At 59.0% G+C, this 234,707-nt stretch overlaps 16 protein-coding genes, 4 long non-coding RNA genes and 2 pseudogenes across 41 annotated transcripts in view; 9 read left to right on the top strand and 13 right to left on the bottom strand.

The window, feature by feature from the left end:
• The window catches only part of SCRT1 (scratch family transcriptional repressor 1), a 5,714-nt gene extending 2,258 nt beyond the window's left edge, over nucleotides 1-3,456 (top strand). The window contains exon 2 of the mRNA XM_082433891.1: nucleotides 4-3,456. Within this exon, the coding sequence (XP_082290017.1) occupies nucleotides 4-796 (793 nt within the window). The 3' untranslated portion in view covers nucleotides 797-3,456. The remainder of the gene's footprint in view (nucleotides 1-3) is intronic.
• A 3,767-nt stretch (nucleotides 3,457-7,223) lies between these two features.
• Nucleotides 7,224-16,887, top strand: DGAT1 (diacylglycerol O-acyltransferase 1). 3 transcript variants are annotated; one of them, XM_082432960.1, is made up of 17 exons: nucleotides 7,225-7,513; nucleotides 11,741-11,828; nucleotides 14,007-14,047; nucleotides 14,140-14,225; nucleotides 14,308-14,360; nucleotides 14,594-14,699; nucleotides 14,845-14,958; nucleotides 15,062-15,136; nucleotides 15,221-15,324; nucleotides 15,412-15,450; nucleotides 15,566-15,607; nucleotides 15,682-15,726; nucleotides 15,806-15,918; nucleotides 16,004-16,069; nucleotides 16,159-16,246; nucleotides 16,329-16,391; nucleotides 16,484-16,887. In XM_082432960.1, exons 1-17 carry the CDS (start codon nucleotides 7,320-7,322, stop codon nucleotides 16,637-16,639), a joined length of 1,473 nt encoding a protein of 490 aa, XP_082289086.1. In that variant the 5' UTR covers nucleotides 7,225-7,319; the 3' UTR covers nucleotides 16,640-16,887. The 3 variants fall into 3 exon arrangements, with proteins under 3 accessions (XP_082289088.1, XP_082289087.1, XP_082289086.1); XM_082432962.1 differs by lacking the exon at nucleotides 14,845-14,958 and having other exon boundaries at nucleotides 7,224-7,513; XM_082432961.1 differs by lacking the exon at nucleotides 16,329-16,391 and having other exon boundaries at nucleotides 7,224-7,513.
• A 1,425-nt stretch (nucleotides 16,888-18,312) lies between these two features.
• Nucleotides 18,313-37,503, bottom strand: HSF1 (heat shock transcription factor 1). 5 transcript variants are annotated; one of them, XM_082432955.1, is made up of 14 exons: nucleotides 37,370-37,503; nucleotides 23,712-23,820; nucleotides 23,267-23,403; nucleotides 22,899-23,056; nucleotides 21,341-21,416; nucleotides 21,211-21,272; nucleotides 21,026-21,122; nucleotides 20,809-20,945; nucleotides 20,459-20,728; nucleotides 20,009-20,092; nucleotides 19,170-19,275; nucleotides 19,036-19,101; nucleotides 18,880-18,949; nucleotides 18,313-18,800 (listed from the first exon to the last, which is right to left on the bottom strand). In XM_082432955.1, exons 1-14 carry the CDS (start codon nucleotides 37,484-37,486, stop codon nucleotides 18,595-18,597), a joined length of 1,695 nt encoding a protein of 564 aa, XP_082289081.1. In that variant the 5' UTR covers nucleotides 37,487-37,503; the 3' UTR covers nucleotides 18,313-18,594. The 5 variants fall into 5 exon arrangements, with proteins under 5 accessions (XP_082289081.1, XP_082289082.1, XP_082289083.1 ...); XM_082432956.1 differs by having other exon boundaries at nucleotides 18,880-18,925; XM_082432957.1 differs by having other exon boundaries at nucleotides 22,899-23,023.
• Nucleotides 23,829-33,705, top strand: LOC309646546. The gene is made up of 2 exons (XR_014255423.1): nucleotides 23,829-32,900; nucleotides 33,309-33,705. It is a non-coding gene; the product is annotated as an uncharacterized lncRNA (long non-coding RNA).
• A 116-nt stretch (nucleotides 37,504-37,619) lies between the features above and the next one.
• Nucleotides 37,620-58,359, top strand: BOP1 (BOP1 ribosomal biogenesis factor; the record flags this gene model as incomplete). Its single annotated transcript, XM_082432954.1, is given in 17 exon segments — nucleotides 37,620-37,711; nucleotides 37,713-37,896; nucleotides 39,362-39,559; nucleotides 45,137-45,217; nucleotides 55,442-55,596; nucleotides 55,705-55,822; nucleotides 55,901-56,002; nucleotides 56,097-56,309; nucleotides 56,383-56,544; nucleotides 56,628-56,708; nucleotides 56,782-56,851; nucleotides 56,930-57,062; nucleotides 57,141-57,321; nucleotides 57,415-57,703; nucleotides 57,777-57,861; nucleotides 57,937-58,044; nucleotides 58,126-58,359. Coding segments are annotated over 17 exon segments (2,406 nt in total). The 3' UTR covers nucleotides 58,280-58,359.
• On the bottom strand, nucleotides 39,577-43,518 carry LOC309646548. Its single transcript, XR_014255425.1, has 3 exons — nucleotides 43,103-43,518; nucleotides 42,270-43,034; nucleotides 39,577-41,769 (listed from the first exon to the last, which is right to left on the bottom strand). It is a non-coding gene; the product is annotated as an uncharacterized lncRNA (long non-coding RNA).
• Nucleotides 51,922-55,417, bottom strand: SCX (scleraxis bHLH transcription factor). 2 transcript variants are annotated; one of them, XM_082432971.1, is made up of 2 exons: nucleotides 53,185-55,410; nucleotides 51,922-52,256 (listed from the first exon to the last, which is right to left on the bottom strand). In XM_082432971.1, the coding sequence occupies exons 1-2, from the start codon at nucleotides 53,755-53,757 to the stop codon at nucleotides 52,218-52,220; spliced, it is 612 nt and encodes a 203-aa protein (XP_082289097.1). In that variant the 5' UTR covers nucleotides 53,758-55,410; the 3' UTR covers nucleotides 51,922-52,217. The 2 variants fall into 2 exon arrangements, with proteins under 2 accessions (XP_082289097.1, XP_082289096.1); XM_082432970.1 differs by lacking the exon at nucleotides 51,922-52,256 and adding an exon at nucleotides 52,263-52,486 and having other exon boundaries at nucleotides 53,185-55,417.
• Nucleotides 58,360-58,447: 88 nt separating the features above from the next.
• Nucleotides 58,448-125,821, bottom strand: MROH1 (maestro heat like repeat family member 1). 5 transcript variants are annotated; one of them, XM_082432950.1, is made up of 44 exons: nucleotides 125,676-125,813; nucleotides 114,168-114,270; nucleotides 112,623-112,700; nucleotides 111,528-111,673; nucleotides 105,401-105,532; nucleotides 104,833-104,995; nucleotides 104,496-104,594; nucleotides 99,662-99,813; nucleotides 99,133-99,273; nucleotides 98,795-98,887; nucleotides 95,088-95,166; nucleotides 94,748-94,861; nucleotides 90,650-90,723; nucleotides 88,994-89,116; nucleotides 84,079-84,252; nucleotides 83,800-83,944; nucleotides 83,669-83,709; nucleotides 83,240-83,381; nucleotides 82,845-82,897; nucleotides 82,232-82,339; nucleotides 81,326-81,445; nucleotides 80,991-81,113; nucleotides 80,053-80,199; nucleotides 79,934-79,960; nucleotides 78,918-79,040; nucleotides 78,708-78,787; nucleotides 78,516-78,627; nucleotides 78,340-78,435; nucleotides 77,706-77,810; nucleotides 75,640-75,775; nucleotides 75,415-75,527; nucleotides 74,188-74,340; nucleotides 68,264-68,418; nucleotides 65,087-65,252; nucleotides 64,278-64,474; nucleotides 61,370-61,507; nucleotides 60,889-61,003; nucleotides 60,427-60,573; nucleotides 60,050-60,238; nucleotides 59,718-59,873; nucleotides 59,505-59,639; nucleotides 59,313-59,415; nucleotides 59,172-59,237; nucleotides 58,448-58,726 (listed from the first exon to the last, which is right to left on the bottom strand). In XM_082432950.1, the coding sequence occupies exons 3-44, from the start codon at nucleotides 112,642-112,644 to the stop codon at nucleotides 58,641-58,643; spliced, it is 4,989 nt and encodes a 1,662-aa protein (XP_082289076.1). In that variant the 5' UTR covers nucleotides 112,645-112,700; nucleotides 114,168-114,270; nucleotides 125,676-125,813; the 3' UTR covers nucleotides 58,448-58,640. The 5 variants fall into 5 exon arrangements, with proteins under 5 accessions (XP_082289076.1, XP_082289077.1, XP_082289079.1 ...); XM_082432951.1 differs by having other exon boundaries at nucleotides 84,079-84,186; XM_082432953.1 differs by lacking the exon at nucleotides 114,168-114,270 and having other exon boundaries at nucleotides 84,079-84,186; nucleotides 125,676-125,821.
• A 145-nt stretch (nucleotides 125,822-125,966) lies between these two features.
• On the top strand, nucleotides 125,967-132,468 carry LOC309647008 (annotated as a pseudogene). The gene is made up of 6 exons: nucleotides 125,967-129,940; nucleotides 130,311-130,418; nucleotides 130,585-130,839; nucleotides 130,872-130,926; nucleotides 131,248-131,380; nucleotides 131,475-132,468. The product of its transcript is annotated as an uncharacterized misc_RNA (transcript).
• Nucleotides 132,469-132,566: 98 nt separating this feature from the next.
• On the bottom strand, nucleotides 132,567-135,316 carry HGH1 (HGH1 homolog). Its single transcript, XM_082432964.1, has 6 exons — nucleotides 134,620-135,316; nucleotides 134,447-134,547; nucleotides 134,250-134,348; nucleotides 133,956-134,047; nucleotides 133,738-133,860; nucleotides 132,567-133,650 (listed from the first exon to the last, which is right to left on the bottom strand). The coding sequence occupies exons 1-6, from the start codon at nucleotides 135,243-135,245 to the stop codon at nucleotides 133,471-133,473; spliced, it is 1,221 nt and encodes a 406-aa protein (XP_082289090.1). The 5' UTR covers nucleotides 135,246-135,316; the 3' UTR covers nucleotides 132,567-133,470.
• Nucleotides 135,317-135,377: 61 nt separating this feature from the next.
• On the top strand, nucleotides 135,378-141,723 carry LOC309646547. The gene is made up of 2 exons (XR_014255424.1): nucleotides 135,378-135,620; nucleotides 137,213-141,723. It is a non-coding gene; the product is annotated as an uncharacterized lncRNA (long non-coding RNA).
• Nucleotides 141,724-142,550: 827 nt separating this feature from the next.
• WDR97 (WD repeat domain 97) lies at nucleotides 142,551-152,292 on the bottom strand (the record flags this gene model as incomplete). The annotated part of the gene is given in 24 exon segments (XM_082433890.1): nucleotides 142,551-143,892; nucleotides 143,970-144,031; nucleotides 144,128-144,669; nucleotides 144,971-145,133; nucleotides 145,213-145,334; nucleotides 145,410-145,607; nucleotides 145,710-145,904; nucleotides 146,010-146,017; nucleotides 146,106-146,376; nucleotides 146,917-147,189; nucleotides 147,193-147,447; nucleotides 147,543-147,668; nucleotides 147,748-148,203; nucleotides 148,375-148,435; nucleotides 148,711-148,832; nucleotides 148,924-149,056; nucleotides 149,159-149,249; nucleotides 149,326-149,562; nucleotides 149,645-149,787; nucleotides 149,859-150,564; nucleotides 150,757-150,878; nucleotides 151,041-151,669; nucleotides 151,829-151,959; nucleotides 152,163-152,292. Coding segments are annotated over 24 exon segments (5,379 nt in total). The 3' UTR covers nucleotides 142,551-143,689.
• Nucleotides 152,293-152,428: 136 nt separating this feature from the next.
• On the bottom strand, nucleotides 152,429-155,553 carry MAF1 (MAF1 homolog, negative regulator of RNA polymerase III). 5 transcript variants are annotated; one of them, XM_082432968.1, is made up of 8 exons: nucleotides 155,177-155,553; nucleotides 154,312-154,437; nucleotides 154,079-154,207; nucleotides 153,839-154,004; nucleotides 153,585-153,706; nucleotides 153,383-153,397; nucleotides 153,072-153,212; nucleotides 152,429-152,945 (listed from the first exon to the last, which is right to left on the bottom strand). In XM_082432968.1, the coding sequence occupies exons 2-8, from the start codon at nucleotides 154,392-154,394 to the stop codon at nucleotides 152,924-152,926; spliced, it is 678 nt and encodes a 225-aa protein (XP_082289094.1). In that variant the 5' UTR covers nucleotides 154,395-154,437; nucleotides 155,177-155,553; the 3' UTR covers nucleotides 152,429-152,923. The 5 variants fall into 5 exon arrangements, with proteins under 5 accessions (XP_082289094.1, XP_082289092.1, XP_082289091.1 ...); XM_082432966.1 differs by having other exon boundaries at nucleotides 153,383-153,502; nucleotides 155,173-155,551; XM_082432965.1 differs by having other exon boundaries at nucleotides 153,383-153,502; nucleotides 155,177-155,550.
• Nucleotides 155,554-155,777: 224 nt separating this feature from the next.
• SHARPIN (SHANK associated RH domain interactor) lies at nucleotides 155,778-160,135 on the top strand. The gene is made up of 9 exons (XM_082432963.1): nucleotides 155,778-156,375; nucleotides 156,674-156,848; nucleotides 158,724-158,861; nucleotides 158,934-159,075; nucleotides 159,160-159,250; nucleotides 159,316-159,469; nucleotides 159,549-159,667; nucleotides 159,755-159,883; nucleotides 159,973-160,135. The coding sequence occupies exons 1-9, from the start codon at nucleotides 156,019-156,021 to the stop codon at nucleotides 160,054-160,056; spliced, it is 1,389 nt and encodes a 462-aa protein (XP_082289089.1). The 5' UTR covers nucleotides 155,778-156,018; the 3' UTR covers nucleotides 160,057-160,135.
• Nucleotides 160,136-161,258: 1,123 nt separating this feature from the next.
• CYC1 (cytochrome c1) lies at nucleotides 161,259-163,751 on the bottom strand. The gene is made up of 7 exons (XM_082432972.1): nucleotides 163,573-163,751; nucleotides 162,772-162,968; nucleotides 162,563-162,689; nucleotides 162,318-162,475; nucleotides 162,071-162,231; nucleotides 161,665-161,765; nucleotides 161,259-161,562 (listed from the first exon to the last, which is right to left on the bottom strand). Exons 1-7 carry the CDS (start codon nucleotides 163,702-163,704, stop codon nucleotides 161,458-161,460), a joined length of 981 nt encoding a protein of 326 aa, XP_082289098.1. The 5' UTR covers nucleotides 163,705-163,751; the 3' UTR covers nucleotides 161,259-161,457.
• A 10,010-nt stretch (nucleotides 163,752-173,761) lies between these two features.
• Nucleotides 173,762-177,260, bottom strand: GPAA1 (glycosylphosphatidylinositol anchor attachment 1). 2 transcript variants are annotated; one of them, XM_082432939.1, is made up of 12 exons: nucleotides 177,056-177,260; nucleotides 176,617-176,796; nucleotides 176,420-176,531; nucleotides 176,058-176,205; nucleotides 175,876-175,977; nucleotides 175,593-175,789; nucleotides 175,324-175,445; nucleotides 175,074-175,227; nucleotides 174,814-174,909; nucleotides 174,482-174,672; nucleotides 174,230-174,400; nucleotides 173,762-174,080 (listed from the first exon to the last, which is right to left on the bottom strand). In XM_082432939.1, exons 1-12 carry the CDS (start codon nucleotides 177,127-177,129, stop codon nucleotides 173,837-173,839), a joined length of 1,791 nt encoding a protein of 596 aa, XP_082289065.1. In that variant the 5' UTR covers nucleotides 177,130-177,260; the 3' UTR covers nucleotides 173,762-173,836. The 2 variants fall into 2 exon arrangements, with proteins under 2 accessions (XP_082289065.1, XP_082289064.1); XM_082432938.1 differs by having other exon boundaries at nucleotides 175,324-175,520; nucleotides 177,056-177,259.
• A 1,187-nt stretch (nucleotides 177,261-178,447) lies between these two features.
• On the bottom strand, nucleotides 178,448-180,398 carry EXOSC4 (exosome component 4). The gene is made up of 3 exons (XM_082432943.1): nucleotides 180,174-180,398; nucleotides 178,972-179,178; nucleotides 178,448-178,849 (listed from the first exon to the last, which is right to left on the bottom strand). Exons 1-3 carry the CDS (start codon nucleotides 180,342-180,344, stop codon nucleotides 178,490-178,492), a joined length of 738 nt encoding a protein of 245 aa, XP_082289069.1. The 5' UTR covers nucleotides 180,345-180,398; the 3' UTR covers nucleotides 178,448-178,489.
• A 2,633-nt stretch (nucleotides 180,399-183,031) lies between these two features.
• LOC309646533 lies at nucleotides 183,032-191,791 on the bottom strand. Of its 2 annotated transcripts, XR_014255418.1 has the most exons (4): nucleotides 191,686-191,791; nucleotides 189,641-189,770; nucleotides 188,177-188,383; nucleotides 183,032-187,652 (listed from the first exon to the last, which is right to left on the bottom strand). It is a non-coding gene; the product is annotated as an uncharacterized lncRNA (long non-coding RNA). The 2 variants fall into 2 exon arrangements; XR_014255419.1 differs by lacking the exons at nucleotides 189,641-189,770; nucleotides 191,686-191,791 and having other exon boundaries at nucleotides 188,177-189,378.
• Nucleotides 189,766-191,693, top strand: LOC309646530 (annotated as a pseudogene). Its single transcript has one exon. The product of its transcript is annotated as an uncharacterized misc_RNA (transcript).
• Nucleotides 191,792-191,913: 122 nt separating the features above from the next.
• Nucleotides 191,914-202,044, top strand: OPLAH (5-oxoprolinase, ATP-hydrolysing). 3 transcript variants are annotated; one of them, XM_082432931.1, is made up of 27 exons: nucleotides 191,914-192,334; nucleotides 192,756-193,047; nucleotides 193,123-193,314; nucleotides 193,817-193,916; nucleotides 193,997-194,120; nucleotides 194,206-194,401; nucleotides 194,483-194,648; nucleotides 194,756-194,894; nucleotides 194,975-195,042; nucleotides 195,171-195,436; nucleotides 195,533-195,645; nucleotides 195,736-195,906; nucleotides 196,055-196,192; nucleotides 196,284-196,422; nucleotides 196,544-196,656; nucleotides 196,863-197,014; nucleotides 197,536-197,696; nucleotides 197,775-197,876; nucleotides 197,948-198,122; nucleotides 199,773-199,957; nucleotides 200,081-200,227; nucleotides 200,313-200,447; nucleotides 200,635-200,784; nucleotides 200,912-201,069; nucleotides 201,162-201,322; nucleotides 201,487-201,584; nucleotides 201,833-202,044. In XM_082432931.1, exons 2-27 carry the CDS (start codon nucleotides 192,877-192,879, stop codon nucleotides 201,977-201,979), a joined length of 3,867 nt encoding a protein of 1,288 aa, XP_082289057.1. In that variant the 5' UTR covers nucleotides 191,914-192,334; nucleotides 192,756-192,876; the 3' UTR covers nucleotides 201,980-202,044. The 3 variants fall into 3 exon arrangements, with proteins under 3 accessions (XP_082289057.1, XP_082289059.1, XP_082289058.1); XM_082432933.1 differs by having other exon boundaries at nucleotides 192,200-192,334; nucleotides 192,824-193,047; XM_082432932.1 differs by lacking the exon at nucleotides 191,914-192,334 and having other exon boundaries at nucleotides 192,482-193,047.
• A 14-nt stretch (nucleotides 202,045-202,058) lies between these two features.
• LOC309646532 (sphingomyelin phosphodiesterase 5-like) lies at nucleotides 202,059-204,547 on the bottom strand (the record flags this gene model as incomplete). Its single annotated transcript, XM_082432945.1, is given in 7 exon segments — nucleotides 202,059-202,238; nucleotides 202,241-202,378; nucleotides 202,380-202,626; nucleotides 202,629-202,834; nucleotides 203,115-203,181; nucleotides 203,265-203,323; nucleotides 203,326-204,547. Coding segments are annotated over 7 exon segments (1,980 nt in total), but the record flags the coding sequence as incomplete, so codon positions are not given.
• Nucleotides 204,548-204,569: 22 nt separating this feature from the next.
• SPATC1 (spermatogenesis and centriole associated 1) lies at nucleotides 204,570-226,574 on the bottom strand (the record flags this gene model as incomplete). The annotated part of the gene is made up of 5 exons (XM_082433889.1): nucleotides 204,570-206,677; nucleotides 214,381-214,520; nucleotides 214,630-215,145; nucleotides 215,275-215,997; nucleotides 226,370-226,574. 5 exons carry the CDS (start codon nucleotides 226,572-226,574, stop codon nucleotides 206,348-206,350), a joined length of 1,914 nt encoding a protein of 637 aa, XP_082290015.1. The 3' UTR covers nucleotides 204,570-206,347.
• Nucleotides 226,575-234,707: the final 8,133 nt, after the last annotated feature.

Genomic DNA, 234,707 nt, shown 5'->3' with positions numbered 1-234,707 from the left:
CACCCCGCGCCCGGAGCTGGCCACAGCTGCGGGTGGCTACATCAACGGCGATGCGGCGGTCAGCGAGGGCTACGCTGCTGACGCCTTCTTCATCACCGACGGGCGCTCCCGCCGTAAGGCCGCCAACGCCAATGCCGCCGCCGCCCCCTCCACGGCCTCGGCGGCGGCCCCCGACGGCGACGGCGGAGGCGGGGTCGGGGCAGGCACGCGCGGTGCGGGATCGGGGGCCGGGGGTCGGGGCGGCGCGCGCGCGGGGGCGAGCACCGAGGCGCGCGCGGGGCCTGGGGCCGGCAGCGCGGGAGGCCGGCACGCGTGCGGCGAGTGCGGCAAAACGTACGCCACGTCGTCGAACCTGAGCCGCCACAAGCAGACGCACCGCAGCCTGGACAGTCAGCTGGCGCGGCGCTGCCCGACGTGCGGCAAGGTGTACGTGTCCATGCCGGCCATGGCCATGCACCTGCTCACGCACGACCTGCGCCACAAGTGCGGCGTGTGCGGCAAGGCCTTCTCCAGGCCCTGGCTGCTGCAGGGCCACATGCGCTCCCACACCGGCGAGAAACCCTTCGGCTGCGCGCACTGCGGCAAGGCCTTCGCCGACCGCTCCAACCTGCGCGCGCACATGCAGACGCACTCGGCCTTCAAGCACTTCCAGTGCAAGCGCTGCAAGAAGAGCTTCGCGCTCAAGTCCTATCTCAACAAGCACTACGAGTCGGCCTGCTTCAAGGGCGCCGCCGCTGGCGGCCCCCCGGCCCCGGCGCCCGCCGCGTCGCCGCAGCTCAGCCCTGTGCAGGCCTAGGGCGGCGGTGCCTCCGCCAGCCGGGTCGGCTCTCAGCAATACGGGCCCCCAGGGAGGTCTCCGCCGGCGAACAGGCGGAGGGGCCGGAGGGCGGGCCCCTCCTCACAGCAATAGGGGGAGGGGGCCCGGCCCCGCCCCGCCCGCCAGGGGCCTTGCCGGCCCCTTCAAGCAATAGGGTCCCGAGGGGAGACCCACCCCAGCCCCCTCCCTTCCCCTCCAGGGTGCCCCAGGCTTTTTCCCAGCAATAGGGTCGAGGAGACCCAGAACCGAACCTCATCTCCGAGTTAGGTCTCTGAAGACCGGGGTGGGGTGAGGTAGGGAGCGCCCCTTCCTCCCTCTTCTGCGCCCCTGGATCGTGTCGCAGAGACTCAGGTCTTCCCCACCCCTTCCCAAGCCTTCCAGGGCCAGGCCTGCGGCCTAGACGTCCAGGGAGCCGGTCCCTCCCCAGCAGCAGGCGGGGGAGGAGCAGGATGGGGGGCTGCAGAGGCGTCCCTACTCCTCAGTGTTCGTTGAACCCCAGGAGTGTTAGACGCGTTGGGGATCGGGGAGGGGGGCGGATGGCGGCACCTCTCTCCCTTGGGTTCCTTCTGGGGCCTCAGTCCGAGCCGCTCTCCTACCCTCGCCTCGCATCCCCTGCCAAATCCGAATTCTTCCAGCCCAGCTTCCCGGGCTCTGTCCTCCATAACGAATAATAATGACGCATATCAAATCGCATGGACTTATCCGACCTCCTCAGAACCCGCTCCCGCCCTGCCCCGGGGCCCCCTCCCTCGTACCCGGGCATTCGGTGTTGGAGGACGGATTTCTGGGGCCCGGCAGGCAGGCCTGGGCACAGCCCTCTACACACCTCTCTGTATTCGCTTTGCGGGTAAAGCCCCCTGGGGGGGGGTTGCGGATGCGTCGGGTTTCTTTCTTTCTGTATTTGTACGTTATATTTATGAACGGATTGCACTCGGGTCAGGCGAGGGGCGCTGCGGCCCCTATCCTTCCCGCCGACGCCAGGGGCTTGGGATGTCCGGGATCACTTTCCCCGCCCCTGAACCCCGCCCCACCCGGGCTCCGCCTCTTGGGAGCCTCAGGCCACGCCACTCAGAGGCCGGTCCCCTCCCTGGAACCCCAGGCCCCGCCCTCACTCTGTTGCCAACTTACGCCCGTCTATGCCAAAGCCTCGGCGGCGACCCCGCCCCAAGGGCCCGCCCCATTGGCCGCCGCCTTTGTGACGTCACTGCATGCAGCCCCAACCCACCTCCCGTCCCTTCCCGGGGCTGCCCGCTCCCTGTCCCTCTTAGTTAGTCCGAAGCCGACTATAGAGCAATAATGCGCACTGCATGCGAAGCTGCCGCCGCCTCTAGAGTTACTAAGAATCAGGTATCCCCCTGCCCTACCCACCCCATAGGCCCCTAGATCAGGGACACTGCGCGGGGCCGGACGCGCAGACTTTCTTCCCCTTCCTCCTCCCTCCTCCTCCTCCTCCCCCCCCCCCCACGGCAGAGGCCGGCGGGTGTAATGGTTTCAGGGGCGGGGCGGGGTGGTTGCCCCCCAAGACCCGTCCTTCAGTCGTCCATCACCCACCAATCCTTCATTAGGCACCAACTATGTTCCAGGCCCCCTTCTGAGTCCGCTAGGGACGCGGCGACCTGCAGAGAGGGGGGGGTGTGCATGTTTGTGACGGGCCCAACGGGCTTGGGTGGGCCAGGGATGGCCGCAGGTGCAGAGAGAGCCGCGGTCCCTAGACCTAACCGTGGGCCCCTCACTCCTCCCCGCCCCAGTGCCGAGCCAGTGCTGGGGGCAGTGGGGCTCTGCCTTTGGGCCTGGGTTCTCAGCTCAGGTGGCACAGACCGAGGGCCCCAAGGCCCAGCGCCACCAGGGCCACCCATATCGAATCCCATTCCTTCCATCCCCTGGCAATGGCGGCTCTGTCGCGTCAGTCCAGGGCTCCAGGCCAGAAGAAAAGGTGCACGATGGAGCATTTGACCTGGCTAGCCCCATCCCCGTGGGTACCAAGCCCGGTTGCTACTCAGCTGCTCCCGCAGGGGTGGACCCGGACCTGAGAGGCCAGCACAGCAGGGCCCACGTCCAAGACCCCTACATCCCAGCTTGGTGTTCACACAGCTCCCAAGCCGGGGCCTGCCCCACTTGCGCTGGGCACACCCGCATGTACACGCACACACAGGCACCCCACCCTACCCCACATGCCTATCTACCTACCTAAGGAGAAGGCCGGAGGGCTGTGGGCCGGCCAGGGTCTCCCGCTTCTCCCCACACCCCGCCGCCGTGGAAAGCCATGGGCCCCTTCCCGCCCCCATAACTAAGCAGCACAATAACCGACTTAGCGAATTCAGGTAGAAGGAACGTTTAGGTAGCACCTATTTTGTACTGATTCTACGAGTAGGGCCCGAGATGCGGGGGCCCTCGGGTGGGGGCTGCGGCCGCCGGCCCGCCCCGCCCCCACCCCCGCCTGCGCCCCGCCGCCTTGTACATACTCCCACCCGGAACAGGCCGGGATTTTTACTCGGGCCGCGCCCCTCTTCCGCCCCCATTTGGGGCCGGGCCGGCCGGACAGACGGACGGACGGACAGACCTCCTTCCTAAGCACAATAGCACCAGCTCCCCGGAGCACCGCACCTCCACGAGGAGAATAAATGCCACTCTTGATAGAACTTGGAGTGTCGGGCTGATGTATACAGGGCTGGGCCCGCGCAGCAGGGGGCGCTGGGGTCATCTAGGGGGCGTCTTCCCGGTCCTGCCGCACCTCAGAGGTCTGGCAGGCGCAGGCCCCGCGCTGGGAGTGGCATCCTGCCCACGCAGCCTTGGAGTCGCGCCGCTGCCTTTTGCTGGGGTGCGCCCGTGTCTTCTTTTGCGAGAAGGCAGTCTTCCACCCTGGAGGGCCGGCTTGTCAGACCAAAGGCAAAAGCACACCCCTGAAGGCAGGGCAGTTAGCATTCCTCCTGTGGCAGGTGAATCCGCTCTGTGCCAGGAACTGGGGGAGGCTACAGTCAGCTCTAGCCCAGGACTGATCTAGAATGGCCAGAGGAGGTACAGCAGGGCCTGTAATCCTGTGGCCTGGGGTACCCCCACTCTTCCTGTAGGGGCTCCTGGTGTCCCTACAGGCCTGACAGCCACCAGCGAGCCTTCCTCGATGCCACTGGAGAAAATGGGGACAGCAGAGGGTGTGGGGTCTGACCCCTTCCTGCAGCCTGCTGTCCGCATCCTGACTCCCAGACTCAGGGGGTATGTTCCCACACTGAGGAGCCCTCCATAGGTAGCTGGGCCAGGCTGGCTCCGGGGAGGAGGTGCCCAGGGGTCATAGGAGTTCCCACAGCCACCCACAGCCCTCGGGCTCTAGACAGGATGTCATGTTGAGGAGATGAGGGGCAGGGCTGTGCTGGGCTCAGAGAGCCCAGGGACATGGACCCCTACCCCAGCAAATGCCCTCGGCACCCAGGTAGGTAGGCATGAGCTGAGAGGTCCCACATCTTTGGAGACATGTGGTCAAACCAGGTCAGCCCAGGGCCAGAGCAGCTGTCTGCACCCTGGCAGGGGACAGGCCCACCCAGACTCCACTGGTATGGACAGCAGGGGAGACTGACCTGCAACAGACCATAGCCTGTGGGCCTGCTGCTCAGGGTGGGGCTCACCTGGAGGTGGGCGCCCCCTTCTGGGGAGCACTTTCAGCCTTAACAACCTCAGGAAAGCCCCCAGTGTTGGTAGAGGTTAGGTAGGAATCATTGCCTAATTTGCATATGAAGATTCCGAGCCTCAGGGAGAGAAACAACTTGTCCAAGGGCTGCCTTTGACTTAAGCCCTGCCCAATACCCCACCCATCCTAAACTCAGATTCACACCTGGGTGGGCACCAATGGCAGGGAGGAAGGCTCTTAGAGGTCCACTCCTCCCCAGTGCTTCTCAGCTTCGGGGTCTGGACTGACTGTTTCTGCTTCTCCAAGACTCTAAGGGGCAGTGGGGGTGGAAGGATGGAGGCTGCCTCCCCGGTGCCTGGGACGAGCCCACCCTTGTCTCCACAGGTGTCTATGGACAGAACTTTGCATTCCAGAGAACAGGCGGCACAGGCTGCTGATCACCATGTCCAGTGTCTTCCCTCACAGGCTTCCTTGGCCTGCCCGCGGCGCCTCCAACCTAGTGTCAGCCCGAGGCCCTTTCTAAACCCCAAAACCCTTCCAGCCCTTTATTCGGCCAGACCTGTAGGTTCCTCACCCCGGGCCAGGTGTTGCTTCCACCAGCAGGGGGACTCCCCACTGAGCTTTCTTCGACAACTCCTCATGCACACATTTGTCCCCAAACAACCCCACCTACCTTGACCTTTTCCCTCTCCCCTGTGGCTCTGGGCCGCACCTCACCCAGGATCCCGAGGTGCTGGGGCTGTGGGCGGGGCTGGTGTAGGCCCCACCTCCCTCCTAGAGGTCCCACCCACTGTCAACCACAGGCCTCCGCCTCCCTCAGACAGGCCCTACCCCCCGCTGGTACAGGGGCTCTTCCTTATTGGTGCCTTCACAGCCCATGCCTTCCCATTGGCTCGAGGCCTTGATCTTGCTCTCAATTTCGGTGGTGGAACCCTTGGTTCCCCCACAGCCCCCGGTCAGATCGGTCCTTTCTGGCGGCCCCCAGTCCACCCTGGTCCCCTCACTCCTACTGCTTCTTGTCTGCCGACGACTTGGAGCCTGGACGCGGACACAGGCAGCCGCTTCTAACACGGCCCTTCACTCCTCGTTGGCTACTGTGCTCAGCCTCTCTGGGCCTACTGGCAGCCTGAGCCGTCGATCTTCTCCTCTACCAATCAGCGTGCCAGTCCGGGCCGGCCCTCTAGTCTTGTCTCTGTATTGGAGGATGGCATGGCCAGAAGGCGCTCGGAGACACGTGGGCGTGGGTGGGGAGCTTACCACTAGCTGCCTGGGAGAGGGCATGGGGAGGGAGGGGCAGAGCTCCCAGGGCTCACCCCTACGCTGAGGGCTCCCGAGAGGACCCTCTCCTGCGTCCGACCTCCCTTGGGATCAGTACTCAGAAAGGCCTAGCTCCCCCTGGCTCAGGTCTGCCTAGGAACAGACGAACGTTCTTGGACACTGGATAGGAGACGGGGCTGGTCCTGACCCACCGAGGCTGGGCCATGTGGGCATGCGGGAGGGGTTCTGGCGCCCAGTGAGGGTGGCCCCTTTAGCAGGCTACTCGAAAACACCTGCAAGGTAGCCTCAGCCTGCCAGGAAGGGATGCCAGGCTGGTATCAGCCGCAAATGGTCCGGTGGCAGAAGAACGTGTCACCAGGGGGCCCAGGTGCCTGTCCGTGGAGGTGATGGATCCAGAGCAAGCCCGGCGGGAAGGAGGGCTGACCTCAGGCTGAGCCTCTGGGTTTATTTGCTTTCAGAGAGGTGATCTTCTCAGCCTTGCTTACCTCAGGGGAGTGAATGGAGTGGGTTCTGCGGCTAGGGGTGTTTCTTGGGTAAACCAGGCCTGAGACCCCCGTGAACCCTCGCATCCGGAAATCCAGGATGCTCACGCTTCATGCTCTTTGCAAAATGCAGGTCAAGCCAAGTGGGACCGGACTTGCCCGCCCACGGTTCTCACCGTGCAGTTGTTATGGTGTATCAGTTGCTTCATTTAACGACTGGATGACTGCAGACTGTGCAATGACACAGAAGCCTCTGGGACCCCGCGAATTGGGCACTTCAGGATCCCCCCGCCCTGGCAAACCTGGCCCGGGTGCGAAACGCGGGAAGCTCTGCAAGTCTGCGGACGAGGGCAGAAGGGGGCCGGGTGGAGAGGCGGGCCGGGCGTGCCCATTGTGGGGGCGAGGGCAGCACCCTTGCCCCGCCCCGTCCTGGGCCTGCAGGGGAGAGGTGCTGCCCTGGGAGTAGGTGGGCCAGGCGGAGGTACCCGGGACGCGGGGCCTGGGGCCTTTCTCTCGCTCCATCCTTTGGCCTGGTGCTTGTCTGAACAACCTAAGCGGAGGAAAAGCGGGGGCCTACGGTAGTAACTAGAGGGCTCGCGGAGCATCAACGCGCTAGGTGTCTGTCTGACAGTAACGCACGAGGCATTTCATAAATAACCTACAACCCCACACCCCGCGCCTGGGCTGAGGCATGAGGAAACCCTGTGTTTAAAGAGCGGGACAAGGGTCAGGCAGCGGTCAGGAGGGGCTTCCAGCTGCCAGGAAGCCGCGCGTTTTCCGCCCAGGCCCTCTGGGGAGCAGCGTCCGCCCCTGGCTGCGCGCCCGCCTGCCTCTGCGCTCCGGCTCGCGCCATGAGACTACAACTCCCAGCGTGCCCCGCGCGCCAGCGGACTACAAATGGACGGGCGCCGCGGCCACGGGCCAGTTAGCAGCTCCGGGAGCGACGCTGCCGCGGGCTCGGGGAGGACCCGGCAGGTGCGAGCTGATTGGCGGCGCGGGCTACGGCGGCCGACAGGGGGCGGTGGCGGCCGCTGGCCGAGAGTCCGGAGGCGGGGCCTCGGGCCTCGGGCGCTGCGAGCCCGGTGGGCCACGACTCCGCCGCGGCAGGGTGCGGGCTGAGGCCATGGGCGACCGCAGCGGCGCGAGCGGCTCCCGGCGCCGGAGGACGGGGTCGCGGCCCTCGAGCCAGGGCGGCAGCGGGCCCGCGGCGGCGGCGGAAGAGGAGGTACGGGACGTGGGCGCCGGGGGGGACGCGCCTGCCCCGGAGAAGGACAAGGACGGAGACGTCGACGTGGGCAGCGGCCAGTGGGATTTGAGGTAGCGGTGCGCCTGACCCCTAACCTTTGACCCCGACCGGGGGCCTGCGCGACCCTCTCTGTTCCCCCAGGCGTGTCCGCCGCAGCTCGGATTCCGAGCTCGAGAGCCTGGCGCTTGGGCTCCGAGTCCGAGAGCCTGGCTTCCGGACTTTGCGTGGATAGGTGTGCCCCTTGGGCCTCGGCGGGGAAACTTAGGGGGAGGTTAGGGGTGGAGGGTCGCCTGACAAGGTCACACAGTTGGGGGCGCCGAGGGGAGCCGGCAGCGGCCCAGCTTCCAGACGCCCCTCCCTCTGCACATCTTTAGATGGGTCCTGAGGCTCTTTCCCAGGGTGAGCCCAGAGCCTGGAGCCCTAGGTGGGCTGGTTCCAGCCACCCATACTGTTCTCTTCCTGGAAGGAGATGGATGGCGTCTGGCGGTGTGTGATGAAGGGGGTCCCTCCTGAGGGCTATGAGGGGTGCCTTGTGGGTAGATAAGGCTCCCAGAGGAGGGTGGGCTGGCTGGGGAGTGGGCCAGCAGGAGCTTGGGACTGCCTGAGGAAAGGGGCAGGGGGCAGTGCGAGAGGATTTCTCATCCCTTGCAGACCCTCCCAAGAATGGTCTTCACAAAGGTCTCTCATCCTTTACCCAGTGATTGACTGGCCTGGGGTCCTGCTTATATTACCAGCACAAATGCCTGCTCTAGGGTCAGAGACGGGTCCTGTATTGGGACTCTCACCCCTGGCTGGGGTACAAGAGAGGGGTTTGAAGTGGGCACACCCACAGGTGGTCTCCCTGCTTAGCTGAAGGACTGATGGGAAGGGGGTGGGGAGCAAGCTGTGGCTGATGGGGAGGACCTGGCCCACCTGGGCACTGGCTAAGTCCTGCAGCTGTGCCCCCTCCGCCCACCGTAGCCTTCATCCTGGCCAAGGGGCCCTCAGGGACGCTGGCTTTGGAAGCAGCTCCAGAGCTAGAGATTATCAAGGAGGAAGTGGGCAACCTGTCAGTGGGTTGGCAAGGATTTGCTCTCTCATTAAAGAAGAACCGAGGCTTTCTTCACTGGGTACTGTGGGGAGGGGATGGGCAGGGGCAGCTGCGGCGCAGGCACTGTCCTTGCCCTTGGGGTGCGCGCAGTTCACCTGGGAGATAAGATAATCTCAGCACTGAGCGTTGTGAGCAAAGGTCTGGCGCAGAGTTCATGATGGCACCGTGGGGGAGGAGGGCGGCTCTACTGGGGGGTGCTGGCTTTCTGTGGGCCTGAGGTGGGACTGAGGGAGGATGCGAAGGATAGGAGTGTCCTGGAGTCCCCTCTGCTAACTCCCCACGTTGCCCTCTCCGGGAGGCCGGGGCGTGGCTGGCTCGATCTGCCTCTGGAGGGGGTGGGATTCGGGGTCATTTTGTATGAGATGGGGGGGTGCCAGCTTCGGGCCAAGCGGTCACCCTGGGTGGGCAGTCGCTTTCCTGCTCCACACAGGCCAGGTGGCCAGCAGCCTCTCCTGCACTCCCGCTCGCTGGGCTGAGTGAGCAGCAGCGCTGACTCGCCACCCTCGAGGTCTGGACCCTTGGGAAGAGGAGCCGGTGGCAGGGATGGGCCACAGCAGTCCCCTCTGATCCACAGGACACGCAGGCTACGTGTGCTTGTCCCTCATGCCAGACGCCGCAGGGTTTGGGGTCTCCTGGGGCAGAACCAGGCCTTGCTGTGTCTGCCCTCTTGGCGTCTGGCCTCTGCCGCCCTTCCTCCCCGTCATCTTCCTCTCACCTGCCGCCTCTCCTCCCTGCTTGTTCCGCCCCCTTCTTCCTCCCTCCCCTCCCGACACTTCCTGCTCACCTTGGCCTGGCAGGCCCGGTCAGGCTCTGGGTGGGGCCGGAAGGAGGGAGGGCCGCCCCTTGTGCCCTGCCTCTCGGCTCCTTCCTTTCAGGGGCACCGCACTGCCCTGTGCGCCCTCCAGCCCTTGGTTCCTGGGCCCTCCAGGCAGCGCCTTCTTGTCGTGGGGCTCTCCCAGGGGCTTGTCTCTGAGGTGTCCTCTGTTTCTCCCTCTCTAGCAGGGACTGAGGACACGGGGAGCCCACCCAACTGCCCACCCAACTGGAGGAAGCGCCAAGGGGGTGGCAGCTGGGAGGCGAGTTGGCACCCTGCCCCCTCCTTGTTCTAACTGGCCCGGGAGCTGGACCATGTGGTCCTGCATGTGTGGTCCGCACTTGGGGCTGTGCCTCTGGGCAAGCTTTGAACCTCGGTGAGCCTCAGTTTCCCCGTGTGCCCGCCTTCCAGTGCTGGTGTGAGGTGGTGAAAGAGGTGGTACCTGTGATGAGTTAGAATGGCCCTGCTGGCTGGGTGGGACTTGGGAGCAGGTGGGCGGGCTGCTGGAGGGCACAGAGGTGTGGGCAGCGCCTGCAGTAGGGGAGAGGGTGACAGAGCTCTGGGCAAGGCGGCCAGGCCCCGCGTCCATGCCAACCATGCCTGGTGCCCTCTGGTCCACTGCAGCTGACTGCATCGGCAAGGCTGGACTTCTGGGGGGATTGGTGGGTGGTGGGCTTCCTTCCCTGGGTTGGGCCCTCCGACCTCGGGGCAGGGAGCTGCCTGGGTTGGGGATGGTCAGAAGGCTGGTGGAGGGACCTGAGGGGCGGGTGTGGGTGGCTTGGGGAAGGCCTAGGAACCTGACAGGAGGAATCTGGAAGAGCTTTTATAATGTTATTTGCTGTCAGGTTTGGAAAACGCTGCCCTTCCCCCACCCCCATTTTCATCTTAGAGATTGCTGCAAATAAAGTCAGTGTGGTCTTCTCAGTGGCCCAAAGCGGGCAGGGGTCACGCTGTTGTGAAACAGTCCCCTGGGCGTGTCGAGCCGGGCGTGGACATGCAGATGGCGGTTGGCAGGTTGTGGCATGAGGTGGCTTTGGGACGATTCCAGTAAAAGCAAATGGGCTTGAATTTGGGGGAGGGTTCTGGGCAAGCCCATCCAGTGGAGAGGCCCAGAGACTGTCCTCTCTGGGGAGCTGGGCCTTGGAGCTCTGCTTGCCTCTCCGAAAGGCAGGTACAGAAACTCAGGAAGAAGAGGGCCTGGGGTGGAGCGCACAGCCCCACTGCGCGCGGTCCGGCATGGCGCTGGAGGGCAGGTGCAAGGAGGCCAGGTCTGTGACTGGGAGAGGTGGGTGGGCCAGGTGTGGGCAGACCTCGGCCTGGGAAGGCAGAGGTCAGACTGTCAGCACTGCCCTGGCTGAAGATGCTGATTGGCGTCTTGTCCTCCCTGGCCCTTCATCTCCTGGGTGCGGCCGTCTGAGTGCTGACCCCGGCCATAGCCAGGCCTGCCACAGAGGCAGGGCCACCCCCGGAGGCCCTCTCTTCTCCTGTGCCCCAGCTGCCTCTTGAGGTGGAGCTGTGTCCAGGGGAGGGAAGGGGAGGCCCTGGCTTCTCCTCTTACAAAACCGGAGGCCTTGCTCAACGCCGTGGAAGGCCTCCTGGTGGCAGGGCACTTGGGGTGAGGCGGGGCTGCAGCCAAGGACCGGCACCAGGGCTGAGCCTTGCCCCGCCATGCTGTGGCCGCTCCACCTCTGCCTCGCCCTGAGGATCAGGCAGGGACGTGAGGCTCTGCGTCTGTGTCCCCCAACCCTAGCACTGGGTGCGAGAGCTCATGGGCGGGGGGCACCGAAAGTGCCTCTGCTGGATTCTACTGTAGACCTCCCTGCCATCAGGCACCCAGCGCCTGGGTGCCGGTGCCCGCTGGGACCTGTGTGGGCCAAATGGAGGGAGGAGGCGGTTGGAGTGGGGCCCTTGGCTCACTGGGTGGTGGGCTGGGCCGACTGCAAAGGCAGATTCACTCCCCCCCCATCATCTGTCCAGCATTGCCGGATGGGCCCCCGGACCCCTGGGGTGGACTCTTCCTGTGGGCCCATTACCACTCCTTAGCCAGCGAGTGTGGCGGCAGCCAGAGGCATCTGCGGAGGGAGGTGGGCTCCCAGCCTGGGGGACTCCGGCCCCGCGTAGCCAGCTCCTGTCTGGGGCGTGCCCCCGCCCACCTGCAGCGTGCAGCGTCAGGCCTCTGGGTGTTCCTGAGAGCTTGGCATGGCCTGGCCCCTCTCTGGTGATACATGGGGAGTAGGATGTGTGGGCAGATGGGTGTGAGCTGCCCAGAGTGAGGGGCTGGGCGCGGCCAGGTTCCCAGGTGTCTGCCAGGGCTGGGAGGCGTGGGCCTGCTTTTGGCCTTGCCTGAGGTTCTCACTGCCTGGGGCTCTGCGGGTGCCCACTCCTGCTTTCCAGGTGCCACCGCCTGCAGGATTCTCTGTTCAGCTCCGACAGTGGCTTCAACAACTACCGTGGCATCCTGAATTGGTGTGTGGTGATGCTGGTAAGTAGGGTGGCGTCTTGGAGCAGGTGTCGCTGTGACCAGGTGGGGCACGGGCTCTGCCCCCTGGGGCGGGTGGCCAGAGCTTTTGTGGCTGGGCTGAGTGGAGAGGGATCGCGGTGGTGGTCCCTGCAGCGGCTGTATACTGGGCTCCCAGAGGGCACACACTCAACCCTTGTCCCTGTTGAATCCCAGGAGACGCCTGCAGGTCTAGCGTGGGAGCCTTTGTGCCGTGGGCTGTGCCCGAGGGGCACTGGGGTCTCCTGAGGGGCTTCTCTGGCTTGGCGTGGGGGCAGGAAGGAGTAGACAGGCTGATGGGCTGGTGGGCCTTGGGGCTGTGGAAGGGGCGCTGTGGGTGCAGGGCCTCCTGGCAGCACGTGTGAGTGGTCTTGGGGGTCCGTGAAGAGTTTCCTCTTCTGTTCCAAATGGCCCTCGTGGGCGTGGAGCCCCCAGGCAGGCCCGGACTTGGGGGAGCAGGGGTGAGAATATGGTTCCTTGGCTCAGCTCTGCAGCCGCGGGCCCCAGCTCTGCGGGCCGCTGGCCCCCTCCCCCAGTCTCAGGAGGGTGAGTGCAGGGAGCCCTGCGGCTGCCTCGCGCTGCGGCCTGGTCGAGGCCGCTGCTTCAGGGGCCCCGCTCCCCCGGCACTTGGTGGGGCTGGGCCAGCAGCTCTGGCCCACAAGCAGCTGGAGTCCAGAGCTCCAGGACGAAGCCTTCAGGCGGGGCAGGGGGCAGGGGCCTCTCTGGGCCCTGCCCCCGCCACTCAGGGCCATGTGGCGCAACGCCCTTGACCCTCCACCCAACGTGTCTGCCTGTCTTGGGTGTGGCTCCCGCGGCTGCCCGTGTACAAGGGGCTCCCACACCTTCCCTGTCTGTGGCCCCAGGAGGCTCCCTGGGGAGCTGTGGGGTGCCATGCAGCCTGGTGGGTGAGAAGCTGGCTGGGCAAGGCGAGAGCGGGCCGTAGGCCAGCCCAGACCCAGGAGATGACGTGTTCCTGGTCTCTGGAGGCCATTGCTGGCCGAGGCTGGGTTTGTGAAGAGGGGGTCGTGCGGGGCAGGCCCTCAGCTGCCTGGGCGGCACTGTCTGCTCTCCTGCAGCCCCTGGGCCTGCCTGGCCCTTTGGTGCCACCCCAAAGCCTTCCCCCTGCTTCTGGTACCTCTGCCACACCCCCCCGTAGGAGACGCGCATCCCGAGCTGCGTTCCCTCTGCAGCCTGGGCCTCCAGGTGGGTGCTGCCCATTTGCAGCTCCAGCTCTCGCCTGCTGTGAGCTCTCAGGACAGGCCACCTCCAGGTGGGGTGACATTGTAGGACCGCGTGTGTCCTGGTAAGCTGGCCGGTCAGGCGTTTGACTGGGAGAGGGTGTGGCAGGTGGCCCCTGCATCTCTGAGCTTGTCACCTCCTCGTGAAACTTGCCAGGTAAGGGACCCCACCAGTGTCCCCTGGAGAAGCATCACTTTTCTGCAGAACCTTCCGTACCCTGCCTGGGGCCTGTGCCTTGTGGGCTGGGGCGGGAGGTCCCTGTGCCTGCAGAGGAAGGCCAGGCACCCAGCCACCGGCTAAAGGCAAGAGCTTGTCGTGACGGGGGCTCCATCCTCGGCTGCTGGTGCTGCAGGAACGGCCGAGGCGGGCAGGGGCGTGAGTTACAGTGTGGCGCTCCAGGCCCAGCTTTCCCCGGCCCCTCAGCGCTCTGGCCTGCTTCTTCCCACCACCCCACACAGGGCGTGGGCGCTCCCGGTGCAGCGCCTGCCACACGGCCCGGCGCTGCGAGGACTGGCCTGACTGGCAGGGCGGTGCCCTGGGCGTGGGTGGCAGCTCCGTCTGGCAGGCTTGGACTTTGGGACTGTTGCTGTGGCCTCGGGGCCCTCACCAGCTCAGTGGGATGGAGGCGGGCTGCTGGACGGCGCGGGTCTCTTTCTGCTGCCGAAGACACAGGCATCTGGGAAGTGCCTGGTGTCGGGGTCGGCTCCTTCTCACTGGCGTGCCGGGGGCAGCGCCGAGGGGCTTCCCGTCCCTGCACTGGTGCCCGCGGGGTGGGTTGCGAGTCTCGGAGCTTGGCGTGAGGTCAGACAGGGCTGGGCCTGCAGGACGGAGGCCGCTGCTCGGACCTGCGGGTGCCGGGAGGAGCTGGGGTGGCTGCTCTGGGGCCAGAGATGACAGGGTTGTGTCCCTCTTTCTTTCTTGCAGATCTTGAGCAATGCACGGTTATTTTTAGAGAACCTCATCAAGTGAGTGGGCCCTGGCCCTGCCCCACCCACTGCCAGCTCAGGCCCCGCCCCTCACCCACTCAGACCCTCATCCCCCACCTGCCCATCCGCAGGTACGGCATCCTGGTGGATCCCATCCAGGTGGTGTCTCTGTTTCTGAAGGATCCCTACAGCTGGCCCGCTCTGTGCCTGGTTATTGGTGAGCTGAGTGCCCAGGAGGCCTCGGGTGGGGACAGGGCTGACCCGGGCCTGAACCTGCCCTGTGGCGCTTCTGTCCTCAGTGGCCAACGTCTTTGCTGTGGCTGCGTTCCAGGTGGAGAAGCGCCTGGCTGTGGTAAGCAGCGCCCTCACGCCCACCCTCGCCCTGCCCGGAGGTCTGCTCCTCACCAGCCGAACTTAGGGCGGGCCAGCAGCCCGTCCCACTGTGTTTCATTCCGGGTGTGGGGCTGTGTGCGGCTTTCCCGGGAGGGGCTGCGCCTCGGGGCCTGGCGGCCATGCCCTAGGGAGACCCTCTGGCCGGGGAGTGGGGGCCCCCGGCTGAGCGGTGTGCTCCCCCACCCACCCCAGGGCGCCCTGACGGAGCAGGCGGGGCTGCTGCTGCACGCGGGCAACTTGGCCACCATTCTCTGCTTCCCGGCGGCTGTGGCCCTCCTGCTTGCGTCCATCACTCCAGGTGGGCCACCCGTCTCACCCCCGTCCCAACCTGTCTCTGGGGCCCGTGGGAGAGACCTAGGCGAGCCACAGGGGCTGCCCCTGTGGCCGTGGCTCTCCTGTGGGCAGTGTGGGAGGCGCATGGCCTGAGCTTGCCTCTCCTGCAGTGGGCTCCGTGCTGGCTCTGATGGTGTACACCATCCTCTTCCTCAAGCTGTGCTCCTACCGGGATGTCAACCTGTGGTGCCGAGAGCGCGGGGCTAGGGCCAAGGCCAAGGCTGGTGAGGGGCTGCCTGGGGCTGGGGCCACCCGGGGCTGCCACCTACTGTGGGGCTGGACCCGGGCAGCATCGCAGCCTCACCCCGCCCTGCCACTTGCTCGTAGCTGCTGCGGTTAAGAAGGCCAACGGGGGAGCTGCCCAGTGCACCGTGAGCTACCCTGACAACCTGACCTACCGTGGTGAGAACCCTGCCGGGGCCTGGGGGAGGGGGGCTGCTGGGGGCGGGGCCTCCTCGGCCTGCTAGCCCCACCCTCCCGTTGCAGATTTGTACTACTTCCTTTTTGCCCCCACCCTGTGTTACGAGCTCAACTTCCCCCGCTCCGCCCGCATCCGAAAGCGTTTCCTGCTGCGGCGGCTCCTTGAGATGGTGAGGCTGGAGGCTGGGGGCCTCGCGGGCTGGGGGGCCACCGGGCACTGGGGGGCTCAGCCCGCTGTTCTCTGCTTCCTCCTCCAGCTGTTCCTCACGCAGCTCATGGTGGGGCTGATTCAGCAGGTACGCGGGCTGGGCTGGGGGCTGTGCTGGGCGGGGGCGGGGGCGGGGGTGGGGGGAGTTGCTGGAGGAGGGTAGCTCGGGCGGCCGGGGAGCTGACGCCCTGCCCTCTTTGCAGTGGATGGTCCCCACCATCCAGAACTCCATGAAGCCCTTCAAGGTGAGCAGGCAGGCCCTGGCGGGGTGGGGTCTGAGGGCGGGACGGAGGGAGCCAGCTGCACCCTGTCTCTGCAGGACATGGACTACTCGCGCATCATCGAGCGCCTCCTGAAGCTGGCGGTGAGCAGCCTGGTGGGTGGGGGCACGTGGGGGGGTGGTGGTGGTGGTGGTCTGGAACCTGGCACACGCCTCCCCGCAGGTCCCCAACCACCTCATCTGGCTCATCTTCTTCTACTGGCTGTTCCACTCCTGCCTGAACGCCGTGGCCGAGCTCATGCACTTCGGAGACCGCGAGTTCTATCGGGACTGGTGGTGGGTGGCCTTGGGTGTGGGGCCGGGGGCTGGGGGGGGGAGGGCCGTGGCGCAGCCCGGTCACCCGCCGTCTCCCGACCCCCAGGAACTCTGAGTCCGTCACCTACTTTTGGCAGAACTGGAACATCCCCGTACACAAGTGGTGCCTAAGGTGGGTGTGGGTGCTGCAGCCGGCGGGCGGGCGGACGGGCGGCCGGCACGTGGCCCGGGCGCCCGCCCCACGGCCGCTTCCTTCTGCAGACACTTCTACAAGCCCATGCTCCGGAGAGGCAGCAGCAAGTGGGCAGCCAGGATGGGGGTGTTCCTGGCTTCGGCCTTCTTCCACGAGGTCAGTGCCCTGTGGGTGCGTCCTGTCCCACCTCGGGCGGGGGTTGCCAAGGGGCCAGCTGACGCCCCTCTCCCCCACCCAGTACCTGGTGAGCGTCCCCCTGCGCATGTTCCGCCTCTGGGCCTTCTCGGGCATGATGGCTCAGGTGAGCACCCCGCGTGGCCTGGCACCCCCCGCGCCCGGGAGCCAGCCCCGGGCCGCTGAGGCCTGCTAAGCGGGCCCCGCCCGTGTCCCCAGATCCCCCTGGCCTGGATCGTGGGCCGCTTCTTCCGTGGCAACTACGGGAACGCGGCCGTGTGGCTGACGCTCATCATCGGGCAGCCTGTGGCGGTGCTCATGTACGTCCACGACTACTACGTGCTCAACCACGAGGCCCCGACGGCCGGGGCCTGAGCCGCTCCAGGCCCGCCCTCCTTGCTGCGGCTGCCTGCCTTGCCTCACTGCCCGCGGCTGGAGCCGGCCCCCGACCCGTGTGCTGGGGAGAGGCCTGGCTGGTCGCTGCTGCCTCTCTGCCCCTATGGGGCACCCTCCTGCCCCCTCAGGGATGGCAGACTGGGCCCGTGGGAGGTGCCAGCACTGCGGGAGCTGTGCCGATCCCGCCCAGGGGTCTGAATGTGTCAATAAAGTGCTGTCCACAGTGAGCTCCCTCAGCCTCCAGGGCGCGGGGCTGCTGGGAGGTGGTGGCCGTCCGAGTCCCGCGGGGGCGGCCTCCCTTGGGCTGGACCGTGGGAGGGAGATCTGGGTCCCCTCGGCGTCCCAGGGCCTGGAGCAGCTGCCCGGCTGTGGCTGGGCTGGGGGGCGGGGCGGGCCGTGGTGTAGGAGGCAACCTCCCTGCCTCCCAAGACTTCTTGTTCTGCAAGGTGGGGCCTCAGAACTCCCAGGCCCCGTGTGCCTGAGGGCTGCCCAGAAGTGGACTTCAGCTTGGGGTGGGGCCCGAGGCCGAGAGGGTCGAGAATCAGGACTGACTCGAGGGGCCAACAAACAGACCCCAAGGCAAGGCTGCGGAGGACACAAAGGCCGAGTCCACAGGCCGCTGGGGAGGGGCAGCCATGTGCTGGGGTGCCCACCTGGGGTGGGCCCTGGACCTCTGGGATGAGGCAGGTGGCCTGACCCAACCCTCATGCAGAGCCTCCCTCTCAGTGCCCCCCTGATACTGCTGGCTGGAGGCCTCCGTGGCCCCTTCCCAGCCCTGCCCTGTTTTCCTGGCACTGACTGGGCTGGATGGTCCACTTGATACATCCTGAGTGTGGCCCTCGGGATACCTTGCTCCCAGAGCTTGCCGCTCAGAGCTTGCCAGGGAGGTGGGGGCACCCCGGGCTCCTGTTCCCACCTCTGGTGGAACCCCGAGGCTGTGCCGGGCCAGGTGTGCCCTGACGTACAGCCACAGCCCAACAAGGTGGGTGTGTGAGGAGGTGACTGGGCGCTGGTCTCAGAGCCACGCTGCCCCTGCCCCAGCCAGAAGCTGCTCAGCCCCAAGTCCTCGCCGCCTCTGGGTCACGGTGGTGTTTTTGGGAGAGGGAGGCCTCCTGGGGGTGCCCTTTGAGTCCAAGGGGTTACAGGCCACATCTCCCTGCCCCCTGCCTCCTGGGCGGCTGCCGGGAGAATGGCAGGACAGCGGGTGGGCTGCCCTGGCCTGCCCCCCGTACCGCGAGTGCACGTGCTCACCCACGGGGCCGCCTGACCCAGGGGCAGTGCTGTGCCCCCGCTCCCTCCCTCCTCTGCCAGACCCCGCGCCTCCCTTTTGCCAAAGCCAGCCCGGCCCCTCGTGACACGAGCGCAGTAGAGGTGGCTCTGCTGGGCAGATACACAATGGCGCACCCACCTGTGTCCCACCTGGTGCAGACCTGGCAGTGGCGTTCCTAGGGGCCCTCTGACCCCTCCCCGGTCCTTTAATAAAGACTTCTGCGTGCACACGGCCCAGTGGAGCCAGGCAGGCTCAGGCTCAGGCGTGCTGTGCCCATCTACCCTCCCTCCAGCCCCTTCTGAGACCCCTGTGCCCCTCCTCACCACCCCCCCCCACCCAGCCCCGGACCCCCGCGGGAGGAAACAGACAGGGAGGCCACACGCACAGCCCGTCGTTTATAGATCTCTGTCTCGTCCGTCCGTCCGTCCGTCCGTGTATATGCCTGTGTATCTCTACAGAAGGGGAAAGGGGGGACTCTCGCGTAAAAACCCAAAATACGCTTCTGTGAGCACCTGTGCACCGGTCAGTCCGAGGCCACTGCTCGTGGGGCTGGGCCCTCGCTGCCGGCTGGGGCCACGCCCGCCCAGCCGGCCCGGTACTACTGGACCAGCCCTGCACGGGGGGGGGGGGGGGGGGGCGCGGGCCGGCCCTCCTCCTGGGGCCTCTAGGAGACAGTGGGGTCCTTGGCTTTGGGGGGCTCAGAGCCCGTCAGCAGGGAGATGGTGGGGTCGTCTGCGTAGTCATTTCCCTCGGAGAAGTAGGAGCCCTCTCCCAGCTCGAAGAGCACCGGCAGGTCGCTGCCCCCAACGTCCACGGAGCCCGGGTCCAGCAGGAGCAGGGGCTGGGCCGTGTAGTGCACCAGCTGCTTCCCTGGGGGCGGGGACCGAGCAGGTCAGGGTGCTGGCGTGAGGGCGCGGGGCGGGGGCGGGGGCGGGCAGGCTCAGCTCACCTGAGTCAGGGCTGCTGCTCTCTGCTTCAAGAGGCCTGGGGGGCTCCTGGGGAGAGAGGAGCTCCTGGATCTGCTGGGGCGGAGGGAGCGTGGTGAGGGCTCCCGGATCCTCTCCCCCGCCACCCCGCCACCCCGCCACCCCCACACCCTACGCACGCTGGCCAGGCTGCTGTCAAGGTCGGGCAGGCTCATGTCAGGCACTGTCACCGAAGGGCTGAACAACTGCAGGGAAGGGAGGGCGGTCAGGCCGTGCCTGTGGGCGGGGCGGGCGGGGCGGGGCCGGGACTCACGTCCAGCAGGGTGCTGGTGTCCACGCTGAAGCCGTGGCTCGTCAGCATGGTCTGCAAGCTGTCCAGGTTCGAGTCCATGGCATCCAGGTGGTCGCTGAGCTCGGTCCTGGCCAGAGGGAGGCAATCGGGTGAAGCGGCACTCCGGCGTCCCCACCCAGGCGCCTTCCTGCCAGCGCTCACGCCCACCTGCCAGAGAAGGGCTCCCCTCGGCCACCACCCACCCTGCTCGGGCTCACGGGAGGCCCTCCGAGGTAGGGCCCCTCTGCGCTGCCAGCCCGGGCCCGGTGGGGCGGTGTGCGAGCCAGGATCCTTGGCCACCGGGGGGAGTGGCTCAGGCCCCGCCGTCACCGGTCACCGTGAGGCCCCATAAGGCCTCTGGCAGCATTTTAGGCTGGGCCAAGATGGCAGGAGGGCCAAGGGGGAGTTCAGTGCTCAGAACGGGGCGGGGGCCCAGATTTTCAGGCTCGATAAGCTTAGGCCTTTGCACCGGAAGACTGCAGGAGGAGGAGAGGAGCCGTGCTCGGCGTCGGGTGGGCCAGCCTCTCCCCTGTGCCTGCCAGGAAAGAGACCGGGCCTGGCGGCTGCGAACAAAAACGCCCTGCCCTCTCCTTAGAGGAGGCCAGTCAGCACAGCACCTGGGCCGTCCTCTGTCAGTCAGCAACTCGGGGTGCCGGCTTGGGCCCTGGAGCCCGGGGGCCAGTCCCTGCCGCAGAGGGCCCGGGGTGCCCGTTCACCAGGCAGGGCTGAGTGCTCCCAGCCGGGCTGGGCTCCGGTCCGCGGCTGGGGAGGGGCCCGAGCTCCGCAGAGCCCTCCTCCCTCCCCGGTGGGAGAGCGCTAACCCTGGCGGGACTCGGCCATGCAGAGAGGAGGAGGGGCAGGGAAAGAGGCGGGCGACCCCAGACATCTGTGGAGCGCGAGCCAAACTGCAAGATAGAAAGACAAGAGCCCCCCGATTGCAGGTGGGGGCCAGGCAGACTCCCAGCCCCCACCCTCGCCTGCCCACCTCTGGGGCGACAGGACGGACACAGGGACCCAGCAGCCTGCTGCAGGAGAGGGCGGCCTGGCCACACGCCTGGGCTCCTGCGGGGGAAGGGCCGTGGGATCACCTGGTTGGCATCTCCCTCCCTCCCCAGCCCTGAGCTTTGTGCTCAGGGCCAGGTCCGAGAGCTCATGCCCAGCAAGCCCGAAGCCGCAGGCCTGAGGGCCGCCCATGTCCAGCCCTGCAGACGGCCCCCGTCAGAGGCCCGGCCGTGCTTCCAGCGGCCGGCGGGTGAGCGGACAGCACTCACTTGTCCAGGCAGGCTACGCTGAGGCACTTCTCGGGGGCCGAGGCAGGCCGGGGCGACGGGGGGCGGCCCCCGGCATCGGCGAGGGCCGGGGCCGAGGCGGCCGGCGTAGGCTCGCTCTCCCGCAGGATGGAATCAATGAGGGCGGTCGGGGACAGGGGCGTCTCCACCATGGAGGACGGCTGGCTGGGACTGGCATCCTCTGCCTGGGGGCTCCGAGGTGGACTGGGGGGCTCCTCCTTGACTCGAACCAGGGGGCTGCTGGACAGGGGCCTGCACAGGGGGCGCACGTGTCAGCAGGCGCCTCCGCCAGCCCCACCCGCTCCCGCCTGCCGGGAAGGCGCCTGGCCCACCTCTCAGCTACGCTCCCGCCCGCGGAGGCCAAGGGGCTGCCGGGGGCCAGCTCGGTGATGTCGGAGATGATGGGTCCGGAGCTGGCAACAGCGTCTGGGGGGTAGAGGCTGGAGCCGCTATAGGCCGGGGACGGAGCCTGCCACCAGAGGGAGGTGACCACATGCAGCGCCTGCCGCCGCATCGCCCCCCCGCCCCCCCGCGGCGCCCGCCGCTCACCGAGTAGGGCCCCGAGCCGTGGATGTGCTCCAGGGAGTACTGCCGGCCGTACTTGGGCATGGAATGTGCAGAGCTGCCGTCATTCAGCATCAGCGGGCTGTGGGGAGGGGCAGGTTAGCTGCGTCCCCGGCCTTGGCGGCCCCCAGGACGCAGCCAACAGGAGGTGGGCATGCCCAGCGCCTCACATCTTTCTCTTCACCCCCAGGATCCGGTTCGACTGCACCAGCGAGATGAGGAACTGGATGAGCTGCAGGGGGAGAGGTGGTCAGCCTGGCTGCGGACGGGGACCCCGCACCCCGCCGGCCGGCGTCGCACCTTGTTGACGACTTTCTGCTGTTGGGCGTGCTTCTGCCGCAGGCTGGCCACCTCCCGCCACAGGGCCTCGTTCTCGCTGCGACAGACCAGGCGCCGTCAGGACACTCCACCCAACCCGGGCAGGAGCGGGGCGGTGGGGGACTGCGTCTCGCCACAAGCCCAGCTGCCGGCCCATCCCCACCCCACCCGAGCACAGGCTGTGGGACGGTCTGGGGGCCAGGCCAGGGCCCCCGCCCCTCCTCACGCTGTTGCGCTGCGGGGGGAGGACGCGCGGGGGTGCCAGGTGCGGGGGCAGCGGGGCTGCGGTGGAGACCTGGGCAGGGCTGGCTGGTACGCCCCAGGATCTGGGCCGAGACCCCCAGGGCCTTCTCGGTCACGGTCGAGGTGGCAGAGCCTTGAGGGCGGCCCCCACCCTTGGCCGTCTCTCCCTAGACTGAGGCTGAGAATGGGAGGGGAGCCCAGGGGAAGGGGGCAGTAGGGCTTTCAGGCCACAGGGAGGCATATGGGGGGTTGTCCTGTGCCTTTAGGGGATCAGAGGTGGCCTCGAGGGGCAGAAAGGGCCACCGGAGCAGCCCACGGTCTGCCGCTCCAGGGGGCCAGCCCTGCTCAGCCCCCGGCATGTCCCGTTGACGTGCGAGAGACCCTCCTGGCTTCACCCTGAGAGGTGTCCATGTCCCGGAGGCCACGTTCGCCTGGTCCCATCTCCAGGTGTCACCCAGCCAGGGGCTTCTGCTGGGCCCTGATGTGAGTAGTCGGGGCCCAGGAGCAACCTCCATGGTCTGGGGGGCACGACGGCCGGCCCTCTGAGCGGCTTTGAGGCCACACCGAGACATGGACAGCCACCCTGGGCTGGGGTTCCTGAGGTCCCCAGGGCCCCAAGTACATGGGAGGAGACCTAAGCCAGCCTCCACAGGGGTCCTGGCTGAGGAAGAGAGGCCTTATTACACATTCTCTGTGATCAATTATGATGATTGGCATTGGGCGAGGAGGGTGATGGAGTTTGAAGGAATCCAATATATAGCATCCTTTCCCCCAACATTCGGAGCACAATCCGGGTAGCATGAGAGACAGACAAACAGCTGAATTTGCAACTTGGGGAGCCAGAAACATGGGAGGCTGGGGGGAGCCTAGAGCTGGTTCTGCAGTGGCCACACATGCCCCAGGGGCAGGGGTTCCAGAAAGAACCCAAAGTGCTTCCTGCTTCCCAGGCCTGAGGAGAGGCGACACCCGTGCCGAGTGATGCCAGGCGCCCGCTCAGGGGTTGTGTGAGGAGCTCGAGGGCGTGGCCGCTGCTCCGGGCCCAGCTCTGCTTGCTGCCATGGGAACCGGGTCCCACCCCACCTTCTGGAAATGAGTTCAACCTGGCAGGGTGGGAGGCTGTGCAAGCCGGAACCTAGTCCTGTCTGGAGAGTGGAAGGCCTGAAGCATCTGTCTCGGAGCCTGCGGGGCAGGACTGGGGGCAGAGGCCCTCCGCTGGCGCCCCCTCCCCCTCCTGCGCTCGCTCCCCAGGAGGCCTCCTGGTCCCAGCAGCCCCCCTGCCCGGCGCCCCGGCACCTACTGCTTCATGGCCAGCAGCTTGGAGTCCATGCTCTCCTGCTTCCCCTTCATCAGCTGCACGTCGGTCAGCAGCTTGGTGACACTGTCCTGGTGAATCTTTATGTCCTCGCTCCTCAGGGTGGACACCTGGGTCCCCAGGGGAGCAGTCACTGAGATGGCCTGGGGGGGGGGGTGGGATACAGCAGAAAGGGCCAAGGGGCTGCCGGTCTGGAGGGGCCTTCGCTGTGGTGGCCGATGGAGGAGGGGCTGCCAGCAGGAAGAGGGCTCGGTGCAGCCAGGCCAGGCCAGCAGGGCAGGGAGTGGGCGCCGCTCCTGCTGACGGCCTGGAGGGAGGTCCGAGGACGTGGGGGAGGGAGGATGGCTACTCACGCTGGTCACTTTCCTCTTGATGTTCTCGAGGAGCTGCTCCTGGCCGCGCAAGAAGCACGGGTGCTGGAACTCGGTGTCGTCCCTCTCTGGCTTGACCAGGCCGCCCTGCTCAATGTGGACCACCTTCCGGAAGCCATCTGCGTGCGACGGGGTGGGGGCAGTGCTGCCTCAGGGCTGGGGACCCAGCCCCTCACTCCAGCACGGCCACCGCCCCGCTGGAGGACGAGGGAGGCTGGGGGAGTGGGGAAATGCCCAGCACTGCCCTCTTGGGAGCCCTGCCTGAGGTGGCTGGGTGGTCTCGGTCTCAGGGAGACTCCACACCCCCCATGACACCCCCTCCCCCCGCAGGTGCACGGGCTCCGGGCCATGCCCCCGGGCTACCCAGGGGTCAGAGCCTGGGGGCTGCACCAGGCCAGCGAGCGGGGCCCCGGGGCAGCGCACTCACACATGTTGAGCTGCCGCACAAAGCTGGCCATGTTGCTGTGCTTGAAGTACTTGGGCAGCACCTCCTTGGCGAACTGGCCCTGGTCCAGCACGTGGAAGCTGTTCCCACTCTGCCAGGAGATGCAGGGGTCATGCAGCCGCCTCCGTGCAGGGGCTGTGCCCCCACCCAGGGTGGAGGTCGCCCTGGGACCCAGCACCCTTGCCGAGGCCCGCCCACCCGGGCTGCAGAGGGCCGTTCAGGAAGCACCTCAGAGCACTGCAGGCGCCTCCCTCAGGGGGCCTCGTGCTAGCTTTAACCAGCAAATTTCCCCTAAGAACAGCCAAGACCCCAAACGGAGGCAGCCAAGAAAACAGGAACCTGATTTCAGTTACTCTGGAGGAAAACAACACAGTCACGTTCAGAAACGCAGCTTTGTTTTTCTTTTGGCAACAGAGACAAAAAACAGAGATGAAAAAACTGCTACGCTGCTCTTCCATTTCTTTCCTGACCTCAGTCCAAAAGCTACTGGGAGGGCGACAAGGCAGCCCTCTGTGCTGGCAGGGCCCGGGGGCGGGCGCAGTCCTCCCCCGGGACGAGGGACAGGGAAGAGCCGGAAGACCCCCACGGCAGTGACCAGGACGCAGCAACGCTTCTCAACACAGGCACAGACGTGACAATAAACAGATGTAAGTGTGAGGTGAGGAGGAATGGTGGAAGGGAGACCTCTAAAGCTTTTTTCCTCCAAAGAAGCAATAAGAAAACTAGCAAAAAATGTTTAGTCAACTTCTTCAGAACCCTGAAACTCACCCAAAGGACGGCAGCAACATGGGGAGAATTTATTCAAGAAACGGTTGAATCTCAGTAAGATCAGTGAGCTGTGGCATTCAAACTCGCCCTGTTCCCACCTCCTTTCCCGTAGCTGTGAAAACCAACAGCTGAAATCGTGGGGGAGCCAGCATTCCGGCAGCCACAGGGTGAGAATGGGGCTGGGGCTCCTTCAAGGCCTGTATGGCAACTCCCTGGAAGGTTCCAGTTGCAAGGCTGTTTTTGTTTGATTTGACTGGAAGCTCTCTTAGTATAAAAAGCCTTTCCCTAGGGATGTTTGTTGAAAACATCTAGAGGCAATTTTAAAACTTGTGGCTGCCTAAGAAGTGGACAACAGACGGGGAAAAACAAGCTAACCAGAAAACTTAAAAGGAAGAGCTGGGGAATGAGATATCAAGAGGAGCTTTGAAAAGCTCCAAAATATTCCAGGGGATCTAGAAGTCACATGCACATGTAGAGCTGTGTGCACACCTGAGAGAGACCTGAGAAGGCCCTCTCACCTCTGGCTGACTGAGGCTCTGCATAAGCAGGAAGTGGAGGAGAAAGTCAAGGTGTCAACTACCTGGCTGGGAGGTGAAGGCACGCCCAGCACATACAGAGTCCCCTGCAGAGGCTGGGAGGGTTATTGTCTCCAGGCATTGAAGGACATTCCTGCTCCCTTTACTCCCTGACCAATGAGCTAACTGGGCAGAGAACTCAGTGACCACACACAACAAAGAACACAAACTGCCCAGAATTAGTTCAGAAAAGTCACTAAACAAACAGCAACGACAAGAAAACAGCGACAAATCCTGGCGAGCGGAGAAAATCTGATACTGAGTTTAACACATGCCACGTTATATTAATGGAAAGTCCAACATTCAACAAAAAATTATGAAACATGCAAAGAAACAAGGTATGACCCATACATGGGAAAAAAGCAACCGAAAGAAACTGTCCCTAAGGAAGCTCAGATGTTGGACTTACTAGACAAAGACTTTAAAATCAGGTATTTGAAATATGTTCGAAGAACAAAACAAAATGGCATCTAAAGAAATAAAGGAAAGCATAAGAATGATATGTCTTAAAACAAAGAATAACAATAAAAATAGAAGTTATAAATATGCACAAAAAAAAATCCTGGAGTTGAAAAGTGTAACAACTCAGATTTAAAATTCACTAGAGGGCTCAAGAGCAGATCCAAGCAGGAATAAGAAAGAATCAGCAAACGTGAAGGAAGATATTCAACTGAGATTACCTAGGCTGAGAGACAGAAAGAGAAAAGAATGAAGAAAGTGAACAGGCCTCAGAGACAATGTGGTGCACCACCAAAGACCAACATATGCATAAAGGAGAGGAGAGAAAGGGACAGAAAGAATATCTGAAGAAATAATGGCAGAAAACTTCCCAAATTTGATGAAAAATATCCAAGAAGCTAAACAAATTCCAAGGATAAACTCAAAGAGATTCACATCTAGATATCCATAATCAAACTGAAGAAAGCAAAAGACCAAGGAAGAATCTTGAAAGCAGTAAGAGAGAATAGACCCATCATGTACAAGGAATCCCTAATAACAGCTAATTTGTCATCAGAAACCATGCAGGCCAGAAGCCAGTGGGACGACATACCAAAAGTGCTGAAAGAAAAAAAACCTGTCAGCCAAGAATTCTATATCCAGCAAAACTATCCTTTGAAGATAAAGGCAAGGTTTCTCTGTCTGTGAAGGCAGCTAAGGAGATCCAGCGAACCACTCCAAGAAGAAAAAAACGAAGCTTATTTAAGTCATCTAAAGTCTCTGGAAATTGTCCTAAAGGCATATAACAAATGAAGAGACATTTATTCAAGAAAACCTAAAACTCAGTATGAACAGCGAGTCTGTAACATTTTAGCCATAACTTATTCCGTCCTCCTCACACCAGTTCACCTGGATTGATATGACACTCTGGGAGGCTATGGCCTAGAGGTGGGGATTCCTCTCCCCTCAGTTTACAACCAAGGCTTTCTGTATCTTACTGAGGGGCAGGCCACCAGCATTTCTCATCTTGTCCAACTTGAAGGTGAAGAGGCTAAATTCCTGGTGATTGCAGCCAAGAGGTTGAGGGTTCTCTTCTCCATTTTTCCCCCACCTATAGAATGGAGGCTCTACCCCAGGCATGGCAGGCTGAGAATACTGGGGCTTCAATTACCCTCACCCCAGTTAGCCTTTAATTTCTTTTTCTTGTCTTAATGTACTGGGTAGGACTTCCAGTACACTATTAGCTAGAACTGGTGAAAACAGACTTTGTGCTTTGTTCTGATCTTATGAGCAAAGCATTCAGTGTCTTACCATTATGTATGATATTAGGTGTAGGATTTTTTGTGTGTGTGTGTTGTTTTTTTTTAAAGATCCTTTTGTATCAAGCTGAGGAAGGTCCCTGCTAGCCCTAGTTTTCCTAGTTTCTGGAAGGATTTTTTTTTTTTTTAATATCACGAACATCAAATTTTGTCAAATGCTTTTTCTGAATCAAATAATATGATCATGTGGTTCTTCTTCTTTAGATTGTTAACATGGTGGATTATATTGATTTAAAAATCTTGAACCATCCTTGCATTCCTGGGATGAATCCCATTTGTTGTGACATTATTCTTTTTATGTACTGCCAAATTTGATTTGCTAAAATTTTATAGAAGACATTATGAAGCATATTGGTCTGTAATTTTCTTGGACTGTTTTTGTCTAATCATTTGGGCCTGAAAATCTCTTTTTAGGAAGGTTTATGACTAGGAATTCTATTTCTTTAATAGACTCAGGACCACTAATAGTTATGTTTCACCTTGGGTGAGTTTTGGCCGTTTGTGCTTTTCAAGGAATTGGTCCATTTTATCAACTTTACATGCATAGAGTTGTTTGTAGTACTTCCTTATTATCCTCTTGCCACCTGTGGCATCTGTAGTGATATATCCTCTGTGATTCCTGATATTAGTAATTTACCTTTTTTCTTCTGTCAGTCATTCCACAAGTTACCGATCTCAATCTTTTGAAACATTCAGCTTTTGAATTCATTTATCATGTTTTACTGTTTTCAATTTCATTGATTTTTGTTGTCTTTATTATTTCTTTCCTTCTGCTTGCTTTGGGCTTACTTTGCTCTTTTTTACTTTAATGTGGAAGCTCAGAAGCCATTCTTATTTCCCTTTTAGCACTGCTTTATGTGGATCTCACACATTTTCAGACAGGAAGAGTTTGGTGGGCTGCTGGGGAATGCCTGTGGCACAGGAGATGGATATCCTGTCAGATGGAAAATGAGGGAAGAAAACAGGGCTCCTCTGGAGGCTGCACTCTTGCGAGTCTTGATGGTGGCATCTGCAGGCTGCCACTGTGCCTCAGTCTCCCCACGTGGCATCTACCATTCACCCACACGACCTCAAGCACATCCTGTCTCACCCCACGCCAGACTGCTTGCTGAGCTCTACCCTTGCTGACTGATTGGGTGTCTCCACATGGCTGGCCGTCTGGGACGTACCTCCATATCTCTGAAAAGGAAGCTATAATCGATGTACAGTTTACCATTTTAAATGAACAGCTCTCCATTTCTGACACACAGCTGTTTACTCGCACAAGCGAGGAATGGAGAACATTTCCATCTACCCCCAAATCACCCCTACGTCCCTTTGCAGTCAACCCCCTCCCTCATCCCCAGGCAACCACTGATCTTTTGTCCCCATAGTTTTGCCTTTTCTGGAATGTCATATAAATGGAATCACAGGGTATGTAGCCTTTTGTGTTTGTATGTAGTCTTTCACTTAGCATAATGCCTTTGAGATGCAGCCATAGTGTTGCAAGGGTAAGCTGTTTGTTCCTTTTAAATGCTGAGTAGTATTCCATTGTAGGGATGTCCCACAGTTTGTCTTCCACTCACCAGTTAATGGACATTTGGGTTGTGTCCTGTTTTTGGCTATTATAAATAAGTGCTATGAACATTTGTGTCCAGGTTTTTTCCTTCTAGAAGTTACATAGTTTTAGCTCTTATATTTCAATCTATGTTTAATTTTTGTATATAGTATTAAGCACAGGACAGGCTCACATTTGTGCTTGTGGAAGTCCAATTATTCCAGCGCCATTTGTTGAAAAGACAGTTCTTCCTCTATTGAATTACAGTGGCATCTTTGTCAAAAATCAAATAACCTTGAATGGGTGGGCCTACTTCTGGACTCTCTAGTCTGTTCCACTTATTTGTATGTTTATAGTTATGCCAATATCACTCAGTACTGATTATTATAGCTTTTCAGTATGTCTTGATATCGGATAGTGTGAGTCTTCTAACTTTGTTCTCCTTAAAAAAAAAAAAAAAAAAAGTTTGACTATTCTCTGTCCTTTGCTTTTTCATATAAACTGAAGGTTAGTGCACACAAAAATTTCTGCTTGGATTTCACTGGGATTGTGTGGAACCTACTTACGTCTTTTTCTCAGCCATGTTTTATAGTTTTCAATGAATAAATTATACACGTATATATATGTGTTTGTGTGTGTATGTGTGTGTGTGTATATATATATATATATATATATATATATATACACACACACATTTTGCAAGATTTACCCCATGATAACTAGCCTACAGATGGCCTCCGAGGATCTCCACCTCCAGGAGTTCACAGCTTGTGCTGTCCCCTTCCGTGATCTACCAGGAATGTTCTCTATGAGCAACAGCATCCAACAGACATGACGGCATTTGAGAACACATTACAAGCCCACCTTGGGCTCTCGCTCTCTCAGATCGCTCGCCCTGGGAGAGGCAAGGTGACATGCTGAAAGCAGCCCTAAGGAGAGGTCCACATGGTGAGGAACTGAGGCTGCCAGCACCCAGCTGAGTCTTTTTTTTTTTAAGATTTTTTTGATGTGGACCACTTTCAAGGTCTTCATTGAATTTGTTACAGTATTAATTCTGTTTTATCTTTTGTTTTTTTGGCTGAGAGGCATGTGGGACCTTGGCTCCCTGACCAGGGATCGAACCCGCACCCCCTGCATTGGAAGGCGAAGTCTTAAGCACTGGACCACCAAGAAAGTCCCCCCAGCTGAGTCTTGAGATAGCTGCACCCTCACAAGAGATCCTGAGGCAGCCAGCTCACGGCTCTCAGACACTGGGAGGTAACAAGGGTTTGTTGTTTTAGGCAGTTAGTTTGGAGGTGACTGGTTACACAGCCATAGATAATACAACCAGTAAGTGTTCTGTGGTTTTTGTAGCACTGTAAATATTTCCATTTTCAACAGTTCGTTACTAGTACATAGAAATATATTCCATTTCTGTATATTGGCCTTGAATCCTGTGACCTCACTAAACTCATTCATTAGTTCTAATAACTTTTCTGTAGATTCTTTGGGATTTGCTAAGTAAACAATAATGTTTTCTATGAATAGAGAGTTTTATTTCTTGCATTTCAATCTTGATGTCCTTTATTTATGTATTTGCCATATTGCCTGACCAGGGCATCCAATAGATATTAAGGAAAAGCAGTAAGAGCAGACATCCTTGCCTTCTTTTCCAGTCTTGGGGGAAAGTATTCAGTTTTTCACCATTAAGTATAATGTTAGCAGTAGGGTTTTTTTGGTAGAAGCTTTTTATGAGATCGACGAATTTCCCTTCCTAGTTTGCTGAGCTTTTTAAAAAATTTTATTTATTTATTTATTTATTTTGGGCTGTGTTGGGTCTTCGTTGCTGCACACAGGCTTTCTCTAGTTGTAGCGAGTGAGGGCTACTCTTTGTTGCGCTGCGTGGGCTTCTCATTGTGGTGGCTTCTCTTGTTGCGGAGCACGGGCTCTAGGCGCGCGGGCTTCAGTAGTTGTGGCTTGCGGGCTCTAGAACGCAGGCTCAGTAGTTGTGGCGCACGGACTTAGTTGCTCCGCAGCATGTGGGATCTTCCCAGACCAGGGATCGAACCCGTGTCCCCTGCACTGGCAGGTGAATTCTTAACCACTGCGCCACTCAGGGAAGTCCCTTGCTGAGTTTTTATCATGAAATGGATATTGAATTTTGTCAAATGCTTCTGCCTCTGTTGAGAAGATCATGTGGCTTTTCTTCCCCGTTCTGTTGATGTGGTGAGTTACACTAGGTCTTGAGTGTTGACCAGACTTCCACCTACAGGGCCCCTTCCAGTCCCAGGCCTCATGCTGTCTCTGATCGGAAGTCAGTCTCATTCTTATCCTATTCTTCCGTGTGCAATTTCCTTTCTTTTTCTGGCTGCTTTTAAGATTTTCTCTTCACCACTTGCTTTCAGCAATTTGATTGTGATGTGCATTGGTTATCATTTTTTTTTGTGCTTTATCCTCCTTGGGAATCATTGAAATTCTTGGATCTGTGGGTTTACAGCTTTCAAAGAAAAAAAAAAAACTGGGGAAAATTTCAAGCAGTATTTCTAAAATTCTCCTCCCTCCTTTATTCTGGAACTTAAATTGTGTGTCAGACCACGTGACATTATCCCCGTAAGGCTCTGCTCACTTTTTTCAGTCTTTTTTTCCTCTCTGTGATCACTGCATAGTTTCTTTTGCTAGTCTAGTGTTCGGTGATCTTTTCTTCTGCAGTTTCTAATCTGCTGTTTAATCCCCTCCAGTGATTTATAAAAACAAGCTCTAAATTTTAGAAAGTTAGATTTACAGAAAAGCTAGACAGTACAGAGTTCCCACATATCCCACGCCCAGTTTCCCTATTATTAACACCCTGCATTAGTGCATAGGCCACAAGTAACGAATCAATATACTGATAGTTTATTTTTAACCAAAGTCCCCATTTTGTTCAGATTTCCTTAGCTTTTACCTAATGTCTTTCTATTCCAGGACATCATCCGAGACATTACATTCTCGTCTTCTTACGTCATTCTTGACAGTCTCAGACTTTCCTGGTTTCTGATGCCCTTGACAGTTCTGAGGAGGACTAGGCTGGTATTGTGTAGAATGTTGTTCAACTTGGATTCGTCGGATGTTTTTCCCTCATGATGAGTTGGGGTTACATAAGTTTTTGGAGAGGAAGACCACAGAGGTGGCTTGCCCTGCCCATCACAGCACGTCAGGGCACACCCGTCAACGTGACTCATCACTGCTGGTGGAGGCCTGTCTGTCAGGCGTCTCCACTGTACAGTCTCTCCCCCCACCCGCTCCTGTACTCCTCAGAAGGAAGTCTGTGTGCAGCCAACACTGAAGGGTGGGAATTATGTGTTACCTCTTTGAAGGGAGTCAACAGAAATAATTTGGAATTCTTCTGCATGGGACACTTGTTCCAGAGATATTTTGTTCAATTTCCTTCCTTTTTATATCTTCCATTTCTCTGTCTTAATGTTTTCTCTCTACTTCTTTGAGCACACAGAGCATTTTAATAACTCTTTTTTTTTTAATAACTCTTTTAATGTCCTTGCTCGCCACTTCCATCACACCTGGATTTGTTACTATGACTTTTCTCTTCTTTGTTACAGGTCACATTCTCATGCCAAGTGGATCATCTATTAGTTTTGACTAGATCCTGGACACGAAGAATTTTACTACATTGTGTCTGAGTTTAGTTGTCTTCCTTTCAAGAGTACTGCACCCTCAGTTCTGCAGGAAAGGATCAGCCAGATCCTTTTAAGGCTTGTTTTTAAGCTCGTTTACACCGCATTTGGGTAGCCTTTTTCTCTGGGGCTAATCCAGCCCCGCGTTCAAGCCGTGGCTGTTCTGAGGTCCGTGAAGGGCTCTGTATGTTAGAGTGGTCTCTCCGCTCTGGCTGTGAGGAATCGATGACTCGGCCAACTCTAGGTGAGCCTGGAGGTCGCGCACCACACGGCTCCTCAGTGGCTGCTCCTTCCCTGGAAGTTCTCGGGCGGCTTCCCAGGCTCCCCACACGGACGGGCGAAGCAGCACTCGACCAAGATCCGCAGGGGCTCACATGCGGCTCTTCCTCTCTGGTGCCAGGCCTTGCAAATTCTGGCTGTCTCAGCTTCTCCGAAGGCCAGGCTCTCGGAGTCTGAACGCTGCCTCCAGATAGAAAGCCTAGGCACCTGGAGGGCTCACCTGTCCCTCCTGTTTAACAATCCTGAACACTGTTGGTGGGTTGAGTCCATGTTGAATGTGTCCTGCCAGCCTGACCTTAAGGTCTGTTAGAAGTCTGAGAGGACCTTCTGGTGAGTCCATCGCAGAACCCGATGTCTCCTCCTCCTCTGCTGACCACGTGCAATTCTTGCAGGAAGTTTTGGCTTACCCTTGGATATAACGGAAACCAGTGATGGGAAATACGGCAGGACCGGGGAGAAGATGTTGCCCAGCTGCTGGCTGGCGAGCAATGCCCTTGCCCCTGAGATGCAGTTCTTAGTAAATATCAAGTCTTACTGTAAATTCAGAGACTGTGGCCCTATTTCCTACACAACTGTGAACAACCTGAAACGTATACAAAGTTTTGCACGTAAGTACATTTTTACAGAGGGAGGATCTCTGTCTTTGAATAGTTTCTCAAAGCACCCACAACTCAACAGGATTAACATCCATGGTGATTCCATGAGAGGCCTACCTGTACTTTTCAAGTATATTCCCAGAAGAAAAGGCCCGTTTTAGTCCCCCAGCCCAAGAGACTGGTGCGTGTGATGTGCTCCGGGAGCAGTGGGCGTGCGGCTGGCACCCATGTGCAGTGTGACCACTAGAGCCGCGTGGACGTGGCAGCAGAGAAACGCAGCCTGGCGGGAGGACACGGGAGGCACAAGGCGGGGTGCAGAGGGGAGCTCGCTTTCGGTCCCCTCCCCGGCCCTCGTCTTGTCCGCAATCGAGAAGAGGACCATCTGCACTGTCTTCATGTCATTTTCTTATTTCTGCTCAGGGTCGCAGCACAGGCCCCAGGACCAAAGCATCCCCGCTCATGTCCAGCCGCTGGCCCCATGCTCGGGTCTCCAGGCCCAGCTGAACATCTGCACACAGGTGACTGCTGACTCAGTAACTGCCGGGGCCTCCCAGTGGCAGGAGACTGTGGGGCAGCTGCCAGCGCCTCCAGGATCGGGAAGCATTCAGGGAGCCGGCCTCCCTCCTTCCACGGCCTGCGAGGCCAGCCTCTGCTAGCCCTGCAGATCTCAAGGAAACCCTGCAGCCAAAGGTGCAGGCTCTGGGGTCTTTAGCCCGGCGCCTGTGATATCTGATGGGAGCTGACCGCTCATTCCAGGGTGGGTCCTGTGGACCCTGCTGACCCCTTCCTGGTCCTTTAATAAAGAATTCTGAGCACACATGGCCCAGTGGAGCCAGGCAGGCTCAGGCTCAGGTGTGCTGTGCCCATCTACCCTCCCTCCAGCCCCTTCTGAGACCCCTGTGCCCCTCCTCACCACCCCTCGCCCACCCCAGGACCACGGAGGGAGGAAATAGACAGGAGGCCACACACATAGCCTGTCGTTTATAGATCTCTGCCCGACTTGTCCATCCATCCATCCATCTATACATATACCTACACATCTCTACGGAAGGGGAAAGGGGGGACTCTCGTGTAAAAATACAAACTACAATTCTATGAGGACCAAGTACTGGTCAGTCCGAGTGTGGCTGAGGTCAAGCTAAGAAAGCAGGTAGGGCTTCCCTGGCGGCGCAGTGGTTAAGAATCCACCTGCCAATGCAGGGGACACAAGTTCGAGCCCTGGTCCAGGAAGATCCCACATGCCGCGGAGCAACTAAGCCCGTGCGCCACAACTACTGAGCCTGCGCTCTAGAGCCCGCGAGCCACAACTACTGAGCCCGTGTGCCTAGAGCCTATGCTCCCTAACAAGAGAAGCCACGACAATGAGAAGCCCGTGCACCACAACAAAGAGTAGCCCCCGCTCGCCACAACTAGAGAAAGCCTGCACGCAGCAACGAAGACCCAAGGCAGCCAAAAATAAATAAATAAATAAATAAATAAATTTATTTATTTAAAAAAAAAAAAAAAAGCAAGCAAGTAAGCAGGTGGGGTGGAGCCGGAGCCCGGACCCCACAGGTGGAGGCCTCGTGCTGCCCTCTACCCGGGAGACGTGGAGTGTGGCGAGGGCAGGCGTGAGCCAGAGCTGGACGCCTCTGGCTCCAGAGGTGAGCGAGAGACCGTGGACTTTGGGTCCTGCTCAGCCGTCCCCCAGCTCTTCGTCTGTTTCCTGATGTCTCTGGGACTCAGTTCCTGTGTCTCTAAAAGGCCAGCTGTCACCTCCACGTGGGGCTGTGGAAGGAGGGGAACCGATACCCGAGGGGCTGGGCCTCCCGCTGCGCACAGGGACTGGATAGGGATGGCCATGTCCTGTTTGGCAGGTGCAGGGGGCACCAGGAGCCTCCAGGCCCCCAGCGCCCCTCACAGCCTGCACCGGGTGTGCCTCCGGCCTTTCGGGGCCACTGCCCATCCCCGAGGGCGGGCCGGAGGACCTGCTGGGGCCCACCTGGCTCCCGGGCCGGGAGGAGGAGCAGCCCTGCCTGTCGCGGGAGCCCCGAAAACGGTCCTCGGCCAGCTCGGAGCGGCCAGGTGCGACCAGGACCCTCCTCGAAGGGTCCCACAGGGAGCTGGCGACCTGACTGCAGGCACTGCTCTCCAGCCAGCCCCTCCAGTGGGACCCTCTGACCCTCCGACTGCCGGTGCTCACACGGGCCATCCTAGGCGAAGGAGGCCCTCGCTCTTAGGGACTCGAAGCGCCTGCAGCCTAAAAAGAAGAGCCTCCTTCACCCACGCACTCCCTCCCCCCATCCCTGTCCCGTGGGAGTGGGGTCAGGAAAGCCACTGCGTTCGCCAGCTTCCCTCCCGAGGGCGGCGGGGCCTCGGGTCCTGCAGGGCAGCCCCGGCCTCTTCAGCAGTGGCTCCACCCCAAGCGCATCGGTAACTGGCAAGGGGTCTGGAAGGGGGGGAAGCCAACACGACTCTCCGGGCAGCGACCTGCTGGCCGTCCCCTGGGCTGTGCAGAGGATGCACGACACTGCCGGACTGGCCCCCCGGCCAGAGCTTCTGGGGCTGGAAGCCACCCCCACCCCCCCTATTATTCAGCCTTGAGGGTCAGCCACCCCACTACCGCCTTTCCCTGGTCCCCTGGGTCAAACGCCGGGTCCTCTTGGCAGAATGGGGAGAAAACTTCCAGCACAAGGGGGAAGGCACCGAGAGCACAGACGCCAGAACCTTCCAAGGTCTCTGGAAGTTGGACTTCGGGCTGCAAGTCTGCAGAAGTCTCCATGAGGACTTTCTGACAGAGGCCCGGGGCTTGTGTGGGCATCACTGAGGCAGGGGGCTGTCTCCTTTCTCAGGGCTGGGCAGCTCTGCAGCCCCTGCCCAACCCAGCAAAGGGCTCCGTTTCTGTCCTGCCTGGCAGTGCCAGCCCGCCTGCTGCCTCCTGCACCAAGCACGCCCTGCTCGGCCTGTGGACAGACCAGGGGGGCTCAAATGCGCAGGCTCCAGCCAGCACCCCTCCACCCCCCGGGGAGAAAGTGCCAGCAGGGCCGGCGGGTGGTGCAGCCACTGTGAGCGAGGCTGTCTCAGGCTTGATGGTTCCCGCTTTCCTGCTCCAAGGCCTTGCCCAGAGCATAGGCAGTGGGACCTGGAGAGCTCGCTGGTGGGGCTTCACCCGCTGCCTCATGATCTTTAAGCAGAAGCAGTGAGCAGGTCAAGAGGCGGGGCGACCACCCCAGTAGGACTAAGCTCGGAACATCCCAAAAGATCTCTGATGCCCCTCTCCAAACCGGGAAAGAGTGCTGCCTGGGAGTTAAGGGAAAGCGGAAAGAGGAAGAAAGAAGGATAATGACAGAAGCATGGGGTCATTTCCTTGGCTCAGCAAAGTTCAAGTCCTGCAACGAAGGGATGGTGGTAACAGGACAGGCTGCAGGAAAGCACGGCCCCCTCTTCGGGAATGCTGCCCACCATTACAGAAACAAGCAGTGGGAATGGAGAGTGCCACATGGATGTGTGACTGGGACCAACACAAAGTGTCCCCCACAAGGACGCTGCAGGATTTCTAGTCTCTTTACTCCCTCTCCCCGTCTTGAGGCAGAACTTCAGCAAACAGACAACTCAGGAACGAGAGGACCCAGCCTCCAGTTCAGGGCTCGCTTCAGCCCTGACTGTTCTTCGTTCCTAAGGGCTTAAGACTGTGAAAGAGAAGTACTTAGGAGAGTCTGAGAAAGCCAGCGTCTGGGCCCTCAAGAGAGCAAGCATGTCTGGAGGCGCCCAGAGGCTCCGCAGCCCAGGGCGGTCTAGGCCACCCATCTGCCGGGCCTGAGCTATGGCTCCGGCCTTCCCCGGGGCTCCGGCCTTCCCCGGACACGACGTCACAGTCCGGACGTGAACGGCAGACAGTTCTCTGTCTCAGCCGCAACTCCAGACAGTCTCTGCTGTACCTCTGCAAGCCTGAATTGTCCGGTCTGCAAGGTCAGACCACGGAAACGAGCCTGCTGCCAGGCAACTGGAGGCAGGGACGCGAATGAAGACGTCCCGAGAGAAACGAAAAACAAAGTCGCTCTTGGGAAACCCAGCTCTGGTCTCCGGACACGGGCTCGAGACCCACCGGAACTTTATGACGTTTTGCTTTCTGTTTTCGCTCCTTTTCCTTTCTGTTTTCGCTCCTTTTCCTTTTCCACTAGAGTAACGCTCTCCAATTCCTGCGCCAAGTCCTGATTTCTTCCCAAAGGCCGCTGACCCCACCACCCTGGTAACTCATCTGAGAAGCTACGGGGGCCACCTGGGCACAACGCTCGCCAGCGAAACTGGGCGCTGCCCTAAGGCCAGACGCGCTTCCGCAGTTGTCCCGCACATAGTCGGCGCGAGACCGAGGAGGAGAGGCCCTTCCTGCCCAGCCCAGGGGAGCGCGCGGCAGGAGCGACGAGGGGCGGCCTCGGACGCTCTTTCCCGACGCCCTGCTGCCCGCCCCCAAAAGCCCCGGGCCGGCGCGCCCAGCCCCTCACCGGGCTCCAGCAGATAAGCGCGTCCGTGTCCGGGTCGCTCACGAGGGTCCACAGCTTGGTCAGGAAGGCCGGGACGTTGCTGGGCCCCGCCGCGCCCGGGCCCACGGGCAGATCCATAGCGGGCGAGGCGGGAGAAACGGAGGTGGCGATCGCGAGGAGGGGATGAGGGCCGGGCTAGTGCCGCCGCCGCGCCTCCCGCGCGGGCCGCGCCGCCGCCGCTCGCTGCGCACACACGGCCCCAAGCCCTAGCATGGCCGCCGCCATCTTGCGACGGGCGCGCTCCCGCCGGCGCCGCCCGCCCGCGTCCCCACGGCGCGCGCACGCCGGCCCCGCCCCACCCAGGGGCGCCCTCTGACCCTGCGGGCCCCGCCCGCAGGCCCACGCGGTCGTGTCGCTGCCGGAAGTGGCGGCGCGGGTCGGGGCTGGCCTGGAGCATGGCGGGCACGCTGGGCGTGGGGCGCGAGGCGGCGGCGGCGAGGGCGCTGCGGGGGAAGCGGCCGCCGGAGCCGGAGCCGGAGCCGGAGGAGGTGACCGCGGGCTGCGCGAGCGGGACGGGGAGGTGCATCTGGGCCGCACGTGGCGGCTCCTCGGCCGCCGGCCCCGGGGAGCCAGGCCGGGGAAAGCGAGGAGGAGGGTCGCCTGTCCTCTGCTAGCGGTGGCCTTGTGGGGGCGTCCTGGGCAGGGAGCACCCCCTGCGGGAGGGGTAGCCTGTGTGAGGCTGGGCTGTTCTGCGGTTGGAAGAACGTCTGGGCCGGAGAGAGCTAGGAAGGAGGGCTGGCATCCTGTGCGGCAGCCCCCCTAGCCCTTTGACTTGTGCTTCCTGCGTTAAAGGGGTTTGAGCGTGCAGTAACTACTTGCCTGTTGATACGTTACTAATACGTCGCATACATTGTAAAAGAGGGTACGAGAATAGTAAGGCAGTGCCTGCTGCACTGGACGCATCGTTTCAACTGGACTTATGGCCACTCCTGCTTTCCAGCTGGACCCCACCTGGGTTGTGGGGTGTCATCAAATCTCCGTGGTAGAAAGCCGCCGAAGGCTTGTACAGTCGCGCCTCTCTGAGCCGGAACTCCACGCTGCTGGGTTGTCAGGCTGCGCGCTCGATTTGCGACAAGTCCTCTTGGCTCTGTACCCATCGGCAGCCATTTGTGCTTGTGCCCAAATCATTTATGCCATTTTCATTTGCTGTTTTAATTGTGTGGCTTACTAAGTGTTGGAGTAGTTAGTGGGTGTCAGAGTCGTTTCTGTGGAAGCTGAGTGCTGCCAAGAAATTGGTGAGTGCAGGCTGTCCAATTAGGTGAGAGACTTGTTAACGATTGAAAAGCAGCGAATTCTCCATTCAAATAAATGCTTGTTAGAAGTCTGCAAGTTCTTGTTCCACTTCTAAAAGGTCCACACACTGTGCACTGCGTCCTGTAGACTTAGGGACCGGGTAGTGTCTGGTCAGCAGAGCTCTGCTCGGAGGAAGCTCTGGTCCTACCCCTTGAGGGGGTGAATGGAAACACTTGCTTTTAAGTAAAGCTTGTGTAGTTTTTATGTCTTTTCAACTAACCTTTACAATTTACTGATCAACTGTCGGTCCCAATCTGGTTGGATACAGAGTCTTCTGCTTCAGGTGGGAAAAGCCCCTCAGGTTGTGGTCCTCTGCCTGCCCCAGACCCCGCCCTAGTGCCCTCATAGCTCTGGGGCTGTGAGTGCCAGGGTGGGGTGTGGAGGATAGGGGGCCGGTGTGGATGATGTGATGGGAACTGAGCTCCTTGAAAAGTCCTTCCCTTGTGAGATGCTAGGAGTTGAATGTCTCTTCGGAGGGCACGCGGCCTGCTGGCGGAGGTGGGTGGTGAGGGAGGCCTGGGTCGGGTGGGTGGTTTTGGTGGAGGTGGAGGCTTGTGGCCTGAGGGCTGTAGCCTTGGAGGCTGGCCACACAGAGCTGTGGGTCAGCGCACGGTGCCTGGTGGGTGGGCTGTGGGCTCATTGACGCCGTGCTTCTTTTAGCCTTCTCTCCTCGGCGCTCCTGCTCCCAGCCTCGGGCCTGGCAGCGATCCTGGCCTCTCCGACAGCGAGGAGAGTGTGTTCTCAGGCCTGGAAGATTCCGGCAGTGACAGTAGTGAGGCCGACACTGCGGCTGAGGAGGAGGATGGGGCCAGCGGCGCTGAGCAGCACAGCAGGACGGAGAAGACCCCCGGGCAGCAGGTGGGTAAGCAAGGAGCCTCCTGGTGGGCTCTCCCCCTGGATGACCATGGCCAGGAAAGTGCCTGCCAGGCATCGGGCTCTCTGGGGGCAGTACTTTCTCCCGTTCCTTGGGAACCCCAAGGCCCTCATCCCTCCTCCGGTGCAGCGGGGCAGGGGAGGGGGGTGGGTGTTGCTGGTGGGGGCTGGGTAGGACGCTTACTTGGAGCTGAGGTGCTCTGAGCTCTAGGGCACCAGTTTTCAAGCATAGTCATGTGCTCGGTTCATAGGAACCCCAAAAATCTACCTGCCTGGGTCCCCCCCCACCCCAGTGATTCTCATGTCACTTCTCTTGAGGCTCAGGCCACTTTGCTAGACTCAGCTGTAGGCTGGGTTTCCTAGGGGCAAAGCCCAAGGTGGGATTTGTTTGCAGGGGCCTGCCTGGGGGGAGCTGGTGGCCCCGCACGTACGGGAGCGAGTGGAGCTCCATCCACCTGGCCTGGTCTCGGGGGCGCAGGAGCCAGCTGGCCGCCGCGTGAGGCTTTGCCGTCCTGCCTGTTGCTGTGACGATGGGGAAAGGCAAACCCCGCTCTTAAGTGAGGAAAATGACAGAAACGCTTAATTTAGCTAAAGCACAACACTGGTTGTTCAGACCATCCTAAAAACGCTCTTGTAACTATTTATACTTTCAGTGGCCGTGGTGTTCTGGAGGTTAGGACCGTGATGGAAACCAAAAGCCGCACTTATTTGATCTGTTTCCTAGGAAGAAAAGATTTTAAATCAGATTTAAACCCTCACCCATTCAAGCTTTAATTGTAGCGCTGGTGCACAAAGAGAAGATGGTCCACAGACTGCCTTGCCCGTGGTTTGTGGGCTTACGGGCAGATATTTTTCTCCTTTTTAACTTTTTTTTTTTTAAGATTCATTATTTATTTATTTATTTATTTAGTTAGTTAGTTAGTTATTTTATTTTTGGCTGCATCGGGTCTTAGTTGCGGCACACGGGCTCTTTCGTTGTGGCGCACAGGCTTCTCTCTAGTTGTGCCGTGCGGGTTTTCTCTCTCTGGTTGTGGCGCGTGGGCTCCAGAGCACTGGGCTCTGTAGTTTGCAGCACGTGGGCTTAGTTGCCCCGCAGCGCGTGGGATCTTAGTTCCCTGACCGGGGATCGGACCTGCGTCCCCTTCATTGGAAGGCGGATTCTTTACCACTGGACCACTAGGGAAGTCCCTTAACTTTTTAAATTTACAAAATATTCCCTCCTTGACAAAAAGTTAAATCTTAGATCAACACTGTTCAGTAAAGGACGTTTCCATTCGCTGCCTTCACTCTCCTTGGTGAGCACAGTTCATGGTTAAATTATCTTCCTGGATCTTTTCCTCCTCTTTTAAAATTAAGAATCCCCATGCTTAAGTTTTTTCCTTTAGAATAGGATTTTTACTCTCTTTTATAAACAAAATTTTAGGAATGATTTTTAAAAGTTAAATAACTTTTTTTAATAAAAAGAATTTTTATTTGAAATTCTCTAGGGGAGGTACTGCGTACAGGCATCTCAAGGCTGACCACCTGTGCCCCGCGAGCCGCTGGGCTCGTGCTGCTCCGCGGAGGTACCTGTGCCGCCGTCCTGGGTCTGCTGGCGGCCGGCTCAGTGGGTGCCGAGCTGCAGCTCAGGAGAGACTCCATGCCCACCCTCTCCAGAGGGCGGGGAGCCGTCCTCGCCCCTGGCCCTTGGCCCTCCGGGGTGCCCTCTGAGCCCTCTGTCTGAGGAAGTCGGCCCAGGCCACCTGGGTGGGGGCGTCCTCAGAGGGGGTGAGGCTGCCTGTGGCTCTGCACCCTCCCCAGGTGTCCCCCACTGGCAGCCAGGCCCTCGGGCCCTCCCTTCCGTGCTCCGCGGGGCTCCGCTGGGCTCCGCTCCCCGTGCGTGTGCAGGCTCTTGGGGCCCATCCGCATCTCCTGTGGGTCGTCCTGGAGCCCTGCCAGCTTCCCCGGAACCTGCTTGGCCTGGGCACTCACGTCTCTGGCTTCTTCGTGCTTTAGCTGAGGGGTGTTGGAGTATTTTCTTCTAAAGCGGGGACCTCAGTACGGGTTGGAATTCGTCCAGACCAAGAGAGGGAATTGAAGAGGTGGGTGTACTCCTGACTCCTGGTGGAAATGCCCCGATCTCCCCTTTTCTTCCACCCATTCCTCCAAAGCCATCCACCGCTCCGCCTGGTGGAGCTGGCGACTCTCCACGTCTCCTGTTCACAAACAGGCCAGTCAGTGCTTCCTGCGTGTTCTCCTGTCTCCCCCCGAGCCTGGCCACACGAGACACCCAGGAGTGGCCCCCCGTGACAGCCCCGTCATGCTGTGCATCGGGGCCCCCCGAGTCAGCCTGTTCCTCTCATCCTGCGGCTACTGCAGGGCTTTCCTACCACGCTGGGGGTTCCGCTAGTTCAGGGCCCTCTCGAGGGTCTGCCGACCGCCTTCACCTGCCGCAGCCCGTGGGTGGTCCCGTGTCACACCAGGAAGCCCTGCGAGCAAGCTGGAGAGGAGCCCCGAGCCCCGCTCCCGCTCCCCCACTGGCCGCCCATACCCCTCCTGTTTCCACCCGCAGGTGGTGGCTCCTGCCGCCGGGCACCCCAGTCACCCAGGGCCTCTTGCTTCCCTGTGTCCCCCCAGTAGCACTTGGTGGTGCTTTTGGGCGGGCTTTTCCGGTCCCATAGGTCTCGCGTTGCTGGGCCTCCTCTTGATTTCTCACCTTGAGTGGATTTAGGTGCTGACGGCCATTTCTTCCTTTTTGTGCTTGCTTAGATCCGTTTTTTTCCTGCTTGTCCTGTTTGGTTTGGTCCTTTCTCATTTGTGTGGGTTTTCCCGTATTTTGTTTTCTTATTCTTTTGTACAGAAGTTCCCATCTTCACTAGTTCAATCTGCTTGCCACGTTCAAGAATGTAACAAAAAGACCTAGGAGCGATGCCTAATGTGCAACCAGCATCTCCCAGATAACTTAAGAGTCCTGCCTGTACCGTCTGTGCACGGAGCTTACCGCAAACCCTTGGGCAGGAGGAGCCCATCTGGGTCTCAGCTCAGCTCTGGGGAGTGGTGGGCAGGGCCGCCAGGAGACCGGTGGTGGCTGTGAGTCCCAGGCCTGTGCACTGTGGGGTCTGGGCGTTGGCTCCTGGGGAGGGAGCGGGTCCACTCAGTGGAGGCCACCTCAGGCAGGACGTGCCCGGGCCTGTCCCAGAGAGCCCCGGCCGTGGCCCAGCGTCAGACACTCTTATTTCTGGGGATCAGAGTTCAGGGCAGGTGGGTGGTGTCGCATCTGGGGTGACATGATCAGTGGGTTTGGGAGATCCCACAGCCCCCCTCAGCTGTGAAGCACATCAGCTTCTCCTGTACCCTCCCCGGGTTTCTGGTATGTTCTGCCCTCGGAGGGTGGTCCCTCGGATCACGCCCCGTATTCTGGGGTTCACTCACACGTCTGGGTGGGGTGACCTGAGTGGCTGGCTCTCACTGGGCAGCTCACCTCTGCCTGCCTGTGCCCTCTCTCAGGACTCGGGGCCCTGAGTGGCTGGCTCTCACTGGGCATCTCACCTCTGCCTGCCTGTGCCCTCTCTCGGGACTCGGGGCTCCAAGAGCAAGCCGTGCAGCAGCAGCCTGGCTGTGGGGCTGCCGGTCAGGATGCGAGGCTGTAGCCCCTCCCAGGAGAGGCCCGTCCTGCCTCCCTCGGTCCCCTGGTCTGGGACATTTGCCTACAGAACCCCACTTCCCTCTGGTCCTGCCTGTGGGCCCCCAGCCATCCACATGGGCACGTTTGGGAGCCCGCAGCACGTGGTGTTGAGCCCGTCTTGGGGTGGGTGCTGGTGGCTCTGGGCAGCCCCTCGCCAGCTGGTGCCTGTGCCTGAGGATGTCGGGGGCCGGGGCTGGGCCGCGTGAGAAAGAGGAGAGAGAGGGCGGCGCTGTGCGAGTTCTCCCTTTTTTCCGGTGGCCACTGCCCAGCTACAGTGCCTCTAAACTTTGAAGGGGCGGGGTTTGTTAGGTCCTCCTGGTCCCAGGAGCTGGGCCACGCCCCGCATCACGGCAGCCCCCTGGTGGCCACCGTCTGCCTTGCAGCGTCACCTCTGGAGGGAGGATGTGGCTTCAGAGCCCTGGTGCCATGAGGGAGGGCCCTCCTTGCCGGCGTCCAGCTCTTTTGCCCAGGAACTCACAGCCCCGCTGCTGGGTGTCCCCTCCCCTCGCTGAGGTACCGCCTGTGTCTGCCTCCCCAGGCATCACTGGGGCTGGCCAGGGCCCCGGGATGGTGGCCTGTCGTGCAGGTGGGGCGGGGCTCCCGGGGTCCGGTGCCTGGTGGGGGTCGTCAGACTGGCTGGCGGTTGGCAGCCTTGGAGCACCGTGGCCTGCACTGCCGACCCTGCTGCAACCAGTGGCCCGTCAGCCACGGGCTGGCATCAGGGGGCTGTTGAGAGACTTGCAAGTGGCCTGGACTGGGGTCCTGCCAGCCCAGGGCCTGGGGCAGGTGTGTCCGCTGGTTGCTGCTATGGGTGAGGACGGCAGGAAAGGTTTGGGCCCCAGGCTGGCCCTCTGCGCCCCCCGCTTGTCCCCGCCCCCAGGCAGTGCTGACCCACTTTCAGCGGGCAGGGCTCCCGCAGCGCACAGCTCGGGGAGCAAGGGGTGGGAGAGACGTGGAAACCGAATCTCGCCTTTTCCTGGCCTGGAAAAAAAGTTACTCTCCCACCCTCCTTACACCGAGGGAAAAACAGGCGGGAGGGAGAGCTGCCTTGCGGGCCTTTGGCTCTTGCCCGGGCAGGGGGAGCGGGGCTCTGGGCGGGGCGCCTGTGCTTGGGGTGGGGGGCCCCTGCTACACTTTACTGCCTCTGGAGTCGGGGGGAGAGACGGGCTGTTCTCCCCATCAATCCCAGTTCCGGCACACCAGGTCCCCCCGCCCCGCAAGGGGAGACTCTGGTTTCCGGGTTGGGGTGTGAATGCCCAGTGGCACCGCTCGCTGGCCCGGTGGGCGGGCTCCGCCTGGGGCCGGGGCCTCCCGGCGTTCTGAGAGTGTGGGTGCCTCTGCGGGCCCTTGGCCAGCTGCGCTGAATGTGGCCTCCTCGGGGCAAGGGTCTTGCCCTAGGAGTGGGTCGGCTGTGGCCCCTCTGCCGGTGGCCAAGAGCGAGTACCATGGCCTTCCCCTCGGGGGACCAGCCCTCACCTGCGGCTGCTGAGGCGCCTTGCCCCCTGACCCCAGGCTGGCTCTGGGCTCGGCTGGGCCTTTGGGCCAGGAGCCCGGCAGCCGTTTTTTTCATTAAGGAGTGCGGGGGTGGCTAAGTGCTCCTTTTCCAGGTGTCAGCCCCTCCCTGGGGTCCTCCCCCGGAGCTTGGACGTTATGATGGGTCCAGCCCTTGACAGAGGATGACCCTGGGTGGGACCCCCCTCCCTGAAAGGCCCACTTAGACCTGCGGTGTCCCCAGTCTTGTCCTGGCGCCGGGACCAGGTTGGAGCCGCTTAGAGACCGGGGTGTGGGAACCTAGGCCTCCGCGTTGGCAGGAGGGGGCGGGCGTCCTGGACCCGCGATCTGCCCCAGGCACAGGGCGTCAGTGTCCTGACATAACTGCTCTCCCCTTCCCTTCCCAGGCCGGGACCCCTTCCCCGAGGACGGAGGTGGCGAGCGTGCCGGACGAGGACGAGTACGTGGAGGACAGCTCTGACGAGGAGGTAGGGCTGGGGCCGCGGCCTGCTCGCTCGCAGGGTGGGCTGCACTGCCGGGGCAGAGGTGGGTCAGTCCACGGCGAGGCCTGAGTGGGCGTCCTGGCCTGGGGCCCCAGTCCCCGTCTGGAAGAGCGATTTCAGGGTCGGGGACACGTGACTGCAGGAGTGTGTGTCATCGCGGGGAGGGGAGGGCACTGGGCACCTCGCAGCCACCCCTGGGCCCTGGGGGGTGGGCGGCGGGGCTGGCAGGCACCGACAGGCCCGGGGAGGCTTCCCCGACACCAGCCGGCCTGGGCTGGTCCCCGGGGGTGAGGGTGCAGTGACAGGCCCCGCTGGCACCTGCGCTGGGCACTGAGGGCAGGAGACGGGCAGCCCCGGTTCTCTGCCCCTTTCCTCCCTGGCATCCTGGAGGCCTGGGCCGCTGGGGCCCTCAGTGAATCTGGTCGTCCTTCCCACATTTACGCTGTCAAGGGGAAAGCTTGCTGCCAGGCCAGGCGTGCTCGGTCTGGCCAGAGGCTGCCGTGGCTCAGCTGCCCAGAGCTGCCCGTGGGTTCTGGGGGGCGCTGGGGCTGAGGAGCTCCCAGGTAGACGTGGCCGCGCTGCTCGCCCCGCCGCCGCCTCCCTGATGTGTCCTGGCCACTGGCCGGGGCTGCGGCCCCCATGCCCACTGCCCTGGCGTGAGCCCTCCGGGTGAGTGCCTCCTCGGGCTGGGGGGGCCTGCAGAGACAGCGGTCCCCGCCCCCCGGTGGCTCTTCCTGCCGCCTGCCAGGGGCTGTCCCCGGCTGGGGAGACACGCGCCCCCTCCCCTGCACAGCTTCCACCCCCATCCTCCGCTCTCTTGGCAGCGGCTGCAGGAGCCTTGGCTGCCCGCCCGATCCGGTCTCTGTGCGTTCAGAGAACAGAGACAAAACAAAATAAATTGGTTTCCTGGCCGGAGCAGCGGGCGTGCTCGGTGAAGGGGGGCCGGTGCAGTGCGGCTCCCGGCCTGTCTCCCCCCCTCCCAGGGGCTCTGGCTGTCGGCAGCCACATCCTGTCGGCTACTTTTTTATATTCGGTATTTTGAGAAATCGATGATGATTGTAAATGGAGTGCAGAGGCCGGGGGAGGGGCTTCGGCCCGCCCGCGGGGAGGCGCTCCTCCCAGCCCGGGCTGTGCTGGAGCCGCCGCCGGGGTGGGGGCTGCTTCCTCCGGCGATGACTATCCCATATGTCGCCTGAGTGACAGGGAGCCGTGCTTCTGCCAGCACAGCCGGCTGTGGCTCGAGGGGGCGGCAGAGCTCGGCTTTCAGGGACCAGGCTGGCCTGACAGATGCTCTCCTCCCTGAGAAGTGCTGCCCCCGCCCCCCCCCCCCCACACACACACTTGTCGCCGCGTCTCTGCCGTCTGTGCAAAGCAGGGTGGGCTTCAGGGAAGAGGCTTGAGAGGTGGGGTGGCGAGCCGTCCTGTCGGGGGCCCAAGGGGCGAGAGCACGCGAGGGGCACAGGAGCCTCCCCCACCCCGGGGCTGTGCCCTGGGTGGTTGGCACCTGGGAGGGGCCCCCGTCCGCGAACACTTGGTCGCATCGTGTCGGGCAGCGCCTCCTCCACGCAGCGTCCTTGGAGGTGGCCGGTGGTGCCAGGACTCCACTCAGGCCTTGGCCAGCTTCCAGCAGTGGTGTCCTGACAAGGCGTGCTCCCGGGGGAGAACCTGCGGTGTGGCAGTGCCCAGCCTCCCCCTCCCCAGTCCCTGTCCTGCCCACCCCTCAGGCCTGGGCTTGAGGTCCCGGGGGGGGGTTTAGGCCCTCTGACCGCTGGCCTCTGCCGGGCCTGGCTTTGGGGGACCCCCGCCCCAGGCACGGACTGGTGGGCGACGGTTCTCCTTCTCGGGAGGCCTGGGTCCTGTCTCCGTACCTTCCCGCCAGCTCCCATCCCAGGCAGCAACAGGGCTGCAGCCCCTGGACGTGCTGCCAGGCCGCGCGTGGCGGGGGTCCTGGCCACCGTGAGTGGGGGGAGCCCCTCTCCCACAAGTCCACTGCACCCCTCCCCCACAGACGTGATCTCATCCAGCTGCCGCCCCGGGAGGAGGGGCGGGGGCGGGGGGTGGGCGGCCTTCGCAGCAGCGGGGTTCCCCCACCCTGTCTCTGGCCTGGGAGAAGCTGGGAGAAGCTGAGGCCTCGGGCGGGTGGGGTGGGGGCGGGGCTGCGAGCCCCGGGGTCCCGGCCCTGCAAGGGTGGGCGGGCGGCGGGCGCATCTGCGTCCGGGCTGCGGTCCTCTCAGCTCTCCCGCCAGGCGCCGCTAATGGCCTCCCGGCTACTGGGCGGCAGCCGCCTCCTCCGGGCCCCGCCCCCGGCCCCGGCCCCCGGCGCGGCCCTCGGCCCTCGGCGCTCGCTCGCTGCTGGCAGCGCAGCCGCGGCTCGGGTTTCGAGCTGTTGTGCAGAGCGTGCGTCTCGGCCTCGCGGGCCGCCGGCCTCCCTGGCGGGCCCCCATCCCCGCGGCCAGGCTCCGACAGCCCCTCGGGTCGCCCCGGCCGCCTGGCCTGGGAGGGGCCCGGTGACACCGTGGCCCGTGGCCTCGCAGGTGGCCGTGGGGGGCGGTGGGTGCGGCGACTGTGACCTCAGGGCGCCCCTGGCTGCCTGTGCCAGGCACCACCTCTCAGCCAGGCCCGCTGCGTTTGGGTGTGTGGGGGGTGCCCTCCCGCCAGCGCCGCCCGCCCTGGGTCCACTTGTCACACTTGGGAGACAGGGTTCCCCGTGGGGAGGGCGGGGTGGGCGGCGGAGAGTGTTGGAGGGTAGCAGGGCCTGGGGGCTCAGGAGCTGTGCCGCGGCAGCAGCGGGTGACGGGGGGGCCCCTTCACAGCAGCACCCTGCCTTTCACTGGGGCACGTGGGAGGTAGAGGCCCTGGCCTGCCCTGTGCCCACTGGAGCCAGTGTCCCAGGCAGCAGGAACCCAGGTGGACGGGCAGGCGGGTGGGAGGGAGGGTGCTGGGCCTGGGGCGGGGCGGGGGTGGGGTGGGTGTCGCCCTAGGGCTGGAGGTGTGGCGGTAGACCCGGGGCTGGCTGGGCAGGCTTGTGGGGTGCAAATTCTGTAGGAAAGGTGGTTGAGGGGCTGGCTGCTGAGCAGGGCCAGTACGTGTCCCGGCCCAGGCCGGGGCTGTCTTGCTGAGGACAGAGGTCAGGGGGTGGGGGGCTGGCCGTGTATGGGCAGGGGCTCGGGGCGAGTCCTCCCGAATGAGGTCTTGGAGGGGCTGGGGCTGGGATGTGAAGCAGCATAGTGGGCCTTTGGCACTTAGCAATGGGGTCCCAGGCCTGTGCCTACCTCCAGCATTCCCAGAGGAGTTTCTGGGAGCCCTTGCCTGCAGGGAGCCGAGATTCGGGTGTCCCACGTGGGAGTGCCCACTGGACCCTGGCCAACCCCAGGAGGGGGAGGGGCAGATGGGTGGGGGGTCTTGGGTATCTGAGGACCCAGGAGCAGGGGCAAGCAACCTCGGTGCCCTCTCCCCCTCCCCCATGGGCCCCTTGGCCGGGGAGTGGACTTGCTTCCCTCTACCCCAGCAGCCGTGGAGGCACTGGTCAGGGGTCAAGGAGTGGCCTTGGAGGGGCCCTGTGCCCACACAACGTCCGATGGCTCAGGGGTGGGTCGGGCCAGCAGCGCTTTTGTGAGGATGGCAACTGGAAGGGACAGTCTGATGGAGAAGGTTTGGGAAGGGGGTTCCAAGTTTCTCGCCCGCCCCACCCTGGCCTGGCCGGCTACAGCTGGTGGGCCCTGCTTCTGACCCCGAGCCCTGCCGGGATCCCCTCAGCTGGCTTTGGCCTTTGGGGCAGGAAGAGGCCAAGCGGGACCTGGCTTTCTCCCCTTGGGCCCATCGACCAGGACTCATCCTGCCAGCACCTTGTGTGGGTTCAGCTGCAGCAGGTGGCCTGGGGCACGTGGCCTGTCCTCCTCCCGCCATGGAGTGCAGGAGAGAGGAGGCTCAGGAAGGCGGGGGGCGGGGGGGGGCTCCGTGTCGGGGGAGCTGAGGGAACACTGCCGGCATTGTAATCGGAGAGGGGCAAGGGGAAGAGAGAGCCCGAGCGAGGGCGGCTGACCCCGCGCTCCCCGGGGACAGGTGGGAGAGGCGAACGAGGAGAGAGTGAAGGATTCCAGAGGTGGGCCGGCTTCCTTTCTCTCAGACAGACACGGGAGGGAGGTGGGCAGCGGGCCAGCGCCGTACCTGCAGTTCCAATCTGCGGTCCTGACAGCTGCAGCCACTTTGGGGAGGGGGAGGGGAGGGGGGGGTCTGCGAGAGCGGAAAAATCCCAGCCGACACATCAGCCGGTGGCCGCCTGTGTCCGGTGCAGCCTGGGGGGTGGGGGACCCCTGCCGCCCGAAGGCTCGTCCTTGGGGCATGGCGGCCCCCTGGGAGAGCGCAGGCTGGAGGCTGTCTGGGCCCTGGAGGGGTCGGCGGGCTCCCGCCCCCACGGGGTCACATGTGCTTTCTGGCAGCCCGCAGGTGCCGCGCAGGGTGGGGGCCGGCTGGCCTGCGGGCGCAGGCGGCCTGGCGATGGATCACGTGGTGCCGCCAGCAGCTCGTTCCCCAGGCTGGGGACAGGGAGCTGACAGCCTGGCCCTGATGGCCATCAGAGCATTTCCAGCCCTGCTTGGCCCGCAGAGGCGGCTGCTGGCCCAGGGTGCGGGCTGGGCCCTCCTTTCGGGCCGCCTCTGTGGGGCACTGGCACACGGAGGCTTGGTGGAGGGCGAGGTTGGCGTCCTGGGGAGGAAGTGGGGTTTGTGGTGGACGGGGGCCCGGCGGCGGCCATGAGTAGCCGAGTGGACTCCCGTGGGGCCGCAAGGGCTCGGGCCGGCCCGCCACCCCCAGTCTGGTTTGAATTTCTGGAGCGGTGGAGGGTGACGGCGTGCTCCTCCCCGCCCCCTCCCCTCCCTCTCCTGCTGGCTGGCGGGCCAGGCCCTCAGCCTCTGCTGCTACCGGTGCAGCTCAGGGAGCGACCGGGCCCACTGCCCGGGCCCGAGGCTGGCCAAGCTGCAGCCGCTGTCGGAGTCACAGGCCCAGCAGCCGAGGGCCTGGCCCGCGCGCCCTGTGCCAAGACCTGCGGCCCCTGGGGACCGTCCCAACGGCCTGTCCTCTCCTACCGACTTGGCATCTCCGAGGCTCCCTCAGCCCCTTCCCCTCTCCTGCACCGGCTCCAAGGGTCCCTGACATCCATGCCCCTCCGGCCTCGCCCTGCCTGTCCCCCTCGCCCCGCACTCTTCTCTCAGGCCTTTGTGCAGGGCATGCGGCCCCCTGCCCCCTGCCCCCTGCCGCCCATCGTCTTCGGGAGGATTTGTGAGGGAGGCTGCACTCCCACCCAGCCCAGGTATGGAGAGGTGAGGCCGGTGGGTGAGCGGCAGGTGGGCCACAGACCGTCCCCACAGAACTGCACTGGTGCCCCGGGGAGCAGGGGAGGCAGGCCGGAGACCCTGGGGGGTGTCCCTGCTTGCCCGCATGCCCCTCCGCGGGTTGCGTTCTCGCAGTGTCCTCAGTGCCCCGGGGCGGAAGGGGTGCCTTTCTCATCCCCCAGGTGGACCCCCACGTTCCTCCTGGGTCCTGGCTCTCCAGGCAGGCGGCCGGGGGTGACCGATCGTGCCCTCTCCCCCCCTTCGGCCGGCCAGCTGTAGGCTCTTGCAGGATTAAGGAGAGGAAATTTGGGGTTGGGTTTCTCTCTGAGTGGAACCTGCCGTTGTGACTTTTTATCCTGTTATATTTCTATCAGATTGGACACAGCCCCCTTCTAGTCCTTAATGGCTCTGGCTTTGAGAATTTCCTCCAAAATTACACCATCGCTTCCGGTTTCTCGGTTCCCTGGAGCCCGTCTGTTCAGAGGAGGGGGCAGCTCTAGCCCTGCCCTGTTGGGGTGCCCACGTGGGCCTCGGCACCTGCCCTCTCCCGGGGTCCCTGAGCCTGCGCTGAGGGCTAGCAGGACCCGGGGCCGGCACCTGGCACTCTTGGCCATTCCCCACCCACTGGCCAGAAGTCAGGCTGCTGGCCAGCCTGGGGCTGCTGGGGTGGCCTGCACAGAGCCGCCCCCGTCTCTCTTCTCTGCTGTGCCCGTGGAGCTCACGCCACTAGTCTATAATTGTCACCTGCAAGATTTTAATGGCCCGCCAGCTGTGCACAGCTCGGGGAGAGGCCTGAATTGCCCTCCTCATGGGCAGGTGGGGCCTTTGGGGGAGTTGGGTGGGCAGGGCTGGGGGCAGGGGTGGGCCCCAGGGGTACACACAGGCAGCTGCCACCTGGTCCTTGCCCTCAGGCCTGGGGACTCGCTCTGCCAGACAGTGCCCCTCGCTTACCCTCCCCTACATGCCCACTTCGTGGGGCTCCGTGGGCAGAGGCTGAGGTGCCGAGGCCCTGAAGACCGACGAGCAAGTTGCATGCCGCAAGCACAGAGGACCCTTCAGGGCACCGGGACACCTGGCAGGCTCTCGGAGCGGGGATGGGGCGAGACTGCTCCCAGGCCCGGGCTGCCTGTGTCCTGCTCTGTCCCTCGCTCTCCTCTCCCCTCACAGGTCTCCTTCGGACCCCACGCCATAGTTCCCTGGTCGTGGGTGCTGGGTGCGCCGGCCCTGAGCCCTGGAAAGTGGGGGGCCTTCCCCGAGAACTGGGTACCTTGGCCCACGGAGCGCTGAGGGGTGGGAGGGTGGGCTCGGGCTCCGGCTCAGGGTGGATTCTGAACTGCTGGAGAGGACAGTGCGTCCGTGTTTAGAAGATAATTGTTTTGTTTTTAATTATACAAAGTTTCCAGACTTTATATTATCATATCAAAGACACAAGATGCCAGCACATAGTGACCAGAAGAAAACCAGGTTGGGAGCCAGCACGGAAAGTTCCAGTGGAGCTGGGCAAGTGCTGGGCCAGCTCCGAGTCCCACCGCCTGTCTGTCCATCGGCCCCGCTCACAGCTGGGGCAGGGCTGGCCTGGGGGGTGCCCTCAGGGAGGCCTGTGCCCGAGTCAGGTCCATGGGGGCTCTCCGTGGATGGCCCAGCAGCATCCGCCTCTAACTCCGAATCGCCGTCTTTCTGTCTCGGTCCTTGCTCTGCAGAGGGGAGGGCAGTGTCAGGGCCCGCGCAGAGACCAGTGCCAGCCTGCACCTCTGGGCTTCCCCACTGGGTGCTGTCTCGGGTGGTGGGTGCTGAAAGCACCCCCCCTTCCACGCTCAGCCCAGCTTCCCCAAGCGGCTTGGGGAGGAGAGTACGCTGCTGCACAGCCGAAATTGTAAAATTAAATTTCCCAGATGTTCAGGCCCCAGGAGCTCGCGCGTGCCGTCTGGAGAGGAAATGGGGATTGGGGAAAGCCGCGCCGTATTTTCTCCCTGCTCACCCTGCTTTTCCGGTGCCACCAAGCACAGCAGGAGCTGTAAATCACAGCCAGCCAGCGTGGGGCCTCTCCGCCAGCCCCCAAGTCTCCTGCCAGCGGGTCCCACAGCTGCACTGGTGTCTGAGTGGGCAGCCCCAGGGGCAGGGGCCAGGGGAGGGCAGGTAGGTGCCCGGTAAGCCTTAGGCCAGTGGCAGAGCAAGTGGATCCCAGAGGGGTCTCCTTACTGCCCCACTGCCCCTGAGTCTCCTTCCCCTGGGGGCAGGGTGGGTGGCCAGAGTTGCTTGGTCCAACCCTGGTTTGGTCCCCTAGCTTCCAAGTTGGTGCCAGCCCTGCCTTGGTCTCTTCCCCCATCTGGCCCTGGGTGGCCTGCTCTGGTCCCCGTGGGAGCCTGTGTCCAGGGGACTCGTGGGGAGAATGTCCAGGGAAGGCCCAGCCCCGCCTGCTCCAGCTGCGCTCTCCTCCTCGTGCTCCTCCCTCCCTGGGCTCGGGGCTGCGCGTGGGTTAACAGGTGCTGCTGGGGAGCTCTGCCTGCCTCTGGCCCCGCCCTCTCTGCCAGGCAGGTGTGGGTTGCACGGGTGGTTTGGAGGTGGGGGGCGCCCCATCCTCCTCGCCTCCCTTTCTGGGGACGACCCGCGGCCAACACTCACCAACTTTCTCTGGTTGCTGAGGCAGAAGGTGCAGATCTGTTTGGGCTGCGCGTTCTCGCCGTCGCGGGCGGGGGGCGGGGGCGGCGGCGGCGGAGGGCTGCCCGAGCGCGCCGCGTGGAAGAAGGCGGGCCCCGAGTGGCAGGGTTGCCCGTCGCCGCAGGCCTCACCCACCAGCAACACGTTGCCCAGGTGCGAGATGTAGCTGGAGGCCAGGCGCAGGGTCTCGATCTTGGAGAGCTTGCGGTCGGCCGGCTCGGTGGGGATGAGCGTGCGCAGCGCCGTGAAGGCCGTGTTCACGCTGTTCGTCCGGTCCCGCTCGCGCGCGTTCGCCGTGTGCCGCTGTCGGGGCTCGCGGCCCGGCCGCCCCCCAGGCCCCGGGCCGCCGCCCCCCGCCCGCCGGCCCCCGGCCCGTCTCCGGGCGCCCTGGAGGCCGCAGCGCGCCGCGTGCACGCGGCAGGGCTTCTCGTCGGAGCCCGAACTCTCGCTGCCGCGGTCCTCGTCCTCCGACAGCGGGCTCACCTCGGGGTACAGGTAGCGGCCGGGCGGTGCCGAGCGCAGCATCGCGAAAGACATGGGGCCGGCGGCCGCCGTCAGCTCCGCCGCGCGCCGTGCATGCCGCCGCCGCCGCCGCCGCCGCCCAGGCCAGGGGGGCGCGGGGTCTCAGGGCTCCCGCGGTGGCGGCTGCGGCGCCGCGCGCACGTGTGCGTCCCGGGCTGGAGCAGGGCCGCGGGCCGGGCCTTTATAGCCGAGGCGGCCCCTCCCCCGCGCCGACCCGCCCTCCTCCCCGCCTCCCAGCCCCTGGAGGCCGCTTGGAGCAGGGGCCCTCCGTCCCTCTGCCTTCTCGCGCCACGGTGAAGGGGCCTGGAGCATCTTGCTGTCTTTGGGGGATGCGGGGGAAGTGGGAGCCCCCTTCTGGGTGGTACCAGGGCTGTGCCGCCTCTTCTCCTCCCTCTTTGCGGGGGGCAGGAGGGTCAAGCAGGACCCATGACCCGGGCCTTCTCGCTTGGCATGACCAAGTTAACCCAGCTGCCCTGGCCCCAGCGCCTGGCCACACCCTGTCTGTCTCTCCCTCCCATGTACACTTGGGCCTTCTGTGCCCGGAGGAGGGGGCAGAGAACAGCTTTGAGGGGCTGGAGTTCAGCCCCAGCTCCCTCGGCCGCCCCCTCTCAGCTTTGTGCCTGGGGTCGCCTGATGACACAGCCTGTCTCTCCTGCACCTGCCCCCTCCTGGCATCAATCTCCAGGTCTGGCCCAGGCTGTGTGTGCCCTCTTTACCGGCTCCTGCCTGCGCTCCTGCTCTGGAGAACCCCCCACCAGCACCCCGTTCCCCTACTGAGTGCTCCCGTGGGCCTTTTCTCTGGGCCACCGACCCCCCAACTCCAGTCTGTCCAATTCAGGGATGGCTGTGTAGACTTGGGGGTCACAGGAGAAGGAAGGGCATTCCTAGCAACGGCAGGGACACGAGGGCACACCTGGAGGATGGGCAAGCTGGGAGAACTAAAGTCGGGGGGTTGGGGGTTGGGGGCAGGTGCAGAGGGGCAGCTCCCAGAGGGTCCTGTCCTGCTGTAAGGGGGAGGGGTTCCCAGGCTCCCGGCCGTGCTGTCTCATCGGGGCCACTCCTCCCGTGGCTACTGTTGCAGGAAGCGGCCGCCTGGGCAGCAGTCTCCGTGCTGGGTGGAGGGAGGGTGGCGGCTGGCAGGGGCCTCGACCAGGAATGTGTGTCCAGGAATGTGGCTGCTCTGCCCGCTGAGGGTGGGGTGGGGGACAGGGCTGGGGGGCTGGGGAGTCCCTGAACGCTTGCAGGTCACAATGCGGTGGGTTCGGCCTCCCTTTGTAGTGGGTTGGTGGGGTCTTCCCTGAGTCCCTGCCCGTGGCTACCCGGTTTTGCCTAAGGCCCCCCGCCAGGGGAGGGAGCCCACGGGCGATGAGGTCACCCTTGCCTGTGGCTGCCCAGAGCCCTGGCCAAGGAATCCAGGGGGGAGGCTCTGGGGTTGGCACCACTTCAGTGGAAAATGTGAAGGTACAGCTCCGGCGCCTCTGAGGGTCAGGGGGGTGGTGGGGGACAGTGCTGGCCGCCCTGCCACGTCACACCCCAGGGAGAAGGCACGAGTCAGGGTGCCCGGGTGCTGCCCCTGGCTAGCCTTGAAGCCAGTCCCTTTGCTCTCACCTTTCCCCCTCGTCTGTATCTTTTGGGGGGCTTGGAGGGACGGGTGGGCACAGTGGGTGTCCAGTGCCGATACGCTGGCCTCCTGCCCCAGGACATCCGGAACACGGTGGGCAATGTGCCCTTGGAGTGGTACGATGACTTCCCCCACGTGGGCTACGACCTGGACGGCAGGCGCATCTATAAGCCCCTGCGCACCCCTGACGAGCTGGACCAGTTTCTGGACAAGATGGACAACCCTGACTACTGGTGCGGGCGTGGGGCGGGGACTGTGGGGTGGGACAGGGCCGGTGGGCTGGGGCGGGGCGGGGCGGGGTGGGGTGGGGCGGGGCCTCGGCTCTGACGGGCAGCCCCTAGGCGTACGGTGCAGGACCGGATGACGGGGCACAGCGTGCAGCTGACAGATGAACAGGTGGCCCTGGTGCGGCGACTGCAGAGGGGCCAGTTTGGGGATGTGAGCTTCAACCCGTACGAGGTAAGGGGCAGCCACTGGCCCCAGGGTCTGGGGGCACCTGCAGGGCCCGGGCCCACACCCCTCTGCTCGTCCCCCCAGCCGGCTGTGGACTTCTTCAGTGGGGACCTCATGATCCACCCGGTGACCAACCGGCCTGCTGACAAGCGCAGCTTTATCCCGTCCCTGGTGGAGAAGGAGAAGGTGGGTGCGGCCCCATCCTCCGGTCCGCCCCCGGCCACCCGCCCCCACCCCCACCCCCACCCCCACCCCCACCCTGACCCTGCCGCCTCTGCAGGTCTCCCGCATGGTGCACGCCATTAAGATGGGCTGGATCCAGCCTCGCCGTCCTCGGGACTCCACCCCCAGCTTCTACGACCTGTGGGCCCAAGAGGACCCCAACGCGGTGCTGGGCCGCCACAAAATGCACGTGCCTGCACCCAAGCTGGCCTTGCCGGGCCACGCGGAGTCCTACAACCCACCTCCCGAGTACCTGCCCAGCGAGGAGGAGGTGAGCCTGGTGCAGGCTGGGGTCTGCCTGCCCCCGCCCGCCCCGCGCTCCGAGCTCACTCCTGCCTTCACAGCGCATGGCCTGGGAGCAGCGGGAGCCCGACGAGAGGAAGCGCAACTTCCTGCCGCGCCGGTTCCCGAGCCTGCGGGCTGTGCCCGCGTACGGCCGCTTCATCCAGGAGCGCTTCGAGCGCTGCCTTGACCTCTACCTGTGCCCACGGCAGCGCAAGATGAGGGTGTGCGGGGGCTGGGGGGGGCTCCCGGGCGGGGGCGGGGAGTGGGGGGTGGACGCAGCTGACCCCACGTGCTCCTCTCCCAGGTGAACGTGGACCCTGAGGACCTCATCCCCAGACTGCCCAGGCCACGCGACCTGCAGCCTTTCCCCACGTGCCAGGCCCTGGTGAGCAGACAGGGCGGGGCGGCCGGGAGCACACAGCTCCGGGGCTCCGTCCCTCACCGCCCCTTCTCTGCAGGTCTACAGGGGCCACAGCGACCTCGTCCGCTGCCTCAGTGTCTCCCCGGGTGGCCAGTGGCTGGCATCAGGTGGGCCTCGGGTGGGGCAGCCCTGCCATGGGGGCTGGGCGGGGGGCCGGGTGCTGAGAGCCCATCCGCTGTGCCCAGGCTCAGACGATGGCTCGGTGCGGCTCTGGGAGGTGGCCTCCGCCCGCTGCGTGAGGACTGTGCCCGCGGGGGGCGTGGTGAAGAGTGTCGCCTGGAACCCCCGCCCTACCGTCTGCCTGGTGGCCGTGGCAGTGTGAGTATGAGGCCCGGGGTGCCCGGGCCGGTGGGGGCGGTCCTGTGCCTGGGAGCCTTCACCGGGCTCTGGCCGCAGGGAGGACGCAGTGCTGCTGCTGAACCCGGCCCTGGGGGACCGGCTGGTGGTGGGCAGCACGGACCAGCTGCTGAGCGCCTTCACCCCGCCCGCGGAGCCCGCTGCGCAGCCCGCCCACTGGCTGGACGCCTCAGAGGAGGAGCGCCGGGGCGGCCTGCGGTTGCGCATCTGCCACGGCAAGGTGTGGGGGCTATGGGGGAGGGCGGGGCGGAGGGCGGGGCGGAGGGGCAGCGGGGCGGGGTGGGGCGGCTCAGCCCACCTCGCCTTCCTGCAGCCAGTGACGCAGGTGACCTGGCACGGTCGTGGCGACTACATGGCCGTGGTGCTGGCCACCCCAGGCCACACCCAGGTGCTAATCCACCAGTTGAGCCGGCGCCGCAGCCAGAGCCCTTTCCGCCGCGGCCGCGGTCAGGTGCAGTGCGTGGCCTTCCACCCCGTGCGGCCCTTTCTGCTCGTGGCTTCCCAGCGCAGCGTCCGCCTCTACCACCTGCTGCGCCAGGAGCTCACCAAGAAGCTGACGCCCAACTGCAAGTGGGTGTCCAGCCTGGCAGTGCACCCGGCAGGTGAGGGGCCGCCCTGGTTGGGGGGGGGCAGGTGAGGGGGCCACCAGGTCCCTACCACCGCCTCTTCCCCCAGGCGACAACGTCATCTGTGGCAGCTACGACAGCAAGCTGGTGTGGTTTGACCTGGACCTCTCCACCAAGCCGTACAGAGTGCTGAGGTGAGGTGCTGGCGGGTGGCGGGCTGCTGCCTACTCGCTGCCCCCCCGCCCCCCTCAACCTGGTCCCCCCCTCAGGCACCACAAGAAGGCCCTCCGGGCCGTGGCCTTCCACCCCCGGTACCCGCTCTTTGCATCTGGCTCCGACGACGGCAGTGTCATCGTCTGCCACGGGATGGTGTACAAGTGAGTGCCGGTGCCCGCCCGCCCGCCCGCACCCCGTGGGGCCCGTGCTGCCCACGTCCTGAGCCTCTCCCTTCCCCACAGCGACCTGCTGCAGAACCCGCTGCTGGTGCCTGTGAAGGTGCTCAAGGGGCACACCCTGACCAAGGACCTGGGGGTGTTGGACGTGGCCTTCCACCCCACCCAGCCGTGGGTCTTCTCCGCTGGGGCTGATGGCACCCTCTGCCTCTTCACCTAGGTGGCCCTGCTTCCCGGGCGGGGCAGGTGGGGCTGGGCTGTGTGTGTGCTCAGGACACTCAATAGAGGCGTTTCTCCTGCTGGCGTGACCTTCTCTGAGTCAGGATGCCTAACGGGGGAGGGGGCCTGCTGACCTGCCCAGAAGGAGAGGCCACGTCATGGCGGCACCTGCTGAGCAGCAAATGGCTTTATTGGGAAGGGGGGGACAGCGACTTGCCCACCCTCGTGGCCCCAGCCCTCCCTTGCTGTGTGGGCCCGGGGCCTCCCCTTGGGCAGGGGGCTCCTTAGGGCCCCATCTCGGAGGTTCGGTTCGGGCCGGCGAGGCCGGTATTGCGTGTAGGGGCAGCGGTGCCACGGGAGCCTCAGGCGAACTTCACCAGGCGGCCCAGAGTCTCAGCAGCTTTCACGCGCACCGCGGGGGCCGGGTCCTTGAGCAGGAGCTGGAGCGCTGGGGGACAGGGAGCCGCTGCTGGGGGCTCCTCTGCGGCCCTCTTAGAACTAAAAGTCTGAGCCCGTGGTCCCGCCCACACCCCGCTAGCAGCTGCGGCTAAGGCTGAACCCCCCTTTCTTGGCGCGCTGAGCCTGGGGGCCAGGACCCCGAGGCTCACACCCCACCCTGTGCGTGGGGGCCGCCCGCCCACCGCCCTCCTAAGACAGGCCTCTGCCGGGAGGGCTCAGGAGCCAACGGAAAGATAGTTTTTCCTTTTTTAGTGTTTTTTAAGCTCTTTTGGAACAGTTAAGAAGTTTCCGTGAATTACTAGAGACGATGAGGTCACCAGTGACAGGGAAAAAATCCTTGAAATCCAGGAAAATCACTTAGTCCCCCCGGTGCCCACAGGGTCAGCGCGGCCCAGCGCGCCGTGGGGGGCGGGGCCCCCAGGACTGGGGCTCACCCGCCAGGAGCTGCTCCAGGTCCACCTGCGGCCGGCGCTCAGCCTCCACGTGCAACACCAGGAACCCTGCGGGGGCGGGGCCGGGGTCAGGGTCCGCGTGGCGGGCAGCGGGAGCGGGAGGGGGGCCTAGGGCAGCGTCACCTGTGAGCATGGGGGCCGCAGCGCGGATGTCCTCCCAGCTGCTCTTGAAGTAGAACAGGCTGGTGCTCAGCAGGCGGCCCAGCAGGTCGGGGAAGTGGTGCATCTGCAAGAGGCCCTCAGTCTCAGGGCCCGCCCCGGCCCTGCCGCCCCGCCCCTGCCGCCCCGCCCCTGCCCTGCCGCCCCGCCCCTCACCAGGTGCTTGCAGGTGGTGTTGAGGAACTCTCCGAAGTGCAGGCCCCGGCCCTCCTGCAGGTGCTTCTGGAAGATGGCTGCCAGCTCCTCACACTCCAGGTTGGGGCCGCACATGCGCAAGGCGAACCTGCAGGCCTGCAGGGCACAGGCTGAGCTCTGAGTCCCTGAGTGAGTGAGTCTGGCCCGGCCTGCCCATCCCCCCTGGCTACTCACAGCAGCCACTGGGGGCTGGGGGTCCTGCAGGTGCAGCAGCAGGGGTGCCAGCCCGCCAACAACCTGCTCCAGGAAGACATCCTCGCAGTCCCCCTGGCAGGCTTTGTTGAGGTGCCCGAAGAGGCGGATGGACGCAGAACGGAACTCCATCTTTTCCTGGGGCGGGGTGGTGGGCGGCAGGTGTCACCCCATGGGGCCCTCCCCAGAACTGCCCATCCGTCGACCCAGGGGCCCGGCCCCGAGGGTGCGGTGGTGACACGGCTCGCGGGGCTTGGAGAGGAAGGGGCAGGAGCCAGGCTGGCATGGCCAGGGGCGGGGCTGGCGGGGCCTACACTGTCGAAGAAGGGCCGGATGCGGATGGCAACGTGCAGCAGCACCGCGCGCAGGTCCCAGGCCTCCACCAGGTCCAGCAGCCTCGCGAGGCCCACCATGGCCTCCAGGGCCACCAGGCTGTGCGGGTCATCACCGTCGTCCAGCCCACCGATCATGGCCGTCAGGAGTTGGGGGCCATGGGCCCGTACCTGGGGATGCCACACACACCTGTGTGCCCAGGTCATGCCGTGGAATGGCCCAGCCCCCCACCCTCCCGGTGCCATCTCCATGCCATGCCCACCGCCTGCACCGCGTCCACCTGGGTCTCCTCATTGGCTGCAGCTCTGCTGTCTCTCTCCCGGGGACAGGGCCCCAGAGGGCTTGGCCAGCCCCTCACCTTATCCGGGGAGCCCGAGGCAATGTTGGCCAGGCCCCGGAGCACCAGCCTTCGCACACGGGCGCACGTGTCCTTCTGCCGCGCCAGCAGGTTGTCCAGCAGGGACTCCAGGAGCATCAGGTCGTTCACCATGTTGCTGCTAAGCAGCTGGGGGCAGAGGTGCTCTGACTACCCTTGCCCCACTAACCCCAGGCTCGCCCCGCCCCCTCCCCTCCACTGCACTGGGCAGCCCTCCCAGTCGCAGGTCACTCTGAGGAGTGGGCGTGGCAAAGGCCAGCTGAGGCCTGTATGCCAAGCCTGGGCTCCTGGCCTCCCCGGAACTCCTGACCCAGCCCCACCCTGGCCCCCGCTGCCATGGCCTGGGGCAGGTTTCCCAGGGGGAGGCCTGAGCCTGCCTGTGGGGGAGGGCTCCCCGCTGCCCCGCCAGGCCCCTATGCGTGATCCAGAGCACGTGGCTCCTACCTCGGCCAGGAAGGCTGTGGAGCTGACCCTCTGGATCTCATACACACTGCTCTGTGTGGCGAAGAGCGCCTTCATCATCAGGGGCAGCCGGGGGCCCGCGAACTTGGCCATGGCGCTGGGAAGGAGGCTACACTGGGCAGGGCTGGGGCCTCAGGCCTCCCCCGAGCATGTCCCACTTCCATGTGGGCCTGGGGGCACTTCTGCCTCCCAACCTGCACTGTCTGTGCCCTCCAGCCCGTGAGCCCCCCACCCGGCTGCCGGGCCCTGCACGTCCTCCCCCTCCAGATGCGCCCCTCCCAGCCCGTCGCACCTGAAGACCACAGCTGCCTTCACGGCCTCCCCGCTGCCCCCACGCACCTGCTCCTCATGCTGGGCCCCTCCCAGGTGCCACTGGGGGCCCCCGGATGGTACCTGAACGGGACCTGGCCTGTTAGAGCCCAGCCAGCACCAGAGCTGGGGTGTGCAGGCCCGGCCTGCTCACCTGGCCAGCCGGGTGACCCCCTCCTCGTGCCCGGCCGAGGTCCTGAGCAGCTGCCAGCCCCCCTCCAGCTCCATGTGTTGCACCACATCATCGTTGCCGCCTCGGAGCAGCACGGCCTGCAGCGCATCCACTGCGGAGCTGCGGAGACACGGGTGCGGCTGTGGCTGGCAGGGCTCCCAGCTCCGCACCCCACACGCGCAGACATGCACGCGTGCATACACACACACACCCCCACACCCCTCCCTCTGTGCTGTTGGCAGACACGTCCCGGGGCTACCCAGCCTGCTCCCTACCAGCAACATCCTATGGGGTGCAGGCTCTGGGCTCTCCCCTCCCCCTCATCTGGGCACCACTGTGGACCCTCTGGTCTCAGGCAGACTACTCCTGTCTCCCCAACCCCCATGAGGGGCAGTTGGGGGCTCTGCAGGTAGTGTCCCCAAGGCCCTCTGGAGCAGGCAAGGCCCTCAGATTAATTTCAGGATAACAATCAGCTGCTCTTTACACCTGCCTTAAAGACCTTCATTTAATTTAAAAAAAAAAAAAACATGAAAAAGAAAATGGAGAAAACCCTTCATAAAAATGAACTCAAAAGGCAAATCAGGGTCTGACTCCTGCCTGGGCCAGGCAGCTGTGTCTGCCACGCCCAGCTGGCCCTCTCTCCTGTAGGAGGGGCCCAAGGAGGCAGAAACCAGCTGGAATTGCCGTCCCGCCGCCTCATTTGATGGATCCTTCCCCAGCTCAGGCAGAGGGTGCGGGGCTGCCAGTGAGCAGGCAGCAGGGGCAGGACCCCACAGACAGGACTGGGGACAGCAGTGCTGGCCCAGCATGGACCTGGCAGAGACTCACACCACAGCCTGCGGCCCGGAGAGACAGCACATCAGGGTCCCCAGGGCCGCAGCCCCCACCCCTGTGCTGATGCCCTCTCCTGACATCGACCGCCTCACATGTCAGGCCCCGCATGGGCCCTCAGACGTGAGTGCGCGTCAACGTAGGAGCCGTCCCTGGGGCTCCTGGCCCAAGGGCATGTGCCCACCCCCAGGGCAGTGCGCTGGACCCTCCACGGGGCCGTCAGGCGTCAGCTGCACGGGGTCTTCCTGTGACCTCGATGGCTCAGCTGCTAGGGTGCAGGGGCAGCCGGGGGCCTAGGCGCTTGGAGCATGAGGGCCAGGTCTTGCCAGCTGCACAGGACAGGCCTCACATCTGGGGAGGGGCGGGGTGAGCGTAGGGGAATCTGACGTGCTTTTGGAGGCCCCGTGACTGGTCCTGGTCCAGGGGTCCTGGCAGCCCAGGCAGCAGATGCTGGTCGACTCCCCCGAGCCCAGCAGTATGCATACAACCCACTGCCCCCACCTCGGCCCAGCTCCATCCTCATGGTCATCCCGGGGTGGAATGAGGGCTGTGGGGATGTCCCTGGTGTGGGGGGGCGGGGTCTGGTGTCCACGACAGCTGGACAGGCTCCCTGGCTGTGTGTCCACAGACTATACCCAGCTGGGTCCCGGCCCCAGGGAAGACACTAGAAGGTGGCTCCCACTGTCACAGGAGCTCTGCAATCCCAGCGGAGGCCCAGACACTGGGGGGACCCTGGATGTGGGGCGCCCACACCGACTGCAGGCACAGAAAACCATTCCAGCCACACGGTCACCGGGCAGATGCCCACGGTGCCCGCCAAGGAGTCCCGCACGATGTGGGCAGGGCTGGGCCACAGCTAGGGCCCAGCAGCTCTGCCCCTGGCTCCACACCCTGCTCCAGGCCTCAAGGCCCAGAAGAGGTGCCACCTGGCTACAGCGAACGGGCAGTGGTGAGGGGCAGGTCTGGCCGAGGAGCAGGTCGACAACTCAGATGAGGTGCCTCCCCTGCCTGTTCGCCCTACTGCCCAGGCTTTCTGGGGGTGTGGCGTTTGCAAGGGTCTGACTTGCTGGCTAGTGGCCTCCGTCAGAGCCGAGGCCTGTGCCCGGCACTGCACACATCCCGGCTCATGGGTGGCCCCCCCAGAACCCCTGGTTGGGCCATCGTGCTGTAGGCCCCACAGCTCAGACCACGGCGCTGGAGCCGGTGTGCTAGGCCCGGGGTTGCTTGGGCCACGTCCGCTGGGCCGTTCACATTTCCACCGGGTCTGCGCAGTCAGGCCAGGCCTGACACCCGGCCTTCGCTGGAGTGGACGCGTCAGTTCTGCGGTGAGGCGGCCCCGCAGTGGGGCGGGGTGAGCTGACTGTCCCTCGGGTGTCCCCAGCCAGACACCGGGGAAGGGCGGGGAGGCGGCCAGGCCAACAGCCACTCAGGCTCCGGTGGCCCTGGGGCGTCAGCTTCCTCTGCTCATCCTGTGGCCCCAGACAGCTGTCTGGAGCCCTGAAGAGCCACCAGGGGGACCAGGAATGTCCCCAGGAGCGGAAACAGCTCCACCCCGCCGTCCCCAGGCTCCTGCCCCAGGACCCAGGGCCCCAAACCCCAACGAGAGGCAAGGGGAAGGTGCCCGCATAGGCCAGTGGCACCAGGGGCCTGGCTCTGAGCCAACCCGGCATCACCCGTGTGGCAGTTGGGCCCTCCCCAACAGGGCTGGGGGCCGGGGCCAACCCAGGTGAGAGGCCGCTCAGGGGAGGCAGGGAGGCTGCTGCAGTTTCTGTCCGAAGGTGGGGGAGGAAGTGTAGGAAGTCAAGTGTAGGAAGAGCCGGAACTTGGAGCTGAAGACTGAGGTTGCAAACACAGAGTGGGCTCACGCAGACCCTGCCATACCCAAGCATTCCTCACGCTCCGCCCTCCCAAAGAAGGCGCAGTTCACAACCCGTCTGATGTCCCCAGGAAGCCCCGCCCCGACTGTCCCTATCCCTCCTGCCGCCCAGGGAAGCTGCACTCCCAGCAGGGACAGCCGCCACAGACGAGGGTGCCAGGGGCGCAGGTGGGGCCTGCTTACCTGCAGGGCTCGAGGCTCCGTGAGGCCAGGCCTGAGCTGGCGCTCTTCCTCTCCTTGGCCTGCAGGTTCCTGGGCAGCTGGACACCCACGGTGCAGCTGACCCGCAGCAGCAGCGCCGCAAACAGCTGGGGGTAGAGCTCCAGCACCGCCGGCCCAGACGACGGGGCAGACGCGACCTCGTACAGCGCACAGGTGGCCTGGGGACGGTGCCACCTCAGCCTCAGCCCTCCCCGCCCCGGGCCAGGTCTAACGAGGCCGGCCACAGCGGAGGCCGGACCCTGCACCCCAGCACCCAAAGCAGCGTGAAGCCCCACTTCCGTAGCAGGTCCCCCGTGTCCCCAGAGGTCTTGGGCCCTGGGAGGAGGAGGGGGCGCCTGAGGGGCGGCCGGGTGGGCGGGACGAGGAGCTCAGCCCTGCCCAGCTTGGTCCTCGGGGGCAGGAGGCAGGCCCAGGGCAGTGTGGCCGCCGGGGGACGGGCTCCCAGCATCTGCTCTTGGTGCTTTAGCGGGAGGAGGAGGAAACTCTCACAGCTGCTTTACTGTGCAAACGTTGCCAAGCTGGGTTTATTTTTTTTCCGCAGGATGAAACAGAGTGCGCTCCCTTGGGGACCAACACCTGCGGGGCCTTTACAAGCCTGGGCTCCAAGCTCGCCTGCTCCGGTGCCCCAGTCAGCCGCCAGGTGCCTGCGGGGTGCCACCCAGGCCCCCCGAGGGGCCCTCCCGCAGCGGCCACGCGGCCCCTTACCAGCCTCCTGGTCCAGCAGGGGGAAGGGAGGACGGGCCAGGCGTGCCGCCCCAGAGCCCACTCACCGCAAGGGGCGGCAGGGTGGCCACGCGGTCGGGCGCGCTGCTCAGCAGGAAGGCCCGGCTCTCTTTGAACGGCACGTCCCTGCTCATCTTCTCCAGGAGCAGCCCCAGGACCTGTGTGGCGAGGCCGGGCTCCACGGCCAGCGCCCTCCACAGGGTGCAGGTGTGGCTGGAGCGGGGCAGGAGGATGGTCACCCCGAGGCCACTGCCGGCCCCTGTCGTGCCCACCAGCCTCAGCTCCAGCCAGGCCACGAGTGGCACCCTGACCTCAGACCCGAACTCACCCCTTCCTCTGACCCAGTGGCCTGTAATCAGGCGGCCCGGGGGTGAGCAGAGCTGGCAATAAAGGGCAGAAGATCTCACTGGTACGGGGGCAGGGAGAGGAGGCGTCCCCTGGGCGCTGCCAGAAGCAGACACTGGGCTTCCTTGGAGGGGGCAGCGCCACCCCAGGCCTCGGGGGCACCTACAAGTCACTTTTCCCGCAATGAGCAGCACGTGGCCAAGGCAGGCAGGCACGTGAGTGAGGTCAGGCGGAGGCTGCAGGAGGCCCGAGCAGCCTGCAGACCCCGGGTGCTCAGACACGGGGAGGCGGCTGTGCGTCACACGTTTACAGAGAGAAGTGACAGCCTCCAGATAGCTAAGCGGACCCGGAAATTCTAAAAACGGAGCACATTTGGAAGCCGACCAACAGCCCTTTAGAAATGAGACACCGGGACGTCCCCGGCGGCCCAGTGGCCAAGACTCCGCGCTCCCAACGCAGGGGGCCCGGGGTCGATCCCTGGTCGGGGGACTAGATCCCACATGCTACGGTGGTGTGGCCAAAAAGACAAAAAAAAAGAAGAATTGAGACACCTAACCCTGCACTCAGTGACATATTTGGCACCAGCCTGGATACAGCAGGAGAGAGAAACAATGAACTGGAAGATAAACGGAGGGAGTTACCCAGAACCCAGCAGAGAACAATCACGGCGGAAATTCAGAACCAGACATGTAGGGGGTGGGACGAAAAGGTCTGGCAGACATTCGAGAGAGTGTCTGAAGAGGAGGGCTGAAAACCGGTCAGAGCTGACGACAGACACCAGCTCACAGGCTCAGGAAGCCCGGCAGCCACCTGGCGGGACGAGGAATGGACACCCACGCCCCCCACCCCCCAAAGGTGCAGAGCGCCATAGACAAGGGGCGCCTGGTGCGTGTCCCTCGCGACCTCGGCACCACCTGGACTCACAGGAGCCAGAAAAGGACACGTCCTCTTACTCAGACTCCAAGAAAGCACGCGCCCAGCTCGAGTCCCAGACTCTGGCAAACAACCTCCGAGAAGGACAGCTGAGTAAATGCGTGTTCAGACACACAGAAGTGGGGTTTGTCGCCCCCAGGAGCCGCACGGGGCTCTGGAGGGTGCACTCCAGTGGGAGGGCGCCAGGGCCCTTCGCCACCCGGTCTGTGCACACCAGGCAGCTCTGCTGTGACGCGGCGACGGCAGCCACGGGCACGGACGAGGAAACGAAGGTGTGCTCGCTCCCGGAACGCCGCCACGGACACGGACATTCCAGTTGCATATGACTTTCCGGACATGAAATATAATTCTTTTGACTTTTCCCCAACCGTTTGTAAGTGTGAAGCCCATCGTTGGCTCAGAGGCAGCGGGTGGTGGGCAGATTCGGCCCTGGCCGCACTGTGCCCACCCCGCCCTGACGACCCCGCTCCTATGAACACGCAAAGCGCTGGCACAGCAGGAGAGGAGGGGCAGCAGCGCCCGGCACCCCGAGGACAGCAAAAGCAGCAGGAGAAAGTCCCGAGGGCGCCACTGCCACCACGTTCAAGATCAGGCAAAGCACACCTCTGGCAACAGCCGTCAGACGGCGGCGACCTTTCAGGGAGTTTCGACCGAGCGGGCACGGAGCCTAGCGGGGGCTGGATGCCTGCCCCGTCTCCCTCTGCGCGCGGCTGAGGCCCCCAGGGCCTGTGGCAGTGTGTGTGCTCGTCTGCGTGAGCTGCACCCGTGAAAGGCAGGGACGCAGAGCCGAGGGGCGGGTGCGTGGGCAGACACACTGCCTTCACAGAGCAGCCGTGACAATGACGGGCAGGGCGGGGGGCTACCCCTGCAGAGGCCTGCACTGCCCAGGGACGCTGTGCCCACGCGGTCGTTCTCAGGGCCACCATTGGAGAACACAGAGTGTGCAACTTCCAAACTAATTGATTGGAAGATGAAATTGTGAAAAAGACCCTGTCAATCTAAAAAGGACAATGAAGAAGATAAAGAAAAAAGACCCAGAGAAGACAAAAAATAAGACAGTGGGTTTAACCCCAACTACGTCAGCAACCAAGAGCGTCTATTTACCCTGGAAAAGGAACACACCTAAACTGCGAGGGCAAAGGAAGGCTGACAGTGACGGGCCAGGAGAGGCGACGGCAGCAAACGCTGACAGACATGACCTGGGGAGAAGCCGTACACGTTGGAAGCGGGGGCCCCGAGCGGCGCCGGCATCTAAGTGAGAGCAGAGCAGGCCGCGCGAGCCCGCGCCTTGACGGCAGGTGCAGGCGCGTCCGGCCACTCGGCCCGTGGCCACGGGGAAGGGCTGTGGTGCCTCCCCGCACGGGGGCCTCCAGGAGGCCACGGGTGCCAGCCTCCACCCGGGCCGTGGACAGCAAAGGCAGGAGCAGCGGGCCCTGAGCTCTGGAAGCGCTGGGGCCACAGCAACGGCCACCGAGGGGAGGGGACCCCAGGGGCTGCGGTGCACAGACAGGGCCGGGCACAGGCCCTGGCGCGGAGAAGTCCCGCCCTGAGAGCCCGAGGTTGGCAACTTGAGGGTCACTGATGGCAGCTTGGGGGCTGGGGTGCAAGTGTGGGACGGATCAGAGCTCCCATACGTCGCCCCGCCCCGGGCAACCACGAATCCCCCCTTCCCCCCACGAATCTCCCCCACCCAGGAGGGGGCCTGGCCCCAGGGGTCTGCTCACAGATGATGGTGGACGCCCTCCAGAAAACCAGCCCTGAGGACTGGCCAGCACAGCCCATGAGAGTGAGCCTGTCTCCACCCAGTCCAGGGCCGGGGTCTCCAGGCTCCCACGCAGAGGGGCTGGGGCCCATGAACACCACACCAGGGTGGGAGTGACCCCGGAACGTGGAGCTCAGGTGGCTGGAGCCCCGTCCACCCCCGCAGGCTAGTGGGCACCACGTACCTGTCAAAGGGCAGGGGGCTGCCCAGAAGGCTGGACACCACGGAGGCGTGGTGCCGGGTCGCCAGGACGTACACGCTGTGCTGTGCGGCCTGCAGGACGTGCTCCCCGCGGGTCTCCTGCAGCTTGGAGCGCAGCACGCTCACGATCTCGGGCACCTGCGGGCGGGCAAGCAGCCGCGGTGAGGCCTGCAGCGGGGACACACCCACACCAGGGGCCAGTCCCCCGTGGCCAGGGCGCCGGGGCCCCGGGGAGGCTGGCTGGCCGAGGGGAGAGGAGGGAAGTCCTGTGAGATCAGAGCTCCCTGCTGCCGGCGCCCGATGGAGAGCAGGAGCCCAGAGCCCTCGGGGCCGAGGGAGGCAATCCCACATTCCACACGGGAAGCGACAGGGACCCAAGAGGGGCCTGCTGGAAGGAGGCGCTGAGTCACACACAGGCGTGTGCAGGGCAGGGCGGGAGGGGAAGACCACCGGGGTGCGCGCTGAGGCTGACAGGGGGACCCAGCCTGTCCCTGGAGGCAGGACACACGCGGGCTGCGCTGCTCCCACACCACCTCCGTGCAGTGTGCTGGAACAGGGACAGGGGCGTGGAGCCCTGTGCCCAGACTGAGGCCACGGCTGGGCTGGGAGAGGGCCGGCAGCCTCAGGCAGGCTTCATGGGCTGCAGCTGCTGCAGAGGCCGCAGACGGGCAACCAGGGCACGGTCGCCATTGTGGGCCCCGTGCCACGGGGGTGCCACTCACCATGGTGTGGGCTGCACAGCTGGGAAGCACCCTGGTGCAAGGTGAAAGCTGATGACAGAGCACTGGACACGGCCCCAGGGACACGGTCCCCGGGACGGGCAGCTGGCAGTCCGTGGGCTCCGCCAACCCTGGGCTCCTGGGCAGGGCTGGTGAGGAACCCGCCCGGGGGCCTGGGCTGCAGGAGCAGCGGGAGGGACCGGTGCGGGGGCACAGGGCGTGGCACTCGGCAGGGGAGGCGGCACTGCATGTCCAGTGCTGCCTGGGCCTCAGGGAGAGGCACTGCCGCCGCCATTTCTCAAAGGACTTGTAAGCATAATGAGGCTGTTTTCTTTTTATGACCTCGAGTCCAGAAGGTTGATAGCCTAACTCACAGGCATCCGCACCTCCTTCTAAGGACCTGAACCTCTTTGCTTTGCCCCCGCCCGCCTGCCCAGACCCTCGGCCGGCCCAGCTGCGTCTCCCTGACAAGACAGGCCGCCACGCTAAATAGCCTCCCCGTGTTCCTGCCTGGGGACCTGGGCGGGAAGGTGGTGCTTTGCTGGAGCAGCCTTTGCAGCCGCTGGGCCGGTGCCGCCCGTTAGCCGTGGCCGCAGCGACGTTCGCAGACGGACGCGCTGGGACCTTCCAGGCCACGGCTGCCACTGAAACGGGGCGAGGGGCACGGCTCCTCTCCAGTCTCCTGGGCTTTCTTGGCCACAAGGGGCCTGGTCGCCTGAAGGTGTGCAGGCCTGGCGGACTCAGGCACTTGTGTGCCTCCTGCACAGACGCGGGTGAGAGCGGCCTTCCTGCGGAAGCCTGTCCCCGTCACCCCAGGTTCTCAGGTGCATTGGACCATAGTGGCCCGTAGATATGCTTCATCGTATGTCGAATCTCTTATGTATATGTTTTCCCCTTTCTCACTTTGCTTTCTTGGATGTTGGTTCTCTTTCTGTGGCTTGTCTTGGCAGAGCTTTATTCCTAATTGTTTCACTGGGCTTATCTATCTTCTTCTCTAATGTCGTCTTTGCTGTTGCATATTCTTTTCAGCAGCTGTACCCGTTGGCGCCTGTGAGCAGCTTGAATCTGCTTCTGGCGAACCGTGATGGCAGCGCCCAGGCGCTCCGGCGTGGCGGGCTCTGGGGCTGCATCGGCACCGGGTTCTAGGCTTCCCAGGACTGGTGAGCCGGGGCCGCACCCTAGGCCCGCAGGGCTGCTCCAGACTTACCTTCACCAGCCCTGCTCCCGCGCCTCTGGGTGGCAAGCCCCGCGGGGGCCCTTTAACCTTCCCTCACACCTGGTCTAGACTGTTTCCTCACAATAGCCTCACGGAGCTATAATTGCGCACCACATACTTCGCCCATTTTAAGTGTACAAGTCAGTGGTTTTTCGTATATTCACAGCGTTGTGCAGCCATCAATTTTAGAATATTTCCATCACCTGAAAAGAAACCTCATTTCCACGAGCAGTCACTCCCCAGTTCCCCCGCCCCACCCCTGGCAACCACGAATCCACTTTCTGTGTCTGGATTTGCCTCTTCTGAACATTTCAGAGAAATGGAATCACGCTCTACGGGGCCTTTTGTGACCAGTTTCTTTCACCTTGCCAAGTGTTTTCCAGGCTCCTCCATGCTGCGGCAGGAATCAGCCCGTCACTCCTTCCTGCTGCTGAGTAGTGCTTCACTGAACGGGCAGATCCAGCTACTAACTGATGGGCGTCTGCGTTGTTGCCATGGTTGGGCTGCCAGGCGCGTGTCCGTACAGGTTCCCATGGGCATGGGCCCGCCTCTCCCGGGTACACGCCTAGGAGTGGAACTGCCGGGTTGGGCGGCGCCTCTGTGTTTACCGCCTGCCGGGCGTCTCTGCAGCAGCGGCTTCACTTCCCATGCCCGCTGTTTATTGAGAGGGCTCTGGTCTTTCCCGGCATGCCCGTCCCACCCTCCACCTGACCAGCCTGGCTTTGCTGGCAGAGGGGCTCGGCCCGGTCACGGGTCACCTGCTAGGACCACGTTTTCTGATTTAGTGTCAGACAAACTCAAAGTCCAACAGTGTCCAGGTGTCTCTAGGGGGTCACCCTGCCAGGCTCTCAGGGTAGGAAAGAAAACGGTGGCCCGCCATGGCCCCCATGGGTACTGATGCCAGTGGCCATGTCACATGAGACAGAGGTGGCACGTTGCAGACAGGCTGAAGGTGTAAGTCAGGAACACAGCACCCGGGGTGGGTGTGCTGAGTGTGTCTGGGAGCCTGAGCCAGAAGGACACAGCCCAGCAGCTCCCTGAGAGGCCAGCAGCAGGCTCGGTGTGTTGGGCCCAGGGAGAGGCACCTGGATTTATCAAGGACGGGTGGGACCCGAAACTATTAAGGAACTCCTGGAAGAAAACGGGGAAATCTTCAGGACATTAGGCTTGGCAATGATTTCTTGGATGTGACACCCAAAGCACAGGCAACAAAAGCAAACACAGGCATGTGGAACTATATCAAACTTTAAAACTTTTATGCATCAAAGGACACAGTCAAGAGTGTGAAAAGACAACCTATGGAATGGGAAAAATATCTGCAAATCATATATCTGATAATGGGTTAATATCCAGAATATATAAAGAACTCCTACAATTCAACAACAACAACAAAATCAAATAACCTGATTTAAAAATGGGCAAAGGACGCAAACTTCTCCAAAGAAGACATACAAATGGCCAACAAGCATATCAAAAGATGCTCAACGACACTAATTACGTGGGAAGTGCAAGTCAAAACCAACATGACATACCACCTCACACCCATCAGGGTGGCTACTATTAAAAAAACAGGTATTTAAAGGAAACCATGATTAGAGAAACAGAATACAAGTTAACATGGAGACACTTGATATACAAAAATATTAAATGAAAGAATATTACCAATATTAATAATTATAGAGGTCTGTTAATTTCCTCTTTTAGCTAATTAAAATAATATGCCATATTGTACTTCTGAGGCTTAGGGGAAAATGTCCATTCCTGAAGAACTTTCATTATGTAAAATATATATATATATATATATATATATATATATATATATATATATATATATACACACATATAAAACATTAAAAAAAAGAAAACAGGTATTAACAAGTACTGGTGAGGATGTGGAGAAATTGGAACCCCTGTGTGCTGTTGGTGGAAATGTAAACTGGTGCAGCCACTAAGGAAAACAGTATGGCAGTTCCTCAAAAAATTCAAAATAGAACTACCATATGATACTGCAAATCCACTTCTGGGTATTTACCCAAAAGAAAACAGGATCTTGAAGAGATATGTATTACACCCATGTTCATAGCAGCATTATTCACAGTAGCCAAGAGGTGAAAGCAGCCCAAGTGTCCATCCACAGATGAACAAGCAAACAAAATGTGCCATGTGTATACACACACCAGAACCACCAGTGGCCACTGCCTGCGGCCTGGTCTGTCCCCTCCCCCCACACAGAGCCACCAGGGCACCTTTCTACCACTCCAATCTGACCTGGAAGCCCCACTGAATGCAAAATAAGATCCAAACCTTGGCCCATCAAACCCCGACTAGGACTCACTGCTGTGCCCTGCGCCTCCCTCCTCCTTCCCCAGCCCCCTTCCACTCCCAGGAGGAGTGGCCACGATGGCACATGTTCCCCTCCAGGCACCACACCACACACTGCTGCCTTGGCATGCGGCCCCTCCGCCGGCAACTCCTGCTCCTCCCACCCTCCCTGGGATGATATTTGTGATATATCCATCCAATACAGGACCTGTATCCAGAATATACAAAGTACTTCTGCAAATCAATAAGAAAAGCACAGACAACCCAGAAGAAAAATGGGTAAGACTGGGGTCCTCACAGAAGAGGACGTCTGAATAGGCAGGAAATGTGCAAAAGTGTTCCACTTCATAAGCCACCAGAGAAACGCAAACAAAACTCGACCATGAAGCCGTTACACACCCACTGGAAAGGACAGAAACGGCGTTGGCAGGGGCGTGGCATGCGAGAGCTGCAGGCGGTGCTGGTGGGAGCTGAACGGCCTGGAGCGCCATCTGACAGCCCTGGGACAGCTGCACGGGGGCCTCTCCCGCAGGCCCCAGTCGCTCTCCTGGGTGTGTCTCCAACCAAAATGTACCCTCAGGTCCGAAGGACCCGCACTCTGGCAGCACTCTCGCTGCTCAGACTGGGAGCTGCCCAAGCGCTCACGGAGGTGGGTGGGTGAGTGACGTGGCCCTCACAACGGCACAACGGGAAGGAGCAGTGCTCGGGCCAGGCCGGGAGACGCGTCGGCTCACAGGCTGCCGCCATGCGGGGCAGACACGCGGCCGCTCTACGTAAGGTGCATGCCGAGGCGCGCTCTGTGCTGCAGGGCGTCTGCGGGGTATAAGGGACTCTGGAGTCGGAAGGCCCTCTGCTCCTGCCTGCGCGAGCCCCCAAGGCCGTGCGCTTAGGACAAACCTCCTTTTCTACTGCTATGCTTCACTTTAATGGGGAGCTTAACTCTCCCTCTAGGCACATGGGACCCTACCTGCCAGGCCATCGGCTCTCCAGGATTCACGGACACGCATTCTAGAAATCCCCTGACCCTTGGAGCCTGCCTCAGACCTACACCTACGAGGACCTGGGCACGTCTGTCACGATGGCTGCCGATGCATGTCTGGGAACTACGTGGACAGCCACGTGAGCTCACGGCCAGGAGGACTCAGAGGCGATGGGCAAGGCAGCACCCGAGTGTCCCGGGCACCTCTGCTCTGGGCCAGACCCGCCGCGGAACCCTCTGTGCAGGCACCCGGGGACCCTCTGGACCTGCGTCTTCACCAGCAATGTGAGCAGGGAGCTCAGCCAGTGCTGGCTCGGTGCCAAGTGATAGCCCCTGGCACTGGCATTTCCCTCAATTGCCTTTTCTACCCTTAAGTTCTCAGCAGTTACTTTCACTTAATTCTGTCTTCAAAGAGAAGAGAAAGATTTGTCCAAATCAGGCCCACAGGGAAAAGGAGCGGAGCACTGAGGGCCAAACCTCAACAGAGCAGGGGTTGGGGGTGAGGGAGTGGGGTGGGGCGCCCCAAGTTACCCAGCCCCGCCCACCCACACTCTTGGCCTGTCCCAGACAAGACCACGCCCACACCCGGCCCCTGACGAGCCCCGCCCCGGCCCTGGCCACGCCCATGCCCGACCCCTGCCAATCCCCGCCCCAGCCTCGCCCGGCCCCACCTTCTCCAGGAGCACGTTGGCCCGCTCCTTCAGCAGGCAGTTGATTATCACTGTAGCGGCTCGGGAGCAGTTCTTGTCGGGGTCTCCCAGGCCCTCAAACAGGGTTAACAAGAGGCTGATGAGTTGATCTGGCGGGAGGCGCTTGCCAATAATCTAGGAGGACAGTTGCGTCAGGAAGACTGAGAGCACAGAGTCAGCACACCTTCCAGGCGTAACATCCCAGGGGCTCGAGTTTCCGGGGAAGGGCTGACAACATTTCCGCCTCTCAAATCCCTCCTCCAGCCTTTCCCACCCTCTTGCAAGCCCTGTAAGACTTCGGGAGCTCCTGCCGGTGCAAGGGTGGGGTGGCCCATGCACAGGAGCCCCCATCCCCAGACTGAAGCCTGGCCGGGTCCAGGAGGCAGCCTCCAGGGCCTCCAGGCCCAGGCCCCTGGAAGAGGGGTTCCTGGGCAGCTGCAGGGCCCAGGTCAGTGTGCCCTCCCTGAGGCTCCTCCTGCCCAGTGGGGCGGGCTGGGAGTGGCCCTGGTGGTGCAGCCTCTCTAGAACTCTCTAGAATACAGAGAGTAAAGGGCAGATGGTGGCATGTTCTACCCTGGACGGCCTGGCCACCAAGAATCTATGGACCCTCAGCTCCCCCTGCAGCCCCTGTCCTTCCCTCCACATGAAAGAGCAACCAGAAGTTAAAGCAGATAAACTTTGTACAAAGAAGAAATAAAAGTGCTTGAATATCCAAGAAGTCTGATCCCAAACATAAAGTTCTGCTCTGCCTGGACTCGCCCAGGGCGGGGTCTTTGCTTCCCAGCGTCTGAGCCCGCCACCCCCCACCCCCAACAAAGGGCCCTGTTGACCCCCTTCCCTTCCTTCTTCGGCAGGAGAGAAAGCCTCCTGACCCCTGAGGGCCATTTCCAGTCACCACATGGAACAACAGCACCGCCCTGGCTTGGGGGCTCACGGGGTGGGCTAGGGGCAGCTTTCTCAACCCTTTGGAGCCAGGAGCTGAGCTCCCGCCCACACCCTCCCCGCTGGGCCTCTGTTGGGAGGGGGGAACCCAGCAAGCACAGGAGGGGGCGGGAGGCGGTGCTGACACCGAACTCTCTGAGCGAGACCCGTCCTGTGCCCGGCCCGGCCCGCCCCCGTGGAGCCCGTGCACGAGAGGAGGTGCTGCAGAGGCCCTCTGGGCCCTGACGGTGCGGCCCCTCCTTCCCTCGCAGAGGCCCTGGCAGGTACCTGGGCTACGCTGTGGCAGGTGTGGAAGAGGATGGAGGGCTCAGGGTGCCCCAGGCCGTCTCTGAGGGCGAGGAGCTGCTCAACCGCATCGTCCCGGTAATCGCGGGAGAAGCCTGCAAAGGCGGGAGGGAGCGCAGGGCTGGGCGGAGGCCTCCCCGGCCTCCGGAGGCCCCGACTCTGCTCCCTCACCACACCCCCTGCACCTCTGCCCAGCCAGGGGCTCACCCTCGTAGCCCAGCTGGAGGTAGAGCAGGGAGTAGACACAGCTCACAGCCTCCAGGCGGGTGGCAGGCCGTAGGTCCGCGCACCGTGGGGAGAAGAGGCCGAGCAGGAGGCCCAGGTTGTGGAAGGGCACCAGGGCCTGGAGAGGCAGATGTGCGGGTGCTGTAGGGGCACGGGGGGCAGATGGCCAGAGATGGGGGCTGGAGCTCAGGAGATGCTGCGGTGGGCAGGTGCCACCTGCACCCAGATATGGGCAGGGGTGTGACCAGAAGGGCAGCCCCTGTCCATCCCTTTGGCCAGCATGGCCCCTTGTCAAGCTCCTCCTCCCGCATGGCGACCCTCACCCTCCAAGTGCGGGTCCCCAAGAGGGGAGGAGGGCTGGGCGAGTAGGTGTGTGCAGGCAGAGGGACGGTCAGGCTCTGCTGCCTCAGCAGACACATGGGAAGTCCCCGCCCCAGAAGGCAAACCCCCTATCAGGTAAGGGGGCTGCTGCATGAGACCCCTCTCCTCCTAATTGGGTCCTGGTCCCATCTTTCAGAGCCTTTTCTGCTCTCCTCAAATACTAAGCCTTCCCGACCCTGCTCTTAGCAAAGGGCCTTGCTTCCTTCGCCCTGGACACGGGGACGTCAACTACCGCCCCCGCCATCACACAGCCCTCGGCCTTCGTGGCTCCACCAGTGGGCTGTCAGCCCCCCACACGAGAGGCCTCCGCAGGGAAGCACCCCGCCCCGCCCCTGTCCTGCACAGGCTCCTCAAGGACGTGTAGGGCTCCCAGGCTGCTGGGAGTCACCAGAGGGGACTTCCGGAAGGCGGGAGCGTCGGACAGAGGACCGCCAGCTGCTGTTCCTCTTAGTGAGGGCAGAGCTCTGTCTCATCACAAACAAACGTGAACTCTGGTTGGACCAGGGTTACATGAAAAACAGGCCACAGGAGAACCTGGGTGGGAAAAGCCGTCTAAGCGAGCAAACAGACAGATGCTTCTGGAACACGACGAAAAATAAATACTGCCAACCAAATCAAACATCGCGCTTAAGAGTGAGACCGTAAAGGCTTGGGGCTGCCGCCAGCTTTCACCTTCCTGCTAACGGCAGCACGAACTAACATGCATCAATATCGGGGGAGAAAGGCCAAACTCGCGGCATTTGTAAACTATGATGACTGTATCTGAAGAGCACAGAGAATTAATCAAAAATTCATTAGAAGTAACAACGGAATCTTATAAACTACCCAGTTCCTAAATACCCAATAATCCATAGTTTTCCTGCCTACCAGCAATAAGCAAATTATTAAATACAGTGGGAGAAAAAGTCACGCTGACAACAGCAACAGAACCTGTGACCCAGAACCTGCTTCTGAGGGACCCAGAGGGACCTGGATGGAAAGGCCCATTATTAAAAGATGTTACTGCTCAACACACGAAAATGTGGGGTGCATGCCCCCATAAAGCCGTGCTGGGAGCATTTGAGGACTGTGTCCAATCTACCCTAAAACCACCTGATTAATGGCCTTGAAAGAACTGTGAAATTCTGAAAACGTGAAAAGGAGCTGCTTACTCTTAGCAAATAGTAAAACGCATAATAACCGCACGGTTCTTGAACCAAGCTCCTTCCCACCCACTCCAACCACCGAGTAATACTTGCCTTTTCCGCAGCATTTCGTGGGTTCAGGTCCCCCTGCCTTTGCCCAAACTGCTGCTTCTGCCGCGAACGCCCTCCTTTTCTCCTTTCACACCCAGGTCCCCGTCACCCTTTCCCTCCTCTGGGGAGCACATCATGCTTTAGTCCCGGCCCATGCTCCCGCTCCCAAGGACGAGGGTGCCCATCAGATCAACACAAAGGCCAGCCCTGAGGACAATTCCTGGCCCTCATGGTCCTCCGTCCATGGCCCAGAAAGAGGACGGGGGCACTCACTGGGATGCGGGATGAGCCCAGGCAGCAGCTGGGCGAAGGGCAGAGAGCGTGCTGGCACTCAGAGACGCAAGGGCCCCAGGCAGTGGTGCCCAAGCCGAGGGGCCAGGAATGGGGACAGGGCAAGGGAGCGGCCATGCGGGTCGCCACCTGGGTACTCACACTGATGTGCAGGTGCTTCAGGAAGTACTGCAGCAGGCAGGCGCTCAGGCCAAGCGCCCGCACCCGCTCGTGGCCCCTCGGGGACTTGATCCATGGGCTCAGGTGCTGGGGAAGAGGGGGGCTTCATATAGGTGCCCTGCCTACAGCCACCCTTCTGGGTGTGGGGGCCAGTGTGCCAGGTCAGAGCAAGCCCCCTGTGCAGTGCACCCCGCCCCGTCACTCCGTCCTGCTGGCCTGGCTCACGGCCATGGCCACCCAGAGCAAGCCAGGCATACAGAGGGACAGGGTGTTCCTAGGAGTGGGTCGGTCCTGCCCCAGCCCACTGCGGTGCTGCAAGGGCAGGAAGCCATGCCGCAGGCCACCGCAGGCCAGTCTGCCATTGCGATGGCCCCAGAAGGTCAGGAGTGCATGTCTGGGGCACCTCAGGGTCTCTCCATCCCGGCACCATGTGATGGAGGGGAGGGGAGAACCAGCTCGGGGCCCCCATCTGGGTCGGGGACCGCACCCATCTGCATACCTGCCCAGGCAGGAGGGGGTCCCCCCGCCGCTCACAAACCGCCCCCCCTCCTTGCATAGTGCAGCACACTGTCCCCACGGCGCCCCTGCCCCGGGGAAGCGCACACCCACCGCACACCTCCACCATGACCTGCAGGCCCTGGGGGGTCATGTTTCGCTGAAGGAGGCTTGTCAGTAAGTCCTTGAGGGCCTGCACGGTGTCCAAGTACAGGGGCTGGAACGAGAGAAGCGGCCGGTCCAGCCGTGACCCTGCCACCCGCGCACGGGCACCCGCAGCCGGGGCCACGCTCTTACCTCCTGGTGGCCGTCCACCCCCTCGGGCTCAGGCAGCACGGCCATAACGCCATGCAGGCAGCTGTGGATCAGGTCCGCCTGCGCCTGCCCCTCCAGCGCCGGCTCCAGGGAGCTGAGCCTCGAGTTAAGGGCCCAGCGCTCACGCAGAGGGGCCCCCCGGCCGGGCCCCCCAGCCACCGGAGGAAAGGATACACCAGGTAAGTGCAGGCAAGCATGGCCTTCTTCCGAATGGGCGTCCTCAGGGAGTCCGGGGGCTCGGCCTTGATGAACTCCTGGGGGAGCAGCCGCCGGATGGCCCTTGGTCACAGCACCGGCTTGCCTCCCAGCCAGCCGCCCGCTCAGCCGCCGCCCCTCAGCCCGCTCGGGCACGCAGGCCCCTGCCCAGGCCCCGCCGGCGCTCACCATCATCTGAGCCACCAGCTCCGGCTTCCTCAACAGCTGGAACGAGCTGCCGCGGGAGCTGCTGCAGATGGCCTGGCTGGCCATGCACACGCTCCGCGCGAGGCACAGCCTCAGGGCCGGGTCCTGCGGGGACGCGGGGCTGCGGGAAGGCACCAAGGCCCGAGGCGGCAGCCGCTCCCTCTAGGCCCGTGGGGCTGAGCCAGGACGGGGGCTGCCCACAGCAGCGAGACCAGACCACCGGCCCGCTCTTCCCGCCAAAGCCAGAAACGCCCCCCTCCACTCTGGGGCTCTTGGCCAGCCCTCCACGTGGGCCACGGGGGGTCTGTGAGGGAACCCGGGGCCCTCGGCTCTCTGCCCGGCCTGGGCCTGGGGGGCCCCGGGTCACGGCCCCGGGCAGACGCCGTAGGCAGACGCCCGCTCCATCCACCAGTGGGGTGGCTGGAGGTGCTCCCAAGGTGGAGGGGAACCTGCTGCCCAAGAAGAGCCCCGGCAGCGGGGGGCTGCCCCCCACTCAGTCAGAGCGACCCCTCTCAGCACAGCCCCGCCGCCCGGCTGGCTGCAGGGGAGCCGGGGCGGAGGGGCTGCTCCCTCAGGGGAGACCCAGCCGCTCCAGAGGGGGCTGCCAGGTTAGTGCCGCAGAGTCCAGAGGGAAACACGTTAGTGAGGCCAGAGGCCACTGTCACTGGCTGCAGAACTCACCCCTCCCCGGCGCTGGCCAAGAGGGCAGCCGTGAGCATCAGGGAGCAGAGCCAGGAGAGGGGCTGCGGCCGAGGCCCCGCGCCCAGCCTGCGAGCCCTCACCTCCCCCTCCTTCCCACCCGCCGTCCGGGGCTCCTGGGCCCCCGTTCTGCTCCGAGGCGGTGGGGACAGGCCCCGGAGCGGTGTCCCGAATGCTCTGCCCTTGGACTGGGACCAGGAGGCCCCAGTGGGCACCCCTGGCTGCCGCCCCGGAAGCTCACGGCCCCGCCCGAAGGCGAGAGGAAAGCAGAGCTCCCGCTCCGCTCCTGCACACTGTACCTTGGTCTCTACCTTTATCCCCAGAACCTGAACGACAGAGGTGACGTGAGTTAGCGCGTGAGGCCCCAGTGGCGGCACCCCTCCCTCTCTCCCTCCCCGCGACACGGCCGGGCACCCACCTTGGTGCTGAAGCACTGGGACATGTTCCGGAAGATGTCCGACTCCACCCTGGCCAGCAGCAGCTCGCGGGGGGCCCACGCTGCCACGTGCCCGTAGCACAGGATCAGCGTGCTCTTCACTTTCTCCACCTCGTTCTCACTCCGATCCTGAGAGGCCGGAGGCTTCAGCAGGGCTCTGTGGCACAATCACCCCCCACCCCCGCCAGCAGCCGAGCACTCCGACCCCACGTGCGTGGGAAGCAGGGCACAGCTGGTCGGGAGGAAGAGAGCCCCAAGGTCGGGAACAGCAGGACGGGACAGGACTGGGCAGGCTCGGGCCTGCTGGGGACCAAGGGGCAGAGGGGAAAGGACGCAGCAGGGGACCAAGGTGGGAGGGGCAAGCAGGAGGAAGAGCTGGGGGGCTGAGAGCAAGGGAAGGGCCAGAGGTGGGGTCCCTGCCTTCACTTGGTGGCTGCCCAGGAGCCCCCCTCCGTCTCAGGGCCTGTTCACACTACACAGCCCTGAGATTCTGTCACCGGCTGACCCAGGCACAGGGAGACTGAAAACCTAGGGGCAGGGCTGGGGTGGAGGCCTACAGCGGGGGTCCAGCCCCCAGTGGGGCTTCAGCGAGCACGCAGCCTCCACTGGCCACCAGGGGGCAGAGGACGCACAGATAGGCGGTGGCAGAGGAAGGTGGCCGCCCCCATCCCTGCTGCCCAGAGCCCCTCTCACTGCCCCAGTCACCAGCTGGGAGGGAGCCCTCATCCGCCAGCCCTGCCCACGACCGGATGCCAGCTCCCTGACCCACCCCCAACGTGCGAGGCACCAAAGCCCAGGAGGCGCCAGGACCAACCCTCCACCCCACAGAACCTCAAAATGCAGGGTACCACGGCTAAGACAAAATCACAGGCCAGGCCCACCCCAGACCTCCCCTTCAGCTGTCAGCCTGACCTTTGTACCTTAAAAATGTTGAAAATGCCGGCAGATTTTCTGAACACATCTGACTTTACAAAGTCCTCCAGCTGGGCCAGGGTGTCATCCAGGTGGGAGCTGGCACAGATCCCAAAGCAACAGGCAAGGCCCTGGGGAGGTACACAGGTGCACTCACACCTGGGCAAGGTCGGGGACGGAGAGGAGTACACATGCATGCGCACACCATCCAGTGCGCCTGTGCACACCACACACACATACACACAGGTACACACGCTGGCTGCACGTCTGAGAGGACAGAGAGTGTGACCACTGCCAGCAAGCCTGCGGGCATCCGGGCCTCCCGTGGGGAAGGGGCGGCCACCTCACGCTCGCTCTCCTCCTGGTATCTGGCGGTTTCCAGCAGCTCCTGCAGATGTTTTCTCACCACCTCCTTACTTGAAGCAGCACCCAGGGTAGTTCCTATGCATTTATACAGGAAGTTCTGCAACGAAGTCAGAGAACAGGGTTGTGCCTGGCTCCCGAGTAGAGGGACGCCCAGCACTACCAAAGCGCTGCCCCTGGCGGTGCCCGCGCTGCCAGCGGACGCGGGAGCCCACGACACTGACCACCGCAAGGACCAGAGGAGTCCTGGGCGGCGTGTGAGGAGCAGGAGGGGGTGCGGAGCTGCTGCACCGCCCCGCCGTCAGCCACTACGAGGGGGCTCGCAGGCCTTCTCGCCCAGCCTCTGCCAGGACCACAGGGGCCACCAGAGACAGGCTCAGGGAGCAAGTGACACGGAACCAAGGAACAGGAACTGAGGACCATGCCCACAACACCCCAGCAGGTTGTCCTCCCACACCTCTTCCTAGCAGGGGGTCCCCCTCCCCCTGCACCTCCTCCCGGGGCGTTCCCCCCTCGCCCTGCACCTCCTCCCGGGGCGTTCCCCCCTCGCCCTGCACCTCCTCCAGGGGCGTTCCCCCCTCGCCCTGCACCTCCTCCCGGGGCGTTCCCCCCTCGCCCTGCACCTCCTCCCGGGGCGTTCCCCCCTCGCCCTGCACCTCCTCCCGGGGCGTCCCCCCTCCCCCTGCACCTCCTCCAGGGGCGTTCCCCCCTCGCCCTGCACCTCCTCCCGGGGCGTTCCCCCCTCGCCCTGCACCTCCTCCCGGGGCGTTCCCCCCTCGCCCTGCACCTCCTCCCGGGGCGTTCCCCCCTCGCCCTGCACCTCCTCCCGGGGCGTTCCCCCCTCCCCCTGCACCTCCTCCCTGGGCGTTCCCCCCTCGCCCTGCACCTTCTCCAGGGGCGTCCTGTTGTAGTTGGGTAGCTGCTTGCACATCTCCAGGCTCAGCTGGCAAATCCATGTGTTGTCAGACACAACAGCCAGAGTGTCCCGAAGGAACTGCGGGCAGGAGCTCTACCAATGAGGGGCCGGAGCTCGGCCTTTCACTGGGCTGGCTGGGGAGGGACCCAATGCCTGGGGGTGTCACAGGCAGGGACCTCAGGGTCCTGTGCCACGGCTCTGAATAGCTAGATCACTTTCGAGCCCAGACAAAACAAATTCTGGGTGGTCAGGCACGCACCACAAGGGGGCACAGACAGCTCTGAGCCAAGCAGGGGAGAGGAGAGAAGGCTCCAGTGGCCAGAGCAGCTCAAAGCCCCTGTAATGTGACTCTGTCACAGCAGGGTGACAATCTGTGAGGTCAGTAGGCAGTGCTCACCCCCAGAGACACCCACCTATCCCTCTGCCCCTCCCCCAGCCACACCGCTAGGTCAAGGCAAACATTGCAACCCTGGGGAGGTGCAGTTCCCCTAGCATCTGCTGCCCCAAGCTCTCCCCACCCGGGCCAGAAAAGGCCCCTGGGTCCAAGACAGGCTACGCTCTCGCCTCCTCTCCCTTCTCTCACCGTCAGCAGCTTCTCCTCCCATTCCTTCCGTGACAGGGTTTCCTCCGTATATCCTGAAACGACCAGACCAGTCATCCGCTCAGCCCAGCAGACAGACCCACGCCCACAGGCAGGAGTGCAGTGCTCAGAGCACCGCCCCCCGCACCGCCCCCCGCCTGGCCCCGTCAACCCTAGCACAGCGGAAGGAAGGGCTGCACCCACGTCCAGTGTGCTCCCAGGTGACAACCAGCAGGGAGCATCTTGTCAGCCCCACTGTCCAGGCCCTTTCCTGAACCACAGCAGAGGCCATTTCTTCCAACTTTCAAAACCCTGGTCCCCACTGGCCGGGCTTGGTGCCGACTGGCTGAAAACACGGCATCAGAGGAGGACCGGCGCCGCCCACCTCTGGGCCTCACCGTCCAGGTGCTCCAGCAGCAGGGGGATGGCGGTCGCCCACCGCTGACCCAGCACTGGATGGATGTCCCGGCGAAGGACGCTCAGGAGGCGCAGCGAGGCCGCCCCGCGACCGTCCCCCAGGTAGGGGCTGGAAGACACGGCCTGGAGGAGCCAGAAGCGGGTTCTCCACCGGCGCCCAGGGCCACAGCGCCCCAACGCCCCACACGAGGCCGAGCACGGCCACCCAGGAGGGGCAAGAAGCCCCCAGAGACGCAGCTCCCCAAAACCCCGCCTGGAGTGTCCTTCTCACAGCAGTGACAGGGTGAGGACGGGGACAAAGGAGAGGGCCCACTCCTCCCCGACATCCCCGGCGTGCGCGGCTGCCCAGCGGCCACCGGCCTGGGGAGGTGGTGCTTCTGGGAAAGCAAGCCCCCCAGTGCACTGCTTACCAGGAGCCTGGTGGTCATGGCGTAGGGAGATGGAAGGGTCGCTGCGGGGGAGACAGACGTGCAACACTCAGGGCCGCCCGTGCCCTGGGGTCAAGGTGGGCTGGGGGTCCGGGCCAGGGCCGGGGGCGCACCGTTGCCGTTGTACTGAATGAGGAGGGCGTGGGCCCCCGCCTCCTGCCTCTTCTGGGCCAGGTGCACGAGGCTCCTGCAGAGCGGGGTCAGCGCCCCGGTGAAGCGCACGGGGACGAGGAACTCGAGCAGGTATGGCCAGAGGACCTGGGGGCAACAGCACGCGAGTCTGCAGGCACACGCAGCCTCCCTGCACCCGCTCCCGGGTGTGCGGGCAGCAGACCCCCGGGCCGAGGGCTCAGGAGGGGCGCGGTGGGTCCCAGGGGGTGGGCGGCACTCACGTCGCCCATCCTGTCCACGGTGGTGCTGACCAGGTAGAGGGTGCTGACACTGATGGCCCGCACGCTGTCTGCCGCCGGGGCCTCGCTGTCGGCGCCCAGCTTCTGAGGCTGCCGGAGGGGAGGGCGGAGTGTGTGCTCTCTGCTCTCCAGGTTACACCGTCGTGGGCTCCGGCCCTGAGGAGACGGCCTGAGCGAAGCAGGACAGACCCTGCCCAGCCCTCACTGAGGGGACGCCCATGTCACCCGTCACGGGCAGGAAGCTCACTCTGCACTAAAATCGCCCAAGGAAGCCGGCTCAGCAGGCTTGGTTCAGCCACCAGAACAGAGGAAACCGTGACTCCGTCCTGATGGGCAATGCCGACGTCCCCAGAAACCGGAGGCCCTTTGTGGACCTGATAATCGGCGAGAAAACGGCATTTTCTACAAAGAACAGAGACAAGCTCTGGAACCCCATGGGCCAGTGGCTTCTCTCAGACCTGAGGAGACAGTGCTCCAGGGCCCAGCTCCCTGGGAACCTTCCATGCGGAAAAGGACTCTGCTCTCCAAACACTCTGAGTCTTCAACTCATGCTTTGAAATACCAAAAAGCAAACACTGAAAACCAAGAGAAATTGGGAAAACTGCAATGACTGTAGGAGACATTTAACACCTCTCCCTGAGAAATCAAAGATGGAGTAGAAAAAATAGAGGTATTTAATAGGGCCTAAACAGCAATTTTTAAAGCATGCTCTAAAAATACAGATAAGTCTTAATACCAAATACACACAAACAACTTTTAAAGTCTGACCACCTATTAGGCTAAAAAGAAGATCTCAACAAACTCTTAGAAGCAAAAATAAACCTTGCCAGATTCAATGTAGAGAACGCAATAAAATTACAAACCCACAGTAGCCACGAAAAGCAAATCACCTAGAAAACTTTAAACATCCTAAAAGAAACTTTGGGTTAATAAAGAATCCACACAGAAACTGCAAACTATCCAATAGTAAACACTGAGGACACATACAAAGCCCAACAAAAGCAGAACTATTAGGACACACAGACCAAGAACATAAACTTAACCTGAAAAACATACTGTAGGTGGGAAAATAGTAATACGAACCAAGAACAAGAAAAACATGTGAAAGAGTATAACAGTTAAATACAGAATCTGATTCAAGAAATTAATAGTGAAATGGTTGCTTTAAGAAAGAAATTACTGACTTGGAAGAACAGATTGAAGACTTCAAGGAAACGAAAAAGAAAGATATTAAAGAAGTGCTAACATTCAGATAACAGAAGCGCTGGAATGAGAGAGATAAAAATGGAGAGCAAGAAAAAATTAAAGAGATAAAGGAGACAAATTCCCCTCAGAAATAAAAGATAAAAAGAGCTCATCTGAAAAGTGTCCACAGAGCTAGAGGTAAAGACAGGTCAGGTGAGCCTGGAACATCTTCTTGTGCCAGAAAACAAGGAAAGGCTCACTCAAAAAATGATGGAGACGTGCCTCGCCTCAAGGACACAGGAACCCCCTCCACAGGGGCTCCCACACGCCAAACTCAGAACAATTTGACCACCAAAACCAATGACAGAAGTGCATGAAAGAGTAACCCATGAATCCACACTGAGATGTTATATATGAACATAAAAATAGCAAAAAGCTCTTTGTCACAACAAAAGGCCAAAAAAATAAGTATAGAAAATTAATGGAGTTAGAAAATGAACAACTGATGCTAAAACTGGTAGGGAAAACTTTGATCAGCAAGTTATCAAAGTTTACACATGTTGTAACATGTGTCCAAATCTCCCTCCTTTTTAAGGTTGAGTGACATTCTACTATATAGGTAGAGCAGACTGTGTTTACCCAGTCATCCCTTGATGGACACTTGGGCTGCTTCTACCTCTTGGCTATCGTGAATGACGCTGCTACAAACATGGGTGTGCAAGTATCTCTTCAAGATCCCGTTTTCATTTCTTTTGGGTAAATACCCAGAAGTGGAATTGCCAGATCATATGGTAACTCTGTTTTTAATTGTTTGAAGACCCGCCATACTCTCTTCCACAGCACCTGAAACATTATACATCTGGGAACTCGTCTTTTGAAACTTCCCTAAGTGAGAAGTAAGACTGTTTTGGCTGCCGGAGCACTGAACACGGGCTCCCCTGGGAGTCTGGCATTTTGCTGGCTGTGGCAGAAGATGCCTACCTCCAGTAACAAGCTTGACTCAGGCTGTCAGATGGGCTTCCCTGGGCTGCATCTCTCTGATGCAGGAGGGAGTGTGCTCTGTGTGGCCCCTCCCGGGAGCACACAGGAAACGTGCACATGGATTTTAGCTGCGAGTACAGTTACCTCTGAGTCCTACAAGTCCTTCTAGTGAAGCACCAAGCATGCAGGTGGCCTTAGGACCCTTTGCCCAGAGACAAACCATCAAAGCTTACTCAAGAAAACAGATAACCTAAATAGTTCTTTGTCTATGAAACAATTCATGGTTAAAAGCTTTTCAACAAAGAAACCTCCAGGCCTATGTAGTTCCACTGACGGATTCTACCAAAGATTTAAGGAAAAAATACCAAATCTTCACAAACTCTTCCATAAGTTAGAAGAGGAGGGGACATGTCCAAACTCACCTAATGAAGGATCACCAGAGAGAGACATTACAGGAAAGTATAGGCCAATAACCCTCTTGAAGAGGTGCAAAGTCTCTCAACAAAGTATCAGGAAATCAAATCCAGCAATATATTAAAAGCATTATAAATCATGACCAAGTGTCATTTACCTTGGCACTGCAAGGAATTCAGTACCTAAAAAGCAATCATTTATGTCCATTTCAAATTCAAAAGAATTGAAAGCAGAATCTTTAATATTAAAAGACTGAATGTGTTCCCCTTAGAATGGAAACAAAGCAAGGATGTCTGCGCTCATCACTTGTATTCAGCATTGTAATGGAGATTCTAACCAAGGCAATAAGGCCAGAAAAAGAAATAAAAGCCATTCAGATTGGAAAGGAAGATTGAGCTGTCTATTGGAAAACATGACATTCCATGTAGAAGATCTCAAAGAATCTATAAAAAGTAAGGCCACAGGATACAAGGTCAACATGTAAAAATCAACTGTATTTCTACACACTAGCAATGAACAATTGGAAATTGGAATTAACAAAACTATACTATTACAATAGCACTAAAAACATAGTTACAGATCTAACAAAATATGTGCAGAATCTATATGCTTAAAATTACGAAGTACTGACGAAAGAAATCAAAGATGACCTAAGTAAATGTAATGCACCATTTTCATAGATGGGAAGACAACATCAATTCATCAAAAGATATCAATTCTTCCCAAAGAGTCTACAGATTCAACACAATCCCAGTCAAAATTATAGTAGGTGGGCTTCCCTGGTGGCACAGTGGTTAAGAATCCGCCTGCCAATGCAGGGAACACGGGTTCGAGCCCTGGTCCGGGAAGATCCCACATGCCGTGAAGCAACTAAGCCCGTGCACCGCAGCTACTGAGCCTGCGCTTTAGAGCCTGTGAGCCACAACTCCTAAGCCCGTGCGCCAAAACTACTGAAGCCCGCGCGCCACAACTACTGAAGCCCGCGCGCCTAGAGCCCGTGCTCTGCAATGAGAAGCCACTGCAATGAGAAGCCCGTGCTCCGCAACGAAGAGTAGCCCCCACTCGCCGCAACTAGAGAAAGCCCGCGTGCAGCAATGAAGACCCAACGCAGCCAAAAATAAAAACAAATAAATAAAATTCTAATAGGTTTATTTTTGTAGAAATCAACAAGATGATTCTAAAATTTATATGGATAAGTGAAGGAACTATAATAGCCAAAAGAATTAGAAAAGAAGACTGAAGTTAGAGGACTCATGCTACTTTGCTCCAGAATTTACTGTAAAGCTTCAGGCAAGACAGTGTGGTCCCGACAAAAGGACAGACGCAGACCAGTGGAGCAAAACAGAGTCCACAAAGTCACTTGATTTTGACAAAGATGCAAAGGCAACTCATCCACGTGGAAAGAGGAGTCTTTTCAGCAGATGGTGCTAGGACAACTGCACATCCACGTGCAAAATAATGAGCCTGAACAACCACACCTCACATTAAACAAAATTAACTTAAAATGGATCACAAATCTATATGTAAAACCTCGAAGTTAAAACTTCTAGAAGAAAACACAGGAGAACATCCTTGTGACCTTTGGTTAAGAGAGGATTTACTAGCTAGAACACCAAAAGCAAGAGCTATAAATAAAAACCTGATAAAGTGGACTTCTAAAATATTAAAACATCTGCTTTTTGAAAGACATTGTTAAGAAAATAAAAAGATAAGTATGACGCAACAGACTTGTCAGAAAATATTTACAAACCATAAATCTGATAAAGGACTTGCATCCAAAATATATAAAGAACACTCCGTACTCAATAATGAGAAAGTAAACAACTCAAAAATAGGCAAAAGCTGTGAACAGACACTTAAGGAAGACATGGGGATGGCAAACATTGGTCGTTGGTGAGATGCCAGCCTGTCAGGACAGCTTGAGAAACAAACAGCCCGGACCCGAGCCTGCAAGTGCCCACAGGGCCTCTCATGCGCTGCTGCTGGGGCCATGAGATGGCACATCCGCTTCAGAAAACCGTTTGGAAATTTCTTATGAAATTAAATGCACACTTTCCATTCGTGCTTACCCAGGTGTACAAACGCATGCTCCCACAGAAACCTGTACCCACACGGTCACAGTGGCTTTTTTCGTAACTGCCACACTGCAAACAACTAGAGTCTCCTTCCTCTAGAGAGTGGATAACAGACTGGCACGTCCATACCACGGAATGCTACTCAGCGGTAAGACAACAAATCACTGGCACATGTGACAACGCCCCCGACGGAGGTGGGGAATCAGGGGCCCAGGAGCAGGAGGGTGAGGCAGCGCCCTTACCTCTGCCTCGGGGGGCAGCGCGCACTGCTGCACGATGTACTCGATCATGGCCTCGCCTCCAGGCTGCTCCAGGTAGCCGTGATGGGCCATGGCACTGATCACCTGCACCACGGCCCGCTTCACCTGCCCGGACCGAGGGAGAGCAGCAAGGGCCTCAGAGGAGCACCGGACAGCACGACGGCCCAGCTGGGCGATGGAATCTCACCCTTCCCTCTGCCTGCGCCTGTACCTGCCCCCACCTTCTCCCCAGACCCCTGCTACGAAGGCCAGCCTGCGGCCACGCTCACATCCCCAGGGGAAGGCCTCTTCCTCCTCTTTCCCCCAGCCCCTCCCCTCCCGGGCGCCAGCCCTGCTGCTCTCTGGCTCCCGACACGGGCCGGCGCCTCCTTGGGCATCTCCCGACCCCGTTTTGCCCTTCTGGGCAAGGTCCCCGAGTCTGCACTTGTCACCCAAACACTCCTGAGAGTTCTGAGCCTGCTGTCCAGCCCCTTTGATAACTCTGTCTGGCGGCTCCAAGGAATGGCTGGGCCGTCGCAGCCGGAAACAGCACCCTCTTCCCGGGGCGGGCGCCTCCTCCAGGACCTCCTGCTCCCACACTGCATCCAGACAGCGGCCCGATGCCCCTCCTTGGGGACCCTCCCCTGTGTCCCAGTGACGCCTCTCCGCCCCCGGATCTCAGGTCGCACATCGCTGCCCTGTGCCCCCAACTACACGTGTGTCCTGAGTGACCGTGGGGCTGACAGGTCTGGAGGGAGTGAGCGATGTGGGAGCACGAGGGCCGTTCAGGCTGAGTGCGTCTGGCCACGGACACTGTTGACGGCACGCGGTGTGGCCCCTTGGGGGTGACCCAGGGCACGGGGGCCCTGAAACAGGTGCAGGTGGTTTGGGGTCCATTTCAGTAGCTTCTAAAACTCTCACAGAAGGTCCCAAGAACAGGGTGCCAGGATGAGCGCAAAGGCTGGGGCAGCCCCAGGACACAGCTGAGGGGCCCTGCTGCCGCTGAGCCCGAGGAGGGAGGATCAGCCCTGCCCTTGGCTCTGGGCGTCGCCCCCAAGCCCTTGGATGTCCCCTCTGAGCCCCGGGTCCTCGTTTCCCTGAGGCTTCGGCCACGCTGAATCACCTAACCATGTGATGGTTGAGGGTGGGGGCTTCGGGCCAGGAGGGGCTGGACGCTGAGGTCTCCGTGACAGAGGACCGACAGAGACCCCAGACACAAGGCTGGGGGCTTCCCTGGGGGGCAGCCAGCACAGCACTGCCAGGGAGCCCAGGCTGCCCACGGCTCCGCAGGGAGAGGAGAACAGCGGTCCGACTGTGGAGCCTCCTGGGCCTGCCCCTCGTGCCTCTTCTGTGGCTGAGGTTAGTCTGCGTCTTTTTGGTGTAATAAACCATAACGTGGGTATGACGACTCTTGTGCGCTTGGGGGTTCTTCTAGAGAACGACTGAACCCCAGGGTGGTTTTGGGGACCGCTTCCTAACTTCATACTTGGTTAACTGCATCAGGAGGAAGCTGGGGGTCCCAGACACACAGCTTGGCAGGTGCCCAGGCCTGCACGCGCCCACTGAGGTCTGGCCTGGCTGAGAGGTGGCTGCCGGGTCAGTGGCGGCCACACTGCCCGCAGCTGCTCACGGCGGAGCTAGGGCTGCCCGCTGACTTACCTTGCTATTGGTATCCAGAAGAGGAAGCTTCATGGAGGAGAGAATAAAGGGTTGCTTGACTTCCATCTGAGCAGCTGCAGGAAACAGACAGATGGCTCAGTCTGCCCCCCACCACAAGGCCCAAGACCACATTGCCGGGGTTCTGGCCTCAGTGTGGCCCTCCACGTGGCAGGAGGAGGAGACCGCACACGCACAAGCCCACCCATTTCTCTCCGGCGGGCGGGAGGGGGAAATGACCTTTTTCAGCAAATAACATTATTTCACCCAATTAAAAAGCTAGGAGGTTGGTGGTTTAGGGCAGCAGAGAAAGAGGGGGCTGAGCAGGTATCCCAGTTCAAGTGCAAGGGTCAGGGGGTCTCCTGGGGCATCAGAATCACAGCAGGCTCGTTAAGCACCACCAGCCGCCGTCCCCTCTCCCCACTCCAACCTGCAGGCCCGGGTGGGCTCAGGCATTCACTTTTCACACATTCCCCGGTGAGCTGGCGCTGCCGGTCTGAGGACCCCACTTTGAGAACCAGCAGTATAACCCTTCCTTTCCTGATACTTATTTAATTTTTTTGAGGGGGGGGCCCGCACCACGCCGCATGTGGGATCTTGGTTCCCCGACCAGGGATCGAACCTGGACCCTCGGCAGTGAGGGCGCGGAGTCCTAACCACTGGACCGCCGGGGAAGTCGCATTCTGATATTTAAATGGGGGTGAAAAGTGACTATCAAGAAGTGGTCATGAGATTAATAAAAATAAAAACAAAGAGGGACCTCCCTGGCGGACCAGCAGTTAGGACTCCATGCTCTCACTGCTGAGGGCCCGGGTTTGATCCCTGGTTGGGAACTAAGATCCTGCAAGCCACATGGCGTGGTCAAAAAAAAACTTTTTTAATGAAAACAGAGACTGGGAGCACAGTGATGGCGCTGTCATTCCAAGGCCAGCCCCAGGGGAGGGGTGTGTCCTGATCCCACCTCTCACGGGGAACTGGAGGCTGGGGCAAGAAATATACACCATGAGCTTAGTTCATCATCAAAGGACTTTAGAACTTGAAGAAGTCTCCCCACTCCCCGGAGATGACACAATTTGAGCTCCAATAATGGTAATAACTATAGATAACAAATAAGGACCTACTGTCTAGCACAGGGAACTCTACTCAGTGCTCTGTGGTGACCTAGATGGGAATATAATCTAAAAAATAGGGGATATACGGATACGTGCGGCTGATTGACTTTGCTGTACAGCAGAATCTAAAATGACACTGTAAATCAACCATACTCCAATAAAAATTCATTTAAAAAATAATGGTAATAACTGCAATGAACTGAAATTTCTTGAACATGTTTGAATTCATGAGTCCCTATGATATTTTTAAAGAGCAATGGTCACCTTTAGAAGATGATAGAGGACCAGTGTATTATCTTGAAAACTGACCAAACAAAGGAGCCAACAGCTGAGCCTGCAGTTCCCACATGAGCCACACTTCTGCGTGGCTGAGTGGCAGGTGAAGAGCATCTCTTCATCAAGGCACCCAGCGAACCGGCGCAGCACCAGCCGTGCCCCAGGCGGCGAGCGTCAGTGCTGCCGAGGCCGCCCGGTACACGCTGTGCCCCCTACAGCCTTGCCAAAGGGACTCGACTGGAGTCTGAGTTCTTGCCAATTTGCAAGAAATCCAGACGGACGAGAAAACCTCAATCTGCACCTCAAGAACACAGCCCGCCAAGCTGACCGTGTGAAACTCCACAGGTCCAATGGCCTAGGCTCTTCCACGGATAAATTACAAGAGAAAGAAAAGAGCACAGGATACCTGCGGTTTAAAAGGGACTGAAATGTGGGGAGTGTTGTTTAGTGGGGACAGAGTTTCAGGTTTGCAGGATGAAAAGGGTCCTGGAGGCGGCTGCACAGCGACGTGAATGTACTTAACGCTGCTGAGTGCACACCTACAACAATGAGCATGGAAAATTTTATGTCATGTGTGTTTTACCACAATTGTAAACAAGCAAATTAAACCGCCAGGGGCCAAGCCCCCCAAAAGGGAGAGATTTAAATATGCATATATATATAATTTTTAAAAATCTTACTTTTTTCCTGAAGTAGAGTTTACTTACAGTGTTGCTGGTGTTCAGCAAAGTGATCCAGTTATACATGTACGTATCTTTTTTTTTTTTTTTGACTGCATTGCGTTCGTTGCTGCGCGCAGGCTTTCTCTAGCTGTGGTGAGCGGGGGCTACTCTTCCCTGCGGTGCACGGGCTTCTCATTGCAGTGGCTTCTCTTGTTGTGCAGCACGGGCTCTAGGTGTGTGGGCTTCAGTAGTTGTGGCTCGCGGGCTCTAGAGCGCAGGCTCAGTAGTTGTGGTGCACGGGCTTAGTTGCTCCGCAGCACGTGGGATCTTCCCGGGCCAGGGCTCGAACCCGTGTCCCCTGCATCGGCAGGCGGGTTCTTAACCACTGTGCCACCAGGGAAGCCCTATGTATCTATTCTTTTTCAGATTGTTTTCCATTATAGTTTATGACAAGATACTGAGTATAGTTCCCTGTGCTATACAGTAGGACCTTGTTGTTTATCTATTTTATATATAGTAGTATGTATCTGTTAATCCCAAACTCCTAATTTATCTCTTCCCCCCAATTTTCCCCTTTGGTAACAAGTTTATTTTCTGTCTGTATGTTTCTATTTTGTAAATAAGTTCATTTGTGTCATATTTTAGATTCCACATAAAAGTGATATATTGCATATGTCTTCTTCTTTCGGACTTACTTCACTTAATATGATAATCTCTAGGTCCATCCATGTTGCTGCAATGGCATTATTTCATTCTTTTTATGGCCGAGTAGCATTCCATTTTTTATATGTACCACGTCTTTCTTTTGGCCATGCCACGTGGCTTGCAGCATCTTAGTTCCCTGAGCAGGGATTGAACCCGGGGCCTGGGCAGTGAGAGCACCGAGTCCTAACCATATATACGTATCTACACTTACGGCCAGAGAAAGAACTTAAAGGAAAAAATGAAAGACAAGTGGATACGAAGTGACTTTGGAACATCATCGCGAGAGAAGAATTAACAAAGGAAAGGCAAGCGAGGCTGACTGCGTAAAAAACGTTCAGCGCCACTAATGACCACGAACAGCAGATCAGAGAGGAAGCGAAGGCCCGGTCCAGGCCCAGACGAGGCCCGCAGGCACCTGGGCTCCCGAGGGCGCTGTGGCGGGTGAGAGGCCTTGCTCTCTGTCCCAGCACCACCCTTCCCCAGGGAGCCAGCAGGCCACCAGCCACGTGCTCCTGGGCTCACGGCAGGACCCGGCCCCGCCCACCAAGTGCTGCCCCCTCACTCCCCAAACCCGAGAGCTGCCAAGTGCACAGGCGCCACCTGGTCCACACACTTGTTCCACAGAGGGTCAGACAGAGAACACTTAGGCTTCCAGGGCCACAGGTGGTCTCCGTCACATATTCTTCTTCGTTTGCTTGTACAACCCGCTGCCATGTGAAAACCACTCTCGGCTCACGGGCTGTACGAAAGCAGGCTGCAGGCCTGATGCGGCCCACGGCCACGGCCACTGTTTAGCAACCAAGACTCACCGGAAAAAAACAGACTGAAGTGCGAAAACCGTTCAAGCTTATTGCTGATTAAATTAGCCTTAAAAGCAAGAAACCTGAATTCGTCCATCCAGTTGTGAGGAAATCATCAGACACATGGAAATCGAGGGACTGTCTACAGAACTGGCCTCAGCTCTTCTCAAAGGTCCACATCTAAGACACAACTAAGCAACATATGCCTGTGCACAGACCCCACACTGAGCGGCAGCCGCGGCAGACAGCGTGACAGGTCAGCGGGACCCTGAGCCACCAGAGCAGCAGGCACGTGGCAGCTGCCGGGCCCAGATCAGGGGCGCTGTGCCCCACTGCCTGCAGCCAGCTGGCCAGGGCAAATGTCAGTGACGGACACCTGCTGGGGGGCAGATGAGCACTATTGCTGCAACTTTGCAAAAAGTTTGGAGTTTTACAAAATAGAAAGTTGGGGAAAATCTTTAAAGAATTCAAAGCAAGATGTTCCTTTTCACCTAAAAGCTGGACAATGTCTGCCTTTTCCATCTCTGCGCCACCAAGGGCACTTACCGGCCGAGTTGATGACGTGCCTCACGACCTGGAGGGTGCCCACACGGGTCCTCTCGTTGCTGGTGTCCAGCTTGGGCAGCAGGAAGGCCAGCAGGCGGTCAGGCGAGCAGCAGGCTGTAGGGCAAGCGCTCGTCAAAAACTGTTCGTAACGAGCTGTCCTTCGCCCCCTGCTGGCTGTCTGCACCTCCAAGACAAGCAAGGCCCGGCCGCCAGCGAGGCCGGACGCTCGGGGCTGCGGCCCAGCCAGGCCTTGGCTGTATGCTCCCCAGAGACACAGGCGGGCAGCACACTAGACAAGGGGCCCCCCGCCCCCCAGAGCAGCCAGGCCGCGGCCTCATACCCAGCACCGTGAAGCAGCGCAGCACCTCCTTCTGGTTGCTCACCACCAGAGGGCTCGAGGACTCGACGGGCACGCAGACCTGCTCCGGGAACAGAGGGCACAGTCACAGGGGCCCAGCAAGGCCACGGGAGGGACAGGTCCCCTGAAGATGCTGGGCCCAGGCCCCACCCCAGCCACCGCGCAGGTGCAGGTCCCTCAGGCGCTCTCTCACCTGGGTGCAGGAGCCCCTTGCCTGTGACCGGAAGCGCCCTGGGGACCTCAGCCCACAGCTTATAGTTGGCCCTCTCAAGGGAAAAGAGTCCTGGCTCCTTCTACACCCCACCCTTCCCACCACCAGCCAGGAAACAAATTCCCAAGACACATTCCTTGATGAGAAAGGAGACAGTTTCCCGCTTTCCTGGGCATGACACCCTGGGCTGGAAACCACGGACCTCTAGAATACAGAAAGCACTGGAAACCAAAATACCTGAAGTCCATTCGTTCAAAATTGTAAAAGAAAAAGCAGCTGCACTAGTAAAAGCAAAAACAGAGGCTGTTGGCAGATGTGTCTCTGGGCTCCACTGCACCTCAGCGGGTGACACTCACCGGGGGCTGAGCTCTGGGTGGCACCCCAGTACCCACTCAACCCCTCAAGGTCACAACAAAGGACACCCGCAGGGCCTCCGGGCACAGGGCTCTAAGGTGAGAAGTGACCAGCCGTGCAGGACCAGGTGAATGCCAGGCGGCTGGGCTCTGCTCCAGGCCCCCAGCGTGCTCCTTGTCACTTCCACTGCAAAGACCTAACCTGGCCATAAAAGGCACCGCGGCTTCCTGCCTGCTCCCGGGCTCACTCAGCTGTCAGCTCTGAGGACGCTCAAGCAGCCCAGGAGCAGGGAGCCGGCTTGGAAGCAGAACCCCCCACCCCCCGGGGAGCCTTCGGAAGATGCGTGACGTGACCACGCGCGCGAGCCTGAGCTGCTCAGGACTCCGCAGTGACTTGGAGAGAGTAAACCGCTGGTGTTTTCACATGCTAAGTTTTGGAGTGATCGATCGGTCAAAGGGCAATAGGTAACTAGTGCAAATGGGTAGTAATCTGGAAAAAAGATAAAACTAGATTCTCACTCTTTCCCTAAAATAAACTCCAGACGGATTAAACAGTAAAAGTATAGGGGAAAATGAGAGAAGCTAAAAATTAATTGCAGAACTCGAAAGCCTTTTCCAAGTATAGCAAAAGCTGAACTGTAACATAAAAGATGGATAAATGATGGTGTAAAAACTAAATAATTTTGCATGGCAAAAAATACCATAAACAGAGCCACAGATAACGGACAAAGTAGAAACAAACATTTATACATACATGATATGAGACTATAAATAACTGCTACAGATTAATATGAAAAAAAACCCCTAAAAACCAATAGAAAAACAAAAGACATGAATGGAAAGCTCTAAGAAAAGGAAATATCACATTTTTTCTGCCTTTTCAGCTTTTATATATTTATATTTCCCGTTTAAACCCCACCCCCATCCCATAGATAATCATTGTTTGTTTTTACAGTTTTATGCAATCACTTTTATATTAAGTAAATGATATTGTGCTACATCTCTCATTTTTTTCCTCACTTTTTTCAGAGTTGTAAACTTTTTCTCCATAGAGATCTTAGGCATTCTTCGTTAGGTGAATTCCCAGATACCTTACGATAAGTTTCTGTTGCTATTGTAAATGGTCATTTTTTTGTACTTTCTAGTTGGTCACTACTGATGGAGAAGAATGCTCCTGATTTTTACAGGGTGGTCTTGTAACTGGCAACCTTGCTGAACTTAGTTCTAGTATTTGTGAACCGATTCAGTTCATATATGAGTGCATTTCTGGATGAATAAATCAACCATCCATAAAACAAACATCTACTGAGTGCTCACGAGTTAACACGGACCGGTGCTGGGACAGCAGGGAACAGAACAGAGCAAACCCTCCCCCCCACGCCTGTGCCTTCTCGCTGGGGAGACCCGAGTGGCAACCCACCCGTTGCTGAGTGTATTAAGAGGAGCTCGGGGACTCGGGAAAGGCAAAGTGGGGACCGGGACGGAGGGTGGGTGGCCGGGAGAAGAGGAACGACAGGTCTGTCCTCGCTCCCCCCATTTCTGTTCCTTTCCCCATTAAAACTGAGAGTGGGGCTCCTTCCTGCTCCTGACACTAGAGGAAACGTACCTGTCTCCCATTCACTATGATGTATGCGGAGGGTTTGGGTATTTAAACTTCATCAAGTTAGAGAAGTTCCTTTCTGATCCTGGTTGCTAAGAGCTTTAACGACAAATAGGTGTTGAACTTTATCAAAAGCTTTTTCTGCATTGATTGGTATCAGAGAATATTTTCAGGAATCTCATTCCATGATGAGGTGAGCTGACAGGCCTCAGTGCTGTGCAGCCCCCCTGGCTGGGCCCTACACCCCTCGTGTACTGGGAGAGCAATGCTGAGGGTGCAGTGCTGAGGGTGCAGTGCTGGGAGAGCAGTGCTGAGGGTGCAGTGCTGAGAGTGCAGTGCTGGGAGAGCAGTGCTGAGGGTGCAGTGCTGAGGGTGAAGTGCTGGGAGCGCAGTGCTGAGGGTGCAGTGCTGAGGGTGCGGTGCTGAGGATACGGTGCTGAGGGTGCAGTGCTGGGAGCACAGTTCAGGGCAACTCCCTTCACTGAGCACACGATCCTCACATCTAGCCTCACAGTAGTAGACCTAGATTTTTCTGTGTGGTCCTGATTTGGATTTGGAATCAAGACCAGCCTCAAAGAATCTATCAGGCAGCTCTGGATATCCTTTTCTCATTTCCAAGCCCACCTGTGTAGGGTGGAAATTAGCTGTCCCTCAAAAGTTTGGAAGAACGCAACCTTCAAACCACGTGGGTCCTGGGTTTGCTTTCAGAAAGGAAGGGCTTGGAATGTTGTTTCCATTTCTTTCTTGGTTTAGTCAAGTTTTCTATTTCTTCTCTGCCAATTTTGACATTTTTAAGACTTTTCTAGGAATCTATCCACTTCATACAGTTTTTCAGGTTCATTACCATTGCTCACACACTAAAATTACTATTTAATCTCTCTACCATAGCCAGCCCCCCGGCCCTCGCTGGGAGCCGTCCGTGTGTGTGGCAGGTGAGGGCTCAGGCCAGCGGGTCCGGGGGGCCAGGTTGGCATCCCAGCAGGTGTGGGAGTGGAGCAGGCCCAGAGATGCCCCAGGGGGTGGGGGAGCAAAGAAGTAAGTCCACTCTCCCTGCTTGTCTTTCTCAAAGAGCCGCCTGCCCACGCTCTCTCTAGTTTTCCGCCCCTCTTCTCTCCCACTCAGAAAGTCCCATGGACGCAACGTCCCCACCAGAGCTCCCCGTGACCTCCACGCTCCTCATCTGACCTGGGGGGGGCAGGGTGTGCACGGCTGAGGAGCCTCCTCGAAGCCCTTTCTCCATCAGAGCCTTCATGACCCCTGAAGGGGGTCTCCACCTGAGCCCGGGTCCTCGGGACGCACGGCCAGTGCAGATGGCCCCAGAGCTGCCCCTGGCCTGCTGGCTGCCTGCTCCGGTCCCCGCACGCCGGGGCTGTCCTGTGTCACGCGGCCCGAGCCCCAGCGTTGGGCAGACAACAGGGGGCCTAGCCCCGAGGGAAGCCTGCACTTCAGCCCCGCCTCCTGCTCCCTAACCCTCAGCAGGCACCTCCCCAGCGTGCTCCCACCCCTCCCTGGGCCCCCAGCCCACCTGAGCGTGCAGGGCAGCCAGGAGTGAGTCAAGCTGAACGTCCAGCGTGCGGCTGCCCACGCTCGCGGCCGCCTCGAGGATCTGGCCCAGGCTCTGCTCGAGGAGGGAGGAGAGGGGCCGTCAGGGCCTCCTCCTGTCCCAGCCCCACCCCTGCTGGCTGTGGGAGTCTCCCAGCCCTCCGCCCTAGCGCTCGCAGGGGAGGGCCGGGACGGGGGCGCGCGGCGAGGCCAGGTGGGCCTGGCTCCCCGGCTCCCATCCACGCCCCCCGCTGAGGCTGACTGCCTCGGGGGCTTCCCACCCCGACCCCGCGCCCCCTGCAGCTAAACTCCTGAACGCACCTTGGACACGTGGCCGGTCTCGGCGTGCTTCTTGTAGAGGCCGAGGAGTCCAGGCAGGAGCTTGGGGAGCTGCTCCTCCAGCTTCTCGCTGGGCAGCAGGTGGCTCATGGGCCCCAGGGCCTCCACCACAGCGAGCCGCAGCTGGGGGGACACAGGGACAGGCGCTCACGTGCAGAACGGCCGGCAACGCCCGTCAGCCCGGGGCAGAGGTGTGCAAAGAGCCCTCCACCAAGGACCCCACAGCCGGACTCGAAGACCCGGGTTACCACGAGCGGGGGTCCTAAAGGGGCGGAGGGAGTGGGCCCAGGGGGAGAGGTCCAGCGCTGGGGCCGCAGAAAACTAGCCCTACTCTGTGAGGACCTGCGGGGGGGGGAGGGAGGGGCACGTGTAGACAGATCTACCCCCCCCCCCCCAGAGAACCCGCAGGACAGCAGAAGAGGCCCAGGTGACTGGAGCAGTACCTCCAGGCTGGGGGTGGGAGAGGAAAGGCAGCCAGGCGAGGGCACAGGCCCCTACAGGCCGCGCATACCTTGGCTTCCCGGCTCTGCAGCCAGTGGTGGGAGAGGAGGTCGTAGGCGCTGAAGATGTCAGTGGCGAGGGCGCCCTTCCTGACCGTGGGGTCAGGGGCCTGGTCCAGGTCGGCCAGGTACTCCAGGGTGCTCTCGCTGAAGCGCTGCAGAGCTGTGGCGAGCCGAGCGGTAAGCGGCGGCCGGCCCATGGCCGCACAGGCTCTGCGCGACACCTGCGCCTTCTAACACGCCACACCGCCCGCGAGACACCCTCCGAGCACCCGGCCAAGCTCGGGACCAAAGCGCTGTGCGGCGTGAAGGCTCCCCCAACTCGTGTGCTTCGCAGAAGCTCAGGATGTGACCTTTTTCGGAAATAGGGTCTTTGCAGATGCAATGAGTCAAGATGAGGTCACAGTGTGGGGGGTGCCACTACAACAGGACCGTGTCCTCACAAGAAGAGAGACAGACGCGCGGGGACAACGGAGGCACAGCTGCACTGCTGCAGCCTCGAGCCAACGCGCCAGGATGCACGGGCACCTCCAGACGCCAGGGGGCCTGGAAGGTTTCTCTCCAGAGCTGCAGAGGGCGCATGGCCCTGCCAACACCCTGCTCTCGGAATCCTGGCCTCCTGAGCCTTAGAGAACACATTTCTGTTGTTTTAACCCCCCAATTTGTGGTCCTTCGTTAAGGTGGTCCAAGGAAACCAGTACAGGCACCAACTTCCCCAAAATGCCCCCAGGCCACCACGCCTGGCCCACTCCAGTCTGCTGTGCCCACCTCTCCCCTCACAGAGACGCATGCCACGCACTTTCAAGGGCCGCTGTGCCGGGCAGGCGTGGGCCCCCCAGGACATGTGTAGGAAGAAGACCTGGGGGCACGGTGGCGGGGTGCCGAGAGTGGGGAGCGCTGGCCTGGGGGACTGTGTCCACGGAAGGGACTGTGCTGTGGCCACCAGACGGGTAAGCCTGGGGACTCGCTTTGGTGCAGACCTGCAAGTGGTCAGCAGGGCCTGGACCCTGGGTCAAGGGAGACGATGGGGCCACAAAGGAGAGTCGGAGGCCAGGACCTGGCCACGGGGCCTGGGCAGTGGAGGGGGAGATGAGGACGGAATGGCCCAGAGAGGCGGTGGCTCCCGGCCGGGGATCCCGAGGGCAGAGCCCGGCGCCCAGGCAGGGGCTGCAGCAGCTGCCCCGGGGGTCTTTACTTGCCCCAGCTCACAACCTCAAACCTGGCCCACTTGTAAGGCTAATTTCTTACCTTGGGCTTTGCAGCCCAGCAGAAAGACTAACCCTAACCCTCCATCTACAGGAGGGCAGGCATGTTCACACGTGCTCAAGAGAGAACATAAAGAAATTCTGAAAGAAAACTACCTCCTGGGGGAAGGTTTCTGTGTCATGGGCAGCCCTTCCACTGAGGATGGGCCCCTGGAGGGTCTGGTGAGGTGGGCTCTGGTCCCCTACCCGCCACATGGCTGCTAAAACCAAGGCTTCCGGTGCCCCGAGAACCCTCAGCTCCTCTCTCAACCCCCCGCTCCTCCACGCCCCCTTCGTCCCCCCTCCTCTTTTGCCTCCTTGAGCTGTTCAGTCAGGCTGTTGGTCAAACTGATCAGGGATCCTAGGTATTTTGCATGGGAAGGTCTTTCAGGATAACAGGCTACTATATGGCCAGAAGTAGAAACCCACCCTTGAATCTGTTACTAGGTTTGAGTTTTTCATCAGGTATACACACAGGCATAAGGTAAAAGAGCAATTCTCATACACCCTCTGCCAGCCCAATTTCCCTTTCTCCAGAAGCAAACATGGGGTTTGGATCTATCTCTCGATAAGTAACGCGTCCACGATGTTCCTCACCTACTCCCCCCAAGGCCAGGGCCAGTCCTTTCCATCCATCCCTCCAGACCAGCGCTGCCAGAGCCCACCCACTCCCTCCATGAGCAGCTTTGTTTCCCAGAGTAACCGACCACCTGCGGTTTGAGTCTCCTTGGCTCTCGAGGCACGAGTCACTAAGGCAACCTCCACATCTCTTGCCGCACACCCTGGGGCTCCCTTGGCCCCCGCCATGGGGGACCGCACCCTTCCTGATCCTTGCTTCTCCAAAAGAGTCTTTACCCTCCTGCTCAAGTAGCATCTGGGCAGGGTTCTGATTCTCAGAGGGTGCCTTCCACTGGAGCTTTCTGACGCTCTCCCTTGAACGGGAGAAGGCAAGGACACCTATTTCCTCAGCTTCCCCTTGGACCATCCCTGCCCCACCCCCCTGCAAAGTCTTCCTGGTGTGGTGCTTGGAGGGCCTCTCCATCAGGAACAGCTCCTGCTCCAGGGCAGGTTCGGGGATTACTGCACGACTCCCCCACTCCACTCTCTCTGTTCGTTCTTTCCAGGGTGTCTTATTCGAATGCTGGCTTCATGGCCTAGCCTGCTAATTCTTTTCTTTCTCTCTTATTTTCCATATATTTGCATTTTTGCTCTATTTTCTGGAGGATTTCCTCAACTTTCTCTTCCATTTCTGCCTTCCATTTTCATCATGTTTTTAATTCCCAAAAGCTTAATTTTATTCTCCGAACGTAGCTTCTTCATAGCAACATGCTCGTTTCCTGAATGCATCTTCTCTTAACTCCCTGAGAATATTAACCCCAGATTTCCTTTCCTGCCTGTTTTCTCCTCCCTGAACTGTCTGCTTTCCCCAAGTCTCGGTTTCTGTTTATTCTGCTGCCACCTTTCCTATCAGAGACTTTCCTTGTGGGCAGTGATTTTTGGCCGCCTATTGGTGCTGGACAGTGTGGCCAGGCCAGCCGTGCACCCTGCTATCTGGGACATGTCAACACGGTCTCTGGGTCTCCCTCCCCACTCTTCCCCTGCCTGGCCACAGCCTCCTGCAAACTGGACAAGCACCTTCAAGTGTGCACGTGCTCCTGTTCTTGGCCCAGCGCCGCTGCCCACTTGTGCCGCCTTCCTGCAGTGGACACAGACATCTGCCCAGAACCAGAGGCTGTCTGGAAGGACAGGAGGCCCCAGCCCTCTCGTGGCCCACCCAGGCCACTAATGGGCTCATGTGGACCCTCCTGGCCCGACTGAGGCCACTCCAGTAGGCAGGGCCACTCTTCCCTCCAACTGCAGACCCTGAACGTTCTATCTGTGGTGAGGCGCGCACACCTCAGCAGGAGGGCGGCCTGCGGGCAGGTCTCTTGGCCCATGCACTTGCTTCATACGCGACACACCAACAAGGTGAGAACTGCAGGGGCCTTTGGCCTGGGAAGGGCAGGGACCAGAGCTCTTGAGAACTGCGAGTCAGCTCTCTGTGCAGGGCCCCGCGCTTCTCGGAGTGAGGCCAGTACTTCCCAGAGGAGCTGTCCGGGGCCAGTATCTAAGCCCTCGGCTCCGACACGGGCTCTTCTTGTTCCCCCACCGGCCTGGACGCAGGCTGTCCTAGGCTGGTCTTCTCCCCGTTTGCAGCGCACCCGAGGTACAGCCCCAGCCCCTCAGCTCTGCCTCGGTCCCTTCTGTGTCCTGCGCCTGCATTCCCAGCTCAGCTGTGATTCCCGGGCCCAGCTGCTCGGGGATCCTGTCACAAATTCCCTTTTCAGCCAAAACTAGGTCAAGGAGGGTTTCTGCCCTTCAGCCCAAGCAGCCTGCCAATCACACACAGGTGGGAGGAGCCTGCAAGAGGAAGGGACCAAAGAGACCGTGGCAGGGAACGGAGAGAATGGGGAACGCAGGGGCTGTGAGGAGGGCTGGCAGGGGCTGGAGCCCCTCCTAGGGCCCCCTGAAAGCAGGGGAACCCTGAACCCAAAGCCACTGTGAACAGCGAGGGCTGGGGCCCAAAGCTCTAGGCCCCGGCTAGGAAAGTCCCCAGGTGTGTGCAAGATACGCAGCTTCCCTAGGAACCCTCCCCAAACACCAATGCTCTAGCTACCAGCCCCCAACCCCAACCCCAACCCTGAGCCCTGCCCAGTGTGGCCACGCCCTCACCACATGCTCCCTAGCTGGCAGCCTGGGGTGGAAGCCCAGCACCTGCTAACAGGCTGGGCTGCGGATTAAAAAGGGTCCTGTCCTCGTGGGGGCCTCAGATGGCCCAGGCGCTCCCTCTCCCTCCCCTCAGTACCAGCCAGCAGTCTTCCTGAGACTGGTGGGGACACTAGGGTCACCAGGAAGCTGAAGGACAAGGGCAACGTGGTGGCTGCTAGAAGAGGCCCAGGCCCCCTCAGCCCCCGTGTTTCAGGACCCTCTGCTTCCCTCCCACATGAGTGCCCTCCCCTCCCATCAAGAGTCACGCCGCGAGGCACCGTTCCCCTGCCCAGGCACGCAGAGGGCTGCACACAGAAGGTGAGAGAGTGAATACCCCATCCCAAGATGCCCATGGAATGGTCACTCTCCCAGCACGGAGCAGGGAGAGAAATGGGAAGCAGCTGCAGCTTTGGGTAAGTCTCTTCCCGCCCCGCATCAAGCGTCCAGGGCTCAGGGACTGCAGTCCAGGGCTCAGGGACTGCAGTGTAAAGTCCTGGGCAGGGGGGTCCCCAGCAGCAGAGAAAAGCAGTAAGATGGCAGAGGCCAGGTCTCTACCTGCAGCAGTGCCCACCCAGCCCACGCCTGCAGTCACCCTTCCTCTAAATGTCCCGCCCTCCTCCTGCAGCCTGGAGGACCCGCAGCCCCACAAAGGGGCACTGGAGACAAAAGGTCCAGGAGTGGACAGGTTGCGCCCAGCCCCTGCCCCGCAGAGGCCCACCTGCCCTCAGAGCCCCCCCCGCCCGCAGAGCCCACCCGCCCGCAGAGGCCCCACCTTACCACAGCAGAGACCCCCCCGCCCGCAGAGACCCCCCCGCCCGCAGAGGCTCCCCCGCCCGCAGAGGCCCCCCCTTACCACAGCAGAACGCCACCCTCATCGAGTCGGGCTTGGCTGCACTCAGCATGGGCACCATGGTGTTCAGGATGGACGTCAGGAAGGGCACCATGCCGAACACTGCAAGAGGGGTACGTCACGGGGGCCCCACTGCCATCCCCACCCAGCCTGTCCTTCCCTCGGGCCCTGTGCCCCAGGGGAGGCAGAGGGCACCCCGGCCACATGCCTTGAGCTCCTTCTGCACAGCCTGGGGCTCACGGTGGAGCTGCTGGGACACAAGGAACCGAGGCCGGCGGGCTTTCAGAGGTCCTCACAACCGCTGAGAGCACGGGCCGAAGGGGGCCGGGCCGCCACCTACCATTGGAAACTGAGAGGTTGGCGAGCGTCTGCACGACAAAATGGTGCGGCAGGACCCCGGGCTGGAACTTGCTCAGCATCTCCTCCATCACGCTGCTGATGAAACGCTTTCCCACCGCCACCAGGACATTGCTGGCAGCCTGCTGCCAATCACAGACCAACTCCTACCCCCACAGAAGATCTTCACTGGCACCCAGACCGGAGGAGGCAGAAACCGCCCAGGAAGCGAAACGAGACACTCCGCCCTCCGTCACGCCAGGGGACAGGCTGCCCGTCTTCGGGACGTGGTGCTGCTGCGAGCAGGGCTCCCTGCTGAGCCCAGCGCCCCACACACCGGGCACCACTGCCCCTACGTTTGCCCTGAGGGTTAGGGAAGTTTGCTCTCTGCTTCAGTTTCCATCGGAGATTGTGGGGTGACCCTGCCCACCCCAGGAGGGCAGTCAGTGCACAGGACCCAGGGGCCAAGCCCGAGGCAGCCGGGCACAAACCCACACCCTAAAGGCACTTGGGAGGAAAGGCCTCGGAAAGCAGCTTCCCTCCCAAGCCGGGGCCTGGTCAGCCCCACAGACCTTCACTCTGGTCATCTCGCTGGAGGCCAGGAGGATGCTGGCCCTGGCCACGTCCTCGTCCAGCTCGCCGACGTGACAGCTCACGACCGTCTCCATGACCCTCAGGATCATCGTCCGGTACGGAGGCGCCAGCTGAGGAGAGAACCATGGAGGGAGGACCAGGACTTGCTTGTCCCTCACGGCTCCTCCCTGAGCTTGAGAAAGCCCCGGGCTCCTGACAGCATCGCTCTGGGTGGCCCGCCTCCTGGGGAGCTCTCCGTATGTCCTGGCGCAGCCCCCTCCTCAGCCACCTCCCTGCAGCGCCCCCGTCCAGCACGCGTCGTCCTCGCCTTCAGTGAGGACACGCAGACCACAGCGGAGGCTGTGACAGGTGGAGGGCATGTCACGGTGATGACAGAAAACCCCGCGACATGAGCAGAGCCCAGCCAAGGGAAGGGCTTCATCCTGCCGGAGTCCCGGGCATCACGGAGACCGGCGGTGAGGGCAGGAAATACTCAGGGAGCCAGGAAAGACCAAGACCCGCTGCTCCCTGAGGACCCTCCCCCCTCACCCCGCGAATGGAGCATCCAGACAGGGGGTGCAGACCAGGGGGCACAACCTCAGTGCAGCTGGAGTGCCCAGGCCACGTGACGGGAGGAAAGAGGGCAAGAAAGGGTACGACTCAGGCTGGCTGCACTCTGCAGAGCTGCTCGGGCCTGAGAAAAGGCGCTCGTGACCCTCGGGCGAGAGCCCCCCGCCAACGACGTCCCCACCACGCTCCCTCCTGCAGAGGCCGCTGGCAGCCCTCACGGGGGTGGCCCACACTACCCGGTCACTCAGCCCTGCAGGCGAGAGGGGAGGGCAGGAACCCCTCTATTTCAAGTAGAAACATACAGCTTATATCTGGGGAAAGTACCAGTGTCCTACTGATGGGGTCATTCACAGCTGCTGGGTTTTTAAATTTTATTTATTTATTTATCTTTGGCTGCGTTGGGTCTTCGTTGCTGTGCGCGGGCTTTCTCTAGTTGCGGCGAGCGGGGGCTCCCTCTTTGTTGCGGTGCATGGGCTTCTCATTGCGGTGGCTTCTCTTGTTGCAGAGCACGGGCTCTAGGCGCGCGGGCTTCAGTAGTTGTGGCTCGCGGGCTCTAGAGCGCAGGCTCAGTAGTTGTGGCGCACGGGCTTAGTTGCTCCACGGCATGTGGGATCTTCCCGGACCAGGGCTCGAACCTGTGTCCCCTGCATTGGCAGGCGGATTCTCAACCACTGTGCCACCAGGGAAGCCCTACTGGTTTGTTTTGTTCTGTTTTTCGCTTTTTTAAATTGTGTTAAAATACACATAACAAAGTTTACCATCTTAACCATTCTCAAGCATGCAGTGCAGTGGTATTAAATACATTCAGCTGGTGGTGTGGCCGTCAGCACCATCCCTCCCCATAGCTCTTTCCATCTTATAAAACTGAAACCCTGTCCCCATTAAACCCTAACTCTCCATTCCCATCCCCCCAGCCCCTGCCACCCACCTTTCTACTTTCTGTATCTGAATTTGACTATTCTAGACACTTCATATAAGTAGAAGTATACAGTATTTGTCCTTTTGTGACTGGCTTATTTCACTGAGCAAAATGTCCTCAAGGAGGTTCATCCAGGGGCTTCCCTGGTGGCGCAGTGGTTGGGAATCTGCCTGCCAATGCAGGGGACACGGGTTCAAGCCCTGGTCCGGGAAGATCCCACATGCCGCGGAGCACCTAAGCCCGTGCGCCATAACTACTGAGCCTGTGCTCTAGAGCCCACGAGCCACAACTACTGAAGCCCGCGTGCCTAGAGCCCATGCTCCGCAACAAGAGAAGCCACCGCAATGAGAAGCCCGCACACCACAACAAAGAGTAGCCCCCACTCGCCACAACTAGAGAAAGCCTGCACACAGCAACAAAGACCCAACACAGCCAAAAACAATAAATAAAATAAAACAAATTTATTTTTTGAAAGTCCTATGTATCCTTAGATCAAAATATTTAAAAAAAAAAAAAAGAGGTTCATCCATGTTGTAGCATGTGTCAGAATTCCCTTTTTTTTTTTTTTGGCAGCACCACGGCCTGTGGGATCTTAGTTCCCCGACCAGGGATTGAACCTGGGCGCTTGGCAGTGACAGGGCTGAGTCCTAACCACAGGACCGCCAAGGAATTTCCAGAATTCACTTCCTTTATAAGGCTGAATATTCCGTTGTGTGGATGGACCACATCTGGCTTATCCATCATCCACTGATGGGCACTTGGGTTGCCTCCACCTTTTGACTAATGTGATTAATGCTGCTATGAACAAAGGTGTGCAAATATCTCTTTGAGACTCTGCTTTCAATCTTTTGGGTATATACTCAGAAGTGGAACTGCTGGGTCATATGATAATTCTATTTTTATTTTTTGAGGAACCTCCATAATGTTTTCCATAGCCACTGCACCATTTAACACTCCCACCACCACTGCACAAGGTTTCCAGTTTCTGCACATTTTCACCAACACTTGTTTTCTTTTTTGATAGTATCCATTGTGATGGATGTGAGGTGGTATTTCACTGTAGTTTTGACTTGCATTTCCCTAATGATTAGTGATGCTGACCATCTTTTCATGTTCTTATTGGCCATTTGTATATCTTTTTTGGAGAAATGTCTATTCAAGTCCTTTGCCCATTTTTGAATTGAGTAGTTTGGTATTTTGTTGTTCAGTTTTCAGAGTTCTCTATATATCCTAGATATTAATTCCTTATTGGATATATGATTTGCAAACATTTTCTCCCATGCTGTGGGTTGCCTTTTTACTCTGTGGATAGTGTCTTTTGATGTACAAATTATTAAAATTTTCATGAAGTCCAATTCGTCTATTTTTTCTTCTGGTTGCTTGTTCCTTTGGTGTCATATCCAAGAAATCATTGCTAAGTCCAATGTCCAGGAGCTTCTGTCCTATGTTTTCTTCTAAGAGTTTTACAGTTTTAGGTTTTACGTTTAGGTCTCTGACCCCTTGAGTTAATTTTTGTGTATGATGTGAGGTAGGGGTCCAACTTCATTCTTTTGCAAATGGATATCCAGTTTTCCCAGCATCATTTGTTGAAAAGACTATCCTTTCCGCATTCAATTGTCTTGGCACCCCTGTTGAAAATCATTTGACCATATATGTGAGAGTTTATTGCTAGGCTCTATTCTACTCCATTGGTCTATGTGTCTGTCTCTATGCCAGTGCCACACTGGCTTGGTTATTGTAGCTTTCTAGTAAATTCTGAAATCAGGAATTGTGAGTCCTCCAGCTTTGTTCTTCTTTTTTAGGAATGTTTTGGCTATTCAGGATCCCTTGAGATTCCCTATGAATTTTAGGATGGGTTTTTCTATTTCTACAAAGTTGCAACAGCTGCTTATTTTTCAAGATTTTATTTCCACTTTATGTTGCTCTTGAGAGTTCAATGAGCAGAACAGTAACCACAGCAAAAGAAGATGTGGAGCACTCCCTCTGAGGGCGGGGTTTTCGCCCAGGCCCTCATGCAGAACGATGTAGCCACAGCCCCCTGCCAGGTAGCACACTGGGAACGGAACGGGGTTGGGGGGGCAGCTTGCTGATGATACCTGCCCTTGGCAGGTGTGTGTGAGATTTCCGGCTCAACCATTCTGACGTGTTGGTGGGTGGCCAATGAGCCCATCACCCCTGCTGCCCTTCCCCCACCCCCAGAACTGACTGAGTCCACTAAATGGATGAACTGGATGACCAGGCTATCTGCGGGCAGGACGACGTTAGGAGGCAGGGCCTTTGGGATGTGATTAGGCCACGAGGGTGGAGCCCTCATGAATGGAATTTGTGCCCCTATAAAAGAGACCCCAGGGCTTCCCTGGTGGCGCAGTGGTTGAGAATCTGCCTGCCAATGCAGGGGACACGGGTTCGTGCCCTGGTCTGGGAAGATCCCACATGCCGCAGAGCAAATGGGCCCGTGAGCCGCAATTACTGAGCCTGTGCGTCTGGAGCCTGTGCTCCGCAACAAGAGAGGCCGCGATAGTGAGAGGCCCGCGCACCGCGATGAAGAGTGGCCCCCGCTTGCCACAACTAGAGAAAGCCCTCGCACAGAAACGAAGACCCAACACAGCCATAAATAAATTAAAAAATAAAAAAAAAAAAGAGAGACCCCAGAGAGCTCCCTCATCCCTTCTGCCAGGTGAGGACAAAGGGAGGAAACACCCGTCTATAAACCAAGAAGCAAGCGCTCACCAGGCACTGGATCTGCCAGCACGTTGATCTTAAGACCTCCAGCCTCCAGAACTGGGGGAGACACAAGTCTGCTGTCTAAAAGCCACCTAGTCTGTGGCATTTTGTCATAGGAGCCAGAGGGGACTATGACAACTATTCTTGCCTCTCTTCCCCAAATCACTTCCCTGCCCACTGGCCTGACAGCCCTTGTGAAGGAGCCTGCTTGTCCCTGGGTTCACCTTTCCTATGCTGAGACTTGGTCAACAGGAAGGAGACTGGATCTGTCTAAAACTGTGCGGCCCACCACCGTCCAGGAACACAGACCAGGACCAGCTGGTGGAGCGGCAAACATGCCCCAGTGCCCCCGGCACACTGAAGCCTCTAGAAGCTGATATCTACAAAGTATCGCATGCATCTCAAAATGCTGCACTGACCTACGATGACTCGACAGTGCTGTACACCTTTCTTCTGCTATCCCACATCTTTTTGGAGAGAGAATCATGGGGATTCGAAATGTACATGCTAAGATGCAGCCCAATAAAGTCTGATTGTGAAGAAACACGAGTGAGTGGCATAAAGCTGCTAGCAGCACGGTGTGGACGAGGCAATGGTGGTGGCTGGGGGTGGAGAGGCACTAGGAAGGGCTCCACTGCGAGGGACAGAGCTTTCAACTTCAGACACGCTTACTATAAAGGGCCACTGTGAAGGAAGTTGGTTTTTAAAGTTGGTTGAAGAAACTAAAAAGGCTAGAAAAGGGGTAAAATCGTAAGTGAGCTAGAAAATGACAAGTATGAAGCACACTTAAATTTTGCTATGAATTGTTAAAAATAACAAAGGCTTTTTAGCCACCTTTAGTACTCTTTGGCCATTTCCTCAAATAGCCAGGGCAGCCCTAATCTTTGTCTAACAATCAGACGCTGAATTCAGCAGGTCACGATGACGGAGCCTTTCAGCCACGAAGAGAAGGGTCCTGACACCCAGCCTGCACCACCGTGAAGCCCCACGAGCCGACGAGCCTGGGTAGACACACACATGCCCGAGCGTGAGGGCGCCCTTCCCGTCCTATCTGCCCCAGTCCCAACAGCAGTCCACGAACACGTAAAAGGCCCAGGACAGCTAGGAGAGCGGGGCAGGGGCAGGGGACCCTCCCCACGAGAGGAGAGGTCATCAAGCCGCAGCACAAGCCACTCAGCAGCCACTGAGCAGGACTCGGCTACGTCCCCCAGGAAACGGCAGTTGACAGGTGAGAGAGAAAGAACTCATAGTGTGTAGGGGTCCTCTTTTACTGATCGAATGTCAAAAACAAAAAGAAAAATGGTCTTTTGAGACCGAAAGTCTAACTCCCAGGAATGAGCCTAAAACACGCACTGGGGGAAACTGAAATGACTTCCCACCGCAGGGAGCCGAGAGCGTCACAGAACCGTGCAGCCGAGACCCAGGAGAGGGGGAGCTGGCAGAGCCCCTTCTGTTGTAGTCGGCGGGCCTTGAGCCATCTCTGCAGAGTCCAGTCGGCACGCCCACCCAGCCACAGCCCCTCTCCAAGGCCCGTCCACGTGTTCCCGTTACCGCGGTGGACGCGAGCTGCCCTCTCTCGTTGGCGAGGACGGCTGTCCAGCCTCCAGCGGGTCAGCGAAAGGGGACGGCGGCACCGGGCCTGCGAGTGAGCGGCTGGACGCTGCAGTGCTTACCACCCCGTCCCTCCACGACAGGATCAACCCACAGGCCACGAGGCAAAGAGGGTCGGACTTGCAGGTATGATTTTCTACCCACAGCAGCACAGCTCGGCACTCCGGACCCAGCCGGCCAGCCGGCAGATCCCTGGCACAGACCCCGCCCCACAGGCCCCTTCCCTCAGGCCCCAACCCGAAGCCCGGCCCCCGCAGACCCCGCCCCATCCCGCAGGCCCCGCCCCGCAGGAGCAGCAATACCTTCTCGTGCAGCCGCAGATGCTCCTCGCAGGCGCGGAGAGCCTCCACAGGCTGCGACTCTCCGAGGGCACACAGGGCGCCACACACCTGCTCCTGCACCTGAGGGTCCTTGTCGGTGACAGCGTCCAGCAGAATGGCGAACAGCCCTGCCGTGACAAAGCCCAGTGGCGTGGTCAGGCCCGGCCCCGACCCCACCGCCGCTGCGCTCAGCCTCTGAGGACTCGGCCCCGGAGCTGGAGGAGACCGCCGCACCGGCCTGGCCGCTCTGCAGCCTCCACTGCGCTGGCCGGGATCTCTGGGACCCACTGGCCGCCTGCTCTGAGGTCACTCCGGCCACCTGTACCTCGACCTTCCAGCCCAGGCCGTGTCTGCTCCACGTCTCCGGCCCCGCTGGATCCGAGCTCCTATAAAAGGCAGGCGGTGCAGGCTCAGGGCCCCTTCGGAAGCTGCCCCAGGCGGCCCTCTGGCCCACACTGTGCCCTGTGCTTGCCGGGCGGCACCCCAGTCCCACCAGCTGCTCTCGCTGACTCCTCACCCTGGCACCTCCCCACACTCAGATCCAGGCCTCCACCCCACGGACAGGACCCCCATCCTCAGTGCCCCGAGAGCTCCGTGTGCCTGCCAGCGGTTCGCAGACCCTCACCCCGGGGATGGAACCTGTGGGGCAGGAACACCATTCCCAGCCTCTGCCCCGCCCTGGGCCATGCCATCAGCAAACAGCCGGCCCTGGCGGCAGGCAGAGTAGCCAGCCAGAGCGGATGCTGGCCCTGGGGCTTTTGTAGGAAGGGACGAAGGCACAGGGACCCTCCCACAGGGACCCTCCCACAGGGAGCACGAAGCCCTCTGTGCCAGGCAAACGCCGTCCCCCACACCAGACTGAGCCTGTGGCCAAATCTGGACCTCTGCGTCAGCATCTGCAGAGACAAGAGCTTTGTTTTCTTTTTTTTTTTTTAATGAAAACTTAAGAGAAAGTGTGTTCGTGCAAGCGTCATTCCTTCCAAGCACGTTTACTCAATGCCACGGGCTCCTCTGTGTCCCAAACTCAGAAACCGGCAGGCATGACACGGAGGCCTGCCAGGAGCCCCACACACTCACTCTTCACGTATGCCTCGCTCATTGCTGCGGCCGTGCCTTCCTCTCGCCCGGTGTGCACAGGGACAGCTCTCTTCAAACCTGGAGCAACCAGACGTGCAGCATTTAAGTCACAAGCCTCCTCAGTTTACGAGCAGTTACTGTGCTTGTGTAAAACACAAGATTTAAACAATTTCGTCCTGGGGGAACTGTCTCTGCCACAGTTTGGCTGAAAGGCGTGCGGAGGACAGGAGGCACCGTCCCCTCAATGGTCACCGGCTCTCCTCCACCCCAGCAGCTGTCAGCCCCGCCGACGCATGGCCGGCCCGCCAGGGCTCGTCCTGATTGGCCCACGGTGGCCCGGGCAAGCGTGTGACCACCTCCAGCTACAGCATCTCCCTTCACCCCGTGGTGCGCGTCAGGCCTGGTGTCGCTGGCGGTCTGTGCGGAGCAGGCACACCCTCCCCGAGAGCCGAGAGCAACTGCCTTGGTGGCTGCGGGGCCGGGACTCGCCACGCCTGAGATCCTAGCACGGTGTTAAATGAGCCTCCTGCTGGCTGAGAGACTGGGCGGGCAGCACAGGGATCTGGTGGGCTCCCTCGCGCCTGAAACCAACCATCCAAACAGCACATGGGATCCAAACAGCACACGGGATCCAAACAGCACACGGGATCCAAACAGCACACGGGATCCAAACAGCACGCGCCTCAAAGCGCCGCTTGCAACAGGTGGACCCAAAGGATAAAGCCCATGAACTACGCGAGCGGCTCCCCACTTCACCCCGTGGTCACATGCTCTGCCCCATGGCACACTCTCCGAGGACCTGTACGGTGCTTTCTCACACTAGTGTCCTCGACTTGCTGGTCACCACCCTTCATTCCCCAGTCACCACCCATCCAGAAAAGGGTGAAGGTGGAGGTAGCAAAGGAGAGATGCCTTGACCTGCTCCCGAGCAGGGAGGATATGCTCATTTGGCTGTGGCCACACGGGAAGGGGGCAGTGAGAAGTCACCTAATGCGGGGACGGGGTTACGGGGTGGAATTAAAAATGAGTGAGAATTCTAGGGCTTCTCTGGTGGCGCAGTGGTTAAGAATCTGCCTGCCAATGCAGGGGACACAGGTTCGATCCCTGGTCTGGGAAGATCCCACATGCCGCAGAGCAACTAAGCCCGTGTGCCACAACTATTGAGCCTGCGCTCTAGAGCCCATGAGCCACAATTACTGAGCCTGCATGCTGCAACTACTTAGCCTGTGCGCCTAGAGCCCGTGCTCCGCAAGGAGAGAAGCCACTGCAATGAGAAGCCCATGCACTACAATGAAGAGTAGCCCCTGCTCTCTGCAACTAGAGAAATCCCGTGCACAGCAACGAAGACCCAACGCAACCAAAAATTAATTAATTAATTAATTAATTTAAAAAAAATAAGTGAGAATTCTAGATCAAGAAGGCACACTGGTCCTAAGCATTCACCCATCCCACCAAAACCTCAGTGAAATGACAGAAAAGATGCATGTTTTAAAAGAACAAACCCACAAGAGCACTAGAAAACAAGAAAAGATAAAATTAGCAGACCAGAAGCTTCCAGGAATCCCAGGCAGACAGAAAGCAGATGGAGAGGACTGGTTTGAAGACGGTGGCATCAGCAAGGTGTTTCCCCTTTCTTCCTGGAAAGTATCTGAAAATAACAAGGAAAACAAGAAATAAAAACACATATTCCATTGGCAGCAGAGCAAGAAGGTGGCAGAGAAACCCCACACCCCGAAAAGCTGAAAGGCGGAAAGCGCCACAGCTGGCAGGCAGGTATGAGGTGCACTGGCCACGGGCTTCAGAAAGCCCACAGGACACTTCTCAGAGGCAGGCACCCCTGCACATGGACCCCACATCCTGAGTTCCCAGAGCCGGTCTGAGTTTACAAGGCAAGCAGCCAGTTCCTGGGGCAGAGGCTTTGCCCTGTGGAAAGCTACAGCTATGTCCACGCCTCAGAGAAAAGGGGCTAACCAGCTCCAGCTGGAACATCCTTCACACAAGTGCAGACAGATGTGCTCACTCGACTCAAGCAGCAGCAAACGCAAACAAGCATAAGAGACGTCAGCCCCCAGCCCACCTGGGAGGGATGGACCAGTTTGCCATCTCAACCAAAACAACTAAGAAACTGAACAAAACACATGAAGCCATAGTTCTCAGGCTGTTGGGCAACAGGAAACGAAGGGCAGGGAACCCTGAGTCACTCCAGCTCATCACCTATAGGGCACATCCAGCTGAGGACACTCAGGAAGGCCCAGAGTTAGGACGGGGAGCATCTTGAGAGGCCTGAGTCTTGCTGGAGTTTGCAGGTCTAGTACTAGAGAGAAGTCCAGCGACCTGCAGAGGGTCTCCTGGTCACTCAGTTGACTTACTGGCCAGCACAGGGGCAACAGAATAATGTCCCCAAAGATGCCCATGCCCTCATCCCCAGAATGTAAATATGTTACCTTATCTGGCAAAGGGACTTAGCAGATGGGATTAAGGGTACAGACCTTGAGGTGGAGAAATTACCCTGGATTATGTGGGTGAGACCAGCCTAAGTTCTTAAAAGCAGAGAACCTTTCCCAGCTGTGTCAGACAGATGAGATGGAAAAAGGGGGAGAAAATCAAAGCATGGGAAGAAAACCCACCATGGCTGGCTTTGAAGATGGAGGAAGGAGGCTCTGAGCCAACGAATGTGGGCACCTATAGACGCTGGGAACAACCCTCAGCTTACAGTCAGCAAGAAGACACGGCCTTTGGTCCTACAGCCATAAAGAACCAAATTCTGCCAACAATCTGAAACAGCAGGAAACAGATCCTCCCCAGAGTCCCCAGAAAGGAGCACAGCCCCAGCAACCGAATTTTAGCCTCATGAGATCCATGTCAGCCTTCTGACCTTAAGAACTTTAAGATAATGAATATGTGTTGTTTAAGCCACTAAGTTTGTGGTAATTTGTTACAACAGCAATAGAAAACCAATACAAGCACCATGTTTAAGAAGAAATTACGGGGGCTTCCCTGGTGGCGCAGTGGTTAAGAATCCGCCTGCCAATGCAGGGCACACGGGTTCGAGCCCTGGTCCGGGAAGATCCCACATGCCGTGGAGCAACTAAGCCCGTGCACCACAACTACTGAGCCTGTGCTCTAGAGCCCACGAGCCACAACTACTGAGCCCGCGTGCCACAACTACTGAAGCCCACGTGCCTAGAGCCCGAGCTCTGCAACAAGAGAAGCCACCACAATGAGAAGCCCGTGCACTGCAACGAAGAGTAGCCCCCGCTCGCCTCAACTAGAGAAAGCTGCGCGCAGCAACGAAGACCCAATGCAGCCAAAAATAAATAAATAAATTTATTGGGGGGAAAAAAAAAAGGAAGAAGAAATTACGCAAGGCCTGGAAAAGAGCCACCCAAAAGGATTAGCAGCAAATAATCCCCGGAGCTCACAATGAGGCAGGAATGGGCCTGCTCCCAGCAATCAGGGGAAACATCACAACTCACAGGGTTCTGGGAAGGGCACTAAAAAAGATTTCAGCTCAGTAAAGAAGTAAAATTAGGGAGTTCCTTGATGGCCTAGTGGTTAGGATTCCAGGCTTTCACTGACATGGCCCGGGTTCAATCCCTGGTCGGGGAAGTGAGATCCCGTAAGCTGTGCCATGCAGCCAAAAAAAGACAAAGAAAAGAAAAAAGTAAAATTAGCCCGACGCTAAATGCCATTCTGGTTTCACCTAACAAAGCTAAAAGCAAGACCTGAAAGGATCAAACTGTTCCCAAATAACTTAGCCACAACCCAGCACAAAGCTTGAGAATAATAATAGGAACACAAAAACATCTAGCACTAACAAAGTAAAATTACAATGTCTTTCATCCAATCAAAAATTACCAGGCAGGGACTTCCCTGGACTTCCCTGCAGTGGTTAAGAATCTGCCTGCCAATGCAGGGGACACGGGTTCGATCCCTGGTCCGGGAAGATCCCACATGCCGCAGAGCAGCTAAGCTGGTGTGCCACAACTACTGAGCCTGCATGCCACAACTACCAAAGCCTGCACGCCTAGAGCCTGTGCTCCGCAACAAGAGAAGCCACCGCAATGAGAAGCCCATGCACCGCAACGAAGAGTAGCCCCCACTCGCTCCAACTAGAGAAAGCCTGTGCGCAGCAACGAAGACCCAACACAGCCAAAAGTAAATAAATAAATAAATTTATTTAAAAAAAAAAATTACCAGGCACACAAACAGGCAAGAAAACTCAACCCATAATGAGGATGAATCAATCAATAGACACTGACCCAGAAATGATGCAGAGGAAAGAATTAGTAGTTAAGGACATTTAGATTATAATTGCATTTCATATATTCAAGAAACCACAGGAAACACTGAATATGTTAACACAAAGAGGCTAAAGTAAAAGAACGGGAAAAGAAAAACAAGTCTGACAACTAGTCATAAAAACGCTGGAGTGACTGTATTAATATTAGACAAAGTGGGTTACAGAGACATAACAGTTCTCAACATTTATGCACCTAATAACAGAGCTTCAAAATACACAAAATCAAACCTAATAAAAATGCAAGGAGAAATAGACAAACCCAAAATATAGTAGAAATTCAGCACCCCTCTATCTGTAATTGTTAGAACAAGTGTACAGAAAATCGCTAAAGATACAGAAGACCTGAACAATACCGTCAACCAACTTAAGTAGTATTTATAGAACACTCTATTCATTAACAGTAGAATATGTATTTTTTCCAAAATCACATGAAACATTTACCAAGACTGACCATATTCTGAGCAATAAAACAAGTCTCAATAAACCTAAAAGAATTCGAGTCATACGAGGTACGTTCTCTGACCACATGGAGTTAAATTTGAAATCAATAAGAGAAAGCTATCTGAGAAATCCCCAAGTATTTAGAAACTACTTAATATGCTTCAAAATAATGCATGAGTCAAAAAAGAAATCAAAAATGAAATTAGAAAGCATTTTGAAGTGAATGAAAATGAAGACATCAAAATTTGTGGGAAATGTATAGCACTAAATGTCTGTATTAGAAAAGAAGAATGACTTTGTGATTTTGAATAAAAGAAACCTCATTTAGCAGGGAGTGCGGAGGCCAGAGTGGGAGCTCCTGTGCACTACCACTCCAGGTGAATCACAGACCCAACAGGAAGAGTCATGACTTGCATTCCCAGCAGGAAGATGTCTCTACTTTAGGACCCCAGCAAGAGGAAGGAAGATCTCTCCTTGCCCAGCAACAACCCCAGCAGATGGGAACCCTCTCTGCTCAGGCAGTGGAAAGCCATCACCATCCTGAACTCTCCCTTCCCTCCTGGGGACTTTCCTTCAGAGCAGCCCCTCCCAAATTCCTCCTTTTTCTCCGTAAAGTAACTTCCTCTCCTTTGTTTGCTGGACTAGCCTATAGTTTTTGCTATAGCATGGTTGCAATTCTCTGTTATTCCCAAATAAACATATTTTGCTGGTGAAATAACTGGCTGTTTTAGTTTTAAGGTCAACAACATCAAATTCCACCTTAAGGGACTCCCCTGGTGGCGAAGTGGTTGAGAATCTGCCTGCCAATGCAGGGGACACGAGTTCGAGCCCTGGTCCGGGAAGATCCCACATGCCATGGAGCAACTAAGCCCGTGTGCCACAACTACTGAGCCTGCGCTCTAGAGCCAGCGAGTAGTGCTGCAACTACTGAAGCCCGTGTGCCTAGACCCTGTGCTCCACAACAAGAGAAGCCACTGCAATGAGAAGCCTGTGTGTAGCAATGAAGAGTAGCCCCCGCTCACCGCAACTAGAGAAAACCCACGTGCAGCAACGAAGACACAACACAGCCAAATAAATAAATAAATTTATTTTAAAAAAAAATTCCACCTTGAGAAACTAGACACTCAAAAGAAGCAAAAGGAAATAATAAGTATCAGTATATAAATCAAAGAAATAAAAACAGAGAATAGAAAAAAAATCAAAGTACCAAAGGCTAGTTATTTGAGAAGATCAATAAATTTGATAACCTCCAGCCTGACTGATCAGGAAAAAGAGAGAAAACACAAATTACCAATCTTAAGAATGAGAACAGTGACATCACTACAGATTCTATAGATATTAAAAGGATAGTAAGAATATATTCTGAATAACTTTTTGCCAGTAAATTGCACAACTTAAAAGAAATAGACAAGTCAATTATACCTCAATAAAAAATTATAAAAATTTAAAAAATAAGAGAAATAGACAAGTTCCTTGAAAGACAGACTATCAAAGCTCACTCAAGAAAAAACAGATAACCTAAATAGCCCTATATCTAATAAAGAAATTGAACTTGTAGTTAAAAACCTTCCCACAGAGAAAACTCTAGGCCTAGATGACTCCCCTGGGGAATTCTGTCAAACATTTAAGGAAGAAACAATACCAACTATACACAAATTCTTCCAGGAAAACTGAAAATAAAAAGCTCTTACCAGGACTTCCCTGGTGGCTCAGTGGTTAAGAATCCACCTGCCAATGCAGGGCACACGGGTTCGAGCCCTGGTCCAGGAAGATTCCACATGCCACAGAGCAACTAAGCCCGTGCGCCACAACTACTGAGCCTGCGCTCTAGAGCCCACGAGCCACAACTACTGAGCCCACGTACCTAGGGCTCGTGCTCTGCAACAAGAGAAGCCACTGCAATGAGAAGCCCGTGCACCGCAACAAAGAGTAGCCCCCGCTCTCCGCAACTAGAGAAAAGCCCACGCCCAGCAACGAAGACTCAATGCAGCCAAAACTAACTAAATAAATAAGTAAATAAAAACACTTACCAACTGATTCTCTGAGGCCAGCATAACTGATAACAAAACCAGACACAGATACTACAAATAATGAAAACTATAGACCAATATCCCTCATAGACACAAAATTTCTTGACAGTATTTTATCAAATCATATCCAACATGTAAAAAGGATAATACATCATGACTAAATTGGGTTTATCCTATGAATGCAAGGTTGGTTGAGTATTTTTAAGTGCAGCTAATGTAAGTCACATTAACAGACCAAAAAATAAAAACCATATAATCATCTCAATAAATGCAGAAAAAGCATTTGCCACAATCCAACATCCACTTATAATAAAAATTATCAACAAACAGGAGTAGAAGGGAACTTCCACAACCTGACAAAGAGCACCTAAGGAAAACCTATAAGAACATCCTTAATGGTAAAAGACTAAATGCGATCCCCGTAAGATGGGGGACAAGGCAAGGATGTCTGCTCTCACCCATTCTATTCACTATCATACTGGAGGCTTTAGCCTATGCAACAAGGCAAGGAAAAAAATAATATAAGGCATCCAAATTGAAAAAGAAGTAAAACTGTTTTTATTCACAGATGATGTGGCCGTCTATGCAGAAAATCCTACAGAATCTACAAGTGGAACCAGATCAATAAGTCAGCTAGCAAGATCACAGGATATAAAATTAACATTAAGAAAGCAACCGTATGGGGTTTCCTTGGTGGCGCAGTGGTTAAGAATCCCCCTGCCAATGCAGGGGACACGGCTTTGATCCCTGGTCCGGGAAAATCCCACATGTCACAGAGTAACTAAGCCCGTGCGCCACAACTACTGAGCCTGCATTCTAGAGTCCACAAGCCACAACTACTGAGCCCATGAGCCACAACTACTGAGCCCACGTGCCACAACTACTGAAGCCCACGCACCTAGAGCCCGTGCTCCGCAACAAGAAAAGCCACCGCAGTGAGGAGCCTGCGCACCGTAATGAAGAGTAGCCCCCGCTCGTCTCAACTAGAGAAAGCCCGCGCGCAGCAACGAGGACCCAACACAGCCAAAAATAAATAAATTTTTAAAAAATTAACAAAAAAAACCAACTGTATTTCCATATACTAACAATAAACAAAAATTGAAAAAGCCACACCATTTGCCACTGAGCAAAAATTATATGAAACATTTAGGGATAAATTTGACAAAAGATGGACCTGCTGAGAGATATTAAAGAAAACTTAAATAAATGGAGAGAAATACGGTACAAGGATATCAATTTTTTGCAAATGGATCTACGGATTGAAGGCATTCCCAATCAAAATCCCAGAATGTTTTTTGTAGAAATTGACAGACTGATTCTAAATTCATATGGAAATGCAAAGGACCTAGAATAGCCAAGACAACTCTGAAAAAAACAAAACCAAAACAAAATTGGAGAACTTACACTACCTGACTTCAGGACTTATATGTGAGTTTTCAACAAAGGTACAAAGGTACAAAGGCAACTGAGTGGAGAAGAGATAGTCTTTCAACAAACAGTACTGAACAACTGGACACCCACATACAATAAGTAAACTCCAATCTATACCTCACACCACACACAAAAACTCCAAATGACTCACAGATCTAAATGTGAAACTTAAAACTATAAAACTTCTGGAAAGAAACAGAAGAAAATCTCCATGACTGACACCAAAAGCAAAATCTATAAAAGAAAAACTTGATAAACTGAAATTGTCCAAGCACTGCTCTTTGAATATGCTGCTAAGGGAGTGAACCTTAGAGGTGAACGGGCGAACACGTCTAAGGCCGCCACTCAGTGACAGACATGCCATGATCAACGTCAGCGGCCCCCCCCCCAACCTCCTCACTCCACCCCCACCCTGCACATCAGGCAGCAGGTGCCCTGCTCCTTCTCTGAGAGCTGATCCCTGGTGGCCGCCTCACCTAACCCTGCCTTTGGCCACTTCCTCCACGCTGAGTGCTGGCCTTTGTCAAACACAGGTCCCATCACGTCACACCGCTTCTCACTGATCTTCACTGTTGCCCACAGAATCAAACCAACACCTTCAACGAGGGCTGTCGCAACCTAGACCCAAGCCCCTCTCTACTTCTCTCTCGCCCCTCACGCTGCAAGTGTCCAGCACCTGAACGCCGTGGGCCAGGGCTTCGGCTCTCGCGCCTCTGCTTCTGCTGGTCCCTACAAGCACCCTGCCCCGCCCTGCCCCCTCCACCCCGGGAAACCCACTCATTCCTCAAGGGCCAGTCCCTTAGCGCACCCCTCCAGCGGGGGACGCAGTGTTCCTGCAGCCCTGGCTCCTACGGGGACTGTGGCATCAGTTCCAAACAGTGACAGTTGTGTGTGCCAGTCTGCTCCAGCACACTGTGAGTGGGGAGAAGAGTTGTGGTTTATATCCTTAGCATGCATGCAATTTCAAAAAACAAACAAAAGCTGTTCATTGAAGGAAAAGACCCAAAATCCTCCCATAAGACTCAATGTTATAAAACTGTCAATTTTCCTTCATCTACAAATATGTGATTCAGGCTACTGGAGGGTGCTTGATAAAATGGTTCCAAAGTTCATATGGAATAATCAACATACAAGAGTAGCCAACTAAATTTTGAAAAGTATGTGAAAAGGATTTGTCCTATGTTATGTTAAAACGTATTAAAAGGCTACCGTAATTAAAACTATGCTATTGTTCTAAGAAGAGGTGCACAAATCAACAGAACTGTATAGAAAGTCCAGAAATAAACACCAATAAGGAAGAAAAAGAAAGGGAGGATTTTAAATAATGAAGACAGATTAGCCAATAGTGTTGGAACAGCTAGTTGGGCACTTAGGGAAAAAAATGAGTCTTCCCTACATCTTTCCTTACCCCAAAATAAATGCTAGATGGATACAAGTGTTACATATAAAAATGACACGTTAAGTCCCAAGTAGAAAATACAAGTACACATTTTATAGTCTTGGAGTAGGAAAGGACTTTCTAAGCCAGACACAAAAACCCACACACCTTGATGAATGTTGTTCAGTTGACTATATAAAATTTTTTAATTTCTGAAAGTCAAAAACATACATAAATTGAAGACCATATCCATATCCATACACCTATGCCCACAACCCTACACTCTCACAACTCACCCCATCCTCAGTGGAGCATAAAGTAAATACAAGACGAAACAAGTCAAACCATTCATAACAGGTATGACAAGAGGCTAATCTGTCTAATATTAACATGCAAAGGAGCTCATCCGCATCAACAAGACAAACAAGAAGGCGGGCAGCAGGCAGACGGCCAGTCCAGCACTGGGCTCTCCCCACGTCACGAGTGAGCGGCTGGGAGTGAGGCCCGCACACAGCTGCGCTCCGCCAGCACCAGACGCTGTCAGTGCTGTGGCCACCACACAGGTGCGTACAACCAGCAGAGCCCGTGGAGTGTCCCCCACAAGCCCAAATGGTCGCACTGCGTGACGGGATCATCCACCTCTCGACATCCGTCTACAGAAGCCCTCCCGTGAGTACAGAGTGTTAGAAAACACACATATGTCGATCAGGGATCTGGTTAGACTTTTTAAAAAACAAGCACTGGAAAAAGGTGGTAGCCAAGTAAGTATAAACTACCTGGCTGGTGGATGAGCCGGGCTTGACCGGTTTTGTGAGTTTCCACCTGCTGCCGCCCCTGCCCCAGGCCAGGAGGTCTGTGCAGCAGACAGACCTGTGAGCACAGAGCTGATGGCAAATCAAGGTGAACACGCTGCAGGGGAAGGGGGTGCAGAGACAGGGAAGGGTCTGGGAGGCTCCCTGCGTCCCACAGGATGCACCGACGAGGCACCATCTCCTTTAATCTGCACGGCCAAGCAGGTCTGCGAGGGACGTGCTGTCAGCAGCTGGTCAGCAATGGGGCGAGACTCCGCCAGGACTGGCTCCCGCACTGCCCTCCACACCTGCCCAGATGCTCCCAGCACAGGGCACGGAGCAGGGCCAAGAGGGTCCTCCTTCCCATGCTGGACACGCTGTGGGTGAGTGCAGAAGCAGCTCCCTCCTCCCCCTCCCACCCCTCCTCCTCGCTCACCTGTACTCAGCATTCATTCAATGGCATTTAGTAATGCCCACCAGGTGCTGCCCCCACCCACAGAGCCCCTGGCCTGAAAGATGCCCACTTGTATTATGGCTGCCACATGAACTGGCACACGCTAACAGAGGTGCTGGTCCAACTTTGCTGAGCCGGAGGGGGTTCAGAAGTGGGTGTGGGAGGCCAAGGAGGCCACACACAGCCCAGCCCAGAGGCAGCCAGGAGCTGGTCTGGAGGATAGGTGTGTGAGGGGAGACTGGGAAATCAGGAGGCCCTGGGGGGTCACGGGAACACCCCACCCCCACCCACGCACAAGGCCCAGGGTCTTCCCCTCTTAGCACAGGAGCTAGAGAAGGAATCAACTTCCACAGTCACCGACAAGAACCCGGGCAGATGACCCAGGAAACAGTCCCTTGAGAACCCTGTTTCGCAGCGCAAGCCCGGCAGTGTCACCCCCGGAACTGGGCGGCCCTCCAGCTCAGTGGAGAAAGCGCATTTCTCATGACGCCCAGTAGCCAACATTCCTTGAGCACTGAGCAGGAGCTTTCCTGGAGGCCCTACCTCAAGAAGGTCAAGTAACTCGGCTCCATGAAGGGGCTCACGAGGTCTGGGGCTGCTGATCACAGACTAGCAGCGACCCGGCTGTTCACCTGGGCCTGTGGGGACCCTGGGTCTGAACTAAGCACAGACACCTGCTTCCAGGCACAGGCGACAGCCGTGAAGGCGAGGGAGCAGGCAAGCACCCACGGGCTCCACCTCTGACCCACTGAGGCCCTCAGCAGGCAGCAAACAGCCTTGGAGGAGTGCGAAACAGCAAGACGCAGGTCCAAACAATCCGCCCCGGCGTGGACGTCGGTTTCAAGGTAACCAAGACAGCTCAACTCCAGGTGATGCTATTCTGACACCAAAGAGAGACGAGAGACGCGTGCTCACTTGACCCTGCTGACAACAGCATCCCCAGGCCCTTTGGCTGCCAGGACCATAGGGGCAACCACGTCACAATCATGCCACCACTCAAGTGTCCCACACTGATGATTCCCGCTTGGGTCTCCTGGGGCCCAGCGCCTGCTGGCCATCTCCATCTGGACCACCATCGCCACGCACACTCAACAGCTCTAACACCATCGTCACCCCGACTTCTCCCCGACCCCCACCTCACCTGCCTCTTTTCCTGTGTCATCATGCACTCAGCTACGTGGGTCAGAGGTCAGCATCACCCCCTCCTGTTCCTCCATCTCCCTCCCCACACCCTACGGTGACTCACTGACCACCTTCTTCCCCACCTCTACCACCATGCCTTTCCAGAGTGGTCCCCTCAAGCCAGCCTCCACCCCAACCCCACCTGCCCCCCCCACCAGGCAGCCGCCGCCGCTTACATCCCCACACCCGCCCCCTCTGCCCCCCACACCCCTTTGTGCCTCACTGCCCTTGAGCTTACCAGTCAGCCCCGCCCCCAGCCCGGTTGGGCCGGCAAAGGGGAACCGCAGGCCCTAGCTGTGCTGGCGCTCCAGGAAAACCAGAACCCCAAACTGGGCCTAAGAGCCCAGGGACTGGGAGCCAGCCCTGGCCTAGCACCACCTAGCTCTCACCCGGATTGCCAGCGGGACTTCCTGCAGCCCTCCAGCTTCACGCCTACCTTACATGGCCAGTAATCCTCAGGACTGTGGACAAAGTACCTCCCTGCTCGACAGTCAAAGAGAAAATGGAACGAATACAACGGCCCCTGCGCGTTGGGACTCTTCGGGTTTAGGCTTAGCTTCCCACAGAAAGGACCCCGTTTTCCCCCCCGGGGAAGCAAGGACGTGGACCACACGCCTCCGGAGCGACAGGCGCTAGGACTGGGGACCGAGCGCCTCCCAGGGAGGAGACGGGCACAGAGACCAGGTACCCCGAGTCCCACCCTGGGAGGGGACGGGCACGGGGGCCGGGCTCCCCATGCCGTTGCGAGGAAGAATGTGAGCGGCTCGGCTCCCAGGGCGCTCTTCCGGGTTGTGACGCGGCAAATCCGGCTCCGCGCGGGGCTGGGCGCACCTGAGCCCGGGGAAGGGGGTGGTCTCGGCCCCGCGACGCCCGGGACCCTTTCCGCGCTCGCCCGGTGACCTTGGAGAGGCTCCCCCTGACTCGGTTTCCCGCGGCGGCCTGGCCCAGGGGGCGGCCCGAGAGTGCGCAGCCCAGGCTTCCCCGAGGGGCGCCTCGCCGAGTGACCGCCGCCAGCCCCGATCCCCGGCCCCGACCCCGTTTACCTGAGGAGCCGCGGCAGCCGCAGCCCGGGCGCCGCCCTCCCGCCTGCCGCTGACCAGAGTGGGCGGGGCCACGCTGCGAACCCACCGCCCCCCCCCCCCCCCCGCCAACCGTGGCCTGGCGCGCGGCAGCCCGGCCCCGCCCCCAAGCGACCTCTGCGCTCACTGGTCGGAGGTGCGTCCCTCTCGCCCTCTCCACCCGGCCCCCCGAACCCCAGAGAGTCAGAGTGCGCAAACTCCGCCTCCCGCTCGGCCCCGCCCCCGGCCGCCCCGTGACCGCCACACCTGACTGTTGAGCGCCAGTAGGGCCGCCCTGTCGGCCTCAGGGCGTGCCGCCGGCCACTGCGCAGGCGCGGGACCCAGCTCCCTTCCCACTCTGCTGTGTCCTCGTACGACATTTACACCGCAATGATCCCGGCACACAGACACCGCCCCACATACCGGGAGAGGCATCGGCGACGCCGGCTCGGCGCGTCAGTGCGCCCAAAGCCGGTCCTCTCACAAGCACGTGCCTGTCCAGGTACACACGCCAGGTGGGCCTGACCTGGACACACACAGGCGCTGTCATGCCGTATATCTCTCACACATGAACACACACTGAAAACCCAACCAACACCCCAGAGACCCCAGGGCCGAGGAACCCTCCGCAAACAGGTACACACACGCAAACTGGAGGCGCACGTCCAGTATGCCAACAGACCGTGGGAATCAAGATGAGCAGGCATCAAGGAAACTCCTAGGCACTTCCCTGGTGGCCCAGTGGTTAAGAACCCACCTGCCAATGCAGGAGACACGGGTTCCGGGTTTGAGCCCTGATCCGGGAAGATCCCACATGCCGCGGAGCAACTAAGCCCGTGCACCACAACTACTGAGCCTGCGCTCCAGAGCCTGCGAGTCACAACTACTGAGCCCGCGAGCTGCAACTACTGAAGCCAGGCGCCTAGAGCCCGTGCTCCGCAACAAAGAGAAGCCACCACAGTGAGAAGCCTGCGCACCACAACCAAGAGTAGCCCTCGCTCCCCACAACTAGAGAAAAGCCCAGGCCCAGCAACAAAGACCCAGTGCAGCCAAAAATAAATAAATAAATTTAAATAAATAAATAAATAAATTTATTAAAAAATAAAATAAAATTTAAAAATAAATAAAACTCCTAGAAGAGAACATAGGCAAAACATTCTCTGACATAAATCGTACCAATGTTTTCTTAGGTCAGTCTTCCAAGGCAATAAAAGTAAAAGCAAAAATAAATAAATGGGACCTAATCAAACTTAAAAGCTTTAGCACAGCAAAGGAAACCATAAACAAAACAAAAAGACAACCTATGGAATGGGAGAAAATATTTGCAAATGATGCGACCAACAAGGGCTTTATTTCCAAAACGTACAAACAGCTCATAGAACTCAATTTAAAAAAAAAAAAAATCGAAAAATGCACAGAAGGGACATCCCTGGTGGCACAGTGGTTAAGAATCCGCCTGCCAATGCAGGGGACATGGGTTCGAGCCCTGGTCCGGGAAGATCCCACATGCTGCGGAGCAACTAAGCCCGTGCACCACAACTACTGAGCCTGCGCTCTAGAGTCCGCAAGCCACAACTACTGAGCCCACGTGCCACAACTACTGAAGCCAGCATGCCTAGAGCCCATGCTCTGCAATAAGAGAAGCCACTGCAATGAGAAGCCCATGCACTGCAACGAAGAGTAGCCCCGGCTCACCACAACTAGAGAAAGCCTGCATGCAGCAATGAAGACCCAACTCAGTCAAAAATAAAATAAATAAAATAAATAAATTTATTTTTTTAAAAATGCACAGAAGACGTTTCTCCAAAGAAGACATACAGATGGCCAATAGGCACATGAAAAGATACTCAACATTGCTAATTATTAGAGAAATGCAAATCAAAACTATAATAAGGTACCACCTGACACCAGTCAGAATGGCCATCATTAAAAAGTCTACAAATAACAAATGCTGGAGAGGGTGTGGAGAAAAGGGAACCCTCCTACACTGTTGGTGTGAATGTGAAGTGGTGCAGCCACTATGGAGAACAGTATGGGGGTTCCTCAAAAAACCCAAAATAGAGTTGCCATATGAGCCAGCAATCCCACTCTTGGGCATATACCTGGAGTAAACTATAAGTTGAAAAGATACACGCACCCCAGTGTTAACAGCAGCACTATTTACAACAGCCAAGACATGGAAGCATCCTAAGTGTCCATTGACAGATGAATGGATAAAGAAGCTGTGGCACATATATACAATGGAATACTACTCAACCATAAAAAAGAATGAAATAATGCCATTTGCAGGGACATGGATGGACCTAGAGATTATCATGCTAAATGAAGTTAAGTCAGAAAGAGAAAGACAAATATAACGTTACCCTCCCCTTGAAATACCTGGAGCAGCTTCTCTTTTCCTAACCCCCAGGTCAGTAGCAAACCACTTAGTTTGTCCATATTTTCTATACTCCAGGCAGTTTGCTAGACAAGGGTTGTGGGTGAGCAAGGGAATGTCAAACACCAGCCTTGTTCTCAAGCAGCTCACAGTCCGACAGGGATGACAAAATGTGTCGCAGCAGTTCAATTCCAAGCATTCTAAGGCTCTTCCTGCAGCGGGAGCACCCCATGGACTGGATCCCAGTGGGGACAAGTCCAGTCCACAGACACTGCCAGGACGGCAGCCCCCAGCCACTGTGCCGTCCAGCTCACAGAAGAGAGACGACGACTTGGGCCTCAGCTGTGTCGTCTGGAAAGGGGGCATCGCTTGGTGGTGCTCAGATTTGAAATCCTGGCTGTGAACTGCCTACCGCAGGACAGGCACGTTGGGCGTGGTCTGTGCACAGGAGCAGGACTCTGGGACCTGGTAGTTGCAGCTTAGAACAGCACCTGGCTCACAGCAGGCACTCAGGAAACACTGGCTGCTACTCCCCACGGTAAAAGCACTCACAGAAGACGCCAGGGGCCAGGAGAAGGGAGGGAGCGTGTTGGCTCATCTCTCCTGGAGCTGGGGGTTTGAGGTGGACCCAGGCGGGGGCGAGGGTTACTTGCTTGCTTGGGAACGTGTCATCAAGTGTGTAGAGAGCTCTGGGGGAAAGGCCTCTGCAGCAGGTCTTGGCCTGAGCAGAAGCTTCCAGGCCTCAGCAGAGGAAGGTTGGGTGGCTTTGGGAATTCTCTGGCTGGCCAGTGTTTTGTTTGTTTGTTTGTTTTTGTTTTTTGGCTGCGTTGGGTCTTCACTGTTGTGCGTGACCTTTCTCTAGGTGCGGCGAGCAGAGACTACTCTTCGTTGCAGTGCGTGGGCTTCTCATTGCGGTAGCTTCTCTAATTGTGGAACAGACTCTAGGCGCGTGGGCTTCAGTAGTTGTGGCTCATGGGCTCTAGAACACAGGCTCAGTAGTTATGGCGCACGGGCTTAGTTGCTCCATGGCATGTGGGATCTTCCTGGACCAGGGATTGAACCGGGGTCTCCTGCATTGGCAGGCGGATTCTTAACCGCTGTGCCACCAGAGAAGTCCCCAGGCCAGTGGATGTGACTTGGCACTTTCACTGCCAAAGGCCTGGGTTCAATCCCTGGTCAGGGAAATAAGATCCTGCAAGCCTCACAGCACTGCCAAAAAAAGGCCTCTGGTTCTCACCCCAGAGAATGGGCCTCATGCAGGGCAGGGCTGGTTCCAGCAAGATGTTCTTAGGGCAAGCAAGTCCTGGGGGATAGGACACCCCCTTCGAGGGCACAATGCAGGTACAGCTCTAGAACCTTCCATTCTAGAATCTGCCCCTGCTATCCCAGGGCCTGCCTTCCCCCATGCCAGTCCATGGTTGTGCAGCTGTGTAAGCCTCCCACCCCGGGCTCTCAGCCCTGGTCCCTCCCCTGTCTCTGCCCCAGTCTCAGCAAGACTTCAGAAACTTGGCTGCAGCCTTGAGGGGGCGCAGGTCCCAGCTGGCCTCCTGCAGCCCCATCACCCCTATCCCGCTAACACATGTCAGGCCTCAGCCGTGCCTCCTGTCCCCCATCCCCAAGGCCCTGCGGTGAGTTGGATGGCCCCAACCCCTTCCGCAGTGCCCTGACCTCCAGAAGGTCAGACCAGACCTTCATGGACCAGAGAGCCTTCATGGAGCAGGTATGCGAATGCAGGGACAATGGCTACCTGCCTTCCTCCAAGAAGATCGGCTCTGGGGCCTTCTCCAAAGTCTACCTGGCCTATGCCACGCAGGAGCGCATACAGCACAACTCCAAGCTGGCCTCTGACTTGCGGGGCAAGCGCCACACCACGGTGAGGCAGGCCGCCTCCTCTCCATGGGGTGGGGGATCCGTGGTTCACCCTCCAGCCCAGCCCTGAGGCCCCTGTCCTGACCCCACTCAGGAACTTCCCAGGTGCTCTGGCTCCCTCCTGGTCCTGCATCCTCCCTGAAGGCCAAGGCTCGGGCAGGCTGATCGCTCCCAGTTCCTGGACCCCTTGAACACGTAAGTGCCTGGGACAGGAGTGGGCAGGAAGACCAGAGCTGCCCCCCGAGGACGCTGCTCACCGCGCTTTGCCCCGGCCAAGTTCAGCAACGTGCACAAAGGCCACAGGGCCTGTTCTGCCACATCCCGCCCCCGAGGGGCTGTGGGCTTCGCACGGTGGCCACCCGCCATCCCCGCAGGTGGCTATCAAGATGGTCTCCACCGCTGAGGCCTCTGTGGAGTTCTCCTGCAAGTTCCTGCCCCGTGAGATCTCGTCACTCAATGCTACCTACAAGCACCTGAATGTGGTGGGCAGAGACCCCAAGACATCCTGGCCCCCTCCTGCCCAGCCCAGGCCTGCCCCCTTCCCCTCCTGGGACCCTTACGCTCGAGCCTAGCCCCATCCTGAGACCCCAATCCAGTGTGCCTGACGGCCCCTCCTCGGGCTGATGGCAGGCAGGCGGGATCCAGTAGGTGCAGCTCTACGAGACCTACCAGAACAGCTGGCGCGCCTACTTGGTGCTGGAGCTGGCGGCCCGTGGTGACCTGTTGGAGCACATCAATGCCGTGTCCGACCACTGCCGCTGCCCGGGGCTGGAGCAGGAGGAGGCCCGCAGGCTGTTCTGGCAGCTGGTCAGTGCCGTGGCGCACTGCCACAACTCAGGCATGGCAGTTGAGGGCGCCGCCCAGCCCACCCGTCCACTGCATGGAGAGACCCGCCTGAGCTCAGGCCCAGCCTCACCTCCGCTTCCCCATGCAGGGACCTAAAGTGTGAGAACATCCTGCTAGATGACTGAGGCTTCCTAAAGCTGAGCGGCGAGCCTGCGGCCCAGCCCCCAACCCTGCCCCCAGCCTGCGCCAACTCTGACCGAGGTCGTCAACTTCTGCGGGTCACACATACCCCACTCTTGCCCCAGCCAGGCACCCAGCGTCTACACTGGCTTGCTCCAGACTTCTGACCCCAGTCTGCCTTGTCCTTCAATCCCCCTAGGAGGCCTACACCCCACCCTCGCCCAGAGCCACACTTGCAGTCACCCCACACGCCCCATGTCCACCACACAGCCATCCCGCAGGAGCCCACTCTCTTACACCCTGCCCCTCACCCGCCACCCCGCCCTCCCTGTATGCGCCCTGCAGATTTCGGCTCTGCCAATCGGTCGGGGCTATAGAACTCGCTGCTGAGCACCTTCTGCGGCTCTGTGGCCTACACAGCCCTGGAGGTCCTCACGAGCAAGAAGTACAGCGGGGGGCAGGCTGCCCCGTGGAGCCTGTGAGCGCCACCTCACGGGCTCCAGGACCCCTAGGGAGGGGCGGGGAGTGGCGGGGTGGGGAGGGGGCACGCCCTGAGAAGCCCATGCCCCCAGAGGTGTCATCCTCTACGCCACGGTGACCAGGAAGCTGCCCTTCAAGGAGCATCAGCCCCACCGCATGTTGTACCTGATGCGCCGGGGCCCCACCTTACGGCCAGGCCTGTCCCCAGGTGAGCGCTTCCACCCTGCGTCCCTCCCCCGTCCCAGCCCGCACCCAGGTGGGCGGCAAGAGAGAGCTGGGTCCGGAGAGGGGGGAGATGGGTTGGTGGCCCCGCTAAGCTTGAACCCTGCACTAGCCCAGGGCAGGCCGCCTCACCTCTCTCTGCCTGTCTCCACACGTGTGAAACACGGACACCCTCCGGCCGTTTGGGAAGACAGAATGGGACGACCCCTCCGAGCTGCCGGCATTGTTGGCCGTGATGGCCGCGGGCTGGGGTTCGAGAGGGGCGGGGGGGCAGTGGCATCTGCAGGCCGCATCCTTGAGCCCTCACCCGCAGAGTGCCAGGACCTGATCCGAAGCCTGCTCCAGCTGCGCCCACGAGCACGCCTGCGCCTGCAGCAGGTGACCGCGCACCACTGGATGCTGCCCGCCGCGCATGCGCTCTTCCCGCACAGTGCTCGGCGGCGTCACTCCAGGTGCTGCATGCCCACCAGTGTGGGCAGGTGGGCGGCTCCTCAGCGCCCCACGTGACCCTCCCACTGCGGTCGGTTGCAGAGAAGCCTGAGGAGTCCCAGCTCCCAACGTCTCCAGACAACGTGCAGCCCAGCGCGGACTCAGATCCCCCAAGGCCGCACCTGCACCTGCGGCGACCCCAGCAACAGGGCACCCCCCCCTTGAGAGCGCCTGTGGTCCGGCGCCCGAGCCCAGGGAGTCTCCCCCGAGATGAGGTGCGAGTCTGCCGCGCTGGGACTCTGGAGCACGGAGACGGCCAGTCGCGCGGTGGGCCCCTCCAGGCGTCCGCTGTCGCTATGCTCCGTGTCTGCCATCCGGAGCGTGCCTGGGCACTACTTGGTTAACTGAGGGCGGGCGGGCGGGTGGGGGCAAGGTCAAATAGAGCGTTTATTCTGTGGAGCCAACGGTGTGGACTTCTCAATGCAGGAAGAGGGCCGCGGGCCTTGGGGCATCTGGAAAACAGTCCACATACCTCCAGGCCAGAGCTTTAATTTGTTTGGGGGGAGCGGGGGAATAGAGAGGGGACCGCAGAGGAGGGAGACACCCGGCACCCATGAAGAAGCCAGCCTTGATGGGCGCGCCAGTGGAGCTGCCTCCAGCTTTGGAGGGTGGTCAGGGGAAAGACTTGAGCCAAGGGCAAGGCTGCAGGCACATCAGGGAGGCTCTCAGCTTGGTAGGCGAGAGGTTCTGGGGAGCTGAGGCTCAGGCAAGCCGACCAGGGAGAGGGCCTAGCTAGTGGGGGAGAGCGAGGGCATCAGGTCAGTCCAGGACTGGGAAACGGGACTTGAGGAGCATGCAAAGAACCGAGGGTAGGTTTGGGCACAGGTGGAAAGGTGGGGGGCATGAAGGGGAGGCGACACCCAGCAAGTGCTCCGAGGACAGGGTGTGGCTGGTGAAAATCTCAACAGGTGAGCCCTTTGAGGCTGGGTCTCAGGCAGGGCCCCAGGATGGAGGGGCCTGGGGTGGGACTGGTACCAAGGGGCACTGCAAGCACCTGGGTGCCCCCCTATGCCCAGACCCCTGTAGCACCCTTGGGACTGGGAAGCTCCAGCTAGCCCCTCGGGCTTGCAGTGTTTTTCTGTCCAGCCCTGCTGGCCATCCCCCTGGAGATACCTGAGCAAGTCATAGGGTTGGGCCAGCTCTGGCTGAACAGTCCTCCTCTGAGCAACCAGCATTCTTGCTGGAGCCAACAGGGCACAGGGAGGTGCCCTCAACCCTCAGCAAAGACCTGGCGCTTAAGAACAGTTCTGCTTCTCAGCAGGGCACACCCTCAGAGCAAGGGGACCCAGAGGCCTGCCGGTGGCTGCAGGCAGACCTGGTCGGGGAGGCCTGGACGGATGGCGAGCAAAGGTGGGCCCGGAGCTGGTGGCAGGCACCTCAGGTGGGTGCGGCTACCTCTGCCTGTGTCTCTGGGGCCAGCTCCAGCGCCTGCTGCACCCGCTCGCACTGTTCCTGCTCCTGGCGGTCCTGCTGCTGCAGCTGTCGCTCAACATCCTCAGGTACTTGCACCTCCAGCAGGTTTTCCATGCCATGCTCTGGCTCATCCCCAATAAGAACCTGCCAGCAGGGCAGAGGCAGGGGAAGCAGGTGAGCAGCTGGCTGGCACGCTGTGGACATCCACCACTCTCCCAACCCTGCACCCACCTGGATGAGTTTCTCACAAGTCACCCGCACATCGGGCTCTGGCTCCCAGTTGTGCAGCTCGCGCAGGATCAAGTAGGCTCCCTGGTCCCTCACCTGCTTCCGACCAGGTGCCGTGGCCGTCAGCTGGGAGAGGGCAGAGTTTATCCAGACATCAGTGTGCTAATATATAAGTGTGTGTGTGTGGGGGGTGACGTTAATGTAGCAGTACTCCTGCTCACCAGCATGATGGCCTCAATGAGCATCTTGCGGATGTCGGCATCAGGATCTCGCTGCTTGTCTTGTGGCAGGTATTGCAGGTCAACGGGCAGCCCTAGGGGTGAATTCACTGGGTCCCTATGCTGGCCCCTGGACTGCTAGGCAAGACCCTGCCATTGTAAGGCCCATCTGTGCTCAGCAACTCCCTGCTAGAAGGTTTCAGAAGGGGCCCTGATCTGGACACCTCCTTCTGCCTCTCCCCCCACTGGCCTCCCCTCCTGCCAGACCAACCCTGAGGCTCGACCCAAGCCACTCACGCTCCATCTCCTCCTCGGAGAAGTCCTCAGGCCCAGCCAGGGGCAGTAGCAAGAAGGGGAGAATGTCCACCTCAGGCCCAAGCAACCACTCATGGTGTCCTGGGGAGAAACAGGAATGGAGGCCAGTCCAGAGGGGTCCCAGGGTCCAGTCTATTCCTCCCATTCCCCGACACGACAACTTCTCCACCACCACTCACGGTGCTCGAAGCAGCAGTTTCGCAGTGTCCCCACCACCCCGCCCCTCCGAACCGAGGAGTCCGGGTATTGTGTAAGGGGCAGCAGCCGCTGGACCACGCACCTGGAGGGAAAGACCACTCAGTGCCGTCCCTGCTCACTTCCACCCCCTCCCCGCGAGCGCCCTGGGCTTCACCTGTCGGGGTCCAGCAGGAAAGCGCGCGTCGCAGGACGCTGGCTGAGGTTGGAGAGCATTGGCCCCAAGTAGTGCAGGGGCGCGCGGGCGTTGTAGCCGGGAGTGCACAGCGCGCGCACCAGCCGCTCCAGGCCCGACTCCCCGGGCTCAGCGGCCGCCAGCGCCGCCATCAGCGCAGTACATGGCACCGGCTCGCGGCTGAGGTTAGCCAGCACGGCGGCCGCCTCCTCGGCCCAGGGCCACTGTGGGTCCAACGCGCAGACCAGCAGGCGGGCAGGTAGTCCGGGCTCGGCCGCCAGCAGCGGCTCGTGCAGGCCGGGGTCGGCGGACAGATTGACTAGCGCGCGAGCGGCGTCTCGGGCCGGGGCGGGAGCAGGGGCCACCGCCAGCTCGACCAGAGCCCGCAGCAGTGCCGCCTGGCCGGCCAGCAGCGTGCGGCCGGGCCCCGAGCCGGTCAGCGCCAGCACATGCTGCGCCGCCGCCGCCTGCAGGTCAGCCCGCGCCCCGAGCGCCAGGAAGGGCAGCAGCTTCGCCGCCTCCGCCTTCGGGCCGGCTTCCAGCATCGGCGACCCTACGGAGACGAGGCCACCGGCTGACCCGCCCACGTCCCCTTCGTCCTCCCGCATGCCGCTCGGCGTGCTCCGCTACGCAAGCCCAGCTATGCGGTGCGCCTACAGGTGGGCAGCGGCCCCGCCCACCAGGGTACCGGAAGCCACGGCGACCAATTCGAGGCTACCGACTCTGCGCAAGGGGCGGGACCGGCGCGCGGAGGCGGGGCCACGCCAAGGCCCGGGGGATTGTGGGATTGGGTGCCGCCCGGAAGCTGGGGAGCTCGGGCTCTGCGCGGTGGTGGGGGTCGTGCAGGGACAAGCTTTGGGCCCCGGCATGGCACCGTCCCTTGGGGGTCCTGCCAGCCGCTGATAGAGGACCGATTACATTCCCTCTTCCTTCGTGATTGGCAGACATCCGTCTTCGCGGGAGGAAAAGCAGGATCAATTACAGTGATTGACTTTCTAGTGTATTCCTGGCATAATCTCCGTTTGATCGTGATATATTTTCGTTTTTATATATGGTTGTATTCAGTTTGCGAAATTTTTTTTTTTTTTTAAATTTTTGGCTGTGTTGGGTCTTTGTTGCTGCGCGCGGGCTCTCTCTAGTTGCGGCGAGCGGGGGCTACTCTTCGTCCCGGTGCGCGGGCTTCTCATTGCGATGGCTTCTCCTTGCGGAGCACGGGCTCTAGGCGCGCGGGCTCAGTAGTTGCGGCTCGCGGGCTCTAGAGCGCAGGCTCAGTAGTTGTGGCAAACGGGCTTAGTTGCTCTGCAGCATGTGGGATCTTCCCGGACCAGGGCTCGAACCCGTGTCCCCTGCATTGGCAGGCGGATTCTTAACTTCTGCGCCACCAGGGGAGTCCCGGTTTGTGAAAGTTTTGTTTAGAATTTTTGCATCTCAGTCTATGAGGAATATTGGTCTGTAGTTTTCTTTCCTCATGATGTCTTTGTCTGGAGTTGGGTAGTATTGGCTTCAGAGGATTGGGGAAAGTATTCTTTCCTTATGAATTTTCTGGAAGAGTTTGTAAAACTAGTACTACTTCTAAGACGCTGCACAGCCTAAATTAATTAATTAATTAATTAATTAATTATAAAAAGAACATCTGGGCCTGAAATTTTCTTTCTGGGAAGGTTTTTCAATTACAAATTTAGTTCCTGTAATAGAAACATGGCTATTCAGGTTGTCATTTTCTTCTTGGGCTACTTTTGGTAGTTTGTGTCTTTTAAGGAATTAGTCCATTTCTTCTAAATTGTTGAGTTAATTGTTATAAAGTTGTTCATAATATTCCCTTATTATCCTTTTACTAAATGTAGAATCTGTCGGGGTGTCAGCTCTCTCGTCTCTGATATTGGTAATTTGTGTTCCCCTTTTGTCTTGCCAGAGGTTTGTCAGTTTTATTGATCTTTTTTTTTTAAAAATAAATTTATTTATTTATTTTTGGCTGAGTTGGGTCTTTGTTGCTGCGCACAGGCTTTCTCTAGTTGTGGCGAGCGGGGGCTACTCTTCATTGCAGTGCGCGGGCTTCTCACTGCGGTGGCTTCTCTTGTTGCGGAGCACGGGCTCTAGGTGCGTGGGCTTCAGTAGTTGTGGCTCGTGGGCTCTAGAACACAGGCTCAGTAGTTGTGGCGCACAGGCTTAGTTGCTCTGCGGCATGTGGGATCTTCCCGGACCAGGGCTTGAACCCGTGTCCCTTGCGTTGGCAGGCGGATTCTTAACCACTGCGCCACCACGGAAGCCCTTATTGGTCTTCTTAAAGAACCACCTTTTGGATTCATTTCTTTATTGTTTTCTTTTTCAAGTTTATTGATTTCTACTTTGACCTTACTGTTTCCTTTCTTCTGCTTACTTTGAGTTTAATTTGCTGTTCTTTTTCTAGTTTCTTAAGGTAGAAGCTGAGGTCATTGATTTGAGACCTTTCTTCTTTTCTAATATAGGGGTTTCCCCCCACTTATTACCTGACTCATGGGTTATTTGTTATGTACTTTACTTTTACATAGGTTATAAGCCCCTTAATAGATTGATACTATTTTTGTTTCACACTAAGGGCTAGGACGAAGCCTCTAGGGGCAGTGATGCCCAGAAGAGCCACTTACAGGGAAAAATATGCCCCTGAAGTCAGGAGATCATAAGGTCCAAGAGCAGGGATTTGCCCCGCCTGAGACCCAGAGCCTCAATCCCAATCTAAACTTTCCTGAAAGTCCCATGGAAATTGAGGAAGAGGATGGATTAGTCCAAGCACGTGCCACCTCTCCAAGGCAACCACATGCTCGGGACACACAGATCCCGGCCAGGCCGTAAGAGCTGAAAATTCCTCAAGGTATGGAATTAGAATATTGTGGATAACCTAGGGAAATGATGCCCTCTGGTGGGTACTTTTGACTGAGACAAAAACGTGCACCTTCAGGGCCCACTGGCGTGAGCAGAGGACTGATGAGCAGGCCCGTGATTTGACTGGATCAAGGAAGTGTTTACAGTAATCACCAGCTAGGGAGCCTTAAATATGCCCACGGTGAGTTAAAAGATCCAAAGTGTTTGGAAGTGATTTCAAAGTTAAAAGTACAAGAACTGTACAAAGAACCCCCATATAGCCTTGACCCAGAGACCTCAGTCAAATTCCCAGGTCACCCCAGTAATGACCTTTGTCTCACCTCTTGTGTCCTTCAGGTGGGAACAGCTCTTCATGCCCTTGACACAGACCACCAGCCCGCTATTGTGTAGCATGTTCCTCGATTTGCATTTGTCTGGTTGTCTCCTGATTAGATTCAGGTTGTGCATTTTTGGCATGAATGCTCTGGAGGAAATCCTGGGTTCTTTTCATCCTGTCTGATCAGGTGGCACAATGTCAGTTTGTCTCAGCGCGGGAGAGGCTTATTTTGATCACTTAATTAAGGTCGAGTGGCCCAAGCTTCTTCCCTGTCAGGTTACTCTTTTTCTTTTTGTATTTAATAAGTATTTTATGGGGGGATACTTTGAGGCTATGTTAGCACTCCATTCCTCATCCACCTTTCACTCCCTAGTTTTTGCATGTATTGTTTTTTTCTCTGAATTAGTTATTACCGTGATGGTTACCAAATGGCTATTTTCTAATTTTATCATTTATTGTAGGGAAAAAAGCTTTCTCTTTACCTATTTATGTCAATGAAGTCTCATGGATTCCTAGTTTATTCAAAGAAATATAATACTTTACTGTCATTATTTTGATCCTCAATTTGGTCAGTGGAAGCCCCTTTAAGGAGGCTCCCATGTGTTTTTATTTATTTATTTATTTTTAAAATTTATTTATTTATTTATTTTTGGCTGTGTTGGGTCTTCGTTGCTGTGCGTGGGCTTTCTCTAGTCGTGGTGAGCAGGGGCTACTCTTTGTTGCGGTGTGCAGCCTTCTCATTGCGGTGGCTTCTCTTGTTGCGGAACACGGGCTCTAGGCACACAGGCTTCAGTAGTTGTGGCACGTGGGCTCAGTAGTTGTGGCTTGCGGGCTCTAGAGCTCAGGCTCAGTAGTTGTGGCGCATGGGCTTAGTGGCTCCGTGGCATGTGGGATCTTCCCAGACCAGGGCTGGAACCTGTGTTCCTTGTATTGGCAGAAAGATTCTTAACCACTGTGCCACCAGGGAAGCCCTTCTGTGGTTTTTCTTTTTTTAATTTTATTTTTATTTATTTTTGGCTGCATTGGGTCTTCGTTGCTGCGCGCGGGCTTTCTCTACTTGTGGCGAGCGGGGGCTACTCTTTGTTGTGGTGCATGGGTTTCTCATTGTGGTGGCTTCTCTTGTTGCAGAGCATGGGCTCTAGGCACGCGGGCTTCAGTAGTTGTGGCACGTGGGCTCAGTAGTTGTGGCTTGTGGGCTCTAGAGCACAGGCTCAGTAGTTGTGGTGCACAGGCTTAGCTGCAACGCGGCATGTGGGATCTTCTGGGACCAGGGCTTAAAGCCGTGTCCCCTGCATTGGCAGGCGGATTCTTAACCACGGCGCCACCAGGGAAGTCCCTTCTGTGTGTTTTTAAAAATAGCTTTATTTGAAACCAAACAGGACCCTGCAGGGCCTTCCTGGGGACAGACACCCCCTCCCACCGCCACGTCCCCCACCTCTTGTTTGTAGAAGAGCTTTAGCCTCCTAGGCCGTCCCTGAGTTCCAAAGAGCAAATTGAATCAGAGAAGTGGGAAAACGTAGCAAAAACGGGAGAGCAGTCTAGACAAAGTAATAATAGTTTATCCATAAAACAAAGTCAAGTACCTTTAGTTCTACTTGAGGCTATAGATAATATCCTGAGCCATATCCTTGAGTGGTTTTGCAGATACTAAAGCCCCCAGCAGGTGGAAAAAGTTAACTGCATGCTGACCACCAGCACTTAGACCCCAGAAAACTGATAATTGAGATGTCCAAAATACCTAGTACCCTGTTACCTCACCATCAACCAGCCAGAGAACTGTGCACGAGATGATCACGAAACCCATGACCCTCTCCCTCACACTGTCTTTAAAAGCCATTCCCTGAAAGCCACTGGGGAGTTCAGGTCTTTTGAATATGAGCTGCCAGTTCTTCTTGATTGGCGCCTGCAATAAACGCTGTACCCTCCTTCGCTACAGCCCGGTGTCAGCAGATTGGCTTCGCTGTGCATCAGGTGAGCAGACCCAAGTTCCGTTTGGTAACATATTGAGATATAATTACCACATACAGTACAGATCATCCATTTAAATTCAGTGGCTTCTGGTGTGTTACATTAACTGTTGTAAATGGTTGTAAAATACATGTAACAAAATTGACCATTTTTTTGGCTGCGCTGCGCAGCTTGTGGGATCTTAGTTCCCCAACCAGGGATTGAACCCTTGCCCTCGGCAGTGAGAGCGCCAAGTCCTAACCACTGGACCAACAGGGAATTCCCCCATTTAATTATTTTTAAGTGTATAATTAGTGGCATTAATCACACCCACAACATTCTGCCACCATCCCCACTGTGTATTTCCAAAACATTTTCACCCCCCGCAGCAGAAACTCTTAACCTCCCAACCCCCCCCAGTGACCTCATGGCTATTTTCTGTCTCTACAAAGCTGCCTGTTACAGGTTCTTCAGTGGTTACTCTTATGAGGCTATAATACAGTGTCAAAATGAAATTGTGTGTGTAGATCCGTGCCTCTTTTTTTTTTTTTTTAAGATTTATTATTTAATTATTTTATTTATTTTTGGCTGCATCGGGTCTTAGTTGCGGCACACGGGCCCTTTTATCGTGGCACACGGGCTGTTGTGGTGTGCTGGCTTCTCTCTAGTTGTGGCATGTGGGTTTTCTCTTCTCTAGTTGTGGCACGCAGGCTCCAGGGTGCACGGGCTCTGTAGTTTGCGGCACGCGGGCTCTAGTTGAGGCGCGCGAGCTCAGTAGTTGTGGTGCACGGGCTTAGCTGCCCTGCGGCATGTGGGATCTTAGTTCCCTGACCAGGGGTCAAACCCACGTTCCCTGCATTGTAAGGCGGATTCTTTACCACTGGACCACCAGGGAAGTCCTTCCATGCCTCTTTATCCCCTGTGTAGATTCGTGTAACCAATATCACAGTCAAAATAGAGAATAGTTTCATCACCACAAAGATCTCCCTCCTGCTCTGCGTCTCCTGCCCATCCTTAACCCCAGGCAACCACTAATCTGTTCTTCACCTCTATAATTTTGTCACCTCAAGAATGTTATTTAAATGGAATGTTTTGAGATTGGCTTTTTTCACTCAGCATAATTATCTGGAGATTCATCCAGGTTGTTGTGTTAATAATTTATTTTTATTGCTGAGAAGTATTCCATGGTGTGTCTGTGCCACAGTTTGATTAGCCATTCACCTGTTGAAGGACCTTTGTGTCATTGCCAGTTTGGGGCTGTTACAAATAAAGCTGCTATAAACATTGGTGCATAGTATGGTTTTGTGTGGACATAAGTCCTCATTTCTCTGGGATAAATGCCCAGCAGTATGATTGCTGAGTCCTGGTTTTCAAGAAATTGCCAAATTGCTTTCCAGTGTCTGGACCATTTACATTCCCGCCAGCATTGTACACAGATCCAGTTGCTCCACATCTTCTCCAGCATTTGGTGGCGTCACTTTTTAAATTTGAGCCATTCTTAATTTACACTACCCTAATGGATGGTGATGTGGAGCATCTTTTCATGTGCTCATTTGCCATCTTCATCTCCTCTTGGGTGAAATGTCTGTTTTGTTTCTTTTGCCTGTTTTCTAATGAGATTGTTTGGTTTTTACAGTTAATTTTGAGAGTTGCCTATATATTCTGGGTATGTGTCCTTTGTGGATATGTCATCTGCAGATATTTTTCTCCCAGTCTGTAGATTGTCTTTTCATCTTATTAACAAGGCCTTTCCTTAAAATTTGATAAAGTCCAATTTATTGATTTGTTTTCTTTTACATATGGTGCCTTGGGCGTTATGTCTAAGACTCTTCTTCGTCAATTGCTAGGTCCAAAGGATTTATGTTTTCTTCCTAAATTTTTATAATTTTACATTTACATGTATGATCTGCTTTGAGTTTTGTCTTTAATTTTATGGTGTCTTTTGCCATAAATTTTTTTTTAAATCAGCAAATATATGTCTTTTCTGAGTTTTCTAAGTTAATTATTTTTCTAAATTACCTTCTGATATATTTATAGTTTTATTTTCTACATTCCAATCTTCAACTCATCTGAAAATTACTCTCATAAATGATGTGAGGAAGGGTTCCGGCTTTGTTTTCTATCTACCTATGCTGTGCTCAGCACTGTTCCTAAGTGCTTTAGATATAACAATTCAGTTAATCCTCACAGCAGTCCTGTGAGGTATCATAGCATTATTATCCACATTTCATAGATTGGAAACTGAGGCTTAGAGAACTTAGATAACTTGCTTAATGTCACACAGTCAGGAAGTGGAAAAATATATATATTTATGTTTGCTATATATATATTTGGTATTTCAACATCTATAGTGGAAATCCCATTCTAGCTTTTTGTACACTTAATTGGGTTGTGTGATTTTTTTTATTGTTATTAATTTGTAGAACTTCTTTATATATTTTGGAGATAAGCCATTTTTAGTTACATGTATTTCAAATATGTTCTCCCACTCTGTGGCCTGACTTTTTACTCTCTTAATGGTATATTTTGATTAATATATTTCCTAATTTTAAAATAGTTATATATTAATATGTATTAATAAATATATTAGTGTTTTCCTTTATGATTAGTGGGGATTTTGACCTGTTTAAACTTTTGCCCTACTTTCTCATGTTTGTATGTTAGTGGTTTTTTTTGGCCGCACCGCATGGCTTGCGGAATCTTAGTTCCCCAACCAGGGATCGAACCTGAACCCTCGGCAGTAAAAGCGTAGAGTCCTAACCACTGGACTGCCAGGGAATTCCCATGTCTGTATTTTTTAAAGCATTTATTGCTTCTGTAATTCGAAACATAGAAACACCAGTAGGTGCAGACTACTACGGGCCTCACGGTCCTTGTTTTAGCAGGTGCAGTTCCTTTTATAAAAATGTCAAGTCTTTCAGTTATCTGGACCTGGCACTTCTGGCCCTCCTTGGCCTAGGAAAGAGCTGACCACTCAGCAGCCCTGTAACAAGAGCCCCTGCACAGGTTAGGGGCTGTGGGAAAGGTGTGGGAGACCAATTTTAACCACAAAGCCATTGAGCAGAAATGTCTAAAGTCAGAGGCTGAAAATACAGGAAAGAAATCGCTGCTCAGGCAACCCAGCAGCAGGATATAGAAAGCTAGAACAGGCCCGTCACAAAAGCCATCCTAATAGCCAGTGCGCACGTGGGCTCCACGTGTGGTTGGGTCAGTGCCCTTTGAGGTCATGGCAGTTCAGAAGAAGGCCGAGGCCCCGAGACCCTGTGCTTCACAGACAAGGTCAATCTCCCGGTGACTTTTAGGTTGAAAGGTCCAGAGAACACTGCCCCTTTACTGCTTCTTGGATAAAGCACACGGGGCCTCTTCATTAATTTTTCTCCTTTCCAGCCTAAAGGTAGCAAAGCTCCGACGGACTCCTGGTTTCACCTGCATCAAATGACTGCAAGTTCCCCCACACACACCTGCGACCACCCAGACCCTCCCCTCTCCCCGGCCCACCCGTTAGTCTCCCCCTCCCCTCCTGACCCCAGTAATTAACTGAGCACCGTGGCTGAGTGCCTGAGCAGGGCCATGCCCATGCGGCGGGTTCCCTCTCTGGGCAGACAGGCCCTCCCCCACCGAGAACACTGCCCCACCACGTGCTGACCCGAGCCCAGACCCTGTCCCATCCCAGACCCCACCGGTCGCCCAGCTCCTGCCTCACACATGCAGCTGGCCACCAGCAGGTTCGTGACACACCAGCCAGACCCCCCTGCCCACATCAGTGGCCCCCAAAGGTGAAGGTGGCATCCAGTGTGCTGGCTGTGGCCTCTGGACTTTATTCCAGCCCTGGGCCTTGGCTGGGGTGAACAGCCGGCTGGAGAGCCATGTCCTGACTCCATGCTGGAGGGAAGAGGGGGAGGCAGGGTCAGGCCAGGGTCACCAGCCAGGTCAGCTGTAGCTGTCAGGGTCCGTGTCATCTGGCAGAAAATAGCGTTGCAGGGCAGGCTGCAGGAGCTGCGGGGGCAGCGGATGGGCAGGCCTGGGCCAGTCTGGGGGGAAAGGCTGCAGTTCCACCCGGGGCAGTGGCAGCTTCAGCATCCGGATGGCACCGTCCAGGGTGCGGCCCGCCCAGAGCCGGGACAGCATTCGGCCTGGGGGCCAGCAGTATAGTGAGACCTTGGGGTGGGGTGAACGTCAGGGTCCAATTTCTACCCCTGTCCCTACTCACCCCTCAGTTTCATTGGAGACCTCTGGACCTTGGCCTCCTGAAGCCGGAGGATGGAGTAGTGCCTGGAGGGTAAGGAGGCAGCTTTGGCTGAGCCCGCGCCTCAGCTGTTCCACGCAGGCTCTGCCCCAGCCTCTTCCAGGGACCCGGGGCGTGCTCACCGGGGTTCCCGGGGCTGTGGCACCACCATGCTGGGCCTCCGTGGGGGCGGGCAAGGGGGCAGGGTCTTGGGCTCCTCCTGCAGGGGGCCCTGCTGCCGAGCCCGCTGCTTCTCGCAGAAGAAGTTGAGTGCGTCGATGGGCCCCAGGTCCAGCATTTTTGACTGTGACCAGTTCGTCTGCTCCAGAGGCAGCAGCTCATCAGGCAGTGCGGCTGGCGCGGAGGATCGCAAGTGGGCCTCAGGCAAGGGGCAGAAGTGCGTCAGTGTTTCAGACAGTGCATGTCGGGTCCGCCCAAAGCGCATCTGTGCGAGCGTCTGCTGGGCCTGTGACTCCAGGGCGGCTGAGTCCGGCTCTCCGGGTGAGACCACCGGTGAGGGTGTCCGGGAGATGCTTGAGGGCATCACAGAGATATGAACAGTTGCCCCAGAGACCATGGAAATCTGCGACAGGGCCTCCTTCGAAGGAGGATGAAGTGCTGAGGTCTCTGAGGCCTCGGGCAGCATCTCTGACAACTTGGCTACCGGCGGCGGCACAGTTTCCATCTGCTGGGGAGTTGGCCAGTGGAGGCCGGAGAGGTGCTGCCCTTGGCTCCAAGCCTGAGACCCCAACCCAGACTCCCTCCTGGGGAGGCGCAGGAAGATCCCAGGAGATGGGGAAGGAGTGAGGGATGGGGGAGGATGGAAGAGGCGCAGAGCCAGAGCGGGGCAAGGAGACTGCTGGCCTCACCTGGCTCTCCGCTCTGCACTTGGGAAAAGCCTGGGGAGAAGGCGAGAGGCTCTGCGGGCAGGTGGCCCGCCCCCGCCCCGCCCCCACTCCCGCCCCCGCCCGCCCGCCCGCCCAGACCTTCAGCTGCCAGATCATTTCCTCCAGCTTCTGGCAGCAGCGCTTGCGCAGTGCGGCCTTGGAGTCGAGGTCCGGGCCCTGGACCCAGGTCATCATCTCCTTGAACAGGAAGCCCTGCGGGTCCTGAAGGCCGAGTCCATCCAGCAGCTTCCTGAGCTCCGGCCTGGGACAGGTGTGGGAGGCTTCTGGGCGGCCTCCCCGGCAGCAGCGGGGAGGGGGGAGGGGAAGGGAGCAGGACTCACCGGCAGGAGGCTGGCGAGTAAAGGAAGTAGCACAGGAGCTCCAGCACCACCTCGCGGGACTCCAGGGAGCAGGCCAGGAGCAGCTGCAGCGCCAGCATCACAAACCGCTTCTGCATCCCGTCCTGAGCGCAGGGGGAGCGACACTGCGGCCCGAGGCCTGGGGCGGGGCGGGGCCGCTCGCGGGACTAGGGGCTCACCTGGAGGCTGGGGGGCCGGTCCAGGTTGAGCAAGCGCACGAGGATGCCCTGCAGCCGGCTACAGAGGTCTCTGCTGACGTCGGGCAGCAGCCTCAGCAGCGCGTGCAGGATGTGCACGCGGTCTGCCCAAGAGGCCTCGTCCAGCAGGTCCATGAACAGCAAGGCCAGGCCCTCCACCGTGCCCACCTCGGGGTATGCCTGCAGGGATCTGGTGCTGAGGCCTGGCCCCCTGCGCCGCACCCGGGCGCTCCAGCCTCCCCCTCCCATACCTGAGCCTGTGCTTCCAAAACTCCCCCAAACCTGCAGAGTGAAGATGGGGAAGAGCTTTTTGAACCAGTTCTGGCCGACGAAAAAATGCAGGAACCTAGGCAGATGCCCGTAGCGCTCTTCCCAGAGCGAGTGCCCATAGTGGAACTGGGGGCAGTGAAGACCGGTCTCGGCCCTGGCGGTGTCCTCGCGGGAGCCCATGGGCTTCGGGATGAGACACTCGGGGCTCTAGGGGCAGCGGCAGCAGCTGCAGACCCTGCCCTCCCCAGGCAGCTCCTGCGCCGCTGCCCAGCCCAGCCCCGGACGCCCACCTGCGCCTCCTGCTCCTCGGACTCCAGCAGCTGGTCAGAGAGCTGCCTGTGGGGGCCCAGCGAATCCGAGGCCCCGTCCAGATCCTCCTCCCCCTCCTCTCCCAACGACTGGATCAGCTTCTCCCGCCGCTTGGCGCGCTGCCGCGGCAGCCACAGGTCGTCCTCGCTCCCGCCTGGCTGCGAAGTGGAGAGCGAGGCCGTGGCCACGGGCGCGGCTTGGAGCCGGCCCCGCCCCCCGCAGACCCCGCCCCGCCCCTTGCCTTGCTCTCGCAGCGGCGCCTGAGCGGGCCTAGGGCTCCGAGGCCGCTGACCTCCACAGGCTGCCACATCTGCTGCAGCACCACGGAGTTGGGCACGCAGCCCGGGAAGCGGATGGGCCGCTGCCAGTACTGCAGGTGGAGCGCAGCGGGGCAGGTTGAGGGCCTGGACTCCACCTGCCCCAGAGACCACGCTGGCAGGGCACCCCGGCCACCAGCCCAGCTCTGCCTGCCCGATGTCCAAGAGCTGAGTTGGGCTCACACGCCCTGCCCACGACACACAGACAGGAAGAGAGAATCTCTAGAAATCAGGCCGAAGGGCAGGCAGTGAGTGTGGCATCAGCTGTGGTAACTGAGGAGGGAAATCTGGGTAACAGCTGGCCTTTGGGGAGCCCTGACACCCACATGGTCTCCACAGGACTCAGCCCCCGGTCCTGGAGCAGAGACGCTGATAAGAAGGGGGCAGTAGGAGGGACTTCCCTGGCGGTCCACTGGTTAGGACTCCGTGCTTTCGCTGCTGGGCCGGGGTTCAATCCCCGGTCGGGGAACTAAGATTCCACAAGCCGCGCAGCGTGGCCAAAAAAAAAAAAAAAAAGGGGACAATAGGAGCTCGAGGGGGGCTATTGGTGGCTTGGGTAGATGGAGTAGCAGCTGGAAGGCTCCGTTACCCACCTGGGAAGGTAAGGGTGCCAGATGTGTGGGGAGAAGGGGCTGGGCCTGTCTGGGCATCTGGAGGGGGAGAGAGTGGGAAGGCTGGCTCCCACTGACTCTGCTCCCCTCAAGGGAGGGGACTCTGGTCTCCCAAAGTCCACAGAGGCCCCAGCCTCCCAACCCTTGCACCAGGGAGCGGCTGCGGGAGCGAGCGCTGGCAGAGGCTCTGGCTTTGCCTGGCTCCTGCTCTGAAGTCCCTGGCCCTCTGGCAGCCAGTTCCCAGGGAGCGAGGGGTTAGGGCACACAGAGAGCAGCCGCAGCAAAACTGGGCCCAGGGGTGAGGGGCGCAGGTGGGCCTGGCCCTTGGGCCAGAGTTGGGCACAAAGGCTTACAGCAAAGGGAAGGTGGGGTGCATAAGAAGGGCCCCCCCGGGGAGGGAAGGGCCTCAGGACAGCAAGGGGCTCTCACCTTATAGGGCTGAACAGCGGCAGGGAAGAAGCCCCTGAGGTTGGAGGAACACTCCTGGGGCCGCCTCTTCAGCAGCAGGGGGATCTGGGGATGGGACAGGGCTCAGAGCCAAGTTTGGACTCCAGTGTCCCTGCAGTAATGCCTTCGGGCGGCAGCCTCCACCCGCCTGGGCCCCTCACCCTGCGCTGCAGGTGGGAGGACAGTGGATCCGGGGCCACAGGCTTCTCCCCATGGAGCCGCTCCAACTGCAGCTGCAGGTGCAAACTAAGGCCCAGTTCGTGGCTCGGGGAGGAGCGGGCCAGCAGCTGGGGTGGAAGGAGGAGTCGGGGTGGGGCAGGAACCATGAGGTGAAGGCAGAGGGGTGGGAGTGGTGGTAAGCCTCACTTGGGATGCTCTGCTGGGCAACCTCCGGTGGGTGGTGGGGGGAGGCAAGGGGACTCGGGGAGGGCGGGCAAAGCACTGGCCCAGGGTCCCAAGGTCCTGTGGTGGCGAAGCTTCAATGCCCCTGAAATTGGGGACATCTGTGGGCAGGGCGCACACGTCCCAGGTCTGTCTCTCCACCGTCAGGGTCACGGTGCTCCACTGCTGGGACTCTCCTCCGGAATACTTGCCCTGGCAGGGAGGGCAGGGCAGACGGGCAGTGTCAGCGGCCCCGGGTGAAGGGAGGGACTGGGGAGGCCCCACACTCACCAGCAGACCAGGGCCGTAAATCAGACGGAGGTAGTTATCAAAGGCCTCCTGGCACTGCTGCCAGGAGGGTGGGGGCCGGGCGGCAGGGCCCACCAGCCCCAGTTTCAGCTGCTGAAGGTCTTGGTCCCGGGCAATGAAGGCTTCCAAGTCCTGGGGTGAGGGTCAGGGGTCAGCGCATTCTTCCTTGAGCCTTGCTGCGTGCCCCTAGACAAGCACAGGGATCCCAGGCCTGCCCCAGGGACTGAAGGGGAAGGGCCTGAGCCGGGGTCGGGGGGCAGGGCTGGGGCACTGCAGTGGAGAGGGGGTCAGGAGCCACCCCACCTTCTCCATCACTGGCTGCTGAGGTGTGGCCGTCTGGTGATGGATGAAGGACGAGGCTGCGCTGCAGACAGGGAGGGACACGGGTAGGACGCTGGGTGGCATTACCAGTGGGACAGGGCAGAGGCTGAGACAGGGACCCAGGGGTGGTGGCCAGGCCCCTGGTGGGGAACCACGAACAGCCAGGAGTGGGAAGGCCGGGACTGGGACGGGCTTGCGGTGGGTGGCCAAGGGGCCTGGGAGTGCTGGGGTCTCAGGCTGGGAGCACTCGGCCAGGCCCTGACCCAGGGGAGCCAGGCCGGGGCCTCCGGGACGGCTCGGCTGGGCCTGCCGGCAGACCTGAGGCTGGCCACCCCACGCAGGTTGGCGAGCCTCTGCAGCTGGGCTGAGATCAGTGACTCCTGGCTGGTCAGCGGCAGTGCAGGGGCATCCACCACATCAGGGGCATCCTGGCACAGCTTCTGAGCAGGGGAAGGGAGCCTGGAGCCCTGGCCTCTGGCGGCTTGTCTGCCCACCACAGCCCCACCCCGCCTACCTGTGCTCAGTGCACACCTTAATCAGGTAAGACGTGGGCAGGTAGAGCCTGTGGGCCACCAGGCAGAGGCAGGAGCCCAGGGCCAGCACCAGGTCCCCACTGTTACTGCAGAAGCTCAGGGCCTGAGGGGCACCGTTCAGCTGCAGGAGCCTGGAGAGTTGTTCAGACCGACAGTCCGGCCCTGCTCCTCGGAACAGAACACGGAGGCAGCAGCAGAGGCAAGCCCCCACCCCTCCCCTACCCCCAGCCCACCGCAGCAGGCGGTTCTCCGCGGTCCAGATGCGGATAGTGCCGTCCAGGCTGGAGCAGGCGTACAGCTTGAGCGTGGGACAGCAGCACAGGCCTGGGGGGCGAGGACTCAGGGTCAGGGGCCAGAGCCATCTGGCTGCCCGGACTTCACCTCTGCCCTGCGTGCTCACCGGTGATGTGGTCCGTGGGGTCGTCCTGGGGCCGGTGATCAAAGCGTGGGCTGTTGCCCAGGCCAAACTGCACTAAGCCATAGGTGGCGCTGTTCCGGTCCTCGAAGCCCACGGTGATGCGACTCCCGAGGGCGCAGAGCACCACCGCCGGGTGGCAGCAGGAGAAGGTGTGCAGGAGGCTCAGGCTCTCCTCGGCATACGGGAAGACGCGCCACATCTTCACGGTCAAGTCTGCCCCTGTGGGGGCGGGAGCCACGGTGGGGCCTTTGGGGAGGGAAGGGGTTCCCAGGCCGGCCGTGGAGGGAGGAGAGGTACCCACCCGAGGACACGATGCTGTTCCAGGTGGACGCAATGGCGGTGACGGGGCCTGGGCCGTGCGCCTCCGTACGGAAGACCGTCTTCGAGGAGCGCAACTCGAGTACGGACAGGGTGCCATCAGTGTGCCCCACCACGAGCAGGTACCTATGGGTGACCACAGCCTGTTGGTGTGGGCTCGGCCGCCTTGCCCAGCCCTGGCTGGCTCTGGCACCCACCGGTTCTTGTCCTTCCAGGCCCAGGCCACGTCGCTGCGGCACAGCTCGCCCTTGTACTGGCGCACTATCTCCCAGGTGGCGAACGCACTACCGGGGTCCGTGAGGTGGCTGTAGAGGTGCAGGCAGCAGGGCCGGGGCGCCGGGGGCGGCGGCGGGCACAGGCGGCGCAGCACACGCATGGGGCAGCATGCTGCGTTGGCGCAGAGCAGGTGCCCGGCGCGCGTCAGCAGCCACAGCACCTCGCGGGGCAGGCAGTAGGCCACGGCGGCCGCGCAGTCCTCGGGCTCCAGCAGAAGCACGCTCACGGTGCGTCCGCTGGAGACCGACACCAGGTAGACCGAGCCGTCGGCGCAGGCGCACACGAGGCGCGTGGGCAGCTGCGCTTGCGGGGCTGTGGGCGAGGGCAGCGCCGGCGCCACCTGCAGGTGGAGCACCGGCGCCGACAGCTGGGCCAATGGCGAGTAGAGCTCCCGCATGCGCCACAACTCCACGCTGCGGGCGCGCAAGGAGAGCAAGGGCCAGCCGGGGCCGGCGGGAGCCAGCAGATGGCTCACGGTCTCCGACGGCATGCTTGGGCCCCAGCAGCTCAGCGCCACCTCACCCACCTGCGCCGCTGCCTGCAGGTCCCACGTGCGCAGCGTCCCGTCTTGCGAGGCCGACAGCACAAGGGCAGTGTTCGGGAGCACGGCCACCGCAGTCACCGGGCCTGCGGGAGGGGCGCAGGTCACTCCTGCGCACCAGGGACTGAGGGAAGGGGAGCCGTCGGTCAGGGTCATGACCAGGGCGGAGAAGTTTGGCCAGGAGCCCGTGGAGATCCTGTGCCCGGAGCTCTCGAAGGCAGGGCTGTGCCCAGGGTGAGGGGAGACCAGGCCTCAATAGCCACCGTGGCACGGCGCACCTGTGTGTCCCACGAACACCATCCGGATCTGCCAGTCAGCCTCCCACACCTTCACCGTGCTGTCCCGGGAAGCTGTCACCATGGCCCCCACCTCTCTACAGTACGCCAGGTCGGAGATGGTGCTGAGGGGTGAGAGGGAGGCCCGTGGACTCAGGACTGCGGTGTGTATGTGCGTGTGTGTGTGTGTGTGTGCACGCGCCGGCACCCCTGCCACGACCGGATTTCTGTCGCGGACTTACCTCATGATTCCCCCCTCTCCCACCAGCCCCTGGGCCCCTCCTCACGTTTTGTGCAGATCCCGACGCACATCTGTGAGAGCCCAGGTGTGCAGATCAAAGGTGAGCACGGCCGAGCCGTAGGCTGCGCAGCAGCGTGGGACGTGAGGGGGATGCCGAGGCCCCAGAGCCAGGCGCGCAAGCGCACCAGAGAGGCTTGGCGGCAGCCGCAGAGGGGACCCATGGGGAACCAGGCAGCGACCCCCTGCACGGAACTTCCAGAGCGCCAGGCTTCCGCCCGCCTCCGCCACCAGCAGCAGCCCGGGGTCGGGCACCGGCAGGCAGCAGACTGGCTCGCGGCCCGGCACCCTGCGCTCCACTGGCTTACTCTGCCACAGCAGACTGAGGTCGGACCTTAGGATGGCCAGCCCCGCTGGGCCCCAGCCCACAAAGCGGCCCACAGTGCCCAGCTCGCCCAGCACTGCCACCAGCCCTGTAAGCGCGACCGGAGCCAGCAGCTTCTCTTGCGCCCAGCCATCCTCTCTGCGCACGTGCAGGCGGCCCGCACCGTCCAGCACCACGAAGCGTCTGCCCACGGGGTCCTGTGCCACCGAACACAGCCCGGCTGCCACCTCCAGGCGGCGCAGCGGCTCTAGCCCGTGCGTCAAGCGCGCCGCGCGCAGCTCAGCTCTCTTTTCCTGCGGACCGGGACCAGCAGTTGGGGCGGGGGTCGGGGTTGTAGGCAGCACCCACCTAGGGGAGCCAAGAGGATCCGGGCTGGGGTCCTGCAGGGGACCCCTAGGGGAAGAGCCAGGCCGGAAAGAGGCCTTGAGACAGATGCCATGGGCAAGCCGCACCTTTTCCACAAAAGTCTGGAGGCCTGTACGCAGGAGCAGCCACAGCTGGCGGGCACGGGCGCTCGGGGTCACGTTCTGCCACCGAGAGTTGCCGGTAAAAAGCCGTGGGGCCGGCTCCTTAAACGATGACTCTGCGAACCGGCAGCGGAAGCCCTGTCAGTGTGGCCTTGGGCCCCTAACCCTGGAGGTCATGGGCAGCCAAGGCCCCTCCTGAGGGCCCTGCCAGGTTAGGGGACTGCCCGGGGAGTGCTGCATCCCCAGAGGACAGAACCAGCGCTTGAGTGAGGCCTGCGGCCAAGCGGGCCGTCTGGGAGTCGAGGCCGGGCCACCTCACCATCCTCTTCGTTGAGCAGTCCCGGGTCCGGGACGTCGTAGATGTCGGCATCATACAGGTCCAGGTCTGGAATCAGGTGGTCGCCTTCTACGGTAAAGGGGTTGCTTGCATCCAACACTTCTGGCTCCATTTCAGGAGCTGCGGGGTCCAGGCGGCTCAACAGCCCGCTAGGACCGTTGCTAGGATACCGGACGCAACAGGCCCCGCCCGACGCAGGCCCCGCCCCCGACGCAGGCCCCCGCCCCCACACCTCGTGAGCCTCCGTCCACACTGAGTCACAGAAACTTTTATTGGAAGCAAACCAGCTGCAGCAAAGTGACACTCAGTGCACGCTGCCCGATGGGCAAGGTGGGGAGTACAGGTGGGCGGATGACCCCTGGGGACCGCCTGCTGGGTCTCCGGCCCTTTGGGCTGGAGTGTGCAGGTCCAGGCCTGACCCTGCACAAAATACAAAAATAAACTCTGTGGTCCAGCTGTCCCTGCCCGTGTCAGTTCGTTTGGGCGGGGCAGTGGCTCTTCCCACCAGGCCCTGTGCCGTTGCTGTCCAGTCCAGCCACAGCGTGGGCAGCGGGAGCCTGTGGGGCTGAGGGGACATCCACAGGCTACAGCCAAAGGGCTAGGCAGGTGTGGCCTGGAGTGGCGCTGGTGCTGTGGCAGCGCCAGGATCTGGCCAGCAGCTGTGGAGGCCCTGGGGCCCCTCAGGTAGGCAGGTCCAGGCACTGTTTGAAGCTGGGTGAAGCTAGGGCCTCTGTTCCGCCTCTTCACATACAGATCACCGGGACCCTGGGCAAAGGGTGGCACATGGTGAGTTCTGAGGAGCCCACACTCAGGAGACCAGGGAGAGGGGGCCCCACCCTGCCCTGCACACCCCAGGCTCCAGGGAGGGAGGCCGCTGCAACCGTCACACACCTGTCCTCTTCCATGGTGCTGGTCTCCTCGGGGCCGCCCTCGCAGCCTCCACCTCCACTCTCTTCCTCCTCCTCCTCCTCCTCTTCCCCGAGCTCCATGTCCAGCTCATTGCCTGCCTCCGAGGGAGTGTAGGTGGATCCACTGGGGGTGGGGGGGACCAGTCTTAAAACCGCCTACCCCCAGCCTGCTGCTAACCCCAGGGAGGGTGTCCGGGGAGAACAAAGTTAGGAATGGGGTGGGCCAAGCTGGGGAAACGGTGTGTGGGCCAAACAGGGAGGTAAAGGAAGGGAGGTGGACAGGTGCCAGCCAACCTGATAGAGCGGCAGCTGAAAAACACAATCCGTTTCAGCCGCTTGTTGTAGAAGAAGTAGTTGAAGGACCAGAGGCTGCCATCTTCCCCAAAGGGGTCTGAGTCCAAGTCTGGGTTATAGCTGGGGAGTGCGGGGCGAGATGTGGTGTGAGGTCCCAAGTGCCACACAGACCCAGGACCCACCTGCAGGGATGCCAGCTCACCTGTAGATGTCGCACTCAGCCAAGCAGATCTCCTCATCCACCGCGTTCCACAGCTGCGGCTTCAGGGCCTTGAAGTCCTCGCGGACAGCCGAGAACAGACTGCAGTTGACTGCGTTCACCACCTAGGATGGTCACAGTCGGGGCTGACTAGGACCCAGGACAGCAGGTGTGAACTGGGCCGAGCCCCAGTAAGTTAGGGAGGACACTGGGGATGGTTGTGGGCCTGCAGGTCCCTTCCCCGACCCGACCCTCACCCAGCTGAGGCTGGGCTCCCGGCTGAACTCGTGGCTCCGGGCTGTGCTGAAGTCATAGTCCGGCCGGAAGGACTCGTTGAGCGTGGCAATCAGGTAGAAGAGGGTCTTGCGGCTGCACTTGTCGCTGAGAGGGCCCTCATCCTCGCCGCCTTGGCTCTTACTCAGTCTGCACAGAGAGAAGCGTCAGCCTGGCACTGCCCCGTTTGCCAGTCCACAGTGGGCAGGCCCTGCCCGGCTCACCTGCTGGGGCTGAGGCCCGAGGTCTGGGGTGGGGACAGTGCCTCCAGGACATGTGGCTGGCCCTCCTGGCAGAACTGCTTGAACATGTGCTTGTCGTCGCCCGCCATCTTACACGAGTAGCTCTCAATCCTAGAGACGCAGGCAGGACCATGAAGATGCCACCCGCCCCAGGCTCAACCCAGAGACAGGGCAGAGTTACCTCTGAGACGCCAGCCCCAGAGCCCCGGCCTCACCTGCCAATGATGTGGGCATCTCCTGTCTCCACGGTCAGCTGCGAGTTGATGGCCTCGAAGCTGGAGTTCTCCAACAGCTTCATGTCCTCGGGGAGGAGGTCCTGTGCTCCGAAGGGCTAGTGCTGCCTGAGGATGGAGGTCAGTCCATGGGTGTCTGGCCCTTGGGGCTCCACCTTCAGCCCTCCTCCCAGTAAGTGGCGCCGCTGTAAACAACCTGGGTCCCTCCTGCAGCCTGCTCCCAGGCCTTGAGCACTGGCGGGAGAGGTGATGAGAGCGGCATGTCCAGGCCAACAGATCAGCCACACCTCTTGCACCTCACAGGAGTTCTTGGGCCAGGCTGAGGGACCCACCGGGGATCCTGCTAACCCCAGGGGCTGCTGGGTTAGTCTCTCCCTCAACACCCCCCATCCCGACACAAGAGCCCTACCCACCAAGGGGGGCCCCGTGAGCCCGCGCAGGGACGTGACTCCTGTAGTGCCCCTCCGGCCGGGATCCTCAGCCCGGCTAAGAACCCGCACCCAGTTAGGAACCAGGGAACCCGGGGCTCGGCCCTGCCGTCACCTGGACGCGGCGCTCTTTCCTGTTCTACAGGCTGCTTTCTAGTGAGCTCCTCCGTTTTTCTCCGAAAGTACAACAGGGAGCGGAGGGAGGCCCCGCGACCCCCGAAGGGCCTGTCAGCCGGGCAGCTAGGGCGCTGCAGCGTCCGCCGAGTCTAAGGGGAACCCCAGCCAAGCCGCGCGAACTACAAGTCCCAGGAAGCCGTGCGCCTTGGGAGGCGCGCGTGCGCTCCAGCGCGAAGCCTGCTGGGGGTTGTAGTTCTGGAGGGCCCGAGTCGGCGCCGGGCACAGGGCGTACACCTACCTACCTGCTTATTCTGCGCTCAATCGGGCCGGGCCGGACCAGGCAGGGTCAGGTCGATTGGCGTCGGTGCGGGTGAGAAGGCAGTGCAGGCCCCGGGCAGCGCGGACGCCTCAGGACCGGAGTGCGGCGCCGCGGCCTCCGCTCGGGCCGCACTGTATCCGGGGAAAGAAGCTCCGCAGCGACGTCCCGTTACTCCCGGCCCCGCCGGCCCATCCGGGCTGCCACCGCGACATAGCCTCGCCCGTGCACGGCGCCCGACTATCGCGACCGACCTGCCCGCCGACCGCCACAGAAGGCCCGAGCAAGCGAGCGAACGACCTCTACCTCCCCGGGCCGGACAACAACAAGCGTCCGCCAGGCCCGGCCCCACGCGTCTGAATGGCCCGCTCCAGCCGCCGGGACCGGGAGCTCGCAGAGCAATTGGGGACAGTACCCGCCGCTCAGTCCTATCTTCCACTCCTACTGGCTCTGGCGCCTGTCCGTCATCTTCTCGGCCGTGCGAACCCGCCTTCCTCCCTGGCGCTCATTGGTCGCGGCCCCTCGCCGGCTCCGCCCCGGGTGCTGTCCGGGTTCCCCGGAGGGAGTAGCGGACTATCGAGGTGTGGGCTGGAGGGGGTAACAGAGTGTTCGGTGAGCGGCGAGAGGCGGGCGGCGGCCCAGAAGGAGCCTGGGGGCGCGTCCGGCTCCCGCCGGACGCGGTGGTCGACAAGGGCCGCTGGGCTGCAGCCCCCACCCGAGCCTCTAGGGCCTTCCAGTCGTGGCCGGTGCTTCAGTCCCTGACGCTTTGCCCAGAGTACAGGCCTCCAAGCCCAGCCTCGCCCGCTGGAGTTCGAAGACCCTCTGGCCATGTCCATCGTGGGCGAAGCGGGAGGGTCAGACGGCTCCAACGCTAGGGCGGCGTCCGGAACCCCAGGCTCGCGGCTCCAGTTTCCGGCCGGTGGAGGCGCTCAGCGGCCCGAGGCCACGGAAGCGGGCTCGTGGGGCCGGGCCGGGACCGGACCGGAGATGGCGCCGCCGGCGGGCGGCGCGGCTGCGGCCTCGGACTCCGGCTCGGCCGCGGTGCTCCTGGCCGTGCACGCCGCGGTGAGGCCGCTGGGCGCGGGGCCGGACGCAGAGGCGCAGCTGCGGAGGCTGCAGCTGAGCGCGGACCCCGAGCGACCAGGGCGCTTCCGGCTGGAGCTGCTTGGCGCGGGGCCCGGGGCGGTGAGTGGGGGCGGCGGGAGCGCGCGGCCTGGCCGCTGAACCCGAGGCCATGCCCTTCCATTCGCCAGCTGCGTGCCCTTGAGCAGTTATCTTTTCTTTGCTTCTGTTTCCTCGTGTGTAAAATGGGGATAATGCTGGTACCTCCCTTCGTAGGACTAGTGTGAGGGTTTCATAAGGTAATACGTGTAAAGGGCTTAGGACAGTGTAAGTGGTCTACAAATGTTACCTCGTGTTCCTTTGATCTTCATGCAGCATGTGCTGGGGGGAGGCACTGAGCCCGGACTCTCCCCCTCCTCAGGTCAGTTTGGAGTGGCCCCTGGAGTCCGTCTCCTACACCGTCCGAGGCCCCAGCCAGCATGAGCTGCAGCCTCCACCGGGAGGGCCTGGGACTCTCAGCCTGCACTTCGCCAACCCTCAGGAAGCTCAGCGGTGGGCAGCCCTGGTCCGAGGTGCCACCGTGGAAGGACAGAATGGTCAGTGCCCTGGAGTGAAGGTTCACTGTGACTGGGGCAGTGTTAGTTCTGCGAGAGAACAGGGGTAGCCCCACCCCCCAGGTCTGGATGGGGGGAGTAGTGGGGAAAGCTGAGCCCACCTTACCCACTGCTGGGGTTCTGGGAGGACTCCCAGGAGGGAGGAAGTAGAGAAAAGGAACAGAGACCGAAGAGCTGGAGCCTGGAGTGCCAGACAAGTGTGGAGGGGCAGAGCACGCAGGCCCTCAGGACCTGGGTGAGAAGACGGACTCTATGGAAAGCTATGGGAAGGTATTCAGTGCGAGAGTGACAGGCTCAGATTCGAGCTACTGAAGACTGGTTGAGACCTGCATTCGTGTGGGTGGTGCAGATAGGGCCGGAGAGAAGAAGGATGTTTCCAGAGATGCTTAAGAGATGGAATTGGCTGATTTCCTTGAGGTTTAAATGGAAGAGTGAGTGGTTGAGACAGAAAGCTGCAAGGAACAGACACTGGGGAGCTCCCAGATAGAGGGCCTTTTTGGGAGGGCATAGAGGTGGTCAAGTTCTTAAACATGTGGGAGGGAAGGGAGGGAGGTGGATCTGGACTGGAGCTGGGGCTCTAAAGAGGTAAAGGTTGGGGGTAGAAAAGGTCAACCAAGGTCACCAGGAGAGAGAAGAGGGTCCGGAAGGCAGACACACACAGTGCATCAGGGAGAGTCCACAGATGCATCAGAACAGCTGTCAGAGGGGTGAGAAGAAAACCACACACTGAGATGGAAGAGAGGTCCAGACAACAGCATCTGCAGAGAAAGAAAGGCCTTTTTCTTTCGTTCATTCGTTTGTCCGTTGGTTCACCAAATGTGTGTTCAGCACCTGTAGTAAGCACTCTTCTAAGGTCTTAGAGATTTAGCATGAATAAAAGTTTAAATCTCTGCTCTCTTGGAGCTGGCATTTCCAGAGAAGAGACAGACGTATAAAATAAGTAAAATAAATTCTGTGAGATGGTGGAAAGGATGGGAGCGCTGGAAGGGAAGGGTTTGCAATTTAAAATAGGGTGGCAGGGAAATCCTCATTAAGGTGACCCTTGAGTGAAATTTAAAGATCATGGGGTGAACGATGTGGCCTGGGAGCAGCAGGTACAAAAGCCCCAAGGCAAGAGTGTGCATGAGATCTTTCGGGCTCAGCTGAGGCCGGGCCAGGCCTGGTGCTGGGTGCTCGGGAGCCCTGCTTATCTCAGTGGGAGGACAGCTCAGGATACTGAGGCCACCACAGGAGCTGCATCAGCACCACATGGGCAGGGCCTCAAGTGGGTGGTAAGAAGCAGAGACGGCAGCATGCCCAGGGCAGGCATCGGCTGGAGAGGGTTTGTTTGGCATGGGAGCAGCCCAAGGTGTTCTGTGATGATGGTAGAGCCAAGAGAGAGGATGGAGGTCCCCGAGGACAACAGAAGGAGGCTATCTTGACTGCAGGGTTCCTGGTGAGCAGGATGGGGTGGGCTCCTTCTGAGGACCTCCTTTGGTTCTGCTGCGAGGCCAGGGAGCCTCCTGGCCGGCTGAGAGGGCCTGTACAGGCCAAGAGAAGTGGCCTGGCCTCTGTGGAGGAGGGGCACGGGTGGGACTGGGCAGCAGAAGGGACCAAAAGGACTCCAGAGCCCAAGGAAGAGCCAAGTGCAGCTCTGAGTGGAGTCAGCCGGGACCTCTGGGGTTTGCAAGGGCCAAGGCTGGGGAAAAGGCCTGGCTTGAGGTGTGGCCCAGGCGGGGCCCAGGCAGGGGCTGAGGTGAGGAGGGAGGAGACGAAGGTACCGGAAACCTGAGGTCAGAGAGCAGAGGCCTGGGTGAGTACTCAGCTGGGGGCTAGATCTCAGGAGACCACCAGCCCACCCCACATCTTCCCTCCTAGGCAGTGACAGCCAGACCCCAGCCCTAGGCTCAGAAACGTGCCCTGTTTCCCCGCCCAGTCTCCTTGAAGTGCCTGCAACCAAGGCCCCCCAGTCCAAGGTGGATCTTCCTTGGCGCCCTGGAGACTTGATGGAGAAAGGTAAAGGCAGGGGGCTGGAGGGGCTGGGGGGGCAGCCCATGGGGGGCTGTGACGGCCCTCTCTCCCCTGCAGAGGACCTAGCAGGGCACCTGACCCGGGCCATAGAGAGTGGGGATGAGAAGCGGGCAGCCCAAGCAGCAGCCATCCTGGCCCAGCATCACGTGGCCCTCAGCATCCAGCTCCAGGAGGCCTGCTTCCCTCCTGGCCCCATCAGGTAAGGCCTGGGACTTCTGTCTCTCCCTGACCTCCCAGCCCTCTCCGGTCCCCGGTCCTTACCGCTGACCTACATTCTGGCCAGGCTGCAGGTTACAGTTGAAGACGCTGCGTCCTCCGCCCACGTCTCGCTGCCAGCCCACCCCCACTCCACCATCGCGGCCCTCCAGGAGCAGGTGAGCACGGGGTCTGGGGACCCTGCTGGGGGGACCTGGGTGACATTCCGACACTCTGGCCCCAGGTATTCTCGGAGTTTGGCTTCCCGCCGGCTGTGCAGCGCTGGGTCATCGGGAGGTGCCTGTGTGTCCCCGAATACAGCCTTGCTTTCTATGGGGTCCGGCGGGATGGGGACCCTGCTTTCCTCTACCTGCTCTCAGCCCCTCGAGAGGCCCCAGGTCAGTCCTTGATTGCAGTGGGATGAGGAAGGTGGGGTGCAGCCTGACATGGTCCTGAGTCTCATCCCCTCTATGGCAGGACGCAATCCTCAGCGCCCCCAGAAGATGGATGGGGAACTAGGCCGCCTGTTTCCTCAGTCACTGGGGCTGCCCCAAGCCCCTCAGCCAGCTGGCTCCAGCCTGCCCAACCCCCTTCAGGTGGGCAAGGGACTGGGCAGGGAGGGCCTAGGAGGCTGTGGGCATCGAAGGAGTGGGTAATCAGTAACTGTGTCCTCACCTCCCCAGCCCGGCTGGCCCTGCCCTTCCTGCACCTTCATCAATGCCCCAAGCCGACCCGGCTGTGAGATGTGCAGCACCCAGAGGCCCTGTGCTTGGGACCCCCTTCCCACAGCCTCCACCCAGCAGCTACCAAAGGTACCAGGGGCAGAGGCAGAGGCAGGGGAGGGGATGGGGGCAGGGGGGCAAAACAAGCAGAACGACCCATCTTCTCCCCCTGCCCCCAGGTCACAAGAAGAGAGGATGGCCCTCCTCTTCCAGGCCCAAGGTCCCTGGACCCCCTCCTGAACCTCTCAGGGAACCTCTGCTGACTGACCGCTCGCTGGAGACAAAGCCGGGGTTGCTGGGGAGGGGCTGTGAGCTGGAGTCATTAAATACACTTGTGAGCCAGCTGGGTGCCCCTTCACTGTGCCCTTGTGCAGACTGGGCTGCTGGCAGAATGGAGAGCAGGGCACAGCCCCACTCAGATGAAACTTGGCAGAGAGGCAGGGGTGGTGGCTCCCCAGCTGGGCCCAGTTGGCTACTGAAGAGCATACTTGGGACGCAAGTCCCCTGAAATCTCCCAGGCCCCAAGGGTGCTTAGGACACCCCCTGCCTGCTGACCACTGGGCTGGGCCCTCTGAGCCCCACCCAGCCCTCAGCTGACTGGTCCTCGTTTTCCAACCAGAGCCTTTCAGGTACACACCCTCCCTCTGCCTTTCTCCTCTCTGCTCTTGCCCTCCCCACGCTGGTCCCCACTCCTCTGGGCTATTCCCGCCAGGCTGCCTCTTTCCCTGCTTGGGAACAAAAACAGCTCAAGATAAGAGCCCTGAGCCAGGGCCCAGGGCTACTACTAAGAAAACACCGCCATGGGCCTCCTGCCACTGACAGGTCCACGGCTGTGTGAGCCTGGCCACTGTCTGGCCGTGTGGCCTGAACCCACTCCCAGCTGCCCTGTAGACTGCGAGGAGGTACCGTCCCCTCACAAAAACCGTGACCCTTGAGTCAACAGCGCCTCCAGCTGCCCAGCCAAGAGACCAGAAGCACCTTCCGGGTGGCCTCCGCCTGCCTCTCTGCTTCCTTGGAGAGGTTGAGCGCTGCCCCTCCTCTCCCGGCCACCACCCAGCCCTGCCTGCCCCTGAGCCCCAGGAACAGCTCCTGCAGCTCCTACTTTAGGCCAGCCTCTCCCTGGTTGAAATGCTACACAGGGCTCTCTGCCGCCTTCAGGATGAAGGCCAAGTGGTTCAATACATGGACACGGGTGGGTTACTACAGCAGGGCCCTGGGCCCCTGGGCTGTGTCCACCCAAGCGAAGCCCTTTCCACCTGTAACCAGGTTCTCCACTCCAGTCAGCGTTGCCACTTTCTCTAATAGCTAGGTCTCCGCTTCCTGCCCCCCAGTCAGTGCTGACTGGACTCCCAGCACGCAGGGCGATGCTGGCCACACTGCACTGGACACCCCTGGGAGCTCTGAGGGCCTCAGTCCCAGAGTCCTCTGCAAACCTGTATTCCCATCACACAGTAGCTCAAATGGGTATGTTGAGAAACTTAATTTATTTCCATGATGGGCGCTGAACGATCTGGAGCTGGAACCCCGTCTCCTGCCCCTTCCCCTCTTGTCCCAGAGGAAGAGGGGCTTGGCCAGGAGGGCCAGCTGGGACCTGAACAGGCCCAGGGTGGCTCCTTGGCTTGAGGACCCATTCAGGCAGGACAGCAAGCAGACACTGGGCAGGGTCACTTAGGTGGCCGATATGCCAGCTTCCGGCTCTTCAGGACTGACCACTTATGCCGCTTCATGGCATAAACCAGGGGCAAAAGCAAGCCCATCATCATCAGCATCTGGGGAGGAGGCAGGCTCAGAGGAGGGAGGCGGAAAGGACCCCTGCCCAGCTCCCAGCCCCTCCCCCAGGCCCACTGTGCCCCTCCGCCCAGCCCTTTCACCTTGAGCCCCATGCGTTTGCGATGGTCGTGTTCTGGTTCAGACGTCCAGCGCAGGAAGGTACACACATCCTTGGCTACCTGGGACATGGTAGCTGGGGTGCCTGGGCCAAGGACAAGTGGTACGAGCTGCCCGTGGGTGTCCCTGCCCAACGTGGGGTAGCCCAAAGACCATCCTCCACCGTGGGGCAGAGACGGGTTCCTGCCCACAGCTTCAAAAGGGATGGGACCCACCCCTACTGCCACCCAGCACACAGATGGCCTCAAGGCTGCCCATGAGCCTCCTCAGAAACAGTGTCCCAGCCAAGGAAGGTGCAGGCACTCTTGGGCCAAGAACACAAGGAGCGCATCCCTAGCAGTGGGGAAAGTAGGACCCAGCTTGCCCACCCCCAGCGTGGGGGGCTCTCACCGTCGTCAAACTCCAAGACTTCGTTGTAGATGGGAGGCGCCATGCCAATGGCCTGGCCAGGAAAATAGGGGTTGAAGTAGAGGCCTTCTCGCAGCGGCACCCCAGTGGGTGGCTCACAGTAGCCCGTGAGTAGGGAGAAGACGTAGTCCTCACCACCGTGCCTGGGACCAGATCGGGGTCTCCTCAGCCCCTGGCATGAGGCAGCCCTTCCTCCCCCAGCACCCACCCCCCTACCGCAGGCCAGTACCTAGCTCGCACGACGTAGCTGAGGTCAGGGGGCAGTGCTCCGTTGTTGGCCGCTCGCGCAGCCTCAGGGTTGGGGTATGGTTTGGGGAAGTAGTCAGACAGCTTACCCGGCCGCATGAACATCTCCCCGTTCTCGTTGGGGCCGTCCTGAACCTCCACCTGCCACCAAGAGCCCCATCACAACCCTGCTATCCAGCACAGCAGGAGCCCCCATCTGTGGGGTCCTCCGCGTCCCCACGTCCCCACCTCCTCAGCCAGCGCCTTAGCTTCATCCTCTGTGTAGCACACGCCCACCAGGTGGCGGTAAGCCACGTAGTCCATGCTGTGGCAGGAGGAGCACACCTGCTTGTACACCTGGAAACCCCTCCGGATGCTAGAGACATAGAAAGGGTTAAGGGCGCCGAGGATTCCACCCCACCCGGCCCACCCAGAAACTCCCCCAGCCGGCCACACACCTGGTGTGGTCCAGGGAGGAGAGGAGGCCGCGGTGGGACCACGGATAGCTGGGGGGGTGCAACTCCAGGTCACTGGCACTCACCGCAGAATGCAGAGCCACAGCCAGCCCTGCACCCCCTGCCGCCAGCATGCCCAGCGCTGACAGAATCACTTTCCGGCCCCGGGACGGGCCAGACTTCGACGACAGGGACACTGCCTGCAAGAGTCCCGCTCAGCGCCCGCCAGAACACCACCCAGCCCCACCCGGGGATCTGACTCTCAGCGCCCACCTCTCCCAACTCAGGCACCCAGCACCGGCCACCTCCCGCGCCACTGCCCTCCCCACCCTCCCCGCTGCGGACCCCTTGACCGGAATTCGGCCCTGAAGGGGGGAGTTTGTGAGGCGTGTTCTTAGATCCTGGGCCAGGAATCGGGCCGAAGTGAGCAAGGGTGCTGGGGCAGGCCAAGGTCACAAGCAGCTGGCCGAGATCAGGCTGAGGTCACTTTAGGACGCGGGCCCAGTCTGGAAGGCCGCAGCGGGAGCGGGCCTGGGCGCGCCCCCCGGGGAAGCGCCCAGTCCCGAGCCGGCAGCGAGCCCGCCCCGCCGCCCCCCACGCTCGGCACCAGGTGCCTGTCCTGCTCGGAGGGGTGGGAGCCCAGCCCTGCTCCCAAGGTCGGCAGGCAGCGGGGGTCCGGCCGGGGCGGGGGCCCGGGTGCGGAGGCTGCTCTCGCGCTGCCTGGCCCGCGCCCGGAGCCTCCCAGCAGTGACCTTCACTGGGCTGCGGGGCCGCGCGGCGGCCAGGGTTAGGACCAGCTCTCACCTGGGGTGTCCGCAGTGGGAGCTGCCCGGGCCGCGCACCGCTCAGCAGACCCCGGGCCCGCGCGCCCGGCAGCCCCGCGCCCCGCGGGCCCAGCACCAACCCGCGAAGCGAAGCCACCGCCGCTGCCGCCATATTAGCCCTCTTCAGCGCGGCCACCGCTACCGTGGGCCTCTGCGCCGCCAAAAGAGCTTAAATCTCGCGAGAACCGGGGAGTGAGGGAGGGGGGCGGGGCGGGGGCGGGGGCGAGGCGGGGCTCGGTCCGTCAGGGCCGCGCACCTCCTCGCCGCGCTTCTCCGGTCGTCGTGGAAACCAGCGGTTGGGCGGGTCCTCGTTGCGTCTCTCTGTTGCCGTGACAACTCCCAACAACCCTGGTTTCCCTGATCCCGCCGCTGGTCTCCGGGGCTCAGCGGTGCTGCGCCCCCCACGCCCGGACGCCCCCAACCCGGGATCCACCGCTTTTCGAAGCCATCGCACGCTTTCGTCCAGCAACATTTCCAGACCTGGCGCGGTGGCAGAACACCCTCACTGCAAAGCATTGATATTATTTAACCAGTCAGATGACCCCCTAGAAGGCCCCTCTTGCCGAGCCCACTCAACTTGCCCAGTGCTAGTAGCCTATTCCCCGAAGCTGTTGAAGGCAATTACGGGCAAGTGTTGTAGTTTCAAAGCTGTAATCTCCCTGAAGCAATGGAGAACAGCTGGGGCAAATAACAGACTAACCAAAAAGCTTAAAAGGAAGAACTGGGGATTACATTGTCCACAGGGGCGTTGAAAAGCCCTACAAATTTCCGGAATACAGATGGTCAAAAACATAAGTAGGGCTGTGCATATACTCATGAAAGACCTGAAAAAGCCCTAAGTGCTCACTTCTGGCTGACCTTGAGTCTCTGTGCACAGGTGAAGCCTAAAGTAGAGTTGTAAACTGCCTGGCTGAATTCCGAAAGCATGTCCCACATACACACAGAGCCACTTGGGAATGACAGAGATTTATTGGTTCCAGACACGTAAGGAAATTTCTGTCCAATCATTTATCTGACCACTAAGCTAACCAGGTAGAGACTTCAGTGGCTACCCATGACAAATAATAGACTTGACAGAATTAGTTCAGAAAAGCCAATACACAAATACAACTACCATAGCAGCAACAGCAACAAAACCTGGAATCTGATTTCCAGAAATGCCACATTATATCATTTAAAATGTCTAGTTTTCAACAAAAAATTATGAGACATCCAAAGAAACAAGAAGGTCTGGCCTATAAATAGGGAAAAAAAGAGCCAATCAATAGAAACTATCCCTGGGGAATCTTAACTATTTAAATATGTTTGGGGGGGATAAATTGGAAGATTGAAATTGACATATACATACTACTATGTATAAAATAGATCATTAATGAGGACTGAGGACCTACTGTATAGCACAGGGAACTCTACTCAATACTCTGTAATGACCTATATGGGAAAAGAATCTAAAAAAGAGTGGATATGTGTATATGTATAACTGATTCACTTTGCTGTGCAGCAGAAACTAACACAATATTGTAAATCAACTATACTCCAATAAAAATTTAAAAGTAATAAAACATTTTAATAAAAAACTAAATTAAATTTTAAAATATGTTCAAAGAGCTAAAGGAAACCATTATGTCTAAAGAACTAGAGGAAAGTATGAGAATAATATCTCATCAAATAGAGACTGTCAGTAAAAAGAAATTATAAACAGGCTCCAAATGGAAATTATGGAGTTGAAATGTACAATAATGGAATTGAAAATTTTTACTTATGGGGTTCTACTGCAGATTTGAGCAGGTAGAAGAAGGGATTAGCAAACTTGTAGTTAGGTCAGTTGAGATTGTCTGGTCTGCAAAACAGAAAAAAAAAAAATAGAGAGAGAGAAAAATTAACAGAGCCTCAGAGACCTGTGGGACACCATTAAGCATACCAACCTATACATAATTCTCAGGAGCAGAGGAGAAAGAGGGGCAAAAAGAATATTTGAAGAAATTGTGACTGAAAACTTTCCAAATTTGATGAAAACATGGATCTACACATCCAGGAAGTTAAAAAACTCCAAGCAGGATGAAGTAAAAGAGGTCCACACCTGTACACATTATACATTGTTGAAAAGCAAAGAAAAGGAATCTTGAAAGCAGCAAGAGAGAAGTGACTCATCACATATAAGTGGTCCTCAATACAATTAACAGAAGATTTCATACCAGAAGCCATGGAGGCCAGAAGGCAGTGGTATGACATATTTCAAGTGCTGAAAGAATAAACTTGCCAACCACGAATTCTATATCTGGCAAAATCATCTCTCAAAACAAGGGGGCAGGGACTTCCTTGGTGGCGCAGTGGTTAAGGATCTGCCTGCCAATCCAGGGGACATGGGTTCAAGCCCTGGTCCAGGAAGATCTCACTTGCCACGGGGCAACTAAGCCCATGTGCGACAACTAGGATCTCATAAGCTGTGTGGTGGGGCCAAAAAAAAAAAAAAAAAATCTATGGGTATAGACACAGAATATATGAGGTGGAATATGTGGCAATAAATAAGGGGGAAACAGCTATACAGGAGCAACATCTTTTAATACAGTTAAAATTAATGTAATGTTAATCTAAATCAGATTGTTAACAAATTAAGATGTCAGTTGTAATCCCAAGGGTAACCACTAAGAAAATAACTCAAAAAATATAGTCAAAGAAATAACAAAGGAATTAAAGTTGTACACTGGAAAATAACACACACACACACAAAGACAATAATGAAGAAATTGGGGGGGAAAAAGATATAAGAAACATAGCAAATATCAAGAGAGCAGATATAAATTGTACTGTATCATTAATTACATTAAATGTAAATGGATTAAAGTCTCCAGTTAAAGGGCAGAGATTGGCACAGTGGATTTTTCTTTTTAAAGTCATGATCCAACTATATAATGCCTATAAGAAACACACTTTATATTCAAAGACACAAATAGAAAGTAAAATTTGGAATAAAGGACACCACACCAACAGTAACCAAAACAGAGCTGGAGGGGCTATACTAATATCAGACAATATAAACTTTACGACAAATGTTTATATTAGAGTTAAAGAAGGACATTTTATAATGAAAAAAGGATCAATTCATCAAGAAGAAATGACAGCTATAAAGATATATTTGCCTAACAGAGCCCCAAAATACATGAAGCAAAACTGGACAGAATTGAAAGGAGAAATAGAAAATTTAACATAAGAGTTGGAGACTTCAGTACCCCACTTTCAGTAATGGATAGAACAGCTAGACAGAATATCAGCAGGGAAAGAGAAGACTTGAACAACACAATAAGCCAACTAGACATAATGGGCAGCAATGAAACACTCCAACAACAGAAGAGTACATATTCTTCCCAAGTGCACATGGAATATTCTTCAGGATAGATCATATGTTAGGCAATAAAACAAGTCTCAATAAATTTAAGAGTAGTAAAAGCATACAAAGTATGTTTTCTGACTACAACAGAATGAAATTAGAAATCAATAACAGAAGGAGAGTAGGGAAATTCATAAGTATGTGAAAATTAAATGACATACTCCTAAATAAACAATTAGTCAAAGAAGAAAAAACAGGGAGGGACTTCCCTGGTGGCTCAGTGGTTTAGAATCTGCCTGCCAATGCAGAGGACATGGGTTTGATCCCTGGCCCAGGAAGATTCCACATGCTGCAGAGCAACTAAGCCTGTGAGCCACAACTACTGAGCCTGTGCTCTAGAGCCCATGGGTCACAACTACTGAAGCCCACGCGCCTAGAGCCTGTGCTCTGCAACAAGAAAAGCCAAGGCAATGAGAAGCTGCGCACTGCAATGAAGAGTAGCCCCTGCTCACAACAACTAGAGAAAAGCCCGTGTGCAGCAATGAAGACCCAACACAGCCAAAAGTAAAAATTAAATTAAAAAAAAAAGAAATCACAGGGAAAATTAGAAAATACTCTGAGATGAATAAAAACAAAAACACAACATACTAAAACTTAGCACCATCAAGAGAGATGCTAAGAGGGAAATTTAGAGCTTTAAAAAAATAATAAGATCTTAAATAAATAACCTAACATTCTAACTTTAAAAACTACAAAAAGTAGACAATCTAAACCCAAAGTAAGCAGAAGGAAGGAAATAATAAAGATTAGAGCAGAAACAATTGAAATAGAGAATAGAAAAACAGCAGAGAAAATAAACTAAAAGTTGATTCTTTAAAAAGATCAACAAAAATGACACACCTGTAGCTTGACTCACTACGATAAAAAGAGAAGACTCAAATTGCTAAAATTAGAAATGAAAAAAGTGACATTACTACCAACCTTACTGAAATAAAAATGATTATAAGGGAACACCATAAATAATTTATGCCCCCAAATTAGATGACCTATATGAAATGGCCAGATTCCTAGAAAGACACAAACTGCCAAAACTGACTCAAGAAGAAGTAGAAAATCTAAATAGACTGATAACAAGTAAAGAAACTGAACTAGTAATTAAATAACAACAACAACAACAACAAAAACTTCCCAGAAAGAAAAGCCCAGGATGAGATGGCTTCACTGGCGAATTCTACCAAAATTAAGGAAGACTTAACTCCAATACTTCACAAACTCTTCCAAAAAATAGAAGATGAGGGAATACTTCCCAACTCATTATTTGAGATCAGTATTACCCTGACACTAAAACTAGACAAAATATCATAAGAAAGAAAGCTACAGGCCAATATCCTATATGAATATAGATACAAAAATCCTCAACAAAATATTAGCAAACTCAACCCAATGCTTGAAAAATGCAGTACATCTTTTTCCCGGTGGGATTTATCTCAGTAATGTAAAGATAAATCAATGCAAACATCAATCAATGTATAAAAAAACACTCAATATAACACATAATAGTAATAAAGGGAAAAGGACCACATTTTATCATTACAATAGACACAGAAAAAGCTTTTGAAAAAAATCCAACACATTTTCGTGATAAAAACCTCAAAAAAGCAGGAATACAGGGCAACTTCCTCAACCTGATAAGGGACATCTATGAAAACCTCATGGCTAATATACTCAATGGTGCAAGACTGAAAGCTTTCCTAGTAAGATTAGAAGGAAGAGAAGGATGTTGGTTCTTGCCACTTCTATTCAGCATTATATAGGAGGGTCTATCCAGGGCAATTAGGCAGGAATATGAAATAAAAAGCATCTAAATTTGAAAGGAAGAAATGAAATTATATTTGCAGATAACATGAATTACATACAATTGACCCATGAACAACATGGGTTTGAACTGCGCAGGTCCACTTATACTCAGATTTTTTTGCTAAATACACACTACAGTACTACACCATCTGCAGTTGGTTGAATCTGAGGATTCGGAACTGCAGATACAGAGGGCTGACTGTAGTGTTATAGGTGGGTTTTCAACTTTGCAGAGGGTCGGCGCCCCTAACCCCTGCATTGTTCAAGGGTCAACTGTGAAATCCTAAGGAACACACAAACTATTGATATTAGAGGTAATGGATGAGTTCATCAAGTTTGATTGAAGATCAATATACAGAAATCAGTTGTGTTTCTATACATCAGCAATGAACAAACTGAAAATGAAATTAAGAAACTAATTATATTTACAATAGCATCAAAAAATTAAATACTTACGGGACTTCCCTGGTGGCGCAGTGGTTAAGAATCCGCCTGCCAATGCAGGGGACATGGGTTCGATCCCTGGTCTGGGAAGATCCCACACGCTGCAGAGCAACTAAGCCCGCAAGCCACAACTACTGAGCCCGCGTACCACAACTACTGTTTCACAGCTGACCCTTGAACAACGCAGGGGTTAGGGGCGCCCGACCTTCTGCAAAGTTGAAAATCCACCTATAACTCTACAGTCAGCACTCTGTATCTGCAGTTCCGCGTGCTGCAACTACTGAACCCCGTGCGCCTAGAGCCCGTGCTCCACAACAAGAGAAGCCACCGCAATGAGCAGCCCACGCACAACAAAGAGTAGCCCCCGCTCGCTACAACTAGAGAAAGCCTGCGTGCAGCAACGAAGACCCAATGCAGCCAAAAATAAATTAAAAGAAAAAATTAAATACTTAAGAATAAATTTAACAACCTTTGTACACTGAAAATTATAAAACATTACTGAAAGAAATTAAAGACCTAAATAAATGTAAGGACATCCTGTGTTCACAGGTTGGAAGTCTTAATATTGCTCACATGTTAATACTTCCCATACTGAGTAGAGTGATGAAATCTTGCACCCGCCCCTCTGTCTTGCCTGGGACACAAATGATCCCTTTGTCCAGTATATCCTGCCCATTAGTCACTTAGTAGCCATCTGGGTCATCAGATCAGCTGCGGAGGCATCACAGTGTCTAAGTGACCCTTTTATTTTATTTATTTGTTTTTTCACATCTTTATTGGAGTATAATTGCTTTACAGTGTTGTGTCAGTTTCCGCTGTATAACAAAGTGAATCAGCTATACGCACACATATATCCCCATATCCCTTCCCCCTTGCGTCACCCTCCCACACTCCCTATCCCACCCCTCTCGGTGGTCACACAGCACGGAGCTGATCTCCCTGTGCAATGCGGCTGCTTCCCACTAGCTAGCTGTTTTACATTTAGTGACCCTTATTTTACTTAAGAATGGCTTTAGAGTGCAAGAGTAGGGATGCTTGTGATTCAGGTACACCAAAGAGAAGCCTTTAAGTGAAATGAAGTGCTTCCTTTAAGCGAAAAGGTGAAAGTCCTCAACTTAATAAGGAAAGGAAAAAAATTGTATGCTGAGGTTGCTAAGATCTATGCTAGGAACCAATCTTCTATCCGTGAAACTGTGAAGGAAAAAGAAATTCGTGCTAGTTTTGCTGGTGCACCTCAAAAACTGCAAAAGTTATGGCCGCAGTGCATGATAAGAATTTGGTTAAAATGGAAAAAGCATTAAGTTTGTGGGTGGAAGACACGAACAGATAGGATTCAGTACTATCCAGGGTTTCAGGCATCCCCTGGGAGTCTTGGAACACAAGCCCTGAAGGTAAGGGGTACTACTGTACTGCATGAATCCATTCATTTGAAAGTCCAGATTCGGCAAATCTATAGCGGCAGAAAGTAGGTTAACGGTGCCAGGGGCTGGAAGGGGAGGGGGAAGTGGGGTACAGGGTTCCTTCTGGGGGGCAATAAAAATGTTCTGAAGAACAAGGCAGGAGTTGGCCAGGCAGGCCTTGGAGACCAAGGTAAGGAGGCTTGATTTTATCCTGGATGCGATAGGCATCTCCTGAAGAGAGACAAGGTGGACCGCAGGGCCAGGAATGGGTGAGGGCACCAGGGGAGGAGATGCACGCGGGGTGGGAGGTGTTCAGGTTGGGAAGAGATGACTTAAAGGTGACCATGGCACATCCAGGAGGCGGAGGTGACAGGACGTGGCCTCAGGGCAGAGGTCTAGAGGAAAGACAGGACCTGAGTGCAGGCATGAGGGCAGCTGGAGCCTGCAGGGGCGGCTCACAGAGAAAGGCCCCCAGGGCAGCCCTGGAGCCCCACCTTGAAGCCCGAGGTGGCATGGGGTGACTTGGCAAAGGGTCTGAGAGAAGCACAGAGGAAACCTGGGACAGCCAGCCAATTGCAGGAGGACGTCTGCAGAGGGTCTGGTCGTGAGGAAGCTGCTGGGTGTCCTGAGGTGGGTCCTGCCTGGCTCAGGACCTCCCCAGTCTTGCACCCTAAACTCCCGGGCCCTCACCCCATACCATAAGACAGGAACCCCTGTGGAAGCCAAAAGGTCTGCCCCCTGGACTTCCTTCTGGACCTCCGGAAGGGCTCCCTCTGATTCTTTCCTTCTTTCATTCAAGAAATACGTATGAATATTCCACCGCGTCCCTGGCTCTGTGCTGGAAAAGAGGCAGAAGAAAGACAAAGCCTGTGCCATAGAGCTGCTCTTCTGGGGCATGGGAGGCAAGCGACCAAGGAATGAGCACTTACTACCAACACAATAGACACACACACTTCTAGATGCACCCGGCTGCTCACCGCCTGAGAGCCCCGTGTGAGCTGGGCTCAGCAATAGTCCCTCTTGCATGAACTAGACTGAGGTGTCAGAAAACTCCAATAACAACGACTTAAGCACAGTAGAAGTTTGTTTCTTTCTTGCAAATGAAGCCCAGTTTAGCAATCCTGGGTGACGGCTAACCCCAGTTTAGCAAGGGCTTTGGAGGGTCAGGGAGCCCCTCCTCATCTCCACCCCAAGCCTGGGCTGGAGCTCACGTCCCAGACGTGCTTCTGGTTCCACGTGGCCCCGGGCAGGAGAGAGAAGTGGCTCAGAGGGCCATCCTCTGAAGTCTCTGCATGGAATTCACCCTCGAAGCTTCTGCTCAGGTCCTGTGGGCCACAGCCATCACACGACCACACCAAGCTGCACAGAGTCTGGCAGTGTGCCTGTGCTCATGTCAAAAGTAGGGTGCCATGACTAAGGAGAAGGGACATGGGGGCCAGCAGCAAGCACCCTCAGAGTAAAGCCTGCGGGGCCTTATACTCACCCCCTGTACGTCTCATCTGTACCTTTACAGCCTGACGTTTCCTTTCGTTTTAAAATGTATTGCACAAGCGACATCAATGAAAATCAGAGCAGAAATTCCGCTTCCCCAACATATCAGCTTCAAAACTCCCAAGGCTCCCCTCCACCTCTTGTGTGTGGGTAAGCTCAAAACAACTGATGATCGGATAGCTTTTGTCCCCACTTGTATGTTTCATGATGTAAGGTATTTTCATGATTTGCATTTTAAGTGGCTGTCTAAGTCCAGTTAAAAATGACTGACTGGCGCCAAAGTGCAGGTAAAACGTGTGGAAGGGATTTTGTATTAGACGCCAGTCCACAAAGACAGAGACGACAGGAGACCACAGCAGAGCAGAGATCTCTATGCGCCTTGGAAGACGGGAAGCCACAGGCGGTGCCTGCCTTATCAGGGGAGGCTTCCGAGAGAGGCCTGTCTGGAGGCACTTCTGGGGGTGCAGGGTGTGGGCTGCAAGTCCTCCTCTGGCCTCAAAATGCCTAGAAGACAAGCAGACCAAAGACAGGCTGCTAGTCACGGTGGGCCTCCAGCACCCTTGCCCCACCCCATCCCTAACACTCTGGACACAGAGCACACGTGCTCTTCAGTGAGAGGCCCCAAAGTGAACCCCTCCAGGTGCTGCCCCCCACTGTGGAGTCAGGGAGCCCCAGCTGTTGAGGGGAGCCCCCCAGGAAGATGAGCCCCACCACAGAGGCGGGCCTGGGCGGGGGCCGGGGGCGAAACTTCCTGCCTGAGACTTTCCGGCCACCCCGTCCTGGGACGCGGTCCCGAAGGGAGGGAGGCTGGTCCTGAGCTGATGCTCCAGGCACTGCATCTCTGCCTCCCTTCCAGCTCTGAGGCCTGCAAGAGGTGGTACCGGCCTCGCTGCCCTGTGGGGCGCTGGCAGGGCCACCTTGGCCCTCCCGTGAGGTCTCTTAGCCACATGTGGCCGTGGCGTCACCAGAGGGCTACACTTTGCTTTTCTCCCCTCCCAAATGGACACTGGACACCCCAGTCCCTTTCAGGGGTCTTGGTACAACCAGTGACCTCTCTGTGTACCAGCCCATCAGTGCCCCCCCCCAACCCCCGGGGCTCAGGTGGTCCCTGTTCCGTGGCCTGTCTGCTCTGGGTGGTGCTGGGTGGGCACCCGGCCTGGGCTGGTTTGGCCCCCAGGAAGCCGGGCCGGGGGCTCCTCCTGCTCCATCCCAAGCCCACACAAGGTTCTGGCCTTGGCTGGGGCGCCATTCTCCTCCTCTGGAGGGAGCCAGCTCCAGCTCCTTCGCCCTCTCAGCTCCAGCGCTGAAGACCGTGCTGTGTGGTCTCTGGGTGTCTCAGCTCCTGTCAGGCCCCCAGCCCTGCCTGTTGCGTCTCCTCTCGCACAGCACTGGACCACGACGCGCAGAGACCTCCGAGGCTGGGCGAGCGCACCTGGGGCTGCGGCCAGGCCTGCCTGTGCCACTTCCACACCCCGAGCATCCATCCAAGGGCCTCTTCCCAAGGCTGATGCAGCTGCGGCCCTCCCTCCTGCCATCAGGAAGTGGACCAGAAGGGGCTGAGCAGGGTGTCTAATCCTGCAGGCAGAGCCTCTTGCTACAGGCCCCGGGGCCCCACGTACACAGCAGACAATGTGACCAGGAGCCCGAAGGGCAGCTAAACAGAACTGTTTATTTCCCAGGAAAGAAAGAACGTGGGACGCGTGGGGGATTCCCACCTGCCTTCATCACTTCCAGAAGAGCACATTCCAGAAGAGCAGCCAGCAGGGGTAGAGGCCCAGCGCCAGCAGCGGGAAGAGCAGGGCACCGTAGGTGTGGTGTTCCAGCACGCCCTGAGCCAGCGCGGCCAGGAAGAGCCGCCAGCCCTCGGCCGGGGAAAGCGGTGCCTCCTGCAGCTGCTGCCACAGGAACAGGCCGCCCAGGAGTGTGGCTGCTGGGCTTGTCAGCACCAGCAGGGCAGCACACAGCGGCCTGGGTGGAGAAGCAAGGTCAAGGGGGCCTCTGAGGTGGGGGAGGAGGAGGACTGACGCGTGAGGGGGAGTCTGTGGCGAGGGGCAGAGGCCCTGGACGGGGTGGGCACGTCACGGCGGGCTCTGTGGTGGGGACTGACCAGCACATACCGGGGCCCGGAGGGCTTGGTGAGTGCAGCGCCGGGCACCATGGTGGCAGCCAGCAGAAAGCCCAGGGAGAAGTTGGTGAGGGTGATGCAGGCCAGCTGTAGTGCCAGGTAGATCAGGGCCACCAGCTTCAGCGCCATCCAGCTCCTGTCCGGGGCCTGTGTGCTCGCCACCCTGCAAGGCAAGGGGCTCAGGGGCAGCCGCCTGCGTGTCCAGGGTGCACCCTGCCCGTGCCCATCCAGCCCAGCTCCTCACCAGTGGGTGCTGTGTGGAAGGGCCAGGCCGGCTGCATAGACGGCCAGCAGCGTCAGCACCACGGCCTCCGCCTCAGCCACGGGGAAGTGCTGGGCAGCCACGTGTTGACCCAGCACTGGGAGGACGTAGAGGGCCAGGCCCACAGCCTGGGAGATCAGCAAGGGTGCCACGAGCGAGGCCAGCCCCGCGCGCTGCAGGGCACACGGGCACTTGGAGACAGATCCCGGGCCAGGGGCGTCCCAGGGGTCCTCACCATCCCTCCACCAGCTGAGACTGAGCGGCAGCAGTAACCACCACCCGGGGCCCCAACAGCAGGAGTGGGGGCCCGTCACCTGTGTTGCAGGGAGGGGAGGACTGGACCCAGAGGTCCCCCCAGCCTGCTCAGGACCCACTCCAGCCTCATGCAGCTGCATCCACAGTTCCAGAGCGTGGCTGAGTCAAGGACCCTGACGAGGGGTGTGATGGGCTCTGCCCAGTGGGGGACCCAGGGCTCACTCCCACTCCCCCGCCCCGAGGTTGGAGAGCTCTCCCCAGCCTAGAGTGGGGGGGACCTGAGGCTGGCCACAAACGGACAGCGGGCAGCAGAGGATATCTTGAGACCGAGGACCAGGAGCAAAAAGCCGGCGGCAGGCATGTAGAGGCCGATGGAGACGAAGCGGGAGAGCGCAGGGAGCAGGTAGAAGAAGAAGGACTGGTGCAGGCGCTCCAGGAGGTGGTTGAGTTTGCGGAACATGCCCTCCAGAGCCCTGCCGGGCGTGGGCTGGGGTCACGGCTGGCCAGGCACCCCCAGGCACCCACAACCCTGCCCCGAGTATGCAAAGGGGAGACCAGAAGACACTTACTTGCCTACTGCCACCAGGTCATACTTATACTGGCGGAAGCTATTGATGCCACGGAGTGTTAGGGCTTCCACACGGTAGCGCAGGAAGAGGCCGTGGGCGCCGTGGGGGTGGCCAGAGGCCTGCTGCAGAACCATGAGCAGCAGCGTTTGCACACCCTGCAGCGGCCCGTCCACTGACGGCCAGTCCTGGGGCTGCAGCTTAGAGAGTTTGAGACAAGGTCAGACAAACCCTGCACACAGGCCCCGTGCTCCCCAGGCAGGTGGCCCTACCTTGCCCTGCAGCGTGCACAGGAGCCCCCCTTTCTGGCAGAAGGTCTGGAAGAGGTTGAGCAGGTCCAGGTTGGGCAGCTGTCCGTTGAGTCCCTCCACAGCCACGTCGAGGCTAGTGACCACATCACTGCTCAGCTCCAGGGCCACGGCTGCCTGGATGGCCCCAGCCCGGCCCTGCAGAGGGGATGACTGCATACCTGTAGAAGCAGGTGAATGAGCTGCCAATAAGGGGCTGGTGAGGACAGTGGCCCTGTGGGGGCCAGGGCAGGGCAAGAACACCCACCAGTGACATTGACGTCGTGGTAGGCTTCAAGCCAAGCCTCAGAGCCCAGAAGGTCGTGTTCTGTCACCAAGAAGATGATGTCTTTGGCCCAGTAAATCTGCCCTAAAGACCAAAAGTAGGGTCAGCAAAGCCTGAGGCGGTGGCCAAACCCTCCCTTGCCAGCAGTAGCCCCTGAGCCTCACCCCGGAAGTGGGCAGCAAGTGCCAGCATCAGCCCCACAGCCTGGCTGTTGGTAGACTCAGGGCCACAGGGCACGGTGAGCACCAGGGACTCAGTGCTGGCAGCGCGCGGTGCCCGAAGGATGCCGTACACGTTGACGCCCGACACCATCTGCATGCGGTATTGGGGAAGCCTCAGCACGGCCCCACTCTAGATGGCTGAAACCCCTCCCTTTCAGCCCTAGAACGCCCACCAGTGACTTCTCTGGCCCCAAGACATCCCCCCGTCCCCAATGAGCTTCCTGGCCCCAAGGCCACCCCCTTAAAGTGCTTTTTGGTCGCAGGCAGACCCCCCTCCCACCCTAACCCCCCCACCCCCCCAGTACATAGCGCTCGTGAGTCTCATCTGGAAAGGGCAGTTTCCGGGAGAAACTCTGTGTGTAGACTTCCAGCCCCACTGACCGCATCGTCCGCTCCAGCCAAGCTACTGGCAGAGCCCTGGAAACACAAAAAGAGCTTCTGAGCAGAGCTCTCTGGCCTTGACTGGCATTGCTTCCCCCATACCCACGGCTCTGTCGCTCACCCCGACTTCCTGCGGTGGGCAGCGAAGTCCCGGGCAAAGCTTCGGGCACGGTCTCCGCCCGCAAACTGCTCCTCCACCATGGTGGAGCCCATGGCGTTCTCCGACATGTAAGTGCGCTGGGTCAGCGGCGGGAAAGCCAGCGCCAGGAACCAGGCGATGCCCGCCACGTAGCTCAGCACGCTGCGGGGAGAGGGACGGAGGGACCACCAGAGCGTTAGCGGGCCGTGGCACCCCGGCCCGCAGCCTCTACCTCTGCACTAGGGGTGGAGGAGGCATGTCTGCGGGCGGATTCTGGGACCTGGACCCAGAGTCCCGGTACCCGGGACGCCGGACGGGAGAGCTGAGCCCCAGGCCTGAGGCCCCGAGTGATGCCGGAGGAGACCGGCACGCGCTGCCGGAGGGGGGGCCCCCTTCCCCGCCCCCCGGGCCCCGCCCTCACCAGAGCGGCGCGTTGAGGCGCAGCACGAGGCGGGCAAGCGCGCGCCGGCGCACCGGGTCCGACAGAAGGCCCATCCCAGGGCCGGGCGGCTCCGGGACCGCGCTTCCGCTGTCAGGTACGGCCGCCGGCCGGGCACGCCTCTCCTGTCAGACCCGGGGCTGCACGCCGGCCCCCACTTCCGGTCCCGACAGCCCTCACGCCGCTGCGCCTGCGCCGTCCCCCTAGTCACCCCCCGCACCACCGCCGCGCATGCCCAGAGCAGAGCCGCTGTGGCGGGAGCGGGACCCGGGTCTGGGTTTCCCCGCCTGCGGAGGGCGTCCTCCAGGCAGGCCGACGGCATTGTGCAACGCCGGAGGGCAATGAAGACGACGGGCCGCTCGAGAAAGCTCGGCTCGAAGAGGAATCAGAGTAGGATGATGAGTAGGGCAGGTGGGAGGAAATCCGGAAGCGGCGACCAGAGCATAGACGCCGGAAGATTCCCGAAGGTGCTGCCACTGGCAGTGACAGGTCTGAATGCCGTGGTGGGAAGTGAGGGGGCTTCCGTGGACTGAGAGACCAAGGCATTGGCGGACCCTTTCCTATGGGTGTCGGTCACCAAAAACAGCCGAGTGGAATCACAGCGTGTGCCCAGAACCGAGGTCATTGGGGTCAGATGACCACAGGGAGGAAGGTGCGTGATACTACTGGCCAAAGGGGTGTCAAAGGAGCTGGGGTGTGTTAAGTAGAAAGTGGGGCGCACCCCTGTCCAGGCCAGGAGGTGCCTGGGATATTGGAGGAGAAGCAGCCCCTGGGTAGGCTGCAGGGGCTCGGGCAGGTCTGAGGGCAGGAGGTGGGAGAAGGGGAGTCTGAAGAGGGAGGGGCAGTGGTGGGGCAGCAGGCAGTGTCTGTGTCTGACTGAGAAAGGATCAGAGCTGAGAAGACTCCAGGCTAGATCATGTGTCTGTTGTACTTTTGGAGCCCAAGGTAAGTAGCAGGACAGGCCCAGGGGATTCCTCGGGGGAAAGAGAGCATTCAGTCTAAGCCATAATCCAGAGGATGTGGGATATGGGCCCCTACATCACCACGGGGGATACCACAGCCAGCTGAGTTCTCCCTCAGCACTTGTGCTCAGGGCCCTGGATGTGCCGGGGTGAGAATGACAGACTCCACGGTCTCAGGGCTTGGCTCATTACACCAGGCCATGTCTCACTGCTCAGCTGCCTTGATCCCTTCCTGGCCCAAGCTGCTCTCCTCACCCAGGGACATCCCCTCCTTCTTCAGGCTTTGACTCCTGAGGCTGCAAGGGGTACGCAGTTCATGTGTGGGGGAGCATCCTTAAGTCACCCCTGGAGCCAGCACCAGGCCAGGCTCTGAGGGCATGCACGTGCTGCGGGGAGAGATCAAAGTACAGTGGAGTGTGCGTGGGTTTTATTCTGGCCCTGGATGGCCATGTGCTCAGTCCCCCAGCAAGATAGAGGCCTCTTGGACGTGCTGCCGGACCACACGGTCCAGTAGGGTATGTACGTCTCGGGCAGCGTGGGCAGCAGCCTCTAGCACCTGCTCCAGGTGGTCCTCGTGCAGCCTGGCATCCATCTCAAGCAGTGCAATCTGGCCTGAGGACGGTAGCAGGGCCAGGGCCAGCTGGGGGCCACCAGCTGCTTCCTCCACGTGGCTGAGGTCTGCCAGGGCTGTTCCATCCACAAAGCCAGCTGAGCAGGCACACACAAAGTCCCGCATGGGAATCCCTGCATCCAACACTGCCAGCGTGGCTGCATTCACACAAGCCGCGTAGGTCCCACCATCTGCCTGCAGCACCTGCAGGGACCCCCCCCCAAGTGGCATCAGTCCATTAGGCTGCTGACCCCATCCCCACCCCCACCCCCCACACACCCTCCTCCTCTCTCCCCTCCCTGGGTTGAGGGCTGCTGTCTGCTCACCTGCACATAGATATCAATCTGGGAGCGTGGATGCAGCTGCGTAAGGACGGCTGCCTCGAAGGTTTGACGCAGCTGCAGGCCCATCTCGCAGGATTTACGGTCCCCATGTGGCCGCCGCTTGCGCTCGCCTGTGCTGAAGGTCGCAGAACTGTACTGACAGTTCACCAGGGCCCTGTCAGGCAGGGCTCGTGCCCGGGAGCCCCGGATCTGGGGGAGGGTTGGGGGAGGACACGTGAGCCAGGCCCACTCCTCCCAGCTCACACTACCCACCCCTTCCTCTGGCTCTTGCCCTGAGCCTTGGCCTCCTTCCCTCCCCTCCCTCTATCTGCAGCATCTCAACAAGCAACTACTTTACCTCCAAAACATAGCCTGGGGGAGGGCCACCCAAGCTACCATCACCTCTGGATCTCATCTCTCTCCTAACAGGCCTCCCTGTTTCCATCCTTGACTCATCTTCTCCCAACCCACTCTCTGTTTGTATCAGAGTCTGTTTACAAATATCAAGTCTGATTCTGCCCTCTCTAGGCAATACATATACTACTTACCTTTAAAGGCTTCCCACCACGTATGAGACCAAAATCCTAAATCTTTTCCCTGTTCTACAAATCCCTCAATCTCATTTGGAAATACTCCCCATCCTCCCCACCATCAGCCTTTCTGATCTGCAGGCGTGTCATGCTTACTCTTCCTCCCCTCCGGCCTTACGCCTCCAGCGCTGGGGTGGCAATATACCCAGGCGGCTTTATTTACAGTTCCTGTCCTCACGGAGTTTGTTCCAGTGGGGAGACAAACGGTGAGAAATAAGTTAAACTGATGTCTGAGGAGGCGGGTGCAGAAAAGCAGGGAAGTGTGTGGATGTAGGGGAGGGAATCTGACAGGTGAGTAAGGTGATCTGGGAAAGTGTCACCGGAGGGTGACGTCGGAGTAGACCTGAGTGGTGAGGGAGCGAGTGGGAGCGCACCTGGCGGGTTTAGGAATAGCAAAGAGGAGTGGAGGGTGCAGGGGACAGTGGCCGATGAGAAAGGCAGGGACCATCGTGCATCACACTGTTAGGACTCTGGCCGCGGCCCCACACGGAGGCGCGCGCCGGCCTCACCTCCCGAGCCTCTGCTCAGCCTGGCGGCCCCGCGCACCCCGCAGTTGCCGCCGCCAGATTTCTCTGCCCGCCCCAGAGGAAGCCCGGCTCGCGCGCGCCCACTCGCCTCGTGAGGCCCGTAGACCACCGCTAGCGCCTTGGTGTTGCCCTGCTCGATGTAGGCCGAGCCGTCGGCCTGCGCGAATACACCCATCCGCGCCTGGATCTTACGCAGCTCCCCGGCGCGCCGCCCGTCCACCCGGTAGCCCTGGTCCGACAGAAGCTCCAGCCCCGCCATGCCGCCCGGCCGCTAGCCCCGTTTCCGCTCTCTGGAGAACTACAGTTCCCGGCGGTCCGGATGCCCCACTTCCGACCTCCGGGGTCTTACGGTTTCCGGATCGCCGCCTCCCATTTCCGGTGCCGGAGAACTACGGTTCTCCCAGGGTTCCCGGCGGCGCCACTTTCCGCACTTCTGGTCCGCGGGGAGGTGGGGCTGCGGCCGTTTGGGATGACTGTCCCGCGGCTGCCAGGGTTGGAGACCCGCTGGGCGTGGAATCCGTATGTCGTTTCCCCCCGGGTTTGTCGTGGGGGCGGTTCCCACGACCTTCGGGGCCTACCCGCCCTGCGTCGCCCTGGTCGCCGCCGGCGCGCGCCTTCTCCCGGACCCAGGGTCCTGGGCCTCCCACTGCGCCCGCGACCCGCCGGCCCTGCCGCGCCTCCGCCTCTCCCTCTCCATCTGCGGCCGAGCCCCGCTCGGACTCCGCGCAGCCGGTGCGCCTCTGCTTCTCTTTGACGCCAGGCGTCTTCCTCGAGGTTCGCGGGTGAGAGCCGCGACTGCTAGAATGATAGCATCGTTTTGTCTGACGGCTTCTGTTCTTCCGCGCTCGTAAATGCATTCGTTTTCCCAAGCTGAGACACATTCTCTGTTCTCTTGTTTGTTACCGTTTAGTTTTAACAATTGTCCATTAAAAAAAAAAAAAAACACATAGTTTATACTGTACATACACGTGGTTGTATTTTTTAGAGCAGTTTTAATTTCCTTTTCCATGTTGCTTTCGTTCTTCACTCCGTACGACCCCACGCCCCCCAGCATCTGCCGTAGCTTAAATACTGGTTTTATGTTTTTCTCCACACTCACATAATTACATACAAGTCACAACAAATGTGCAGTTGTACAGATATATAGGGGCTGTTGGAACTCTGGTTATTTTTTTAAATGGTATTTCATACACCCTTTTCTGTTTCTCACTAAAAAATATGTAGTGAAATCTGTCCAGATAATCCTGTGGAACTCTAATTTTTTGCTTGATACTCATGGGGTGGATTTACCAGAATTTACCCATCTACTGCCCCACTGTGGGCAGTGGGTGTGTGTCCAGGGGCTTGGGAGATGGAACCCCAGGGTAGGGACTAACTGGGTGAAGGCTGTAAGTGTGGGTTACATTTTCCCTCCTTTCCCACCAAGAAAAAGTGTTACAGTTTTTACATAATCCTTGCCAGCCTGCAGAGTGTTATTGACATGCTGTAATCACTCTTGCATTTCTTTGCCTGATGTATTCCAACATCTTGTGTCGGTCAAGTCCCCTGGAACTGTTGAGGGGTCTACAGAAGGGAGAAATGAGATGCTTTTCTCCCTAGCTGCCTCCTGTTTCCAGGTACCTCTGTTTCTCGGTGGTCAAGGTTACCATCAGGGAGTTCATCCCCCTCGCCACTGCTCCCCACTCCCACCAGCTGCATTATTCAGCCCCTCTGCAGTGCATAGGAAGCCAGATTGCATTCTTCAGATTTGAACGTGGAAGGATGAACCAGCAGGGTTACAACACTCACCAAGAGGAGGTGACATTCACAGGGGCCTAGGAAAGGGCACAGGCCTGTGTCCCAGCACCGCCTGCACGTAGTGTCTTTCAGGTCCTCTCATGCTTCCCCATTACATCCAGCTCCCACATGCAATAAAATGGGCCTCCTTTTTCCATTTGAGAGTGAAGAGATCCTCACCCTTTCCAGAAGGGAATTGTATGGGATTGTGTGTCTGTCTGTCTCTTGATGCATGGCCTTAGTGCCTTCAAATAACAAAAAATAAATATATTATTGAGGTAGGAGGTAGATGGGCCCCTGGGCTGAGCAGCTGGAATTTGTCAAGCTGAGTAAATTGGAGTTTGTCTTCCCCTGACATTTTCAAGGAAAAAGTTAATGGCAGGAGCAGAGAGGAGTTGAGCTCTGCTGGAGTAAAGAGACAAGATGACCACATCTATCATTCTTGAGGTCCAGGAGACCTCCCCAACTGCCCATGCACAGAAAGGCTCTTCAGGGGTCAGAAAGGGAGGGGGCAGTATCCCATAATAGGTGCTGTCAATCTCCCAGAGACCCTCATGCTGGAATCCATCTTGGCTAAAAGATGCATGCATATGTTGGGGAGGGCCCTGGTCCAATCAGTTGTGGGAAATGAAGCAAGATGGTTGGCCAGAGGAAAAGAAAGACCCGGAAAAACCGCGCCTATAGAAATGATTTAACTGCCTCTTTGGTGCGCTCCTCATTAGAGAGGACACCCACACATCTTCTTCCCTGGATGTGTAACTTTGCTTTGCTTCTCTCTTAAATAAACTGCTTCTCTGTGCGCTCTCCCACATGTGCTGTGCTTCTAATAAACTCTGTGTCTGTTTTATAGCCTTTGTCTATTTGTTTATTTATTTATTTGGCTGCGTTGGGTCTTTGTTGCTGCGTGCTAGCGTTCTCTAGTTGTGGCTACTCTTTTTTGTGGTGTGCGGGCTTCTCACTGCGGTGGCTTCTCTTGCTAAGGAGCATGGGCTCTAGGCGCGTGGGCTCAGTCGTTGTGGCACACGGGCTCTAGAGCACAGGCTCAGTAGCTGTTGCTCCGCGGCATGTGGGATCTTCCTGGACCAGGGATTGAATCTGTGTCCCGTGCATTGGCAGGTGGATTCTTTTTTTTAATTTATTTTTTTATTTTTTAATTTTTTTAAAAATTTATTTTTATTTTTTTAAAAATTTATTTTTATTTTTATTTTTTTATTTTTTTGGATGTGTTGGGTCTTAGTTTCTGTGCAAGGGCTTTCTCCAGTTGCGGCGAGCGGGGGCCACTCTTCACCGCAGTGCGCGGGCCTCTCACTGTCGTGGCCTCTCCCGTTGCGGAGCACAGGCTCCAGACGCGCAGGCTCAGTAGTTGTGGCTCATGGACCTAGCCGCTCTGTGGCATGTGGGATCCTCCCGGACCGGGGCACGAACCCGTGTCCCCTGCATCGGCAGGCGGACTCCCAACCACTGCGCCACCAGGGAAGCCCGGCAGGTGGATTCTTAACCACTGTGCCACCAGAGAAGTCCTGCATGGTGTTCTAAGACCTAGCCTCAGAAGTCACGTAGTGGCACTCTTGCCAAATTCTGGGTCAAGGCAGTCACAAAGGTCTGCCAGGCTCAAGGGGAGGGGATATGCCCACCCCCCCCATAGGAGCAGTTCAGCGTCAAGCCATGAGAAGAGCAGGTGGAATGGACGTACTGTGGTGGGCTTGGGCCTAAGTCCTAGGCAGAGCGTCCCCTCCAAGGCGGTGGTCTCCTAGAATACTGGGGCATGAGGCCCTGCCACTGTGCCTGGTCGAAGGCCGTGAATGATGGCCGTCATTCTCTGCCACTAGCCATCCCCCATCCCCTCACCCTTGACTCTTCAGCTGGACTGAGCAGGCCTTCTTCCCTCAGCAGTGTGGGCTCTTACTCTCCCAGTTCTTACTAGGTCAAGATTGCTGTAGTCCATTGACGCAGGTGGAAGCCCCCCGGGTGCCCTGCCCTCATTGCATGGTTGACCCTAGCAGCTCAGGATAATTAGGATAATGTTGGTTCTGGGCCTAAGGAGCCCAGAGTGACTGGGGGGCGGCTTTTCCTTCCAGATCAGTGCAAACCTTACTGTGTCCCCTTGTGGAAGTGTCCCCCCACCCCAGGAACTAAGATCTCCAACCTGGCAGCATCTCTGGTTTAGGGGATGGGCTGTTCAGGAATGAGAACCGCTTGGTTCTCTGGCCCTTGTGTTCTAGCCACAGGGTACACACATGGGTGGATTCACGTTTGGGGGCCTAAAGCTTATACACATTTGGGAGCTGTGTTGAGGTCCCCAAGACCAGCCCTGGACTCAGTGATTTACTAGGACTCATAGAATTCGGCACATACAGTTGTACTCATGACCAAGATCCAAGGGAAAGGATGTTAATCAAAATCAGCAAAGGGAAAAGACGGGTGGGGCAAAGTAAGAGGAAACCAGGCCCCAGCTTCCAGAGTCCTCTCCCTGAGAAACCTCTCAGGACACACTCCATCCCCCCAGGAGCAAGTTGCAACAATGTGTGTGAAATGCTGGCCACCAGGGAAGCTCACTGGAGACTCAGGGCCTATGGCTTTCATAGGGGGCTGGTCACGGTCATGTAGGCACCCCTGCCTGGTATGTACCCAGAGTCCTGGGACGAAAGCAGGAGTTTAGCATAAACCATATTTGTTTGTACAAAGAGTTTAGGTTCAGTGAGCCACTCTTATTGGGGAATGGTAGGAACCCTTCTGAAACCTAGGTTCCCAGACGCCACAACTTTGCAAACATCGTCTGAAGGAGAGCAGTCTCAGGGCCCTCTTTAAGAAACAGAGGACAGGGATTTCCCTGGTGGTCCAGTGGTTAAGACTCTGTGCTCCCAATGCAGGGGGCCCAGGTTCAATCCCTGGTGAGGGAACTAGATCCCGCATGCCACAGCTAAAGATCCCACATGCCACAATGAAGATCCTGTGTGCCGCAACTAATTTTATTAATAAATAAATAAATATTTTAAAAAAAAAGAAACAGAGGACAAAATCATATATACAAAATTAAGTGAATAGAGGAAAGAAATCCCAACATGCAACACAAATTTTTAAAGTCGACTGATATCACAAACATCACAAAACACAGGAAACAAACATAATGTCATCAATTAACTTCCTGACGTATTTCTCTAACATGTTTCCCCTGTGCTTTTCAGACGCAAAATCTGTCACCTCTTAAGATGATGACACTTTCATGATGTCACCTTCTATATATAGAGGATAATTTAGTCTCCCCTCTAACAAACATGCTTAATCAAAGTTTACTTTATTTAATATATTTATTTTTATTTATTTATTTTGGCTGCGCCGGGTCTTCGTTGTGGCACATGGGATCTTTTCAGTTGCAGCATGCGGGCTTCTTAGTTGCAGCATGCTGACTTCTTAGTTGCAGCATGCATGCGGGATCTAGTTCCCCGACCAGGGATCGAACCTGGGCCCCCTGCACTGGGAGTGCAGAGTCTTACCCACTGGACCATCAAGGAAGTCCCATCAAAGTTTATTTTTATAACTTACAGCTTAGGAGAAAAGTTGTTTTCAGGTAACAGCACCTTTAGCTAATATTGTGTAAATAATTTTTAGAATTATTAAATTTGAGAAAACCTCTATCAAATTTCTTTTACATATGAGCCCTAAGATTTCAGGGCCTTTGGGGGCCCTTGTCTGTGACTAACTTAGATGGTTTTTGAACTGACGACACTCCTTAGCCAATTCCATTAGCTTGATGTGTAGTGACACAGAGCACAGAGGGCGGGTGTGTTCCTGGCAGCCACTTCTACACCAGAATGAGAGCAATAACTGAACTACACCAGGAAGTGAATGTTCCCCTAGAACCACACTAAAGCTCTCCCGACTCAGCCTCCCTGAGTGGAGCCCACGACGCGCCCCCACCCCATTCCGTGCGGCAGGGGAGGAAATGAACCAAAGCGGGTTGCAGTGGGAAGAGACAGCATTAACCGACTGTGATTAAATTATGTACTTTTGCAAATTTTACAAAATGTGCGACCCTGTGAACACTTTGCTGGGGCCCTGGTCTGGAAGAGTCCCGAGCTGAGCCTCATGACTTCGCAGTGAATCTGTCCCCAGACCCCAGACCCCTTAGGCAGCACAGATGCATCTCAGCAGCAAGCATCCCATCCCAAGAGGGGTCAACAGCTAGTTGGAAGCATGGCAGGGCCTTCAACAGACTGTCTCCATTCTGTTAGGCCGATGGGGAACCTGGGAAGACCAGTGAGTCCTGGGGTCATGAGCTCATTGCCAGGGGCCGTTGGCTCTCAGGTGGGTCCTTGGTGTGCAGCAGCATCCAGCGGGAGGTAAGGCGTTTGGCAAGCCTGGGATGAAGGTGCTGGGAGAGGAGCTGTCAGGGAGGGCAAAGCCGTGTCCAGAATAGGGGCTGGTTTGGGGCAGAACAAATAACTGCCCCTCCAGGTGGAAGGGGTGCGAGTGAGGTTGTGGGTCTCTGCTGCTGCAGGCGGGGTATTTGCAGTAGCAGAGGGGCCTGCCACCACCTGCCACTGCAGCCACCCCTTTCATGGGCCTTTGTGTAAGCGAAGCTTTGATGTCTCTGTCTACGAATCCAAAACCTGGCCCTTCAAGGGCAGTGACTGCTGCATCCCTCTCCTGTGCAACCATCACCCTGTCCTGTTTCTCTGCACGTCTCAGGGTGTTTTGCTGAAAACTGGACGTTTTAAATGATCTGTTGTAGTAACTCTGGGTTATGTTTAGCTGGCCCCTCCTTGGGCTTGTTGCTGTTGCTGTTAATTAGTCCAGTGGCTTGTCTGCAGCAGTTCTGTGAAGTCTGTTTCTCCACAGTGTGCAGCTTATGACGTCACTACTCAGGCCCCCTCCCCCCTCCCTTCTTTTTTTAAAATAATTAATTAATTTATTTATTTATTTTTGGCTGCGCTGGGTCTTTGTTGCTGCGCACGGGCTTTCTCTAGTTGTGGCAAGCGGGGGCTACTCTTCGTTGCGCTGCGTGGGCTTCTCCTTGCGGTGGCTTCTCTTGTTGCGGAGCATGGGCTCTAGGCACGTGGGCTTCAGTAGTTGTGGCTCACGGGCTCCAGAGCACAGGCTCAGCAGCTGTGGCACACAGGCTTAGTTGCTCCGCGGCATGTGGGATCTTCCCGGACCAGGGCTCGAACCCCTGTCCCCTGCATTGGCAGGCGGATTCTTAACCACTGTGCCACAAGGGAAGTCCCCCCCCCCCCGCCCCTTCTTATATTTAAGCCTGGCTGCCCAGAAGTTGCATCTGAGTCAGCATAGCTTAGGGTTCAGCCACCGACTGGGCAAAGGTTGTGCTTCAGCTCCCAAGCCAGTGACGTGCTGCCCTTTGCTGATGAATCAGCGGCTGAGGAACGCTTTCAAGTCTGCCCCAAGTCCAGCCAGTGTAACAGGCTGAAGAATAGCCAGGTCCTAATTCCCAAAGGCTGTGAATGTCACCTTCTGTGGCAAAAGGAACTTTGCAGGTATGATTAAGCTAAGGGTCTTGAGAAGGAGAGAGTGTCCTAGAATATCCAGGTGGGCCCTACATGTAATCATGAGTATCCTTTTAAGGTAGAAGCAGAGGGGTATTTGGCTGCAGAAGCAGAGGAGGAGGAGAGGTGACCTTGGAGGCAGATTGGAGTGATGCAGCCACAAGCCACGGAGCACTGACTGCTGGCCGCAGCAAGGAACGGATTTCCCCCGGACCCTCCAGAAGGAACTGTCCTGGCTGACATCTTGATTTTAGCCCAAATGACTCAGTTTGGACTTCTGGCCCTTAGAACTGGAAGAGAATAAATGTCTGTTGTTTTAAGCCTTCGGGTTTGTGGTAACGTGTTTGAGCTTTTTTTTTTTTTTTTTTTTGGCTGCTCGGTGCAGCATGTGGGATCTTAGCTCCCTGACCAGGGATTGAACCCACGCCCTCTGCATTGGAAGCAGGGAGTCTTAACCACCGGACGGCCGGGGAGGTCCCGTTTGGGCTCCTTAGTAATTCCTCACCACTAGGGTCTCCGCCGTCCTCCCCAACCCCACACTCAGCGTCCGAGGAAGCTGCTCGGCCACGAGTCCTTCCGCCTCGCCTCCTCACCGCTGGGCGGGGCCCGGGGGAGCTGGGGCGGGTGGGAGCCTGCCCCTCCCAGAGATGCCCCGACCCGCGGGTGTTGCGGGGGAGGCCTCGTCTTTCCCAGCTTCCTCTGCCCTCGGCTGGAGCTGAGCACGGGGTGCCCCGTGCTCTTGGCCACAGCCTCTCGGAGCCGAGCTGTCATGATGCGGAGCAGGGCGGGGAGGGGCGGGTCCCGCTCTTCTTACCAAGAAGTAGTAGACCTCCACGAATGACTGCTGCAAGCCCAGAGTGACAATCTCCAGAGTGACAGGGTCACTCCCGGAACTCCTGCCCCTGCCAGGCCTCTCAAGGTCACGGCTCCGCACGGGAACACTGTCACTTCCACCACGCTCTTCCGGTCAAAATAAGGCAGAAGGCCAGTTCAGAGTCCAAGGACTGAGAACTGGATGCACCTGTTGAGGGGAGACAGCACGTGCACTTGCAGTGGCAGCAGTGGTTGGCGGCCCCCTAGTGCCCAGGGGAGGCCACTGCCCGCTCCTGCAGCGAGGAAGGAGGGGCTGCTTCTGCCAGGAAGGGGCTCGTGGGAGTTTGGCAGCCTAAGATTCAAGTGTATCTGCTCAAAGTTCCCATCCCAGGTCTCAAGGCTGATTCTGCCCCGGGACAGCGCACATGCCATTTCCTTTGCAACCCAGCTACTAGTATAATCGGCTCCTGTGTTTCCTTCAACACAGGAGGCTGTGCTAGTTTCCACTGCTATGTAATAGGTTGCCCCAAATGCAGTGGCTTAAAACTACATCCGCTTGTAAACTCACAGCTCTGTAGGTCACAAGTCTGGGTGCAGCATGGCTGCATTTGGGCAATTGGACTTGAATGACTATTTCATGTGACTTCCTTTCAGCTTGAAGAACTTTCTTTAGTATTTCTTGTAAGGTAGGTCTGCTAACAACAGATTCTCTCTTTGTTTATTTTGGACTGTCTTTATTTCACCTTAATTTACAAAAGATCATTTTCCAAAATATTGGATTCTTGCTTGAGTTTTTTAATGATTTGAGTTTGTCATCCCATTGTCTCCTGGCCTTCATTGTTTCTGATGAGAAGTTAGGTGTGAATTTTATGGTATTCACTTGTATGTGATGAGTTATTTTTATTTTGTGACTTTTGAAGTTTTCTTTTTGTCTTTCAATACTTTGGCTATGATATATCAGGTCCTAGGGGCTTCCCACATGTCCTGCCTCATGGCCCCCCAGCAGTGGAGAATCTCCCTTGCGTGAATCTCTCTGGAGCTTTGCATCCTTCCTCCAGGAAGAAAACTGTCCTTATATGGGATCTCCTGATTAAGCCAGGTTCGCCCAGGATAATATCCCTTTATACCTCACCTGTGTCACGTGACACGACACGATCATGGGTGTAAAAGCCATTGCACTCACAGTCCTGGAAGTATGCAGGGCGTGTGTGTCCCTGCCTGTCTGGCCATCTGTCTGCCTGGCCCGTGAGGTGAGGTGGCCCCTTCACCTGCCCTGTGCCAGGGCAGGAAAACCTGGGGGCCTTCTTAGAATGCTGCCTACCACGGTCCCCCCTCTGGCCTCCAGAGAGTGTCTGAGTTGGAAGTTGACTGCCCTGAGCCTGTCGTTGTTTGGGGGTAAGATCTCTAGTTCTGTCGTAAACACTCTACTTCATAATCCTTAGAATGAGGATTATTTCCCACTTACGGAAACTATTACAATTGACATCACTTCCATCGAGATTAAGTGTGGCTGCTCCCCAGCCTCCCGGAACACCGCTCTCAGGACTGTCCCTGGACGCTCAGCACCGGTGAGAACTTCCTGCCAGCGTGCCACCCTGGAGCAGTGGGGAAAGGACATGCAAATCCCAGGAAAACTACTGGTTAACAACTGGAAACAGCAGACCCGCAAAAAGGAAACGATGATGTGAAATAAACAATAATCATAATGGAAGAAATGACACAAAATAATGGCAACTGCACAGAGCCGTCCCATTAGAAGGCACATTGGGTGAAGGAAAGAAGTCCTTTATATGATCTTAAGTGTAAACCCAATTGTTGTCCTTGAGGTGGCTCCCCTGTCCCCAGGAACCTGCTGTCCTCAGTGTCTCCTGGGGCCTCCCTGCTCCCTGCCCTCCCCGCCACCATTCCCTGAGCTTGTGGCCCTGAATGTGGCGCCTCGTCCTCCACGTGACAATGACACTCCCTGCCACCCCAACAGCAGGACCACCTTTGCCTCCAGCCTTGCCCTAAGGTGCTCATTGGCTTACCCCACGCCCCCAAGCTCTGACCCACCTTAGTCTCTGCAGTCCAGCTCCCCCTTGCTGTTGGGCCAGACATGCCGCCTCCCTGAGGGCAGCTCAAACATCCACCCTCCTGACCCCTTCAGATGCTGTGCTGGCCACGACCGCATCTGGGACTGTGCCCAGTCAGCCAGCCCCACAACCTGGCACGGGCAGCTGGTGGCCAGTGGGTGGCCAGATGGGTGGGGAAGGATGCCTGAATCTCGCACCCCGCTACCTGCAACACCGCCATCCTAGGCTGGGATGCAGAAGCTTCTGTCCTCCAGGAGGGGCTTCCTAGGGGGACTCCAGGCCTGGGGCAGGTCTGGGCTCCTCTAGTCATTCAACCCTCAGGGGGCCAGAGGTCAGAGGTCAAGTTCATCCTGCTCCAGGTACTGGGAACCGCTGGGCCCTGGCTCTGAAGCCCTGGAATGCGGCTGAGGCGTGGGGGGAGGGGCAGCGCTGACCTCACAATGGCAGCGTCCGCTGCCCCTCGCCAGCCCTCGGGCTGCCGGCAGCTGCCGCCCACCGCTGCCGAGCATGTCCCTCCTCAGCAGCTACGAGGGCCTGCGGCAGGAGATCCAGCGGCTGGCACAGGAGAACCAAGAGCTGCGGCGGCTGGTGCAGCTCATCCAGGAGAACCAGGAGCTGAAGCTGGTGCTCAGGAACCGGGGCAGCAGCCTGAGCTTCTGCAGCTCCGGGCTCCTGGCCGAGGTGACCGCCAGCCCCCGCTTGCCCCGGCGCAGAACCATCAAGTTCAAGGATGCTGAAAGAGGTGCGTGGGCCAGGGCCGTGGGGGTCTCCTCAGGGACCCACAGGCTGCACTCGTTGAGCCGTGCAGGACAGCGAAAAGTGGGAGAAACCCCTGCTCCCGTGGGGCCGTGTCCTGTCAGGTGCTGACAGGTGCTGTGGAGGAAGGGGCGAGGAATGGAGTCGGGGGGCTCTTTTAGGGGTGCAGCAGGGAGAAGGTGACATCTCTGAGAGAGTGACCTCAGAGCAGCGCTGGACTGAAGTGAGGGAGCCGTGAGGCTGCCCTTTAATCCCCCATCATACAGAGGATGTGAGGCGGCCAGAGGCCACCAGTCCGTGGGGAGCCCTGCTGCAGCCTGGGTTGCGGCCCAGACCCTGTGCTCTCACAGCAGCCCACCTCCCTCTCTCCTCCTGGGACCAAGCGGGCTTCAAGGGCCAGCAAGGCTCAAGGAAGCGGGAGAGCCTGGGGTGGGATGGGGCCAGGGCATGCACAGTGTCCCTGCCTGCCTGGCCATCCGTCTGCCTGGCCCGTGAGGTGAGGTGGCCCCTTCACCTGCTGTTCCTCTGCTTGGGAAGCCCCCTGTCCCCCACCGTTCCTTTGCGGGAGCCCCTCACAGCTCCAGCCCACCTGAGGCCTGGGCAGGCACCCGGGCAGCTTTCAGCTTGCGGGGGAAACAGGCCGGGGAAGAGCAGCCACCCGCCCCGTGGTCCCGAGACTGACCACAGCGTCCGGCGATATCAGCCCGAGCGTCGCGCGGTCGGCCTGGGAGGGCGGTGTGGAGGGCCCCCAGCCCACGGCGCCTGGCGCGCCCACGGGGAGTGAGGGGTTTCTCCAGGGCGCCCCCTGCCCCCCGCCCCCGGCCGGGCCACTCAGTTCTGCCCTCCCGCGTCACCCACCCCCCACCCCGGGCCGTCACAACCGCCGCACGCTGGGGGGCGCGGTCCGAGGTCGTCTGGGCAGCCGGCTCCGCCTGCCCCGGGGCAGCTGGAGGAGGGTACCCGGGGCGCCCGCGCTCAGCGAGCTCCGCACCGGCGCAGGGCCGGGCGGCCGCAGAGCCCAGGTGCCCGGGGGCCAGGCCGCGGGGTGGGGCTGCGCCGGCACAGCGCCGCCCCGCCGGGGATCGGGATGGAGACGCCTGCCGCCCGCGGCCCAGCTCCGGCCCCGCCCCGCAGTCCTCCGGGCAGCTCGCGGCCGAGGGAGGGGGCGGCTCCGGGCCACCCGAGCCTGACGCAACCGGAGAGCCCGGCGCTCCGGGACCGGTCGCACTAGCTCCGGGGCGGGCGCCGCTTCCGGGCTGGGGGCGGGCGCGGGCAGGGCCCGGAGCTAGTGCGGCCGAACGGACGGCGAGCGACCGGAGCCGACAGGCCAGGTGGGTCCCGCGCCAGGATCCTCCCCGCTCCCCTGTCCGCACCCACGGCCCCCACTCGCCCCCACCGCCCGCTCCCCTTCGCCTCTCGGCCCCGGCCCCGCCCCGTCGTCTGCACAGGCTCCGCCCCGTCCCCGTGTCCCTCTCGGCCTCTGCTCCAAGGTCGAGCCGTTGGGAAGTGGGCCTTTCCTCACCTGCCCCCAACCCACGTGCCTCTTCGTGCTTAAGGGCCCAGAAACCCCAGCCCGAGGGCTCCCGCCACGCCTCCTCCTTTGAAAGGCCTGCTCCAGGCCCTGGGGTCCCTTGCAAGCCTGCGCACTGAAACTGGGGAGCGGGGGTCATTAGGCCCTGCCGGACTTGCCCAGCTCTGGCTCCACCCAGGGCCCCTCATGGGCATGGAATCCCTGTCTTCTCCCCATCCCAGCTCTGCCCAGGGCTGCCCGCCTGTGGATGACCCCCAGGCCTCCCTGCTGACCCACTGCCTCTGTCCAGTGCTCCCAGGACTGCCGGCTGAAGAGTCGCTGCTGGACTCCAGCCCCATCACCATGGGCAGCCCGGAGGGGCGCTTCCATTTTGCCATCGACCGTGGAGGCACCTTCACAGATGTCTTTGCCCAGTGCCCAGGGGGGCACGTGAGGGTCTTAAAGCTGCTCTCAGAAGACCCCGCCAACTATGTGGACGCACCCACCGAGGGCATCCGCCGCATCCTGGAGCAGGTGGCCAGGGCAGAGTGGTGGGGTGGGGAGGAACCTTGGGGCCAGAGGCCTGATGGCTGACCACGTGGTTCCCAGGAGGGGGGCATGCTGTTGCCGCGGGACCGGCCGCTGGACACCAGTCGCATCGCCAGCATCCGCATGGGCACCACGGTAGCTACCAACGCACTGCTGGAACGGCGCGGGGAGCGGGTGGCACTGCTGGTGACTCGCGGCTTCCGAGACCTGCTGCATGTGGGCACCCAGGCCCGTGAAGACCTCTTTGACCTGGTGAGTTCATCCATGCCAGCAGGCGGCCAGCTCTGCAGCGCACGTTTTCCCTGGAGTGCCGTGGCCCCTTGGGAGAGCGGTCCTTGGAAGGGTCAGTGCCAGCCCAAGGCCACCAGCTGATAGAGAGGAGGCTCCGGGCACTCGTGGTGGGACGCTGCGTCCCCCCAGCCCTGACTGGTCACGTGTTGTCCTGTGCCTGTCTGCCGCTCCGCCCTGCCTTGGACCCTGACCCTCACCCCCAGTGCTGGGTCCTGGGAAGGAGCTGCCTTTGTGGGGGCGGGGCAGTGGGCTGCACTCAGAGGCCTGGGGGCAGAGAGCCGCCCCCTGGGTGGGCCTTCTTGGGGCCACCCGCTCTGACTGTGTCACCCTGTCTCACTGTGTCTCCTGGGCCTGTGGACTGGCCTGTTGGGACACATCCCCTCGCTTGCATTGCCTCACCCATGCAGGGCCCCAGCAGGGACCCTCAGGCCTGGGCCTCCTCTGAGCCTCTGCCTGCCCTCAGGCCGTGCCCATGCCCGAGATGCTGTATGAGGAGGTGCTGGAAGTGGACGAGCGTGTGGTGCTGTATCGAGGGGAGCCAGGTGCTGGGACGCCCGTGAAAGGTATGGATGCCCGAGTGTTGGGGCGCAGGGCAGCAGGCCCAGATGGGCCTTTGACGGGGCAGCGGCGGGCTTCCCTGCAGGCCGCACAGGGGACCTGCTGGAGGTGCAGCAGCCTGTGGACCTGGGGGGCCTGCGAGGGAAGCTGGAGGGGCTCCTGTCCCGAGGCATCCGCAGCCTGGCCGTGGTGCTCATGCACTCGTACACGTGAGTGTGGGCTGGCTGGGGGCACGGGCGGCGGGTGGGCCAGCGGGCGGGCGGGTAGCTCAGCGGCACTCGGACGTCATCGTAGGTGGGCCCAGCACGAGCAGCAGGTGGGCGCCCTGGCCCGGGAGCTGGGCTTCACACACGTGTCGCTGTCCTCGGAGGCCATGCCCATGGTGCGCATCGTGCCTCGGGGGCACACTGCCTGCGCTGACGCCTACCTCACACCCACCATCCAGCGCTACGTGCAGGGCTTCCGCCGTGGCTTCCAGGGTCAGCTCAAGGTGAGGCCCCCCGCCTGCCCGCCCCTGGCCATCCCCGCCCTGCGCCGCCCCGCCCCTCACTGCCCCCCTGCCCGCCCACAGGACGTGCAGGTGCTGTTCATGCGCTCCGATGGTGGCCTGGCGCCCGTGGACTCCTTCAGCGGCTCCCGCGCTGTGCTCTCGGGCCCTGCTGGCGGCGTGGTTGGTTACTCAGCCACCACCTACCGGGTGGAGGGTGGCCATCCTGTCATCGGCTTTGACATGGGAGGTATGAGGGCCCGAGGGTGGGGTCCGGGGGAGCCTCAGATGCCAGGCTGGGCAATGTCAGGCATCCAGGTCTGTGGGATGACTCCTTACCACCCCGTCTCCCACCAGGCACGTCTACCGACGTGAGCCGCTATGCTGGCGAATTTGAGCACGTCTTCGAGGCCAGCACAGCTGGTGTCACCCTCCAGGCCCCCCAGCTGGACATCAACACCGTGGCAGCTGGTGGGGGCTCCCGCCTCTTCTTCAGGTCAGCCCCATCCCGCACCTGGGCGGGACCCCCAGCCCTGCCTCCCAACCCGCCTCCACCTCCAGTTCCCCTCTCCAAAGGTCAGGCCTCTTCGTGGTGGGGCCAGAGTCTGCAGGAGCCCACCCTGGCCCCGCCTGCTACCGCAAAGGTAAGAGCTGGCACGTGCTCTGCCAATCCCCTTCCCACACGGCCCAGGCCCAGCCGACCCCTCCAGCCCCACCCCCACTGCCCGCTCCCGGCGCTCACCTCCAGCCCCACACCGTGCACACCTCCCAGGAGGCCCTGTGACCGTGACGGATGCTAATCTGGTCCTGGGTCGCCTGCTGCCTGCCTCCTTCCCCCGCATTTTTGGGCCGGGAGAGGACCAGCCACTGTCCCTGGAGGCGTCCCAAAAGGCCCTGGAGGCTGTGGCCACTGACGTCAACAGCTTCCTGACCAACGGGCCTTGTCCGGCCTCCCCACTGAGCCTGGAGGAGGTGGCCATGGGGTTTGTGCGTGTGGCCAATGAGGCCATGTGCCGGCCCATCCGTGCGCTCACGCAGGTACAGCCGCCTTCGCCCTCGCCCGGGGGTGGGGGGCAGGATGGGGGAGGGCCGGGCGGGGCAGGGTAGGCCACTGATCCCCCTCTGGCTCTCCAGGCACGAGGCCACGACCCCTCGGCCCACGTGCTGGCTTGCTTTGGGGGAGCTGGTGGGCAGCACGCTTGCGCCATCGCCCGGGCCCTGGGCATGGACACCGTGCACATTCATAGGTGTGTCTGGGTGTGGTGCGTGTGTCCTGGGGCTGGGGGGCCACTTTGGGAGGCACCCCACCCTTTCGCTGTGCGGTCCCTGTCCCCCAGGCATAGTGGGCTGCTGTCAGCACTGGGGCTGGCCCTGGCAGACGTGGTACACGAGGCGCAGGAGCCCTGCTCCCTGCCCTATGCTCCCGAGACCTTTGTGCAGCTGGACCAGAGGCTGAGCCGCCTGGAGGAGCAGTGTGTGGATGCCCTGCGGGCCCAGGGCTTCCCCAGGTGGGGCTCCGGGGGCTGCCGGGCCAGGTGGAGGGCCTGCCGCCTCCTAGCCGCTTCACTTGGGGCCTCTTCGGCGGCAGTCAGGGAGGGCTGGACTAGGTGTCCTCAAGGGTACCCTGTGCGAGTGCCCTGCCTGTCACCGTTGCAGGGCCCAGATCAGCACTGAGAGCTTCCTGCACCTGCGCTACCAGGGCACGGACTGCGCCCTGATGGTGTCCGCCCACCAGCACCCAGCCACTGCCTGCTCACCCAGAGCGGGCGACTTTGGGGCAGGCTTCGTCGAGAGGTATGTGAGCTCCGCGTCTTGGGCGCCCTGGCCGGGGTCCACCGGCCTGGCTGCCCGCCCTGATGGCTCTCCGGGACCTCCGGGTGTGCAGGTACATGAGGGAGTTTGGCTTCACCATCCCTGAGCGGCCAGTGGTGGTGGACGACGTGCGGGTGAGGGGCACTGGCCACAGTGGCCTTCGCCTCGAGTTCGTCCCGAAAGCCCAGAGTGGGCCTCCCCGGGTAGACAAGGTTGGTGGCCCTGCCTGTGCCCGTCCGCCCACACCCACTGGGACACGGGGACAGGTGTGGAGGGGGAGACGCAGGGAGGGCCCCGGCCCTAGGAACTTCGCTCACCTGACACCCTCCTCAGATGACCCGTTGCTACTTCGAGGGGGGCTACCAGGAGACCCCCGTGTACCTGTTGGGCGAGCTGGGCGATGGGCACAAGCTGCAGGGGCCCTGCCTCATCATTGACAGCAACAGGTGGGGTGAGGGCCAGGGCCACGGCTGCCGGGGCTGGGGTGACCTGTGGGGCCCTGGCGGGGGGTTCTCTGGCCCAGGCTGCAGGAGTCTGAAGGACTCTGGGGTCCCTTCATGGTTGGGCTGTTTCTGCGCCTGGGCACAGGGGGTCCCTGGTTGGGAGGGGTGTGTGGCCTGGCTCCTGCAGCCCCCCTGCTCCCTGCCCCCAGTACCATCCTGGTGGAGCCAGGCTGCCAGGCAGAGGTGACTGAGACTGGGGACATCCGCATCTCCGTGGGGGCTGAGGTCCCCAGCACGGTGGGTGCCCAGCTCGACCCCATCCACCTGTCCATCTTCTCCCACCGCTTCATGAGCATCGCTGGTGAGTGGCTTCCACCATCCTGCTCCCCCGCCCTGCTCCCTGCGGCGTGCCCGGCAGGGGTGTGCAGAGAGAAAGCGTGAGCCGGGGGAAGGGGCAGAAGCGGAAGCCCTCCTGCGGTGGTGCAGGCAGTGTGGCCCTGGCCCTGGGATGGCACAGCCCCGCTGCACTGCAGGCCTTGGGCAGGGTGGGCGCTTTTCTCCTCCCAGCACCGTGTGGTCTGGGCTCTGCACAGTGAACCCAGGCTCCGAAGCCTGTGCCTCGCGCATCAGTTTCTTAATGCACGACGCAGGGCGTAGGGTCGATGGGGCGCCGGGCAGGGCTGGGGAGGAGGGGGGCCCTTCACATGAGCAAGATGTGGCTTGGCCATGGCCTCACTGTGTCTAGGTGGACCATCACCCGCTTCGGGTCCTGGGTCCGGGACTCGGAGGCCTTGAAGGCGGTGGGCCCTGCCTCTCCGTACCCCGGGAATGCTCTGTGGATGGGGTGGGGCCAGCGGGCATCTGGTCACTCTGTGTCCCCAGAGCAGATGGGCCGCATCCTGCAGCGCACGGCCATCTCCACCAACATCAAGGAGCGCCTGGACTTCTCCTGTGCCCTCTTTGGGCCCGACGGAGGGCTGGTCTCCAACGCCCCTCACATCCCCGTGCACCTGGGTGCCATGCAGGAGACGGTGCAGTTCCAGGTTCGGCGGGCCCCTCTCCCTGCCCCCCACCCCTCGCGCCGGCCCCCTCCCGACTCTGCACCTGTCTCCTGGCTTCAGATCCAGCACTTGGGGGCTGACCTCCATCCCGGCGACGTGCTGCTGAGCAACCACCCCAGCGCGGGGGGCAGCCACCTGCCAGACCTGACCGTCATCACACCGGTGAGGTTCGCTGCCCAGGTACCTTTGGTTGTAGGGCTGCCGGCGCCCCTGACCGTTGCCCTCACCCCTAGGTGTTTTGGCCGGGTCAGACGCGGCCTGTGTTCTACGTGGCCAGCCGCGGGCACCACGCGGACATTGGAGGCATCACACCGGGCTCCATGCCCCCCCACTCCACCACCCTGCAGCAGGAGGGCGCCGTCTTTCTGTCCTTCAGACTTGTCCAGGCGGGTGTCTTCCAGGAGGAGGGTGAGTGGGAACGGGTCTGGGGTGGGGCTGAAACACCTGGCCGCTTCCTGCAGCCAGGCTGGGCCGGACACGGGGATGCAGCCCCCACTGACCCCCTCCACCCTGGCCTAGGCCGGCCTCCAGGCTGAGGGAGCTGGGCGGTGACCCCCCAGGGTGGTTGCAGATCGCCTCTCAGAGGTGATCAGACCAGCTGAGCTGAGCTCTGCCTGGGCCCAAGAAGGCCTGGAAGGTTTGGGGGTGGGGAGCTGGCCAGGATACCCAAGGGATTGGGTGCAGGAGGGGGAGGAGCCTATTTTAAGGTGGGCGGCTGCTCATGGCGTTTATGATTTGCACTGGGTTTGCACTGGGTCTGGGGGCTGCAGAGACACGGCAGCACCAGCGGCCAGGGGCTGCATGCTCTCGGAGAGCTTTCCTGGGCCTGGGTCAGTCACTGGGCAGTGGGGCGGCCGGGCAGCTGTGAAGGGCTTCAGCTGGGCCTGAGCTGCCTGTGCACCAGGCAAGTCCCCTGCCTACGTGCAGGGCGCATGGAGGGTCCCGGGCATGGAGGGTCCTGCAGGCCAGGCAGAGGGAGTGGGGTGGGGGCAGCTACACTCGCCCCAGATGATGCTGAGCCTCACACCGGGAAGCAACGGCGAGGGTGTTTTGGAGGTGAGGTTGGTAACTGGTGGGAGCTGGGCAGCTGTAGGATGAAGGTTCTGGCACTGCAGTTGCCAGGAAGGTGGGGCAGAAGCTGCAGTGGGACCTGGGGGTCAGGGTCAGCTGGTGTGAGGCTGCAGGGGTCTGAGAGCCTTGGGGGCATCCCAGAGTGAGAATAGGTGATGTGGGCGGGGTGGAAGGTGGGGGAGCAGAGCCATGGGCTGCTGTGGGTGCTGAGAACACGAAGAGAGTGACTGAGGCCTGGCTGCTCCCTTGGTCAGTATGGGGTGGGGGCAGAGGGCAGGGATCACTGAGGGACCTGTGCAGGCATGTGGCAGAGGACCCAGTGGCCAGGGAGCCTGAGAGGACCCTGATCCAGACTCAGGAGGGGAGCTTTCCCGAAGCAGGGAGTGGTCCATGGGTCCAGAACCTGTACTGCTTGCCCAAGGTGGAGGCCTTGTCCAGATCTTTTGGGGGCGGTGGCGGGGCGCACAGGCAGCCATGCTGGCGCTCTTTCAAAACGACTGGCTGTGGCGGTGAGTTCGGGGCCCCAGGGCTGAGGGCAGTGTGAGTGTGGGAGGGTTAAGGGAAGTGGTTTTTCCTGCTGGGAGTGGAGGGGGGCCCAGAAAAGGCTGGAGAGTGTGGGCCAGGTGGTGGGGAGGTAGGGCAGGAGGAATGAAGGAGGGAGGAGAGTTTGCTGAGGGAACCTGCCCCCTGCCCTGCCCCCTGCCCCAGGTACCTCCAGCCCACATGAGATCATGGTCATGGTCAAAGGTGCTTGTCCCGTCCTAGGGTGCCCTGGGGCATTGGGGTGTGGGAAGAAGGTTCAGTAGCTGATGGGGGGAAGCTGGGGGTTTTCAGGGACCTGGGAGAGCCAGCAGGGTAGTGGGGAGCCAGTGATGGGCCAACATGTGGTCCCTGCAGTGCCCCAGCAGAAGCACAGCAGGTGTGGAGCAGGGCACCAGGTGGCCCTGGGACTTTGAGAGTGGCTCAGTGGCGATCCCATTCATTCAGCGGTAACTGAAGCCCTGCGGGCACCAGGCAAGATTCCAGGCTGCAGCGGAACACGGAACCTGCATGACAACCTGTCAGATCTGCGTGCCCAGGTGGCAGCCAACCAGAAGGGCATCCAGCTGGTGGGCGAGCTCATTGGGCAGTATGGTCTGGATGTGGTGCAGGCCTACATGGGCCATATTCAGGTGGGCCTGGGGGAAGGAGCAAGCGGGCAGCTCTGTGCCTGCCCCAGGCAGGTGGACGGAGGTGGGGGGCACCTGGCCCACCTGGAAGGTGGCGTGGCCGTTGCTGAACGTACTTCCCACCAGGCAAACGCTGAGCTAGCTGTGCGAGACATGCTGCGGGCCTTTGGAACCTCCCGGCAGGCCCGAGGCCTGCCCCTGGAGGTGTCTGCAGAGGACCACATGGACGACGGTTCTCTCATCCGACTCCGAGTGCAGATCAACCTGAGTCAGGTCAGTCTCGGGAGGAAGGATCTCCCCAGGCATCAGGGCCGTGGCCACCTGGCTGCTGACTTCTCCCCTCCTCTCTGGTGGGCAGGGTAGCGCGGTGTTTGATTTCAGCGGCACCGGGCCCGAGGTGTTCGGCAACCTCAACGCGCCTCGGGCCATCACGCTGTCTGCGCTCATCTACTGCCTTCGCTGTCTGGTCGGCTGCGACATTCCACTCAACCAGGTGCACAAGGGTGTGCTGTGCACACGGACAGCAGGTCAACCCCAAGCCCCATGTCACCCTGAGGGAGCCTGAGGCTAGGTCAGCCCAAGGTTGGACTGATCCTAGGGACTGATCCCCCAGGTGGGCCTGGGGGAAGCGGGTGGTGTACCTCCCAACTGTTCTTGAGCGCTGGCCCCTCTCCCCACAGGGCTGCCTGGCACCGGTGCGTGTTGTGATCCCTAAGGGCTCCATCCTGGACCCGTCCCCAGAGGCGGCGGTGGTGGGCGGCAACGTGCTTACGTCGCAGCGGGTGGTGGACGTCATCCTGGGGGCCTTCGGGGCCTGCGCAGCTTCCCAGGTGTGGTGGGCCGGTGGGCACAGCTCTGGGGCTGCTGGGGGCGGGGGGCGGGGGGAGGGCTGCGGGCTGCGACCGGCAGAGAGGGGACGCACCCCCAGCCAGCGCAGCGGCCACTTGCCCCTGCCAGGGCTGCATGAACAACGTGACCTTGGGCAACGCCCACATGGGCTACTACGAGACGGTGGCGGGCGGCGCGGGCGCGGGCCCCGGCTGGCATGGGCGCAGCGGCGTGCACAGCCACATGACCAACACACGCATCACCGACCCCGAGATCCTGGAGAGCAGGTGAGCGGTGCAGGAAGGGGTGGGGCTGAGGAGCGGGGCCTGGGGTGGAGCGGGGGCGGGGCGGGCTGGGCTGAGCCCCTGGCCCCGCGCAGGTACCCAGTTATCCTGCGCCGCTTCGAGCTGAGACTGGGGTCTGGGGGGCGCGGCCGCTTCCGGGGCGGCGATGGTGTTATCCGCGAGTTGCTGTTTCGTGAGGAGGCGCTACTGTCGGTGCTGACCGAGCGCCGCGCCTTCCAGCCTTACGGCCTTATGGGTAAGCGGCTCCCTTCCCCTCTCCCCCCAGCCCAGTCTCCCCCATCACGGCCATCAGTTCCCCACCCACCTCCTGTCCCATCTACCCCCCTGTTCCCCCACCAGCCCCCCATGTCTCTCACTTCCTTGCCTCCTTGGCCACCCCCACCTTGCCTCTTCTTGCAGGGGGTGAGCCCGGAACCCGTGGCCTAAACCTACTGATCCGGAAGGACGGCCGGACAGTGAATCTGGGTGGGAAGACCTCGGTGCCCGTGTGCCCCGGGGTAAGGATTGCGGCCTGGCCTGTCCCATCCCCGCCCCCACCCCCAGCTGCCCTCATCCCACAGAGTGAATGGAGTTGCAGAAATAACTAGAGACGGAGTTTAATTTGGCTCCTGAAGGATGGGGGCCGCAGACCGGCTCTCTGGGGTCCCAGCTGGCTGCTGTGGATGCACTGCCCCACCGGGGGTGGGATTGCGGCAGCGGACAGGCAGAGCCCACTCCCAGACTGAACCTCCCTTCTGCCCCACAGGATGTGTTCTGTCTCCACACACCAGGCGGCGGGGGCTATGGGGACCCAGAGGACCCCGCCCCACTGCCGGCGTTGCTGCTGCAGCCCAAAGCCTTCCCTGAGCGGGGCAGCGTCTATGAGTACCGCAGGGCCCAGGAGACTGTGTGAGGGAGGGCCCCGTACAATAAAGATCCCTGAAGACGTCCTGTTCCAGTGGCGGCTGGCCAGGCTCACGTTCTGCGTCCCTGTCTGTCTTTCCACCCGTGCTGGCACCTGTCTCCTCCGTACCTGCCTTAGGAGGCCTTGGAAGTCCCACAGCCAGGTGGTCCGTAAGCCCCGCCAGGGCTGTGCTGAAAGTCACCTGTTCCACCTCTTGGGGGCAGGAGTCAGGCTGAGGAGTCGCCCCAGCGCCAGCAGGCCCAGCACCCTGAGCTCTGGCACTTCCTGGGCTCAGAATGCCCCCGGGTCCTCCCCGGTAGGTGACGTAGTCCAGGCGCCGGCGGCGCCCTTCCCCCTGCTCCAAGGCCCTGAGGAGGGTGGCGGCGTCAGCAAGGTCAGGGCAGCCCTCCTTCCGGGCGTTGCCTGGCCCCCAGGTGGCCACTCCCCTCAGCATCTCCGCGGGGCAGGCCACGGAGTGACGGCGATTGGAGATGCTCAGCCGCGTTCCTGGGGAGGGCGGGCAAGGGCGGTATCAGTGGGAGCCTCGGCCCGCGAGCCCGCCCTAGGTCCGCCCGCCCCCCGCCCCGGAGCGTCCCCAGCCGGCAGGGGTCCCGGAAGCGGCTGAACAGCTGGTGCGCCGGCTCCTGCGCGTGGTCTGCGGAGAGGCCGGCGCTCGGTGGGCGGGGCCGCCCGCCCCCCCCCCCGCTGCAGCCTCCTCTAAGCTAAGCGAGCAGGTGTCGAAGTTTAGGTCACCCAGGCGCACACTGAAGGCCACGGCCTCGTCACTTTGGCGGCTCTCAACCTCGGACCGCTCGGCCCAGTCCAGCAACAGCGTCAGCTGTTTGCGGCGCAGGAGCCCGTCCTCTACGGGGCGGGGTGGGTTGGAGGGGAGGGACGGGGAGGGAAGGAAGGCTCAGTCCGAGGTGCCATTCTGCCTCCTGGACACCCAGCTGCGCCCGCACCTTCCCCCGGCCCGCCCGGTCCCGATCTGTGAGCCCACCGGCACTCGAAGGGACTGGCGGCGCCTGGGGCAGTGAATAAACGGTGGGGGGAGGGGAGGCGCAGACAAGGGTTGGGACTCTGCGCAGAGAGAGTGAGAGGGGGCGGCCCGCCCACGAGCCTACGAGCAGCCAGTCGGGCTCACTGCTCGGCGCATGCAAATGCATGCAGTGCAGGAAGCCCACGATGCGGCGCCCGTCCGGGATGCCCAGCTGCGCTTGGGGATCTTCGCGCGTTCGACCCCATGCCCCGCCCCCTCCCGGGAGCCGGAGCGCCGCGGCCGGTGGGCGGGCACCTGTGCAGAAAGTAGTCCCTTGGAGGCCAGCGCATCCTCGCGACATGCGTGAGGAAGGACTGCAATGCTGCGCGTAGCAGCGGGTAGCGCGAGGCCAGCAGCAGCCCACTGCCCAGCAGCTTCAGGTGTAGCCCGGGCTGCAGGCCGAATGTGCCCACGTCGTACGACACCGGGCCCAGATTGGGTGCCAGGCGGCTCACCAGGCGTCGCTCTGCGCGAAGATCGAACAGCTCCTGCAGGCACGTGAAGTCCAGACTCGCTGGTATGGCGCCTATCAGCACCCCGCACGGCATCCCCTGCACTGGCGAACTGCAGCCGGTAGCCCCATAGGGCGAATGCCGCAGGCCGGCGAGCAGCACGGCGCCCACGGTCTCGGCCCGCCGCTGGCTGTGCGGCAAGTTGCTGAAGCGCGCCAGCCCGTCGGGGAGCAGGCACAGGTTGGCGCTGAAGAAGCTGAAGCTGCGCGCGGGCTCAGTTGGGGGGCGACAGGGCGTGGGGGGCGCCCCGCACTGCGGAGGGGGCTGGTAGCAAAAGGGACGGCGCCAGGCTTGCAGCAGCAGCCAGAGCAGCAGGTCCGGCAGCGCCAGAGGCGGGTCGACAAGAAGCAGCAGCAGCAGAGCCGCTCCGGCGCCCGCTGCGGCGCTCAGCCAGATCTGGTCGCTTGGGCGTGCGGCCGGCGCCCAGCAGCCCAGCAGCTGGTCCAGGGCCCAGTAGGCCGGGAAAAGTAGCGCGCGGGCCAGGCCGGGGAGAGCGTGCAGCACAGGGTGCGGGAAGGGCGAGGGCCGTAGGGCGCAGGGCGTCGGGGGCCAGTCGGGCGGGGATGGCGTGGCGCGCGGGGCTCTTGGTAGCAAGTCTCTCCGACGACTCACTGGCTTCCAGCGTGCGAGTCGACTCGTTCGTGCGTGCCCGGGAGCTGCAGGGGAGTCACAGGGGTCAGGGCCACGTGGCACAACTTGTGCGCGGAGCCGGCAAGGCGCTGAGACCCCGCGAGCGTGGGGGTATGGGCACAGGCGGAGCCACCCGGGAAGCCGCCCTCTCCTCACCCGCGCGGAATCTCGGAGGCGGTTGGAGAACAAAAGGGAAAGCGAAAGAGACCCTGGTCCCGCCCCAGATCCTTCTCGCCCCGCCCTCCTCTGAAAGCCGCTGGGAGAACCCCCAGACCCGCCCGATGGGAGCAACTTCTGGGTGCAGCCCACACCAAGTGGAGGGCGACACTTTTTATTGCGGGCCGGCGCAACGACAGGGAGTGGAGCGCGAGGCGCGCTGCATCCGCCTCTCCCTCCTCCCGCAAGTCAGAGTGAAATGGCCCCGGCGCTCCCGCTGCCCAGACTGCGGGATCTACCCAACCCCGACCTGCTTCCCCCAGTCCGAGGAAGGGGCGGACTCGGAGAGGCCTAACCGGCCACCGGCTCAGCGCCCGGCAGAGCCCACAGTGGAGGCGGCTCTGTGACCCTTCCCCAGGAAGCTTCCAATCTGGGGGAAGGGCCGTTGGTTCGGCTCTGCGCAGCAGGCCGGGCCACCGGGGCACGCGAAACAGGTGGAAGCCAGCTCCCCATCCGCGGATCCCTCTTGCACCCGCTCTGTTGCATCCCAGGACCGAGCTGCCTCGCGCTTGCTCAGGCGCTGCCCTGCCCTCCACCTTCCTAATTCGAGCTGTGAACCAGTTCCTAGAGCTCTTAAGGTTGTCTCTTAAATTGTCCTGAAGTTTGGGCCAGGGCTGCCCTTCACACCTACAGACATGGAGGAGAAGGGGCTTCTGCTCTCCCCCGCCAGCCCCCAGTTTTCCAGAAATCCCTGATCCCCTTTACAAATCAAGATCTGGTGCTGGGTGTGCTCGTTGCTACGGGTTTGTCGTATTGCTAAGCCTTCTCAGCAGACAGAGCTAGAAGGTCTGTATGTGTAGCTCTCTAACATATCTATACGCAGAGGCCTTCCCTGCCTTTCCCAGGGGTCTGGCTTCATCTCCTGAAGTAGCAGGCCTGGGAGTGAGGGGAGCAAGAAGGCAGGGAGCTCTGGGGCCAGATCACCCCAGCACGCCCTACACCCCCTCTCCTCTGCACCCCTTGCTGGTTGCTGACATGATTCCCCTGTTTGAACCCAGACCCAGGGGCTCCTCTGTTCACTTGCGGTCCTCAGGCTGGCAGGCAGTGGTGCTTCCAGAGCCTCCTTGGCTGGGGTCCGCATCCCCACCACCTCCTCCCCTTCTTCAGGCAGGCCCTCTGCTCTGCCCCACACTGCTCTCCTCTCCTCATGCACTTCCTGAAGGGACAAGCATCCTGGCCTACACCCCTCTGCATCCCGCACTCTCCACGAGCGCTTCCCCCTCCGAGTCTACAGGTCACCTCCAGGTATCCCATCCCACCCCACCCCCACTCCAGCTCTCCCCTGCTCTGTTCGGTTTTCCATCCGGCCTGTGCTCCTCAGCTCTGCCCCTGCAGTAGGTGGGATCTGCCCTCGCCAGCTCTGGCTCTCCCAGTCCGGTCCCTTCCTGCGGGTGCCTTTGGCAGGGACCCCGTCTCCCTGGGCTGCCCGGTGCCCAGGTTCCTCCTGGCTCCCCTCCCTTTAATGTCCTCCTGCCCTCAGTGAGGTTCCAGAAACACTTGTCCGCGCCCTCCTTGTCGCTGCCTCGTGCAGAGGGAGGAGCTCCCAGGCCCACATCCTTCTCTTGACCCCGCCTCTGCCTCCTGCTCTGTGCCCAGGCCTCAGTTCCATGCTCATCACCAGGCCTGCTGGCACACCCACGACCCTTCCCTGCCAGCTCGGCTCCTTCCTGCTTCCTGCTCTTCCCCCTCCAGGACTCAGGGGCTCCTGTGCTCCCACTGCCAGGCCAGCTTTGGGGCCTTTGGAACATCCCCCTTGGTAAGACAGCTGCTGAGCTTTGGTCTTGGGGCTCTCTCCAGGGGCCCCGGAAGGGGCATGAACCCACAGGGCAGGCAGGACTGAAGGGGAGCTGGGGAGGGGGTGCTGTCGAGCCCCCCAGAGGAGGCAGCACCACCCAGGAGTACCAGCGCAGGCCCAGAGGCCAGCGTCTGAGGTGAGCTTTAATGGCTGTGCGCCCAGGTGCGGGCCACGGCGAGCCAGCATCACCAGATGAACATGGGCTTGCCGTCGTCGTGCGCCAGCTGGCTGAGGCAGGAGAGCAGCAGCAGTGCGTCAGTGAGCATGCTGGGGTGCACGGTCTCCACCAGCACACGCTGCAGGAAATCCACGGTGTAGGAGCCGCCCTCGGACGCAGCCAGCTCGGGCCGCTCCCGCAGGATGCCGTAGGCGTTCACCAGCTGCTCGGTCAGTGCCGGGTGCACCCGCCCGTTGTAGCCCAGGCTCTGCAGCCGGTTCATGATGCTCGTGTAGCGCTGTGTGAGGGTCTGGCACAGCTCCTCGTCCAGCTTGTGGTCGCTGGGCTTCAGGGAGGCCTGAGGGGACAGCAGCCGTCAGGGACCCTCCTGCCCCACCGCAGCACAGAAGCAGGCAGGCCGGTGAGGGGCGATGGAGGCCCAGGGGCGTGGTTGTGGGAGGATCGCCATCAGAGGGAGTGTCCTCAAGGGAGGTGTCCTGGAGGCCCTGAGAGAGACGCCTGTGGGCTCTAGAGTGAGGGGAGCCCTGTGGGCTGAGCCTGAGCAGAGAGGTTCCAGACGCCCCATCACCTGCTCCATCCACCACCAGGGATTCGGACTGAGTGGGGGCCACAAGGAACTGGGGACAGAGAGCATGGCTGGGGGTGACGAAAGACGAGGGGGCCTCCCAAAGCCCCCAGGGTTGCCCGACCCAGAAGACACCGCCGCCTCCTGGGTCCTGCCCTGCTTCCTCTCAGTCTTTCCTCCGGGCCCCCCGTCCCAGCACCCCAGGCTGCCTCCTCAGCACCCCGTGGCCTGCACACCCCCCTGCGGGAGTCCCTTCCCACCCCTCATGCTGCACCGACGACCCCAGGCCCAGAGCCAGGGCCCTGAGTCCCAGCGCTGGGGGTCTGCTGTCACCGGGTGCCGGCTCCCAGCGCCTGGACCCGGGGTCTGCCAGCAACCGGGTTGTCTTTGCCTACGTCTTCATCACCTGTGACCTCCCCGCTGCATCCTGCAGCGTCAATCCCTCTTCCCAGTCCCTCCCTCTCCACTGCCTTCTGGGGCCCTCAGCTTAGTCTCTGCTGTAGCCATCTTGAAGTTCTTCATAATTTTGAACAAGGAGCCCTGTGTTTTTGTGTGCACTGGGTCCTGCAAATTAGGTATCTGTCACTGGTACCGCTGCCCCCAGGCCTGCAAAACGAAGGTCTGAAGTGTACGTAGTGGGACAGGGTCTTTTCCCGCTAGAGCCCCCCTGCAGTTTCCACTGCTCCAACTCCCAGGGCCAGGGCGCACCCGCAAGGCCCGGATCTGGCCCTGCTCACCCTCTTCCCGCAGTTCCCTAGACGTCCACCAGGCTGGCTCCCAACCTGCTAGGGATGCCGGGACAGCCTGCTCAGACATCGCCTTCTCCAGGAAGGCCGCCCTGTCTGCTCCCTGGACGGTCATGTGAGCAGAGCACCAGGCTGATGCTTGGGCTCAGCCGAAGTGAGCCCTGACCTCTGGCAGGGGCACCCCGAGCCCTAGGCTCAGCACCTTTGCTGTCTGGTGACACTAGGACAGGCCTGTCTTCCTGACCTGGGCACCTGAGTCTTCTTCTTCCATTGCCTGTTTCCACGCCCCGGTGGGACAGACTGCAGGAGCTCAGCCAGCATCTGTGGGTGAGCAAGCGGACCCACGGCTGCTCACACCAGGGCGACCCAGGGAGCAAACCGGTGGAGAGCGTTAAGCCTTGGCCCCCGCGGGGGCATCGACAGCCGTCACCTGCTCACCCCTGGCCGTGGCTGGGCTCCTGCTGTGTGCCAGGCTGGGTACATGGAGCTTAAGACATGAGCAGGGGTCCGACGGGGGCACATTTACGCTGAGAGACAAGGCCAGGGCTGCCCCCAGGAAGTGACCCCGTGAGAGTGGAGGGCGACAAGGGGGAGGGAGGGGGGAAGAGCAGGACAAGCACCCCCACAGCACGGGAGCAGCGGGTGTGGGTCCCCGGCCCCAGTCCCCTCAGGCTTCCCCTGAGAAGCTGCAGGCCTGAGCAGAGCACGGGGCTGGGGTGGGTGGGCGAGCGGAGTGCCCTGTCCGAAAGGGCCAGAGACGCCTGGTGGGCTTTGTGGTTTTAAGCGATCATGCTGACCGCTGGCAGGGGATGGACAGAGCCGGCAAGAGAGGGTGAAGGGTTCCGTCCGTCCATCCTCACTCTGCACATCTCCTCCGAGCCCTCCCGGTTCACATGTGAGCAAGAGGCCCTCAGAGTTTACAGTGAGGACGTGGCCCAGGAGAGGGATGGTACTGTGAGCGCTGCCACTGGGGAGGGGGTCCTGGAGGGAGAGGTCGCTGGACCGAGGCCTGAAGGACAAGGACAATGGAGGGGAGAAACTTCCAGGCTGAGGAGCAGCATGCATGGCATGGAAGGTGCCAGGACGCTGGGTGCAGAGCAGGGCCCCCGGGGAGAGTCGGGTTCAACGGCCGCCACCACCCTGAGTGTGAGCCTCGTGTTCCCTGCTGGGACTGCAGGAAGCACAGCACCGCCTGACAGCGCTGCTGTGAGGACAAAGGAAACGTCTCCGGGGGCGTCGAGCACAGCACCCGGGCCGGTCAGCCTTGCTGCATGGGGGTCACGTCTACAGGCGTAGGAGTAGGGAAGGAGGGGCGCCCAGGGCGGTGAAGTTGGCCCCGGTGAGCCCAGGTCTGGGTGGGGAGAAGAAGGAGAGGCAGAGCTCCTGACGGCTTTTCTTGTTGACTGAAGGCCTCCGAGGGGGAGAGTGAGCTCCCCGAGGGCAGAGCCTGTGTCTGGTGCCTGCTTGGCATATTCTGAATGCTTGACACTAGCCAGGCCTGAATAGGTGGAGCAACAAGGCTAGCTGTGGACCAGTTAAGGTGACAGCAGTTTGGACCATGGGGTAGGAGTGGAGGAGAAGAGAACGTAGATGTGGATGTGGACGTGGAGAAAATCAGAGTGGATGGGAAGAATCTTTACAGCGCAAAGCCGCAGGACCTGGTGTTGGAGGGGATACGGCGGGGGGCGGGGGCGGGGGGAGGCACAGAGACTCACACCTGCGAGACCCAGCACACGTGCTCGTCACGCAGTCTTTCCATCCTGGACCACACCCAGCATCGACCATGTGCTCAGTGAAAGGGGAAATGGCGGCAAATGTCAGAGAATCAGTGTGGCACGGCCCTCATTCTCCAAACACAGGGCAGGTGTGTTAGAAGCCAACACTCACGTGCAGCCAAACGCCCCTCAGATGGTGGTCCTGACTGACTCAGGGGTTAGAGAGGAAATGCAATGCAGTTCGTGAGATATTCAGACCTGAACAGCCCCACACCCACCCCTCTAGCCTGCAGGGCTGCAGCCAGAGTGCCACCAGAGTCAGGCTGGAGCCTTGGCGGACATAGCCGGGGCTGCCAGGAGGCTGTGGCTTTTCCCAACCAGCCTTAAACAGCAGAAGCCTCCCGCTCTGCCTGGACCCTGGAACGGGACCCACGCTGGCTGGTGCTCCCCTGGTACCGGTTGCTGAGTATTTTGAGTATCTCCCTGACTAGAAGGAACTTCCTTGTCCCAAATGTAGAAACAAAAGAGATGTAAAATAAAATGATTTAAGAGCTCAACCCAAGAAAGAAAAATAAAGCAGAGCTAAAGGAAGGAGAAGGAAAGAAATAATAAAGAGCAGAGGTGAGGAAACACAGTCTGAAGGACCAACAGGACGAGCAGAGCCCACACCCTCCGCTGAACAGGGCACCGCCTCCCCCTTCTTTTAGGTAATGAAATGCCCAGCTGAGACCACCACGTGTCCCACCATCCTGCAGGGGGACCTGACGTCACTAAGCCTCGGACTTCGAGCACCACCCCCCAGGCCGAGTCCCGGGACGCGGGGACCCTGGGGACCCTGACGTGTGCGAGGGGCTGGTCAGCAGGGCCCGACACCCCTGAGGAGAGATAAACCTCTGGCTTATTGAAGCCATGTATTTCTGTCACAGAAACTTGACACGATCTCTAAAAAAGTAGTGAAGCTGCAGAAGTCATAAACAGCAAACAGAGCAGCCCAGCGCATTTATAAACACAGGGATGCGGCGTGGTTTATGAGCGGAGCATCTTCTCGTGTGTATCAATATGTTACCAGAAAAGGGAGGGGGAAGAAAACTGTGTGATCATCTCAGTGAGAGAGAGAAACAGCATTCTAAAAAAATCAGTATTTGTTCATGAGTAAGAAAAAACCCAACTCTGAACAAAGGAGGAAGAGGGAACTTCTTCACCTGATGTGGCAGATGCTGAATGTGGCTCACCTGGCTTCTGTCCTAGTGTGTTCCAGCACCTTCCTGAACTCTAAGAGGCTGGACGCTAAACATCACCTATCCCAGACTCCCCTGTGGCTTAGGTACCCCTCTGACCTGGGTTTCTGCTCAGCAAGTGCAGGTGGGTGGACCTTGTCTCCTGGAGGAGACAGTGCATGCAGGGGATTGGGCTCTCTGGAGAGTGCACTGGCTGTGGCGCTGGTTCTTCGGGGCAGCTGTAGCAAACTGCAGGCATCCGACTAGGTGTCTGCATGCTGTTCCTGGGGCAGCATGACAATGGCGTGTTCACTAGGAGACTCCCTTGCTGTGCTGGCATTTTTACTGGCTGTATAGCAGGCAAGCGCAATATGGTGTCCTTCCTGGAGCCTGTCTGAACACCTAAACATTTATAATAAACCCCTTTCTGCTTATATCAGCTTGTGTGGATTCTGTTATGTGCAACCAAGGACTCTGACTGATTTGTCGAAAGAAGATCTGGCAAAAAGCCTGGAACACACATCATACTTAACCGGAAGACTAGAAGTGTGTGTTTGTAATCAAGTCAGAAACAAGATGAGGTTGCCTTACGATCTGCTTTTAAAAAGTGCTATATGGGACTTCCCTGATGGTCCAGTGGGTAAGACTCTGAGCTCCCAATGCAGGGGGCCCGGGTTCGATCCCTGGCCGGGGAACTAGATCCCACACGCATGCCGCAACTGAATTCGAATGCCGCAACTAAGAAGTCCACATGCCGCAACTAAGAAGTCCACATGCCACAACTAAAAGATCCCGCGTGCCGCAACTAAGACCCAGCGCGGCCAAAATAAAAAAAAAATTTTTTTAAGTGCTATATGATATGATTGTCTACAGAGGAAAGCCAAAATGATATGCAGGCTATCAGAACTAGCGAGGGGGTTTGGCAAGGTAGCTAAATAACAAATCATTACACAGAAATCAAAAATGTTCTGGGCAGGCCAATGAGTTGGACTGCAGAGAGCATCCGGGGGGAACCATGGGCAGGACTGAGGTACCACCCTCAGTCACCCTCACACTGATGCAGCTGGACTCAGGGTCTCCTAGGACAAGGGTGCAGAGAGGAAGCGAGCCAGAGCATTTCCCATGGAGCAGAGCTTTGTGTTTGCGTAGAAGAGCTGACAGGCATGAGCACTGGGGTAACTTTCAGTTGGGCTTAAAAAGTGGCATAACTGTCTGCGAACTTACAAAAAAGTAGATAGCCACGTTCTATGCAAAAAGTCAGCGAGTCCCTATTGAATATCGGGCTCCATTACAGTTTTCAGCGTTAAAGCTGTACGGCATTCGGGAAGCAAAGGACCCCGGTTGGACGACACCAGGTTTCACCTGGTTTGGTGAATCTAGGTAGAATTTAGGGGTTCTAGCAACCACCAACACTGGAGTTCAATGTGCAGAGAAATAAACAAGATGCCTTGATGAAGGGAAGTAAAAGGCTGGGCAAAGTGGAATTAAAGGCAGATAGGAATCAACAGATGATCCAGCCAAGTAGGCAGGATGGCTCGAGACCAGGAAGCATCTTTAGGATCCTCAGGTGGGACCAGACCTCAGTCAACCTGCAGTGGGCCCTACAGAAGGCCAGCCGGGGGGTATCCTGAAGACAACTTCTGTGCGGGTGGGCTGCAGTGGCGCAGCTTCCTGGGAACAAGGGCAGCAAGTGTATGATCCTGGCAGCTCTGGTCATTGCTGGATGGAAGGTGAGTGGGGCCAGAGGCTGTGGAATTGGTGACGGTGGCCGATGGGCAGAATGACCAGATGAGTGTTGTAGTGAGAACCGCCAGCTCCCCAGAGGCCGCCAAGGTGAAGGCTGAAGCACTGGCTCAGGGGCACCAAGCTCCTCGACCTCCTTAAATACCAAAAAATTTGCCTTACGTACATTCTGCTTCCTTTTCCTGCCTCTTCTCTAAAGAGTCGCCATTTAGTGCCGTGGCTTAAATTCTCCGGCCTAAGCAGTAACTCGCAGGCAAGGGGAAGAGCAGCATGGAAGGGGAGGGCTTGCACAGCCCACGCCCTCCCGGAAGGTGTGTCTTATCCTCTGAATAAACAGCAGTTTCAAACAACCAGAAACCTCTCGCCACAGTTTGATGTCTAACTTCTATGTGGGCAACTAGACTTTCACTTATGATTAAGTGTAGTCTTTGCCAACTAGATATCGGATGCAGCATTTCAGAGACATAAATATTGTGCTTCTCCCTCGTCATCTGCCAGTTTTTAAATAGCCGCTGCCAGGCTGCACTCATGGCACAGCAGTGGTGGCGGTGGTCCAGGATAAGAGTCAAGGGTCGTAAAACCCAACATGGCCAAAGTTGGCCCCGCTGACACGAGCAACACAGGGATAGCCAACATGGCAAAGATGGGAAACTTCCCCAGTTCAACCTATAAACCAGTGAAAAACTAAAAATTTGAACTAGGTTTTTCTTGGAACTTGACAGACTGATCCTAAAATTCATATTGAAGAGCAAAGGGCCAAGAGGAGCGATGACGACCTGGAAGGAGAGACGCCCAGGCTCCCTGGGCCTCCCAGGATTAGGACACTGTCACCTGGGCAGGGCCAGACCTGCAGACCTGGAGCCCACACTCGTGGGACTGGGAGAGGGGACCGAGGCGGGGCTGGCAGCTCCAGCCTTAAATGGGACTCGAAGAGTACAAACAAAAAAGGAAAACGTGGGACATCCCTGGCGGTCCAGTGGTTAAGACTCCGCACTTCCACTGCAGGGGACGCGGGTTCCATCCCTAGTCGGGAAACTAAGATTCTGCATGCCGCATGGCGCGGCCAAAAAAAAGAAGAAGAAAAAAGGAAAAGGTGGATAAAAAAGGTGGATAATTTCGGTCTCATTAAAATTAAAAACCTAACCAAAGGACACCTTAACAAAAGGAGAAGGCAAGCTCAAACCGGGACACAGATGAGCCCACCGTAACTGGACATGACTCCTGCCCACTCACAGACCCAGAGCCACAGTCTATCCACGGATAAGGACGGCCAGAGAGGAAGGGGCCGGGAGCACCGAGGGCTACTTCGTGAGGGAAGAGTAAACGGCTGAAGGTCCAGGGCGCAGACGCCCGCCCCCTGCCCCCCCACTCCCCCGCTCGACCCGAGTGGGCGTGTCGGTGGGGAAGGGCGCGCCCCAGCTCATCCTGCCCCCGCGCAGCCCAAGCCCCCGACGGATCCCACTCCTCCGTGCCTCCTACACGTGGTGGCGAGGAGACGCGCTCAAGCGTGTTTGGGAAACACCGCCCTCCGTGTCCCTCAGTGGGAGCGGGCTCAGTGGACGGCATGCTGGGAACACGGAACGAGCCCGGCCTGAAGACCCCGGCCACCTGGCGGCCAGCTGCTCAGAGGCTCTGAGACCTGCCTCCCCTGCGCCCCCCAGTGACACTTGAGGACTTGGACAGGGCGAGGGAGAAGCATAAGGCGTCAGCTCTGCCAGTCTGGGGAGGGCCCGTGGGAGCGGGGCCTGGCAGACCCGAGGCCATTGCAGTGGCAAAGTGGGAGCTCACAGGCCTGGCAGTGCTGGGGCCCCTCTGCTGCTCTGCCCTCTGGGAAGGCCGCCCGTGTGGCTGGGACCACAGACTCCTGCTGCCAGGTGCCGTGGACACCTGCTGGCCACTTGGACTGAGCGCGGTGCTTCCTCCGTCCCAGGGTGCCTGCAGATTCTGATGCGCTCTGCCTAGCGGGAGTGCAGGGGCGCCCAGAAGGCCGTCCCCATCCCTGCAGGTGGCGGGGCAGGCCCTCAGGCGGTGAGTGGCAGATAGGCACAACACACCTGGATGATCTTCTCCGGAATGTTGGAGACCGTGAAGCCGTAGAGCCGGACACGCTCGGGGAAGATGCTGGACAGGATCCTGCGGTCCAGCTGGAAGGCGATCTCCCCCACCAGCCTCTCCCAGGCCAGCTGCTTCGACTCTGGGGACAACAAGGGGTGGAGGGAGTGGTCGGTGACCGTGGTCAGCAGCCCAGGGGGTGCCTGGGAGGTCTCCAAGGGCAGCCGAGGAGACCCCAGACTCGTGCTGACCTCGGGAGCTGTCAGGGAGCTTGCCGCTCTTCCGGGGGGCTAGCTTCCGCTCCAACTCCAGGATGCCTTTCCGAAACGGCTCTGCCACGCGTGGAGCCCGGGTGTCGTTGACTGAAGCCGGGGACGACGAGACTCGAGGCGGGGAGTGGGGGTTGTGTGCAGGGCAGTGGAGGGTGGGCGAGGGCCGGGTCGGGGAGCGGTGCGTGCGGGCGGAGGGGTGCGGGGTGCTTGAGGGCCTGTAGCTGGTGGCAGCTTGCGGGGTGGGAGTGGGGGCAGAGGCGAGGACGGTGATGCTGTGGGAGGTGGCCGAGGCAGGGACAGAGGCAGAGACCGCTTGTCCCTGGGGGCCACCAGGCTGTGTCCGGGCGTCTGGGGTGCCATAGGAGAAGGCTGTCGCGGGGCCGGGTGTGCCCGTGGGACCGACGGGCGTGGAGGTCTGGATGGGCGCACCCACAGATGTCACGCTGAGGGGCTCCGGCTCCTGGGCGGGCTGGGGGTGCTCAGCGGAGGGTGGGACTAGCGACGTGGGGGAGGGGCAGAAAGGAGAGGCGGAGGATTAGAGCGAGGCAGGGCCAGGGCCTACTAGCCTGGCAGGAGCCCCCTCCCCCTGGGCCCCCCGCTGCCCCTCCCCCCTGCACCGGTTACCTTCGGCGGTGGCAGCAGGTCCCCCACCCGCTGAGGGATGGGATCCAGAGGGGCATCTTTGGAGCGGCTCTGCCAGCCACACCCCTGGGGCCTCCGACAGCACCAGATTGCTCATGGGATTGGCCGGAAGGTTCTGAGAGACACCTAGGGGAGCAGCCGTGGAGGGGAGCAGGGGGCTGCTCAGAGAGAGGACCACCGAACCTGTTATAGGGGCCGTAAGGGGGCTGCTTGGAGTCAGGGAGCCAGTCGAGGGCAGGCCCAGGGAGCTGGCCGGTGTGCCCGCCAGGGGCACTGCCACGGGGCTGGCCAGGTGGCTGCTTGGATTCAGGGGGCCAGTCGAGGGCAGGCCCAGGGAGCTGGCCGGTGTGCCCGCCGGGGGCACTGCCACGGGGCTGGCCAGGTGGCTGCTTGGATTCAGGGGGCCAGTCGAGGGCAGGCCCAGGGAGCTGGCCGGTGTGCCCGCCAGGGGCACTGCCACGGGGCTGGCCAGGTGGCTGCTCGGGGGGCCAGTCAGGAGGCTGGTGAGTGGGCCGCTCTGTGAGGTGGGCCCCGGGCCGGGCAGCAGCGTGTTGAGAGGGCCCATCAGGGCGCTCACGACGGGGCCTGCCGCGGGGCTGGGCTGCGGGCTGTTTAGCACGTCGACCAGGGGCGCCAGAGCCACAATCCCCACTTCTTCCAGGACGGGTTCGTTTGCTGCTGCCGGGGACGGGGGCAGGAAGACACCTGGGGGACAGAGAGAAAGCACTGAGACCCCAGGCTCTCTCCGCACCGTGGCAGGGCCTGGACCGAGATGCCCATGCGCCTCTGATGAGCTGACCGACTCTCTGAGCCTCACCTCTAGGCGGGCGTCTGTGGGGCTGCTCAGTGGACCCCACGTGAGGGTCTGGCCCCTCATCCCTGTCCTCCGAGGGAGCCCGGTCGCTCCCAGGATCGCCTCTGTAAACGCCGGCCCCCCAGCCACCAGGACCTTCCACGCTGCCTGTCCCTCAGACGGGCCCACTGCCTTGAGCCGCTGACCCCTCGCTGAGGAGAGGAGGGTCTGAACACGTAGGTCGCCAAGTGGACCCCTCTGTTCCCAGGTGGTGGGGGAGTGGGCCCGGGCCTCCTGACTGCCGTCCTCTTGGGGACAGCTGAGCCTCACCACGTGGGGGACCCTCAGGGAGGCCAGAGCTCAAAGCTGCTGGGAGCCTCCCGTGGAGCCCAGGGTGTGCCCGGCCCCGGTACAGCGCCCCCGCCTGCCTGTCGCCGGGGATGCAGGCGCAGGAGGGGGTGTTGCTTCTCCCCTGCGTGGGGCCTGGGAGCCCGTGTGCCCTTGGGTTCCTGAGGAGACTGCCCTCGGATGACCGAGTGACCGCTGTTTGGGGGAGAAGGCCCCTAGGGAGGGTGCAGGAAAGGTTTCTGTGAGTGTGCAGTTTGATTGAAAACGTCCACATTAAAAAAAAATAAAAGCAGTACACGCTTATTATAGGGAAAGAATGGAAATACAGAAAAGTCAGGAAAGATGAAAACCACTGGTGGTCCTGTTATCCCACCGTCCGTCACATAGCAAAGCTCCGCGAAGGCTTGAAGACTTTCTCCACGTGTTTATGTCGCTCAGGGGCTGGCGAACCTCTCTGTAAAGAGCTGGTGAAAAGAGCTCCAGCTTTCCTGGCCATCCGGCCTCTACTGCAGCTGCTCCGCTCTGCTGTCACGGCTCCAAAACAGCCACAGACAGCACGGAAACAAATACACGTGGATGCTTGGCGACAAAACTTTACTTATGGATGCTGATATTTGAATTTCATGGACTTAGTGCATGTCGTGAAATAGCACTCTCCTTTTGATTTTCTCTCAGCTGTTTAAAAAGGTAAAATCCATTCCTAGCTCCCAGGCCACGCACACACGTGTGGTGACTGTGTATGTTGCCCGTGTCCTTATGTGCCCCGCCTCTTCGTACTGGGCCTGCACCATGGCTACCTGCAGCATTACCGTTCTTGGAAAACAGCGCTTCTTGTGGCTGCGGTGGTGTCCGTCTTGTGCACGTGCCATTGTTTATTGAGCCTATTTCAGCTGTTGGGCGAATCAATTGTTTCCAGTTTTCCCAGTGACAAAAATTCTACTACATAAATCTTTATTATCTTTCCCCCCGAAAACAGACATTTTAGAGGTTCTTAATGCACACTGCTAAATCTATCCACTTTAAGGCCCCTCAGAAACATCTGACATTCCCTGAGAAGTCCGGGACTTGTTACACTGACGCTGCCCTGCACAGTGTGTGCCAGGATGTCCTGCCATTTATTTTTGTTTTAAGTTTCGTTATTTTTTCCCAAACAAATAACTTAAAATTTCAGAATCAAATCAACCAGTCTTGTATGATTTCTTACTTTGGCTTTTTTGGATTTTTGCTTTAGGATTGAAGAGACAGTGAAACCTGTGGCCCAAAGGGAAGTGTCCCACAGAGAGGAACAGCATGAGGCAAGGAGCAGCCGGCGTGGCACAGAGGGGTGACGGGGCACGGAGAGCCGCCCGGGCCGTTTGTCCTTCTCAGCCTGTCTCCTCTTGGCGGAGCCTAGGGTCCGGATGACATGGGAAAGGACCACTCGGGCAGCGTCTTCAGGACTTGGGAGAGAAGACGGTCCCTGCACGGCCAGGTCCTCATGGTCTCTGAGACCCAGGGGATCTGGTTTCCATCTCACTGATGTCCCCACCTCCACTGGTGTCCTCAGTGTCCCTGGAAGACGTCCCTGGGCGTTGTACCAGCTCACCATCTCAGGCCATTTTCTCCTCCTCTGTCCCTCCACCCAAACACCGGTCGAGGGGCCGGTGACCCCGCGTTGCAGAACCCAGCGCGCGCTCCACGGGGCTCTTCTCGCAGGTGGCGGGTGGTGTCCACGCGGCGGGACGTTCCTCCCTGTTGAAATCCCGTCTTGGTTTGGCATCCAGGTTCCCGGTCACCCGGCTTCCTCCAGGTGCTTCTGGGCCCACATCCTCTGGCCCTGGGGGCAGCCCCAAAGCCCACCTAGAGTCTGCTTCTCAGGAGCTGATGCAGCTCAGACACTCAGGACCGGCGCAGCCTGCTCCCTCTCTGGCTGCGCTCCGACTCACATCCCAGCGGCCTGACCCCCTTCTTCCCGGGGCTCTGCTGGGGACTCTGCCGCCCTGGTGTGCCGGCAGCCGACATCTTTGCTCTTTCAGTGGCTCAGGCCTCAAATGGTGCAGCCTCAACACTTCTCTTTCAGGAGCCCCGAGCATCCCATCCGTCTGCAACACCTTCAAGTACGTATACCCAGAATTCAGCACGTGTGCTCCCCCCAACTCCGGTGCATACCAACATTACCCTGCCTGGATTATTGCAGGAGCGCCCTGGCTTGCCGCCTGTTTCTGGCCTTTCCCCTCAAACATCAGCCAGACTGTTCCAGTTAAAATGTCCCCCTCTGGTTAAAATGCCCACCAGCTAGCTCACCGTCTCATTCTGAGCGCTAGGCTGTTCCGTGTCCCCCGTGGCCTGGCTCGTCATCTCTCTGTCTTTGTTCTCCCCCTGGCACCTTCTGCTTCAGCCCCTCGGACCTCCTTGCTGTTCCTCAAATGCTCCGGCACGCTGTTGCCTCTGTCTTTGCGTTGCTGTTCCTTCTGCCTGGAACATTCTTCCCGTGTGCACAGCTGGTCGCGTACTTCCACCCGTCCTTTCAGTTGTGACCTCTTCAATGAGCTCTTCCATCCCAAATCACCAGTTTCCTTCACCCCACCTATTCCTTCCCCTTCTTCTGGACTATTTCCTCCTTAGCACTTATCTCTCTCCAAGATACTCTCCATTGACTTATTGGTTTGTCCTATTTCCCTCGATTAGAATGGAAGCTCTGTGAGGGCAGGGCTTCGTCTGTTTGCTGCTGTTTCCCAGTGCCTAGAACAGTACTTGGGCCACAGAAAGTGTTCAATAAATATGAAGAACATGATGTATATATGAGCACAGATAAAACTTGATGATTAAAAAAGGTCAGTATAGGATTATCCATAGAATGACCTTATAAACTGTGACCACTGAGACAGCCATGTGAGATCCAAAACTCAGTCAGGTAACAGGTAACTATCTGAAGGAGTTGCGTGGTCCTTAGAATACAAAGAGTGCAAGATTCATCGGCGGGGTCTACAAAAATCAATTGTATTTCCATACACTTGCAATGAACAATCTAAAAATGAAATTAATAGCATCAAAAAGAGTGAAATATTTAGGAATAAATTTAACAAAAGATATGCAAAACTTATGCTCTGAAAACTATAAGCATTGTTGAAAGAAATAAAAGAAGATCTAAATAAATGGAAAAACATCCTGTGTTTATGGATTGGAAGACTTAATATTGTGAAGATGGCAATACTCCCCTAGTGATCTACAGATTCAGTGAACTCCCTATCAGAATCCAAGCTGGCATCTTTGTAGAAACTGGCAAGCCAATCCTAAAATTCGTAGAGAATTGCAAGGGACCCAGAATTGCCAAAGCAATATTGAAAAAGAAGAAAGAAAACTCTCACCAAAGTGTACACCAGAAATTAACACAACACTGAAAATCAACTATACTTCAATTTAAAAAAAAGCAAGAGAAGAAAAAGAAGAAAGTTGGAGAACTAACTTTCAGATTTCAATACTTACTACAAAGCGACAGTAATCAAGACTGTTTGGCACTGGGATAAGGAGAGACAGACAGACCGATGGAGTAGAATAGGGAGTCCAGAAACAAACTCATGTATTTACGGTCAACTGATTTTCGACAAGGGTGCCAAGAAAACTCAATGGGGAAAGAGTAACCTTTTTAAAAAATTGTGCTGAGACTACTGGGTATCCACATGCAAAAGAATGAAATTGAATCCTTACCTCACACCTTATACAAAAGTTAACTAAACAGATCAAAGGCCAAAATGTAAGAGCTAAAACTATAAAATTCTTAGAAGAAAACATAGGGATAAATCTTCATGACCTTGGATTTAGCAGTGGATTCTTAGATATGACATCAAAACCATGAGCAACAAAAGAAACAATAAGTTGGATTTCATCAAAACTAAAAGTTTCTGTGTTTCAAAGGACACTATCAAGAAAATGAAAAGACAGAATGGGAGAAAATATTTGCAAATCATATATTTGATGAGGGACTTATATCCAGAATATATAAAGAACTCTTACAATTCAATAATAAAAAAAAGACAAATAGTCCAATTAAAAAATGGACCAGAGACTTCTTTGGTGGCGCAGTGGTTAAGAATCCGCCTGCCAATGCAGGGGACACAGGTTCGAGCCCTGGTCTGGGAAGATCCCACATGCCACGGAGCAACTAAGCACGTGGGCCACAACTACTGAGCCTGCGCTGTAGAGCCCACAAGCCACAACTAATGAAGCTTGAGTGCCTAGAGCTCGTGCTCCACAACAAGAGAAGCCACTGCAATGAGAAGCCCATGTACCCCAATGAAGAGTAACCCCCGCTCGCTGCAACTAGAGAAAGCCCATGCACAGCAGCGATGACCCAACGCAGCCAAAAATAAATTTTTTTAAAAAATGGACCAAGGTCTGTACATACATTTCTCAAAGATGATATACAAATGTCCAAAAAACACATGAAAATTTGCTCAGCCTCATTAGTCATCAGGGAAATACAAATCAACACCACAATGATATACCACTTCACATCCACTAGGATGGCTATAATCAAAAAGTCAGCTAATAAGTATTGGCAAGGGGTGGGAGGGAGGCTCAAGAGGGAGGGGATATATTTATATATATAGCTGATTCACTTTGTTCTACAGCAGAAACTAACACAACATTGTAAAGCAATTATGCGCTAATAAAATAAAATAAAAAAATAAGTATTGGCAAGGATGTGGAGAAACTGGAATGCTCATACATTGCCGGTGGCAGCGTAAAGTTGTGTAGCCCCACTGGAAAACAATCTGGCAGCTCCTCAAACAGGTAAACATAGAGTTAGCATATGATGCAGCACTTCCTCTCCTAGATATATAGTCAAGAGAAATAGAAACATACATCCACACAAAAACTGATACATGAATGCTTATGGCATCATTATTCATAATAGCTGAAAGGAGGAAACAAAAGTCCAAGAACCAATGAATGGATAAACAAGATGTGGTAATCCGTTAACAGAATATTATTCAGCCATAAAAACAACCTTCCCCACATCCCGCGTACACACACTGACTCATCTACAGCATGGATAAACCTTGAAGACATTATGCTAAATGAAAGAAGCCAGCCACAAAAGCCACTTATATATGAATCCAATTATATGGACTGTCCAGAACAAACGAATACATAAAAATAGAAAGTAAATTAGTGGTTGCTTAGAGTTGAGGAGGGTTGGGCAGTAGGAGTGTGATTGCTAGAGGGTTTGTTTTGGGGGTGATGAAAGAGTTCTAAAATTGATTGCGGTGGTGTTTGTACATATCTGTGAATATACCAAAAAACGTAAAATTGTACACTTTAAAGGAGCGAATTTATGGTATTTGAATTATATCTTAATAAAGTTGTTAATTAAAAAGAGATTCAGGGCTTCCCTGGTGGCGCAGTGGTTAAGAATCCATCTGCCAATGAAGGGGACACAGGTTTGAGCCCTGGTCCGGGAAGATCCCACATGACACGGAGCAACTAAGCACGTTCGCCACAACTACTGAGCCTGCGCTCTAGAGCCCGCGAGCCACAGCCCAACCACTGGACCTCCAGGGAATTCTCATGAACAGGAGTGTTCTGAGCCAACAGGAGCCCCAGGTCGAGCCTCGGTTTAAGAAATTTCAGTCCTATAGCTTTGTATTGTAATGCAAAATGTGCAAGTGATTGTTTTAACCTTATAATTTATATTTTGCTGATTTAGATTTATGAGTTGAAATGTTCCTACATACTTTACTACATACAGTATTAGAAACTTAAAAGAGAACTTAGATTCACTGCATCTATATGGGGTTTTCTTAGCTTTTTAAAATAATTAATTATTTTTTGGGCTGCGTTGGGTCTTCATTGCTGCGCGTGGGCTTTCGCTAGTTGCAGTGAGTGGGGGCCACTCTTCCCTGTGGTGGCTTCTCTTGTGGAGCATGGACTCTAGGTGCGCGGGCTTCAGCAGTTGTGGCACAGGGGCTCAGCAGTTGTGGCTCTTGGGCTCTAGAGCGCAGGCTCAGTAGTTGTGGCGCACCGGCTTAGTTGCTCCGCGGCATGTGCGATCTTTCCGGACCAGGGCTCGAACCCGTGTGCCCTGCATTGGCAGGCGAATTCTTAACCACTGCGCCACCAGGGAAGCCCTATATGTTTACTTTGTGCATAAGAATTATTTGGGTCCAGGAAGGTTTGTTTGTTACATCAGACTATTGAAGCTAAAAAGAAAAGCAAATGTCTTAGATCTACAAATGCAGTTTACAATGTTTTAACCGTTTAAGTGAACTTGTGATTTCCTCCCGCTTGCTCCTCACAGGGGCAGCTCCATCCTTCCCGCCGAGGCCGAGGGCGGGACTCTGAAGGGGCCCCACTCTGGTCCCCCGGCCCTCGTCGCGTCGGTCAGGACGTGGCCGCCACACTGTCCTGCACTCGGCCGCGCCCTCGCGCCTTCTCCCTGGCCGGCCCTCGGGCTCCGGGCTGCAGAGCCTCCCCAGCGGTCCCTTCCGGGCCTGCCCACCGCCCGTGGCCCCTCCGGCCTCGGAACCCTCCCTCCGCGAGGACGTCGGCCCCGCGAGGGACAGGCCGGGCCCACACTCGGGCAAGGGCGGCCCGGCCACCGAGACCCCCCGGTCCACGCGGGGACGAAGGCGAGGGACAGTCAATGTGGCGGGGGTCGAACCTGACAGTCGGAGGAGGCGGGGCGCCAGGAAGGGCCCTGACGGGGCGGAGCCCGAGCGTAGGGGCGGGGCCAGAGTTGCGGCGCCGCTCAAGGGGCGGAGCTAGCGTAACGGGGCTGCCCTGAGGGGCGGGGCCTGAGGGTCTGGGCGGGAAGGTGTTGCTTAAGGCCGGGCTCGAGGAGGCGAGACGGGTGAGCAAAGGCCGCTAGAACCCAGGGTTCCAAGAGGTCTGGGGCGGCGGGAGGTGAGAAAGAGAGGGGGGATGGTGACAGGTACTGAGGAGGGGACTGGCCCTGAGGTGGGGGCGGGTTCTGAGGGGGGACAGAGGTCCCAAAAGGAAGGTGGGTCCTGAGGGGGTAATGGGGGCGGGTTCCGACGGGGGACTAGGGTCTTAAAAGAAAGGCAGGGCGGGATGGGGTCCTGAGGGGGGAGGGTTGTGAGGGGGTGGGTTCTGAGGGTGGACAGGGGTCCCAAAAGGAAGGTGGGTCTTGAGGGGGGATGGGGTCCCCGGGGGGGTGCGTTCTGAGGGGGGAGCAGGGTCCTAAGAGGAAGGCAAGTCCTGAGGGAGGGCTGGGGTCCCACGAGGGATGGATCCAGGGGGCTTAGGGTCAATCCCTGGGGTGGGGTGTAGGGTCCGGGGTGGGGGTTGGGACTTGGGGGAGGATGGGTCCTGAGGCGGGGACAGTTCCTGAGGGGAGGAAGGAGGCCCTGATGGGGTAACAGACCCTGGGGTAATGAAGGCTCTGGGACTGGGGGGAGGGGGAGGGAGGCGGTGAGGCGCAGGGCTGGCAAAAGCCCTTCGGAAAGGAGGAAGAAGGCTGCTCCCCGCCTAAGGAAGCTTCCACCAGCCTGCAGCCCCCAAGAGGAGACAGAGCGGGCAGCAGGGCTGGCGGCCTGGGAGGGGGGTGGGCTTCGGTGAGGAAGGAGGGGGCAGCGGGGGAGGGTGCCCAGCAGAAAGGGCAACAGAAGCCCTGCTGCCCACCTGCCCTGACAGCCTTTCCCAGCCTGGCCGCCTCTGCAGGGAGGAGCCAGCGTGGGGGGCGGTCCCTGTTTTAGTGGCTTGAGCCCTCAGCGCAGCCCTCCTTTCCTCTCTGCCCCAACTGCCCCACTCCCCACGCCTCTTCCGTCTGCGAGACTTCCCGGCACGGGCCGAGTGAGTCCCTGAGCCCTCAGGAGCAGGAGGCCCTACAGCCCTAAGCCATCCTGGCTCCACCTGCCACCTGCCACCTGCCACCTGCCACCTGCCGTGTTCACAGGGCCAGCGCCTGAACCTCATGGCCTTTCTCCCCTGTGAAATGAATCCAGCCAACAGCCAATGTTTGCTGATTTCCTGCCGCGCAGGTCACCCGCTCTGACCACAGAGGTGTGCCGTCTGCCATCACTGCCAGCCTCTCCAGATCTCTGGTGCGCTGGCCTCTGTATTTTCTTCTCATGTGACAGCCCGGCTGGCGTCCACTTCCTTCTTCGGTGTGCCCAGGCTCTTGCTGACTGGCCCTTAGCTCCCCCTGCCTGCCTTCCCCATGTCGGTCCCCACCCCCGCCAGCCAAATGCTGCTGGAGACGGTTGGTGGCTGCTGCCTTCATGGTCCACGCATGCCGGCTTCATTTGGGCCCGTTACACACCTCCCCGGTTCCCCTCTCAGTTCCTCCTGCCATCTTCACTCTATTTCAGACTTTCCCCATCTTTTTCTCTCCACCCTGACTCTCAGAGCATGACGTTTTTCCAGAGAAAACTGAAGCCATGGTTCTGGAGTTTTTTTAGCTTCCCACCTGGCATTCTCACTCACCCTTCCTTCCTCCTTCCTTTCCCAGACAGTGGAGGAGATGTTCTTCCTTCAGGCAAGGCAGCCTCTGCTCTATAAAGTATTCCTTTTCTCTTTCGTATCTTCCCTTTCCATAGAAATAAATTCAGGTCTCTGCCATCAGGAAAAGCAGCTCTGGATGCCAAGCTCCTCTCCAGCTAGTGGCCCCCTCCAAGCCCTACTTCATGAACGAAGTGTCAGCCATCTATTCTCTCCATTTTCTCACTCACTCTTCACCTCACTCCGCGGGCCTTTCCTACTTACAGTCGGGTTGAAGCTGCTCTAGCTAAGGTTACTAACGCCAGGTCATTAGCACTTTGCTTGCTCGACCTCTCAGGCAGCCTTTATTTTGCTGACACTCTGTCCCCTTCGAAGCTGCCTCGGCTTCTGTGACATTACACTTTTGAGGTGTCCCTTGTCTCTCTGAGTGCCCCTTTGCCAGCTTCTCTACCTGTCTTGACTCAGGACTTGTCCCCAGTCTCTTCTCACTGTTCCTCTCTCTTTCCAGATCGTCTCACCCTTCCTGCGGCTTCAGTTATCAATGACTCTTCGATCTTTTCTCTCCAGCCCTGACCTCTCCTTTGAGCCTCAGGCTCATACCTCCACTGCCTCCTGGATGCTCCAGGTGGATGTCGTGAGAACGTCTTAGAGTCAGTTTGTCCAAAGTACAACTTGTTCTCTTCCTCCAAGACTGAATTTCCTTCTCCCAGGTTCACCCTGGCCAAGAGCGCAAGTGGAGGCTTACATATGCTATGTCAGTTAAAAGTTATCAGTCAAGCTAACGAACTGTTAAATTATGTTCTATCTGCTTACCTGACAAATAAACCTTTGTAACAACCTGGAAGGTCAGGTTTGATTTTAGGACTCTTGTACTCCCTGGAGTTCTGTGCCAGAATGTGGTGGCTTGGGGAGCGCTGGTCCTGGCCAGCTTCTGTGTGAACGCCTCTAACTTCTTTGCCCACTCTTCTGTCTCACCCTGCCCCATACCTCCTCTCCAGCCCCAGGGCTGTCACACACTAATGATTTCAAACCTCAAGCTTCAGTCCTGGTTTCTCTCCTTGGTTTCTAGACTCCGGCGGTCAATTGCCTTCTGGCCACCTCTGAGTGGAGAGGGACGGGGCAGGGGGCTGAGGGTGCTGAGGGGGGGATGGGGGGGAAGCTGAGGATGGGTGCCGTATTGGGTCCAGTGGGGCAGCACCTTTGGATTCCAGGGCTGGGAAATTCTCAGTCTGTGGAGCTGCTTGGAAGTTCACCTGAGGGGAGGCGTGCGTGGGTGGGCAGGGACTCCTGCCATCAGGTGAATGGGGCTGGTGCCTAGTTTTGTCCTTTTATCCTGGTTGTCCTATGTCCTCGCCCTCCCCTCACCCGGTGTTTGTTGCTATCTCCGCCCTTCTCTCCACGATTTCCCGAGACCCCAGCACAGAGTCTCTCCTCTCGGGTGCAGTCTCACCCTTCCCTCCCCGCTTTTCTTGAACTCAGGCCTCTTGCAGTTACCCTGGTGTTGAGGAGGGCCGGTCGCTGCCTCGCCCAGCCTGCTGCTGAACCCGCTGATGCCCAGGCCACCCGCCTGCATCTTGATCGCCGACTTGAGCTCGTGATTCTCCCGAATGAGCCACACCAGCTTCTTCAGTTCCTCGTTTTCCCGCACCAGCCTCTCGATCTGATGCCGAAGCCCCTCATAATTGGTGAGTAGAGACATGCCCCAGGGCAGCGGGAAGGGTGCGGCCCTCAGCAGGGCGCTGCACCTGGAGGCTGCCCAGGGCCCGGGGCCTCGCCCGGGCTGGAAGAGGGCACCAGAGTTTGCAAGTTGCAAGGCTGGCCCGTGGGCCTGGGTATTGTGAGGTCAGAGGCTGCACCTCCTCCAGGCCTCTCTGCTCTACCAGGCTCAGCTCTCCGTGCCTCCAGGCCTGAGCGCAGGCCCTGCTTCAGCCTGGAACATTCCCACCCCTTCTCTGTCCAGCCGGCTTTCCTCTGTGGAGCTTCCCAACCGCCGCCCTCTAGGCTTCCCCGCAGGCATGTCCTCCATCACAGCACTTACCTGGCTCTGCGCAGTTAGCTCTCTAGCGCTGTTTCACTCACTTCACATCCCGGGCAAGGATTGTGCGACTCGCCAGCATCCAGCAAAGGGCCGGGTGCCGTGTAGGTAGGTAACCAGTGAACATCTGCTGATTGAAGGGTCATCACCTGCCTTCCTGGAGAGGGTGCCCTTTCCTTGGGATCTTGGGCACACCTGGATTTAGCTGTCAGCCTTCTCCTGGGGACTAACATCTTGGACAGCGGGACACTGGGCTATGCCTTCTTCTGACCCCAGGTGCTCAGAGCCTTTCTCTGGCTGCTGGCCCAGGGGCTCCCTTGTCTAAGCAATCGGCTCCCTATAGCTTGGAGTTTCCATTTCTGATGACTCAGGTTCCCCTATTCCAAATTCCCCAGCGGTGCCCCCTCTGTGCCCACTATTCTCTGGCTTCTTGAATTTTCCTGACTGTAGTCCTTCAAGAACCCAAGACTGCATTCCTCATCAGGTTCCGAGAACTCGTATCTCTGAGTCCTTATCGCACGCCCCCTTTTTAGAGCCGTCTACACAGAGAAATTCGCAGGCCTGACCTTGGGAGTTGAGTGAGGCCATGTCCTTGTGACCTCCACTGGCTCTGCGGGCATCTGCTCTTGAACAGGAGAGGGTGGTGACGTCCTGGTATAAGGCAGAGGGCACCCTCCTGGCAGGAGGGTGGGGTGAGGATGGAGTCGAAGATCAGCCAGGGCAGGGGCCAGTCTGAGTCGAGCGTTCTACCTGGACCTCACAATGGGGGGCCTGCCCTCACCTTCCTCTGACGCCCCAGACTGTAATCCTGGCTGAGTCACTCTGGCCCTGGGGACCAGGGCTGAGATTTCTTCAGTGGAGGAGATCCCCTCTCCACACCCTCTGCTCTTCATAGAACATCTCTGCTGGGTTTTCCTCCAGCATGTGAAAACAAGCTTGTCGCGGCCCTCTCAGTCCTCTTCCACTGTCCAGTCTTACCTCGCTGTTGGCCTCTCCTTGGGTTGATGCCCTCCTTGCCATCTGTGATGGTTACATTTTCTGTGTCAGCTTGGCTGGGCTATGGTGCTGCCCAGGCATTTGGTCAAACACTAGCGTAGCCATTGCTCTGAAGGTTGACTTTAAGTAAAGCAGATTATTCTCAGTCATGTGGGTGGTCTTCATACAATCATTTGAAAGCCTTAAGAATAGAAAACTGACGTTTTCCAGGGAAGAAGGAATTGTGCCTCAACGCTGTCCTAGAAATTCTGCCTGAGTTTCCAGTCTCCTGGTCTGCTCCACAGACTTCGGACGTGCTATTTCCCACAACTGTGTGAGCCAATTCCTTAAAATAAATCTCTTAATATACAAGAACGCTGACTGATACACCATCTGTATTTCCCATTGTACCAGTGCTGCTTTCCTCCAAAAATATATATATATTGAGCACCAACCATATGGCAGGCGTTGTGCTAGGAATTGGGGGTTCTGTGCTGGGAACTGGGGGCTCAATCCTAGTCGTAATCAGGCATTGTCCCTGCCGTATCGGCCGTATCAAGTACAGGGGGGAGCAGCCGCGAATCGAACAGTCAGACATAAAAGTCGAACTACCACCGTGATGAATGCTGTGCGCGGTGCCGGGAGAGGGTGCGGCGGGCAGGGTAGACCCAGTCAGCTCAGGGCAGCCTTCCCTGAGGAAGTGATGGCTGAGGTGACACGGAGGAGGAGTCTCTGGTGGGAGAAGAGCTGCCAGCCGGAAGAACAGCCCGTGCAGAGGCCCCAGGTGATGGCCCGTGTGATGGACCCGGGGGCGGGGCGCGGGGCGCAGAGGACAGAGGGCCCAGGCTGTGATGGGGCCTGGCCGCCGCAGGGCTCGTACTAATCTTCATCCTAAAGGCCTTGGGAAGCCCTTGAAGGGCTTTAAGAAGGGCGCGAATGGATTGGATGGATTGGAGAGAAAGAGCCGCTGAATGGAGCGCAGTAAGGAGGCCGCCACAGTCACGCAAGCAAGCGGCGCGGGTGCCTTGGACGCAGTGGTGCCGAGGAGGTGGAGAGAAGTTCAGCGGGCACCCGGTGGCCTGGGCTTGGGCACGGGCGTCAGCAGGGACAGCCTCACAGCTGCTGGTGACCCCAGCCCAGCAGGAAGCAAGACCAAGTTTAGAGCAAAGACCCTGAGTCAGGTTTGGATGCGCTGCTGAGAGCGGGTGCCATGAAGCCTCTGAGGAGAGAGTTCAAGGAGGCAGTGGCTACCGCTCGGGTCCCCGGGGAGAGCCCGCTACGTGGACTGGCAAGATAGCACTTGGGGTCATCAGCTTCTAGACGGCAGATGAAGCCACAGCGGTGGGTGAGGTCACCCAGGAACCAGTAAGTCATGAAAGACAATAGGCTTTAGGCCTCCTGGGCCTTGAAGAGCAGGACAAGCCTGCAGAGAACACAGGACGGAAATGCCACAGGGACACGATGAGGAGCCCGAGGGGGCTGGGCTGGCACAGCCACAGGCTGAGGGAATAGAATGGTGCCGAGAGGCCAGATGACAGGAGGGCAAAGTGTGCATCGGCCTTAGGGACTTGGAAGTCGCTGGGGACTTAGGGAGGGCTGTTTGGCTGGAGCCATTTGGCCAATGCCAGGTTCCTGAGTGTGAGAAGTGAGTGGGAAGGTCACGAGGAGATGGGGGCACCACAGCTCCCAGGAGGAGGTGGTGCGGAGGGCGGGGTGCAGCTGCGGGCTCCCCAGCCCCTTCCAGCTCTGGAAGCCCGGGGCCGGGCCAGATGCTGTCCCCACTGCCTGGCTGCAGATCACTGTACCTCTGCTGCCACCAGCCTCTCCTCAGAAGACCCGGCTCCCCCAGGCGCTGAGCTGCAGCCTCCTGCCCTTTCCTTGTACTCACCCTCTTCAGGCTTCATTCGCTCTCTTTAATTTTCTCATCTTTTTTTTTTTTTTTTTTGCTGTTATATCACATAGACAGTGTCCTTTGGTATCCAAATCTGTTAGGTTTGAGCTTGGGATTGAGAGTAGCAAAAATCTGGCGAGCAAGGGATTCATCCAAAAATTGACTCGCGTTAATTTGGATCATGTGTTTGGGGGCAAGAGTTTGGGGTGTGCACGCATGGGGCCACCCCTCGATGTCTTCTGTCCTGCTCTTCCGTCTGAGCTCCTGGCCAGTGTCACTGTGGAATGGTTCTCAGGTCCTGCTACAGGGAGGCCAGGGCTGCAGGAGTGACGGGAACCTCCACGCCTCTACTCTGGCTTTGCATTCCCCGCGGGCTCATCAGGGATTCACTGCAGACAGACCTTCAGTGTTTTCCCACTTGCTTATGCTGAGTCAGACCCCCCTGTCTGGTCTCGGGTCACTGGCTTTTGCACAGTTTGTCCCCATTCAGATTTGCCTCATTAGATTCAGCTCGGCGTGCCAACTTGGCAAGGCCTTCAGGGATCTTTGCTCCTGTCTTGGCTTGAGATTCTTTGTAGGTTTAGCAAACTTCGTTTTAAAGCCATCTTCTCAAGGCACTAAGTTGCTGAAGAACAGGGACCTTCAACCTGGAGCCCTCTGTCCACACCCCGTTTTACTTCCCGTCCCCTCCTGAGGAGGGGCCAGTCTGCATGTGGCTAACGCACATTCTCGCAACACCGGCCCTGTGATCATTTCAGTCCTGTTTAACCTCAGGGTCTGCGGGCTCGCAGTCACATCCTGGTGCTGGCAAGGAGCTCCTGGGGGGCTTTGCCCAGTCTGCGCTCCCACGGAGTCGGCCGGCACCCTCCAGGCGCTGCTGTGACAGTCCCAGCACCCGCCACCCCAGGCGGATGTACAGTCACCTCCTCCTACGGGGGGGGCACCGAGACACAGCCATGCCAAGTGCTTGGGCTTTCCAGGTCCCCACGACTGGCCCATGCTTCCTGCGTCTTCCCGACTGTCAAGGTTGGGGCTCGGGGCGGGCTGCCTGGTCTCTGGCCTGCTCTTCCTGCGTCCAGCCTCACCCTTTCTGCTGCAGCCTCTCTGCACAGCTGCCAAGGGGTCATTCTGACCCACTGCTGGATCCAGGCTCCACTCAGAGGGAGGACTCAGGGTGGCGTCCCGGAGAGGACAAGGACCACAGCACACTCTGCATCCCAGAGCCCAGTACAGGCCCTGGCACACAGTAGGTGCTCAAGAAATGTATCAGTCAGTGCATCTTTATTCAACCTTTTCTTCTCTTTTCTGAAAGAATTCCCACCATGAAGCTGGAGAAGACGCATTGGCTAGCGGTAGAAACAGGCCAGGTGCTAGTTGGCCTTCTGAGTGTCTGAGGAGGACGTGCCTCTGGGTTTCTGAGGGGCCGGCTGTGCCCTCCCTGAGTCTGGAGGGCCGTGGGAAGGCAGCCGGCCCTGGGGGCAGCAGGGGCACCTGCTCACCTACCTGGGGCCCTGCCAGCCAGAGTCGGGAAGAGCAGCCTCAGAGGAAAGACTGTCCAGGTCTCGGCTAGAGGCGGAATGTTCTAGGAGTGAGACCTTGGTCACCAACCCCGGGGCTCGTCCATCACCCCTCGTGAAGGGCTCGGGGACTAGAGGCCAGGGCAGAGGCCAGGAGGGCTCTGCCAGGCTCTGGAGCCTTGGCCACGTCTCCGTGTTGGTAGCAGGGCCCTCTCGGCTTTTTGAGAAGTGTTATCTGGAGGGCAGCAAGGGGGAGGAGGACTGGTCAGCCCGAGAGAGGGGAGGGGCTAGGAGCCAGGGCTGCTGGGCATGTGTGGTTGGGGTTCCGGGCCCCAGGCTCCACAGGCCCCACCTCAGACCCGTGTGCCCCCTACCCTGACCCTCAGTTGATTCCTGCTCCCACTTCACGCCCCAGCTTGGGAGACCCCCTCAGGGTTCCCCTTCAGCAGCATCAGAGGGGTCACGCGTCTGGTCTCCAGCTTTGCTGTGTGGGCCCGGGGCAGCCCGCATCCTCTGTGCCTCTGTTCCTTTGTCTGTCAAGCGGGGTAATAACGCTCCCTTCTTCTACTGTTGTTGTGAGGCTTAGATGAGGTAATGTGTGTAAAATAGCGAGGCAACGTCTGGCACAGAGGGAGAGCTAAATGCGTTTTCTCATCAGCCCAGAGATCTTGAAAGCCTGCCAGGCCCCGCTGCGGGGGACAGCAGGGAACAAACAAGGAACCTCTGCCCTCTCTGGCTCCATTTCTATGGCCAGGAGCTGCCCAGGGCAGGGCAGGCTGGAAGCTGTTGGCGGGAACCCCAGGCTCCCCAGCCCCATTCCTTGACTGGAGGGTGTTCTCAAAGTCTGGGTCGGGGGCACAGAGGGGCGTGGAGGTGGGGGGGGGCCTGAGATCTGATGGGCCCGAGCCAAGGACCGCCCTGCCAGTGAGGGCTAGGGTTAGGCCAGAGGACACGTGGCCCTCTGATGCCTCAGTCTCCCCCTCTTCCATGTGGGCTTGCGATGCGCTCTCGTGGCTTCTGTAAGGACCGTACGTTTGGTCATTTGCTCCACGGCAGCCACCGACGCCATCTCTCCCTGGTGCAGGGAACACAGCAAAGGCCTGCTGCCTCAGAGCTGATGTCCCGGCGGGACCATGGGCAGTCGACAGAGAGAAGGATGACGAGGGTGGTGGTGATGCAGGCCGTGGGGAGGCGTAACGCGGGGAAAGGGCGAGCAAGCGGAGGCGAAGGCCTTCAGTACAGAGTGGTCGGAGGGCGTCCCTGACAAGGCGACACTTGGGAGGGGACTCGAGGCGGGGGCAGGACAAGAAATGAGGATGTTGAGGGGCAAGCCTTCTAGATAGAGGGCCAGCCAGTGCAAAGGCCCTGGGCACACGAGCAGGCCTGCCACACTTTTGAAGACCATCCAGGAGGCCTATGAGATGGAGGGGAATGAGCCACGGAGAGAGAAGTGGCAACCGAGTCAGAGAGGCAGAGGGCGGCATGTGGAGGTCACACAGGGGTTTGGATTTTACCCCCGGTGGGACGTTAAGGCTCGGAGGCTTTGGAGTGAAGGGAGGAGCTTTAACCACCCGTTCACGTGATTGCATGACCTGTGACCCCAGGGCTTCAGGACTCTTGTCTCTGTTGGGTCCTCGAGTCCACTCCCAGCGCTTCACGGGCTCTGAGTGAACCCCGCAGGGCAAGTGCATGGGCCCCGCCTGGCCCTGCCACTGCCCCTGCTCCTCGGCTCCAGGTAGGGTCCAGACGTCCCTGCCGGCCCCCTCCCCTCCGTACCTGCAGCTCCTCAAAGCGCACGCCGACTTCACGCCTGATGATGCCGGCCCCTCCACTGCACGCTTCCCTGGTCCTCACACGTCTCCCGTGAGCCGGGCGCTCTGCCACCCCGCCTGCCACACCAGCCTGCCCGCCCCCGGCTCCGGCTCCCGGTGCCTCTGTGTCAGACCCTTGCCGGCGCTGCGGCCGAGGGCAGACCTGCCTTCCCAGCTCTCAGCGCAGCCCAATCCGAATAGAACCTTCACGAGGGATTTTCATCAGGAATCTCTGTGCACACAGAGGGAAGTGGCAGGGGACAGAGGGGCCTGGTTTTAGGCCTGAATCTGGAGAGCGGTGGGAGAGGGACTGTGAGGTCACGGCAGGCTGGGCTGTGTCATCTGGGGAGTGGGTTTGTCTTGAAGGTCAGATGACCCTGAGGGTGAGAGCTGAGGTCCGGTAGGGGCCTGCACGTGGCGCTCAGCACCTGGTTGTAGTGACAGACTTCTGACACTTGGGGTCCCATCTGCCCACGCTCAGGGCTGGCAGAGGGAGAGCTGCTAGAAGGGGAGCAGCTCAAGGCCAGCAGGCACACGCTAGGTTGGCCTGATAAGGTCACCAAGCTGCATGTCAGATATTGGGATTGGCACAGGATTAGAGCCCAACCTGGGGGCATTGGCCACCCCCATCAGCAGCCACTCAGGCCTTCCTGCCCTTGGCCCTGAGGCCGCCCCGGTCCCCATGCCTGCAAGTGAGACCTGGGTGGGGCTCTGAGCTCCGGTTGGATCAGGGGGGCAGAGTTGCCCCCACTTCTTCCTGTGACATATTTGGCCAGCCTTTTCTGCCTGGTCCTAGGAAAGTGTCTCTTGTCTCCTCCCTTCTTCAGCAGATCAGAAGTAAAGACGTTCCCCAACCCAGTCTCCTTAGAATCTGCCGTTTGTGCCCTGGGTTTGTGACCCGAGGACTCTCTAAAGCTAAGCTCATTTGCTTGCTGGTGATGATGGACACCTGCTTGGGCTGACCAACGCTTAGACTCCCCGTGACGATCCTCTCTTTCTAGTGTCTTGCACCACAGTGTTTAGGCTGACGTCCCGCAGGTGGGAGACTCTGACCCCAGAACCCCTCTTCGGCCAGTCTGGGTCCTTGAGCCCCAGCTTGAGGAATTTCGTGCTACAATTTATGACGTAGATGAGTACCCTTCTCTGGTGCAGTCTTTTAATTTGTCGTGTTACTGAAAACTCTGGTTATAGGAGGGAATCCTAAAAAAATACAGTTTGCTAAAATGCTTGTTTTGAAAATGTGAATTTGTTTCAACATGGTTGATATATTTAGGAACAATTTGAACATAAGGCAAATTCCGTTTGTTTACGTGCAGTTTTGTCTATGAGAAATGGGTGAAAACAGAAAGCAAAAACCGCACCCAGATGAATGGACCACAACAACATAGGACCGTGCAAAGCGCACACACCTCGGACACCTGCCAGCGCCGCAGCCCACTGCACCTCCCTTGCTGAGCCGCGCCTCGCCACATCCGTGTCCCAACCTCCCATCCGCTTTCAGACGACTCGCTTCACAGTAACCCACAAGCCACGGCCCTTCCCCTGCCACTTCTATAAACTGGCTTCAGGTCTGCTTCAAGGTAAATGCCATATTTATTGTAGT

Source organism: Balaenoptera physalus, assembly GCF_965194825.1.
Source record: "Balaenoptera physalus genome assembly, chromosome: 17".
Lineage (NCBI taxonomy): Eukaryota > Metazoa > Chordata > Mammalia > Artiodactyla > Balaenopteridae > Balaenoptera > Balaenoptera physalus.
The sequence above is the reverse complement of the archived record's forward strand: the minus strand, read 5'-3'. Positions and strand labels throughout refer to the sequence as shown.

Bases quoted from the DNA above. Each gene is read 5' to 3' on its own strand.
- SCX (XM_082432970.1), bottom strand. From the start codon at position 53,757: ATGTCTTTCGCGATGCTGCGCTCGGCACCGCCCGGCCGCTACCTGTAC. The intron at 52,487-53,184 runs GTGAGTGTTGGC...TTTCCTCTCCAG, and splicing joins TCAGCAACCAGAGAAAGTTG to ACGGCACGCGCGAGCTCCTG.
- MAF1 (XM_082432966.1), bottom strand. From the start codon at position 154,394: ATGAAGCTGTTGGAGAACTCCAGCTTCGAGGCCATCAACTCGCAGCTG. The intron at 153,707-153,838 runs GTGAGGGTCGGG...TGACCATCCTAG, and splicing joins GGGAGCCCAGCCTCAGCTGG to GTGGTGAACGCAGTCAACTG. The intron at 153,503-153,584 runs GTGAGCTGGCAT...CGCACTCCCCAG, and splicing joins GCTGAGTGCGACATCTACAG to CTATAACCCAGACTTGGACT.
- EXOSC4 (XM_082432943.1), bottom strand. From the start codon at position 180,344: ATGGCGGGGCTGGAGCTTCTGTCGGACCAGGGCTACCGGGTGGACGGG. The intron at 179,179-180,173 runs GCGAGTGGGCGC...ACCCTCCCCCAG, and splicing joins TGGTCTACGGGCCTCACGAG to ATCCGGGGCTCCCGGGCACG. The intron at 178,850-178,971 runs GTGAGCAGACAG...GGGTCCCTGCAG, and splicing joins AGATTGATATCTATGTGCAG to GTGCTGCAGGCAGATGGTGG.
- HGH1 (XM_082432964.1), bottom strand. From the start codon at position 135,245: ATGCGGGAGGACGAAGGGGACGTGGGCGGGTCAGCCGGTGGCCTCGTC. The intron at 134,048-134,249 runs GTGAGTGGCTTG...ATTCACCCCTAG, and splicing joins CTCCGAGGAGGAGATGGAGC to GGCTGCCCGTTGACCTGCAA. The intron at 133,861-133,955 runs GTGAGCAGGAGT...GCCCTCTCCCAG, and splicing joins TCATTGAGGCCATCATGCTG to CTGACGGCCACGGCACCTGG.
- MROH1 (XM_082432949.1), bottom strand. From the start codon at position 112,644: ATGAGCGAGGCATACGTGAAGA. The intron at 83,710-83,799 runs GTGCGCCCCCGG...TCTCCCCCGCAG, and splicing joins CATTCAGTACAACGGCAACG to CGACCCTTCCATCTCCCTAC. The intron at 59,416-59,504 runs GTGAGGGGCGGG...GGCCTCTTGCAG, and splicing joins ACACCACCTGCAAGCACCTG to ATGCACCACTTCCCCGACCT.
- CYC1 (XM_082432972.1), bottom strand. From the start codon at position 163,704: ATGGCGGCAGCGGCGGTGGCTTCGCTTCGCGGGTTGGTGCTGGGCCCG. The intron at 162,690-162,771 runs GTGTGTGGCCGG...CTATGTCTCTAG, and splicing joins TCCTCCCTGGACCACACCAG to CATCCGGAGGGGTTTCCAGG. The intron at 162,476-162,562 runs GTGGGGACGTGG...TCTTGGTGGCAG, and splicing joins CTAAGGCGCTGGCTGAGGAG to GTGGAGGTTCAGGACGGCCC.
- OPLAH (XM_082432932.1), top strand. From the start codon at position 192,721: ATGGGCATGGAATCCCTGTCTTCTCCCCATCCCAGCTCTGCCCAGGGC. The intron at 198,123-199,772 runs GTGAGTGGGAAC...CCATTCATTCAG, and splicing joins GGGTGTCTTCCAGGAGGAGG to CGGTAACTGAAGCCCTGCGG. The intron at 201,585-201,832 runs GTAAGGATTGCG...TCTGCCCCACAG, and splicing joins CGGTGCCCGTGTGCCCCGGG to GATGTGTTCTGTCTCCACAC.
- GPAA1 (XM_082432938.1), bottom strand. From the start codon at position 177,129: ATGGGCCTTCTGTCGGACCCGGTGCGCCGGCGCGCGCTTGCCCGCCTC. The intron at 176,797-177,055 runs GTGAGGGCGGGG...CTCTCCCCGCAG, and splicing joins CGCCTCAACGCGCCGCTCTG to CGTGCTGAGCTACGTGGCGG. The intron at 176,532-176,616 runs GTGAGCGACAGA...TTGTGTTTCCAG, and splicing joins GCCCACCGCAGGAAGTCGGG to GGCTCTGCCAGTAGCTTGGC.
- SHARPIN (XM_082432963.1), top strand. From the start codon at position 156,019: ATGTCCATCGTGGGCGAAGCGGGAGGGTCAGACGGCTCCAACGCTAGG. The intron at 159,251-159,315 runs GTGAGCACGGGG...CTCTGGCCCCAG, and splicing joins TCGCGGCCCTCCAGGAGCAG to GTATTCTCGGAGTTTGGCTT. The intron at 159,884-159,972 runs GTACCAGGGGCA...CCCTGCCCCCAG, and splicing joins CCACCCAGCAGCTACCAAAG to GTCACAAGAAGAGAGGATGG.
- HSF1 (XM_082432955.1), bottom strand. From the start codon at position 37,486: ATGGATCTGCCCGTGGGCCCGGGCGCGGCGGGGCCCAGCAACGTCCCG. The intron at 21,123-21,210 runs GTGAGGCGCTGG...CCCTCCCCACAG, and splicing joins CTGGGGGTGAAGAGAAAGAT to CCCGCTGATGCTGAATGACG. The intron at 20,729-20,808 runs GTGGGCCAGGCG...CCCCCTGTGCAG, and splicing joins GGCGGGAGCGTAGCTGAGAG to GCCCCTGTCCAGCAGCCCCC.
- DGAT1 (XM_082432960.1), top strand. From the start codon at position 7,320: ATGGGCGACCGCAGCGGCGCGAGCGGCTCCCGGCGCCGGAGGACGGGG. The intron at 11,829-14,006 runs GTAAGTAGGGTG...TCTTTCTTGCAG, and splicing joins ATTGGTGTGTGGTGATGCTG to ATCTTGAGCAATGCACGGTT. The intron at 16,392-16,483 runs GTGAGCACCCCG...CCGTGTCCCCAG, and splicing joins TCTCGGGCATGATGGCTCAG to ATCCCCCTGGCCTGGATCGT.